The sequence below is a fragment of the Muscardinus avellanarius genome (genome assembly GCF_963383645.1).
Source record: "Muscardinus avellanarius genome assembly, chromosome: 4".
NCBI classification, from domain to species: domain Eukaryota; kingdom Metazoa; phylum Chordata; class Mammalia; order Rodentia; family Gliridae; genus Muscardinus; species Muscardinus avellanarius.
Genome location: NC_137789.1, coordinates 111,645,511 through 111,933,868, shown reverse-complemented (window position 1 = coordinate 111,933,868; position 288,358 = coordinate 111,645,511). Strand labels below are relative to the sequence as shown.

The window sequence follows — 288,358 nt, the reverse complement described above, 5'->3', positions numbered from 1 at the left end:
GGGAAGATATGCTAAGGTTTTAGCCTGAGCTGCTGGAAGGACAGAACATCATTGACAGAATTAGAGAAGGATGCTCAACGAGTAATATTGGAAATTCAGTAGCTCAGTTTTAGAATTTGAAGTTCAAGATGACTCTCAGATGCTTGCAAATGGAATGAAAATGGCAGCTGAAAAGATGCTCATGGACTTCAGCAAAAAGTTTTGGGTTGAGCCGGGCGTAGTAGCGCAGGCTTGTAATTCCAGCATTTGGGAGGTAGAGGATCCCGGACAGCCTTAGCTACTTAGTGAGGCCCTCTGCAACTTAGTGAGACCCTGTTTCAAAATAAAGAATAAAAAATAGGGCAGGGGGTGTAGCTTGGAGGTCAAATGCCCCTGGGTTGCATCCCCAGACCCTCAAAAAAAAAGGTCTGGGTTGGAGATATAAATTAATCCTCAAAGATGTTTAGATGGAAAAGAGGAAAAAAAAGCCTAAGGTCTGAGCCCTTGAACATACCAACTTTATTTGTTATTATTATTGTTATTATTATTTTTGTGGTACTGGGGGTGGAATCCAGAGGCTTTCTACTTCCGGGCTATACTCCCAGACCCATTTTATATTTTATTTGGAAAAAGGGTCTCACTAAATTGCTGAGAACTTCACTAAGTAGCTGAGGCTGGCTTCGAACCTGCTGTCTCAGCCTCCCAAGTGCAGGGATTACAAGCGTGTGCCACCATGCCCGGCTTGAACATACCAACTTTAAAAAGTCAGGGAATGTGGAAGAATGTGGAAGGGAGACTGAGAAGGGACTGGTCAACAAGTTACCAAGAAATCCAAAAAAGCCAGGTTTCTTGGAAACCATCTAAATGGTGTCCATTTTAGAACAATTACATTGTGCCATTACTTACAATAATGAAATGTTAGAAATCACCTACATGCAAATTTAAAAACAAAAAGCACTTCAAGGAGAGAGGGGGAGAGAGGAAAAGAGGGAGGGCGTGCTTGAGAGCGCGTGCACATGCACCTGTATCAAAAGCTGCTTGTGAGATAAGGAACACACAATAGGGTCAAGTGGAGATCACCTGTGAGACAGGAGGGGTAAATGCAGTGGAGTGGAAGGAGGCAAAACCTAGTGATGTGGGTTCCAGAGCATCCAAAGGAGAGAAAGGGAGACAGTGTATACAAGTATATACAGGCTTTTTTTTGGGGTGGGGGGTAGTGGTGGTGGTACTGGGGAAAGAATTCACAGACATTCTAACACTGAGCTGCAATTCCAGGCTTTTTACTTTATTGTTTTAAATTTTGAAACAGGATCTCAAAAACTTATGGCACAATAAATAACCTTGATCCCAAGATCCTCCTGTTTTAGCCTCACAAGTATTGGGATTATGGCCAATACTATTTTTTTTTTTTTTTTTTGGTGAAATTCTGCATGAAAGAAAGAAAAATAAAGTGACAAGGTGAAAGGTATAGAAAGTTAAAAGACAGTTTGGGGTGTGTGTGTGTGTGCATGTATTTTGTGGTACTGGGGATCGATGCATTCTACCTCTGAGCTATACTTCTAGCCCATGTTTATCTTTTAGTTTAAACGTGATTTCACTAAGTGGCTGAAGCTAGCCTTTAACCTAAGATCCTTCTGTCTCAACTTCTCAAGACCAGAATTAGAGGTGTGAGCCACTAGGCCTGGCTTGTTTGTGTTTTTTAAGATGCAAGAAATAACAGCATGTTATCCGGGCATGGTGGTCCATGTTTGTAATCCCAGCATTCAGGAGGCTGAGACCAGAGGATGGAGGTTCGTGGACAGCCTCAGCTACTTAGTGAGGCCCTCTGAACTCAGTGAGACCCTGTTTCAAAATAAAGAATAAAAAACTGGGCGTGGTGGCGCACGCTTGTAATCCCAGCATTTGGGAGGCTGAGACTGGAGGATCGCGGTTTGCGGACAGCCTCAGCTATTTAGTGAGGCCCTTCGCAACTCAGTGAGACCCTGTTTCAAAATAAAGAATAAGAAATAGGGCAGGGGGTGTAGCTTGGAGGTCAAATGCCTCTGGATTCCATTCCCAGACCCGAAAAATAAAATAAAATAAAAAATAAAGAATAAAAAATAGGGCAGGGGGTATAGCTCAGAAGTCAAATGCCTCTGGGTTCTATCTACAGACCCGCAAAACAAAAACAAAAACAAAAACACAGCACATTAGCAAGCTCATAAGAAAGATCTACCAGAGAAGGAAAAACAGATAGATGATGCTGGAAATAAAGGGGGCGTTATTGGAGTATGATTTTTAGGGTATATAATTCAGTCTCCAAAGACATGTTTAACAAATATAATAAAAAAGAACTGATAAAGAAAAGTTAGATTGTGTTTTTCACTAGTACTGTGAGATAATAAAATTATAGTAAAATGGAAATAAAAAATGTGCTATTAATGTAAAAAGGGAAGTACAGGTATATAGAATTGAAAGCAAGTGAAGTTTCTACATTAATTCAGTTCTACATGAGAATGTACTTCTCAGATCTCTGGAGTAATTTATTTTATATCAGAAGTAATCAAGAAATCACAAGGTAAAAATGAAACAAGTTGAACCATTATTAAACTAAAAACTCTGTATACAACAAAAAAACTATCTAAAAAAGGCAAATTAGATTAGAAACATATTTATATAAAATATGACATAAGGTTAATTCCTTTTATGTAAGGAGCTCAGAAGAAATAAGTAAACTATTCAGTAACCATGATATAAGTTGGCAAAGTATATATAGACTATGTGCCCAGTAAGAGATATAATTAATAAACAAATATTAAGACAAATATTCAATTTTTTTTTGCAGGTCTGGGGATGAAACCCAGGGGCATTCAACCTCCGAGCTACACCCCCTGCCCTCTTATTTTTTTTTATTCTTTATTTTGAAACAGGGCCTCACTAAGTTGTGGAGGGCCTCACTAAGTAGCTGAGGCTGTCCCTGAACCGTGATCCTCCGATCTCAGCCCCCCAATGCTGGGATTACAAGTGTGTGCCACCACACCTGGCTCAAATATTCAATCTTGCTGATAAAAAACAAAATAAAAATAGATGTTATATGTATTAAGAAACTACAGAAGCCAGGCATAGTGGTACATGCCAGTAATCCCAGTTCTTGGGAGGCTGAGAAAGAAGGATCTCAAGCTTAAGGCCAGTGCATGGTAACTTAGGAAGACTGTTTCAAAATAAAAATTACAAAAGAAATGGGGGTATAGCTCGCAGGTAAATAAGACAACGCTAGGTTCAATCCCCAGTACTACCACTCTCCCCACCCCCAAACTACAATAGTTAACATCCCAATTCTGGCTATGTGTGATAAGAAAATTCTCTTATGTTGCTCATGGCAATTTTTTGGGTGGTCCTGGGTATAAAACCCAGGGGCCTTCTACCTCCGGGCTACACTCCCAGACCTATTATTATTTTATTTTTTATTTATTTATTTATTTATTTATTTATTTATTTATTTATTTATTTATTTATTATTTGGTGGTACTGGGGTTCCTGGAAGCCCTTCTACCTCTGGACTACACTCCCAGACCTATTTTATATTTTTATTTGGAAACAGGGTCTCTTAAGCCAGCAAGGCTAACTTTGAACCCGCGTGATCCTTCTGTCTCAGCCTCCCAAGCGCGGGGATTACAAACGTGTGCCACCACACCCGGCTGGTATTTTAATATCCTTTTTGAAAACAAATTTTAGAGCCAGGCGTGGTGGCACATGCTTATAATCCCAGTACTTGGGAGGCTGAGACAGGAGGATCTTGGGTCCAGGACAGCCTCAGCTACTTACTGAGGCCCGCCCCAACTTAGTGAGACCCTGTTTCAAAGTAAAGAGTAAAAAAAAAAATAATAATAAAAAAATAGGGCTGGGAGTGTAGCTTGGAGGTAGAATGTCCCTGGGTTCCATCCCTAGCACTGAAAAAAAAAATTTTTTTTTGATACTTTATACCCATTTATGAATATGGCTCAGACATATTCTTCTTGTTTATTTATTTACTTTTGTGGTACTGGGATCAAACCCAGGGGCATTGTACCTCTGAACTATACCCCCAGCCCTATTTTATTTTTTGTTTCAAAACAGGTCTTGCTTGGTTGCTGAGAGTCTTGCTAAATTGCAAGAGGTTGGTTTTGAACCTGCAATCCTCCTGGCCTCAGCCTCTCAAACTGGTATCACAGGCTATCACACCTGGCTTCCTCCTGAATATTTAACCTAAAAAAAGATTTAAATGTAAAGAGCTGGGCGTGGTGGCGCATGCTTGTAATCCCAGTACTTAGGAAGCTGAAACAGGAGGATCATGCAAGTTTGAAGCCAGTCTTAGCTACTTAGCGAGGCTCTCAACAACTTAGTGAGACCCTTTTCCAAATAAAATATTAAATATAACTCTGGGAGGAAGAAAGCCCCTGGATTCCATTCCTAGTACCCCCCCCCAAAAAAAAAAGGTATATGTAAAAGCCGCTTGTAATCCCAGTACTTAGGAGGATGGGATAGGAGGATCACAGGTTTGCTGTCAGCCTCAGCTACTTAGTGAGGCTCCCCCAAACTTAGTGAGACCCTGTTTCAAAATAAAGAATAAAAATAAGAACTAGGTCTGGGGGTATAGCTCAGAGGTAGAATGCCCCTGGGTTCAATCCCAAGTACTGCAAAAAAAAAAGTATGTGTAAATTATGCCTATTTTAGAATCATAATTACATTTAGCAATACTTATGATAAATAGTAGAAATCATCTAAATGCAAATTTAAAAACAAAAAGCTATGAAAATTATGAAGATTAGCTTAGTTGAACAGAAGATACAGACAAGATTTTGAAGCAACATGGAAGATGGTGTTTGCAACATGAGTAGCATTAAACTTTCATTGTACTTATAAATGTCACCTAAACAGAAACTAGAAGAAAAATAAAAACTGAATATAGTTTAAACATTCAATATGCTGGGATTTTAGAGGAGTATATTCTATTTTCTTCTGATTAACTGCTAGTACTTACTACATACCTTCTATGTGCCAAATGCTGGGCTATGAGCATTACATATAAGTATTGACTTAATTTTATGGGTAGGTTATGGTTAATAAATAGCAAAGCTGGTATTTAAATACAGGCAATCTGGTTTTATTCCCGATCTTAATTACATGCTATCTCATATAAGTAAAATTTTAAAAGTGAGAAAAAATATAATTTCCCTTAATTTGTGAGTCATTTTTAAAAATCTGAGGTATGGGTATCATATATGAATGCAATATCATTTGGTAATTTCAGACTGTGATCCCTTAGAACTGCTAACCTGTCAATCTTGCCTGTGAAATTAATATAAGCTGATTTTATTATAATAATTTTAAGATGAGAAGACTGAAAGCTCAGATGGGCTTAGTATGTTGGTGATTCCAAGTCTGATTCCAAAGCCATTGCTCTGGGGCCTCGTGGTACACTGTAAGGTCTAGAGAGAAAGTACTCATGCATTCTGCGAGTTCCAATTATGGAAGTTCCCTGTTTCCCTTGTTCTTGTCACCAGACCTGACGTTCATGTTGAGAGCAGTGTCTTATCTTGCTTAGGATGAGCCAGTTGCTTCAGTAAGTTAGAAAAAATTTAAAGCCAGGTGTGGTGGCGCAGTGCACTCTCGTAATCCCTGCACTGGGGAGGCGGAGACCAGAGGATCTCCGTTGGCAGACAGTCTCAGTTGCTTAGCAAGGCCTTTTGCAATTCAGTGAGACCCTGCTTCAAAAATAAAAAGACTAAAAAATAGGGCTGGAGGTGTGGCTGGAAAGTACAATACCTCTGGTTTCCATTCATAGTACCGCAAAAGAAAAAGAAAAAATATACATAAATTCTATCCTCTGGTGTGAAAGAGGTGTCCTAAGTTTGTGAAGAACCTGAGATTGCTTTTAAGTTTTAAAGACAGAGAAACCAAGGAGCAAAAAGAAAAAAAACATAAGGACGCTCACATCCTGGCAAGCAACTTTCTAATGTGCTAATGGCTCAACAGCTCATGGAATACATTTCCTGACACTTGATAAATACATATTTCTATGATTTTCTTTCTTTTTCTGTGTGCTGGGAATGAAATCCAGAGGCCTTCTACCTCTGGGCCACAGTCCCAGACCTATTTTATATTTTATTTGGAAACAAGGTTTCACTAAGTTGCTGAGAGCCTCCTCACTAAGTAGCTGAGGCTGGCTTCGAACCTGCACGATTCTTCTGTCTCAGCCTCACAAGTACTGGGATTACAAGCGTGCGCCACCACACTGGGCTTATGATTTTCTTCTTCATCATATAACTGCCTCTCTTTTGCCTCAGACCTTAAATTCTGTAGGCTTTAGCAGTGCAGTTTTAAATCTCTCCCAATTAGGATGCCTCCTAAGTGATCAGTCTCTACAGCCAACCACTCTCACAACGGCAGCAGAGAATCTTCCAAAACAATGCTGTTGTTGCATTAATCTATCTTTTCTTCCTTGAAAACAGGCCCCAGCTTTCTCTCTCCCCAGTCCCCGAGGTCCACTGTAACTAATCTGGGCTCTCTCTGCTTTATCAGAAATCCTTTCCTTTTCCCTCTTTGGCTGTCCAGATTTATTCCTTATGGTTTCAAATATAATCTCTCTTGCCCTCTTTGATGATTCTCCAAACAGACATAATGCCTTCCTTGTCCAACACTGGATGTTACACTGGGTGTAACTCTTCAAGACTTGACATTTTGATCTGTACTGTAGATATCTGTGTATCTGAATTGTCAGTGCCATTAAAATCAACCACGTGCTACTGACCTTTGTATTATAGGTAGCACTAAAGGATCATTACTAGTCAATGATCAAAACTAAAAATCTGATTTAAGCAAAGCCAACTAAAGGTCAAAGTGCTCCAGTTTTCTGTCACTACAAGAACTGATTAAAGAAACCTAGACAATTAAAAAAAAACAAGCAGCTTTTTAATGGGGACTTAATTTTATGGGTGTACACTCAATAATTGATAAGGCATTTACTAGGTCAAGAGAGGTATGCCTGAATTTTGTAAATGACAAACTCAAAAGATGGTCTTTGAACAGGCTAAAAAACAACCTGAAGGCATCTGTGCTAAACGTTTATTTCTAGAGTTTTGGTTTGTTCAGAAGAACGCAGGAAACTCTGAGGTTTAAAACTAGAAACATTTAATTCAGTAAATTTTGAATGAACTGGAAACCAGGTTAAATAGGGCTACCAAGTAATTTGCTTCCAACAAAACTGAAATTTGGAAAAAATAGCTTCTCATCCATAGTGAAAAACAAAAAATGTGGTCATCCCCCTTCCACCCTAACATTAAAAAGGCTAACAAGGAGAGCCTGCTACCTCGTATAAACATTTCATAAAGGCACTGAAATAAAATTATTCCTACAGAGATGATAATGAATCCATGGGTCCTTGGCGCATCTACGTCATTGTTTACTTGGTGACTTTTTTCTTTTCCCCTTAGTGGGAAACGGGGTATGATGGAAGACAAGTCAGTTGAAACCGTAGACAAACAAATAAATACCTTGACAAGGTGAATCTCACACCTCAATGAATTTTATTTTTCCTTATGGACCTATAGCTCTTCCAGGGAAGGGCACAATGAAATGAGCCCCCAATCTGAACAAAGGCAAGGGGCACCTGCAGCCCCTCCATCGCGGGGCCCAAATCGGGGACCCGGCGGGCGTCACCTTTCCGTAGGAGGCCCTCTGGGCAGCCGTAAATCCCGGGGCCTCGGGGACCTTTCCCCGGGCGCCCGAGCGGGGAGCGGCCTCAGGTTTTTAGACAAATCTCTCCTCCTACCACACGTGACCGAAAGGCAGAGCGCTGCCGAGGGAGCCGGCGCTCGGCTGCAGCCGCGTACAAAGGCTCCCCTCCTCTCCGTCCTCCTCCTCCTCCTCCCCGTCCTCCTCCTCCTCCTCCCGGCCGCCCGCCGCCCGGGAGCCTGCGGAGCCTGCGCAGGGCGGTGCCGCGCAGCGCGGGGAGCGGCAGGAGCGCGCGCCGCCGCCAGCCCGAGCAGGGCGCCCGCCGCCGCCGCCGCCGCCGCCGCCGCCGCCGCCGCCGGGACCCGCCGCGCCGAGGACCAGGGTGAGAGGCCGCGGCCGCCCGCGCCCCCCGCCCGCCCGCCGCACTTACACCACGGCTCTGGAGATCATCCAGGACACCATCTTCCCGCGGCTCCCGGCGGGTGGGCGCCGGCCGAGGACCAGGCCGCCAACGGCAGGCCGCGCGCTCGCGCCCTCGCGCTCCCCGGGGCCGCGCCGGCGCCTCGGGAGCCGGGCCGGTGTGTGCGCGCCCGCCGCCGCCGCCGCCCGCCGGGCCGCCCGCCGCCGCGTCCCCGCCCGGCCGGCCCCGCCCCTGCGCTCCTGATAGGCGGCGGCGGCGGCGGCGGGCGCGGGCCGGCGGGCGGCGGCGGCGGCGGCGGGACCCCGGCCCGGCCCCCCCCGCCCCGCCGCGGCCGCCCCTCCCCCGCCCCGCCGCGCGCCCCCGGGGCCGCCCACCTGCGGGGAGGGGGCCGGCCGCCGGGTCGGGGCGGCCGCGGGGAGCGCGGATGGCGCGCCAGCTGTGCGGGGCTCCGCGGGGACTCCGTGTCCGGGGGGGTCTCGGGGGTCGGGCCCTAGATTTGGAGGGCAGAGGTTTTGCAAAGTGCGCGCCGCGGCCCGGGGCCCCGCGCGTGGACCTGAGGCCCGGCGCCGAGGGCATCTGGAGAGGGAGACAGCGGGAGGGCCCTGCACGGCCCGGCAGTGAGCGCCGCGGGCCGCGTGGTGCAGTGCAGGGGAGGCGGAGGGAGGTGGGTGTCGAGATACCGCTGTTCGGGGCCTCTCAGGGCACCTTTCCATCCGAGCATCTGCAGAGCATGTTTTGCAGACACTCGTCTCTAGTGTTTTCCCGGGGCCTGCCAGACCTGCCAGATGTTCCAAGTAAAAACTGGATTTAGGATTCCTGGCCCGGCCTGCTGTTTACCAGGGGCTGGCTGTCTTGGGGAGGTTGCTGGTACCTTCCAGTCCTTGCAGATAACATCATTTCAAGAGTCGAATCTAAACACTTCTCATGTTTTTCACGACAGTAGCAAATCGGGAAAGTTGATCTTAAAGTTTAGGCCTTTTTTCCCCTCCATGTGGTTAAGGCAATAGTAAAAGGTTTAGTATTCATAGGGTGGGAAAAATAAAGGATAAAATGTGGGCCTGAAGCCTTTAATTATAGTACTAGAAAATATGATGACTTATTTTGTGACATACTGTAATTTATTCTTCTTGTCCCTCAGTTTCCCCATAGTAAAAAGGAGGTTAATAATACCGTAGTCTACCTCATGCCTTTCAGGGGTGATGTGAGGCATTAGTAAAGAGCATGTTTAAAAAGGACTTGCTTGGGATACATTAAGGAACAGATACAGATTATCCCGAATTCTTTTGAGTTTCCAGAGTCAATAATATTTTGATTACATAGAAAATGAGCTCAGAAACTGCCTTCTGCTTTTGACTTTGTTTCTTTTGCTTATTTACTCATATTAAGAATATGTGTTTTATTTCATAAATCTTAACAATAATTTGCATTTGTTCTGAATCTTTTAGTGTTCCCTATTATTCAACTTTGTTTGGGGATCAGAGGTGCCACGTAAGCCCAAGTTTTCTGGAAACTGCTCAATAAAACTCAGAAATTTAAATGTCATTCAGATTTCTCTATGAACAGGTTCTAAATATCTTTACAGTCTTAATTTTATGGCCTTCATCCTTAACCCCTAATATGCTTCTCTTTTTTTAACCAAACTGTATTTTCATACTTAATGTCTTTGCATGAGTTACATTTTTACATCAATGCTTTACTGCCCATTCTTTTCCTATCATAGTCTATGCCATGTACCATGAACATGTCCTTGATTTTTCTTCGTGATGTCTATTAATAATTTTCTCTGGGCCCCCCTAATTTATTATTTAAATTTCTGTACCTATATTCAACTTATTACCATGTATAATCTAATGAATGGAAAAATGTTTGAGGACAGAGATAGTATATTAGAATCTCGGTATTTTCCTAGTACCTAGCTTTAGGATGGAATAAAAGCCCAATAAAAATATATTCACTCTTTTAAATATCAAACTTTGAAAAATTTCAGCCACATATAGTAGAAGTTTTGTAAAAATGTATGTCTCTAGCCAGGTGTGATGGGACACACCTGTAATCCTAGTACTTGGGAAGCTGAGATAGAATTGCAGGTTTGAGGACAGCCTCAGCAATTTACTGGGATCCTGTTTCAAAATAAAACATAAGGTTAGGGAAGCTGGTGTATGCTTGTAATCCCAGGATTTGGGAGGCTGAGACAGGAGGATCGCAGTTCCTATACAGCCTTAGCTATAGTGAGGCCCTTTGAAACTCAGCAAGACCTTGTTTCAAAATAAAGAATAAAAAATAGGGCTGGGTGTTTAGCTTGCAGTTTGAATGCCCCTGTGTTCCGTCCCCACTACCGCAAAAAAAAAAAATAATAATAAATAATAATAATAAAGTGGCTAGGGGTGTAGCTTAAAGGTGGAATGTTCCTGGGTTCAATATTCAGTGCCATCACCAAAAAAAAAAAAAAAAAAGTATGTCCCTCCTTTTTTCTTTGTTGGTCATTGTTCTAAATATTGCTTCATTGAGTTGTAATATTTTAATACCTTCAAGGGGCCGCTGAAGTAGATAGACTGCTGGCTGCTCTCTGAAATGTCCGTGGGCAGCTATGTGTTGTTTCATTTTGTATGCTTATTATAGCTTCTATCTCTTGAACATTCATGTTACTTTTTGCTGCTTTCATTCTGTTTACCTGAAATAGTCTAGTCCCCTATGTCCCATCTCAGTAGGCCATGGGTTGAAAACCTACCATGTGCAGTACACGTGTTGTTGAGTCATCCTGACAATCCCAAAAGCCAGGCAGTATTTTTTCCTTTTAGACTTTAGAACTTGGATCCACTTTTCTCAAGCTTCTTTACATTATACTGTGATAGCTGAATTGTGTCTAAGGCAGTGGGTCCTGATGGGGATTGCCCTCTAGGGTGGAATGAGGAAGCATTTCTTTTTTGGGGGCACTAGCCACTGGCATTTAGTGGCATGCTATACTTTTTGTGATGTGTGGGACAGTCCTCAATAAACAGTGTCCCCATTTCCTTCGTGAATTAGGAATATCTTGCTTGACATTCATATAATATTTGAATTATATGAGCCCAGAATCTCCATTTTACACATAAAGTCATGGTTTTAACTGAGACTCAATTTTCCTGTGTCTCTTTTCACATGCAATTGTTGAATAAAGGAAGGTTTGTTTTGTTTACAACTTGAGCTAGAGTTGTTTATGGTTTTGTGACATTGCATCACAACAGCTTTGCATTCAGAGCTATCCTGTTCAACTACTAATTACTAATTTTGCCCCAGCCAAATAGTTGAATATATACTGTCTCATTAGAACTTATTTCCATGTTCTTTTTCCTTTTATATTTTATTTAGGATAGATTTGTTTGAAATTGTCTCTAGGAAAATTGCAGTTTATTTCATTTCATTGTGCTAATGCAGAAGTTTGGAAGTATTTTAAGGGAGGAGCACATTGAGGTTGATAAGCCTAAAGTAAGAGTAACTTCATCTGAGGGAAGCCTTTCATGAAAAGTACCCAGCTTTAAGTGGTGTTTTTTCTGATTTCTCTTATAGTATTGTTCCTCAGACAGTTGAAACCTGCTAATGGGTAGCTATTAGGTAAATGCTTCACTGTGTGAGGTAAAGCTCTAGGGGCAATAGGAGCAAAGGAAGTGTAATACCTTCCACTCAGAAGCTTTTATGGTGTGGTTTTACTTGTCATGCTTGAGATTGTTTCATATAGAAAATAGATAATTATTTTTCTAAACTACTGAATATGATTGTTTCACGTTCATATATTTTACCACTGGTATTCATATCTTGGGCTATGGAGTGCTTCTTCCTTGTGTTCTGCAAGGACAAACTCATGGTACTGAGTTTGATCACAGTGGGAGACAGCATAGTTGTGGCAGAGGACATTTTCTCAGGAGACCTATTTCTAGTATCAGTAATGTGATGTTTGGCAAGTAACTGTACATTTCCTGTTAGGTGGGTATGATAATGGTTATGATAACCAAATGTGAAGGGCTTTAAAACTCAAGGATAGATAGATTCAATAAAAAGAATTGCTTTTTCTTCTACATCTTCACTTAGTTGCCCTAGGAGGTATGTGGAATGCACATCTTTTGCATGGTAAAGGAGTTCATTTATTGTTAAAATCAACAGAGTGGGAAAGTACCTAAGAGTGCAAAGTATCGAGAGCAGAATTACAGGGTACAGAGAGATAGTATCTAATCCTGTAATTATTAATGAGCCTGCAAATGAGACTGAATACTAGGTCACCTCATTTCTAATGGGAGAGTATTTCCAATGTCTCAAAAACTTTTTTTTATTTGTATAAAGACTAAAATTTAAATAAGTCTACCTTTCATAGTAACTTAAAAGCTGGGCATGGTGGCTCACAATTCTAATTCCAGAACTTGCAAGGCTGAGTCAGGAGGATTGCGGGCTCAGGGCCAACTTCAGCAACTTAGTTAGGCTCTCTGCAACTTAGACTCTTTAAAAACAAAAGAATAAAATCGGGCCAGGGGTTTAGCTTGGAGGTAGAATGTCTCTGGGTTTCTTTCCCAGTACCCTCCACCACACACACATACACACACACACACACACACACACACACACACACATAATGGTAGGGAGAGGATCTTAATAAGATTGACTTAAAAGAAGAAACTTTTTTTTCCCCAACTGCCATTAGATGAATATATCTCTTTTAGACTGTCTGCTTATGGTGTTATGGTTACAACAGAGGTCAATATAAAAATGCTATAGAATAAGCCAGGCTTGGTGGCACACGCTTGTAATCCCAGTATTTGGGAGGCTGAGACCAGAGAATCGCAGTTTGCAGACGGCCCCAGCTACTTAGTGAGGCCCTCTGCAACTTAGTGAGATTCTGTTTCAAAATAAAGAATAAAAAAAATAGGGCAGGGAGTGGAGCTCGGAGGTCAAATGCCTCTGGGTTCGATCCCCAGCCCTGCAAATAAATAAATAAACAAACAAACTATAGAATAGATTAGATTCTGAATTAAATATGCACTTTTAGGTATTGACAAAAATTATTATTAGCTAACAGTCAATGAGGAAAGCAAGGTATATCTTTGATGGGACTAGCAAACACAGTAAGGAATTGGCATTGTCTTGAGGTTTTTATAATTTCAGGTAGTATCTTCACCTAAACAATTATGGACTTAGAAGAGGTTTTTATTTCATTTAGGGTAAACAATGATTTTGTGTTTCACTATCGTAAATAGTAGAAGAGACTAATTCAAGAGGCACTTTCATTATTCATTTAAGATATAATAGATTAAATCATAGTTTCTCATTTTAAAACAAAAGTAGACTTAGGTCTTTAGGTATTTAGTTACAAATCGGGGTTATGGTATAATTTTTAGAAAGCCAAAATATTTGATAATTCATGTCCAGTGAGCAGAACTTAAAAAATTATTGATATTTTCAAGTAGTAGTTCAAAACACCAGTAAAATTTAAAGGGGATACAGTGGAAAGCTAGTCTTCTGGTTTCAATATTATTTTCAGAGGCAATCTCTATATTTTTTTCTCCAAAGTAAAGGCCAGACAAAAACCCAATTATTAGTATTTAGTCTGAGATTTAAAAAAAAAGGAAATTTGTAGCATTCAGTGCATTCATTTAAAAAAAAAAAAAAAGTGGCCGGGCGTGATGGCGCACACTTGTAATCCCCGTGCTTGGGAGGCGGAGACAGGAGGATCATGCAAGTTCGAAGCCAGCTGCGCTGGTTTAAGAGACCCTGTTTCCAAAAAATAAAAATAGGTCTGGGAGTGTAGCCCGGAGGTAGAAGGGCTTCCAGGAACCCCAGTACCACAAAAAAAAAAAAAAAAAAGAAAGAAAGAAAGAAAAGAAAAGAAAAAGAAAAGAAAAGTGGCTGGGTGTGGTGGTGCACGCTTGTAATCATCCCAGCATTCTGGAGGCTGAGACCAAAGGATTGCGATTCGCGGACAGCCTCAGCTACTTAGTGAGACCCTCTGCAACTCAGTGAGACCCGGTTTCAAATTAAAGAAGAAAAAATAGGGCAGAGGGTGTAGCTTGGAGGTCGGATGCCCCTGGGCTCCATCCCCAGACCTGTAAAAAAATAAAAAATAAAATAAAAAAAAGACTAGCCAGGATCACGCAGGTTTGAGGCCAGCCGAGCTGGCTTAAGAGACCCTGTTTCCAAAAATAAAATAGGTCTGGGAGTGTAGCCTGGAGATAGAAGGGCTTCCAGGAACCCCAGCACCAAATTAAAAAAAAAAAAAACAGGGCAGGAGGTGTAGCTTGGAGGTCAAATGCCCCTGGGTTCCATCCCCAGACCTGCAAAATAAATAAATAAATAAATTAATTAATAATTTAAAAATAAAAAGACTAATTGATGGTGAAAAACTGCAGTCTTTCTTGCTTTGTTTTAGTAATAAGGCAAAGATATCCCTTCTTACCATGCTTTTCTACATTATTCTGGATTTTGAAAATGATAAAGTGGCTAGGCTTGGTGGCGCACACATGCAATCCCAGTACTTGGGACGCTGAGGCAAGAGGGTTGCAGGTTTGAAGCTAGCCTCAGCAAGTTATTGAGGCCCTCTGCAACTTAGTGAGACCCTGTTTCCAAATAACAAACAATATGAGGCTGGTGGTTTAGCTCAAAGGTAGAATGACTCTGGGTTCAATCCCCAGTGCCAAAAAAAAAAAAAAAAAAGGAAGAAAGAAAGAAGAAAAAAATGTGTAAAAGTTTAGTATACAGATTTTTTATAAAACCATCACAAATGACATGATTGTCTAGAAAATGCAAAACATTTGCCCAAAATACTCTCAGAACTAATAAACTATTTTGACAAATTGGCATACCAAAGTTTATATGGAATTATTTGCTTTTCTATATAATAGCAGTGAAGATGTGGCATTCAAAATTAAAAACAGGCTGGGCGTGGTGGCACAATCTTGTAATCCTAGCATTTGGGAGGCAGAGACCAGAGGATCATGGTTTGCAGGCAGCCTCAGCTACTTAGCAAGGCCCTTTGCAATTTAGTGAGACTCTGTTTCAAAATAAAGAATAAAACATAGGGCTGGGGGTTCAGCTCCAGGGTACAATGTCCCTGGGTTCTATCTCCAGTACTGCAAAAAAAAAAAAAAAAAAGAAAAAAAAATGAAATTAAAAACAGTACCATACACATTGGCACTTAAAAGTAAAATTTTTGGCTATTATCTGACAATATATATATACAATATATATATATATATATATATATATATATATATATATATATATATAAGATCTGTATGAGGAAACCTATAAAATTTTGTTAAGAAAAATTGGGAGAAGTAAATAAGTAAATATCTTGTGTTTGTGAATAGGAAGACTCAATATCAAGATGTCTGTTCTAACTAATTCAATCTATAGACACAATGCAATTCTAATCAAACTCTTAATATGTTATTTTGTAGATATCAGCAAACTGATTCTGACATTTTTATGGAGAGTCAGATGACAGTGAAACTATAGTAATCAAGATAATGTGATTCTAGTAAAAGAATAGACAGATAAGTGAAAAGAATAGAGCCCAGAATTAGATCCACACATATCGTTAACTGATTTGTTTTGTGTTTGTGGCACTAGGGATTGAACCCAGAGGCACTCTACCTTTGAGCTACACTCCCAGCTTGATTTTATTTCTTATTTGGAAATAAGGTCTCACTAAGTTTTGGAGGGCCTCACTAAATTGCCAAGGCTGAACCTGCAATCCTCCTGTTTTAGCCTCCAAGTACTAGGATTACAAGTGTGCACCATCTCACCCAGCTTTTAAAGAACCGATTTTCTTTTCTTTTCTTTTTTTTTTTTTTTTTTTGTGGGTCTGGGGATGGAACCCAGGGGCATTTGACCTCCAAGCTACACCCCTGCCCTATTTTTATTCTTTATTTGAAACAGGGTCTCACTAAGTTGCAGAGGGTCTCACTGAGTAGGAGAGCCTCACTGTGATCCTCTGGTCTCAGCCTCCCAAATGCTGGGATTACAAGTGTGTGCCACCACGCCCAGCTTTAATTAACCAATTTTTGACAAAGGAGCAAAGGCAATGCAATGGAGAGATCTAGTCTTTTAAAAAAATGACCATGGAACAACCTAACATTAATGTAAAGAAAATGAGTCTAGAACCAGACCTTCCTTACACCTTTCACCAAAGTTTACTCAAAATGGGTCACAGACTTAAATGTTAATAACAGTACAAAACTGTATAATTCCTAGAAAATAACTTAGGAGAAATTCTAGATGGTTGAGTTTTTTGATGATTTTTTAGATACCACACCAGACACACAAACCATGAAAGAATCGATAAACTGAACTTCATTAAAACTTTCTTTTTTTTTTAATTGTGTGCAAGTTTCTATTTTTTAATTATTTTAATTATTTTTATTTTTTGGTGGTACTGTGGTTCCTGGAAGCCCTTCTATCTCTGGGCTACACTCCCAGACCTATTTTATACTTTTTATTTTTGGAAACGGTCTCTTAAGCCAGTGCAGCTGGCTTCGAACCTGCGCGATCCTCCTGTCTCCGCCTCCGTGCACCACCACGCCCGGCTAAAACTTTATTTTCTGTAAAAAATACTATGAAGAGAATAAACATAAGCCACAGCGTGGAGAGAAATGTTTTCAAAAGATATATGTCTTAGCTGGGCCTGGTGGTACATGCTTAAAATCGCAGTACTTGGCTTTGGAGGCTAAGTCAGGAGGATCGCAGGTTTGAGGTCAGTCTCCACAACTTAGTGAGGCTCTCTGGAACTTAGTGACACCCTATTTAAAAAAAAAAAAAAATAGGGCTGGGGGTGTAGCTCAGATAGAATGCCTGAATTAAATCCTTAGCACCGCAATAAAAAACAAAAAGATATTTATCTTGGTGGACTGCCATTCAGAGTATATAACGAACTCTTTAAAAAACTCAGCAGTAAGAATATGAACAGCCTGATTAAAAAATAGACTGAAGAAGCCAGGCATGGTGGCATATATTTGTAATCCCAGCATTTAGGAGGCTGAGACAGTAGGATCGTGGTTCGCAGACAGCCGTAGCTACTTAGTGAGGCCCTTTGCAACTCAGTGAGATCCTGTTTCAAAATAAAGAATAAAAAAAATAGGGCTAGGGGTGTAGTTTGGAGGTACAATGCCCCTGGGTTCCATCCCCAGTCAGTACTGGAAAAAAAAAAAAAAAAAAAAAAGAAGAAGAAGAAAACATAGCGCTGGGGGTGGTGTAGCTCAGAGGTAGAACACCCCTGAGTTCCATCCCTAGTATTGAAAATAAAAAGACTGAAGAACTTAAAACACTTTACCAAGGAAGACATATAGTTGGCCACTAAGCATGTGAAAAGATATTTCACATTGTATGCCCTCAGGAAAACGCAAATTAAACCAACAGTGAGATTCCACTCCATGCCTCTTAGGATGGCCAGAATCGAGACACTGAAGGCAGCAAATGCTGGCCGGGACATGGAGCAATAGGAATTGAGTCTTTGATAGTGAGAATGCAAAATAACATAACACTTTGATAGACAGTTTGGCATTTTCTAACAACGTTGTACACTTAAACATTCAACCCAGCAATTGCACTCTTCAGTGTTTACCCAAATGAATTGAAAACTTATGTGCACATGAGAACTTGCACACAAATGTTTGTAGTAGCTTTATTCATAATTGCCCAAACTTGGAAGTCACCAAGATGTCCTTCAGTAGGTGAATGGATAAATCAATTATAATACATTCAGTGCTAGAAAAAAGTGAACTGTCAAGTTATGAAAAGATACAGAAGAACATTAACTCCATAATACCTAATAAAGAAGCCAATCTATAAAGCAGCATACTGTATGATTTCAATTATATAACATCTTGGAGATGGCAGTACTATGGTGAGTTAAAAGATTAGTAGTTGCCACAGCTTGGGAGGAATAGGGGATGAATAGTAGGAAACAGATTTTTGAGTCAGTGAAATTCTGTATTAAATATAGTACTGCAGTGGCTAAAACATGTCATCATACATATGTCAAATTTGTAGAATACACAAGAACAAGAGTGAACCCTAATGTTAACTATGGACTTTGGGTGAAAGTAATGTGTCAGCGTAGGTTCAATGATAATAAATATACCACTTTTCTGTGAGATGTTGATATTGAGGGAGGTTGTGCCTATGTGGAGATAGTGTATATATGTACTTCTGTACCTCTTGCTCAGTTTTGCTGGGTTCTTAAAACTACTCTCATAACATAAATTTTATTATTGTAAAAGTAAATAGCTGTTTGTAGTGGCGCACACTTAGAATCCCAGTACTTGGGAGGCTGAGACAGGAGGGTTGCAGGTTCACAACCAGCCTCAGCACCTCAGTGAGACTCTGCAACTCTTTTGCAACTTAATGAGACTGTTTTAAAAGAAAAAATAAAATAGAGTTGGGGATGTAGTTTAGAGGTAGAATTCCCCATGGGTTCAATCCCTAGTACTGTAACAAATAAATGAATATAAAAAATAAAAATAAAATAAACTAGGGGTAGTGACATGCATCTGGTGAGGCAGTAGCTCAAGTTTGAAGCTACTTTGACAACATAGTAAGACCTTCATCTCAAAAAAAATTAACAAAAATAAAAAATCTTTTTGTGTGTGACTTTGGTTATTTTCACTCTTTATTCAGAACACAGGGCAACATTACAGTTTCAGATCATTAAAGGAACAAGCAGCAAACATGACCTCAATTCTAGGAATAAGTAGCTTTTTAGTTCAGGTCTTCTCTAAGAGAGAACCATATTACTCAGTGAGCCACCAGAGAGTTTTGGCTTCAATTTGCGAAGGGCAGGTGAGCCATCATGGTTTTCATCACAGCAAATCAGAATCCATTTTTTCTAACTAATTGTAGGTAGAAGAGAGAAATAACTCCAGAATGACTTATTGGTCTGGACAACCACTGAAGTGTCCCCCATCCATGAATCGTAGAATCTGTAGAGTCTTGGAGTAAGGAGCCTTTCATGTGCTCCAAGTTATTATAGAGTGCATCGAGGCTGGTAAGTGTTACTCCTGCCAGACCACCTCCGGCTGTCCCTGACGACCACCTGTACATTTATACAACATGTCTGTCATGGTTCCAGCAGCTACTGTGTTGAGATTACCTTCAGCACCTGGTGTTTTCTCAATGATAACACCAAATGTGCCATAGAGCAAAACAAGAGAACCTAAAGTATTAGCCCAAAGTGCCCCTTGCCCAGTTAACCATATTCACAATCTGTACATTTTTTATTTTGGACCCGGCCGTGTTCTGGGTTTCCTTCAGTCCTGCCGAACACCATTCACTGCCCCAAATGCAGCCCCTGACATGCACCATCCTCCAGTGGTGAAGAAGGCAAGCTCAAATCGGCCCTAGGTCTTATAAGCTCCAGTATGCAAAATGAACTCATCTGTAGCCTACACAAGATGTCATGGATCCATGTTTAAATAAGGAAACAGGGTTCGTACCAGTTAGCGGTACCCTGGCCAAATCCATGTGTGAGTAGCCCTCGCTGCCAGCCCCCATAAAGCTGGCCAGGCCGCCAGTGGTCTTGTTGCCACTTCCGCTGCCTCCCTCCATAGTGAAGTGAAGTGAAGTGTCCTTGCTTGTCAGGCCAGGCTCTCAGACTCAGCCTTTGCTCTTAGGGACTGTGGGGAGACCTGCGCCTCCACGGCCTACTTCACGCACTGACCTTCTGGGTCCCTCAATATAAAAAAATCTTAATGGAATAAAATGTATAAAAAATATCGACAAACAATTTACAAAAGCAATACTGATGACCAGGAGTACTTTGAAACTATGGTGGCTATTAGATCAGTAAAAGATCTTGTGTTTAATGAGGCATTAAAGAAGCACATATAATATTAACAGATAACCTTGTTTTTACTATTTTGATAACTATTTCTTTTTCTTTTTTTTTTTTTTTTTTTTTTTTTGCGGTACTGGGGATGGAACCCAGGGGCATTCTACCTCTGAGCTACAGCCTATTTTTTTTTCTTTATTTTGAAACAAGGTCTTACTGAGTTGCAAAGGGCCTCACACTAAGTAGTAGCTGAGGCTGTCCTTGAACTGTGATCCTCCTGTCTCCAGCTACTATTTTGATTTCAGTAAAAGCATACTTTTTTTTTTTTTTTTTTTGCAATACTAGGGATGGAACCCAGGGACACTCTACCTCCAAGTTATACCTCCATGCTATTTTTTATTCTTTATTTTGAAGCAGGGTCTCACTGAGTTGCAAAGGGCCTCACTAAGTAGCTGAGGCTGTCTGTGAACTGTAATTCTCCTGTCTGAGCCTCCCAAATGCTGGGATTACAAGCGTATTTCACCACACCCGGCCACACATATTCTTTAAAGCGTGTTTTGAGTTCAGCTTCATTGCTAAAGGTATTGGTAAAGTGAGAATGTGGCTCTTCCAGAATGTACTGATACTTTGTCATATTTGGCAAGTTGCACTAACAAGTTTGAGCAAATGATTCATATGAAGCAAATGATTCATAAGATCTTTTCTCACTCTACTCTTGGTTTTTTCCCCTCCAAACCAATATTTTCCATAGTGTTTGCCATCTCATTAAAATATAAATTACAAAGCCGGGCATGGTGATATATACTTGTAATCCCAGCAATCAGGAGGCTGAGACCAGAGGATCACCATTCGTGGGCAGCCTTAGCTAAACTTAGCAAGGAAGGCCCTTCGCAACTCAAACCCTGTTTCAAAAATTAAAAAAAAAAAGAAAAAATAGGCCTGGGAGTGTTGCTCAGAGGTAGAATGCTTCTGGATTCCATCTCACAATACCACCCCCCCCCCCACACACAAATATATATATATGTATATGTATTTGTATATGTATATGTATATATTACAGCTGGATGTGGTGGCACATGCCTGTAATCCCAGTACTTGAGAGGTTGAGACAGGAGGAGCACAGGTTCAAAATCAGCCTCAGCAACTTAATGAGGCTCTCAACAACTTAGGTAAACCCTGTTTTCAAATAAAAAATAAAATAGGACTGGGTGTAGCCCAGAAACTAGAGGGCCCCTAGTTTCCACCCCCAGTAAAACACACACACACACACACACACACACACACACACACACACACACACGCTTACAGATTAAATCATATCCCCCAGTTTCTTAAGTCAAAAATTTATGAATTATTCTTGACATCTTTGTGCCTAGGGAAAGTTGCAGTCATCATTGGACACTTCTAGCAGCCAATGTGTCGGGCTTTTCCCACCAGCAAGTAGACAGGTTGGAGTCTCAGTCCAAAATAGGGCTGGGGTGTAGCTCAGAGGTAGAATATACCTGGGTTCAGCCCTGAATAGAGAAATGCTTTCCTCAAAATCTTATTAATAGGTGCCTCCCCATTTTAAACTAAAGATTGTAAATAGAGAAGCATATGCTATCCATATTGAATTGTCCTGAGTTGAACTAAAAGCTAAAAATCAAACCAAAACCCTATAATTATAGTTATGAAATTTTGTGGTTAAATGGTTGTCTAATTTAGAATTTTGAAGGATTAAAAATGGCCTGGGGCCTTCAAGTCCAGAGCCTAATTTCTCAGCCCCTTTGTTTTCAGATCTCTCTCCCTTCTGGTCTCTTAGGAGCTGTCATTTTGTATAGGTCACTTAGCACTAAGGCTGGTTCTGCATCTGCAAATGAGTATAAAAATGCTATCTACTTCAGGGAGTTGTTTTGAGAGTCATTTAAGATAATAATGCCTTTAACCACCAGACATATTGCCTGATACATAGTGTATGTGCAATAACTATTATCTATATTCTATTATTGTTGCTGTTTAGAACTCTGCAGCTCATGTTCTCAAAATTGCCCAATAGATTTGGGATATAAGGCTTAATCTTTTTTATCGCCAAGAATTTTTTCCTTCATTTTGTTTGTTTGTATTGGGGTTTGAACCTAGGGACATAAGCTACACTCCTAGCCTTTTTAATTTTTTTTTAAACAGGGTTGAGAGTCACACTCTTTGCTAAGGCATCCTCCTGTCTCAGCGTTCCAAGTACTGGGATTACAAGTGTGTGTTACCATGCCCAGTTGTTCCCTTGCTTTTAATTTAAAAAAGAATTGGGCAAAGAATGTATTCTGTTGGTAGTTGTGGGTGAATTTCCATTTGAAGAGCTGGCAGGGTTTTATTGTTTTTACAGTGCTAGGGATCTGGGGATCCTGTATGCTAGGCAAAAGCTCTACCACTTAACTACATCCCCACCTCAAGATGGAAGGGTTTTAAAGCTTCCATCTTCTATAAAAAATAGCTGTTTTGCTTTCACTGAGAACAGGGTGAGAAGAAGCAGGTTTCAACTTCAGTATTAAGTGGGTTACTGACGTGCAATACTGAGCTGTTGCTGATGTGAGGGATCGATTGCCTTACATGGCCACCAGAGTAGGATGGGATGAAATCTGCACACTAACAAAATTTATAAAAGTGATTCAGGCCTTAAGTATCTCTTGTGTATTTCATTTTATTATAGCACATTTCACAATTAGAATCAATATCAAAATGATTATATGTAAATGAATAAAATACATTGCCTTGTTAGCCAGCCATTGGCATGCTATTTTTTTTTTTTTGGTGGTACTGGGGTTCCTGGAAGCCCTTCTACCTGCGGGCTACACTCCCAGACCTATTTTATATTTTTATTTGGAAACAGGGTCTCCTAAGCCAGCGCACGCGGCTGGCTTCGAACCTGCGCGATCCTCCTGTCTCTGCCTCCCAAGTGCGGGGATTACAAGCGTGCGCCACCACGCCCGGCCATTGGCATGCTATTTTAACACAGGAAGAAGAATGTATTTCTTAGAAATTATTTTCTAATATCAGAAAAAGATCAACTTGACTATATTTTAAATACCAAAGTAAACCCTTTCCTCTCCTTCCCTTCCCTTGTCTTTCCCTCTTAATACCACTACAGTTTGTTCTCAGATAATGAATTTGGTGGAGAATTAACAAATCATCTGACAGAAACAATGGTACTATTTGTACCAGTGTTGGGAATGGCTTGGGAAGATTTGAGAAAGCTCTGATTATTAATAGATATATTTAAAAAATAAGTGTGTCAAAATGGCAGACCTGGGGAAAGGAAGACTTGGTCTTGGTTTCAGTCAGGAAGCAAACAGCTATTGGAACTTAGATTGACTTAGCTAAAAGTAATTAGCAAGTCCATAGGAGAGGGGAGCTAGGACTTCCTCTTTCTAAAGAGAGATCTACATAATAATCTAGCTAGGATGGAGGAGGGGATTGACCTTTGTGAAAGACACTTTGGGGAGGTACCTTACATGGTAAGGGGAGGAACCTTACAGGGACATTTACTACGTCAAAATTACGTAAACAAGATGGAGGTCATGGGTATAAAAGGTCTCGTCCACGTGTTATATTTTGGTGGGGCATTCACTCGAAACCCCCTCTCCCATGTCATGGGGCTGTAACTATCTTCTGTATTTCTATCTTTTTAATACACTTCTTTAAATCTTCAGCAAGAGTCCGGGCTAATGTATATTTATCTTTAGCTCAGGACAAGAACCCGTGGTTTTTCTGTTTTTGTGTTTTTTTGTGTTTGAGGGAAATTGTGTCTGGAACCCTAACAGGAAGTCCTCAGGGACACTTTTCCCAAAACTGTAACATATTCTCAAACCGTAACATCAGCTTCAAAACCGTAACACCATTCTTAATAAAGTGCTTTTAAAACTTGTATAAGGCCTTAGATTTAGTGCCATTTATAAGTAAGTATTGGGAGAAAGGGCTGAAAAAGTGTGATGCAGTTAGTAATAGAATTTTTAACTTTAAAATAAAAACACAGTTAACATCAGTACCTTTGTTCAGTCTTTTGCAGTGAATTACTTCTTTGGTCTTCTGCAGCACCTTTTATAACTAAAATAGTATAAACCCGATATAATAATTACAATATCCAATAAAATGGCACTGAAATGAGTTAGTAATATATAGGGCATTCTTGTGCCCTGAGTAAGTTTCAGGAGCTGGAGATCTGGGTTCAAATTCCAACCTTACCTTATAATGACTGGGATTCTTGAACTTGTATCCTTACCTGTAAAATGGAAATTATAAAATCTACCTTATATAAATGTAACAGTTCATATGTGTTTTAATTCTTTTTGTGTCTCTGTGTGGTACTGGGGATTAAACCTAGGGACATTCTACCTCTGAGTTGTACCCCTAGCCCTTTTTATTTTTTATTTTTCATGTGAAAACAGGGCCTTGCTAGGTTGTCTGAGAATCTTTCTAGGCTGCTAAGACTGGCCTTGAGCCTGCATTCTTCTGTGTCAGCCTTCCAAGTACTTCCCCAGTACAAGGGTGTGCCATCATGCCTGGCTTATTTTAATTCTAATGTCCTATATGTGGGGGGCATTATTTGAAAAATGCAGCTGAGTACATGCTTGTAATCCCAGTACTTAAGAGGCTGAAACAGAAGGATCGTGGGTTTGCAGCCAGCCTCAGTTTTTTAAGTGAAACACTCTGCAACTTAATGAGACCCTGTTTCTAAATAATGAATAAAATAAGGCTGGAGGTGTAGCTTGGAGGTAAAGTGTCCCTGGATTCAATCCCTAGCACCTCAAGGGGGGGAAAAAAAAGCATTATTTTAACTAGGATTTTGGTGATGATGTGGAGAAATTGGACCCTTGTATACTGATGATGGGATTATAAAATGGTGCAGTTGTTATAGGAAACAGTATGGAGGCTCCTCAAAAAACTAAAAAATAAAACAACTGTATAATCCAGCACTCTGACATCTGGGTATTTATTATGATACCAGAGTATTTATTCATTTACCCATGATACTTGGGTATTTATCATGATATCATGTACATAATATATTTGTGGTCTTTCCAACAAATGCTTCACTCTTCTAAAGCTACTTTGCTGCTTTTTTTTGTTTTTTGTTTTTTTTTTTTCAGTACTGGGGATGGAACCTATGGGCATTCTACCTCCAAGCTACACACCCAGCCCTATTTTTTAGTCTTTTTATTTATTTTTATTTATTTGTTTGTTTTTTTGGTGGTACTGGGGTTTCTGGAAATCCTTCTACCTCTGGGCTATACTCCCAGACTATTTTATACTTTTTATTTGAAATTAGGGTCTCTTAAGCCAGAGAAGGCTGGCTTCAAACCTGCTTGATCCTCCTGTCTCTGCTTCCAAAGTGTGGGGATTACAAGCATGGGCCACCACGCCCGGATAGTCTTTTTATTTTTTAAACAGGGTTTTACTAAGTTGTGAAGGGCCTCATTAAATAGCTGAGGCTCTCTGCGAACCTGGATCCTCCTGTCTCAGCCTCCCAGATGCTGGGATTACAAGCTTTTGCTACCAGGCCCGGCTTGCTACCTTCCTTGCCCAGCGTTGCTGCATTTTTTAGGGGAAAATTATGTACTGTCATTTCATTTCTAAATTCAAGGACTTGTCTGAAAGGTAGCCTTTTGGAACCTTGAGCCCACTGTACTCAGTAAATTATTTATCTCTCCAAGGTGAAGAACAACTTTCTTGTGCCTTTGTATATTACAACTCATAGTGAATGATTGCTTTGACATTTAACAAAGGGTTATGCATTACTTTTCCTTATTTTCTGAGAATTTGGCTTTTTGAATCCATATTATTGAAAGTTGTGTTTAGAATTAGATTTATAAAAAGAAAATTTTCTGATTTTTTTTTTTTTTTTTTTTGTGTGTGTGTGTGCGTGTATGAAACTGGGAGTGGAACCCAGAGGCTTTTCTACCTCCAGGCTATACTCCCAGACTTATTTTATACTTTATTTAAAAACAGGCTCTCATTAAGTTGCTGAGAGCCTCACTATGTGGCTGAGGCTGGCTTTGAACCTGTGTGATCCTCCTGTCTCAGCCTCCCGAGTACTGAGATTATAAGCCTGCGCCAGCATGCCTGGCCCCTCTGATTTTTTTTTTTTTAAGTGTGTTACTTGCCTACTCTTCCAGGTACTTAGGGCTTTTTCTGTAGGTTTGTGATTTCCAGTGGTGTCTTCCCAGTTTGCAAAGAAAGCTTGTATAGCTTTAGAGTAGAAAACTGACTTCATTTATCTTTTTTTTTTTTTCCTAGTACTGGGATGGAACCACAGGGGCATTCTACCTTTGAGCTATATCCCTTGCCCTATTTTTTATTCTTTATTTTGAAACAGGATCTCACTGAGTTGCAAAGGGCCTCACTAAGTAGTAGCTGAGGTTGTCCTTGAACTGGGATCCTCCTCTCTCAGCCTCCTATATGTTGGGATTACAAGTGTGCACCACCACACCTGGCTGATTTCATTTATAGTTTTTTTTTTTTTTTTTTTTTAAACCAACCATTCCAGTTGGGCACATGCTTGTAATCCCAGCATTTGGGAGGCTGAGACAGGAGGATGGTAGTTCATGCATAGCCTCAGCTATTTTAGTAAGGCCCTCTGCAGTTTAGTGAAACCCTGTTTCAAAATAAAGAATAAAAAATAGGGCAGAGGGTGTAGCTCGGAGGTCTAATGCCCCTCGTTTCCATCTCCAGACCCGCCCCCCCCAAAAAAAAATTCATAGCCTTTTAAGATAATAGTTTGATTGAGATATAAGTTATATAACATTTACCCAATAAAGTACACTATTCTAGCGTTTTAGCATACTCATAGACCTGTGCAACCATCAACACAATCAATTTTAAAACTTTTTCATCAACCTCAAAACTCCGTATCACTTAGCAGTCGAATTTCCTCTTTTCCCCAATCCCTCCAGCCTAAGTCAACCACTAATCTACTTTCTTTCTATGCAGAAATGCCTATTCTGGATATTTTATATAACTGGAATCTCATAACATGTGGTCTTTGTGACTGGCTTCTTTCACTTACCAAAATGTCAACGAGGTTTCAGCCATGTAGTATTCATCAGTTCTTCATTTTTTTTGTGTGTGTGGTACTGGGGATGGAACTCAGAGGCATTCTGAGCTACACCCCTAGCCCAATTTTATTTCTTATTTGGAAACAGGGTCTCTTGCACACATATATGATAGTTAATATTATCCTTAGATGTGTATTTGGGTTGTTTTCCATATTTTGATCATTATGAGTAATGCTGCTATGACTGTATATATACATACTTTTACATGAATATGTCTTTATTTCTTTTCTTTTTCTCTCTCTCTCTCTTTTTTTTTTTTTTTTTTTTTTTTTGTGATACTGGGGATAGAAACCAGGGGCATTATTCTACCTCCAAGCTATACCCCCAGGTTTTTTTTTTTTTTTTTTACTTTGAAACAGGACTGAGTTGCAAAGGGCCTCACTTAGTAGCTGAGGCTGTCTGTGAACTGTGATCCACCTGTCTCAGCATCCAGAATTAATTTCTTTTCTGAGGTAATTTAAAAAATAAACTAAATTTGATCAAGTCCTAAGGGAAAAATTTGGGTCCTACTTGGAAAAAACCTCTATGGATTAATTTAACATTTCTCTAAATTGTGTGTGTCTGTGCGTGTGCGTGTGCGTGTGCGTGTGTGTGTGTGTGTGTGTGTGTGTGTGTGTGAGAGACTAGGAATTGAACCACAGGCATTCTACCTCTGAGCTATACCCCATCCTATTTAATTTTTATTTTGAAACTGTGTTTTGCTAGGTTGATAAGAATCTCACTACTTGTTGAAGCTGCCCTTGAATCTGAAATCCTCCTGTCAGCCTCTCAAGTACTGATATTAAAAGTGTGCCACCCACCACCCTACCCCCACTCTTAAATACTTTTTTATCCTCCTGTATTAGTTAGCTTTTGCTACACTAACAAGCAACTTCAAAATCTTGGTGACTTACAATGACAAAAGTTTGCTTCTTGCTTGTGTTATATGTTAGTTACAATTGGCTAGGTCTCTATTTCACCTCTCTTTTCATCATTTCAGGGTTCAGGCTGAAGAAATAGCCCCTGTGTGGGACATATTGTTTTTATAACCAAGGGAAAATTAGCAACAGAACTGTCGGAAACATGCATTTAAAACTTTTGCTCAGAATTGGCATATGTCCCATTTCTGCTCACATTGCACTGGCTTAACCAAATCATGGCCAAACCTAACAGCAGAGAAATATATTCTGACTATATATAGGCACTGAAAACATGGCATTAGAAGGGGATATTTGATATTCTTAAATGGAAGAAGGCATAAATAACTGAGAACAGAAATTGAAGCTATTACTGAGTGATGCATGTCACCATCACTGTGAACCACATTGTGACAAAACTATAATGCACCAGTAAAAGTGTAAGAAAAAGGAGCATTGCTTGTTGGTTTTATGCAAGGTTTTGTGTTGTATACTATTTCATTACCATCAAAGAATGTTATAACAAGTTTACAACTTTTACTACCTGTAGACGAATCCCCATATCTTCACACTCACTATATTGAAATCTCTTAAGACTAAAGTTTTAGCCTGGTATGGTGGTACATGCTTGTTATCCCAATACAGGGTTTGAGGCAAGCCTCAACAGTTTAGTGAGACGCTCAGCAATTTAGTGGAACCCTGTTTTAAAATAAGAAAAATAACAGAGGGATTTCAGGGTGTAGCTTGGAAGTTGAATGACCCTGCCCAGTATCCTCCAAAAAATCACCCTAATTTTTTTCACTTACTTAAAAATCACTTTTTTTTTTTTTTTTTTTTTTTTGGTGTGTGTGTGTGTGTGTGGTACTGGGGATGGAACCTAGGGGCCTTCTACCTCTGGGTTATACTCTCAGATCTATTTTTTATATTTTATTTGGAAACAGGGTCTCTTAAGCCAGCTGAGGCTGTGCGATCCTCCTGTCTCAGCCTCCCAAGTGTGGGGATTACAAGCGTGTGCCACCACGCCTGGCTTAAAATCACATTGTTTTATTTCCATAACATGAAAGGAAGTTAACTATTTTTTTTTTTTTTTTTGTAGTTTTTGGGATGGAACCCAAGGGCATTCTACCTCCAAGCTACACTCCCAGCCCCATTTTTTATTCTTTATTTTGAAACAGAGTCTCAATGAGTTACAAAGGGCTTCACTAAATAGTAGCTGAGGTTGTCTGGGAACCATGATCCTCCTGTCTCAGCCTCTAAAATGCTGGGACTACAAGCATGCACCACCACACCCAGCTAAGAAGTTAGTTTAAATATTCTTGTTTCTTAATATATTTTTAACTTGAAATATTTTAGCACTAAGTTGCTGGGGCTGGCCTTGAATCTGCAATCCTCCTTTTTCAGTAATCTAATTAATAGACTTACAAGTGTGTATCACCATGCTGGGCACTGGCACTTTTCGAACCCACAAACTCATTTTATTATTATTATTTTTTTGGTGGTACTGGGGTTCCTGGAAGCCCTTCAACCTCCGGGCTACACTCCCAGACCTATTTTATATTTTTTTATTTAGAAACAGGGTCTCTTAAGCCAGTGAGGCTGGCTCAGAACCAGCGCTATCCTGTCTCTGCCTCCCAAGCGTGGGGATTACAAGCGTGCACCACCACGCCAGGCCCCACAAACTCATTTTATAATGGAACTTTTAAATTATATACTATGGAATAATAATTTTCCAATTTTTGCAAAGTAACTTCATGTCAAGACACACAGATATCATATACCTACATCCCACAGGCTGTTGAAAGAAAAGACTCTCCTATTTCTTTCTTTGTCTCTGTTTGAAATGTGATTGGAGATCTCAGTTGGAAGGAAAACATAATTTGGGAGCTTTCTCATTTTATCAGTATTTCCTATCTTTTTGCTTTTTCGGTACTGGGGATGGAACCCAGGGCCATTCTACCTCCGAGCTACACCCCCAGTCCTATGTTTTTTATTCTTTATTTTGAAACAGGGTCTCACTGAGTTGTGGGGGCCTCACTAAGTAGCTGAGGCTGTCTACAAACCCACGGTCCTCCTGTCTCAGTCTTGTGAATGCTGGGATTACAAGCGTGAGCCACCACGCCTGGCTAACATTTTCTATCTTTACATAAATTTTTGGCCTCCATTTGTTATTTTAAAAAATTGTGTGTGTGTTGGGGGGGGGGGTGCTAGGGATTGAACCCAGGAACATTCTATTTCTGAGCTACATCCCCAGCCCGATTTTTTTTTTTTTTTCAGTACTAGGGATGGAACCCAGGAGCATTCTATCTCCGAGCTACACCCCCAGTCTTATTTTTTAGTCTTTTTTGAAATTTTTGAAACAGGTTCTTACTGAGTTGTGAAGGGCCTCACTAAGTAGCTGAGGCTGTCTTTGAACCACGATCTTTGGTTCTCTGCCTCTCGGATGCTGGGATTACAAGTGTGTGCCACCAGGCCTGGTTTATGGTCTCCATTTATAGTGGTCACTTTTCTGATTTGTTTAAATGACTGAACCATAAAATTTATTTACCTTTGAAAGTAGAACATTTATGCTTCTCTTTTTTTTTTTTTGCGGGTCTGGGGATGGAACCCAGGGACATTTGACCTCTGAGCTACACCCCCTGCCCTATTTTTTATTCTTTTTTTTGAAACCGGGTCTCACTGAGTTGCAGAGGCCTCACTAAGTAGATGAGGCTGTCCGCAAACCACAATCCTCCGGTCTCAGCCTCCCGAATGCTGGGATTACAAGCGTGCGCCACCACGCCCGGCTTATGCTTCTCTTTTAATTGTTACTGAATTTATTATTTTTATAATAAGTGCTTTCAGAAATTTCAAGTTTTGTTTTTGTCTATTTAAAAATAGCCTGTGAGCCAGGCGTGGTGGCGCAGGCTTCTAACCCCAGCATTTGGGAGGCTAGCACAGGAGGATCCAGGTTCAAAGCCAGCCTCAGCTACTACTTAGTTGAGGCCTTTTGCAACTCAGTGAGACCCTGTTTCAAAATAAAGATTAAAAAATAGGGCTAGGGGTGTAGCTTGGAGGTAGAATGTCCCTGGATTCCATCCCCAGTACCGCAAAATAAATAAAAAGAAAAATAAAAATAGCCTGTGAGCTGGGCATGGTGGTGCATGCTTATAATCACATCATTTGGGAGCCTGAGACAGGAAGCTTGTGGTTTGTAGACAGCATCAGCTACTTAGTGAGGCCTTTTGCAACTCAGATGTTTCAAAATAAAGAATAAAAAATAGGTTGGGGATATAGCTCAGAAGTGAAATGCCCCTGGGTTCCATGCCTTTACCACACACCAAAAAAAGTCTGTGATGCTTGCATATGTGTTTATTTAGATTTTAAGAGTATCCATTTAAATGTTTTTTTTTGCTACAAATGTATTATTTCATTCTATGTCTCTGTACCTTGAGATTTTGCTTGAATTTTGAATGTATTTTCAAGTGTTTGATTCACTTCCCCCATTTTGAATTTGCCACTTTAACCTTGGTATATAAAAGTGTAATGTGTTGCTGGGCATGGTGGCACACACTTGTAATCCCCATGCTTGGGAGGTGGAGATCACACAGGTTCAAAGCCAGCCTTGCTGGTTTAAGAGATCCTGTTTCCAAATAAAATATAAAAATAGATCTGGCAGTATAGCCCAGAGATAGAAGGGTTTCATTCCCCAGTACCACCTCCCCCCCCCAAAAAAAAAGTGTAATGTGTTCTTTTTCTCTTATATTTTTAATGGTTTTAAAATTTTATTCACCTCTTTTCTTTGTGATCTTTTAAATATTCATTGTAGATTATCATTTCCCTTCCTTTGCCCAACTTTGTTTACATTAGAAGGAATGTCTTTGGACCCTTAGCTTGCCTTCAAAGAAAAAAAAATGTAGTTTAAAAGTTTATTTAGCTGGACCCACGCTTGTAATCCCAGTACTTGGGAGGCTGAGATAGGAGGCTCTGGATTCGAGGATAGCCTCAGCTACTTAGTGAAGCCCTCTGTAACTTAGTGAGACCTTGTTTCAAAATAAAGAATAAAAAATAGGGCTAGGGGTGTAGCTTGGAGGTAGAATGTCTGGATTTTATCCCCAGTAAGGGGGGGGGGGTGTTATTTGTAGTTTTAAGAAATAAACTATAAGGATAAGGAATTTTTGTTAGATGATTTCTTCCTTCCTTCCCTCCCTCTCTCCTCTTTCTTCCAGTTTAAGTTAAGATTTCTTTTGTGGTACAAGTATCAGTCTCTAAAGTTGGCAGGAAAACTTCCTCTTGGGACTCTCAAAGAAGTATTGTGACAGTGATCTGATTGCACTCCCTAGAAAGCTTTCTCAAAGTTGCCATATTTGTCTAGAGAGAGTCAGGAGCCCAAACTTACTTTTTCCCCTGAGAATGATTGTAGCTCTAAGCTGATATGGGAACAACTATGGAAGATTCTGTGGTGACAATGTGAAATAGAGCAATACCAACATATAAATCTAAAGTTTGTACTCCAGAGCAGAATTTCAGACATAATATAAAAGGAACTCTTTACAGTAAAGTTAGGCTTGGACAGTATTTACACTCAACTTTGTAATCTTTTCTCCTTCCTTGTTTCTGTTTTATTCTGAACACTTCAGAACCAAGCTGTGTTCTTTATGAGTGCAACTATGTAAAAAGAAGCAGCAGTTAGTGACTTCTTGTTGCTACAACTAAAAACTAAATTGTAGCTAGGTGTGGTGGTGCACACCTGTAATCCCAGTACCTGGGAGGCTGAGACCTGAGGATCGCAAGTTCACCACCACAGCACTTGAGCCCCTTTGCAACGTAGTGAGACCCTGTTTCAAAAATAAAGAATAAAAAATAAGGCTAGGGTTTTAGCTTGGAAGTAGAATATCAGTGTGTTCAATATCCCTAGTACTGCCACAAAAAGAAAGAAAGGAAGGAAGGAAGGAAGAAAATCTAAGCTTGTAGATCTTGTAAAATACTTTAGTGGGTACTATTTAATTACATGAAATTGTAAATATGAAAATATACCATGAAATCATTTTGAGTTAGTAGTCAGAAATAATTGTGAGGAGGGACAATGGAAAAGCAGTGATGAAAATTAAAAGCTGTAAGAGTAAATTGATGTGAGAACAGTGAGAGAAAAGATGGAAGCAGGGAAACTAAGGAAAGAAGTGTCCTTGTCTCCCTTTTTGCCAAATTTGGGCTACCCTGGAGAGGAGAGGCCCTCATCCACTCAGTCTTGTGGCCATTGGACAAGGTAATTAACAGCTGTGTCTATCTTTTCTCTTTTTCTTTTTCTTTTCTTTTTTTTTTTTTTTTTTTTGCAGTACTGGGGATGGAACCCAGGGACATTCTACCCTCTGAGCTATACCCTCAGTCCTATGTTTTTAGTCTTTATATTTTTTGAAGCAGTGTCTCACTGAGTTGGGAATGGCTTTGCTAAGTAGCTGAGGCTGTCCAGGAACCCCAATCCTCTGGTCTCTGCCTCGCAAATGCTGGGATTACAAGAGTGTGCCACCACACGTCCTGTGTCTATGTTTTTTAATTTCTGCATTTGGTAAGCAATTATAGTACTTACTGCATAGGGTTTGGTTATTATGCTGATTGAGTTATCAGTAAATTTCTTAGTAGAGAGGCTGGTGTATGTTAAGTACCCAGTAATGTTAATTATTATTTTACTGTAACTCTTGTTAATACCTTATTCATGCATTCAACAAATATTTATTGGACACTTGTATTGGAAATTGGTGATTAAGCAAGACAAAGTCCCTGCCCCTAAGAAACTTTTCATTCTATGAACAAGTAAGTAAATAAATATAGGTTGTGCTAAATGCCATGGAGCAAATAAATAGAGGAGTAGGGAAGAGTAACTTGTGAAGTCACTTTGGATGAAGGTGTCAGAAGAGGCTTGTTAGAAGAGGTGGTCATTCAGTTGAGGCCTGAAGACTGAGAATGAACCCATTCAGACAAGAGCCTGGGAAATCTCATTCTAAAAATAAGAGCAGTATGTGCAAGGCTAGAGGTTGGGGACAGCTTGCACATTTGAGGAAAAGAACATGAAAGAGTATGTCTGCCCCATAGAAAGCAAAGAAAAGAATGAAGATGTTCTGAGAGGATCCACACCGCCATACTCTTAGCAGTCGCTCACTGCTCCTGCAGCTTGCCCCATGGATCCTCAAGTGCTTGTGGCCTGGAAGGAAGATCACTCCTATAGACATACTGGGGCTGGAGTGAGGGAATGCAGTAGTTACTCCTTTCAGGTAGGCTAAGAGGCTACTTATTTATTAAATGCTTCAACATTTCTTTCCTTTTCTTTTCTTTTCTTTCCTTTTTTTTTTTTTTTTTTTTTGGTGGGACTGGGGATAGAACCGAGGGACCTTCTACCTCTGGGCTACACTCCCAGACCTATTTTTACATTTTATTTGGAAACAGGGTCTCTTAACCCAGCTGAGGCTGGCTTCAAACCTTTGTGATCCTCCTGTCTCATCCTCCCAAGCACAGTGATTACAAGTGTTTGTCACCATGCCTGGCTTCAAAATTTCATTTTTAAAGTTTTTTTTTTTTTTTTTTTTTTTTGGTGGTTTCTACCAAACCACCAAACCCAAAGGCTTTCTACCTCCGAGCTATACTCCCAGACCTATTTCATATTTTATTTGGAAACAGGGTCTCTTAAGCCAGCGAGGCTGGCTTGGAACCTGCTCAGTCCTCCTGTCTCTGCCTCCCTGGTGCAGGCATTACAAGCGTGGGCCCCCATGCCCGGCCAGTTTCTCCATTTTTAGAGTCACAGCTCCTAATGTTTTAATTTATTTAAGTGTGAATTTGGAATCAGATCATTCTGGAGTGAATCCTAGCTCTGCCATAAATTCTATATGGCCATATGGATTTCCTTTAACCTCTGCAGATAAAATAGAAACAATAGACCTTAAAATTTTAAGTGAGAAATAAGTGATGTAATGAATGTGGGCCAAGTGTGGTGGTACAGGCTTGTAATCCCAGTACTTGGGAGGCTGAATCAGGAGTTATCATAGGTTTGAGGCCAGCCTCAGCCTCAACTACTTAGTGTGTCCCTCCACAATTTAATGCAACTGTGTTTTAAAATAATAATAATTAAAAAAAAACAGGGCTGGAAGTGTAGCTTGGAGGTAGAATATTCTTAAATTCTGTGTAGTCCACACAGTTTCACAGTAAATGGTAGTTTTCTGTCTTCATGGTTGCAAACTGTCAGAGCCTTTATCACACTATTCCTGGATAACAGTAATAATCTCCTAAGTGATCTCTTTGCCTCCTACTTCTCCTGCCCTACTTAATCTCTACTGCTTGCCCTTGTGGATTTACAATTCTGAAATATTGCTTCAACCTTTGCTGCTACTCCCCTTTTTAAAATGTCAATAGATTTTCTTGCCACTCACCCAATGACATTGTCCTCTTACTGGGTACAAGGCAGCCATTCAGGCATCTCTAACACAAAGGCCACTTTGGCATCCTTGTTGGGCTCTTGGCTCCTCCTTTATTAACTTTTTCATTACCACTTTTATGGTGTATCACCTTAACTTTGATCAGTGATTTCAACTCCCTTGTTTCTATTGTCTATTTATGTGTTTAGGAAATCTTCCAATTTGGATCATTCTACCCAGAGTTTTACATCCTCAGCATTATGAATACTTTAACCAAATAATTCTTTATTGTACAATGTCAAAGGCAGCCTCTTGCCATTGTACAATGTTTTAACAACACTCTGACTTCACTGGTGCTAGTAACAACCCTTTTCCTGCACAACAACCAAAATTGTCTCCAGACATTGCCAAATATCCTAAGGGGACAGAATTGCTCACACGCATCATCTACCTTTGTTCAGAATCACTAATCTGACTGTCAGCCTTCTTTATCCCTTACTCCTGATAAAAAAATAATCAGGGACAGTGAAGAGGTATTTATTGTCACTGTGAATCTTTATTCCTTTTTTTGGGGAGGGTGTCTGGGGATGGAACCCGGGGCATTTGATCTCCAAGCTACACCCCCTGCCCTATCTTTTATTCTTTAATTTGAAACGGGGTCTCACTGAGTTCAGAGGGCCTCACTAAGTAGCTGAGGCTGTCTGCGAACCGCAATCCTCCGGTCTCAGCTTCTGGCTTGCTGGGATTACAAGTGTGCGCCACCACGCCCGACTTTCCTTATTTCTTAATTTTGATGAATCTTTAATTTTGCCTGGTAGTCCTTTAATATTTTCTGGTCAGCTCTCCTATTTTTCACAAGATTATTTCAGACTTTTATTTCTCTCAAATTTTCCATCTCATTACCTTATTCTTAGCAGATGACCCTGTCTTCTTTTCAAAGAGAAAAGAAAATACAAGCTATTATATTTGCCCTCACTAAACTTTGTGATACCAACCATGAATTTAGCTGAATTTGAATTATGGCTCCAGCATTTAACAAATTTTATGACTTTTAGCAAGTTAGCCTTTAAGCCTTATTTTCTTTACCCATATCATGGCTGTTATAACATAAATTATGTAATGTATTTAGTATAGTGACTCCCCATAGTGTCATATGGTGATGGGGCACCAGGAGTACCAGACCTGAGTAGAGGGATGCTACTTTCTGTGTAGTGCAGAGAGTGAACCACATTAGGGTAATATTTGAGTAGAGATCGAAGAAAAGGAAAGAGTGAGCCATGCAAAGTTATTTGGAAAAAGGCTTTGCAGGAGAGAAAAGCCTTTAAAAGATAGAATGATAGATGTAGAGCAATGTAGATTTGTTGTTTTTTAGATGGGAGAGACACAAACATTTTATTTATTTATTTTTTGGTGGTACTGGGGGGTGGGACCCAGAGGATTTCTACCTCCAGGCTACCCTCCCAGACCTATTTTATATTTTATTTGGAAACAGGGTCTCACTAAGTTGCTGAGAGCCTCACTAAGTAGCTGAGGCTGGCTTCGAAACTGTGAGATCCTCCTGTCTCAGCCTCCCAGCGCGAGGATTACAAGCGTGTGCTACCACACCCGGCTTGGAAAAAAAAAAATTTTTTTTGTGTTTTTTTTGGACTGGAGATCGAACCCAGGGCGGTGCACTAGCCAGGCAAGTGCTTTGCCACTGAGCTACATCCCAGCCCAAAATATTTTAAACATAATAATGTATAGCATAAAGTTTTCTAATGGCTTACATAGAAAGAAAACTGAGTAAGCATTATAATTCAAATTGTCCGTATGATGAAATCCAAACCATTTGCTAGGGAAAAGCACAAGTCTTGATAATATATATATATATATATATATATATATATATATATATATATATATATATATATATATTGTGTGTGTGTGGGGGGGGGGTCTGGGTATGGAACCCAGGGATATTTGACCTCTCAGCTACACCCCCTGTCCTATTTTTTATTCTTTATTTTGAAACCGGGTCTCACTGAGTTGCAGAGGGCATCACTAAGTAGCTGAGACTGTCTGTGAACCGCCATCCTCTGGTCTCAGCCTCCCGAATGCTGGGATTACAAGTTTGCGCCATCATGCCCAGCAAATATTTTTCTTTGATTGTGTTCTTGACACATAGCAGTGTAGTGTGAAAAGTATTAAGCCACATTTCTCTAATAAATAGTATCTTTTTTTGTGTGTGTGGGTCTGGGGATGGAACCCAGGGGCATTTGACCTCTGAGCTATACCCCCTGCCCTATTTTTTATTCTTTATTTTGAAACCGGGTCTTACTGAGTTGCAGAGGGCCTCACTAAGTAGGTGAGGCTGTCCGCGAACCACGATCCTCCAGGTCTCAGCCTCCCGAATGCTGGGATTACAAGCGTGCGCCACCACACCCAGCTAATAATATCTATTTTTCATAGCATTCTTCAAAACAGCCAGTGGAATCACATCATCAGTTCTATTAAGAGCAGCTTTATTGTGAAACAAAATCCTAGGAATTTCATACCTACTGTGTAGGATTCCCCAATTGAATAATCTTTTTTGTTTTTGGTATTGTGTTAAGGACTGAATCCAGGGCTGTACTCATGCTCTATCAATGATTTATACCTCCAGTCCTATGATTTGGACCTTACATGTTTCCCAAAGGCCCATATGCTAAAGATTTGATTGCCAGCTTGAGGTACTATTGAGAGGGGGGTGGAACTTTTAGGGAGGAGGTAGAGCCTAGTGGACAGAATTTGGGTCATTGGGGCTTGCCCATCCTCCCTGCTTCTGGGCTGCCATGAGCTGAACAGGCACCTTCCATCACATGCCTCACATCATGATATATTGTGCTGCCACAGATCCAAAGCAATGGTGCCAAGCTCCCATGGACTGAAACTTCTGAAATTGAGAGCCAAATAAACCTTCCTTCCTTTAGTCCACCTTATCTTTGAACCTTATTTACAGACTGTGTTTTAGAGAGTGTCTATTTTTTTTGTTAGTTTTCTAATTGGATGTTGCTCCTTATTACTGGGAGATGGTTAGATTTTTGGTGGTGGGCAAGAAGCCTTCTCTTTGTCCTAGACCAACGTTAATTTTTTGCAGACTCTGCTTTCCTTTAGTATTAAGAGACTTACATTGTTTTGTGCCTGACGTACTTTCCTATTGGCTGTCTGTGAACTGTGACTCTCCTGTCTCAGCCTCCTGAATGCTGGGATTACAAGCATGCACCACCACGCCTGGCTCTAATGTACTTCTAATAGAACCTTTTAAGGAAAAATAATAACTATTCATACATGATCATGATGTAATTTTTATTATAGTAGCCACATATTAAAATAAAGGAAAATGATACATAATGATGTTTAGAACAATGAAAACTTTGCAGATTTTCATAATTTAATTTTACATATTTTATGCTGGTATAATCATCACTCCTCAAGATACAGGACATTTCCAGCACCCTCATAAGACTTTGTAGTAAATACTAACCCATCCCCAGATGTGAGCACTAGTCCAACCTCTAAAAATATCTATGAGATATGCTGTAACTTATTTTATGATTCCTCACATTTTCCTTAGTTTTGTTTTTAATAATTTGAGAATGAGAGAATTAAATATTCCTTAAATATTTTTGCTGAGGATTTCCAAGGAGTGAGGTTACTGTTTGGAATGGTAGGATTTATTTAAGGTAGTAAACAAAAAGGTAGTAAAAAAAATTATTTATTTATCGGTAGTAAACATGGACAGATTTTGCTTCTCAGAAGAGTGTCACCAAAGTTATTAGTACTACAGAGTATGTATTGTATGTGTGTATGGGAGTGTAACTAGGGATTGAACCCAGGGTGCTCTACCTCTGCACCACACCCCTAGCCCTAGCCGATTTTATTTTGAGTTGTTGAGGCTAGCCTTGAGCTGTGATCCTCCTGTTTCAGCCTCCCATGTTCTGGGATTATCTGTGATGTGTTATACAGTGCCTGGTTAGGAGTGTGTATTTGCTCACTCTCTCTTTGTCAATACTTAGCGGTTTTTCTATTTTCATCCTTAATTTCGAAGAAATTGTATTTCTTTTGTATTGTCTTGTATTTCTTTTGTAATTAAGGGGTGCATTATTATGTAATTTTTATTATAAAACTTGGAATTCTAAAACTATTAGAATACTGAGGAATATCTACATAGAGTATCTATTGGCATAATATAAGCCTGCAATATAAAGATATTTTACTATATGAGAAATAGCAAAGAAGCAATTATAGACAAATTAGAATAAAGTTAAAGCTTTCAAATGTAAAGATTTAATTGTAATGCAAAATATCAGGAAAAATCTTACATTTCAAGTTGATTTTGATAGATTATTGACATGATTGTTTTAAAACCAAACTTGGGCCAGGCATGGTGGCGCACGTTTGTAATCTCCGCGCTTGGCAGGCGGAGACAGGAGGATCTCGCAGGTTCAAAGCCAGCCGCGCTGGCTTAAGAGACCCTGTTTCCAAATTAAAAAAAATATATAAAAATAGGTCTGGGAGTGTAGCCCAGAGGTAGAAGGGCTTCCAGGAACCCCAGTATAACCAAAAAATAAAAAATAAAACAAAACCAAACTTGGAAAGTAGCAATTCTTCATCAATGTTTAAAAATTGCTAATCGGGAAGTCCTTTGGTCTGTATTACTAGTATGTATATATTAATCATGTGTCTTTTGTGAGACTTTTTGTGGTACTGGGGGTTGGAAACCAGGGGCTTTTCTATCTCCGGGCTATACTCCCAGACCTATTTTTTAAAATAGATTATTTGGAAACAGGAACTCACTAAGTTGCTGAGAGGCTTACTAAATAGCTGAGGCTGACTTTGAACCTGTGCGATCCTCCTGTCTCAACCTCCCAAGCACTGGGATTACAAGCGTGTGCCACCATGCCCGGCCCTCTGTGAGACTTTTGAGAAAGAAATTGAAGTCTTTCTGGCTGAAAAGAATTGTTTTCCTAAATAAGCAAGATTTCTTTGGTCGACCCTTTAACATTTTTTTTTAATTTATTATTTTTTTTGTAGGTCTGGGGATGGAACCCAGGGGCATTTGACCTCTGAGCTACATCCCTTGCCTGTTTTTTATTCTTTATTTTGAAACCGGGTCTCACTAAGGTACAGAGGGCATCACTAAGTAGCTGAGGCTGTCTGTGAACCGACATCCTCCGGTCTCAGCCTCCCTAATGCTGGGATTAAAAGCGTGCACCACCACGCCCGGCTTCTTTAACATTTTTTTTTTTAATTCGAAATTGCCATGTGACATGAAAATATACTTTGCTATTTGCCAAATTACTTGTAAACCTTAGAAGCAAACTTTTAGAAATTTTAAAGATTATTTCAGATTGCATATTTTATAACTGATTCCTAGAGGAGAAAAGTGGTTTGCTCACAGCATGCAGTAGTTACTAGCAGAAGTAATCTAGATCTCCTTCATTCCTACTCTTTTATTATACCATGCTATGTGATCACCTGTTTCAAGTTTGCTTTATTTGGGATATGTACCATAAGACCTCTACTTTTAAATGACTCTGGAATGATATTTGATCAGTTTACCTAAGTAGTGCATATTTTGTTAAAAATAATTTTGGTTAGTTTTCTGATTATTTCTCTTGCTTATTTTATCTTAGATAATATCAAAATGTGCTCTGGAGTAACAGGATGTTATATGACTTAATTAATTAATTAATTTATTTATTTTGTGGTACTGGGGGTGGAACCCAGAAGCTTTCTAGCTATACTCCCAGACCCATTTTATATTTTATTTGGAAACAGGGTCTCACTCAGTTGCTGAGAGCCTCACTAAGTAGCTGAGGCTGGCTTCAAACCCGTGTGATCCTCCTGTCTCAGCCTCCCATGTGCGGGGATTACAAGCGTGCACCACCGCATCGGCTCTATATGTGAATTTAAAATTCATATCAAGTCTATTTTGAAGTCTTGATTTTTTTTTTTCTTGTGGTACTGGAGATTGAACCCAGGGACATTCTACCCTGAGCTACATCCACAGCCCTATTTTTTATTCTTTATTTTGAAATAGAATCTCACTAAGTTGTGGAGGGCCTCACTAAGTAGCTGAAGTTGGCCTTGAACCTGGGGTCCTCTTCTCTCAGCCTCCCAAGTACTGGAATTACAAGCGTGCACCACCATACCCGGCAAGGTCTGATTTTCCATTATGTGTCAACTGTGATTTTTTTTCAAGTGAAACCTAGGGCTTCTAAATACTGAGCTTCTGTGAACACAGGCTTTGGAATTGGAGCACTATTTTATACATTCTCTTTAATTGAATAAATAAATTATCTGTAGTGGTGAAGCACATGTGGAGCCAGAAGACAATGCTTTTTTTTATAGAGTAATTTATTTTTATTACATATTTTTGTTTTGTAATAGGTTATAAATCTTATTTTATGTAATCCTGTGGCTTTTTTAGAATGTAACATAGAATAGAATAAAGATCCTCAATATGTTGGTGCTAGGTCTTGTTTTGGTTTTGTTTCTTTGTAACCAGATGCCATTAATTTAAGACATGTACCTCAGAGCTGTGTGTTCTTGATCAGAAAGTTCTTTCATGAAGAACATCAGTAGAGTATAGTTAGCCTGCTGAGATTTTTGAGTCAGGATTACTTTTTATTTTGGGTACTAGGGATTTAACCCAGGTGCATTCTGCCTCATATCTGCAATACCCTCTGTCCTTTATTTTCTAACTTTGAAACAGGGCCTTGTTAAATTGCTGAAGGTCTCACTAACTTGCTGAGGTTAGCCTCAAATTTGTAATCTTTTTTTCTCAGGCTCTCACATATTGGGATTACAGGTATATACCACTCCACCCAGCTGAGTCAGTATTACTTTTTAGTTTATATTTTACTTTGGCTTTCTCTCATTTGTAGGCAGTTAACTCTGCTGCTACTAATGTGTGGCTATAGTAAAAGCTTGTGGGACCAATAGGAACATGATCTCTGAGAAAACTAACCTGTTTGCAAGGTATAAACTCCTTGATAATTGGTCATTAATAGCTGGGCCAATTATGAGAGAGGTGATGAGCAGAGTAAAACTGAGAGACAGGACACAGTGGAAAGACCCTGTGTGTGCGCTAAATGGTAACTTCCATTTCCCGATTTATTGTAATTTTCTTTCTTCTTCTTTTCTTCTTCTTCTTCTTCTTTTCTTTTCTTTTTTTTTTTTTTTTTTTGGTGGTACTGGTAATTGATCCCAGGGGCATTCTACCTCTCAGGTAAGTCCCAGCCCCTATTTTTTATTCTTTATTTTGAAACAGAGTCTCACTAAGTTGCAGAGGGCCTCACTAAGGGCAATAGATTTGTGATCCTCCTGTTTAGCCTCCCAAATACTGGGATTACAAACGTGCACCACCATGCTCAACAGATTAGAAATTTTCAAATGTTATTCATCTTCTTTCTAAAATTCTAATATTTTATTGTTAAGAGTTAAATTTAAGTCTTCTTTTGATATTAAAAAGCAGTGTTGGGCCGGGCGTGGTGGCACATGCTTGTAATCCCAGCATTTGGGAGGCAGAGACCAGAGGATTGGTTCATGGACAGCCTCAGCTACTTAGCAATGCCCCTCACAACTCAGTGAGACCCTGTTTCAAAAGTAAAAAAGACTAAAAAATAGGGCTGGGGGTATAGTTTAGAGGCAAAATGCCCCTGGGTTCCATCCCCAGTACCACAAAAACAAAAACAGAAACAGAAACAAAAAACAAAAGAAAAAAAATGTTGAATGCTGGTTGTTTCTTGTGCATCTAGAATTTAAATTGGAAACCGGGTAGCACAAGTAGAAAATATACAATTAGTTGGAACAGAGAATGCGTCTTATTTCTTTCTTCTTTTTCCTCCCGCCTTCCATTTGATTTCAAGAAGAAAGTTAGAAAGTTATGTTTGTGCAGTGTCTTCATCAAGGACATCATCTAAAACTGTTCTCTTAGAAACCTAAAAATAGACTGGTGTTTTGGGTATACACTCATAGGATCATTTTGGGGTTGGTATCAAATTGGTAGTTTGGTAACAAAATGAATGTTTTCATTGTGAATTATAACTCTTTCTCTATATCTGTTCTTTAGAAATTTCCCTGGGAACAACCTTGCTCTTATGCTAAAGCACAAATTTTTGAAGGCTTAACATTTTACTTCCATGCCGTACTGGGGATGGAGCCTAGGGGCATTCTACCTTTGGGCTACACCCCCAGCCCTATATTTTTATTCTTTATTTTGAAACAGGGTCTCACTGAGTTGCAGAGAGACTCACTAAGTAGCTGAGGCTGTCCTTGAACCCTGATCCTCCTGTTTCAGCCTCCCAAATGCTGGGATTACAAGTGTGCGCCATCACCCCTGGCTGTGTATATTATATTATTATGAAGGAAATGAATAACCCTGTAGGAATAACAGGAATTTCTTACTCATGATTCTTGATTTAGAGATTTTTTTTTTTTTTTTTTTTTTTGGTGGTACTGGGAGTGGAATGGAACCCAGGGGCTTTTCTACCTCTGGACTATACTCCCAGACCTATTTTATATTTTATTGGAAACAGGGTCTCACTAGGTTGCTGAGCGCCTTACTAAGTAGCTGAGGCTGGTTTCGAACCTGTGCGATCCTCCTATCTCAGCCTCCCAAGCATGGGGATTACAAGCGTGCGCCACCACGCCTGGCTTGATTTAGAGATTCTAAGTTTCTCTTAGATGGGTTGGAAAGAAAAAAAGGTATATCTTGCTATCTTCATTCATAAATATATTCAATAACATTCATTATCTTCTCTTAGCTTAGTATGTGCTGAGCACCTAATTAAAGATACCCTCACTGTCTTTGTTCTTATGGAGTTTTTTTTTTTTTTTTCTTATGGTACTGGGGATGGAAACCAGGAGCATTTTAGCTATGAGCCACATCCCCATTCTGATTTTATTTTTAAAATTTAAAACAGGGTCTCACTAAGTTACAGAGAGCATCACTAAATTGCTGAAGCTGTCCTCCCAACATGTAATCCTCCTGTCTCAGCCTTCCAAATACTGGGATTACAAGTGTGTTCTACCACACCCACTTCTTATGGAGTTTATATTCTACCAAGTATAAAACAGTCAGTTGTACGGTAGGTATTTATGCAGTTGTAGTAATTATTAAGACCAATCGGACATGTTTTGAGAATTCATAATGGGGAAGTTCATCTTAATGTGGTAAATAGGGAAGGCTTCTTTAAGAAAATCACATCTGAGTTACTTTATCATTATATAATTGAGTAATTCACTTTAATAAATGCTTAGGGAAGCCAGGTGTGGCACACGCTTGTAATCCCAGCATTTGGGAGGCTGAGACAGGAGGACCCAGGTTCATGGACAGCCTCAGCTACTTATGCCCTTTATCTTTCACTTATGTAGTTTTGATGAAATGCTTGGTTGCCTTCATTTTAATATTGACTTCCACAGTTCCTAGGTGAATCTCTATATGTGGTCTAATGCTTTATAAACTCTATCTGGTCTTCACATTTTATAATTATTAAAAGCTTTCAAATTATGACACTTTCAAAACATATTTGTTAAAATGCATTAAATTTATCATATGTGCCATTCTCTTGACACTTTTTTTTTTTTTTTTTTTTTGGTGGTACTGGGGGTGGAACCTAGGGGCTTTTCTACCTCCAGGCTATACTCCCAGACCTATTTTTTTTTTATACTTCTTTTTTCTTTTTGGTACTGGGGGTGGTACAGAGGCTTTACTCCCAGACCTCCAGGCTATACTCCCAGACCTATTTTTTTTTTATACTTCTTTTTTCTTTTTGGTACTGGGGGTGGTACAGAGGCTTTACTCCCAGACCTCCAGGCTATACTCCCAGACCTATTTTTATACTTTATTTGGAAACAGGATTTCACTAAGTTGCTGAGAGCTTCACTAAGTATCTGAGGCTGGCTTCCAACCTGTGTGATCCTCCTGTCTTAGTCTCCCAAGGCTGGGATTACAAGCATGCGCCACCACACCCGGCTTTTTTATACTTTATTTGGAAACAGGGTCTCACTAAGTTGCTGAAAGCCTCACTAGCTGAGGCTGGCTTCGAACTTGTGCGACCTTCCTGTCTCAGCCTCCCAAGTGCTGGGATTACAAGCGGGCACCACCATTCCCGCCATATTGACACTTTTTAAAGTAAACAAATTTTTATTGTCTGTCTTCCTAGATAGACCGTCAGCTTCCCAAGGACTAAAGCCCTATGTCCAGAACCTTAGAGGATGTAAGACAGGTAGTAAGTGCTAAATAAATACTTTTTCTTTATATTGATTAATACTGTCATTTTCTGAGCATCCTTATGAAAGTAAAGAATATAAGAAGGTCATTGATTAAAGGCAAATATTTAAGATTTTAAATATGATTTTAAATTTCTTTTAATTCCATTCACAAAGTTGTGGTTTTCTGGCAAAAATAAAGTAGTGCAAATAACTTCTGACACAGAGCCAAAAATGCCGGCAAACAAAAATTTTTTACAAGGACTTTTCATTCTTTTTTTTTTTTTTTTTTTTTGTGGCACTGGAGGTAGAACCCAAGGACTTTCTAAGTAAAAGGCTACTCTCCTGGACCTATTTTATATTTTATTTGGAAACAGGGTCTCACTGAGTTGCTGAGCGCCTCACTAAGTAGCTGAGGCAGGCTTCGAACTTGCAGGATCCTCCTGTGTCAGCCTTCCAAAGTACTGGGATTATAAGCATGCGCCACCACGCCCAGTTTACAAGGACTTTTTGTTCTATGTTAATGAATAAAACATACATGAAAATGTACTTTATAAAGTGTATTCTATTTTAAAATGCATTTCAAGTTTTTCCCAAAAGCAAACTATCCACAAAGTAGAATAAACCTCAGGTATTGGCATTATCAAAGGATTCACAGGACAGAATTTGGTTTATATTTCTAAGGATATAAGGATATAAGTACTAGGGCCCAGCACATTAGGTGAGTGCTCTACTCTGTACTCTAAAACTCCAGCCCCAGAATATAAGATGTTTAATTAAAAACATCTGTACATGAAATAATTTTGATTGATGGGTCAGGTTTACATTGCTTCTCACAGGATTTAACAAGGATGGAATTCAGCATGTAGTAAGGGGGCCCATTGAGAGAAATTTGCCTATTAAGTTGAAAACATTTGCACTTTTATATAAAACACCATGATAACATATACGTTTAAGAATTCAGTGAGCTGGGCACCTTGCCACATGTCTGTAATCTCAGTTTTTGGGAGGCTGAGACAGGAAGATCACAGGTTCAAGGCCAGCCTCAGCAACTTAGTGAGCCCCTGTTTCAAAATAAAAAATAGGGCTGGGGTGTAGCTCAGAGGTATAATGCCCCTGAGTTCAATCCCTGGTGCAAAACAAAACAAAACAATTTTATATGTAATTGTTTTCCATTTGTTTCTAGAATATCACAGTTAGGAATCAAGTAGTTTTAATTTGAACAATTATGACAGGCTCAAGGCTACAAAGCAATTCATTTTTTGGTAGCTGAATGTGGGTCTCCTTATTTTTTATTTTTATTTATGATGGACTATTTTCATTGGGTTAATTAGCTCTCATTAATAAATAAGTTGAGATTTTAGAAATCTTAGTCTGTAAGAGTGTGTGTGTGTGGTGTGGTGGTGGTGGTGCTGGGGACTTATGAGATAACACCCCAGCCCAATTTTATTTTTATTTTGAAACAGGGTCTTGCTAGGCTGATGAGGGTCTCACTACTTGCTGAGAGTGTCCTCTAATCTTCAATCCTATTGTCTGAGCCTCTCAAGTACTAGGATTACAGGCATGTACCCTGATTCCAGGCTCTTAGTTTGTAATTCTCAAGACAATATCCCAAGTATTGCACAATATATACTGATAGCATGGGCTTGGAAATAAAATTACCCAAGTAAAATTACAGTTTTTAATTTGCCAATTTGCTTTTTTTGGACAGTTTTTCTTTTTTGCAGTTCTATGTTTGGTCTTTATTTTTTTGTGGTACTGGGGATGGAACCCAGGGGCTCTTCTACCTCCAGGATATACTCCCAGATCTATTTTATATTTTATTTGGAAACAAGGTCTAAGTTGCTGAGAGCCTCACTAAGTAGCTGAGGCTGGCTTTGAACCTGTGAGATCCTCCTGTACAAGCGTGTGCCACGACGCTGGGCTCTATGCTTGGCCTTTAGATTAGCAGTATTAAACTATGATGATTACAATCCATCTTCCATGACATTTTGGTTCCTAACCTATCAGCGTTGGACATGCTTTTCTGCTTCAGATAGCTCAACTTGGGTGGTCTAGAGAAAGCAGAGAAAACTCATGAATTTTAAACATTCAGGTAACTATTGTAAACTCCTTTGGAAAGGTAACTGAATTTTTTGAGTAGAGGTTTAGGAAAATCTCTTAAGAAATAGAAGTTAAGAATGTTTATTGGACTAGATGGATTTTTGAAACTGATTATAATCAGTAATGGCACTGGAAAACCACAGCTGGAATTTTAAATCCTACCTTTAAAAATAGTATAAAATATGCCAGAAATGGAACTGTTCACTGTCATCTATGAGAGAGGTTTGATAATGCCAGAATTCAAGATCAAGAGTTCAACGTTGTAGATCTGTCTGTGTATTAAAAGTCCTGTTGTGATTGGACCGGAAGTAAACAGAACTTATTTTCTTGAACTGTGATTGGCTAAATTCCTTTCCTTTCTGTGGCATCTCCTAATAATTGAGTCTAGTCTTTCCTTGCTGTTATTATTGACCCGCGTGTTTAAGCTAGCTAGTAGTACTTAAGGTAGACTTAAGGTAGTCAGGTTGCAGCTGGAGACAGTTTGAGGAAAGCACTCGGTGGAGCCTTAGGCGGCCTTGTAACAAAGCACCGGCGTGGTGTCACTCTTCGGAGCTCAAACTAGAATCCGTTTCGAGGCTACCGGGAAGAAAGCAAGAACGAGACTTTCCCCTTCAGTTCCAGCGCGGTCTGTTGCTCCGCTGCGACCTGGTTCCGTGGGCCGTTTCAGCGGGCGGCGCTGCTCCGCTTGCTGCGGGAACCGCAGACTGTCAGCGCGGCTGAGTCGCGCAGACGCCCGTGCGCTCCGGGAAGCGGCGAGTGCCCGCGCCGTATCCTTGGCCCCGGCGAAGCCGACTCCGCGCCGTCCTCCGCAGCCTCGCCCCCGGCGGAGCGCGGGCCCTCCCGGCGGGCACTACTTTGCGTGCGCGGCGCGGCGCCACCCGGCCGCCTCCCGCCGGCGGAAGGAGACGCGGCCCCCGCCCGCCCGCCCGGAGGGGCGGAGCAGTCCTGGCCGCGGCGCTGGCGGTGGCGGCGGCCGCTGCCTCGGGCCTCGGCGGCCGGTGCGGGCGTCGGGGCTGTGCGCGGCGTGGGGCGCCGGGGGCCGCGAGCCGGGCGGCCGTCGCGGGGTCGGGCGCGAGGCCGCGCGCGCCGTGGCCCGGGCCCGAGCGGCCGGTGCGCCCGAAGTCTGCGCCTGGGCTCGCGGGCCGCCGCCGCTCCGCCCGCCGTGGCCGGCATGGGAGGCCGGTAGGAGCGGGCTCCGCGCTCCGCGGAGGAGGCGGCGGCCGCCCGGCCATGACGGTGGAGACGCGCCCCGAGCTGGTGGGGAAGCGGTTCCTGTGCGTGGCGCTCGGCGAGGAGGCGCGCCCGGAGCGCGGGGAGAGCGGACGCCGCGGGCGGAGCTGGCGAGCGGGGGTCATCCGCGCCGTGTCTCACCGCGACCGCCGCCACCCGGACCTGGCGGTAAGGCGCGCAGCCCGCGGCGGCACGCCCCTCTCTCGGCCGGCGGGCGGGCGGGCGGGCGGCGCGGGGCGGCGCGGGCCGGGGCTCAGCTGCTGGCTGCGGCGGGGGCGCTGCGCGGTGCCGGTCGGCCCGGACCCAGGTGCCTGGCTCTCTAATTGCAAAGGGCGAAAATGAAGGCTGTTCGGATGAAGAGTAGTATCAGTTGACCTTTCTTGTTCCTTCCTTTTCTGCTCTCTTTGGTTACGAACGCGTAGTGATTAAGAGTCGAGATGTTCCTGCGTTTTATGAGACATAAAGTGAGAGGCTGTAAAAACGTCAAGCGTTCTGCAAAACCCCTTTTTGCTTCTTCCCCCTTACACACGACACTGCCAGCGTCTCTTTGAGTAGCGAAAGTGTGTGTGCAGGATTTGGAGGCAGGATGTGCTGTTTTGTTCCTATAGCGCATTCTAACATTTTCACGGGGAGAACGGGTTGGAGGAAAGGGGACAGAGTAAAGAGGGGCATTGACGAGGCTTCCCACGGTCTTAAGAATACATAATACATGACATCTATTCCTAGTACCTTGGGGCATTAGCTTTTTCACTAAAATTTCCAAATTTCGGGTCCCCTCCCCCCGTGTATGCAGGGTTACAATTCCAAATTCACCTTAATGTCTGTATGTCCACTTAAAGTGTGTTTCCAACCTCGGGCATTCTACCTCCAGGGTACACTCCCAGACCTTTTTATTTTTTATTTTAAAACAGGGCCTTGACAGGCTGGTGAGTCTTGACTTTGCTGAGGCTGCCCTGCTATGATGTTCCTGTCTCAGCGTTTCAAATACTGGGATTACAAGTGTGCGCTACAATGCCTGACTTGTTTGAATATTTTTGTTGGAAATCTGAACTTGTTTCTTGTAAAACCTTGTTTTTATCACTGTCAATGATAAGGTTTCATATAGCATGTATTCAGATTGACTTGATACTGAAAAACAGGTTTGTTTATATATTAGCAAAAATATATTAGTATATATTAGCATACCTTATATATTGAGAATACATTGATATATAGTACTAACTATATATTAGTATCTCTAGAAGGAAATAAGAATAGAGATGATTTTGAATATTTCATTTGGTTATTCTTCAAAAGGAGAAAAATTCCATAAAAACATTGGTCTTAATGGTTTAAAATTTGTGATTTTTAATTCAGTAGCTAATTTTGTGTAAAAGACTTGTGCTGAATATTTCTTTTTGTTCTAGAAAATTGGGTTTTGCGTGGTAGGTAGTTGGATAATGGATTAGCATTTTAAAATTACATTAAAACTGGTAGTGATATTTGTATTTTCTACTGTATTGTGTTTTAGGTATGGATAGGAATTACAGTTAAATTATGACTAGTATTGGCGATAGGTTATGAAACTTAAATATGTTGAGAGACTTAGTGATAACATGTCTGTAATCTCAGCACTTGGGAGACAGAGACAGGAGGATCACAGGTTCAAGGGCGGCCTCAGCAAGTAGTATGACTCTCATCAACCTAGTAAGACCCTGTTTCAAAATTAAAATAGGACTGGGAATGTAACTAGGAGGTAGAATGCCCCTGGATTCAATCCCTGGTAACCCCCAAATTAAGTTATATAAGGTGGGACATACATATATAATATTTGTAAATAGCAAGGTTTATTAAGTGAGTATTTAAAAATAAATGACTTATGAATCATAAAGACTGACTGGAAAGAACAGGAAAGAGTTTCATGAGGTATACTAATTTTTGGCTATACAAATGTGTATCTGTCAAAACTCACTGATTTTTTTTTTTTTTTTTTTCAGTACTGGGGATGGAACCCAGGGGCATTCTACCTCCGAGCTACACCCCCAGCCCTTTCTATTTTAATTTATTTTATTTTTTTGCGGGTCTGGGGATGGAACCCATAGGCATTTGACCTCCGAGCTACACCCCCTGCCCTATCTATTTTTCTTTTCTTTTCTTTTCTTTTCTTTTCTTTTCTTTTCTTTTCTTTTCTTTTCTTTTCTTTTCTTTTGTGGTACTGGGGTTCCTGGAAGCCCTTCTCCCTCCGGGCTACACTCCCAGACCTTTTTTTTTATTTATTTGGAAACAGGGTCTCTTAAGCCACCAAGGCTGATTGCGAAAGAACCTGCGTGGTCCTCCTGTCTCCGCCTCCCAAGTGCAGGGATTACAAGCATGCGCCACCACGACTGGCTTATTCTTTATTTTGAAACAGGGTCTCACTAAGTTGCTGACGGCCTAAGTAGCTGAGGCTGTCCAAGAACTGTGATCCTCCAGTTTCCGCCTCTGAAATGCTTCTTAATATCTCTGCATTTAACTGTAACTCAAAAATGTACTTGATGAATAGTTATTTTGTGATCTCCCCTCTCAGCTTCCTAAGTATCAGGATTACAGGTATGTGCTCCCACACCTGTCCTTACATTCATATATATATATATTTTTTTGGGGGGGGTGGTACTGGGGTTGGAACCCAGGGGCTTTTCTACCTCCAGACTATATACTCCCAGATCTATTTTATACTTATTTCGAAACAGGGTCTCTCTAAGCCTTTGAGAGCCTCTCTGAGTAGCTGAGGCTGGCTTCGAACTGGTGCGATCCTCCTGTTTCAGCCTCCCAAGTGCTGAGATTACAAGCGTGCACCACCACGCCCAGCTCAACATTCATATTTTTTAAATGAAACTCGGAGTGGCTTAACACTAATAAAAATTTCCCTTTAGACTTGTTACTGCATAGTAAGTTTTAAAGAGCTTGATCTATTGAAAAATACTATATGAAAAATACTGATAAATATGCTGTTTTTATTTTTTGAGTTGCAAATATATGTAAGTAAAAACCTATAAATATATTAGAAATTTCAGCTGTACATATATGTAACACATAATTTGAAAGAATAATTGCAAAAATTGGGAAATAGTTTAGGGTATCTCAAGAGTTAATCAGGCTTGGCATGGTGGCGCATGCCTGTATTCCTAGTGCTTGGGAGGCTGAGACAGGAGGATCAAGGCCTGCGAAGACCTTCAGCAATTTAGTGAGACCCTTTAATAATAATAATAATAAAAAAGTCAATCAGTTATTCTTTCTTTTGGTTTTATGTAGGATTACCACAAGCATTAATTTCTGTCATAGCTTTAAGTAACACAACCTAGGTGGCTTTACACAATACATATTTATTATTTTACCATGCTCTTGATTGACAAATCTGATATGAGCCTCATGGCTAAAATTAAGGCGTGACAAGACCGTTTACTGGACTCTTGGGAGTATTCATTTTTTTTTGTCCTTAAAAACTGCCCACACTCCTTGGCTTATGGCACCTTTCCTCCATCTTAAAAGCCACTCAGGTTATAGCTTTCTCATCATACTTATCTGCTCATCCCCCTCTGACTCTCCTGTTTCCCTCTTCTGTTTTCAAGTGTCCTTGTGATGAATTTGGCTCACATTCACAGTCCAGGATAATCTCACTACCTGCTTACTGATTAACAGTCCTAATTCCATCTGGACTTTAGCTCCCCTTTAATTTTTCTGAATGCTTTGCCTAATAATGTAATAGTCACAAGTTCTGTGGATGAGTACATGGATAGCTTTGGGATGGAGTTATTCTGCTCACCATAACATGATAGTAAACATTCCATTATTAGTACATCTATGTTGATACAAATAAGTTAAAATTTATTTTTTCATACCAAGAGTTTTAATGATGTCACATTATGTTTCTAAGCAGAAGACTTAAGTTGTTGAAGTTGAAATATATAAAGTATATCAGGAGCCTTCTGCATATTGAGTTCTTCTTTCTTTGGGGGGGGTAATGGGGAACTGAACCCAGGGGCATCTTACCCTTGAACTGTACCCTCAACCTTTCTGTATTTTTTATTTTGAAATCAAATCTCACCAAATTACTAATGGCCCCGAATCAGACATCCTTTTGTCTCAGCCTTCAAAGTACTGGAATTACAGGCATGTACCACTGTATCTGAATTGAGTTGCCCCCTTTTGGCTATATTATTTAGGCAGGTTCTTGTGTTGGCTTTACTCAGTGTTACCTCTGCCCTATTTTTGAGAAACTTTTCTAGAATGGTGAAAACTGACAGTTGAGAAGCACTGCTACCTAACATTCATCTTTGAAAAATAATAATATAGTAACTAAAGACTAAAAATCAATTTACTCTGTTAATTTCCACATTGTGATATCAGTTATTTATATATTTACAAATTTGTTATCTGCACAAATGAATTACCCATCTACCTTTTTAATATTTAAAGTGGCCGGGCGTGGTGGCACAGGCTTGTAATCCCAGTGCTTGGGAGGCGGAGACAGGAGGATCTCGCAGGTTCGAAGCCAGCTGTGCTGGCTTAAGAGACCCTGTTTCCAAATAAAAATATAAAAAAGATCTGGAGTGTAGCCCGGAGGTAGAAGGGCTTCCAGGAACCCCAGTACCACCACCACCACAAAAAAAAAAAAAAAAAAAAAAAAAAAAAAAAAATATATATATATATATATATATATATATATATATATATATATATATAAAATTGAGGTGGTGAGGTAGAAACAGGGTCTCACGGAGTTGCAAAAGGCCTCACTAAGTATTAGCTGAGGCTGTCCCACAAACTGATCTTCCTGTCCCAGCCTTCCAAATGCTGGGATTACGAGCGTGTGCCACCAGACCAAGCTCTACAAAATCCAATACATTTTGAACTCCAAAATATGTCTAGTTGGAAGGATTTCAGATGAATTACTTAAATATTAATACTTATAATTTTATTGGTGGAGATTTAGTGGCAATAAATCTGGCTCATTTTGTTGTGAGATTTGACAATGATAAAAATGTCTGCCTAATGTTCATACATTATATATATACTTTTTGTGGTACTAGAGATTGAACCCAGGGGCATTCTATCTCTGAGCTACACCCACCCTTAGCCCTATTTTCTATTTTGAAACGGGGTCTCACTAAGTTGTAAAGGGCCTTACTAAGTAGTTGAGGCTGGCCAAGAACCTGTGATTCTCCTGTTTCAGCCTCCCAAGTACTGGGATTACAAGCCTATGCCACCATGCCTGGCTTCAGACAATATTTTAAAATTGGATTTTAGCAATCTCTTATTTGATATAAAATTGTTAATCTGACGTTAACAGATTAACATTAAATGATTACATAATTCATCCTTTATTGTAAGATTGGCTGTACTAAGATGCTAATGTTGAAACATTTTCTGAAATAGTTGAAGAGGATGGAATCATTTAATGTTGTATTTTTATTTTCTTCTACTTTATTTATTTATTTATTTTTACGGTACTGGGGATATAACCCAGGGATTGCACCTCTGAGCTACACCCCAACCCTGTTTTTTATAGTTCTTTTTTAAATTTTTGAAACAGGGTCTTACTGAGTTGCAAAGTGCCTAAGTCGCTGAGGCTGTCCATGAACCGCAATCCTCCAGTCTCTGCCTTCCAAATGCTTGGATTACAAACGTCTATCACCATGCCTGGCTTTCCTCTATTTTATTTATAAATCTATATATTTTATAAACACTAATGAAAATGTTACTTTATGTTACAACATAGAACTTGCTAAATTAATTAGAACATGTAGTTAGAAAAGGTTTGAAATCCATTTAGTGTTTTGCTGGACATGGTGCTCAAATTCTAAGGTTTTATAGCATGGTCTAGGTCAGTTTCCTAGACATAACCAGTTGAAAGTGGATCATGTAACAATTACTGAGTTTGAGAAGGGTAGAAAATACAATGAAATATGCCTTTTGGGGTTTATTGGGGAGTAGACTTTTTGGATTACATATTTTTTAATAGATTACAAATTTCAGGTATAATGCTTATTAGTTCAAATCAGCCAAACAAAATGTTTTTTTTTAGTAGAGCTTCTTTTGAATAGATATTATGTGTATTATGTATCTATACATTATATACACATTATATATATATTACACACATATCTGAGCACTTAAAAACCTTAGGTTTCCTAGAAGCATTTATTTTGTTTTTACTGGGGTTCCTGGAAACCCTTCTACCTCCGGGCTATACTCCCAGACCTATTTTTTATATTATTTTTATTTGGAAACAGGGTCTCTTAAGCCAGCGAGGCTGACTTTGAACCTGCTCAATCCTCCTGTCTCTCCCTCCCAAGCACGTGGATTACAAGCATGCACCACCACACCTGGTTCTAGAAACATTTCTTAAGAAGTACTTAAATAATATTTCTGTTTTATAGACTAACCCTTATTAGCCTTGGAAAAAAGTATTTACTATAGGCAAAAGTAAGTTTCAGGTCTGTCTCAAAAAGCTCTTAATTTTGAGTTAATAAGACCTATTGTGGTATGCCTAATGCATATTATTACAGGGACCTTGATTCTTCTTTGTAAGTAATTTGTTTGGTGTTTTTTTTTGGGGGGGGCAAATGTAATTAGGTAGTGTTTGTTTGTTTTAAATGGGGTTTTACTGTTTTCAGACTGGTCTTAGAACTCTTGGGCTTAAGTGATCCCTGTGCATCAGCTTTCCAAGTAACTGAGACTATAAGCTTGCACCACCATACCAGGCTTTTATTTTAATTTTAATTGTTTTTAACTACAGAAATTGAGGGAGAACAAATAAATATGCCACACTACAATATTGAACCTTGAAATGATTCAGTACAAGCTGGGCGTGGTGGCGCACACTTGTAATCCCAGTATTTGGGAGGCTGTACTGGAGGATCATGGTTTGCTGACAGCCTCAGCTACTTACTGAGGCCCTTTGCAACTCAGTGAGACCCTGTTTCAAAATAAAGAATAAAAAATAGTGCTGGGAGTGTTGCTTGTAACTAGAATGCCCCTGGTTTCTATCCCCAGTACCGCGGGGAGGGGGGGGGGACTTCAGTACAGATTTCTTAGTTTTAGTCAGCTATATTTAATTTTTTAGTAAAAATACTACATCATTCATATGGTTCAAAAGATGTCAAATAGCTTGAGGATTATGATTTTTTTTTAACCTGTTAATCTGAAATTAGGAAAGGATTGCAATTACAGTTATTTCTTTTAGCATATGTATTTTGGAAAGAAAAGGAAATAATGGCATTTTGTGAGCAGTACTTTCTTTGATCTTTTATTTCATTTGAAGTATACTATTGATGTTTTAAACATTGACTAAAATCAATTGAGTAAAATCAAACTGTTTAATTTTTATTTGTAATACGTTGTCCAGAATGCAAGGAAGACTTTGGAGATCAGACCTAGACTATAGTTCTTGGTACATTACCTTCTTTGTGACCTTTAATTTTTCTTTGTGTTAGTTTCCTTATCCTGAAAATGGAGCTCCGGTGTGTTACCTATGTTAATTGGCATATTCATTTGCTCTATGACTATATAGCTCCTTAACTTCTGAAAAATAAGAGAACTAGAGCCTTGAAATCATTTAGCCAAAAATGTCATTGCAGGAATTTAAATACAGATTTCGGTTCCAAATCTAGTGTCTCTTGATACTTGTCATATTGCTTCTCCAAATGGTTTGTAATTTACAGACTTTAAAAATACGACCCCCAAATCATTTTTATATATATATACACATACATACTTGAATCTTGATTTCTGTAACCCCATAGGGTCAAGTTCTTTTGAACTGTTATTTTTCCTTTCTCTCCTGACTGTTGTTTCTCTCAATTTAGTGTTAAAGGTTCAGTCCTTTTCCTCATGCTTTTTTTTTTTTTAAATCTTATTACTCTTCTTGGAGAGTTTATACTTTATATAATTACTCAAATGTTCTATGAAGCCTGATGCCCTTTTGCAACTCATTTGAAGTCTCTCTAGTACTAGAAAACCCCTTCATTCTTCACCTGTTTCCCTCTTTTTTTTTTTTTTTTTTTGAGTTGGGGAGGGCCTCACTAAGTAGCTGAGAGCTGAGGCTCTCCACAAACTAGGATCCTCCAGTCTCAGCCTCCCGAATTACAGGCACGCACCACCATGGCTGGCCTGTCCCCCCCCCCTTTTTTTTCTCAGTACTTGGGGATGGAACCCAGGGGCGTGTAACTTGGAGCTACACCCCCAGCCCTATTTTTTATTCTTTATTTTGAAACAGGATCTGGCTGAGTTGCAAAGGGCCTCACTGAGTTAGCTAAGGCTGTTCTTGAACGGAGATCCTTCTTTTCTCAGCCTCCCAAATGCTGGGACTACAAGTGTGCGCCACCACGCCCAGCTTTTGCTTCCCTCATTTTGAATGTAGTCATTACTCTGTTGTGCAGATTTCTTTCCCCAAATTAGAATCTTCCTTCCCATCTCAATTCTTTTCAGTTTTTACTACCACGCAGTCCAAATCTCTTGCCTCTGGAATGTATTAAGTAATCATTTTACCTTCAGGTCTCTACCTTCACCAGTCTTTTCTATTCAGTATGAATGGGTTATTCATCCTAAATTTGTCTTTAGAAAATTCGTTTCTCTGTTCATTGTTTTTTCCTTTGTTTATCTGATAAACTGTAAATGTTACTTTATAAGAATGTTTAACAATCTTGTCCTATCCTTTTGAAACTTCAGATTCACAAATCCCATATACAAACTGTTGTGTGGTTTTGGTGAAAGTCTTTCCTTGAAATTTTTAAAGCGTTGTAACCAATTATTTATAAGATCATAAATGCATTTCATATTTCCTTTCAAATTTCATTTACTGATGAAGTTCCTGATGTTAAACTAATGTTAAATATACTATCTTTTGTTGAAAATGCATTCTTTTGCACATACTAAGTACAAATGAGAGAAAGATACTTACTGATTCAAATGATAAAGTGTCAATTACTTTTTTTTTTTTTTTGAGGTACTGGGGATTGAATGCAGGGGCATTCTACCTCTGAGCCTCCCCCTTACTTTACTTTTTTGAAACAGTCTCATTGAGTTGTAGAGGGCCTTACTAAATTGCTGAATCTGGCCTTGAACCACTGATCCTTCTGTCACAAACTCCCAAGTACTGGTATTATAGGTGTGTACCATTGAAACTGATTGATCAGTCCAGTTTAACATCATTTGTCACAGTACTTACAAATCTGGAAAAACTACTTTTGTATATTTATTGAATATACAACTGAATATGAGTAAAATTTCATTTGTAAATTTTCTTTTTTCTTTTTTTTTTTTTGGTGGTACTGGGGTTCCTGGAAACCCTTCTACCTCTGGGTTACACTCCCAGACCTATTTTACTTGGAAACAGGGTCTCTTAAGCCACTGAGGCTGGCTTCAGCAAGGCTGGCTTGGAACCAGCGCGATCCTCCTGTCTCTGCCTCCCAAGCGCAGGGATTACAAGCATGGGCCACCACGCCCGGCCATTCATAAAATTTGAATACTTACTATGTGTCGGGTACCATTCTAGATTACACTGGTTTGTAAGTGCAAATTAAATGTAAGATATTGTCATGTACAATCTCATCAACTTGTGCATCTTTATTTCATCCTGTTTTGTAGTGTACAGGTCTTTTGTATCCTTGGCTAATTTCATTACTTAATATCCTTTTTGGTGTTGTTGCAAATGCTCTAATTTTCTTTATAGCTGACTTTTACTTATAGATACCACCAATTTTTGTGTGTTGATTTATATCATTTAATTTTACTGAATTTGTTTAATGATTCTAACAGTTTTTCTGTTTATATGTATTTTTACAGATTTTTACATATAAAATCATGTCATCTGTGAACAGAGATAATTTTACTGGTACAATTGAATATCTTTTTGTGCGTAATTTTCTGACTAGGACTTGTAGTATTATGTGCAGTAAGTTGGCAAAGTAATGCATCCTTGTTTTATTCTTGAACTCTGAGGAAAAGCTATTAGTGTTTCACCACTGATTGTGCTAGTTGGGGGCTTTTCATGGCACTTAACATTTTCTTTCTTCTTTCTTTCTTTCTTTCTTTCTTTCTTTCTTTCTTTCTTTTTCAGTACTGGGGATGTAACCCAGGGACATTCTACCTCTGAGTAACACCCCAGCCCTATTTTTTTTTGGTGGTAATGGGGTTCCTTGAAACCCTTCTACCTTCGGGCTACTCTCCCAGACCTATTTTATATTTTTATTTGGAAACAGGATCTTTTAAGCCAGCATGGCTGGCTTTGAACCTACCTGACCCTCCTGTCTCAGCCAGCTTCCCAAGTGCAGGGATTACAAGTCTGCACCACCATGCCCGGCCCTAACCCTATTTTTTATTCTTTATTTTGAAACAGGATCTCACTGAGTTGCAAAGGGCCTCACTAGGTAGCTGAGGCTGGCTTTGAGTCTGCGCAATCCTCCTGTCTCAGCCTCCCAAATGCTGAGATTACAAGCATGCGCTGCCATGACCGGCTTTATACTCTTGTTTCTAGTTTGCCAAAGTACTGAGTATGTTGGATCATGTCAGGTGCTTCTGTGTCATCTGAGAGGAGCATTTTCCTCTTCATTCTGTTAATGTGGGTGTTAAATATATTGAATTTTGGCCAGGTGTGGTGGCGCATGCTTGTAATCCCAGCATTTGGGAGGCTGAGACTGGAGGATCGTGGTTCATGGACAGCCTCAGCTACTTAGTGAGGCCCTCTACAATTCAGTGAGACCCGGTTTCAAAATAAAGAATAAAAAATAGGGCAGGGGGTGTAGCTCGGAGGTCAAATGCTCCTGGGTTCCTTCTCCAGACCCGCAAAAAAAAAAAAAAACAAAACATATATATATATGTATGTATGTATGTATGTATGTGTATATATATGTGTGTGTATGTATGTATGTATTGAATTTTGTATGTGGAACGATCCTTGAATTATAGTCAAAGTGCCACTTGAATAATACTTTAAACAGATGTATCATACTTTAAACAGCATTTAATGAAAATGCTTATTTTGTAACTCCCTCCATTTTTTTTTTCTCCCTTTTCCCAAAAATATCTGGATCCATTTTGCTTGGAATTGAACATACTATACTTTTATAGACTAATTAGGAAGTATAACCATCTTTCAATTACTGAGCCTGTGTTTGAAATAACATGGAATATCTGTCCAGCTATGTTTTTTTTTTTTAATGTTCTACTGTGGATATGATTTTCTTCATATAGATCTCATGTGTTTCTTAGGTTTGTTTTACATACACACACAACACACACACACACACACATATATGGTTTTTTTTTGTGTGTGTGTGTTTGTGGTACTGGGGGATGGAACCCAGAGGCTCTCTACCTCTGGGCTATACTCCCAGACCTATTTTTTATTTTATTTGGAAACAGGGTCTCAGTGAGTTGCTGAGAGCCTCACTAAGTAGCTGAGGCTGGCTTCGAACCTGTGCGATCCTCCTGTCTCAGCCTCCCAAGCGCGGGGATTACAAGCGTGCGCCACCACGCCCGGCTTACATATATGGTTTTTGTGGTACTGGGCATGAACCCAGGGGCATTCTACCTCCAAGCTATACTCCCAGCATTATTTTTTTTTTAATTCTTTATTTTGAACACGGTCTCACTAAGTTGTGGAAGGCTTCACTAAATAGCTGAGGCTAACCACAAGACCCGGGACCTCTTCAACCTCCCCAGTACTGGGATTATAAGCGTATACTACCACTCTGGCATCTTAGGCATATATTAAAACACTATATTTTGGGCCAGGTGTGGTGGCGCACACTTGTAATCCCAGCGCTTGGGAGGCTGAGACCGGAGGATTGTACAGGTTCGAAGCCAGCCTCAGCTGCTTAGTGAGGCTGTCAGCAACTTGGTGATACCATTTCCAAATAAAGTATAAAATAAGTCTGGTAGTATAGCCCGGAGGTAGAAAAGCCCCTGGGTTCCACCTTCAATACTACAAAAAAAAAAAAAAACCAAAGCCTATATATTTATTTTTAATGTATGTGGTTATATATTGTGAATCATGGATATAGATATTATTCATTTGGTTCTTGAAACCAAATTATTGGAGTTAAAATTAACATTTTTTCTTTTTCTTGTGTAATAGCTTAGTAGTTCTTTTCATTAGTGGGTTTAACAAAGTTATAGTTAAAATAATATATAAGAAAAGTATAAAGAAAACTGAAATAATAATGATACTAGTTTCTTAAATCTTGAGCTAGACGTGGTGGCAAACACCTATAGTCTTTCAGGTGTAAGATTTTTCACCTTTACAATAATGTGAAAGTGATAAATATTTGGTAGAAACTGCACTTTGATTTTTGGTCTTTTTCCTGGACTATAGAAGAACTTTCTGATTCTCATGATAACTGACTATAGGTTAAAAGAAGTATTTTGAGCATGTTTGAATTAGACTAGGCCATGCTGTTCAGGTAAGGTATGTTAAGTGCATTTCAGTTTATAATATTTTCATTTTAGGATGGGTTTTTAGGATGAAACCCCATCCTAAGTAAAGGGGCATCTATACAGATTAAAATAAGGAAATTTGCTGGTTGATAAGTATAAAACAATATGTATTAAGTTTTTTTAATTTAAAATTTTAATTATCTTATTTCTTGATATGCTAGTTTCTGTTAAACATTACTTTTGTAAGGTGTCATTTATGAAATGAAATCACAATCTGTTTATGTAGACCTATAGGATTTTTTTTCCATCTCATTAACAGTAAACTTCATTTTCAAGTAATTTTATACTTATGTCCCATTTGAAAGAAGAGTACAATTTTTATTTCTCAAAAACTTTAATGAGAACTAAAACTTGGAAAACAGGAAACTAACCTTACATATAGTTTTTTTTTGTGGGGGGGGATAACTAGGGATTGAACCTAGGGTTGCTCTACCATTGTGCTATATCTGCAGGCCTTTTTCTTTTCACACAGGGTCTCAAAAAATTTGCCCAGGCTGGCTTTGAACTTTTGTTTCTCCTGCCTCAGTCTCCCAAGTAGCTGGAGTTACAGGTACATACCATCATGCCTGCTATAATGTGTTTATTCTATGTATTTTCTTTCAGTTTGAAAGTTTTGAACATTTGTAGGCTTTAGATTATATCATATCAGAATGTATCAATTTTAAATAACAAATAGTTATACTTTATGGATACTTGAATGAGACTCTGATATTTTATTTTATTTTATTTTATTTTTTGGCTGTACTGGGGATGGAACCCAGGGGCATTCTACCTCCAAATGACACTCCCAGCCCTATGTTTTATTCTTTATTTTGAAACAGGGTCTCACTGAGTTGCAAAGGGCCTCACTAAGTAATAGCTGAGACAATCTGCAAATGATTCTTCCTATCTCAGCCTCCTGAATGCTGGGATTACAGGAATGCTGGGATTACAAGCCTGTGCCACCATACCTGTCTCGGCCTCCCAAATGCTGGAATTACAAGTGTGTGTCATCAAACCCAGCTCCCACTCCTATTTTTTAGTTTTATTTTTAAAACAAGGTCTTGGCTGCATGCCATGCCACGCCCTGCTAGAATACAGATTTTGACAACTTTCATTTAGACTAGGTTCCAGGAGGATTTTTTTGTTTTTTGGTTTTAAATAGTTAAAACAGTAATGGAAACACTTAAAGTTCTTAATTTATATCTTACTATCTTCAAAGTATTCTTTATTCCGCTGTAATAAAGCAACAAACCTTTTCCTTCCACCTCCCCCAATCGTTGCCATACTGGAGAAGGCAGATTTTCCATATCCAGTATTAGTTGGGCCTCGTGGTACATGCTTGTAATCCCAGCATTTGGGAGACTGAGATAGGAGGATAGCCGTTTGTGGATAGCCTTAGCTACTTAGGCCCTTTGCAACTCAGACCCTGTTTCAAAATAAAGAATAAAAAATACGGCAGGGAGTGTGGCTCGGAGGTAGAATGCCCCTGGGATCCATCCCCAGTGCCACAAAAACAAAACAAAACACTTTTGAGTGCTTTTGCAATGTGCTATCCTCTATTGGGAGATCTATATGAGTTTGTACATGAGAGTCTTCCTTGGTAAAACTGTGTCCATTAACACTTTAGAGTTCATTCTTTTTGTTAAAGAGTCTTTTCAAAAGACAGATTTCTATTTGAGTGGATTTCATTATCTTTTTCTCTATAATGCTCTAAATGCTCACAGATCCCCCCCCCCGGAGTTATAGTTATTCTGCACAAATAACCTGAAACAAAAATACAGTAATAACAACAAATACTGTGTTGCAGAGATGGGAATTTCTAGGGAAATTGGAATCCCTATTTTATGAGGAAAAATGTCTCAGATCTTTGGTCTCCTCATTGGCCTGTAATGATGTTCAGTGTTAGACACACTGCCCCCAATTCTTGACTCCTGTTACATCTCAAACCTCCTTTGACTTTATTACTCCAGGGATACTGCTGTGATCAAGGTTGAAAATCACCTCAGTTCTTATCTTACTGGACTCATCAGTAGCACTTAATGTTGTTAATAACTTTTAGTACTAGAAGTTAATAACTTCAAGTACTTTGTTTACTTTGCATCTAGGGCATTATGTTCACCTGTTTTTTCGCTTGTTGTCTTGTGGGTTTTTCTCATTCCTATAACCTTTTTCAACTAATACTGCTGGGGATTGAGCCTAGGACCTCTTAGGTTCTAAGCAAGTAATCTGTCACTCAACTGCAAACCCAACTCCCATTTCTACAAAATTTTAATGACTCATTTTTTTGAACTTCTTTTTTTAACTATTCTTTTTAATTATTACATCTAGTTTTATGACTGATGCCATCTATAAGCTAGTGATTCCAACTATATATCCTAATATGGATCTCTCTCTGGAACATGTACCGTACACGCTAAAACAGCCTATCATTGTCTTCATTTGGATATCTGATAGGCATTTCAAATTTAACATGTTTTCAACTGAACTCCTTGTAGTGGTTCAATAATTTGTTAAAATATAAAGTCCTAGAAGCTAGGCAAGGTGGCACATGCTTATAATCCTAATACTTGGTAGGCTGAGACAGTAAGAATCACAGGTTCAAGGACAGTCTCAATAAGTAGTGAGACCCTAATCAACTTAGACCCTGTTTCAAAATAAAAGGCTGGGTGTGGTGGTGCACACTTATAATCCCAGTACTTGGGAGGCTAAGACAGGATGGTCGTAGGGTTGCAGCCAGCTTCAGGTACTTAGGGAGGCCCTTCACAACTTAGTGAGATCGTGTTTCAAAGTAAAAAAAGGAAAAATAGGGCTGGGAGTGTAGTTTGGAGGTAGAATGCCCCTGGGTTTCATCTCTAGTACCACAAAAATAAACAAATAAATAAATATAGGGCTGGGGGTGTAGGTCGAAGGTAGAATGTTCCTGGGTTCTATCCCTAGTACCCAAAAAGGTCCTAAAGTTATCTTTAAATCTTTGAGATACATTTATAATGTAATGAAAATAAAATTAGTAAAGTTAATATAAGAGAACTTTGTAACATGCATTGATGAAATCAGAAAATTTTTCAGTCAATTATTATTTTTAGACTCAGTAAATGTTGAATGCATAAATATCAGGTATTTATTATGTGATCAACATTGTAGGCTAATCAAAAATTTAAAAAGCAAAACCATTCCCAAGGAATTTATGCTTTTAGTAGAGAGAGATGATTAATATATTCAGGTGTTAATTTATACACAGTTGTGTATTATATTTTATATTTGTTCCTGGTTCCTGAGACACAGGGATCCTAATACTCTTGGAATTTCCTTAGGGAAAAGGGTTATTAAAAAGTCTTTTATTTTATGAAAGCTTTCTCAGTGGACTTTTAGGTAGCTTCAAGATGATGGTTGGTCACCAGAAAGATGAACCTTGATTAGAAGCTTGGAACTCTCATCTTGGTGACTAACATCTGAAGAGGAGGAGGAGGGGCTTGAGATAGAATTAATCACCAGTAGCCACATGTTTCACACCTAATAAAATCCCTCTAAAAACTCCAAAATGATGGGGATTGGGGAGTTCCTAGGTTGGTGAAATCTCAGTGTGCAGAGAGGATGGTATGCTTTGTAGGGCACAGAACCTCCCCATCCTTCACCTTGCCTTGTGTATTTAGTTTAAAAAGGTAATAAGCCATACACACACACACACACACACACACACACACACACACACACACACACATGTATATGTATATGTATATGTATATGTATATGTATATGTAGTCCCAGTACTTGGGAGGCTGAGACAGGAGTAATGCTGGTTTGAAGCTAGCCTGGGTAACTTATTGAAGTGCATTTGACATGTAAACATCAGAAACCATAATCATAATGAAAGTAAGAAACACATCTTTTAATCACCTGAAGTTTCCTTTGAAATCTTTTAATATTTTCCTTAGGCAACTGTTCATCTCCTTTCTATCAGTAACAATTCATATTTTCCAGAAATTTTAAATAATATACACTTTTTCAGTTCCACATTGTTACCCATATTTGAAACATCCAACTGTTTTGATTTTAATATTATTATAGAATGAGATATTTTAGGAGGCTGAGACAGGAGGATCCCGGTTTTTGGACAGCCTTAGCTGCTTAGTGAGGCCCCTTGCACCTTAGTAAGACCTTGTTTCAAAATAAAGAATAAAAAATAGGGCTGGGGGTATAGCCATGGAGGTAGAATGCCCCTGAGTTTCATCCCCAATACTGCAAAAGAAAAAAAAATTGCAAATTTTTTGTCTTACCTCAGATCATTTGAATCAGAACTATGAAGATGGCCTAGTAATGTTTTAAAAGCCCTTAGTGAGATTTTGATGCATGCCTAAGTTTTTGAGCTACTAGAATAAAAATAGAAGGGGGTTTTAATGTAAAACCTTCAAAAGCTAAAGGTATTTATGTTTCTATGGTAATAGTCCTGGAAAATGTTTAACACTTAACGTACCTCCAAACTACATCTTTCTTTAACATTAAATTGTAAGTATTATAAAGTAGTTAAGATTATATTAAAAATATTTAAATTTTATTTTTCACTGAAAAATAAAAACTTCTATGTTGCAGAGGGAAATGATGGTTAGTTGTTTATTCTTGTTAACTCTTGTTACTGGTTTATTGTTTGTCTTGCTGAAATGCTGAAGAAGTGGATTATTTAGGACTGAACTTATATTTTCCCCCATAAATCTCATTATAGCTAAGTTCTTCATTTTTTTTGGAAAGAATTTACATGTATATCATGAGAGAAGCTCTATATATACTCATAAATGGACTTTTTGTTCATCTCTTACTTAGTCAACAGTAACATTCATGAGATATAAGATTTTTATTTTACATAAACACATTAACATCTAATTTTAAAAGAAGAGCTTCGAGTGGCCACTAGATTATTTAGATTTGGCTCACTAATCCTGAAGTTCCCTTGGCAAATTGTTTTATTTCTTTTTAAATTTGAACTTGGAGTTGAACCCAGGGCTTCACTCATGTTAACCACCCATTCTGCCTCAGAGTTTCACATCCTGACTCCTGACCCCCGGCAAATTCTTTTGATCCAGAATTAATTAACTAATTAATTAATTTATTGTGGTACTGGGCGTGGAACACAGAGGTTTTCTACCTCCAGGCTATACTCCCAGACCTATTTTCTAGTTTATTTGGAAACAGAGTCTCCCTAAGTTGCTGAGAGCCTCACCAAGTAGCTGAGGCTGGCTTCAAACCTGTGTTATCCTACTGTCTCAGCCTCCCAAGTGTGGCCACCACGCCCAGCTTTGATCCAGAATTTAAAACTGACCATCTGTAACAGAGGAAGGAATCTTTACTAAAAACATATATTTTTAAAATTATTTATTTATTTATTTATTTATTTATTTATTTATTTATTTATTTTGGTGGCACTGGGGTGGAACCCAGGGGCTTTTTACCTCCGGGCTATACTCTTAGACCTATTTTTATATTTTATTTGGAAATAGGGTCTCACTAAGTTGCTGAGAGCCTCACCAAGTAGATGAGGCTGGCTTTGGAATCTGTGCGAACCTCCTGTCTCAGCCTCCCAAGTGCAGGGATTATAAGTGTGAACCACCACGCCCAGTCTAAAAGCATATTTTAAATCTTTATGACTTTACTATGCTTATCAAAACTTTGATAGCATTTTGATTTTTAACCATCTAGGGTACATCTTTGAAGGGGCAAAGTATTTTAACTTTTAAATTTAGCTTTTAATGTTTATTAGGAAAAGACTCAATTTAGTATACAATACCTATGTATATATGTACATTGAGCATACTTATAGTAATTGTTTCTTTGTTAAACTCTTGTGTGCATTTACTTGTTTAGTTAAGTCCTCTAATTTGTAGAGTAAGGAATGTTTTCAAGATGATTTGGGTAAATTTTTTTGAAAATACAAGTTTACATGATTGTGAACTAGTTGGAAAATTAATCTTCCTGAATTAAGTGACTTACTGGTAGCATTTTCAGACTTGTAAAAAATCATACTTGTAAAGATTTATTAAAATTATCCTTAAAATTTTATTTGGATGTTCAGTACCTTTTTCAGTGTGAAATTCAAAAATTCAATTACTTAGTTTTTGCCAAATGGAAGGTAGAATTTTATAAATATAATTGGTGAATTAGTAACATAATTGTAGGTGAAAATACAAATAGAGTTTTATAAGCATTCTTTAAATGTGCATATTCTGTGATAAGAAAAGGGTAGACTCTGGTACAATTTATTGCAAAGATTAAGTTATGTTTCATTACTTATGTAATACTGTCCTTTGTTTAGCTTCTTATAAAGTGCTAAGTAGAATTGTGTAGTTCCATTGATTGGTTCCATGCAATGGAAATCTGACCTTTAGCAGATGTTTGAGAAATTGCCAGCACAGCATGATCAGCCAACTAGACAGTTTTCCCCTTGTTATTTGACAGGCCTTTCATGGTTTAGTAACATGCTGAAGAAATGTTTAAATTATTTTCCATAATAACAAGAGCTGTATAAAATATTACCGCATTAACAATTTGATCAAATGATGTAGATTTTTTGCTAATAATGGATTGAGTTCAATTTAAGAATATTTACTATAAAAATCTAGAAAATCAAGTGTTAAATGAATGACCTTTTATTTTGAGATCGAAATTTTTTTTGCCTGTGAAACTACTTGTTACTTTTTTTTTCTCCTTGTGGTGGTGGGGATTGAACACAGGGGCATTCTACCTCTGAGCTATGCCCCAGCCCTATTTATATTTTTATTCTTTATTTTGAAACATGGTCTCATTAAGTAGCTGAGGCAGGCTTGCAAACCTGTGATCCTCTAGTCTCAGCCTCCCAGGTACTGGAACTACAAGCATGTGCCACCACGCCCAGCACTTGTTAATATTTTTTCTTGTTTATTTTTGCCTCTTATAATTTAAACAGTATTTCAGTTTTATCTTATTTTAGTGTTAATTACTATTAAATATTTCTTTAGTTGTAAGTTATCTTTTTAAAAATACAGACTTTTTGCTAGTGATTGAATGCACCACAGAGCAGTTATACTTTCTGGATCATTTAAAATCATGTATTGGATGCTGGGTTTGGTGGCCCAGGTTTGTAATCCCAGCATTTGGGAGGCTGAAACGGGAGAATCTGAGTTTGTGGACAGCCTCAGCTACTTCTTAAGCCCTTTGCAACTCAGTGAGACTATGTTTCAAATAAAGAATAAAAGATAGGGCTGGGGGGTATAGCTCAGAGGTAGAATGCCCCTGAGTTCCATCCCCAGTACCACCCAAAACAAAACAAAACAAATCATGTATTGGTTTGCAAGAGTTGCACAAGAACACTGTAAGCTCTGTTTTCTTCAACTTCATCATTGATTGAGTGCACAGGAAGTGAGAGAAGATGAGCCTTAATGTTTGAAAATTAAGTGATGAATTGAAAATATTAGCATTTGCCAGGTTGGATCTTTTTCTGCAGGTGCTGATTTTCCCTAGGCTTTTCATTCTGTCACCTGTGGAAAGATTCTATTTTAAGGATAGTTTAAGGGAATATAATTGTGTATAGTTTCATATTATGATTTTGTATGTCTAAATTTAATTACTAAATTAGTTCTTCCGGAGGTTTATGATTTGTAAAATATGAATGTATATTGTCACCTTGAAAAAAAATTTAAAGGTACTTTTTATTATTGTTGTTTTACAGTACTGGTGATTAAACCAGGACATTCTACTACTGATTTACATTTGTAGCCCTTTTTATTTATTTTCTTAAGATAGGTTCCTTACTAAGTTGCCCAGGCTAACGTTGGAGAATTTGTGATCCTCTTGCCTCAGCCTCCCAGGTCACTAGAATAACAGGCATGTGTTACTGTGCCTGGTTAAAAAAGATATTTTTAATTGTATGTATGTATGTATGTATGTATGTATGTATGTATGTATGTAGTGGGTCTGGGGATGGAACCTAGGGGCATTCGACCTTCGAGCTACACCCCCTGCCCTATTTTTATTCTTTATTTTGAAACAGAGTCTCACTAAATTAAGGAGGGCCTCATTAAGTAAGCTGAGGCTGTCCATGAACTGTGATCCTTCTGTCTCAGACTCATACATGCTGTGATTACAAGCATGTGCTACTATGCCCAGCTAGTAAAAAAGATATTTTTAAATACTATATTCGAAGCCGGGCACAGTGGCGCACACTTGTAATCCCAGCATTTGGGAAACTGAGATAGGAGGATCACGGTTTTTGGACAGCCTCAGCTACTTAGTGAGGTTCACAGAGCAATTTTGTGAGACCTTGTTTCAAAAATAAAAAGACTAGCCAGGCATGGTAGTGCACTCTTGTAATCCTCGAGTTTGGGAGGCAGAGATAGGAGGGTCCTACAGGTTCAAAGCCAGCCTCTCTGGCTTAAGAGACCCTGTTTCCAAATAAAAAAAAATATATAAAAATATAGGTGTCTGGGAGTGTAGCCCGGAGGTAGAAGGGTTTCCAGGAACCCCAGTAGCACCAAAAATAAAATAAAATGACTAAAAAATTAGGGCTAGGGGTGTAGCTCAGATGTAGAATGCTCCTGGGTTCCATCCTCAGTATAGCCCCCCCCCCAAAAAAAAAGTCACAAAAAAATAGAACTAGGGTTGTAGCTTGGAGGTAGAATGCCCCTGGGTTCCATCTCTAGTACTGCAAATTAATTATTTAATTGATATAATTAGTATCAGAAATTACTGATATAAAATGAGTAGATATTAATCTCTAGCACTGCCAAAAGGAATAGATATGATGTTAAAATTTGAACTTAATTCTAGTGAACTATATCTAATCAATAATTTTATACTGTTATAATGCAAGGATAAAGACATTTTATATGAAGAAAAATTATATGAAAGTGGAATTTTGTAAGTAACAATATGTTTTACACATAGTCTTACTGCTGCAATTCTACTTTTACTCATTTTCAAAGCCAGTGGAGAGGAGTTGTATCTTAAAAGGCTTAAGTTTAAAGTTGACAGCATCATTCAAGGCAAGAATGCATTTATTTTTGTTCATTTTCAAGCCTTGTTGGCTTGAAATACCTGCTTGTTGTATGCCAGCTCATTCAACCCAGCTGGCTTTTTTCTTGTAGTGTTGTTTTGTTACTCCCCCCCCCCCCCACCCCTTGTACTGGGGATGGAAGCCAGGAGCATTCTACCTCCGAGCTACACCCCCAGTCCTATTTTTTTTTTAGTCTTTTTTTTTTTTTTGAAACAGGGTCTCACTGAGTTGCAAAGGCTAAGTAGCTGAGACTGTCCACTAATGCTCTCTGCCTCCAGAATGCTGGGATTACAAGCTTGCACAACCAGGAAGACCAGGAGCGAGGCTTGCGTGTTCTCCCTCCCTCTCTCCCTCCCTCCCTCCCTCCCTCCTTCTCTCCCTCTCTCCCTCTCTCCCTCTCCCTCTCTCCTTCTCTCCCTCCCTCTCCCTCCCCTTTTGTAGTGCTGGAGATATAACTCAGCTGTTTTTATTTCTGAGCTCCACCCCCAGCCCTTTTTAATTTTTATTTTGAAATAGGATCTCACTAGGTTCATGAGAGTCTCCATACTTGCTCAGGCTGCCCTTGAATCTGTGATCTTACTGTCTCAGCCTCCCAAGTACTGAGATTACAAACATGAGCCACCATACCTGGTTATGTATATTGACATACTGATTTTCTTGTATATAGATTTTTTGTATCTATAAATATTAGAATTACATATATCTTTTGGGTAGGCTACTCACATTATTAATTTATAAATTAATTTATAAATTATTATATTATTATAAAAATTATTACTTAATTTTATGAGGGAGAAAAATATAGCCTTATGATCTGATTAGACTTGAGATTTCCAAATTGAGATTTTGTGTGTGTTTTAATGGGATTGAACCCAGGGGCATTCTATCTCTGAGCTACAACACCAGACCTATTTTATTCTCTTATTTTGAAATGGGTCTCATTAAGTTACAGAGGGCCACACTAAGTTGCTAAGGCTAGCCTTGAACCTGCAATCTTCTAGTCTCAGCCTGCCAAGTACTGAGATTACAAGTGTGTGCCAACAAACCTGGCTCTAAAATAAGATTTCTAAACCAGAAAATATAACACAAAGAATCAACTACACATTTTGAAGTTAAAAAAGAAACTTTGCTAAGTTAGCAGGTAAAGTTTTATTTTTAATAATTGTAATAATAATTACAATTCTAAGAAATATAAATATCTTTGTAAAAGTGGATGATTTTTAGTCTTTCAGTATTTGCCAGTCATTACTCTGGTTCTTTTATAGGGTTAGATAAAATCAAAAGTTTATTTTTTTATTTATCTGAGATTTAGTAGTATGTATAATTTCAAAACTATATTTTTTACCATAAATATAACTTCATCTTCTAATCTGAATTGAGGAAGAAGTCCAGGGATAAAAGTTTGAATGCTTTCTAAAGTTAGAGGAATTGCTTTATTTAGATTTTTTTTTAGCCTTTATGATTTTTGAGTCTCTTTGCAAAATAGAAGAAAAGTTACCCAGCAAGACGAGGCAGCTGTGAATGATCTTTTAGCAAACTATTTTATGAAAATTTTAAGAATTTCTCCTTCCAAGTAGTTGCCCCTAACATATACTTTTTCTACAGTATGATGTTAAGCATCTCTCTTTTGAAACTGCTTAGCAAAACCTACCTTTAAACATTAGACATATTAAGTTATAGTCTATCATAATTTTAAGAAATGCTGTTTAATAGGGTGAATTCATTTAATCATTAATACCATATATTTAAGGTAGAAAAAAAGAAAAGAAAAATGTATTTTGTTATTCAATAGCAGGCCTATAAAAGTCTAAATAATTTTATCACATCAAAATAGTGAAGGATACTGGCCTTTGACTTGTTTTCCCATTGTATGAATACCCACAAACACACACATATATAGAAAATTGATATTATTCTCTGGCATTTAGAAATTACATTGTGTATCTTTTCTGTCTGCCTGATTAAAATTGTTGAAGTCTTAATGTTATGAGAGAGAGGATCTTTTGGTGTGGGATGTTAGAAACTAGACCACATTGGTTTTTCTAATCAGTCATGAGTGTGTTTTTTTTCAAGGAGTTTCTTTCTTTTGAAAAATTTGGATTAGTAATTATTTATTCTTGGAGATGTTATAGTGTCAATATAATGACTTTTAATAGTACACCTCGTCTTGTGGTCACCCTGGTCCTTGGAATAAGATTTTTGAAATCTTATTGCAAAAATTTTATTTCCCCAAAGCATCCTGTGGCTCACTATTTGGGACTATCTCCGCATTACCTCATTGGGGGAGACTGGCCCTTGAGTCTGTAATGGCACCTTGCATTATGCATTCTATTGTAGTCAGGCTTTACCCTGCTGATGGCTACTTGTATCCTGTTCTGTTACCATGCTCTATTGTTCTGTTGTACCATGCTCCATGAGAAACCTGGATCTTTTTATGCCCACTCCTGTTTACCCAGTTCTTTTTTTTTTTTAATTTTATTTTATTGGTGCACTGTATTCATACATCATAGTGGGATACAAACTTTTGTAGACATACATGCACACATCGCCCAGTCAGCCCCCACCCGATCCCCACCCCATTCTCTCCCCATCCCTCCTTCCCATGCTTGGCTTAGTGGTTGACATCTAGTATTATAGCAATTTATCCAAAATTAAAAATGATAATCTCACATAACAGTTTCATTTGTCTGATACCAAGCGTTTGATGATTTAAAGATAGCATTTCAATATTTCTTTTTGCTTTCTTACTAGAGCATATTTTTTTCTGTTTTTTTTAGGTGAAACTATCATATATTTATATATTTATTTTTCAGAAAAAAATCTATCCAAATATGGAATATGAATTCTAGATACCCAAAATGATCTTGAAAAAGAACAAAGCTAGCAGATATATATTTTCTGATTTCAAACCATATAAAGCTACAATAATTGAAACAGTGTAGTACTGTTCTAAAGGCAGATATATAGACCATTGGAGTTAAATACAAGCCTAGAGCTAAATTCTTCCCTATATTGTCAAGTTATTTTTGACAAGGTTTCCACGAACATTTGGTGGTGGAAATAATAATCTTTTAACTAAATATTGTTGAAAAATAATAATTACATGGAAAAGAATAAAATTGGACCTTTACCTAATCCCATATATAAGTATTAACTCAAAATAGATAAAAGACCTAAGTATAAATCTTAAGACTATAAACTTTTAGGAGAAAATCTGGGTCGTAAAACCTCACAACATTGAAATTGGCAGTGATTTCTTGGATATGATTTCAATGGCACAGGCAACAGAAGAATATACAAACTCCCTAAAAAATAAAAGAAAATATTGTATATCCAAAGACAATGTAAACAGAGTTAAAAGTTACTAATAGAACTGGATAAAATATTTCCAAATGCTATCTCTGAAGGTATATTAATATTCCAACTAGAAATCCTAAAAATTAACAACAATAAAGGCAAACAATACAACTTAGAGATAGGTAAAAGACTAACATAAATAATGAATCTCCACAGATAACCAATCTTAGTTGTCTGTTGGATGGAAACTCTTGTTTTTCTGGTTCTGGTGAGTGTTACCTATTTCTTTGTAGTTAATCTCTTTGAGTATTTTCTCTAGCTCTGGTTTTGAAGACATAAATTCCTTCAGTTTCTGTTTGTCATGGAAGCTTCTTATTTCTCCATCTAATTTGATAGAAAGTTTTGCTGGATAGGAAATTTTTGGCTGGAAGTTGTTTTCTTTCAGAGTTTGGAATATGTTACTCCAAGCCCTTCTGGCTCTCATGACTTGGTTTGGGAAGTCTGGAGTGATTCTAATTGGTTTGCCTCTGAATGTCAGTTGGCCCTTTGTTTTTGTTGCCTTTAAGATTCTCTGCTTGGCTTCCACATTGGTCATTTTGACAATTATGTGGCGTGGGGATCCTCTTCTCCGATCCTGTCTAAAGGGAGTTCTATAAGTTTCCTGGATCTGTGTATCAACCTCTTGCTCTATATTTGGAAAATTTTCTGCTATTACTTCCTTGAAGAGATTGTTGATCCCTTTGGTATCACTTTCTTTTCCCTCCTCTATTCCAATTATTCTTAGGTTAGCTCTCTTAAGATGGGCCCATATTTCTTCAATGTCAGATTCCTGCTGTTGGATATTTTTTTCTAGATTAGAAACTATGCATTCATTTTTTGATTGCTCATCTTCTAAGAGCGAGATTCTGTTCTCCATGTGGTCTAATCGGTTGTTTGTGCTTTGAATTGAGGCCTTTACTTCATTAATTGCATCCTTTATCTCTCTTTGGCTCTCTCTGAGTTCTTTTCGAAGCACCTCTATTATTTCTACAGTTATTTTCCTGATTTGATCTTCTAGAAATCTCTGATTTTCTGTTTTATCAGGTTCTGATGTTGTGGGGTTGTGCACATTCATTACTCCAGTGTTATTCCTCTTTCCCATGATTTCGGAAGTTTGTGCCTTCTCTGGGTTCTTCCCTTGGGTCACTATGGCTTCACTTAAGGTGCTCTGGATCTCGAGTCTGTATTATCTCAGACCCCACTACTCCTTTACTGGGTTGTATCACAGAGTCTCCGACCCAGGGAGTCGATAGAGGCTGCTTTAAACTATGGGGGGTGCCAGGTTGCACGTTCTCCTATGGTGTGATATCTCTGCCACCACCACTCCCTCACTGGGTCAAGTCCCAGGAGGCCCAATACTGCGATTTCTCCTCTGTGGCCCGCAATTTGACTCACTGTTCTTGAGTACGCAGATGTAGCTGTACTGGACTCAGTGAATTCACTGCTGCTGCCGCTACCGGTAGCAATATGGCGCCTCTGCCACGCCCTCGGCCATGAGGCTGGCGTATTTTTTCTTCTCTGGTTTTGATTTCCACTCTGAATCCCTGCAGCGTGTGCTGAGCTCAGCCACTGGGAGCTTTAAATGCTGTCTGCGCCGAAAGATCCCGCCTGGCTGTTCCGCAGCGGCTCACCTGGCTTGCTGTAGCCGTCCGTTGAGTTCGCCGCTGCCGCCGGCAGTATGGCGCTGCTGCCGCGTCCTCGGGCTCGTGTGTCTCCTCTGTGGCCCTGAGCTCTGTTCTCAGTCTGCTTTCTCTCTGGAGCCTGGTGGGTTTTTTTTTTGTTTTTCTGGTGATGGTGTTTTCTGGCTATGAAAGGCGCTCTTTTTGTGGTAATGGAGATTGGTTGTTAGCGGGACTCTTAAGCCCCGCTTTTCTCGGTCGCCATCTTCCCGGAAGTCTCTACCCAGTTCTTAGAACAGTGCATATGGTACACAACAAGGCTTTAATAAGTACTTACCTACTAAGAATAGGTAAGCATGAATAGAAATATTTCATTTTTATTTTTGGTACTGGGGATGGAACCCAGAGGCTTTCTACTTCTAGGATATACTCCCATACCTATTTTATATTTTATTTGGAAACAGGGTCTCACTAAGTTGCTGAGAGCTTCACTAAGTAGCTGGCTTCGAACGTGTGTGATCCTCCTGTCTCAGCCTCCCAAGCGTGGGGATTACAAGCATGCACCACCATGCCTGGCATGAAATATTCCATTTTTAAAAAAGGGACGTTGGATACATTAAGGAAAGAAAAAAAAAGGATGACTCTCATTTGAAACATGCTAATTTTATATAGTAATCAATTAGGTCAGGGCATATTAAACATTTTTTGTACAGGAATAAAGAATTAAATATCTTTGCAGACCTTACAGACATTTTCATTACCACTTTATTGAAGTGAGAAAGCATCTGTGGATAATAAATGAATGTATGGGGCAGTGTTTCAGTAAATGTTTATATTTTTAAAAATGGGTGGTTTGCTTGTGGACCATAATTTCCTGAATTTTGGGCCTGGTAGTGAAGAGCTATAAAGGCAAAATTTAGGAATTTGATCTTGATTCAGAAAGTGATTGTGATGTTTTACATTATTGAAGTATGAGATGAGGAAAGAAGGTATTCTAGGAAAATTAATCTGGCAAGCTGGAGGAAAAAAGGCAAGGGAAAATAGGAATAATTTAAGCTTGTATAGAGTTTACTAGATGTAAGGCATTGTGTTAAATGCTTTGTGTAAGTTGTTTAATTTTTCTTCTTTCCACTGAGAAGGAAAATGATGCACAGAAAATTTAAATGATTTGCTCAAAGTCACATAACTGTTAAGTGGTGAAGTAGCATTTGAACTTGGAATATTCCTCAGTCATTGCTATTCTAAATATTCTAATGCTCTAGGAAAATATCTAGGAGCTCAGGTAGGATATTGGCAGTGTAAAGCTAAGACAATAATGAGAAATGTGAGTCAACTGTGGCCTGAATATGAACTAAAATTATAATGTAAATGAGCATGATTAGGGAAAAATAATTCCCAAAGATTACACCAGGAATTTTGGGAATATTATTTATAAGGCTTAAGGAAAATGGAAAAGGGAGCTATTTAGGAAAAGATGATGTTTTGGACATGGTTGGAGATAATGTCAACATCTTTTGCATGCTCATTAATAATAAACAACCAAAGCTTGCTTGATAGTATACATGTGGAGATAGAAAACTGGGAATCAGCATTTTTCAACATACTTTGAGCATCTACTCTATACAAGACTTTGGAAGTGACAGAGTAAAAATGAAGCAACATAAGAAGGAAGATTCCCTCAACAATTATGTATAATTTTTTACTCTTAAATTATATGCCCTCGAAATAGAACCACTTTTTTTTTTTCAGTAGTACGAGGGATTGAACGCATGGTTATTCTACCTCTCAGCTGTACCCCCAAGTCCCTCCCCCCTTTTTTTGGAACTGGGAATTGAACCAAGAGGGATTCTACTTCTGAACTACACCTCCAGTTCTCTTATTTTTTATTTTTTGCAGTACTGGGGATTGAATCTAGGAGCATCCTACCTCTGAGCTATACCCCCAGACCTATTTTTATGCTTGATTTTGAAACAAGGTCTCATAAATTGCAGAAGGCCTTTCTAAATAGCTGAGGCTGGCTGAGAACCTGCAATTCTTCTGTCTCAGCTTCGCAAGTACTAGGATTACAAGTGTGTACCACCATGCTTGGCTTTTATTTTTATTTTGAAATGGAGTCTTGCTAGGTTGATGAGAGTCTCACTACTTGGCAAGGCTGTCCTTGAACCTTTGATCCTTCTGTCTCATCCCCTAGCCCTTTCTTTCTTTCTTTCTTTCTTTCTTTCTTTCTTTCTTTCTTTCTTTCTTTCCTCCTCCTCCTCCTCCTCCTCCTCCTCCTCCTCCTCCTCCTCCTCCTTTTCCTTTTTTTTGCGGTACTGGGGATGGAAGCCAGGGGCATTCCACCTCAGAGCTACACCCCCAACCCTATTTTTAATTCTTTATTTTGAAACAGGGTCTCTCTGAGTTGTAAAGGGTCTCACCAAGTATTAGCTGAGGCTGTCCACGAACTGTCTCTGCCTCCCAAAATCTGGGATTACAAGTGTAATCTCTGCAAAATGGAACACATTTAAGGTATTAAAATGGTTAGTTGAGTAAGCGGGGCGTGGTGGCGCATGCTTGTAATCCCAGCATTTAGGAGGCTGAGACCAGAGGATAGTGGTTCCCGGAAAGACTCAGTTACTTAATGAGGTCCTTTGCAACTCTGTGAGACCCTGTTTCCAAATAAAGAATAAAAAAAGGGCTGGGGGTGTCGCTCGAAGGTAGAATGCCCCTGGGTTCAAGTCCCAGTACTGCAAAATAAATAAATAAATAAGTAATAAAATGGTGAGTTGAGTGATTGAGATACAAGAAGGACTCCTGATATTGGAGGAGAAACCTCAGTGGAATCAGGGAGGTGGTCTACGAGAGAGGAGGAAGACTCAGGTTTATTAATGGAAATACTACCTCTGACTATGTGTACATACATGAATATATTAACATCAGTCTCAGTATCCTTTATTGGGAAGGGAGGGTAAACGGGGAGGGGAAGGGGTACACCAAGTGCTGTGGTCATGTATGTCATTGTCAGTATGATTTACATTATAATGTGAGACTATAATGCATCAATAATAGCACATTAAAAAAAAATAAAATGGCTAGTTGAGTGAGACATGGTGGTGCACACCTGTAATTCCAGTACTTAGGAGGCTCCGACAGAATCAAAGGTTGGAGTACAGTTTAACATCAACCTAGTGAGACCCTGTCTCAAAATAAAAATAAATTAGGGCTGGGGGTATAGCTCAGAGGTAGAATGGCTCTGGATTCAATCCACACATGCACCCCACCTCCCCTCAGAAGTGTGTTCTGAAATAGCAAGAGCAACTTGAAATCCTCCAAACCTAAATGTTAAAAGAGATACATATGCCATGTTTTTACTTTTGCCTTTACTACTCCCTACTCTCAAAAGAGGAAGAGCAAAGAAAGATAATTAATTTGATCTTATTAATATAACAAAATGTCAACAAATTGAGCTTAATGTAATTGGCTTTTATTAGCAACTCATTAATCATTTAGCATTCTATTTATGAAATGGGACATCCAGCTAAACTCAGCGAAGCAGGAGTGTCTTTATAAGCAACAATAGATTGAAAAGGAAGAAAAAAGTTGATTGATTCTTTCAAAATTGTTTTTTCTTATTAGAGTTAAAACAGTGAGGACTTCCTTTTACTTATTCTCCTTGACTGGCCCCTTTTTGTTGGATGCTATCTTCTGTTAATTTGGAAAACTGGTCAATTAGCCTGAGTGACTTCATTCTGTGATTTAATTTGCTCCTTCGGACCTAGTGTGAGCCTAGTCCCAAACAATGGCCTCTATCATGTGTGTGTGTGTGTGTGTGTGTGTGTGTGTGTGTGTGTGTGTGTGTGTGAGAGAGAGAGAGAGAGAGAGAGAGAGAGAGAGACACACACACACACACACACACAGACAGACAGACACTGACTGAGGATGGAACCCAGGGGCATTCTACTTCCAAGCTATACCCCCAGCTCTATTTTTATTCTTTATTTTGAAACAGGATCTCACTGAGTTGCTAAGGGCCTCACTAAGTAGCTGAGGCTGTCTTTGAACTGTGATCCTCCTGTCTCAGACTCCCAAATGCTGGGATTACAAGTGTGTGCCACCATGCCCAGCTATAAATTTACTTAAGTTTTGATGCCTCAGCTAACTTTTTAAAATGAAGATATAATTAATAAGTAAGAGAATTTACTTGTCTTTTTCCATGGGTTCTATAGTAAACAATACTTTTAATGTTGTGATAGGAGAACTTAGCCTGGCTAACTTATAGCTATAACATTGAAATTGAGTTGGGGTTCACAAAGAAGATAAAAAATACAACAAAGGAGTGTGTTATTAGGCTCCTTTTATTAAAGGTTTGTCACTTCTGGTCAAGGTCTACAGACTGATATGGGGGGGTTATCAGTCAGCAGAATCATGCCTCAGAGAGAAAGTGAGGGTATTTATGTAGCCAGGGTATTTATGTAGCTGGGGTTTTGGGGTGGGGCTAGCAAGGCAGAAGAATGCCAGTCCTCTCAAAACATGTGGAGTCTGCCCTGTGACATCTGGCCTTCTCATGACACCACAAGTCTGCCCCATCTCCACTTCTGGCTTCCAGCGTTTCCCCTCCTATCCCAGCTGTAGGGGAGGGGTTGGACCCGACCTATCATTCTGGCCTTTTGGTGATATTGGTCGATGACTGAGTCAATAAGTCAATAACTACTTTCTGCTGTCAGAGGAGACATTGTTATAGGGGCCTCTTGGCCAGAAGTCAGGTCATTTTTAAGTGGGCAGGCGGGAGTATGGCTACAGCAGAAGTTGATTGAAGGTTACCCTGGACAGCTCAATAATGCATGTTTGAATGAACTTTAGCAGACAGAGGGCTATCAAAAAGAAAAGGCAAATCATGATAACGGGTCCCAGGAGGGGAAGGAGCCAAGAAGCTACTGGCCCTAGGAACCATTCCAGATATGAGGTAGACTGTCAATATCGTGTTTTTAGATCCTCGCTTAACCTGGTCAGAGTTTGGACATTTTCTTTCACTAGACCAGATTCATTAACGTAATAGCATTTTCCCCTGAGAAAGAGACAAACACTACCCTTTTCAACAGTGAGTAAATTCAAAGCCTGTATATTTTGGAGGGCTACCCCCCTAGCAAGAGAGGTAATTTGTTGCTGAAGGTAGGGAAAAGGAGCTTGTAGATTCAAGAGCCACTTGAAGTTGCCTCTATTTGGATTAGACAATATGGGTTAGTCTGGTCAAATGGAAAACATGCTATTGGGTCGGGAGCATCAGTAGCAGATTTTAGAGTTCGATACTTATAGGTGTCTGGCATCGAGAGGGGGGGGGAGGGGAGAGAGAAAATATGAGAGTGAGCGAGCGAGCACTGTGTTCATCCCACCTTGTTTTTGGTCCAACGTTCTTTTTGGAGGGGGGAGACAAATAGGTCTCTTGCATGATGAGTTTTCAGACATAAACAGGTGGGCCTGCTGAAATTAAAAGCATTAAAAAGAATTAAGCCGGTCATGGTGGTGCATGCTTGTAATCCCCATGCTTGGGAGGCTGAGACAGGAGGATCGCGCAGGTTTGAAGCCAGCCTCAGCTACTTAGTGAGGCTCTCAGCAACTTAGTGAGACCATTTCCAAATAAAATATATTAAAAAAAAAAAAAGGTCTGGGAGTATAGCCCAGAGGTAGAAAGCCCCTGGGTTCCACCCCCAGTACCACCACCAAAAAAAAAAAAAAAAAAAAAAAGAATTAAGCGAGGAAAAACGGAGCTTAGTGGGCCCCAACATTGTACAGGAGAGTTTGTTGTGAGGCTGTTGTAATGGAGTCCTTTTTAGCCGAGTAAGGTAATGCCAGTTGGGGTCACCCAGCAGTAGGTGTGGTGAGGACACTGTAAAAGGCCCAGTCCACTGTGGTTGGAGATGTTTGAGTTGAAGAGATTTGAGGAGCACTTGGTCTCCCGGCTTAAGGGCCTTGGCTGCTGGGAATTGAAAACTTTAAATGTCGTGTTCACCAAGTCTTGAATACAGGTCTGAGGCCCGTCCTTAGCCTTTTAAATTTTTTTCTGAATGTCACGGACCACACCCAATGAAATGGGTTGCCAACACCACAGATACCACCTCAGTAGATGGATCTAAGCTAGCATAGAGGGTGAAAGCCTCCTGAAGCTGAAAAAGAAAAACGGCCAGGTTTTCATCTGGACCTTGGGTGATTTCCTTAAGTTTATCATAGGTAACTGCCTTATGGGAAGCAGCCTGCATGCCATCAAGGAGGAAAGATCATATGGCCTTTTTTTTTTTTTTTTTTTTTTGCAGGTCTGGGGATGGAACCCAGGGGCATTTGACCTCTGAGCTACATCCGCTGCCCTTTTTTTTTTTTTTTTTTTTTTTGGTGGTACTGGCGGGGATTACAAGCATGTGCCACCAGGTCCGGCCCCTGCCCTATTTTTTATTCTTTATTTTGAAACTAGGTCTCACTGAGTTGCAGAGGACCTCACTAAGTAACTGACCTCACTAAGTTTCTTAAGGGAGGATGGGGGGAGGGGATTAGAGTGAGAGGCCGTCTTAAGGTAGAGTGGCGGTCAGGGCAGTGAGGAGAGATTCTGGGGATCAGGGGTGCCTATAACTCAGCAAAGTCACAAGATGGCAACTTTGACTCAGTAGAATTAGAAAATGGCGGCTGACAAGAAAGAGGGGTTGTGTCCGTAGCCAGTAAGACTTGGGTGGTGGAATAGTGGCAACAAAGGGAGGGATGGGAGTGCAAAAAAAAAGGAGGCCTGGGTATAAAGGAGTTCTTACCATTTACCAGACTGCTTACAAAAGTTGCTGATTGATCAGGATATTAAAATCCAAAGGTTCATTTTTGGGCCATTGAGACCCATTATCCATTTTGTACTGAGGACATGCTGTGTTACAATAGAAAAGGAGGTGCTCTGGGCACAAATCTGATAGCCAGAAGATGGTCCAGAAATTATAGAGTAGATAACCCCATGGGGACTGGGGATCTGTGTTGGAGTTTTGGAATTTTGGCATCCCATGTCTGGTCTGCAGGGGAGAACAAAGAACAGGAGACAGGCATCCTCCTTATTAGGATCAGAGTCTGGGAAGCAGAACCAAGAGTACTGGAGGGACCTCTCCACTCCCTTCTCAAGGCCTTAGGACAACTTGGTTGTCTGGAGGCAACTCTTACGCAGATACGCATCTGGACAAACAGAAGCTGGAGGCAATGACCCTCTGACCAGAGAAAGGAAAGAACTCACTCTAAGAGCAGTTGGTCCAATAAAGGGTCAGAGAGTCCAGGTTCCTGGGAGTAAAGAGGAGGGCTCCCCTTGGGACAGTGAAACCACCAGGGAGTCACAGGGCCTCAGGGAGGAGTAAAGAAAATTTAAACCCTCCCGGGTTTGGTACCAGATGTATGTTGAAATTGTGTCGGGTCGCAAAGGAGGCAAAATATGGCAAAGGATTGTGATATTAGGCCCCTTTTATTAAAGGTCTGTTGCTTCTGGTCAAGGCCTGTGGTGGGGCGTTAGCAGAGTCCAACTGCAGAGAGCAAGTGAGGGTATTTATGTAGCCTGGGTCTTGGAGTAGGGCTAGCAAGGCAGGAGAATGCCTCTCAAGGCATCTGGAGTCGGCCCCATCTCTGCTTTTGACTTTTGATTCCAGCTGCAGGATCCTCTGAGGGGAGGGGGAGGGACCAGACTTATCTATAGCCTCCCCAAACTTATAGCCTGTCTAACTGAAAATTTACTATCTTAAAGATCTTAAAATACAGCCCAGTGTGGTGCTGGCACAAGCTAATAATTCCAGCATTCAGGAGGCTGAGACCAGAGGATTGTGATTCACAGACAGCCTCAGCTACTTAGTGAGGCCCTCCACAACTTAGTGAGATCCTATTTCAAAAGAAAGAATTAAAAATAGGGCAGGGAATGTAGCTTCAAGGTCGAATGCCTCTGGGTTCCATCCCTAGACCCACAAAAAGAATGGAGGGGGAAGGGCATGAAACACAATGTAAATGTACACCACTCTCAATATGTTCCACTTACAGAAAAATAAAAATTAAATTAAAAAAAGATCTTAAAATGCAAAATCCTTTCAGGTCTTTTAATAAATTGTTGCATATTGGAAAATATGGCTATTCTCATTTTTATCTACTAGAATGCTGTAGTGTTTTTGGACCTGGGAAGAAGTGATATATTCCAGTCTGTATACTATGGTCACTATGATAAGAACCAAGGTAGCCAGGGTAATAATAATAAAAACATTACATAATTAAAATCTACATATGATTACTGATTTGGGCTTAGTATAAAATTTTATCTTTAAAAAAAAGGTACCTGTGTTTGGTGGCCCATGCCTGTAATCCCACTACTTCGTAGGCTGAGACAGGAAGATCTCAGGTTAAAGGCCAGTCTTCGCAATTTAGCAAGACCATGTTTCAAAATAAAATTTATAGGGCAGAGGTAGAATGCCTCTGGCCCTGGCTTCAATCCCCAGCATGCACACACTCAATAAAGAAGGTGCTCACTCAACAAAGGGTGATAAAATAGAGTGGAAAGATTATTATCTTAGAAGTCAAGACTGAATTCTAGTCCTAGCTTTATCATTAACATTGTGTTTTTGGATTTTTGGGTTTGGTTCTGCATATGGCAGCTTGGTGTTGTCAGTGGTTCTAAAATCTGCAAGTATGATCACTTGCATCAACTTCACTCATTCTTTATTTCCTTACCATCACTAACAGTTTACCTTGTCCTGTTGTTAAATTTTGTTACTTTACAAATACTAGATTATAATAGACTAAGTAGAGATCACAAAAAGTTGTGATTTAGGAGAAATACAAAAATGTCTTAAGCTCTGTATTTTTTTCTTTAACCAAATTTATTTGCCAACTAAGCAATTTTCTCAGTACAAAAACCATGAGTTACATCTGATTTAATATGTACCTTGGTGGAATATATTGCTATATTTTACAATTGATTCCTAATCATTATGCTTTTGGAATGCTGATAATGCTTCTTACTAAACCTTAGTAATTTGTAAATTAACTTTCATTGGAGGGGAGACAGAACATTAAAACATTTAAAATTATATTTCTGAAATACCCAAACTAGGTAAAAATATAAAAACTAAATTTACCTCTCACTGGAAATATACTTCAGTTGTGATTGGATACCTGATGCTTACCATTGCTTTTGGTTAGCTCCTTTCATTACTTTCAGGCGTGTGTATTAGGTATTCTGTCAATATTTTTTTTATGAAATCCTTAGCTTTTATATCATGACTGATTCTCTGAGCTTTTGATCTTGTTTGGTCATCCTAGTGATTTTCTTGCCTCTCCTTTGTTTGGATTCTTTCCTGGGTTTCATTTCTTGATATGTTCTTTTGTAATGGTAGAGTATATTCTTCCATAGTTTGTTTAGAAAGGACTGTCTAATTTTAGGACATATTTTGATGACTTGTTCATCAGATAGTATTCTTATTCTACCCTCAAGTTTGAATCAAACTTAATTGCACATTGAATTCTGGATTAGAAGTTATTTTTCCATAGAATTTTGAAAGCAATAAGTGCCCTCCAGATTCTTATGTTGCTTTAGAAAACTCAGATATACTCTACTTTTTTTTTTTATGTAAAGGAAGCCTGTGAGATCACTTTTGTGTATTTATACTTGGAAATTTCAAAGTGACATCCTAGATGTACATTGATTTTCATTCATTGTACTTAGCTTTATTTTCCATTTTGAAATTTAGAAATTTAGCCCGACATGGTGTTGCATGCTTGTATTCCCAGCGCTTGGGAGGCTGAGACAGGAGAATCATGCAGGTTCAAAGCCAGCCTCAGCTACTTAGTGAGGCTCTCAGCAATATAGTGAGACCCTGTTTTCAAATAAAATACAAAATTGGTCTGAAGTGTAGCCCAGAGTTAGCCCCTGGGTTCCATCCTCAGTACCACAAAAAAGAAAGAAAGAAAGAAAGAAAGAAAGAAAGAAAGAAAGAAAGAAAGATTCATTTAAGAATTTTAGTGCTGGAAATTTTTATTAATTGAAGATTCTCTCCCTCCCTCCCTTCCTTCCTTCCTCCCTTCCTGCTCTTTGCTGAAAATTTTGTATTGGGATGCCAAGTTATTCTGGGTTTTTTTCTTTCTCTTTCCTCCTGTATACTTTTTTCTTTTTTGGTATGGGGACTGAATCCAGGGACATTTTATTTCTGAGCTACATCCCTAGAACATTTTAAAACAAATTTTTATTTTGAGCCAGGATCTCATTAGGTTGCTGAGCCTGGCCTGTAACCTGTAACTCTCCTTTCTCAGATCCCCAAGTACTGGAATTAAAGCCATGTGCCACCACACCTGGCTTTTCTTTTTTTTTTTTTTTTTTGGTTCTAGTTACTGGGGAAATTATTCAACTTCATTTTCTAAACCTCCTATTTTGGTTTTTTAAATTTCTTCATAATTTAATTTTTAAGGACCTTGTTTGTTGTCTAGTCATTTTTGGTAGTGACCTTTTCTCTTCTTTGATTATATTTTTTCTCTTACTCATTGAGAATGTTAACATTAGCTTTCTTGATTTGTTTTTCTTTTGTAGTCTGTTTTAGTCATATTTTCTCTATGTGTGTTTTATGTTTAATATTTTTCTCACATGAAATATCTGACAATTCTACTACTCATATTTAAAAGAGTAACTCTATAAAAAAGAAATTGGGAACTTTGGTTGGGTGTGGTGGTACCTACTTTTAATCTCAGTACTTGGGAGGCTGAGACAGGAGCATCACAGGTTTTTGGTCCTCCTCACTAATGTGAGATCCTCTGCAACTTAAAGAGATATTGTTTCAATCTTCAAAGTAAAATAGGGTTGGGGGTGTAGTTCAGAGGTAGAATGTCACTGAGTTTAATTCCCAGTACCACCAAAAAAAAAAAAAGAAAAAGAAAAATTAAAAACAGTTAATTAAGCGAGATGTGGTGGTGTATGCTTGTAATCCCCGCACTTGGGAGGCTGAGACAAGAGGATAGCACAGGTTTGAAGCCAGCCTCAGCTACTTAGTGAAGCTCTCAGCAACTTAGTGAGATCCTGTTTCCAAATAAAGTATAAAATAGGTCTGGGAGTGTAACCCGGAGGTAGAAAGCCCCTGGGTTCCACCCCTAGTACCACAAACAAAACAAAACAGTAAATTGGCAGAATTTGCAGGCTATAGTCAGTCAGTTATTTGGAGATCAGGCATTTTCTTCTATATATACTTCATGGCTGTTTATTTATCTAGGTCTTTTAGGTCTCTGGTCTCTGATTTCTCAGAAAAATCTACCTATTTCTTACTTGGCTTTTCAAGTTATACCCATTGAAAAAAGAAGACTTTAGTGTGAAGGGAAGGGCTTGTCATAGACATATTTCATTATGTAAAGTTTCATCTAATCCTTCGGTTTCAGTGGTAATCTCTGTCCTCATTCTGATTTAATATGCTTCCTAAGTCAGAGACTCACTAGTAATTATCTCTAATGAAAATAAGAGGTATTTATTTAACTCTTGTAACTCTTACCAAAATAAGAGTGTTGCTGTGTTAGAGTCAAGACAAGATTAGTAAATCTGGCTATTGCTTAAGCAGACTACTTACAAAACTTTTTTTCTTTTGGTCCTGTTTTACCCACAACTAATTTTTGAATCTTTGGAGACTTCTCTTGGGAATTAGAAACTTATAGCTTTTCCCAACCTTGACAATTAGCCTTTTATTTCACCAAAGCAGCTACCACTGCTGTTGTTATTTTAATATTTGTTGTTTTTGCCCATTTTCCAATCTGATACATCTTGGAATCCTTATAATCCAACATGTTAATTCCTAGCATTGAGCTTTATATTCATTCCACAAAAGCCTGACTTTGGTATTATCTGAATATTTTCACTAAAATGTAACAGAGCCCTGTGGAGTATATATATTCTATCATTTTACTCTTTAAATTATTTTCAGAAAATTTTCCACAATATTTTGCTTCTAAAAAATATAATCTATTAGGTTACACTAACCAGCCTAAGAAGAAAAAAAAAATAAATCTGTAACAAAAACTTTGCATCAGTTGTAAAATAAAATTTGCTTTTGGTATAAACCCCCCCCCCCCTTTTTAATGTTTTCAAACCATCTTGCAAATAATAGTTTTTGAATCTGTGATGTGGATTTTTAAAAACCCTTTAAAACTGAAGTTCTTTAGCTGGGCGTGGTGGCGCACACTTGTAATCCCAGCGCTTGGTTCAAAGCCAGCCTCAGCTACTTAGTGAGACCCTGTTTCCAAATAAAGTATAAAATAGGTCTGGGAGTATAGCCCGGAGGTAGAAAGCCCCTGGGTTCCACCCCCAATACCACACACACACACACACACACACACACACACACACACACACACCTGAAGTTTTTTAAAAAATTTATTTTCTAGAAAACATTTTTTCTTAGCTGGTTTTGCTTGCCTGAAATCCCAGCTACTTGGGAGGCTGAAGCAGGAGGAGGCTTAAGTCCCAGATTAATGCAGGTATCTTAGTGACACCCTCTTATAAAAGGGATGGGAGTGCAGTTCAGTGGTAGAGTATCTGTCTCATATGTGCAAGGCTGTAGGTTCAATCCGAGGTACTAAAAAAATATCTTTCTCTACCTCTTAAAGTAGTTCTTCAGAACTTATTTTCATTTTTTACACTAAGAAACATATTGGAGCTCCATGTCTAATTCAGGCCTACTCTATAGACAAAAGCTAATTTAAAAAGTGGCTAGGTAGGTATTCTCTTACTGTCTTCTTTGCTCATTTCAGTTTCATTTACTTTTTAACTATGTTTCTTCTACCTTTTCCAGTTTTCTACTCAATTCTCCTTGGTGGAGAAGATGGATGCAAAACAGGAGGTGTGAGTAGTTCTTTATTCTCTCTGCATCTATTAATATTACATCATCTTTCCTATGCAATAGTTTTGTTTCTTCTTAGTTTTTACTCTTACATTTATGCAGCCAGTAGGCTTTTTTGTTTTCTTTTGTCTTATTTATGAACTTTAGTTTGTTCTGACAGTATTCTTAGAAGGTTTATGTTAATTTGTAAACATTCCTATTTGTTTCCCTATTTTCATAATTTATACTTGTCCTTTGAAAATTTGGTGTAAGAAAATGATGATGCCCACATTGTTTCACTTGCTCATCCCCTTCATTTACTCAGTCCACTGACATACATTAAATTCTTAATGTAGCTAGGTGGCACACACTTGTAATCCCAGCATTTGGGAGGCTGAGACAGGAGGATCATGGTTGGAGGACAGCCTCAGCTACTTAGGCCCTCCGCAACTCAGTGAGACTCTTTTTCAAAATAAAGAATTAAAATAGGGCTGGGGGTGTGGCTCGGAGGTAAAAAGAGCCTGGGTTCCATCCCCAGTCCCACAAAAAGAAAAGAAAAGTCTTAGTGTGTATCAGACCTTGTGGAATTAAATACTGACATCACTTTTTACTATTGGCGTTCATACTTTCATAGGGAATATCTCCTCCTATTTCTTATTGGGATTATTCACATCTATATAATTAAAATGGCAACTCTTTATTTTTTAATCATCTTATAAAGTCTTATTTCCTTTTAGAGCTATTTGTGGTATTACGAAAGTAAATTCAGGCTTGAGTTCTGACTCTGACATGTGAATTATCTAATATTGGATAAATCAGTGTTTCTAGCTAGGTCTTAGAGACCATAGCTCCAAAGCAGAGTTAATAGCTACTTGACTGGGTTAAACTAAGAGTTCAGATGATAAAAATGAAATGAGAGAATATAAATACATGTACTGTATAGACTTAAGTTTAAAATGTTATATAATGGCAATATTTTTTTTTTATAAGAATCAGTATCTATATATTTGTTTTGTTTTCTTTTGTGATACTGGGGATCGAACCCAAGGGAATTCTATCTTTGAGCTACGCTACCAGCCCTATATTATGTATGTATGTATGTATGTATGTATGTATGTATGTATGTTTGGGGGATGGAACCCTAACCCTATTTTTTATTCTTTATTTTGAAACAGGGCCTCACTGAGTTCCACGAAGTGGCTGAGGCTGTCCTCAAACCAAGATCCTCTGTCTCAGCCTCCCAAATGCTAATATTGCAACCATGTTCCACCATGCTCGACTATGTTTTTTAAACAAGATCTCACTAAGTTGTGGAGGGCTTCACTAAGTTGCTGAGGCTAGCTGTGATCTTGATGTCTCCTTGTCTCAGCCACACAAGTACGGGGATTACAAGTGTGTGACACCATACCTGACTCAGATATTTATTTTTGTAGCTCTTGAAATATTGTAATTATTCTTGGGAGCAAGAGTTGTATTATAGTGATCCTTATCTATTGCCAACTCTTAAATAGCTAGGACCTGCTACTTTTTGTAGCAAGCTGGGAGTCTGTGGAGGTCATTGTTTTAGAATTTGCAGGGCACCATATCAGAATAGAACAAGCAACCAAAAAAGAGAAAAATACCTACCCTCTAAGCATTCAATAAGGTACTGACCTGCCCATGTGCTTTAAGGAATTTCACACAGGTGAGGGAAAGAAGCTCCTAAAAGAATAAGAGAGTATTCCCAAAGTTCGTCAGAGTTTGGAATAGTTTCTTTTCTCATTAGGTAAGAGTGATTAACCTTATAATTTACATAGCATTGAGAGAGTACTCAGAAAAATTTGCTTTATGGAAAAAATTAGCCCTAGCCTAAAATCTGCTGCAGTTATACATAAAAGTTAAAAAACAACCAAAAGAAGCCGGGCATGGTGGCACACACTTGTAATCTCCGTGCTTGGGAGGCTGAGACAGGAGGGTCACTCAAGTTTGAAGCCAGCCTCAGCTACTTAGTGAGGCTCTCAGCAACTTAGTGAGACCCTGTTTCCAAATAAAATATAAAATAGGTCTGGGAGTATAGCCAGGAGATAGAGGGCCCCTGGGTTCCATCCCTAGTACCACACACAAAAAAAAAAAAAAAAAAAAAAACCAAAAAACCAACAACAACTAAAAACAACCAAAAGGATCAAATTGTTTCCAAGTAACTTAACTGCATTCTAGGAAAAAGCTAAAAAAATATTTTTAAGTATGCAAAAAGAAATCTCAGCACATGAAAAGATAATATGCCTGACATTCAATTAAAAAACCACCAAGTAGCCAGGCCTGGTGGCGCAAGCTTGTAATCCCCGCTTGGGAGGCTGAGACAGGAGGATCACAAAGGTTCGAAACCAGCCTCAGATGGCTTAAGAGACCCTGTTTTCAAATAAAATATAAAAAATAGGTGTGGGAGTATAGCCTGGAGGTAGAAGGCCCCTGGGTTCCATCCCCAGTACCATACCCTCCCAATAAAAGCAGGAAAATAAAACAATGAAAAATGTAAATAAACCAAAATAAAAAATACAAAAAGCATACAGAAAGAATTAATAGTCAGGGACATTTAAACAGTCACTTATTATATTCTTCATACTAAAAAATTAAAGACTACATTTTATGGGTTGAGAATTTACAAAGATTTTTTTTTTAATTAGGAGTATAAACTCATTTTCAAGGTAAAAACTATAATGTCTAAAGTCAGAGAACACTGTATGAGATTTGAAGCACCTAAGGGTATAGTACTCCCCTGTTATCCATAAGGGTATATGTATGTTTCAAGACTCAACAGAGGAATCAAACCACAGAAGTGCTCAATAATCCTATATACAAGTATTGTGACTGTAAGTCACTGGTAAGCAAGATGGCTACTAAGTGACTAAAGCAAGATGGGTAGCATGTACAGTGAAGGTACTAGACAAAAGGATAGGCCATGCTATAATGGAATGGTGCAAGATTTCATGCTATTCAGAATTGCATGTTATTTATGAATTTATTTCTGGAATTTCTATGTAGTTCGTTTTGATACTAATGATTGAGCCCAGGATATTTTTGATACTAATGATTGTACATCTGAGCTCTGCCCCTTAGTTCTTTTAATTTTTATGTGAAACAGTTTCTTTCTAATTGTTGAGACTGGCCTTGAACTTGCAATCCTCTTTTCTCAGCTTCTGAAGTACTGGGGTTGTTTTAGGTGTGTGCCTGCCCTATGTAGTGTTTCTGAACCACAGTTGGCTGTAGGTAACTGAAAGCACAGAGAGTAAATTTGAAAGTCTGAAAGTTGGGGGAGGAGCGATCCTGTTTATTGACTTAAACATATTTTAAAAGTTAACCCATTTTTCCTTTTTAAGATATCAGTATTAAGCCGGGCATGGTGGCGCACGTTTGTAATCCCTGTGCTTGGGAGGCTGAGACAGGAAGATCACACAGGTTCGAAGCCAGCCTCAGCTGGCTTAAGAGATCCTGTTTCCAAATAAAATATAAAATAGGTCTGGGAGTGTAGCCTGGAAGTAGAAGGCCCCTGTGTTCATCCCTAGTACCACACACACAAAAAAATAATAATAAATAAAATAAAATATCACTATTAGATCATTTAAAATTATGTAAATTAGAATATAATTCTAAAAAATACTAAAGTAATACAAAAGAAAGCAGAGGAAAAAGAACAAAGAACAATAAAAGAAAAAACCCTTAGGAAACTGACGGATTCAACCATCAATTGATAGATTCAGCCATATTGATAATTATACCAATTTTTGATGGTGTAATTATTAGTAGACTTGAACACTCCAGTTAAGCACTTCAAAATCTCCATCTGGCAGAGATTGTCAGAATGATTTAAAACAAAGCAAGACATCCTAACTGTATGTGATTTGTAAGAAATTCACCAGATAAAGTGAATGAATAGGAGAGTATATATCATGCAAATGATAGGCATATAAAAGCCTATGTGACTAGAGTATTATTCCCAATAGTATTACCAGAAAGAAGCGAGACAATTCAAGATTGAAATTACAATCATATACATACACTTCTAATAGCATTACTTAAAAATACATAAAGCATCCAGGCTTGGTGGTGCATGCTTATAATTTCAGTACTTGGGAAGCTGAGACAGGAGGATCACAGGTTTGAAGCTAGCCTCAGTAATTTAGCAAGTCCCTGTTTTCAAATAAATAAAACAGGTCTCTATACATAGCCCGGAGGTAGAAGGACCCTGGGTTTCATTTTCAGTACCGCAAAAAAATAATATGAAGCAAAATTTGAGTTGAAAACTTTTTAATACCCTTTTCTCAGCAGTTGGTATAAAAAACCAAAAAACTTAGAAAAACATTTAGGTTTTGAATATAACTTGCCAATTACCCTGATTTAGTTGATATTGTCATAGTCCATTCCAGCAGCTATCCCAGTATTATAAAACTCTGCTGGATAGCTTAAATACACTATGGAGTATTATCAAATGTCTGAAACAGTCTGGAAACCATTTAAAGCTTTTTTTTTGGGGGGGGGGTAAGGATATTAATCTCCTTCCTGAGGATACTTCTCAAATGTCTTAATAGCCTTCCACAGACCCCTCTTTCTAATGCCATAAGAATGGTAATTAGGTTTTTATAATATATATATTTTGGGGAAGTATAAACATTCAGGTAATAACAGATACTTATAGAATTCTACACTCAGAGCTTTTTTTTTCTTTTTTTCCCCCTTAGTATTGGGGTCTTAATGAATTGCAAAGGACCTCACTAAATAGCTGAGGCTGTCTGAGAGCCATGATCCTTCTATCTTAGCCTCCTAAATGCTGAGATTACAAGTATGCACCACTGTGCCCCGCTTATACCCAGGGATTTATGATACACTTTCTTTTTGAAGTCTACATGGTATGTTCATCAGGAGAGATCATATGTTGGGTTATAAAAGAAGTCTAAATACATTTTAAAAGGATGTAAATAATACAGAGGTATGTTCTTGAACCACAATAGAATTAATTTAGAAGTGAATAACAGTATGATATCTAGGGGAAAAAAATAAATATTGGGATGTTAAACAATACACTTCTAGGCAATCTGTTGTCCAAAGAAAAAAAATCACAAAAGAAGTCATTTTGAAAGGTGAGAATGGTGGCTCATGCTTGTAATTCCAGTACTTGGGAGGCTGAGTTAGGATTGCAGTCTGTAGCCAGCCTTAGCCTACTTCATGAGGCCATTTACAACTTAGGGAGACCCTGTTCCAAAGTAAAGAATAAAAAATAGGACTGGGTGGAGCTTTGAGGTAGAATGCCCCTGGACTTCAATCTCTAGTAACACACACACACACACACACACACACACACACACACACACACACACGTTATTTGAATTGAATGATAATGAACATAACTAAATCAGAATGTAAATATATCTTCAACAGACGAGAAGAATGTATATAAATGCTTATATTAGAAAGATTTTAAAAAATCAACCTAAAGATTTTACCAGGAGCCAGGCGTGGTGGCGCATGCTTGTAATCCCCGCGCTTGGGAGGCGGAGACAGGAGGATCACGCTGGTTCGGAGCCAGCCTCACTGGCTTAAGAGACCCTATTTCCAAATTTAAAAAATATATAAAATAGGTCTGGAAGTGTCGCCCGGAAGTAGAAGGGATTCTAAAAACCCCAGTACCACCACCACCAAAAAAAAAAAAAAAAAAAAAGATTTTACCATGAGAGAGAAAAAGAACAAGTTAAACCCAAAAGAAGAACAAAATGGAGAATAAAAATGAGAGCAGAAATTAGTGAAATAAGAAATAAATGGACTAAACTCATTAAGATAAGAGTTTTTCTTACCAGGTAGTGTCCCATATGACTGCTTTACCTCCCTACCCTCATAGTCAACACATCCAGTTGATGAGCTTGTGGAGAAGTAGATCCTTTCACAAGTTGTCTTGGAATACAAAATGGTCCAAACTTCTCCAATTTTAGCTATATTTAGTAATTTTAGTAATTTTAGCTATATTTAGCTGAATTAAATATTAATTTACACATTGATGTAGTAAATTTAATTCCCAGGAGTACTGTATTCCCCAAATAGATTAGCTAGAGTACAAGATGATATTTACATAGGTCTATATTTCAGCACCATTTATAATAGCAAAAGACTGAAACACTACAGAATCTCTCTTTGTAGAGTTCTGATTAAATATTCAGCCAAGTCTGGTGGTGCATGCTTGTAATCCCAGTACTTGGGAGGCTGAGACAGGAGGGTTGCAGGTTCTCAGCCAGTCTCAGCTATGTAGTGAGGTACCTTCGCAATTTAGTGAGATGCCATTTCAAAATAAAAAGAAGTAGGACTGAAGGTATAACTTGGAGGTAGAATGCCTCTGTATTCAATCTCCAGTAATAAAAGAAAAAATTAAAAGAAATCAAGATTGGAGGAAGATAGCGGCAGCCACAGTGGCAACTACAGCCACAGAGACGACAGCTGGCAGTGGCTGAATAGCACATGTATTCTTCTGAGAAACCCTGGACAACAGATTTTGGGTTAATATATGATTGGGACAACATACAGAGACATTTCCAGCCATGACTTCTTACCTAAAATATAAGAGAGAAGAGACAGACTAATACTGGCAGTGGCAGCAGTGGCCAGTATTCAGGAGAGCCAGATATATCCATTCCAACCGCCTTGAACTGTTGGAGAAATCTCCTCAAAAATAGACTACTCCTGCCCCACATGCTCAGGAATTCTGGACAACATACTATGTAAGAAAATTGCTTGGGAGGAGAACCAAGATGGTGGTCGTGGCGGCCAGTATTCAGGAGAGGCAGACAGATTCAGTCTAATTCGCCCTGAACTTTTGAGGAAATCTCCCCAAAAGTAGACTGCACCTGCTCCACATGCTCAGGAACTCTGTACAACACACTATGTAAGAAAAAGGTTCAGGGCGCTTCACAGGGAGCCCCCCCATGGCTGGGCAGCCATTGTGCCACACGCCCTGGGAGACACATGCACTCCTGGCTGCCTCGCTTTTCTGTGCTGCAAAGGGGGCCAGGGTGTGCTCAGAGCAACAGAATCCACTTTCCCTGGTGAAGCTGTGGGCCTCTGCTCTTGTTGGGGAGATAAAACTCATTGCAGCTAAGTACTCAGGCCCCCAACTTCTGCAAAAGACACATACTGTTCTTTTATTTAAAAATATTGAAGAGGGAGGAAGATGGCCATGGCTGCAGTGGTGACAGTTGGCAGCAGCCATGTAGGACATGCATCCCTCTGAGTAACCCTGGACAACAGATTTTGGTTTAATAGCTGATTGGGACAACATACGGAGACATTTCCAGTCACGACTTCCTGTCTGAAATATAGGAGAGAGTGAAAATGGCAGAATTAAAGGCAAGATGGCAGTGTGATGCCTGACACTGCAAGAAAAGTGATTTTTGGAGGGACATCCAAGAAGAGATCAGAAAGCAGACTGCTCCTGCTGCACATGCACAGGAACTCTTAACAACAACATACTCTAGGAGAGACCAGGAAGGCAGTGGGAGCAGCCAGTATTCAGGAGAGGCAGACAGATCCAATCCAATCCACCTTGAATATTTGAAGAAATCTCCCCCAAAGTAGACTGCTCCTGCCCCACATCCTCAGGAACTCTAGGCAACATACTATGTAAGAAAAAGTTTCACGGAGATGGACCAACATGGTGGCAGTGGCAGCGGCTAGTCTTCTGGAGAGGCAGACAGATACAATCCAGTCCACCTCGAATTGTCCATCTGGACAACATACTATGTAAGAAAAATGTCTGGGGCTTGTCGCAGGGAGCCCCACCTGTATGGCTGGGTCAGCTCGCTGCACCAGGCATCCTGGGAAACCTCAGTGCTCATGGCCGCCACAGTCTCTTCACTGCACTGGGGGCCAAGGTGTCCTTGGAGCAGTGGATCCCACTCACCATGGTGAGGCTGTGGGCCTCTTCTTTCAGTGGAAAGATAAAATCCATTGCTACTAGGGATTGGGCTCCTAGCTTCTGCAAATGACACGTGCTGTTTTCTTCTACTTAAAATATGGAAGGAAAAAATGGGGACGTCTGTAGACGTCTGACCCGCAATGACGAACTGGAGCCTGCCACAGGGCGAGGCCGGGTCTGGAGCCAGCGAGGCCGGACCCACAGCTTGCCACGGGGCAAAGCCAGGTCTGGAGCCAGCGAGGCTGGGCCTGGAGCCTGCCACAGTGCAAGGCTGGACCTGGAGCCAGCAAGGCCCGGCCAGAGCCTGTCATGGGGTGAGGCTGGGTCTGGAGCCAGTGTGGCTGGGCCCGGAGCCTGTTGTGTGGCGAGGCTGGGTCCAAAGCTAGCAAGGCTGGGCCCAGAGCCTGTCACGTGGCAGGCCTGGTACTGGGGCCTGCTCCACAGCAAAGGGCTAGTGGGTCGCTGCAACCGTGTGGACAGGAAGCACTAGAAGCTGCCACTGCCTTGCCTCATCTCTCAGCAGATTCCCAGATCCAAGTGACCTCTATTAAAAAAATAGGTTCTAAGTGGATCATATTGTCAAAGTTACTACTTGCCTTCTGGCTTTCAGGATTTCAGTAAGTGGGAATAAGTGTGGAAATTTTAAAAATGACTTTCGTGGAAGAAAGAAACTGAAAGTGGATCGGATTTGGAGAAATAGAAGCTCTAATACATCGTTGGTGGGATTGCAAGTTGGTGCAACCACTTTAGAAAACAATATGGAAGATCCTCAGAAGAAAGAAAATGAACTTGCCATATGATCCAGCAATACCACATCTGGGTATCTACCAAAAAGAATGAAAACCAAAATACCAAACTAATGCATGAGCAAACATGTTCATAGCTGCACAGTTCACCATTGCCAAACTGTCGAACCAGCCAAGATGTCCTTCAACAGATAAATGGATTTCAAAACTATGGGATGTGTATACAATGGAATTTTGCCCAGCCATAAGAGAGAACAAAATTACATGTTTTTTTTTTTTATCCCATTAAGATTTATGACTACAGTGCACCAATAAAAATGTATTTAAAACAATAAAAATAAAAGAAATTAAGCAATATAGTATTAGAGTTGGCTAAATAAGAATGAAAGATCAAAAAATTTTTAACAGGTTGGTCTTTATTTGTTTGTGTTGGTACCTGGGATTGAACCCACAGATATTCTACCTCCAAGCTATACCCCTGGCTTTTTTTTTTTATGTTTATTTTGAAACAGGTTCTTGCTGGTTTGACGATAGTCTTAATATTTGCTGAGGCTGTCCTCAAAACAGTGATTCTCCTGTCTCAGCCTCTGAAATACTAGGAGTATAGCTTTGCCCCAACACCCTAGCCTTTAACAAGGTTTGATAGAAGGAAAAAAATCATTTCCTGAATTTGATTGTTAAGATAGAACACTACTAGAAAAAGAAAGTCATACATTTAAATATAGTTCTATTGAGCTGGGTGTGGTCGCGCACGCTTGTAATCCCAGCATTCGGGAGGCTGAGACTAGATGATCACGGTTCACGGACAGCCTCAGCTACTTACTTAGGCCCTCTGCAACTCAGTGAGACCCGGTTTCAAAATAAAAAATAAAAAAATAGGGCAGGGGGTGTAGCTTGGAGGTCAAATGCCCCTGGGTTTCATCCCCAGACCCGCAAAAATAAATAAATAAATATAGTTCTATAAATCTTTCTGTCTGAAAATGTGTATTTCTATGAAACTGATCTGAGATACTATATCTCACATGTTTTCATATCATGTGTTTTTCTTCCTAATGCCACCTCTTCCTGAGCATTCCATCAGTCCTACTGCTTTTTCCCCTTTTTTTGCGTGTTTTTTTGTTCAATTTGGGTTAAATCCTTCAGCCTAGCAAAGGCATACCTAGTATTCTGTGCTCCAGTGCCCTCTTGTGCCTATTGTGAAAAGGTATTAGTTTCTATTTAAAAGGGGGGGGGGCTATCTTTTCTAAGATTTCTCTGGAAACAAAACATCTTTGAGCTTGGAATTATGATTCTGTATCCTTAACAGATATTTCTGGGACACAAGATTTGTCACCATTTTATTTTAGGGCATACTGTTCTGTTAATGCTTTCTCTTTTCACCAAATTTGAAGTATTATCAGTTGTGTATCTTCTGGCTTGTGTGTGTGTATACAGTCGTTTTTAATCTCAGTTTGTCAAGGTTTGTGTAATTATTTTCCCACCTTCACCTTTAATCCCACATTTGCCTTTTCAAAACAAAAGGATTGAGATATAGTGAATATATCAGATCATTAATAGGGATCCTCTCTGTGAAGAAATTGGGTTCTGAGATCAACGTGAGCCATGATATTATGGTGTGATTATAGTAACTTTTGGCACACTGGCATATTATGCCATAATCTACATTTTTTATTGCTATCTTTTTTTTAATGCCAGAAGACATGAGACAAAGTTTATAGTATAATTCATATATAAAACACTGCCTTTTAGAGAAGGAAGTGGCATAGTTATCATCATGCTCATTATTCTTCCTTGTTCAGTTAGATTCTTTACCTAAATGTTTTGTATTTAATTAGAATAAATTCCACCACCCCCCCTTTTCTCTTGTGCCCAGGGATTAAACCTAGGGCACTGTACTTCTGAGCTATAACACCACGCCTTTTCATTTTTTATTTTGAAATAGGGTCTCACAAGCCGGGCATGGTGGCGCAGGCTTGTAATCCCCGCGCTTGGGAGGCTGAGACAGGAGGAGCACACAGGTTCGAAGCCAGCCTCAGCTACTTACTTTGTGAGGCTCTCAGCAACTTAATGAGACCCTGTTTCCAAATAAAGTATAAAAAATAGGTCTGGGAGTATATAGCCGGAAGGTAGAAAGCCTCTGGGTTCCACCCCAGTACCAACCAAAAAAAAAGAAGAAGAAGAAGAAGAAATAGGGTCTCACTAAATTGCCCATGGTGACCTCGAACTTGTTATCCTTTTATATCAGCCTGCCAAGTACTGGAATTATAGGTCTGTGCCACCACATCCAGTCAAAATTTACTTATTTTGATGAATAGCCTTGAGTTAGGACAAATGGACAGTTAAGTAACCATTACCACAGTCCAGATATAGAATGGTTTAATCATGCTCTCACAAAATATTCTTTTGTTTCCATATATTTGTAGTAAAAAAGTCAAACCCAGACTGGGCGAGGTGGCGCATGCTTGGAATGCTAGCTTTAGGGAAGCTGAGACAGGAAGGATCATGGTTCAAGAACAGCCTCCACTACTTAGTGAGGCCCTTTGCAACTCAGTGAGACCCTGTTTCAAAATAAACAATAAGCTGGGCTGGTGGCGAATTCTTGTAATCCCTGCGCTTGGGAGGTGGAGACAGGAGGATCTTGCAGGTTTGAAGCCAGCCTTGCTGGTTTAAGAGACGCAGTTTCCAAATAAAATATAAAATAGGTCTGGGAGTGTAGCCTGGAGGCAGAAGGGTTCCATCCCCAGTACCACCAAAAAAAAAACCAAAAAAAAAAAACCCCAAAAACAACAACAACAACAACAACAACAAAACCCAAACAACAACAAATAATAAAAAATAGGGCTATAAGCTGGGGGTATAGCTTGAAAGTAGAATGCCCCTGGATTCCATCCCTAGTTACTGCAATAAATGAATAAATAAATAAAATAAAAAATATATTATTGTACTTTGATCACATTAATCTGGTACCAGATTTGAAACTGTAGCACTTAAGCAGGAATGACCAAAGTTTGTAACCCTTTGATTTGTTATTACCAGATTGTATATATATATATTTCCATTGAAAGGTAAATATTGTGCCCATGCTTGGTAGCACACACTTGTAATTACCAGTAGTTTGGAGGCTGAAACATCCTGATTGCAGATTCAAGGTCAGTCTCAGCAACTTAGTGAGACCCTGATTCAAAGTTAAATCTAGAAAAAAAGGAAGGAAGGGAGGGAGGAAGGGAAAGGCAGGCAGGAAGGCAGGCTGGGGGATGTAGCTTGGAGGTAGAATGACTTTGAGTTCAATTTTCAGTACACCCCTGTCACCCCAAAATTAAGTAACTAGCTCATTGCTTCTCATTCTTCTCCATATAGTAGAAATATGTTAGATATCCTATAATGGCAGGTTTTTGAGAATTGAGTGGGAAAAGTTTTCCTGGTATTCATTCATATTCATAGTCTCTTTCTCTTTCTGGTACTAGGAATGAAACCCAGGGAAGGGCATTCTTCCTCTGAGCTACATTGCAAACCCTATTTTATAGTTATCTGCTTGTTTGTTTCTTGTGCTTAGGAGTGAACCTAGCGGCATTTTGCCTCTGAGCTACTCCTTCCCCCAGCCCTAGTTTTAATTCTTTATTTAGAAATAGGGTTTCACTAAGATGTTGAAGGCCTCACTACATTGCTGAGGCTGGCTGTAAACTTTCAGTCCTCTTGTCTCTGCTTTCTGAATATTGGGATTATAATCGTGCACCATAACACCTAGCTCAAAAATTAAACTCAACCAACCCAACCAACTTATCTACCTTCCCTCCCTCACTCCCTCCCTTGAAGCTGGGTTTGAATCTAGAGGCATTCTACCTCTGAGGTATAACTCCAACCATATTTTATTTTTTATTTGGAAACAGGGTCTCCCTAAGTTGCTGAGGTTGGATTTGAGCCTGCAATTGTCCTGTCTCAGCATCTTGCTAGGTTAATGGGAGTCTCACTACTTGCTGAGGCTGTCCTCCAGGTTGTGATTCTCCTGTCTCAACCTCCCATAAAGGTGTTTGCCATCATGCCCTGCTCAAGAGTAACTAAATTTATCTTTATTTATTTTTATATTTTAATTTTTTTGGGGGGGTACTGGGGATGGAATCCAGGGGCATTTTACCTCTGAGCTACACCTGCAGCCTTATTTTTTATTCTTATTTTGAAACAGAGTCTCACTGAGTTTTAAAGGGCTTCACTAAATAGCTGAGGCTGTTTGCCACCATGATCCTCCTGTCTCAGCCTCCCAAATGCTGGGATTACAAGAGTGTGCCACTGCTCCTGGCTTAAATTTATCTTTATTGATTGATTTTTATCATAGTAGCAATTAAATGGTTTTAATTCTCTTTATAAATATGTCATTGACTAAATCATGAAAAATATAGGTATTCTTAGTTACTATTTAAATCATAGTTCTAGAAAAATAAGGGCATCTGATAGGCTTACCTTAAAAGTTATGTGTTTAGTTGTTGTTTTTTTTTTTTTTTTTTCCTCTAGTACTGGGGGTGGAACCCAGGGGCTTTCTACCTCCAGGCTATACCCCCAGACCTATTTTTATATTTTATTTTGAAACAGGGTCTCACTAAGTTGCTGAGAGCCTCATTAAGTAGCTGAGGCTGAATTCGGAATCTGTGCCATCCTCCTGTCTCACCCTCCCAATTGCTGGAATTACAAGTGTGCAACACCAGGGCCGGCCTCCAAATATGTTTTGTAGTAATAATTTGAAATATTTTTAAATGAGTACATTAGATTTTTATGTAGCTAATATTTTTACTTTATATATCTTAAGCAAATGTAAAATAAAATATTTGTTCCCATATCAAGATTGTGGCTTTTGCTGGGCATGTACTTGAAAGGTTGAGACAGGAAAATTGCAGGTTTAAAGTCAGCCTGAACAAAGTAGCCAGAGTCAGCAATCCAGCAAGGTTCTGTTTCAAAATAAAAACAACAAAAAAAGGGCTTTAGTTGTAGCTTGGATATAGAATGCCTCTGTATTCAATCTTCATTACCCCCTTCCCAACAGATTGTGACTTTTTTTTTTTTTATGGTACTGGTCATTGAGCCCAGGAGTGTTCTGCCACTGAGCGAAACCCTCAACTTTTTGAATTTTTTATTTTGAAATAGGATCTTGCTAAATTATGACTTTTTGGCCTTGAACTTTAATTCTCCTCCCTGGGAAGTACTGGAATTATAGGTATATATCACTGTGGCTGATTGTGGCTTATTTAGAAGTTATAAAATACTGACAGAGCTGGGATTATAATTTGGACTAAAGTAATTTTGGGGTATAATAGTCTTAGTTTGATCTATGTTGACTGTAGGTCTCTAAACAGGTAACCAGAATCTACTTACCACTTTAAAGCTATAAAACCTTATGTAAGGTAAGGAAACATTTTTCATATAAGCATAATCTCCTTTGGAGAATTCAAGGGTTAGGTAAATTTGTATGGGTAAAATAGCAGAAACTTTGTTGCTTGGCTGTTGCTTATATTTTTTTCTGATTGCAAATGAAAAGTCTAGCAACTCTTTTTTCAGTGCCTTCTTTGACACATAGACAAAACTGAGAATTTGGGAATATAGACATTAGTTGTAGACAACATGTATTAAAAGATAGAGATTTGACAATTACCTAGAGATCAGTTCTTATAATTTATTGTTCTAATATATTGTGTTAAAAAGTATTTACAATGTGTTTGCCAAAAAGGGTTGATATTTTTGTGATACTAGGAATTGAACCTTGGGTTGCTCAGCCTCTGAGCTAAATCCTCTCTCCCCTTCCATGGTTTTTTTTTTTTTTTTTTTTTTTTTTTTTTTTTTTAATTGAGACAGGGTCTCAGTTATTGCCTAGGCTGACTTTGAACTTGTGATTTTTCTACCTAAGCCTTCTAGTAGCTGAGATTATAGGTATTTACTACTCTGCTCTTAGAAATAAATAACTTTTAACAAGTACTTTGTTCTTTTTCTTATATTATCTTTACTCTTAGGGTAAACATATGAGGACTCACAATTGTAGACTGTTCACTCCATACACAAGCCTTCATTTTTTTTAAATTCCTAATGTCAATATTGAATGGTTCTGATAGGTAGAAGTGTTTATACTGATATGTAATAGTCTTCCTTTTTTTCTAGATAATTTTGAGCACAGTGATTAGTTAGTAAAGATAGCAGTTATATTCAAGCCTCTCCTTGTTTCTGTAAATTAGTCATTTATAAATGTACTTGGGATGTGTTTCAAGTGCTAAGTATTTAAAAGCATTAATTTATTAGGTACCTACCAGGCATTAAAAGTGCTCAAAAGATGAAGTTGTATTAGTGCTTGCCCCTGATGGCCTTGTAATCGAGTTAATAAGACAAGAAACTAAATAAATAGAGCCAAACAGGTGAATTAGTATGGAGTTAATATAAGGAAGTATATAATTAAGTAGTCAGTCACTCTTTTGTATAGATTTCCTCATTGATGAAAACACATACACACATCTCTAACCTGTACCCCACATTCTTATTCAATATAAGACTAGATTAGCTTCTGATTTAATTTAGGACAGATACAAAATCTTACCTGTGTTGATATAGGTGATCTGCCCTTGTCACTGAGGATCTCTTCATGTTCTTACTGGATATGTCAAGGGTAGCCAACTAACTGCTGAGCTATGTCAGAGTTATATGTGGAATAAGCAGCCAACTATGAGACATGAGAGTAATACCTTTCCCAAACAAAGAACAAGTTTCATCCTGCTTACTATTTAAATGATGAATACCACTGTGCCCCCCAGGTCAGTATTACGGTTTCGTAACACAACTCACTTTGTGCTTAAATGTACATCATGGGCCCTTTGTGGCCTTCTTATGGGACTTGAAAATCATGAGGAGCTAGCACAAGCATCATGATGATACATACATACATACATACATACATACATACATACATACACACACACACACACACACACACACACTCTGCTGCTTTTACTCTTAAGTAATAAAGTTTCAGGAGTCTCCTATGTTTGGTCAGAAACCATTAAACACTGGCAAGGTTGTGTGTGTGTGTGTGTGTGTGTGTGTGTGTGTGTGTGTGTGTGAAATTCTAAATTCTTCACTGTTCTCAATAATATGAAGTCTAAAGGTGAGTTGGCTACCCAGCCAAGAAGACAAGATCCCTAGCAAGTTTTTTAAACTGCCAGGAACACTGTTTATGTAATATAAGCTATGGGTTTAGAAAGATCACTTGATGATGAAAAGCTTCATTTTATATATAGAACTTTGCATTTGGAAGAATACAATACCCTTCAGAATAGGGAAATATTATCAAGTCTTGGCTCTTGAATCTAGGGTCAGTATACCTATGACACTCCCGGTCCCTTTTTATTTTTTATTTGGCAACAAGTCTTGCTATGTTGCTAAGAGCCTAAGTTACTGAGGCTGTTTTCAAACCTGTGATTCTCCTACCTCAGCTTCCTAAGTACTGGAAGATTCTCTAGTTTCTTAAATAAAAGTTTTTTGTCAACAAGATTATATTGTATATAAGGGAAAACAAAGTTAGTGCTGCTTAGGTTTTTCCAAGAGTTGTCTCTGCTTCAGTTTTCTGTGGGTTCCAAAGGTCTCTATACCATACTTTAGTAATTAAATATGAGAACCTTAAAAGATTTCAAAAAATAGAAAAATTGTATAGTTACCTCTCTCTCTCTCTCTCTCTCTCTCTCTCTCTATATATATATATATATATATATATATATATATATAGCTTATCAGTGACAAAATGTCATTTTGTGGCACATTACTGTATTTGAAGAATATATATTGGATAAGTTTTTGGTTATATACTAATATGAATGGTAAGAAAAATACCCTCACTAGGGGTTCAAAGGTAAGTTTGTTGAAGTTGAGGGCTTAAATCTGGATGATTTTGAGCCAGGTCAGAAGGAGGAGCAGGATTTAAGCCAGTGGCAACACAAGTATTTCAGATGTTAAAAGGAAGAAATAATAGGTGGGAAACTCAGGATAAAAAGATAAGAAAAATAACTGTAACTCCTAGTAACTTTAGCCTATAATCAAGTATGGAAGACCACTTTATTGAATTAATTTTAGGGAATGACTGAAAAGGATGTGGGGTTTCGTGACTGAATGATAATTGATTTAAGAGAATTAGAAGAGTTGCCTTTGTTTATTTTTAGTGATACTGGAGATTGAATCTAGACGCAGTCTACCTCTGAGCTGTATCTTGAGCCCTATTTTATTTTGTTTTATTTTTTATTTTGAATCAGGGTCTTACTAAGTTGCAGAGGGCTGCTGAGGCTGGCTGAGGACCTGTTATCTTCCTGTCTCAGCCTCTAAAGTACTAGGATTACAGGCTTGCACCACCACACTAGGTTCCAAGTTAGGTTTTCTGAATTATAATATCCTTGACTTTTTTCTAGTTTAGGAAAAGTGTAGCAGTCTTAAAACACTGAAAATTGTGTTAGATGTGGGCTTTTAAAATATGACTTCTTAGAGCTGTGCAAGGTGGCACACACTTGTGATCTCAGTCCTTGGGAGGCTGAGACAGGAGGATCACAGGTTTGTGGCCAGCCTTAGCTATTTAGGCCCTCTGCAACTTAGTTGAGACCCTGTTTCAAAATAAAAAATAAAAAATTGGGTTGTGGTTGTAGCTCGGAGATAGAATGCCCCTAGTTCAATCCCCAATACCAAAAATAAAATAAAAAATATGACTTTTAACATATTGAGATGGTTTTCTTCTATACCTAGCTGGGTTTTGTTTGTTTTTTTTTATCATGAAAGAGTATTAAATTTTGCCAGATGTATTTTCTTCATCACTGAAGATAATTATTATTATTTTTTTCCTGGTCTGGGGATGGAACCCAGGGGCATTCGACCTCTGAGCTACACCCCCTGCTCTATTTTTTATTCTTTATTTTGAAACTGGGTCTCAATGAGTGGCAGAGGCCATCATTAAGTAGCTGAGGCTGTCCGCAAACTGTGATCCTCTGGTCTCAGCCTCCTGAATGCTGAGATTACAAGAGTGCGCCACCACGCCCGGCTATTATTTTTCTTTTTAATGATCACTAAGGATAATTTTTTTATTTTATTTTGTTTTGTTTTATTTTATTTTTTTGTGCTTGATCAGCAAACACTTTTTTTAAATTGGTGCATTGTAATATATCACATTGGAATACAAGACTTGAGAGGATATACAAGCACACATCATCCAATTAGCCCTCATCCAGCCCCCATCCCATTTCCTCCCCCTCCCACGATCCCATGCTTGTTTAGTAATTAACTTTGACACATTTGTTTATGTACCTCCTGCTTTTTAAAGAGGCTCCATCCTCCCCTATCCCATACCCTCTGATCACCTTAGATGCTTCACTATAGGGCCCTTTCTATAGCTCGACCTCTTCCTGTTGCCCCTTTCCTCCTAGTTTTTGCTGATTAGGGGAAGCATCTGATTTTTATTTTCTGCGATATTTCTCCGTGCATGCCGCGTTGCAAGTACCGATCCCACTCTTGATGACCCCAGTAGTGGCCTGGCTACCCGGTGGACTGATTTAGACCTCACTGGCTCAAGTAGCGGCCTTGCCTCATGGGAGGGCCTCATTGGAGGCCCTGACACTGTCCTAATCCCCCGGCTGGCTCCGATCCCGGCCTTGGAGGCCCCAGTAGCGGCCTTGCCTCACGGCAGGCTCCGATGCCGGCCATTGGCCCTGGCTGGGGCCTCCGAGGCCAGGATAAGAGCCTGCCGAGGGGTTAGGGTGGTGCTGGGGCCAGTGGCCGGCATCGGAGCCTTCCGTGAGGCAAGGCCGCTACTGAGGCCTCCAAGGCCGGATCGGAGCCTGGCAAGGGTTTAGGCCAGTATTTTTTTATTTTAATAAAGATAATTATTTTATTCTATTACTGTGGTTTGTTCCATGGGTTGATTTTCATATGCTGAATCATGTTTGTAGTACCAGCTGCCTTTTGTAAGAACAAAGCTAAATTCAGTTTTATACATTGTGTTTGGGAGCATTAGCACTTCAGAGAGGGAACTATGTAGTTAAGAGGGGACCATATGGTTTGCAAAACCCCAAGATAATGTTTTCTTTTTTTGTGGGGTGTTGGGAATTGAACCTAGGTTGGCACACATGCTAAAGCACACTCTACTACTGAACTACACCTTCAGCTCCTTACATTTTAAGATATTTACCATCCTAAGCCAGGCGTGGTGGTGCACACTTGTAATCCCACCATTTGAGAGGCTGAGACCAGAGGATCGCACTTCACGCACAGCCTCAGCCTCTCAAATGCCCCTGAGTTCCAGCCTCAGACCCACAAAAATAAATTAATTAATTAAATATTTTCCATCTTCTGTTTCTAAAATCATCATTATAGATGTAATACCTTGGTGTGTATTTAGGAGGTATTGACTGAAGTGCTCTGTACATTTCCTCCCTCCCTTTCTCCTTCCGTTTCTTCTTCTCTTTCACTGATAGGGAGATTGAGCCTATGGGTATTCTACCTCCAGCCTATTTCCCCCCCTTAATTTTTAAACATGAGTCTAAGTTGCTGGTTCTGGCCTTGAATCTGTGATCATTTTATCTCATACTTCCAAATACTGGATTATAGGAGTATACTACCATGTGTAGCTTAAATTGCTGTCCTTAATATACAGTTGTTTATGGTTTATCTTGTCATAAATAAATAGAGGGCAATTTTTAAAACTTTAAAGCAAAATGTTAATTTAGAAAATGTGCCAAGCGTGATGGTGCAGGCTTGTAATCTCAACATTTGGGAGGCTCAATATTTGTAGCCCAGAGGTAGAATGCCTCTGGGTTCCATCCCTAGTACCGCAATAAAACAAAAAACAAAACAAAAAAACCATGAGTTTCTTAATGTCTTTTCTAATTCATCTTCATGCTTATATTTTGAACTATCACTGTTTTATATTGCTTATAGATTCTGTTTTCTTTTCCATAGGTGTATGTGGAATTTGACGATCTTGAATGGGATAAGCGAGAGTGGGTTAAAGTTTATGAAGACTTTTCAACTTTCTTGGTGGAATACCACTTAATTTGGGCCAGAAGGAGCGACCCTAGCCAGACTCAGGGATCAAAGAACAAACAGATTCAGTGGCCTGCATTGGTAAGATCTATTTCAGCTTCAAAGCATTTTCAGTTACTTATTTTAAAAGGAGAGGACTTGCATATAGGTTTAGATTTATCTGGTTGATTGTAGATTATTATTCGTGAAGTGTCTTTGTATTATCTGGTACAGATTTTAAAACACTATAACATTTTGTGTCACTTTTTTAGTATTCTTTCAGCATATTTAGTCCACAGATAGTTCTGTGTTAGCTTTCCATCTCTGAGACAAAATACCGGAGAAAACCTTCTTAAAGGGGAAAAGATTTATTTAAATTTTGGCTCATAGCCAGGCGTGGTGGAACACGCTTGTAATCCCCGCGTTTGGGAGGCAGAGACAGGAGGATCACGCAGGTTCGAAGCCCGCCGTGCTGGCTTAAGAGATCCTGTTTCCAAATTAAAAAGCATAAAAAATAGGTCTGGGAGTGTAGCCCGGAGGTAGAAGGGCTTCCAGGAACCACAGTACCACACAAAAAAATCAAAATAAATAAATAAATACATTTTGACTCATAGTTTTATAGGCTTCAGTCCATAGTCAGCTGGCTCCAAGGCAGAAAGCTGAGAAAGCTGCATACCTCAGAACAGCCAATAAGCAGAGAGAGACACATATATATACACACAGGCACACACACAAGGGACAAGAAAAATTTACTAGGGCATGACACTAGTGACTTACTTTCTTTAACTAGGCCTCACTTCCTAGAGTTTCCATCATTTTTCAATACCATCAGCTATGAGCTCATCAATAGATCAGTTCATTAATAGCTGAGAGGTTTTATGATCCATTCATTTTCCAAGCATCCCTATCACTGAACATTGTTCCATTGGGGACCAGGTCTTCAACATATGATACTTAATGAGGGGCATTCTAGAGCCAAACCATAACAAGTTTATTCTATCCTAATGTAGGTTGTATTAAAGACTGAGAAAAAGTTGACTATTATGTATGTACTATGGAACAGTCTTGCTAAATGAAACTTTCTGAGTGGAAGATAGAGGACACATTTTTCTAAAATATTCAGTAGCAAGTGGTTTTTCTTGGTTTGTTAGTGAATCATTGTAGGTGACAGTTGTTAAATATGCAGTTATATATTCAGGCAAAGAGTAAAATTACTTCATATCAGGAAACTGTTTAAGAAAATATAAAGTTTAATAAAGTCTTCAGTAGTTTGAAGACTTATATAAAAACATATTAACTAAAAAAGGTTATTAATTTTTTTTGGTAGTACCGGGGATGGAACCCAGGGGCATTTTACCTCCAACCTACACCCCAGCCCTATATTTTTAGTATTTTTATTTTCTTGAAACACAGTCTCACTGAGTTACAAAGGGCCTCATTAAATAGTTGAGACTGTTTGGGAACTGTGATCCTCTGGTCTCTGCCTCCCAAATGCTGGGATTACAAGCATGCACCACCACCCCCAATAAGATTATTAAATTCTGTTAAGAAAAGAGCACATCTGTTTAGCCATTGTTAGGTTTTCTAACTAAATATGCAGTTTCTAAAAATGAAATAATCTGGCCGGTGTGGTGGCACACACTTGTAATCTCAGCATTCGGGAGGCTGAGACAAGGAGAATCATGGTTCATGGCCAGCCTCTGCTACTTAGTGAGGTCCTCTGCAACTCAGTGAGACCATGTGTCAAAATAAAGAATAAAAAATAGGAGCCAGGCTTGGTGACACACACTTGTTAATACCAGTACAAGCTGAGACAGTAGGAGGCTGAGACAGTAGGATTGTGTACATTCAAAGCCAGCCTTAGCTACTTAGTGATGCTCTTAGCAACTTAATGAGACCCTGGTTTTTAAATAAACTATAAAATAGGTCTGGGAGTATAACCCAGAGGAAGAAAGCCCCTGAGTACCATCCTCAGTACCACTAAAAAAAAACAACAACAACAAAAAAAAAACAATAGGGCTGGGGTTGTAGCTCAGAACACCTCTGGGTTCTATTCCCAGTGTGCAAAAAAAAAAAGAATGAATGAATGAACGAATGAATTATAGGTCCATAAGAATTCGGGAGGCTGAGACTGGAGGATGGAGGTTCGCGGACAGCCTCAGCTACTTAGTGAGGCCCTCTGCAACTCAGTGAGACCTGGTTTCAAAATAAATAGTAAAAAATAGGGCAGAGGGTATAGCTCAGAGGTCGAATGCCCCTGGGTTCCATCCCCATACCCGCCAATCAATCAATCAATCAATCAATCAATCAATAAAATAAAAATTCTTGGAAGAGACATGATTTAAAGACAAGACAAACCAGGCATGGTCATGCATGCCTGTAATACCAGTTCTTAGTGGGATGACAGGAGAATTGCAGGTTCCATAGCATCCTCAACAACTTAATGAGATTCTCAGCAACCTATTAAGACCCTGTTTCAAAACCAAAAGTTAAGGGCCAGGCATAGTGGCACACGCTTGTAATCCCAGCCCTTGATAGGCTGAGACAGGAGGATCATACAAGTTCGAAGCCAGCCTCAGTTACTTAGTGAGGCTCTCAGCAACTTAGTGAGACCCTGTTTCCAAATAAAGTATAAAATAGGTCTGGGAGTATACTACAGAGGTAGAAAGCCCCTGGCTTCTACCCCCAGTACTACAAAACAAAACAAAAAAGAAAACCAAAAGTTAAAAGTCTAGGGTTGTAGCTGAAAGAAGACCCCTGGGTTCAACCACCAGTACCATAGAAACAAAAAAAATACAAGACAAATCAAGGGTTTGAGGTATAATTCATTGCTAAAAGCCCTTGCCTAACATATGGCAGTCCCTGGGCTCAATTTTCAGGACTGCAAATATATAAATTAATTTATTAAAAAATAAACAATAAGACAAAGAAAGAGGAAATTAAGTGAATTTGAGTATCTGGCACTTTTTAAAGAAAATATAAAAGATGAAAATTATGTCCACAAGCTATAGTTTGATAGGAAATTTTCAACAGCAAAGAAGATAAGTTTATCCATAGATTTTTTAAAAAATTTGCTGAGTGAATATATTGTGTTGTTTACTTATAAGAATTTTAATCCATGACTAGCATGTTTTTGATTTCCCAGACTTTAAACTAAAAATTTGTTAAAACTTCTGAGTAATTACATATATGCATATTTTCTATAAAAAGTTTCAAAAGTACGAGTACTCTATTATAATGAAAGAATAAACAGAACTTTTTTTTTTGCTGTACTAGGGATTGAACCCAGGGACTTCTACCAGTGATCTACACCCCCAGGCCTATGTTTTATTCTTTATTTTGAAATAGAGTCTTACTAAGTTACAGGGGGCATCATTAAGTAGCGGAGGCAGGTTGTAAACCTCTGATCCTCCTGTTTTAGTCTCTCATGTACTGGGATTACAAGTGTGTGCTACCTCGCCCAGCCAAACAGAACTTTAGAAAATGTTTATCCTTTCTTGGAATTAAGAGTGAGGTAAAATTCTGGTTTATATTGTGGAATTAGTGATTTTTATACAAGCTTTCTATTAGGAAATACTGTATAATATTTATATTATAATTTTAGAAAGTTCTTGTTAAAAATCTGTTAACCTCAAAACTAATACAATTATTTATTTATTTATTTATTTATTTATTTATTTATTTATTTATTTTACAGTACTGGGGATGGAGCCCAGGTGCATTCTACCTTCGAGCTACATCCCTAACCTATGTTTTATTCTTTATTTTGAAACAGGGTCTCATTAAGTTGTAGAGGGCTTCTCTTAAGTAGCTGAAGCTGGCCATGAACCTGGGATCCTCCTGTCTCAGCTTCCCATGTACTGGGATTATAAGCATGTGCTACCACACCTGATTAATTATCAAGCTTTTTAAAAATCCAGCTTACTTTCTCTTAATGCAAAAAGTATGTACACATTATGAAAAATTTGAAAAAAATTGGTATAAAATAGAAAAATAATCATTTTAATCCCATCACCAAGGAAGCCATTTTAATTCCTTCACAGTGTATTTCTTAGTTCTTTTTTCTTCTGCCATAGAATTAAAAAATTTAAGTTAGCAGGGCCTGGTGGTGCATGCTTGTAATCCTGGCATTCAGGAGGATGCTGAGACAGGAAGATCGCGGTTCGTGGGCAGCCTCAGCTACTTAGTGAGGCCATCCGCAACTTTGTGAGACCCTGTTCCAAAATAAAGAATAAAAATTAGGGCTAGGAGGTGTAGCTTGAAGGTTGAATGTCCCTGGGTTCCATCCCCAGACCCCCACACACAAAAAATTATAAACAAAATAGAGCTGGGATGTAGTTCAGAGGTAGAACACTCCTGGATCCAATCTCTAATAAATTCCTCCAAACAAAAGGTTCAATTAAAAATAAAAATTCTCTTAGCCAGGCATGGTGGCTCATGCTTGTAATCCCAGCATTTGGAAGGCTGAGACAGGAGGATCGCAGTTTGCAGATAGCCTCATCTACATATTGAGGCCCTCCACAACTTAGTGAGACCCTGTTTCAAAAATAAAGAATAAAAAATAGGGCAGGAGGTGTAGCTCAGAGATTGAATGCACCTGGGTTCCACCCCCAGACTTGTAAATAAATAAATAAATAAATAAATAAATAAATAAATAAATAAATAAAATTCTCTAGCTGGGCATGGTAGTGCACACTTAAAATCCCTGCATTTTGAAGGCCGAGACAGGAGGATCATGTTTTGTGGCCAGCCTTAGTTAGTGAAGCCCTTTGCAACTCACTGAGACCCTGTTTCAAAATAAAGAATAAAAATAGGGCTGGGGGTATAGCTTGGAGGTAGAATGCCCCTGTGTTCCATCCCCCAGTACCGCAAAAAATTAAAAAAATTAAAAAAATTAAAATTCTCTTAAAAGTAAATATGGTAAAGTATATTTAACAAAACTTGTTATATTAGCCCTTTTAAAGTATACAATTCAGTGGCAGTAAGTATATTTTTGTTATACAGCCATCACACCCATCATCCATAGAACTTTTTCTGCCACACAAATCTAAAACTATAATCTTTGAAACAACAGTTCTCCATGCCACTTTTACTATGGCAACCACTATTTTATGTTTTGTCCCTATGAATTTAATTGCTCTAAGTTACATAAATAGAACTGAACGGTATTTCTCCTTCTATAACTGATTTATTTAATTTAGCATAATGTCTTCATTGTCCATCCTTGTCCTAGCATATGTTAGAATTTATTTTCTACCAAGTGTGACATAAGTAAACCCAAGAATCCCAGCAAGTCGGGAGGCTGGGGCAGGCAAATGACAAGTTGAGGCTAGGCCCTGTGATGTATTCAGACTCGGTCTCAATATGAAAAATATAAAAGGAAGTAACTCAGTGGCAAAGTGCATTTGAGTTCAGTCCCAGTACTTCCAACCCCAAAATTAAAGAATTATTTCACTGAATATTATTTTATCTTTTGATAGACACTTGGGTTACTTCTACCTCTTGACTGTTGAAATTATTATTTTGTGAACATTAGTAAACAAAAAGACTCTGCTTTAAATTCTCATATATAACACCGGGCGTGGTGGCACACACTTGTAATCCCAGCGCTTGGGAGGCTGAGACAGGAGGATCACACATGTTCGAAGCCAGCCTCAGTTACTTAGTGAGGCTCTTAGCAACTTAGTGAGACCCTGTTCCCAAATAAATTATAAAATAGGTCTGGGAGTGTGGCCCGAAGGTAGAAAAGTCCCTGGTTCCACTGTGAGTATCACAAAAAAAAATTTCTCTTATATATACATTATACATACATGAGAATATGTTAAATACACGCGCGCGCACACACACACACACACACACACACACAGGAATTGATAGATTATATGAGAATTCTATTATTTTTTTGTGGTATTCTCATGCTGTTTTTTATACTGCATTCAGCATTTTACATTTCATCCAGCTGCATACATGGGTTCCATGTTCTTCACATCCTTACCAACCCTTGTGCAGTGGTGACTCATTGCAGAGAGAGAGAGAGAGAGAGAGAGAGAGAGAGTGTGTGTGTGTGTGTGTGTGTGTGTGTGTGTGTGTTGTGTTCTGGTGATGGAACCCAGGACCCTTCTACCTCTAAGCTATACCACCAGACCTATTTAATTTTTATTTGTAAACAGGATCTCACTAAGTTGCTGAGAATCTCACTAAATTGCTGAGGCTGGCTTTGAACCTGTGATCTTATCTCAGCCTCCAAGTACTGGTAGTACAAGTGTATGCCATCATACCTGGCCCCTCATTGCAGTTTTGATTTGCATTTCTTTAGTAACTGTAATGTTAAGCCTCTTTTCCTATGCTTATCTGGCATTTATATATTTTCTTTTGAAAAATGTTTAGGTTCCAAACCTTTGTTTATTTTTTAATTGGAAAAACTTGAATCTTTTTGTTGTGAATGTTAGGAGTTTCGTATATATATTCTGGATATTAATTATTAATCAGATATATGATTTACAAATATTTTCTCTCACTTTTATGTTTGTCTTTTTCTCTGTTCATGTCCATTGATGCACAGAAGTTTTTCCTTTTGGTGAAGCCTCACTTGTTATTTTTTTTTTTGTTGTTTCCTACATCTTTGTTGTCATCTCAAAAACAACAATAAATCAAACCATTTCCTAATTCAGTGCCATAAATATTTTTTTAATATTCTCAAAGTTTTACAGTACTGTGTCACATGCTTGGGAATTTTATGCATTTTGAGTTAGTTTCCTCATGGGATGTAACATCAAGATTTGACTTCATTTGTTTACATACATGTGGATATTCATTTTATCTGTACCATTTGTTGAAAGACTGCCTTGTCCCTATTGTATTGCCTTGGCACTCTTGTAAGAAGTCATTTGTCCATGTATGCAAGGGCTTGTTTGTGGGCTCTGTGCTGTGTTACATTGGTCTATGTTTCTATTTTTTTTTTTTTTTTTGGTAGTACTGGGAGTGGAAACCAGAGGCTTTCTACCTCTGGGCTATACTCCCAGACCTATTTTATACTTTATTTGGAAACAGGGTCTCACTTAGTTGCTGAGAGCCTCACTAAGTAGCTGAGGCTGGCTTCGAACCTGTGCAGTCCTCCTATTTCAGCCTCCCAAGCGCGGGGATTACAAGTCTGCACCACCATGCCTGGCATTATGTTTCTGTCTTTACGCTCCTCTCATATTGTTTTGATTACTTTTGCTTTGAGGTAAATTGTGAAATGATGTTATATCTGTCCTATAAGTTTGCTTTTTGCAGGATTACTTTGACTCCTGTGTGTGTCTTTTGATTCTATATGAATATTTAGAGTGATGTTTCTATTTCTCCAGAAAATATCATTTCAACTTTGATAAGAATTGCATTGAATTTATAAGTAACTTTGGGTAGCAGACATCTTAATATTAACCAGTACTCAAACATAGGATGTCTTTTAATTTGATTATATTTTCTGTAATTTCATTCTTTTTTTTTTTCTTTTAGTGTTCAGTGTATAAATCTTGTATATCGTTGGTCAATTCTTATATAATTTATTTTTTTCGGTGCTATTGTAAATGAAGTTTTTGTCAGTTTTATTTTTGGATCGGTCATAATTAGCATGTGGAAATGAAACTGATTTTTTGCATGTTGATTTCATATAATGTTACTCAGGTAATAGTGGTAAAAGACTGAAAGCTTTTCCTCTAAGATCAGGAAAAAGAAAAGGATGCCTATTTTTGCCACTTAATAATTATTATGTGCTCATCAGAAAATTAGACAGGAAAAATGACAGTTATTTAGATGGGAAAGAAAGAAGTAGCTGGGCATGGTGGTGCACAATTGTAATTGTAATCCCAGCATTCTAGAGGCTGAGATCAGAGGATTGCGGTTCGCAGACAGCCTTAGCTACTTAGTGAGGCCCTCTGCAACTTAGTGAGACCCTATTTCAAAATAAAGAATAAAGAATAAGACAGGGGGTGTAGCTTGGAGGTTGAATTCCCCTGGGTTCCATCCCAGACCTGCACACACACACACACACACACACACAAAAGAAGTAAAATCTTTGTAGACTTATGTTCTTATATGTAGAAAACTATAAAGATTTAATAAAATTTTCTTAGACCTAATATGTGAATATGGCCATGTAATATGACATCAAATCTCTACCTTTTATTAAACATAATTTTTGTTAATGACCTCATTAAAATGGTAGAACCTACTTTTTTATTTAATGTTTTATCATAGACATTTCTCTTCATAAGCAAATAATTCAAGGTTTTTTAAATTGCTGCATAATGTTTAATCTTATAATGACCTATTTCCTTAATATTTGGCATTGTAGTTGTTTCCATTTCGGGGAAGATTATATTTAACTGTGATAAATACTGTTGTGTGTAAATCTTTGATTTTTTTTTAAATTTAGACTAAGTAGTAGAATTACTGGTTAAAGGGTATGAACTTGAAAACCACAAAAACCTTAAAAATCTCCTGATGTTCACCACAGATTGTTGAAAAGTTGTACTAACTGCCATTGTCCCCAGTCACTATGAATATTTTATTTCACCATACCCTTGTAAGTATTATTAATTTATTTTTAGGCCATCTTTTTTTTAAAACTCTAACAAATATGAAAAGAGGAATTTTACATCTTGAGGATTTAGCATTGCATGTTATTTTTCTGCCAATTATATATTTTAAAATACTACTTTATTGTTTTAATTAATAGGATAAATTTTATGTTTATTGGCAAGTTTTTTAATTAAAAATTTAAGTACTTATTAGGGTTTTTTCTTATATTTGCTGTGAGTTTTCTTTATGTTATTCTAGATAAAATTATAACCCTTTTGCCATGTTTCTAGTTTCCTCAGCTAAATGTTTGATAGTCCTTTGCAATTATAAGTTCATTTGTAAATAAAGTTTATATAATAAAATATCTTTATTAATTTAGACAGAATGTACATGCCTGCCTTCTGTTGCTTGTCTTTCTGTGGCTTATGTGCCTGCCCTTTCCTCTCCTCTCCTCTCCTCTCCTCTCCTCTCCTCTCCTCTCCTCTCCTCTCCTCTCCTCTCCCTCTCTCCCAGCATTGCAAGTAAACAAGTAAAATAGGAATGCTTTGTAATGCTTAAAAAAAATCAATTCAGTTTCATAAGCATTTTGTAACATTCATATATACATCACATATATGACAGTGTTTCTCTTTCTGTTTATTAAAATGAGAATTCTTTAAAGATATATGTAAGTAGCAGTTATGAAATTGGTATTTTTAAATTTTTTATAGCAGAATGAAATGCCGTATTTATAAATTTGAGGTTTCCATCCATGATCTGGCAACACAGTGAAACAATGGAAACTAATATTTTGTCTTTAATTTTGTACAGGTTAATTGTTTCTAATTCTGTGCACATGGTACTTGATTTATGTTCCTTTTGTACTTAAATATATGTTTGTATTTATTATCCTTTCCCTAGTTTCACTTCTCCTGTGGTACCTGTTAAATATTACATATTGGTTATGTTATTTTTTCTACCTCTTATTCTTAGAAATCAGTGGAAACTGGCGGTATATCTGCTGTTTTTTAAAAACATGACAGGACTCCCCCCCCCAAAAAAAAAATCTTGTTTCATTAGCTTATTCTAAAGCTTATTTTCGAAATTTAAAAATAATGTAATCTCCAACAAAACATAGATAGTATAATACTTAGGTTATGTTTCTGGAATTGTCTTTTTATCTTTCCAATATATTAATAGCAAAACATTTATTGGAAGACTATATATAACATACTAAAGTGGTGTCTTTTTTTTTTTTTTGGCTTGGTCCTGTATGATCAGGGTACCACTTGAGGCCATTTTAACAATGTAGCCTAAGGTAACTTATATTCTTGTGTAAGTTACTTAATGTATTGTTAATAAAATAATAATATACAATACTTGTGAAAGCACATTTATCTGTACCAGGGAAAGAAAGTGCTGGCAATCATAATTGAAATCAACGAGTCACCTACCTAACTGGGTTAGGGCCCTGGCTCCATCTCCTTTAGGAAAACCTTCTGTGGGGAGTGGGGCTTCGACCCTAACCCAGCTGGGCTGTAATACTGCTGCATTTTCTAAAGGGCAGAGTTTTCTACTACTTTTCTGCTGGCCCAGTCTTCCAGATCACCCCTACCAGAATTAATCTCACCATTCTGTGTTCCTGTAAAAGTTTGTTTGTTACCACTGTTTTTAACAACCAGCACATTCTGCTTTGTATTTTACCTACTTGTTTGCATGTCTGTCTTCCTCTACTAGATTGTAAGTTCTTTGAGGACAGGAATCATATCTTATGCATTTTGTATGGTTCCTAGAAATCCAGCACAATGCTTTATATCACATTAAACAATGAGTAAATACTTATTATGAAGTGATGGTGTACATCCTGACTAGTGAAAAAGAACTTTTCTGGCAGTTCTAATAGGTTTCTGAGGTACTAGTTTATGCTAAAATCAAAGGACAGGAAAGTAGGATCATTAATTATTTTAAAACTCTGATTTACCAGTTTAAACATGCAGTTTAAACAAAAGCAAATCTTAAAAAGCTTATAGTGTATTCACTCGGTAAAATACAAATTTGACTTCTTAAATTGTCAAGAGAAGAAATTTAGAATTACTAAAAATGCGATATTTTAAAGATATGAAAGGGAAAAACAGACATTCTCACAGTCAAATGTGCTAATCTTTGATAATTTGCCTAAATTTCTGGGGTAACTTTTAGGAAACCCAGATTATTTCTTCCCAGTACAGATTTTCTTTATAGAAAGGTAGTTCTTATTTAGCCAGGAATTTTGATCAGATCATAAAAGAAAGAAATTCTCGTTATGAGAAATTTATTACTTTTTGAGATGCTGGCTGTTAAATGGCTTCAACCAAATTTTACTAAAATATGAAGGCATGCTACATTCCAAATTCAAAATGAACCTTGAAATATGTTCATTTAAAAATTTCTTACAGAGCTGGGCATGGTGGCACACACTTGTAATCCCAGCATTCAGGAGGTTGAAACAGGAGCATCATGGTTTGAGGACATCCTCAGCTATTCAATGAGGCCCTCCTCAACTTAGTGAGACCCTGTTTCAAAATAAAGAATAAAAAATAGGGCAGGGGGTGTAGCTCCGAGGACAGTGAGGTTTTTTGCAACTCATTGAGATCCTGTTTCAAAATAAAAAAAATAAGAAAATAAATAGGACAGGGGATATCTCTTGGAGGTAGAATGCCCCTGATTCCATCCCTAGTACCACCAATAAAGTTCTTGCATATCAATAATGTTTCTAGTTATAGACTAAAAATCTTCTAGTTACAGATTTAGATTATGTCAAAGTTGAAAAAGAAATGTAGGAGTCAGCTAAGGAAGATGAGGTAATATATTATCAGAATTAGAATTCTTTCTTTTTTTTTTTTTTGTGGTACTGGGGGTGGAACCCAGAGGCTTCCTACCTCTGGGCTATACTCCCAGACCTATTTTATTTGGAAACAGGGTCTTACTAAGTTGCTGAGAGCCTCACTAAGTAGCTGAGGCTGGCTTTGAACTTGTGTGATCCTCCTGTCTCAGCCTCCCAAGCGCAGGGATTATAAGCGTGCGCTACCATGCCCGGCTAAGAATTATTTCTTATATTTTTTGTGTGTGCTTTTGTAGATAATATGATATTTTCAGAATTTTTTCTTTACACGATAAAGTACTTTAGGGATCTGATTAATTTTTTCAATTATAAAATCTGATGTTGGCAAATATTGCAGTTAATGAACACATAATTTCATTTCTTGTGGATTATGAAATTACATTTTCAGAAAATACTATGTTGTAAGAATCATAAAGAAGTTCATACTTTTTGATTCATTAATTCTGTTAGGAAATTATTATTAAAGCAATTTTTAAAATATAGAAAACTTATTTGGTTTAGCTAATGTTTGTCAGATATTCATATGAGGTAGAGACTGTAGAAAGTAGGTGCTACAGTTTCAATAACTTGTAAGTTTATCTACATAAAGGTGTTCTTTTTTTTTTTTTTTGGTGATGGTACCGGGGATGGAACCCTTCTACCTGTAGGCTACACTTCCAGACCTATTTTATATTTTATTTGGAAACAGGGTCTTCTTTTAAGCCAGTGAGACTGGCTTCAAACTTTTGCGATCCTCCTGTCTCCACCTCCCAAGCGCGTGTACCACCAAACCAGGCCATAAAGGTGTTCTTTATGTAGTCTTTTTAATATTAATAAAACAGAAAAGAAGGAAACAACTTGTTTGTTGTAATTTCTGAATATTAAAGTAATTTTGAGGAGATATTATGCAGGTTTAAAATGATATGCATATATTAGACAAACATGAATAAAAAATTTATAAACATAGATCCTAATTGGTATCTGATTTTGAAATATTAAAAAGTTTTATAATGATAACCATTTTTTTAGGATAGTGGAATTTTTAATTTTTATTTATTTATTTTTTTGTGGGCCTGGGTGTGGAACACAGGAGCATTCTACCTCTGAGCTTACACCCCCTGCCCTATTTTTTATTCTTTATTTTGAAACCGGGTCTCACTGAGTTGCAAAGAGCCTCACTAAGTAGCTGAGACTGTCCACAAATAGTGATCCTCTGGTCTCAGCCTCTCAAATACTGGGATTACAAGCATGCGCCACCACTCTCGGCAGCATAGTAGAATTTTGCGTGACCAAAAAATTTTTTAATGATTTTCCATAAAATTGGATTTTTTTTTTTTTTTTTTTGCGGGTCTGGGGATGGAACTCAGGGGCATTCTACCTCCGAGCTACACCCCCTGCCCTATTTTTTATTCTTTATTTTGAAACCGGGTCTCACTGAGTTGCAGAGGGCCTCACTACGTAGCTGAGGCTGTCTGCGAACCGCGATCCTCCGGTCTCAGCCTCCCGAATGCTGGGATTACAAGCGTGCGCCACCACGCCCGGCTCTGGAAATTTTAATATAGTAGCATTTTCCAGTATTTATTTTGGAAGTAGTTTTCTTCCAGTGAGTTAGTTTAGTAGACTTGTTTATGTTTTTGGTAAAATGTATAATATTTGTGGTACTAGAGATGGAACCCAGGGGTATTTTACTTCCAAGCCACACCCCAAGCCCAGTTTTTTCTTTTATTTTGCAGCAAGGTCTCACTAAGTTCCAGAGGGCCTCACTAAGTAGCTGAGGCTGTCTGCGAACCTGGATCAGCCTCCCAAGTACTGGGATTACAAGCGTGTGCCGCCATGCCCAGCTTGGTAATATATTTTCATAGGTACTTTTTGTGTATCATTAATAATAGTGTTTTTAATATCTGTTCTTAATGTAGCACAGAGATTTAAAAGTTTTTTAATCAAAATGATAGTTCAAGCCATTATAAAGATTGAAGGTTTTTAAATCTGTCAGAATTACTTGTTTGTTCATAGATTTTTATGACTCAATAAGATTCTAGAACTGTTCTAATTATAGATTTAGATTACACACAGCTGAAAATGAGAACTTCATCCAAGGAAGCCAGTGTAATATTTTAAGAACACAAACCTTCATGAGAGATTTCTTGGTTCAAATCCTGACTTTGCCATTTACTGTTAATATCTGGATTAAGGTACTTTTATTCTTTGTATGTTTCAATTTGTTGAGTGACTCCGCACACGAGTTATGAAGATTAAGCAAGAAAACATATAAATAAAAATGTCAGTAGTATGCAAGTAGTTTTGCTAGAAGTACATTTTGAGTGTAATCTTCACAAGAATACTCTTGCTTTGAACACCAATTTCAAGTTTGAGGGGTTCCCAAAACCATCCATAGGTTTGAAAATTCACTAGGACTCAGAATTTCACTGAAAGCTCTTAAATACCCAAGCCTTTAGTTTATTTCAGAGAGCGTATACAAATTAAAATCAGCAGGGAAGCCAGTCGTGGTGGCACAAACTTTTAATCCCAGTACTTGAGAGTCTGAGACAGGAGGGTCACAAGTTCATTGCATTCTTTACGAACAGAGCAAGGACCTCCGTAACTTAGTGGGATATTTTTTGAAAATAAAATAGTGCTCTGTAGCCCAGAGGTAGAATGCCCTGGATTCATTACCCATTAATTACCACTAAATAAGTTTAAAAAAAATAATCAGCCAGCAGTAAGAGTGGCATAGGCTATAGTAGCTTTTGGTCGTACTCTCCCTTGTAGAGTCATGTACAGTATTACTTGTTCTGACCACAGTTTGTGAATATTGCCAACGGGAGAAATTCAGCTTTTGCTGTCCACAGTTTTTTTTAGTTTGTTTGTTTGATTTTTGTGGTACGTGGTATGGAACCCAGGGGCATTCTACCTCCAAGGTACACCCCCAGCCCTATTTTTTCTTTATTTTGAAACAGGGTCTCACCAAGTTGCAAAGAACCTCACTAAGTAGCTGAGGCTATCTTTGAACTGCGATCCTCCTGTCTCAACCTTCCAAATACTAGGATACAAGCATGTACCACCATGGCCAGCTCTGCTGTCCACAATTTTTATTGGGGATCATTCACATATTGTCTGCATATGTTAGCCTTAGCTTTCTAGAGGTCAGTCTATATCTATAGTTGTCACTTCCTCTGGAAGTTCAGAACAAATACTGAAGAGGCATAAAGCTACCATTGCAAATCACATTGTTAAATTATCCAGTGGTCAAAGCCTCCAGGCAAATTCCCCTCTCAAGCAGAATATTCCAGAGGCCTGGAGATTAATTACCTGATTATGTTTGTTTAGATATTTAAATTTAGTACAGCAATTATATGGCAATCACAACAGTAGTAGTTGTAAGTTGTGAACATGGTCATCCCTTGATTTTCACAGGGGATTGATTCCAGGATATCAGAAAATACCCAGATCTGCAAAGTATATACTTTAAATTGTCTCTATATTACTTACAATAGATAATATAAATCATATTTAAATAATTGTTTATACTTATTGCTTAGGGAGTAATGATGAGAAAAAGTCTAGCTTGTTCAGTACAGATATCATCCCACCAAATAATTCTATTTGTATTAGTTGAATCCACAATATAGAATCTATGTATATAGAAGGTGAACTGTATGCCTAACTTTTGGAGAAGCCAGTGTACAAAAGGGATAAATTTAAGGAATCAGCTAATCTGACTTACACAGTAATTGCATATATATATTCATTTTCTTGTACTAATTTCTTTTCTATGGTACTGGGGATGGAACTCAGGGGTGTTCTACCATTCTACCTGTGAGTATACCCTCAGCCCTATTTTATTTTTTGAAACATGGTCTCATTAAATTCTTGGGGGCTTTGCTAAATTGTTGAGGCTGGCCTCAAGTCTAATCCTCCAATCTCACTCTTTCAAATACTGGGATTACAGGTGTGTACCACCATATCCAGCTTCTTGTATTAATTTAATTACTGACTTTATCCCATGGTCTACTGCTATTTGTATCCATAATAAATGTGTGTAACTCTTTGGCTAAAAGTCAGTTGATTTTATCAGCTTCATCTCCTAAAGAGGCTTTAACTCTATCTCCTGATACATTTGATTAGCAGTATTTTCTTAAGACATATTTACATAATTTAATGAATCTTACCATTAGTTTTATGCCATAATGTTGTGTGGAAATGGTGCAGTTCAGTCTTATTATAAAAGAAATTGGTGAAGAGGACTTTACTATGTCTCACCAGAAGAACTGATACTTGTCCTTGTTCATACAGTAGATATTACTGTGGACAAGTATAGTTACAGTTGGCACTTAGTCACTTCCTTGGCTCTAATTAATTTTTTTTTTTTTTTTTTGGTTCTGGGGATAGAATCCAGGAACATTCTACCACCGAGCTGCACCCCCAACCCTATTTTTTTATTCTTTATTTTGAAACCGGGTTTCACTGAGTTGCAAAGGGCCTCACTAAGTAGCTGAGGCTGTCCGTGAACCACCATCCTCCTGTCTCAGCCTCCCGAATGCTGGGATTATAAGCGTGCGCCACCATGCCCGGCTTCTAAGTCAATTTTAAATAAAGCCAGTAACCCTGTGAGTTACAGGGTTATACTAAGACTGGGTTCATTATGTGCTGTTAGAAAGCTGGTTCCACTTGCATGTGAGATGATGCATGCCTTTGGCAGCATGTTTCTGCACAAACCATTATCATTTTATTAGAGAACGCTCTGGGTACTGCCTTCCCATTAGAGTGTTTCACCACCATCACCCAGAACAGTATGTATATTTCAGGTTTTTAAATTATTTTATGTTCTTTGATCATAGAGGTTCTGTCAGTTAGTGCCTGATGGTAACAAATTGCATTTCAAAGAGAAATTTTAAGGTCCAAAATTTTTGTGATCATTGCTGGATGATTATAAGCTCTACACAGGGCTACTTTGCAAAGAATTTATCCAACTCAAATATATTGTACATATACAAGTATATTGTACAAGTATATTGTACATATGCTGTTTTGTGAATGGAGTTTAATTTTTATAGGTTACGATTATTAACGTTAAGATGTAGATGTGTTAATTAGTGAAAAATAGGAACAATATTTGTCCAAACCAGTCTAAACTGGGTAAGCTGAAAGTTGAGTGTGCTAATAACCTAGAGGCTTCCCCAGGGATTTCAGAGAATATAAGAATGCTTTTCTGGGTCTTTTTTTTCTTTCTTTATTGAGGGTCTGGAGGTAAGCCACATCAAAGTAATTCACTTTAAGAGTTAAGAATAGTCCAGCTTTTTCTGGTGAAGAAATAATTACTCATTTTCTGACTCCCACTTTTTGACATATAATGCCAGAAAATATAATTCTGACGTGTCTTTGTTGTCAGTTTGTCTTGCATTTTGTAATCTATGTAGTAATGTTTTGTATGGGTCTGCAAGAAATGTTTTGTAATCCCCCTTTTTACTTAGTGTACACTGGCACATACTACCATGCTCTGATGTACTGAAAGGAATTTATTTACTTTAAGTTCAGATAGATTTAAAGTTTTAAAATAAACAGGCCAGGCATGGTGGCTCATACCTGTAATCCAAGTATATGGGAAACTGAGACAAGAGGATTGTAGATTCAAGGTCAACCCTAGAATCTTATAAAAACCCAGTTTCAAAATAAAAAGAATTGGGGCTGTGGCTTAGAAGTATAATGCCTCTGGATTCAGTCTCCAGTACCAAAAAAAGTTTTAAAATAAATATAAATACAGTACTAAAGAAGTAAGATAATCAAATGAAAATGTTCTCAAGAATAAAATTAAGAGAAACATAAATGATAATTAAAATAGCAAGGGCATTTTTAAAACTAGGAAGAGCCAGGCATGGTGGCGCACGCTTGTAATCCCAGCATTCAGGAGGCTGAGACCGGAGGATCACAGTTCGCGGACACCCTCAGCTACTTAGTGAGGCCCTCTGCAACTCAGTGAGATTCGGTTTCAAAATAATGAATAAAAAATAGGGCAGGAGGTGTAGCTCGGAGGTCGAATGCCCCTGGGTTCCACCCCCAGATCCGCAAAAAAATAAATAAATTAATTAATTAAAAAAATAAAAAAGTAGGAAGGCGAAATATACAGGTCTATATAAAACTTAGTTTAAGATAAAAAGGTCTGCTTTGGCCCGGCGTGGTGGCGCACGCTTGTAATCCCAGCACTTGGGAGGCAGAGACAGGATGATCGTGCTGGCTTAGGAGACCCTGTTTCCAAATAAAAAATGTAAAAGTAGGTCTGGGAGTGTAGCCCAGAGGTAGAAGGGCTTCCAAGAACCCTAGTACCACCCCCTAAAAAAAAGTCTGCTTTGCATGTGTGTAATAAATAAAATATTTAATATAAGATTATTTCTAAAGAGATACAAAGATGAAAATGCCAAAAATTGGCTAAAATTAAGAAAATTTTAATAAAATGAAATACTCATCTAGTTAGGCCCAGTAAATAATATAATACATGTAGAACTTTAAAAATTAAAGAGCCAGCTGGGTGTGGTGGCACAGGTTTGTAATCCCAGTTGTGGGAGGCTGAGACAGGAGGATTGCAGTTCGCGGACAGCCTCAGCTACTTAATGAGGCTCTTTGCAACTTAATGAGATTCTGTTTCAGAATAAAAAAATAAGAATAAAAAATAGTGCTAGGGCTGTAGCTTAGAGGTAGAATGCCTCCCTGGGTTCCATCCCCAGTACTGAAAAAAAATTTTTTTTAAAGAGCCAAAAAGGCAAAATATGTTTAAATAATGAAATGAAATAACTGAATATTTTGGTAGCCTTCCCCCACCCCCAAAAAAAAAAAACCAACAAAAAAACAAAAAAAAAACCCTACTTTAGAAAAATCCACCTTTATTCTAGGCCTTAAAAAATTCTTTTTTTTTAATATTTATTTTTTTTATTTTTTTTAATTTTATTTTTTTGGTGGTACTGGGGTTCCTGGAAGCCCGTCTATCTCCGGACTACACTCCCAGACCTATTTTATTTTTGGAAACAGGGTCTCCTAAGCCAGCACGGCTGGCTTCGAACCTGCGCGATCCTCCTGTCTCTGCCTCCCAAGCGCGGGGATTACAAGCGTGCGCCACCACGCCTGGCCCTTAAAAAATTCTAATAAAACTTTCTTAGTCACCTCAGCCTGATAAGTGAGGAGGGGAGTAAATTAAAAAGTGAATAAATAAAGATATTTAAATAAACAAGATGTTATAACTGAAAATCAGCAAAGATATCAAAGAGGAAAAACTTTCAACATAAAAATTAAGACACAGATTAACTCGGAGTTATAATATATGGTTATGTTTAAAGAAATGAAAGACAAATTTAGAATTATGTGTAGAAAAAGAGCTAAATGAAATTTCTAGAAAAAACATATTAATTGAAAAAAAAATTGAAAGGCTCTGATGTAACTTATTGGTAGAGTGCTTGCCTAGAATGCCAAGGCCCTGGGTTTTATCCATAGCATAGAAGGAAGGAAGGGAGGGAGGAAGGGGGGAAGAGGGGAATGGGGAGGGAAAGGGAAGGAGGGAGGAAGAGGAAGAAAGGAAGGGAAGAAAGAGAAAAGGAAGGAAAGGAAAGGAGGAAGGGAATAGATGGATAGCAGCTTCTTAGCACTAAAAAGGATATGTAAACTGGAAGTTGGGTCAGAGGAAATAGAGCACAGAATTAATACAACTTAAAAAAATGTTGATATGAAAGAAATTGTAGTGAAATCTAACAAGTTTAGAGTTCCACTAATGGTTTAGTGGACTACAATACTAAATGCAAATATAAACTTGTCTTCTGGGACATACTACAGTATGTTTTACTATACATACTATAATATATTCATCAAATAATCACATAACATAAGGTAGGAATGGTGGCACACACCTGCAATCCCAGTACTCAGTAAGCTGAGGCAGGAGGACTGCCAGTTTTTAAAGATTAGCCTAGACAATTTAGGTAGATCTTGTCTTAAAATAAAACCGGTGCAGGTAGGTTGCTTGTCTAGCATGTGCAAGGATATGGCAAACCCAGAAAAACAACAAAAACAACAAAAGGAAATTTACTAAGTACTTTTCTTAATCTAGAGAATGGATATAAAAAGCCCTTTCATGAAGAAATAATTGAGGTATAAATCAAGTTACCTAGGAAGGAAAGTGTTCTAGGCAGAAAAAGAATAGATGTGAAGGCATAAAAGCAGGAAAAATACAATATTTTTCCAAGAATTAAAATGAATTCAGTGTATTGTGAAAGAACAAAAGGGCAGGTAGGAGTTGTCGTACTGGTAATGGGTTAGAAAGTTAGAAAGGCAAACTGGGCATGGTGGTGCATTCCAGTACCAAAAAAATTGCTTTTTAATTTAAAAAATGAAGAAAGAACTGGGCGTGGTGGCACATGCTTGTAATCCCTGTACTTGGGAGGCGGAGACAGGAGGATTGTGCAGGTTCAAAGCCCGCCTTGCTGGTTTAGGAGATCCTGTTTCCAAATAAAATATAAAAATAATAGGTCTGGGAGTGTAGCCCAGAGGTAGAAGGGTTACATCCCAGTACCACAAAAAAAAAAAAGAAGAAGAAGAAGAAGAAGAAGAAGAAGGAGGAGGAGGAGGAGGAGGAGGAGGAGGAGGAGGAGGTTCATTATTTCTTTTTATTATTGTCAATTTTTATTTTGAAATGGTTTCATCAAGTTACTGAGGCTGGTCTCAAACCTGCAGTCCTGTCCCTGCCTCCTAAGTATTGGGGTTACAGGTGTACACCACTGTGTCAAGCTCTAGATTAACTTTGCTCCTGTGTTTACTATACCTCTAGCATGGCACTGGTGGCTTTGGAACTACTTTTAGATTTAAAATTTTGAAGATTTTTGTATTATTGAAGTGATGAAAATTAATGTGAGAACTGGTTTGTATTTATAATTTACAAGGACTTTTTTTGTGTGTGAGAGAGAGACTGGGAATGGAAGTCAGAGGCATTCTGCCTCTGTGATACACCCCAGCCCTATTTTTCTACTTTATTTTGAAACAGGGTCTAACTGAGTTGCAGAGGGCCTCACTAAGCTGAGGCTGTCCACAAACCATGATCCTCCAGTCTCAGCCTCCAGAACGCTGGGATTACAAGCATGCGCCACCACTCCCGATTTTGAATTTCAGTTTTGCCACATAATTCTGGACAATTACTTAACTCCTATAACTCTAATTTCTTTACAAAGAGGTTATCTTTTTTATTTTAACCTTCTGGCTTAGGGTTTTGTTCTTTTATTCTTATGCCTTTACATTTGATGTTTGAACAATTGCTCTATAATATTGTTTGATATCTGGTAGACCAAGTCCTCAATGTTTTTCTTTGGGAGCATTGTTCTGCTGTTTGTCATTTTGTTCTTTCATATACATTTAGAATAATGTCAATTAGAGCAGTATGTGGTTTTTTTTTTTTTTTTTTGAAAGTCTGGGGTTGGAACCCAGGGATGTTTGATCTCTGAGCTACACCCCCTTCACTATTTTTCATTCTTTATTTTTTTTGAAACAACGTATCGCTAAGTTGCAGAGGGCCTCACTAAGTAGCTGAGGCTGTCCGCAAACCATGATCAAGTACTGAGGCTATCCGCAAACCGGTCTCAGCCTCCCAAATGCTGGGATTACAAGCATGCGCCACCATGCCCAGCTGAGAAGTGAATTTAAATCAACATTATTGAGAATAGCTTGTTCTCAATAAAGCTCAACTAAGATAAAAAAGTAAATCGTATCTTTGGAGATGCCAGCCTCAAAGCTATATGAAGAATTACAAGCTGGGCGTGGTGGCGCACGCTTGTAACCCCCGTGCTTGGGAGGCTGAGACAAGAGGATTGCACAGGTTTGAAGCCAGCCTCAGCTACTTAGTGAAGCTCTCAGCAACTTAGTGAGACCCTGTTTGCAAATAAAAAGTGTAAAATAGGTCTGGGAGTATAGTCTGGAGGTAGAAAGCCTCTTGGTTCCACCCCAGTACCACAAAAAAAAAAAAAAAAAAAAAAAAGAACAAATTACGGAGGCAGAATTCTGAGGAAAAAGCAAGAAGAATGCATTGACATTGTCATTTGAGGCCTTTTTACCCTTTTTTTCATTTTGTGGTATTTGGGATTAAATCTAGGGTCAGTTTATTCAAGGTATACCCCCAGTCCTGTTTTTATTTTATTTTTTTTATGGTACTGGAAATGGAACCCAGGGGCATTCTACCTCCAAGCTACACCCCTAACATAACTTTTATTCTTTATTTTGAAACAGGGTCTTACTGTGTTGCAAAGGGCCTCATTAAGTAGCTGAGGCTGTCCGTGAACCTGCGATCCTCCAATCTCAGACTCCCATATGCTGGGATTACAAGCGTGTGCCACCATGCCCAGCTCTATTTTTATTATTTTACTTTTAGAAAGGATCTCACTAAGTGGCTAAGGGTCTCACTGAGTTGCTGAAGCTAGCCTTGAATCTCTGTTGGTCCTGTCTCAGCCTCCCACATGCTGAAATTTTAGGCATAGGCCACTGAAAGGTAAATTCATAGAAAATAAGTACTTTGCCATATTTCCTGGGCCCCAGAAACAGAAAATGAAGTTCAGGGCCTCCAAAGAGTGAACAGCTTTGCTAACACTCTTTTACTTTGTGTTATAACCTGAAGAGTTATACACTAAATCAAGGTTTCTTTGTCTCAGAGCTATTGAAATTTTAGAGTAGATAATTTTTTGTCATAGAAGACATCTTGGACATTGTAGAATATTCAACTGCTGCCGCCCCCCTTATCTTTATTCATAGATAGGAGTAGCAGCCCCCTCACCTTCTCATTGTGACAATCTAAAATGTCTTCATATATTGCCAAATGTCCCTTGGTTTAAACAAAAAATCACCCCTCCGCCGGGCATGGTGGTGCACGCTTGTAATCCCCACGCTTGGGAGGCAGAGACAGGAGGATCGCGCAGGTTCAAAGCCAGCTGCGTGCGCTGGTTTAGGAGACCCTGTTTCCAAATAAAAATGTAAAAATAGGTCTGGGAATGTAGCCCGGAAGTAGAAGGGCTTCCAGGAACACCAGTATCACCAAAAAAAAAAAAAAAAAAAAAAAAAAAATCACCTCTATATAAGAAACACTGTCTGAAATAGGGTACTAGAATAGTCCAAACATTATATAAGTTGAAGCACAGTCTGAATTAACTCAGTCACTGATAGGGTTAACATGATATAGGTTACTAATGTCCTTTGCTCTTAAGCTACCTGCCAAAAGCAAATGTTAGTCAACTCCTAAAACATATATTATCAAAAGTCTCAGATATCTTCAGCTTCTCACATAGAGTAAGTGGCAATCAAAACTAATCGGAAGATAGTGTATCCAGTATAAACTGAGGTGGAATAACATTTTAAAAAGAAGTGAGCTGGGCATAGTGGCACACACTTGTAATCCCAGTACTTGGGAGGCTGAGACAGGAGAATCCAGGTTCGTGGCCAGACTCAGTTACTTAGTGAGACCTTCTGCAACTTAGACCCTGTTTCATAATAAAGAATAAAAAGTCGAGCTGGGGGTGTAACTTTGAAGGACAATGTCCCTGGGTTCAATCCCCAACACACACACACACACACACACACACACACACACACACACACACACACACACGAAACAGTATATAATACAAACAGATGAACAAGCAGGGCGTGCTTGGTGGCTGCACCCTTGTAATCTCAGTATTTGGGAGGCTGAGACAGGAGGATCCTAGTTTGCAGCCAGCCTCAGCTACGTAATGAGGCCCTTTGCAACTCAGTGAGACCCTGTTTCCAAATAAAGAATAAAAAAATAGGGCTGTGGGTGTAGCTCTGAGGTAGAATGCCCCTGGGTTCCATCCCTAGTACCAAAAAAAGAAAAGAAAATAAAAGAAACAGATGAACAGAGTGTCTACATATTGTAATAACTAGATACTAGATTTAAGGCAAATATGTATTTAAAACAAATATGAGATTTAAAAATTTGGGAGCAAGTTAGAATCTTAAAAGGCCAGGGAACGTTCTAGAACTCATAAATGCAATGTTTTGTTGCTGAGCATAAACCTAGGTGTTTCTACCTTCCAGCTATATCCCCTGCCCTTTTTATTTTGAAACAGAATATTTTCAAATTGTTGAGGGCATCTAAGTTCCAGAGACTAGCCTCAAATCTGTGATCCTCCCAAGTATTAGGATTACAGGTATTTACCACCATGCCTGGATAATACATAACAGCATATTCCTGGTCAGATTTTATAAAAATTCCTTTTAATATTTTTATAGTAGTTATATTAAATCTATGTACCAGTTCAGAAAGTAGGAACATTTTCAGTCTTTTAACATTCCTTTTGAAAAATGTGCTATTTTTCTAGTTGAGTTTCTTAATGTATTTTAGTAATTTTCTTCATAATAGACATATCAATTGTTAGATATTTTTGCTAGATATTCTATATTTTAATGCTTTGTGTGTGTGTGTGTGTGTGTGTGTGTGTGTGGTGCTAAGGATTGAACCCAGGGGCATTTTACATCAGAGATATACCCCCAGCCTTATTTTATTTTTTGGGGGGAACAGAGTCTTGCTAAGTTAATTCGAGATTCACTTTGGGTTGTTAAGAATGGTTTCAATCCTGTGATCCTCCTGTCTCAGCCTCCCAAGTACGGGTGTTACAGGTATGTGCCACTGTGCCCATCTTTTTAATGCTTTATTTAAAGTTCTGTGTTCTAACCATTCCATGTAATAGTTAATTAAATACAATTCACTTTTACTTATATATCAAAAGCTATGAAGTTTACAATTTTTATTTTGATCTAATATAAAATATTTGCAAATAATGAGTTTTATTTCTTAGATTTTTTAATATTTAAAAAGATTATCTTCATTGGCTTATGCTATTTAGGTGCTACAAAGATAAAACTATAGCTGGGCATGATGGTGTACACCTGTAATCCTAATACTTGAGAAGTGTAGACAGGAAGATCACAAGTTTGAGGACAAGCATCAGCAATATAGTGAGACACTCTACATGTTTCATATATTTTGAGAGAGGTATACATTCATTATTAGGAATAATCTTACCTATACCCATTAAATCAACTTGTTAATCTGTTCTATTCTTTATCTTAGTAGGCAGATTTTATTCTGTTTGATCCAGTAATTTTAGTGATGTATTGGTTATGAATTTATCGAGTTCTGCTTGTTGTCAATTTTTATTGCTGTTGTTGTACTGGAGATTGAATCCAGGAGCATTCATCCTCTGAGCTACAACCCCAATCCTATTTTATTTTATATTTTTTATTTTAAGACAAGATCTCATTAGATTGCAGAGGGCCTAAGTTATTTTCTGTGGCTGGCTTTGAACTTATGATTCTCCTGTCTTAGCCTCCCAAGTTCTGAGATTACCAGCATGTGCCACCCCTCCCAGGTTCCTTGTCATTTTTAAAAATAAAAATTGAAGCCAGGTGTGGCAGCACAAATTTGTAATCCCAGTACTTGGGAGGCTGAGACAGGAGGATCACACAGCTTTGAAACCAGCCTCACGTACTTAGTGAGGCTTTCAGCAAGTTAGTGAGACCCTGTTTCCAAATAAAATATAAAATAGGTCTGGGAGTATAGCTCTGAGATAGAGAGACTGTAGTTCTATCCCCAGTACCACAAAGTAAATAAATGAATGAATAAACAAATAATAAATAAATATATATTGAAAATAACAGGCTAGAATTGTTATGTCTTACCAGTAAATTGATTTGTTCTATTAACATATAAATTTTCCACTTCTTCTCTGGTTAAGCTTTTATCTTCAAAATATATTTGCTCTAATATTAACAAATACAGCTTTTTTACAGTTCATTTACTGATATCACTTTGTATCTTTGGTGTTCAAAATTTTTGCAACTTAAGTGCATATCAGTATATTTTATGGTTATTTTTTGTTTTTCATTATTTGAGAACTTACCGCTTTATATTTATTAAAATAAACATTTGAATTTATTTCTAACATCTTCCATTCTGTCTGTTCTTTACTTTTAGGTTTTTTCTACTCTTTTATTCTTTGTTTTGAAACCGGGTCTCACTGAGTTGTAGAGGTCTAAGTAGCTAAGGCTGTCTGCGCACCGTGATCCTTTGGTGTCAGCCTCCCAAATACTGGGATTACAAGCATGCGCCACCATGCCCAGCTCTTGTTCAATTTTTTTTTTTTTAATTTCATCTCATTCTGAAAGATTACTGTGTTTAGAATTGTGTGTGGGGGGTACTGGTGGTGGAAACCAGGGGCTTTCTACCTCCAGGCTATCCTCCCAGACCTATTTTATTTTTTATTTGGAAACAAGGTCTCATTAAGTCGCTGAGAGCTTCACTAAGTAGCTGAGGCTGGCTTTGAACCTGTGCGATCCTCCTTTCTCAATCTCCCAAGCACAGAGATTACAAGCATGCATCCCCACACCCGGCAAGAATTCTTGATATTTTGTATTAACACATTGAAGATGTCATGCCACTGTAATTTTTTAAAGACTTAAGCTGTATAATTCTTTTTAGTGTTCTTTTTTTGGGGATATTTTTATGAACTGATTCTGAATTTTTCTTTCTTTTCTTTCCTTCTCGTGTGTGTGTGTGTGTGTGTGTGTGTGTGTGTGTGTGTGTGTGTGTTATACTGGGAATTGAACCTGGGGGTATTCTACTTTTAAGCTATACCCTTAGGCCTGTTTTATTTTTTATTTAGGGGGTACTAGGAATGAAATCCAGGGGTATTCTGTCTCTGAGCCTCGTCCCCAGTACTATTTAATTATTTTATTTTGAAACAGGGTCTCACTAAGTTGCGGAGGGCCTCACTAAGTAGATGAGACTGGCTGCATACTTTCAATCTTCCTGTCTCAGCCTCTCAAGTACTGGGATTACAAACATGTACCATCACACCTGGCTTATGTTTGGCATTTTGAATGTTCCAAATCTAAGGGGTGGGTGTGTGTGTGTGTGTGTGTGTGTGTGTGTGTGTGTGTGTGTGTGTGTTTTACTGGGGATTGAATTCGGGGGCATTCTACTTCTGAGCTACACTCGTCTTATTTTATTTTTCATTTTGAAACAGGATCTTACTAAGTTGCAAAGGGCCTCACTAAGTTGCTCAGGCTAGCCACAAACCTGTCATCATCGTGTTTCAACCTACTAAGTATGGAGGCAGGTGATATCATACCCAGCAAAAATATTTTTAATCTTCTTTTTCTTTTTCTTAAATACAGTGCCAGGCATGGTGGCACATGCTTATAATTCCCGCGCTTGGGAGGCAGAGACAGGAGGATTGTGCAGGTTCTCAGCCAGCTGTGCTGGCGTAAAAGACCCTGTTTCAAAAATATAAAATAGGTCTGTATAGGGAGTGTAGTCCGGAGGTGGAAGGGCTTCCAGGAACCCCAGTATCACCAAAAAAAAAAAAAAATTATTGGTTCATAATAGTCTAATTTCATAATGTAAATCATAATGGCAGTAACATGCATGCACACAGTACTTGGTGAGATTTCCCCCAACTTCCTCCCCACTACCTTCTTCCTCATACAGAGTATGGAGATTGAACTTGGTATACTCAAATACATACATACTGTCATTGATTCTCTCCTCCACCCCACTTCCTGTAGAACACCTCCCTGGCTCCATTGGACTTTTTCTTCTATTATATAAATTTTATTAAAAAAATAAAGTTAAGAATGGATGGAAAAAATAGATGACAAGACATTAGGCTTAAATTCTATCTATACTAATCATTACATTAAGTCAAAAGGGACTTAGGCATTCCAGTTAAAATTCATGTTTCAGGATGTAACTTAGTGGTAAAGTGTGTGTTTAGTGTTAGCCAAGGATCCAGTTCTTAGCACCCTTTTCCCCAAATCAGTGCTAGGCAGAGTAAATAAAATATAAAACCTAGCTAGATGATTTGCACAAGAAACATACTTTAAATATAAAGGAAAATGATGCCAGGCATGGTGGCACATGCTTGTAATCCCCTTGATTGGGAGGCAGAAACAGGAGGATTGCAGAGGTTTTAAATCAGCCTCGCAAGAGACCCTGTTTCCAAATTTTAAAAAAATACATAAAAAAGGTAGGTCTGGGAGTGTAACCCGGAGGTAGAAGGGTTTCCAGGAATCCTAGTACCACCAAAAATAAATTAATATACAAGAAATTAAAAATAACAAATTAGAAAAGATATACTACACAGACTTCACTAAAATAAAATTGGTGTAGATATGTGGATATTTTATAAATATTCAAGGTAGAGATTTCTCAACTTCTAATAATTTAAAGTAATAGTTCATGATAATTCAGTAAGAAGATACAACAATCCTACATTTGTATTTATATAGTAAGATAGCTTTGAACTAGATAATATAGGAAATCTTTTTAAAAATACATATTTATACTCTTTTTTTTTGGTTCTAGGATTGAAGCCCAAGAGCACTCTACTTCTGGGCTAAATCCTTCATCTTTTTTTCCCCCAATACTGGGGATGGAACCCAGGGGTATTCTACCTCCAAACTACAACCTCAGACCAACTTTTTAGTCTTTTTTACTTTTGAAACAGGGCCTCACCGAGTTGTGAATGGTCTCTCCAGGTACCTGAGGCTGTCTGTGAACCACATGACATTGAACCCATGGGCATTCTGTCTCTATGTTGCATCCTTTGCCTTTTTAAATTTTTCTCTCTTGGGTGAGCGACATTGGTCTCATTTTCCAGCACCACATACAGACACAGAAAAGTAATATAATTATTATTACAGGAATTGCAGATGTCTAAAGATGATAGGAAGCTATTATATACAGTTTTATACAGTATATATAAAACTTTTGGTGAAATAGACAAATTTCTGAAAAAAAATTAGATGTTCATGAAATATGTAGCCTGGCGCACACTTGAGGATTACAGGTTTGAGGACAGCCCCAGCAATATAGCAAGATAGTCACCTTTTTCAAAATTAAAAAATAAAAGAAGCACACAGGACAAAATAAGTAGCTTTGTATCTATGAATAAATTTAATCTATAAAATCTTTTCAGTTGTTGATTTTGACCCGTCTTGCTGTCTCAGCAAGTGTTTCCACATATTTAAGAAGAAATAACCACAAACCTTTCTAGCACACAAGAAAAGCAGGATGCTTATTCGATTTTGTGAGCCAGCAGAGTATTGTTGACAAAACTGAAAAGAATACTATAGAAAAATAATTTGCAAATGCGTATGTCATGCACATGAGTGCAAAAACTATGAAGGTTTACTGATAGAATCCAATGTTTTTTATTTTTAAAAAAATTGTTACAACCTGAACTGAAGGATTTATTGCAGGAAGTCAAGATTTGCATAACATTTGAAAAATAGTTGATGATGAGCATTTGTACAAGGGATCAAATGTTAATACAGTTAATAGTGAAATATTGAATCCTTTTTCCTAAGATAGGACCAATAGAAGAATCTCCAATATCAATATTATTTCAATATTATTTTATCATTGTTGTTGTTGTTCTGGTGATTGAACTCAGGTCTTTGCCCTTGCTAGGGAAGAGCTCTTTAAACAGAGCTCTATCTAACCTCTGTAAAGGTTGGGCCACAACCCTAACCCTTTTTCTTTCTTTCTTTTCTTTTTTAATTTTTTTTTTTTTTTTTTTTTTTGAGATAGTGTCTCACAAAGTTCTTCAAGCTGGTCTACAACTTGTAACCCTCCTGCCTCTGCAAACTGAGTGGCTGGGATAAACAGGCATGTATTACTGATTACCACACCTGGCTTTCACTATTTTTAAAATTGAACTGGAGGATCAAGCTAGTTTAGTAAATTAAGAGAGAAATTCAAAAGGCATATAAATTGGAAAGGAAAAATAGAACTTGAGTTGACACAATTGTGTACATAATCTAACTTGCCTGAAAACATTACTATATTTTGTCATGAATTTATCAAGGTCTCTTTATAAAAAGATAGTAATTATTAATTGGCTATCTGAATGTGTATATTTTTAAACAATTCCAGGTATAATACTCATATCATAATTCAGTATTTAAAGTACCAAGCTGTTGAATGTTAACGAGTCTTATAATTCTAATATGACTATTACTAGACAACATGCTAATAAGAACAAAAGTTTATTCAAAAGTTTGCTCAGGAGCCAGGTGTGGTGGTGCACACTTGTAATCCCAACTCTTGGGAGGCTGAGAAAGGAGGATCGCACAGGTTCAAAGTCAGCCTCACCTACTTAGGCTCGTAGCAACTTAGTGAGACCAAATAAAGTATAAAATAGGTCTGGGAATATATCCCGGAGGTAGAAAAGTCCCTTGAGTTCCACCCCCAGTACCACACACACACACACACAAAAAAAAAAAGTTTGCTGAGATTATCACTCTGTTTCAAATAGTTTTATCTTTATTTTATTGATAAAAATTTTTAGAGATGCCTTAGAAGGGCAAAATGCACTAGCAATAGCTTATCACAAGCTTTTGTTCTATAACAAAGTGAAACAGAGGAGAGGAAAGGGATACAAAATCATGTGTGTAGATGACTCTGTCAAAACATTTATTATTTTTAAATAATAAATTATAAAAATATGTGATGGTATATGAACTATTAAATGTAGAAGTAGAATATGCAAATGATCTTTGGAAATTAATGATACCTTCAATATTTGAGAAGTACTATATTTTATCATTTTTTTTCTCCCCCTTTCTCTTTAACAGCCTATAAGTTGATTGGGTGATTGATATGTTCAGGGTCCCAAAGCAAATACAAGTAGCACAGTTAGAGATAAAACTCATCTTAGTGTTCTTTTATTTATTTTTGGTTTTAGGTTTTCTGTAATATACATAGAGTTTGGATTATGTGGTAGACCCTGGTATTTTCTTAAATCTTATTAGAAAACTCATAAAATTAAAATTTTACATTTACTTTGATTCTATCCCCCCCTCATACTGGAAATGGAACTCAGGGGCATTCTACCTCAGAGCTACACCCCTAGCCCTATTTTTATTCTTTATTTTTAAACAGGGTGTCACTGAGTTGCAGAGGGCCTCACTAAGTAGTAGCTGAGGCTATCCTTGAATTGAGATCCTCCCATCTCAACTTCCCAAATGCTGGGGTTATAAGCGTGTACCACCATGCTGGGCTTACTTTGAATTTTCTTTTCTTTTCTTTCTTTCTTTCTTTTCTTTTCCTTTCTTTCTTTCTTTCTTTCTTTCTTTCTTTCTTTCTTTCTTTCTTTCTTTTTTTTTTTTTTTTTTGTGGGTCTGGGGATGGAACCCAGGTGCATTCAACCTCTGAGCTACAGCCCCTGCCCTAATTTTTATTCCTTTCTTTTGAAACCAGGTCTCACTGAGTTGTAGAGGGCCTCACTAAGTAGCTGAGGCTGTCCGCGAACCATGATCCTCCATTCTCAGCCTCCCAAATGCTGGCCTTACAAGCGTGCGCCACCACACCTGGCTTACTTTGAATTTTTAAAGAAGTCAGTTGTATGTTCACATGGAAACTTAGCTTTCAAAGATTACTTTAATTTTTAAATCATAAAATCAGCTTTACTGCAATATAAATGATTAAATTTAGTTTAAATTCATCTTCCTAGTTAGGCAGATGAGGAAACTGTCCTATGTATTTCCTGTTTTTTCCACTACCTTATTTTTTCTTTTGAAGGAATGTTGCCTTAGAGATAGCATAAGTATTCTTAGGGATGCCCAAGGTACTTTTCTCGTAGGAGCATTAGGGTAAGAATTTCTATGGTTATTAATTTTAAGAACTATTAGTTTAGACCTTATAAACTTTTTTTTTTTTAATTAGTTTATTTTTTAAATTGGTGCATTGTAGTCATATATCAATCACATTGGAGTACAAGACTTGAGAGGATATACAAGCACACATCATCCAATTAGCCCTCCTCCAGCCCCCGTCCCATTCCCTCCCCCTCCCTCCATCCCACACTTCCTTGGTGATTTACTTTGATACATTTGTTTATGTACCTCCTGCATTTTAAAGAGGCTCCGTCCTCCAGTATTACATACCCTCTGATTGGTCACATTAGTTGCTTCACTATAGGGCCCTTTCTATAGCTCAACCTCTTCCTGTTGCCCTTTTCCTCCTAGTTATTGCTGATTAAGAGAAGCGTCTGATTTATATTTTCTGCGATATTTCTCTGTGCATGCTGCGTTGCAAGTACCAATCCCACTCTTGATGGTCCCAGTAGTGGCCTGGCTACTCAGTGGATTGAACCAGACCTCGCTGGCTCACGCAGCGGCCTTGCCTCATGGGAGGACCCAGTTCTGGTCTCGCTGGCCCCTGAACCGGTCAAACCCCTAAGCTGGCTTTGGTCCCGACCTTGGAGGCCGCAGGAGTGAACTTGCCTCACGCCAGGCTCCGATGCTGGCCATTGGCCCCTGCACCGGTCTAACCCCTTGGCAGGATTCCAATCCCGGCCTCGGAGGCCCCAACACTGGTAATGCCTCACGGCAGGCTCCGATGCCGGCCTCACTGGCCCCAGCACCGGCCTAACCCCTTGACAGGCTTTTATCCTGGCCTCAGAGGCCCCAGTACCGGCCTTGCCTCGCGGCAGGCTCCGATGCCGGCCTCGCTGGCCCCAGCACCGGCCTAACCCCTCGGCAGGCTCTTATCCTGGCCTCGAAGGCCCCAGTACCGGCCTTGCCTCACGGCAGGCTCCGATGCTGGCCTCGCTGGCCCCAGCACCGGCCTAACCCCTCGGCATGCTCTGATCCCGGCCTCGGAGGCCCCAGCACTGGTCATGCCTCACGGCAGGCTCCGCTGCCGGCCTCGTTGGCCCCAGCACCGGCCTAACCTCTCGGCAAGCTCTTATCCTGGCCTCGGAGGCCCCAGTACCGGCCTTGCCTCACGGTAGGCTCCGATGCCGGCCTCGCTGGCCCCAGCACCGGCCTAACCCCTCAGCAGGCTCTTATCCTGGCCTCGAGGCCCCAGTACCGGCCTTGCCTCAAGGCAGGCTCCGATGCCGGCCTCGCTGGCCCCAGCACCGGCCTAACCCCTCAGCAGGCTCTTATCCTGGCCTCAGAGGCCCCAGTACCGGCCTTGCCTCACGGCAGGCTCCGATGCCGGCCTCACTGGCCCCAGCAGCGGCCTAACCCCTCGGCAAGCTCTTATCCTGGCCTCGGAGGCCCCAGTACCGGCCTTGCCTCACGGTAGGCTCCGATGCCGGCCTCGCTGGCCCCAGCACCGGCCTAACCCCTCGGCAGGCTCTTATCCTGGCCTCGAGGCCCCAGTACCGGCCTTGCCTCAAGGCAGGCTCCGATGCTGGCCTCGCTGGCCCCAGCACCGGCCTAACCCCTCAGCAGGCTCTTATCCTGGCCTCAGAGGCCCCAGTACCGACCTTGCCTCAAGGCAGGCTCCGATGCCGGCCTCACTGGCCCCAGCACTGGCCTAACCCCTCGGCAGGCTCTTATCCTGGCCTCGGAGGCCCCAGTACCGGCCTTGCCTCACGGCAGGCTCCGATGCCGGCCTCGCTGGCCCCAGCAGCGGCCTAACCCCTCGGCAGGCTCCGATCCCGGCCTCGGAGGCCCCAGCACTGTAGACCTTATAAACTTTAATTGGAACATACACATACTAAATTTATGACTTATTCTCCTTTTTTTCTTTTCTTTCATTTTTGTGTGATGAGGAGCTAAAGTAAGTTCAAAGCAAGGTGTCTCCAGAAAGCAGGTTTTCTTCATTCTGGAAAAACAAATCAGAATAATTGAAAGATGATACTTTGAATGTAAAAGGCCTGTGAGAGTGAAGTAAAATGAATTAGATTGTATCTGTTCAGACACGATTTAAAATTTATTGTGGAACTCTTGGCCCAACTTCCCAAGAGTTAAGCACCAGAGGCTTGTTGACTGTACTGAGGATGAGTACAAATTACCTATCCTTTCCTTTTACACCAGCTGCTTGAACAAGATAGCATTTTCATTTAATAGTTGCAACTTTTTAATAAACAAAATTTGTTTAAATAAGCTGAAAAACTGGTATATTTTTGTGATTTGGTAGAAAAGTAGAATGAAAAAAACAATTTTCATTGAAATCTGAAAAGGAACCAAAAATATGATTAATAAGATAGTTTTGAATAGCAAGCAGAACTCAGGCAACTAAATTTAATCTTCTGTTCTGAAGAGACAAGTAGCCCTGTGTATTTGTTTATACGTGATCCCAGTACATGGGAGGCTGAGACAGGAGGATCATCATGGCTTAGAGACCAGCTGCAGCAAAGACTCTTAGCAACCTAGTGAGATCCTGTTTCAAAATAATAAAATATAAAATAAGGCTCATCATATAGCTCAGAAGTTGAATGCTGCTGGGTTCAACCTCCAAATCTCTCCCCCACACACTCATACCATATGCACAAAGATAACTTGATTGTACTCTTCTACCAAGTATTTTTTTGTTGCAACAATGAAGCCAGCTAAGGCTATTTTAAACAAAAAGGAATTGATCTAGGATTTTGGAACACAGGATACCCAGGTATATGAAACAGTATAACATGCATAATCATATGACAAAGGTGATTTTTATGTTGGATAAAAGTACTACAGCAATATCACGTAAGTGTACAGTGTCCATAGATTTTCTATTTCCTTGCAAATCTTGCATTTTCTATTAAAACTTATTTAACTCTAAAAAGTCTCAGTTTGGAAAGTAAGTTGCATGGTCATTCATCTCATGTTGGAACACCTCTGCTTCTGAAAAGCAGGTAAAGATGTTCTGAGCACCCATGCTAGCATGGCGTTGGCAAGGCACTTATTTCTTCCCATTGGTGGCAGGTTTAAAGAACAGGATAGAGTTGCCTGATTGATAACATTCATCTGAGAAGGAATATATGAAGTGTATTTACATCTTCCAGTTTGTGTAACAAGGAATGCCTAAAACAGAGGGATTTTTCCAGACAGGAGAAAATGATTCATAAATTAGGCAGTCAAAAGAATAGCAGATAATAAAAATGTACTGTGTACATAGAATCACATTTTACTCCTTTTCTGTGGTGACACAGTACTATCTTTTTCCTATTGGCTGGCTTGCTGGCTCTATCTTGGATTTATTTATTTATTCATTTATTTATTCATTTATATTTACTATACCGGGGATGAAACCAGGGGCCTTTTTACCTCCAAGCTATACCTCCAGTTCTATTTTTTAATTTTAAGGGTCTGGGGATGAAACCCAGAGGCATTCGACCTCCAATCTATACCCCCTACTCTATTTTTTATTTTGAAACGGGGTCTAACTCAGTTTTTCAGGGCCTCACTAAGTACCTGAGGCTGTCTTCAGTCTCAGCCTCCTTAATGCTGGGATTAAAAGTGTGTGCCACCACGCCTGGTTTCTATCTTGGTTTATATATACTTAAATTTTACCTAGAAAGTCTTAAAACCAACAACAAAGCCTTAGAGTTCAAATTATATTCAGACCTGCTCTAAAGAGCTCCACATAAACATTTTAGAAATAGTTCGCATTATTGGTTTTTTTGCCTGTATTAAAAAAACATGGGTTAGTTGATAGCTGACAGAGATTTTAATCCCACCTCTCTTTATAAAGTTTGAGTTTATATGTCATTTAACCTCTTACAGTTTTACTTTCCCCATCTTCATCTTTAAATTATTATTACATACCTTTAGTCCCAGTTCTGGGGTTGCTTAGACAGGAGGATCACAAGTGTGAGGACAGCCTCAGCAAACTAGCAAGATCCTATTTGGAAACAAAAAATAAAAAGGGATGGAGTTACAGCTCAGAATTAGAATGTCCCCAGGTTTTCATACTCAGTACTCATTATGCCCTTTTTTTATAAGACATCCATTTAACTGAGCTTGGTCATACATGCCTGTAAATCCACTCCTTGGGGAGTGGAATTTATCCCTGCAATGACCCCTCCCAAAAAAAAGAAAGGAAGAAATAAAATTTTAAAGACATATGTGCAGTACTGTACTGCCAAATTTTAAAACTGAGGGTGTAAGTGATAGTACAGAAACATGTAATGTAAAAGTGCATAGTCACATAAATCTAGATACCTAAATTATATTTTATTTTAATATGGTTATTTAAGATATTAGATGGTAGCTGGGTCGTGGTGGCGCAGGCCTATAATCCCAGTACTTGGGAGGCTGAGACAGGAGGATCACAGGTTCATGGCCAGCCTCAGCTACTTACTTGAGGCCCTCAGCAATTTAAAGAATGAAAATAGGGCTGGGGTCTGGCTTAGAGGTAGAATGCCCCTTGGGTCAATACCCCAGTACTGCAAAAAAAAAAAAAAAAAAAAAAAAAAAGGTTAGATGGTTTTCAGATACTTCTATCAAATAAAAGTTTTAAAGACGTATAATGCTTCAATTTGCATATTGCAGTGAAAATAACAGTTTTTTTGTTTGTTTTGTAGTACTGAGGGTAGAACCCAGAGGCTTCCTACCTCTAGGCTATACTCCCAGACCTATTTTATATTTTATTTGGAAACAGGGTCTCACTGAGTTGCTGAGATGCTCACTAAATAGCTGAGGCTGGTTTCGAACTTGTGTAATCCTCCTGTCTCAGCCTCCCAAGCACGGTGATTACAAGCTTGTGCCACCAGGCCCAGTGAAAATAACAGCTTTTAAATAAAATGAATTGTATGTGGAATTAAGCTTTCTTTTAATTAAATACTAAGTAGAATTATTAGCTTTCTAAATGTAAGCATATATTTTGTTCTTGTCATACAATAATGCAAAGATCTTTTTTGCATTGCTCCTTCTTATAGATATCACCATGTTTTGATCAGATATCCATGTTGGTAGTCTTACAGATTTTGTTGTCAGGGGTGAAGATACCACGGCTCTAATAGCAACAATCAAAGGCACTTTGTCGTACTGCTGTGTCTGACCGTATCCTTTTGTGAGGTAGTGTCTCCTTTTTTCTGGGTCAGTTCTTTTTGTAAAGAACTGGAACTCTTTGGGTATGGAACAAGATGGAAAATAAAAGAAGTAAGAATTTTAAGAATTCAAAAACTCCTAGGATGTATTTTTAGCACACATAATTATGATTATATTTACCTGTGTTCATTAATATTTTAAGTCAAAGAAATAAAGATGATAAAGTTTGACTTATTAAAATAAAAGCCAAGTTAGATATCTTTTCTCAAATTCAAAATGAATAATTTATGCCAGGCATGGTGGCGCACACTTGTAATCCCCGTGCTTGGGAGGCAGAGACAGGAGGATCACATAGGTTCAAAGCCAGCTCTGCTGGCTAAGAGATCCTGTTGTGTTTCCAAATAAAATATAAGATAGGTCTGGGAGTGTAGCCCAGAGGTAGAAGGGTTCCATCCCCAGTACTCCCCCACACACAGTTAATTGATTAGCTTTTAGGCTTGTTGAACACAAATTGTATTAATGTTGTATCTGTAAAGTGATACATGCTAAAGAGTAATGGAACATTTTTGTTAGCTCTTAGGCCCAGCATTTAAAGTATATTATGACATAAGTGTACATCAGTACAGTCTATAAAGTTCATTTGGGGTGCAATGAATTAATTGATATACTGGGTAGATATGGCGCCATCTATAATATGTGACCATTAAAAACTGAAAAATAGGCCACACGTGGTGGCCCACTCTTGTAATAACAGCGCTTGGGAGGCTGAGACAGGAGGATTACACAGGTTCAAAGCTAACCTCAGCTACTGAGAGAGGCTCTCAGCCACTTAGTGAGACCCTGTTTCCAAAAAAAGTATAAAATAGGTCTGGGAGTATAGACTGGAGGTAGAAAAGCCCTTGAGTTCCGCCCCCAGTACCAAAACAAACAAACAAACAAACTGAAAAATAATAAGGTTCTTTGAGACTTAGACCAATAGTTTATTCTATCAAGGACTGAAATAAATGAAATATTTTTATAAATTAAATGATATTTTACTTATAAGATAAATTAGGAAAATGTCAAATACTTGAGTGATTTAGGAGATAAGACTACAATATTATTGAAATTTGGGAAGTAGTTATCTTTATTTTTGTGTGTGTGGGTCTGGGGATGGAACCCACAGGCATTCAACCTCCGACGTACACCCCTTGCTCAATTTTTTATTTTGAAACAGGGTCTCAGTAAGTTGCGGAGGTCCTCACTAAGTGCCGAGGCTGTCCTCGAACCATGATACTCTGGTTATCCCCCCCCCCCCCCAATACTGGGGATGGAACACAGGGGCATTTTACCTTTGAGCCAAACCCTTAGTCCTATTTTTTATTCTTTATTTTGAAACAGTTGCAAAGGGCCTCACTAAGTAGCTGAGGCTGTCCTGGAATTGATCCTCCTATTTTAGCGTCAGAATTGTTGGGATTACAAACTTGTGCCACCTCTATGGGAAGTAGATATCTATGAATTATACTTATTCCTTTTCAGAGATTAGAAGGCAAAAAAAAAAGGTATGCTCACATTGGGCTGCTAGAGAAAAGGAAAATACAAAAAGCCAGAAGTTGACATTGCTCATTCAAATCCATGCCCTTTTCTACTACCATTCGGCTAAATCTTTCACTACTTTACATCATTCATATTTACTATGTGATATTCTGATTTCTTTTTTTCTTTTTTCTTTTGTGGTACTGGGGATAGAACCCCAGGGGCATTCTGTGGAACCCAGGGGCATTCTACCTCTGAGCTACATGTACCCCAGTCCTATTTTTGTTTTCTTTCTTTCTTTCTTTCTTTCTTTCTTTCTTTCTTTCTTTCTTTCTTTCTTTCTTTCTTTCTGTGGGTCTAGGTATGGAATCCAGGGGCATTAGACCTTCAAGCTACACCCCCTGCCCTATTTTTATTCTTTATTTTGAAACCGGGTCTCTAAGTTGAGGGCCTCACTAAGTAGCTGAGGCTGTCCGTGAACCTCGATCCTCCAGGTTTCAGCCTCCCAGATGCTGGGATTACAAGCATGCGCCACCACGCCCAGCTTGTATTCTTTATTTTGAAATAGGGTCTCACTAAGTTTCAGAGGGCCTCACTAAGCGGCTGAGGCTGTCCAAGAACCATCAGACTCCTGTCTCAGCCTCCTGCATGCTGGGATTACAAGCAAGTACCACCACTCCCAGCTAAAATTCTGATTTTTTTTTTTTTTTTTTTTTTTTTTTGGGCAGGTCTGGAGATGGAACCCAGAGGCATTTGACCTCTGAGTTATACGCCCTGCCCTATTTTTTATTCTTTATTTTGAAACAGGGCCTCACTAAGTTGCAAAGGGACTCACTAAGTAGCTGAGGCTGTCCATGAATCGCGATCCTCTGGTCTCAGCCTCCAGAATGCTGGGATTACACTTAATCTTAGTTTGTTTAACTTACATAGTTTTCATTATATGATTCTAATTTATTCATACCACTTTTGCATCTTTAATTTTTTTCTTTCTCTTGAGAAGCATTCTTGTACTTACCCTACTATATACATGGATATATTTCTAGAAGTGTAAATGAGGCTGGATGTGGTAGTGTGCACTTTTAATTTTGGTACTTGGTAGGCTGAGACCTGAGGATCACAGGTTTGAAGACAGCCTCAGCAGGTAGTGAGATTTTCATCAACCTAGTAAGACCGTGTTTCAAATGAAAACCAAAAAAATGGGCTGGCAGTGTATTTCTTTTTCTTTTACTTTTTCTTTTTTTTTGGGGGGGGTGGTGGTAGTGGGGGTGGAACCCAGAGGCTTTTTACCTCTGAGCTATACTCTCAGACCAACTTTATATTTTATTTGGAAACAGGGTCTCACTAAGTAGCTGAGGCTGGCTTCAAACCTGTGCAATCCTCCTGTCTCAGCCTCCCAAGCATTGGGATTACAAGCGTGCACCACCAGGCTCGGCTCTGGCAGTATATTTCTGCAATACAGTGTCTCTGGGTTCAATCCCTAGAACCACAAATAAAAAAAGAAAAGAAGAAAAGAAAGTAGAAGTGAGTTTAGCCATGCCTACCCACTTTTTTTTTTTTTTTTTTTTTTTTTGGTGGTGGTGGTGGTGGTGGTTGTATTGGAGATGGAAGCCAGGGGCCTTGTACCTCTGGGCTACACTCCCAGACCTATTTTATATTTTATTTGGAAACAGGTTCTCTTAAGCCAGCTGTGAACCTGCGCGATCCTCCGATCTCAGCTCTATCCTGCGCAATCCTCCTATCTCAGCATCCCAAGCGTGGGGATTACAAGCATGCGCCACTACACTTGGGTACCCGCTTTTTCTATTTTACCATATGTCTCTCCAGGATTGTTTTCTCCAAATAGTATCCTGTCAGCTCTTTATTACAGTTCCTATTTTTTTCTTTTTTTTTTTTAACATCTTTATCACCTTGGTAATATATTATTGGTCTTAAAATTGCTGTTAATTTTATAAAAATAAAATGATTTTCATTTATGCTGCTTCAGTGACTAGTAAAATTGAGCATCTTTTTATGTTTTTTGTTCATTTAGGTGGCCTTTTTGTGAGTTCATTATTTTGCCCACTGTTTGTAGAAATTTTTTTTCTTTCTTTTTTTTGTTTTATTGGGTATTGAACCTCTGGGTATTCTTATCAGCAAACTGTACCCTCAGCCCTTTTTAATTTTAATTTTGATACAGGGTCTCAAGAGGCTACGTTGCCAAGGCTGTCCTCAAACTTGGTGATCCTCCTACTCAGCCCTGTAAATAGTTGGGATTATAGGTTTGCATGAACATGCTAGGCCAAGGGTTGTCTTTTTTTTTTTTTTTTTTTAAATGGGTTGATGGCACACACCTATGGTTTTAATAGGCTGAAGTAAAAGGACTGCTTGCACCTAGAGTTCAAAGATGGCCTGGGTTGCTCGCTTAGTGAGACCTTATCTCTTAAAAGAAAATTATAGCATTTCTTTATATATATTAGAGGTTAATTTTATATTGGTTTCATATTGCATTTATAATCTTCCAGTAACTATGTTTTTTAACCTCATAATAAATTTTATTGAATAAAACCTAAATTTTATTTTATTTTATTTTATTTTTTGCTTCCAGGAATTGAACACACAGGCGTTCTACCTCCAAGCTACATCCTCAGTCTCTAATATTTGGAAACAGGGTTTCACTAGGTTGCTAAGAACCTCACTGAATTGCTAAGGCTGGCTTTGAACCTGCAATCCTCCTGTTTTAGCCTCCCAAGTACTAGGATTACAAGCATGGGCCACCACTCTTGACTAGAACTGTTTCTGATCTCTTTAATCTGTACCACTATTCCAGTTACTTTTCTTGTACTAATAGAACATTGTCTTTAATATTGTACCTTTTTCAGTAAGTTTTACTATTTGATTAAGTAAGTGCCTATATCTTGTTATCTTAAAATTCTCTTTTGAGTATTAATGGCACTCTTCAAGATTGGCTTAATATATAGATTTATGTATTCAGGGAAAATGTATATTTTAGCCAGGTGTTGGGGCACATGCTTGTAATCCCAGCATTTTGGAGGCTGAGACAGGAGGATTGCAATTTGCAGGCAGCCTCAGCTACTTAATGAGACCCTTTGCAACTCAATGAGACCCTGTTTCAAAATAAAGAATAAAAATAGAACTGGAGGCCGGGTGTGGTGTCGCACACTTGTAATCCCTGCGCTTGGGAGGCTGCCCTTGGGAGAATCGCAGAGGTTCAAAGCCAGCCTCAGCTACTTAGTGAGGCTCACAGCAACTTAGTGAGACCCTTTGTTTCCAAATAAATAAAATAGGCCTGGGTTCTATCCCTAGTACTGAAAAAAAAAAAAAGTCTATTTTACCATATTAAATTTTTTCCTCTATGAATATGATATATATCTCCATTTATTTAGGGTATTGTATTATGCATTAGGGTTTACAGTTTTTTTAAAATTAATTCTTATGATCTGATAGTGATTGTTATAAATAAAATCTCAATATACTATATTTTGGTGTATGTCCAGAATGGAATTTTACTCAGGCATAAAATAATAACACAATTGTGTCTTGCAGAAAAATGGATGAAAATCAAGAATATTATGCTTAGTGAGATTAGCCAGCCACTGAAAGGCCATGTTTTCATTCATATGTGGAAGCTAGAGAGAAACTGGCAAATAAAGAAGACCTCAGATAATCTAGGGGGATCAGAGAAGAAACACTTAAGAGGAAGGGTGGGAGGGAAGGAAGGAGGTTAGAAAGAGGAAGAAGGGGGAGATCTGTTGATGATGATTTTACAAATAACCCTTTTTTTCATACATGAAGATTTTTTTGTATCCATGTAAATAAAGACTTACCTATGGGGAAGAGAGGAGCAGAGTAGGAGGAGATGGGTAACATACAACAGATGCTATATGCATGTATATATTTATCACTCTGAACTTCATTATAATTTATAATTCAGTGCATAAATAGAAATAGACATATAGAGATACAGTTAATTTTTGTGTAGTTGTGTTTGGACCAGAATATTTTCTAAATTCGTTGAAATTTTCTAATGGCTTGACTATAAATCACTTTGTACTTTGTGACCATTTTCTTCCTTCTCTTCCAAGTGTGTATCATTTTTAAAATTTTTTTCTACTCTGTTGAATAAAAACTACATATCAGTATTAGACATAATCATTGAAGGCAACACTGAAGGGTTCTTGATGGCAAAAGGAATTCTAGCTAGGCATGGTGGCATATAATTACAGTAATTGGGAGGCTGAGATGGGAGGATCTCAAGTTCAAGGGCAGCATCAGCAATAGTTAAGACTTTCATCAACCTAGTGAGACCCTGTTTCAAAATAAAAATGAAAATCTGGGCATGGAGGCACATGCTTGTAATTCCAGCATTTGGGAGGTTTACTGACAGCCTCAGCTATTTAGTGAGGCACTTTGCAACTCTGTGAGACCTTGTTTCTAAATAAAGAATAAAAAATAGGACTGGAAGCTGGATGTGGTGGCACATGCTTGTAATTCCAGTACTTGGGAGCTGAGACAGGAGGATTGCACAGGTTTGAAGCCAACCTCAGCTACGTAGGCTCTCAGCAACTTAATGAGGCTGTGTTTCCAAACAAAATATAAAAAATAGCCTGGAGGTAGAAGGCCCCCAGGTTCCATCCCCAGTACTGCAAAAAATAAGTAAATACAAATAAAAAAATAAATAAAATAGGGGCTGGGAGCATAGCTTGGAGGTAGAATGCCCTTGAATTCAATCTCTAGTACTACTACTGCTGCTACTACTACTACTAGTAGTAATAATTCTAACTGCTATGACTCAAGTTTGTTTTTTTTTTTTTTTTTGGTGGTACTGGGGTTCCTGGAAGCCCTTCTACCTCCGGGCTACACTCCCAGACCTATTTTATATTTTTGAAACAGGGTCTCTTAGGCCAGCATGGCTGGCTTCGAACCTGCGCGATCCTCCTGTCTCCGCCTCCCAAGCGCGGGGATTACAAGCATGCGCCACCACGCCCGGCATCAAGTTTGTTTTAAGTTTCAAAATTAAAAATAAATGGTAGCTGGGCGTGGTGGCTTATGCTTGTAATCTCCATGCTTGGGAGACTGAGAAAGGAGGATCGCACAGGTTCGAAGCCAGCCTCAGCTACTTAGTGAGGCTCCCAGTGGCTTAGTGAGACCCTGTTTCCAAATAAAATATAGAAATAGGTTTGGGAGTATGTCCTCGAGGTAGAAAGCCTCTGGGTTCCACCCCCAGTACCACCAAAATAAAATAAATAAATAAATAATATATTTTTATTTGCCTTTTAAAAATAAATGGTAGAACCAAGAGTGGTGGTACACACTTGTAATCCCAATAATTGGGAGGCTGAGACAGGAGGATTGCAGGTTCACAGTCAGCTTCAATTACTTAGGCCCTCTACAACTTAGTGATACCCTGTTTCAAAATAAAAATAAAATTTAGGTTTGGGGATGCAGCTTGTAGGTACAATGCTCCTGGATTCAATGGGGGGGGGGAGCATGGTAGAGACTGGAGTGTACTTAAGTGGTAGACTGCGTGGAGTAAGTGGTTAGCAAGAATTAGGCCCTGCAGTCAATCTATGGCACCTGCACAAAAAACAGAACAAAAACACAAACTAGGCATACTTTAAAGTGTAGCATTCTTATAGCATAGTGAATTAAACTAAGGCAACTTCTCATAGCTGGGATTCCCATTTGTGTCAGCACTTTCTATCTGCCTCAAAGGCTAAATATATCAAAATCTGGGACACCACACTGTCACCTATTGTAATCATGCTAGTTGCAGATCTTTGTTCTGATGTTTTACCTTTAAGAATGATACAGTTCTAAGTTTTAAATAGATATAATTTATTAAGCTTAGGAATTTTTTATTTTTGCTGGAAGGTTCTTATTTTATGTATGGTTATTGAATTTCATAAAATTCTCTTTTCGCATCTAATGTTGATTATTTTCTCCTTTTTGTGTTAATGTAGCAAATTAAATTCATAGATTATTTTTTACATTTTGTGGTAAATTAATCAGACTATCAAGTAAAGTATTTCTACAAATTAACAACAGTTTTTTATTCTGTGTGTGTGTGTGTGTGTGTGTGTGTGTGTGTGTGTCTGTGTGTGTGTGTGTGTGTGTGTCTGTGTGCGGGTCTGGGGATGGAACCCAGGGGCATTCTACATTTGTGCTACACCCCCTGCCCTATTTTTTATTCTTTATTTTGAAACCAGGTCTCACTAAGTTTCAAAGGGCCTCACTAAGTAGCTGAGGCTGTCAGCGATCCTCAGGTCTCAGCCTCTCAAATGCTGGAATTACAAGCATGCGCCACTAAGCCCAGCTACATTTTGATTCATAATGGTGCTGGTTTCGAAAATGTATTCCTACTTTTTAAATTATGAAATTTACTATAAAATAAATGTATGTGTAAAACATGTTTACATAATACCTTATTTTACATAGTTTTACTTAGTTAATTTATTTTTTAGCTGTCACCCACATTAAAAGTAAAATATTACTAATTTTTAATCAATGTTTCTGATATTCTTTATATTATATATATTATTTATACATATATACATATATTGTGACTTGCTTTATTTTTTCTGTTATGTATTTAGTTATTTATTTAGTTATTTATGGTACTGGGGGTGGAACCCAGGGGCTTTTCTACCTCCAGGCTATACTCCCAGATGGTTTTATACTTTTTAATTAATTAATTAATTTATTTATTTATTTTTGTGTTACTGGGGTTCCTGGAAGCCCTTCTCCCTCTGGGCTACACTTCCAGACCTTTATTTATTTATTTATTTGGAAACAGGGTCTCTTAAGCCAGGGAGGCTGATTACAAACCTGCGCGATCCTCCTGTCTCCGCCTCCCAAGCATGGGGATTACAAGCATGTGCCATCACGCCCGGCTGTTTTATACTTTATTTGGAAACAGGGTCTTTAAGTCGTTGAGAGCCTCAAGTAAGTAGCTGAGGCTGGCTTTGAACCTGTGCGATCCTCCTCTCTCAGCCTCCCAAGTGCTGGGATTACAAGTGTGCGCCATGTCCAGCTCTTCCAGCCCTTTTTTAAATTTTGAAATTAAGTCTGTTTCTGAGGCTAGCTTGCAACCTGGAGTCCTCCTGTTTCAGCCTCCCAAATACTGGTGATTATAGGTGTGCACAGCTATTCTTGGTTTGGGAAAAAACTAATAATAAAGTAGATGCCATTAACTCCAGGATGTCTAAGCTTAGAAAAATAAAGAGGAAAATGACCAGATTGACTGCTATTCAATACGAACACAATAGAAAATACTTTGGTTTTATATGGTAGTGAACTGCCTATAAAATTTATAATTATTACTATATTTACTTAAATATTTAGACATATTTTAAAACTGACTTTATTATCTCAGTAATGCTTCTAGTATTATTAGGTATTGGCTGTAAACTGCAGAAGCCATAACAATAGCAATTTGTCCATAAGTCACATCAGGAATATGTCATTACTGTTATAATCAGCTGTGCTTTTTATATTGATTTATTGACTTATTTTTGCAGTTCTGGGAATGGAATGGAACCCAGGGACATTCTACCTCCAAGCTACGTTCCCAGCCCTATTATTTATTTATTTGTTTACTTATTTATTTATTTATTTATTTGGTGGTGCTGGAGGTGGAGCCCAGAGGCTTTCCACCTCCAGGATATACTCCCAGACCTCTTTTTATATTTTATTTGGAAACAGGGTCTCACTAAGTTGCTGAGAGCAACTTAGTGCTCTCACTAAGTAGCTGAGGCTGTCTGTGAACCGCAATCCTCCTGTCTCAGCTTCCCAAATGCTGGGATTACAAGCGTGTACCACCACACTCAGCCAGCTGTGCTTTTAAAAATTATTATTTTGGTATTTACTGTTGATATCTAATATCTTTTATATATTGAAGTTGAACACAGGGTCTCTCTTTGTCTCTCTCTTTTAGGACACTTGTGATTGAACCCAGGGTTTTACACATGTTAAACAAGTGCTCTGTTCCTGAGCTACATCCCCATTCTGTATGTTATCTCTTAAATTAATCTCAAAATATGTACAGTATGCGTTACCTGAAGCTATATTGCTGTGTACTAAATAGCCTTAGTCTAAATCCTTATTACTAAATAGCCTTAGTCTACCAGAAGAAAAATAAAAGGCTAAGAGAAAAACAAGCTGTTTTGGGGCAAAGTCCTTTTTCTTTGCTATAATATAATCATCTAATCAAAAGTCCTGCTTCCCAGAGGGACTCAAGATAATGGAGGAGACCCTCAGTGGAGCCAGGGAGGAACTATAGGGGAGGAAGAAACTGAGGTTCCTTAATGGAAATACTACTTTCAACTATGTGTATACATATGAATATACAATTGTGAATCTGGGTACTTGGTACTGGGAGGGAAGGAAATGGAGAGGGGCAGCAAGTACTGTGTGCTTTTTTGTCATTATCAATATGATTTACATTATGATTTGAGACTGTAATGTACCAATAAAAGCAAAAAAAATGCTTCAAAAGAGGATAGAATCATTTAGTATGGTTTTTATTCAGGATATAGTGACTCATTTTGAGATTTTTAGCTCAGGAAAAAAAATCTGCAGCAATCATATATATTGCTTACATTTTTTTCTTTCTTAATGGATTTCATGTAGTTTCAGTAAAACTTTTTTTTTTTTTTTTTTCGGGTCTAGGGATAGAACCCAGAGGCATTTGACCTCAGAGCTACACCCCCTGCCCTATTTTTTATTCTTTATTTTGACACAGGGTCTCACTGAGTTGCAAAGGGCCTCACTAAGTAGCTGAGGTTGTCTGCGAACCGTGATCCTCCAGTCTCTGTCTCCCAAATGCTGGGATTACAACCCTGTGCCACCATGCCCGACTTCAGTAAAACTTTTTGTGAAGCACATTAAATTGTGCTGTATCAGTTTGATGTAGCTGCTCTAACAAACTACCATCGATTGGGTGGTATAAATAACAGACTCATTTTCTCAAGGCTTTGGAGGCAAGAATTCAATGTAATGTTAATTAGTTCCTTCTGAAGACCGCTAAGGAAGGATCTGTTCCAAACCTTTCTCCTTGGCTTGTAGATTGTGTTTGTCCTTACATCATGTTCCCTTAATATTTACACCCTTCCTGTAAGGACATCATTCCTAATGGATTTAGGATTTACCCTAATGACTTTTTTTTTTTTTTTTTTTTTTTTTGGTGGTACTGGGGATGGAACCCAGGGACTTTCTACCTCTGGACTATACTCCCAGACCTATATTTTATTTGGAAACAGGGTCTCACCACGTTGCTCAGAGCCGCACTAAGTAGCCGAGGCTCTCTTTGAACCTGTGCGATCCTCCTGTCTCAGCTTCCCAAGTACAGGGATTACAAGTGTGCACCACACTTGTTAGTAAAACAGTTGCTTTATTGCTGTCATCTCTTTTGCTTTGAGTTTTTCAGCTTAACTCAGTTTTCATTGTGATTAATAAATACATATTAATATACCTTTTTTGTAGCAGATGCTTCCAAAAATAAAAGTTGATTTTTGCATTGGAGATAAAAGAATCTTGATTTTGAATTATCCCTGCCAACCTACAAAAATTAAAGTTTACTAATATAAATGTTTAAAGCATGGTACTCTCATTTCTTGAGAACTTTTTCATTTTGAAGTTTAACAGGCAGCTAGTTTTTTATTATTATTATTCTTGGCTGTGAATCCTATATCCTCATTTCCTCAGATGTAACCAGCAATCTGGGCAAGCTTGTGTCTGAAAAGTAGAGACAGCCTTCTGCCCAAACTTCTGTTACCAACGCCTTCTGATACCAAATATGAGTTATTTTGATTGCATTCCTGATAATGGCAAAGGCAGTAGCTAATATTTAAAATGGTTTTCAAAAGTTTAAAAATGCTTAAGTTTTTTTGCCTATTTTGAAATCATAATAATTAGGAGACTATATTTAGTATGAATTACTTGATGATACTATGATAGAAGGAAGTTGGCCAATAATACAAAGATAAGTAAGGTAAGATCCTTCCTTGATTAGAAAAGTTACTGTAATCCAAGGTGAGTAAAATTAGTGCATTGAGAGTACTCTTTCATTTCCAGCATCAGATTGTGTTTGTGTGTGTGTGTGTGTGTGTGTGTGTGTGTGTGTGTTTGTGTGTGCGCGCGGTACTGGGGGTGGAACCCGAGGGCTTTTCTAACTCTGGGCTATACTCCCAGACCTATTTTATACTTTTATTTGGAAACAGGGTCTCACTAAATTCTGAGGCCCTCCTTAAGTAGCTGAGGCTGGCTTTTTAAAAAAATTTTATTTATATGTGGAACATATTGAAAATGGTATACATTTGACTGTGCTTGGTGCCTTCCCCCTCAATTTTTCTCCCCCCTACCCCTGTCCCATCAATGAGTGTCCAGGTTAACCATGCTGTATTCATACTTTTACACATATTCAAGTGTAGCTCCTCCATTAATCAACCTCAGCTTTCTTCCTCTCCTATCTTTCCATTCTAGCTTTCCTGAGATTTCCCCTCCATTATCTGGAGTCCCTCTGGTATCCCCAATGCTCCCTAGTTTGGGCATATTAAAGAAAACATATGTCCCTTCTCTTTCTGTGCTTGGCTAATCTCACTTAACATAATGTTCTCCAGATCTTTCCATCTTCTTGGGAATGGTATGATTTTGTTCATTTTTATAGCTGAATAGAATTCCATTGTGTGTATTTTCCATAATTTTGCAATTCATTCATCTGTTGATGGCGACCTAGGTTGGTTCCATATTTTGGCTATTACGAATGTGCTGCTATGAACATAGATATTCATATGTTACTGTAGTTCTCTGATTTCAACCCCTTTGGAAAAATACCCAGGAGTGGTAGAGCTGGATCATATGGTGGATCAATTCCTAGTTTTCTAAGGAATCTCCACACTGATCTTCATAACAGCTGTTTCTTCTGAAACTATCCTGTTGTTATTAGAAAAACTCACAGTAAGAAATTAAAAGCTTTTTTCTTTCTTTTTTTTAGGTGATACTGGGGTGGAACCCAGAGGCTACCTCTGGGCTACACTCCCAGACCTATTTTATATTTTATTTGGAAACAGGGTCTTACTAAGTAGCTGAGGCTGGCTTCGAACCTGTGCGATCCTCTTGTCTCAGCCTCCCAAGCATGGGGATTACAAGTGTGCGCCACCACGCCTGGCTTAAGAGCATCTTTAATACAGTATTTAAGAGAACCTGCAAGCCAGGCGTGGTGGTGCACACTTGTAATCCCAGCATTCTAGAGGCTGAGACTGGAGGATCACGGTTGGCAGACAGCCTCAGCTACTTAGTGAGGCCCTCTGCAACTCAGTGAGACCCTGTGTCAAAATAAAGAATAAAAAATAGGGTAGGGGGTGTAACTCGGAGGTAGAATGCCCCTGGGTTCCATCCCCAGACCTGCAAAAAAACAGAGAGGGGGGGGGGACCTGCTTTTACATAGTTTATATATTTTATTATTTATTATTATTATTATTACAGGTTTGAGGATGGAACCCATGGGCATTTGACCTCTGAGCTATACCCCATGCCCTATATTTTATTCTTTATTTTGGAACAAGGTCTCACTAATTTGTGGAGGGCCTAACTAAGGTGTTGAGGCTGTCCACGAACCGCGATCCTCCAGTCTCAGCCTCCTGAATGCTGAGATTGCAAGCGTGCACCACCATGCCTGGCTTAGTTTATATATTATTAATCTTGAATTCATGAAAGGTCAGTGTTCTTACAGAGCAACATGGTAGTACTACAAATATGAATCAAATATGCAATTCCTAGCCGGGCGTGGTTGCACGGGTTTGTAATCCCTGCGCTTGGGAGTCAGAGACAGGAGGATCATGCAGGTTCAAAGCCAGCTTTGCTGGCTTAAGAGATCCTGTTTCCAAGTAAAATATAAAAAAATAGGTCTGGGAGTGTAGCCGGAGGTAGAAGGGTTCCATCCCCAGTACCACCAAAAAAAAAAAAAAAGTGCAATTCCTAGCTAGGTGTGGTGGCATACCTACTTGGGAGTACTTAGGAGACTGAGACAGGAAGATCACAGATTCAAGGAAAGCTTCAGCAAGGAGTGAGACTTTCATTAAACTAGCAAGACCTTTTCCAAATAAGAAATAAAATTGGTTTGGGGGGTTGGCTCAGAGATAGAATGCCTCTGAATTCAATTCTCAGTACCACATACACACACAAAAGTACAGTTCCTGTGTTAGGTTGTTGATTTAGCATTGGAACTGATTAAAAGCACGTGCAGAGTCATTTGTTAGAATACCATCTCTGCTGAGTGATTCACAATACACACAAGCAGTTTATTTCATTGTTTTGCAGGTCTGAAGATGGAATCCAGGAGCATTAGACCTGTGAGCTACACCCCCTGCCCTATTTTTTATTTTTTATTTTGAAACCGCATCTCACTAAGTAGCTGAGGCTGTCTGCGAACAGCAAAATGACAACATGAGATCTTCGGGCTGGTTTTGTGCTTGCCTAGCTTGCAAAAAGATCTGGGTTTGATCCTTAGCATTTCTTCCCTTATGTGATGTCAATAACAGAAGATGCTTTTTAATTAAGGAGTACTTAGAAACAATAAGATTACAATATAGCAGTAAGTGGTCTAATAATTTGAGAGATGAGTTTCAAGAGAATGCAGAGATAGAAAGCTAGATTGTTGGATTATAAAACTTGAATCACCCAAAGATTTTATTTTGTCCTTCTATTTTAATGACTTGTGCATTGATATATAAAGTGTTTCACAAAGAAGAAAAAACATTCTAAATACCACCATATTACTTGATACAATATGTTGTGATTGTGAACATAAGTGATAAACAAAAGCAAAGGAAAGAGCTTCCTTCAGAATATGGCTTGGAAAATAGTGACATTTTGTTTATCAGCCTGAATGGAATAAAAGCTTTATGAGAGCAGTAGGTGTTTGATTCTACACACTGCTTATCCCCAGGTGTTTGTGGTTTGCCCTACCACCTAGATAAGTGAATATAATGGAGTAGTCAGATTTTCACTTTATTCATGGTTGGTGCCTCTGAGCACAGTCCAAGGAAAGGTCAAGAAAGTCATTTAAGCAGGGCATGGTGGCACACACTTGCATCCCAGCGTTTGGGAGGCAGAGACCAGAGGATCATGGTTCGTGGACAGGCCCTCTGCAACTTCATGAGACCCTGTTTCAAAATAAATAATAAAAGATAGGAGCCGGGTGTGGTGGCGTAGGCTTGTAATCCCAGCATTTGGGAGGCAGAGCTTGGAGGATTGTGGTTCGCGGACACCCTCAGCTACTTAGTGAGGCCCTCTGCAACTCAGTGAGACCCTGTTTCAAAATAAAGAATAAAAAATAGGGCAGGGGGTGTAGCTTGGAGGTTGAATGCCCCTGGGTTCCAACCCCAGACCCGTAAAATAAATAAATAAAAGAAAGTCATTTATTCTTTGAGATTAATTGTGAAACATCAATAGTAGAAGTGATTATTTCGGGTAAAGAGGGTTGAAGTGTTTGATCTGATCATGCTGTAGATAATAATTTGACTAAGATAAATGAGGGCAGTGGCCTTAAGGAAGAGACTAAGAATCCTATTTATATAGTTTTTATATCATCATGTTAATATAAAGGACAACAGATGAAATGAATATGGTTTTAGGATGTTTGTAAATGTTAATATGTGTGATGTTTGTCCTGCCCTAAATTAATCCCATAGACTTAAATAGATCCTAGAGGTCATTTAGTACATTTTTTTAAAAACAATTCTTTGGGAATAAAATCAGAGAATGAAAATAAGTTTGTTTTCTCTACACATACTTTTTTTTTTCATTCCATTCATGGCTGCCATATACATACAAAGAAAGAAAAACATGTTTAAAAAGATTAATCTAAATTGGGAATTGTTAGAGCAGTAAAGGTAGCAAAAATATAGTGGTTTTTTTCATATCCACTATTTAATTTCAAGGTTTCAGTTTCCCACAGTTAGCCATAGCCCAAAATTATTACATGAAAATTTCCAGAAATAATTTGTAAGTTTTAAATTGCATGCCACTCTGAGTAGTGTGATGAAATCTTGTACCTTCCCACTTTGTCCCACCTTAGGCTTGAGTCATCTCTTTGTTCAATGTATCCATACTATATACACTACTTGCCTGTTAGTCACTTAGTAGCCATCTTATTTATTGGCTCAGTTTTTATGGTACTGGAATACTTGTTTTTCAAGTAATCCTTATTTTACTTAATAGTGGCCCCATAGTTTAAGACTAGTAATGTTGGCAATTTGCATATGCCCCAAAGAAATTTTAAAATTGCTTTTTATAAGTATAACAAAGTGGGAGTTCTCAACTTAATAAGGAAAAACTATCTCTATGCTTAGGTTGGTAATATCTATCCATGAAATTGTGAAGAAAAAAATTCAGACATTTTAGAATTTACATAGTTATCAATCCATAAGTGAAATGATCTGAACTTTACAGGTAGAAGATTTACTCGGTGCTTTGTGTATTTTATTTTAATTTTGTTCTTTTTCTTACGTATAGCACAGGTTTCTTGTTTTCTATACTAACATTATTTTCATATGAATTTCATCCATCTCATTTTTTAGATATTCTCTAGAGTAAGCCTGGCGTGATGGTGCACCATTGTAATCCCAGATCTTGGGAAGCTGAGACAGGAGGATCATGTTTCGCATATAGCCTCAACTACTTAGTGAAGCCCTTTGCAACTCAGTAAGACCTATTTCAAAATAAAGAATAAAAAATAGGGCTGGGAGCTGGGTGTGGTGGCACAGGATTATAATCCCAGCATTCAGGAGGCTTAGACCAGAGGATCCAGGTTCATGGACAGCTTTAGCTACTTAGGCCTTCTGCAACTTAGTGAGACCCAATTTCAAAATAAAGAATAAAAGATAGAGCAAGGGGTGTAGTTCGGAGGTTAAATGCCTCTTGGTTCCATCCCCAGACATGAAAAAAGAGAAAATTAGGGCTGGGGGTATAGCTCAGAGGTCGAATGTCCTTGGGTTCCATCCTGCAGCACCACAAAAAAAGAGAAATTTCTCTAGAGTAAATTAGGTATTATCCAGAAATAAAATGATCCCCACACTTACAGCTCCTTCTGTATCGTGTCTCTTAGCTTAAAAAGTTCTTCTAAAACACATTAAATATTGATACCCTCATTGATAACTTGCTTTCAAATATGATAAAGCCTTTTTTGAATCATAGCCCTAACAGTTTTGACAGTATTTCTGTAACCTCTCATACAACAGTATCTTATGTAAGTAACCTCTGCATAATTTTTTTCTTCTGAGAAATTGCTACTTTATGAAGTAGCATATTGTATTATTAGGCAGCTACAGTTGTTGTAATGCTTTTCTTAATATTAAGATATTAAGCCAAAATTTGGTCATCCATACTGGTATACATTGGATGTAGTTTTTTTTTTTTTTTTTTTTTTTCAGGTCTGAGGATGGAACCCAGAGGCATTCGACCTCCAAGCTACACCCCCTGCCCTATTTTTTTTATTCTTTATTTTGAAACAAGGTCTTACTAAATTGCAGAGGGCCTCACTAAGTAGCTGAGGCTGTCTGTGAACCGCAATCTTCTGGTCTCAAACTCCCAAATGCTGGGAGTACAAGTGTGTGCCACCACGGCTATAGTTTATTTTTCAGGAACTGTTCCTCAGTCTTTTGGGTGAGGAACTTTGTTGAAAATCTGGTAGAATCTATTTACTAACTCTTTTCTAGAAAAAAAAAAAAGTTAAAAAATAGCATTCATAAATTTTTATAGATAATTACAATGTATCTTTAGATTTCATTTTCTTTTTCTTTTTCTTTTTCTTTTTTTTTTGTGTTGTTTTGTTGTTCGTGGTCTACAGATGGAACCCAGGGGCATTCGACATCTAAGCTTCACCTCCTACCCTATATTTTACTCTTTATTTTGAAACAGGGTCTCACTAAGTTGCAGAGGACCTTATTAAGTAGCTGAGGCTGTCTACTAACTACCATCCTCTGGTCTCAGCCTCCTGAATGCTGGAATTACAAGTATGTGCCACCATGCCTGGTTTAGAGTTCTTAAAAACTTTTTTTTTCAGTACTGGGGATGAAGCACAGGGGCATTCTACTTTTAAGCTACACCAATAGCCCTATTTTTTTTTTTTTTTTCTTTTTTTGAAACAGAGTCTCACTGAGCTGCAAAGAGCTTCACTAAGTAACTGAGGCTGTCCTCGGACCTTGATCCTCCAGTCTCAGCCTCCCAAATGCTGGGGTTATGATCATGGGCCACCTTGCCTGGTTTGTTGTTGTATTTGGGATTGAACCCTGGAGCATACTACCACTGAGCTACCCCCTCCTCCCATCCCCTTGTTTCTCTCTCTCTTTTTAAATGGGTCTTGCTAAATTACCTTGCACTGGCCTTAACCTATAATCTTCCTCTAGTCTCATCCTCCTAAGTACTGGGATTACAGGCATGCACCATTGTGCCTAGCTAAAAGACATGATATATACATATATTTATCAGAATTTTTCAGGATATTAAAGTATAATTAAAGCATTAATCGAAATATTCCTACTTCTTTTAACTGTTCAGAACGTGTCTTTATTGTAGATGGACCTTTACTATCCAGTTCACTTGACTTTTTTCCCCTAGTGTCTGTGTCCTCCTAATATAACGTATTCATTTTTATTTGAAATGATTTTGACATATTGTGACTGTTATCTCACATATTCAGAGCATTTTAATATTTATACCCAGTACATTTTTGTTCCTTAATGTGTTTCTGGTTAGCTTCATCTTTACACTATCCAAGATGTTTGACAATGCGTAACACATTGTAGATGTTTCAGTTAATATTTGTCGAATGATTATGCTTCCTAATCCTTTTTTGGGATTAAAAGCTGCTGAGCAGGTTTTACTACATACTATACTAATGTGTGCCTTTGGGGGTGGGGTAGGAGTATGTATTGCACCATACTTAAATAGTAGCATTTGGGAATCTAAACAGGAGATTGAAGGTTTACTCTTGTTAAATTTCATTGTAGAAGAGTAGTTAAAATAGCTGGGCATGTTGGCGCAGGATTGTAATCCCAGCATTGGGAGGCTGAGACTGGAGGATTGCAGTTCCTGGACATCCTCAGCTACTTAGTGAGGCCCTTCACAACTCAGTGAGATCCTGTTTCAAAATAAAGAATAAAAAATTGGACAGGGGGTGCAGCTCGGAGGTCAAATGCCCCTGGGTTCCATCCCCAGACCTGCAAAAAAAAAAAAAAAGGAGTTACAAGCCCAGCATGGTGGTGCATGCTTGTAATCCCCGTGTTTGGGAGGATCACAAAGGTTCGAAACCAGCCTTAGCTACTTAGTGTGGCTCTCAGCACGTAAGTGAGACCCTGTTTCCAAATAAAATATAAAATAGGTCTGGAATTATAACCCGGTAGAAAAGCCCCTGTGTTTCCAGTACCACACACACAAAAAAGAGTAGTTACAAATGATCTCCAAATTACAGTGGTTCTATTTATACTTTCTTGACTTTATAAGAGTGTAAAAGTAATAAGCTTTCAGTAGAAACTGTACTTTGAATCTTGGTCTTTTTCTGGACTAGTGATAGGAGGTAGGATATTCTCTTAGGATGACTGGCAGCAGCAGCAAGCTGCAATTCCACATCAGCCCAAAGATCAAGGAGGTAAACAACCAATAGTCTACCATAAGTTGAGCCTCATATTCCCTTTGTTATCTAGATTGATTTCATGAAAAGCAGATGTTGATAAATTTTACTTTTGGGCATAAAATACCAAGCACAGTGATTAGTAGATCATAAATGCTTTATAAACATCTACTAACTAAACAGTTAATTAGTTGCCCTGAATTTGTAGTTATTGAAGTATGTATGTAGTTTGAGAGCTTGATTCACTACTACCAAAAGATTTTATAGTTTATATTTCAAAAATAAGGAATTGAGCCAGGTATGGTGGCGCACTTTCTTGTAATCCCAGTACTTGGGAGGCTGAGATAGGAGGATCACACAGGAAAGCCAGCCTCAGCTACTGAGTGAGGCTCTCAGCAACTTAGTGATACCCTGTTTCCAAATAAAGTATAAAATAGGTCTGGGAGTATAGCCTGGAGGTAGGAAAGCCAATGGGTTCCATCCCTAGTACCACAAAAAGAGGAATTGAGCTGGGCCTGGTGGCACAGTGGCCCATGCTTGTAATTCCAGCATTTGGGAGGCTGAGACAGGAGGATTGGAGTTCATAGCTGCAGCTCTTAATGAGGTCCTTTGCAACTCAGACCCTGTTTCAAAATAAAGAATAAAAAATACGGCTGGGGATGTAGCTCGGAGATACACTGCCCTGGGTTCCATCCCCAGTACTGGGGGGAAAAAAAAAAAAGGATAGACAACTCACATTATACCTTTATATATCTTCCCTAAATTAAAAAAAAATAAGACAACTATAGCCGAGCATGGTGGTACATGCCTGTAGTTCTCAGTACTTGGGAGACTGGGACCAGGAGGATTGTAGATTTGAGGCCAGCCTCAGCAACTTGGCAAGACCCTGTTTCAAAATAAAATTAGGACTAGGGTATAGCATGGAGGTAGAATGCTCTGAGCTTAATCACCAGAACCAAAAAAAAAAAAAAAAGCTTATAACAAGCTTATAACAACTAACCTTAGGTTGAGGCCCTAGGTTTGATCTCCAGCACCTTGAATAAATAAGCAAGCAAGGCACAGAGGCATGTACATATAGTCCAAGCTACATCGTAGGTTGAAGTGGGAGGATCACCTGAGCCTAGAAGTTCCAGATCAGTCTACTCAAACAAACATTTGAGACCCCCATCAAAAAAAATGAGTAAATGAAGAGCCAGGTGTGGTGGCACATGATTGCAATCCCAGCTGAGAGGCTGAGACAGTAGAATCCCAGTTAGAGGACAGTCTCAGCTACTTAGTGAGACCTTTGTACCTCAGTGAGACCCTGTTTCAAAATAAAGAATAAAAGCCTGGCATGGTGGTGCATGCTTGTAATCCCAGCATTTGGGAGGCTGAGACAGGAAGATCACGATTCGCAAACAGCCTCAGCTACTTAGTGAGGTCCTCTGCATCTTAGACCCTTTTCAAAATAAAGAATAAAAAATAGGGCAGGGGTGGATGTGGAATACCCCTGGGTTCCATCCCCAGAACCCCCCCCAAAAAAAAGAAAACAAAGAAAGAATGAAAAATAGGGATAAGGAATGTAGCTCAAATGCCCCTGGGTTCCACCCCCAGTATCGCAAAAAGATTAAAAAAAAATGAGTAAATCAAATATTGAAAGCATTATTAATCTAAGCAAATTAAGTCTAACAACAACAACAAAAAAAAAAACAGTTGAACTCATAGAAGCAACATGGTAGTTGCCAGGAAGTGGGGGAAATGAAGAGATGTTGATCGAAAGGTATAGATTTTTCAATTAAGATGTTTAAGTTCTAGGCATCTGATGTACCATATTAGTGACCACAGTTAGCTGCACTATAGTGTATAAGTTTGCTAAAGAAGCAGATGTTAAATATTCCCCCCACTACCCCCCACACCAGTAAATAGGTGAGATGGTGAATGTGTTAATTAACTTGTGATCATTATTTCACAATATATAGGTGTATTAAGTCATTATGATGTATACCCTACTATGATATACAATTATGTTAGTTATACCTCAGTAAAGCTGGAAAAAAACAGTATTTGATAGATTTGATAATATGTGTTAGAAATGCCTGAGTTCATAGTTAATGTGACCTGGAATTTGTTTGTTTGTTTCATAGGCGATTTTAAATCAGGCTTGAAATCTTTCATTGAATGATTAACTATACTTCTGGCTCTTTAGGTCTTCTCTTGAGGAACAAGGAAGCTGTTCTTAGTATGCATAGAAAGTAAAGATCAAGCTGGGCATGGTGGCGCATGTTTGTAATCCCAGCGCTTGGGAGGCTGAGACAGGAGGATGCCGCAGGTTCGAAGCCAGCCTTAGGTGGTTGAAGAGACCCTGTTTCCAAATAAAAATATAAAAAAGGTCCGGGAGTGTAGCCCGGAGGTCAAATGGAAAAAAAAAGAGAATAAAAAATAGGGCAGGGAGGTGTAGATCGTAGGTGGAGGTCAAATGCCCCTGGGTTCCATCCCCGGACCCACAAAAAAAAGATCAACAGTGATTAAATCTCCATCTTTTTAAAGTATCAACAGGAAACTCCCTTTGAGGTTATAGTGTTTACTATTGGGTGTTATGTTCTTTTTTGCCATGTAATTTGGGGAAGCAGCACTGTCAGTATCCTAGCATACTGTTTTTTGTTTTTTGGGGTTTTTTTTTGGTACTGGGAGGGGGGAACCCAGAGGCTTTCTACCTCCCGGGCTATACTCCCAGACCTATTTTTATACTTTATTTGGAAACAGGGTCTCACTAAGTTGCTGAGAACCTCACTAAGTAGCTGAGGCTGGCTTTAAACCTGTGTGATCCTCCTTCTCAGCCTCCCAAGCATCGGGGATTACAAGCGTGCACCACCATGCCAGGCTCTAGCATTCTAGCATACTGTTTTTTAGATGATATTTTTAGAAAGCAGGAAGATCTCTTAATAGGTATGTTTTTGCATAATTTCAAAGAGTTTATTCTCTGCTAGCCTTAAACGTGTGTGTGTGTGTGTGTGTGTGTGTGTGTGTGTGTGTGTGTGTGTGTGTGTGTTGCAGTACTGAGGATGGAACCCAGGGGCATTCTACCTCTGACCTACACCCCCAGCCATATTTTAATCTTTATTTTGAAACAGAGTCTCACTGAGTTGCAAAAGGTCTTATTAAGTAGCTGGAGCTGTCTGCAAAAGACATCCTTCTGTCTCAGACTCCCAAATGCTGGCTCTAGCCTTAAGTTTTTCACATTTAAAAAGCTGGTATTTGGAGGTTTAAAGAACCTCCTCTATCATGTGTCAGTAGTTTCACACTGAAAATGGCTGGCTAGCGTTCTATTGTAAACTGTTGGTAAACTGTTTAAAGATTTTTATTGCCACAGGGAAAGTAGATTATTATATGAGTAAGGTGACAAAGAGAGGAATCTGTCAAGAGAATATCTAAGTCTGGTCTTGGGGTGCTGTGCCCTGACACATATTCACACTAGGCCAGGTGTTCTTAACTAAGATTTATGGTTCCCTGAAGGGATTTCCCAAAGCTAACTGAATCTCTGAAAATACAACATTTTAAAGCTAAGTATTCCTGGCTGACCCTCAGTGTAAATTGGACAAGGATTAGAAATAAGAATTTTTAGAAGGTTCCTTACATGATATTGGAAACTCTAAACTCTAACATTATGTTGCAAAAATACTGTTTTATATTCTAGGGGAACTATAGCTTATATTAGATTCTCAAAATAATGTTATGCAATTTTTTTTTGTGGCAATGAAGATGGGACCCAGGGCATTCTACTTCCAAGTGACACCCCAGCCCTTATATTCCTTCCTTCCTTCCTTCCTTCCTTCCTTCCTTCCTTCCTTTTCTTTATTTCTTTATTTATTGTTGGTACTGGGGTGGAACCCAGGCGCTCTACTTCGATGCTATCTCCCAGAACTATTATTTTTTTTAAACTTTATTTGGAAACATGGTCTCACTAAGTTGCTGAGAGCATAAATTGCTGAGGCTAGCTTCAAACCTGTGTGATCCTCCTGGCTCTGCCTTCCAAGTGCTGGGATTACAAGTGTGCACTACCATGCCCGGCCTTTATTCTTTATTTTGAAACAGGGTCTCACTGAGTGGCAAAGGGCCTCACTAAGTAGCTTAGGCAGTCTAGGAATGGTGATCCTCCTGTCTCAGACTCCCAAATGCTGGAGTTACAAGCATGTGCTAACATGCCAAGTTTATGCAAATATTTTAAGAATACCCCATAAAAAGCCATTGTTTTTTTTTTTTTTTTTTTTTCCTTCAATACTGGGGATTGAACCCAGGTGCATTCTGCCTCTGAGCTACATCCTCAGGCCTTGCCTTGCCTTGCCCTGCCTCCCTTCCTGTCCCCTCCCCTTCCCCCCCCCCACCTCCCCTCTCCTTCCCTCCCTCCTTTCTTTCCTTCTTTCCTTCTTTCTGTGTCTGGAACCCAGGAGCATAAGGCCTCCAAGCTACACCCCCTGCCCTATTTTTTTTATTCTTTATTTTGAAACAGAGCCTCACTAAGTTGTGTAGGGCCTCACTAAGTAGCTGAAGCTGTCTGCGAACCACATTCCTTTGGTCTCAGCATCCCAAATGCTGGGATTACAAGCGTGTGCCACCACTCCTGGCTCTTTCTTTACTTTGAAACAGGGCGTCATTAAGTTAGGGAGAGTCTCAATAAGAAGCTGAGGCTGGCCATGAACCTGTGATCCTCCTCCTGGATATGGTGGGTGCTTATAATCCCAATGTTTGGGAGGCTCCTATCTCAGCCTCCCAAGTACTGAGATTACAAGTGCAGGCCACCATGCCCTTCTAGCCATTTATTCTTAAACTGATAGTATTAGAATTACCCAGGAAGCTATTAATACATAGATTTCTGATCCCCACTTCCAGAATTTCTAATTACGTAAGACTTTTGTCCAGGAATTTTCATGTACATGGGTGCATGTGAGTGAGCAAGCTAGCTTCACCTATACCTTAGGGTCTCACTACATTGCTGAGGACCTAGATAAATTACTGAGGCTGGCCTTGAACCTGTCATCCTCATGTCATAGCCTCTCCAATATGGGGATTGCTGGTGAGCTTCACCATGCCCAATTAGGAATTTGCATTTGTGTGGGGGGGGGGTACTGAGGATGGAACCCAGGGGCATTCTACCTCAGAATTTCTACACCCCCATCCCAGTTTTTTGTTTTTGTTTTTTTTTAAACAGGGTCTCACTGAGTTGGAAAGGGCCTCACTAAGTAGTGGAGGCTGTCCTGGGACCCAGATCCTTTTGTCTCAGGCTTAGGAATTTGCATTTTTAACTAGGTCCTTGGTGCTGCTAAAGCTAGTAAGGGGGGGCTTCTTTAAGAATCCTGTTCTAAAGTCACTTAGTTTCAGACTCTGGAAACAAAGGATACCTTTTACAATTCTTCACCAGTTAATAATAGTAAACATAATGAAGCATAACAAAACTCAGTCTAGTTTACTAGTCTTTAAGAGAGGATAAAGAAAACTTCCTCCTTCCTGGCACAGGAAGTGACAAAGGAAAGTCCACACTGATTTTTTTTATGGTGACCCTTTTGAGGAACATGGTACATGAACAATTGTTTCTCTCTGTAGCATTTTGCTTTACTTCTGGCCAAAATAGAAAAGCAGTATTTCTGGGACCATTATAAAATGGTTTGATTTTGTTTTTTCACACTAAATTTTGTAATTTTTAAAGTGTGCCAAGGTCTTTTATGTCCACTTAAAATACATTACAAAGTTAAAAGAAGGTATAGTTTGACCTAAATGTGACAGGAAACAGGAAAAATGATTCTGTGAATTCCTGAAATGAGTAAAATTCACTCTATTAAAAAAACTTAGGCCAAGCATGGTAGTTTATTTCTATAATAATAGTATGTGGAAAGCTAAGAGAGGAGGATCAAAGATTCAAAGCTAGCTTTAGCAACTAAGACTCTGTTCCAAAATGAAAAATAAAATAGGGCTGGGGTGTAACTCTGAGTTAGACTGCCCCCAGGTTTTAGCCCAAGTACCAACGTACGTACATATATACATACATACATTTGTACATACATACTGAACATAGATGATTATATCACTTAAATGTATTAATTTTTTAAATTAACCCGCCAAAATAGCTACTGTATTATACTATCTCCCCCCCCCCCCGTGGTACTAGGGGTGGAACCCCAACCTCTGAGCTTTACTCCCAGACCTATTTTATATTTTATTTGGAAACAGGGTCTCACTAAGTAGCTGAGGCTGGCTTTGAACCTGTGCGATCCTGTCTCAGCTTCCCAAGCACGAGGATTACAAGCATGCGCCACCACACCCGGCTTGTATTATACTATCTAATGGAAATTGTGAATCCTCTGTTGGAAAATGTAGTTTCCAGTTTGTTGCTGACATCATGAGAGTTTTTTTTTTTTTTAACTGGGGATTGAACCTAGGGGTATACTACTTTTATGCTACACCCCTAACTCAGATTTCTTTCTTTTTTTAATTTCCTTTTTTCTTTTGGAAACAGGTGTTTTGTCAGTTGTCTATAGTCCCGGTACTTGGGAGACTGAGACAGGAAAATTTAGTGAGGCTCTTAGCAACCTAGAGAGATCCTGATTCCAAGTAAGAAATAAAACCAGTCCCAAATCTGTCAGTGATGCAGAACAGAGGTTGAATGCCTCTGAGTTCAATCCCCAGTACCCCCCCACACACACACACACACATACAACTGGGGCGGGGGTGGGGGGGATAGAGAATTTAAGTTGCTAAGGCTATCCTTGAACATAATGATCTTTCTGGCTCAGCTTCTCAAGTACTGGAATTGCAGGCATGCTCTACCACACCTTGCTGTAATGAGAGTTTTTGATACACAAGGAAGTAAATGAGGAAATAATTATTAGAGCCTTATTGACTTATAATGAACAAGAAACAAAAATAAATATATAGATTTCTTATTTAAGTTTCTAAGTGTACAAATGATAAAGATTAGGGAAATTTGGAGAACTTTTTTTTTTTTTTGGTGGTACTGGGGTTCCTGAAAACCCTTCTACCTCCGGGTTACACTTCCAGGGTTACACTTCCAGATCTCTTTTTTCTATATTTTTTTAATTTGGAAACAGGTTCTCTTAAGCCAGCAAGGCTGGCTTCGAACCTGTGCAATCTTCCTGTCTCCGCCTCCCAAGCGCAGGGATTACAAGTGTGCGCCACCACACCTGGCAAGAGAACATATTTTAATATTAATTTTAAACTGAAAAAGATTAGGGAATCAGTCATACATAAACATACTGTCATGTCCTACTCCGAGAATGGTATATTTGACCATACTCAAAACAATTTATTTTAGCTTAAGTTCTATGATTTTATGATTATTATTTTTATTTATTTATTTATTCTGTGGTGCTGGGGGTTGGAACCCAGGGTTTTTTTTTTTTTTTACCTTTGGGCTATATCTCAGACCTATTTTCTATTTTATTTGGAAACAGGTCTCACTAAGTTACTGAGAGCCTCATTAAAGTAGCTGAGGCTGGCTTCAAACCTGTGTGATCCTCCTGTCTCAGCCTCCCAAGCACTGGGACTACAAGCGTGCACCACCATGCCCAGCTTCATTATTACCATTTTAACATATGTTTCACGTTTATGGTTGGGTTGATTAAATTGTGTTATATTTCTCATCTCCAAAAAATGACATTTGCTTCTTCATTATGAGATCTATGGATCACAGTCAGGCATGGAGGCTGAGGTAGGAAGATCACAGGTTCAGGCCAGCTTCAGTGACTTGGGGAGACCATGCTTCAAAATAAAAAGGGCTGGGGTATAGCTCCAAGATTCAGTGCCCTTGGTTGTTTAATTGCCAGTACCAAAAAACTTGGATGGAAGAATCTTTGGATCGCACAAATTCCTTGCCTCTAAGACTTTCTTGTAGTTTTATTTCTGTTAAACAAACAGCCTACTCAGTTGATGTAATCTGTTTTGAAAGTGGGGATATTTCTTTTTAATTTTAGTTCTGCCATCTTTTTTGAATAATATATGAACATTCAACAGTATTTCTTTCCTACACACTTTAATATGCAAAAGTAGTATCAGCCAGGCATGGTAGCACAATTCCTACAATACTAGTACTTGGAAAGCTGAGAGGAGAATCTCAGATTCAAAGCCAGTTTTAAGCTTTGGAATTTAGTGAGGCTCTCAAACAATCTAGTGAAACCTTTTTTCCCAAATTTTTTGGTGGTACTGGGGTTCCTGTAAACCCTTCTACCTCTGGGTTACATACTCTCAGACCTATTTTTATACTTTTTTATTTGGAAACAGGGTCTCTTAAGCTAGCACGGCTGGCTTCGAACCTGCAGGATCCTCCTGTCTCCTCTTCCCAAGCACAGTGATTACAAGCGTGCGCCACCACGCCTGGCCCTTGTTTCCAAATGTACCCCCCCAAAAAAAATTGGGCTGAGGATGTAGCTTGGAGGTAGAATGCCCCTGGATTCAGTCTCCAATACAGAATAATCATCATCATCATCACTATCATCATTATCATCTTGAAATTGGGAAGAATCTTTAGTATTTTTAAAAATACTCTCTGCCAAAGCCAGAAATATATGCATGCATGCATCTATCTATCTATCTATCTATCTATCATCTTACGATGCTGGAGATGGAACCCAGGGGCATTCTAACTCTGAGCTATACCCCCAGCCCTAAATTTTATTCTTTATTTTGAAACAGGACCTCACAGAATTGCAAAGGGCCTCACTTAGTAGCTGAGGCTGTCTGCAAACTGCAATCCTCCAGTCTCAGCCCCCAAATGCTGCGATTACAAGTGTGCACTACCACATCCAGCTAGAAATGCTGTCCTTTAGTGACAGACTTCACAACTTCTCATCCAGAATCTTTGTGTGTGTGGGTTAGGGGAGTATGTTACTGGGGATTGAACCTAGTGCCTATTAAACAAGCTCTCTACCACTAAACTATCTCCATACGTGTGTGTGTGTGTGTGTGTGTGTGTGTGTGTGTGTGTGTGTGTGTGTGTGTGTGTTTTACTGGGGATGGAACCCAGGGGCATTCTACCTCCAGGCTACACTCCCAGACCCCATTTTATACTTTATATAGAAAAGAGAGCCTCACTAAGTTGCAGAGGGCCTCACTAAGTAGTTGAGCCTGGCTTCCTACCTCTGTTGTCATCCTGTCTCAGCCTTCTAAGTACTGGGATTATAAGCATGCGCCGCCACACCCAGCTCCCCAACTCTGTTTTAAATTTATTTTGAGATAAGATTTTGTTAAGTTGCCCAGTCTAGCATGTAATTTGTTATCCTTCCTCAACCTCTTGAGTAGCTGAGATTACAGATGTGCAGAACCATGCTCAGTCTGGATTCTTTATTGCTTCTATTACAGGAAGCTTACTACTTCATGAATAGGTCTGTTTTAGCTTGATAGTGTTTACTTATTAAAATTTTGTTAAGCCGGGCGTGGTGGCTCATGCTTGTAATCCCCGCGCCTGGGAGGCAGAGACAGGAGGATCGCGCAGGTTCGAAGCCAGCCGGGCGCGCTGGCTTAGGAGACCCTGTTTCCAAATGAAAATGTAAAAATAGGTCTGGGAGTGTAGCCCGGAGGTAGAAGGGCTTCCAGGAACCCCAGTACCACAAAAAAAAAAAAAAAAAAAAAAAAATTTGTTAACTCTCTGTCCTAATCTAGAATTTGCCTTGCTTAAAATTTTACTTATGTATAAGATTGTTTTCTCTTATTATCTAATCCTTTACACAATTGTACATAGTTAATGTTTGTCTCACCTCTTACATTGGCAAGTATCATCTATTCCGTCTTGATTTTTTTTTTTTTTTTTTTTTTTTTTTGCGGGTTTGGGAATGGAACCCAGGGACATTTGACCTCTGAGCTACACCCCCTGCCCTATTTTTTATTCTTTATTTTGAAACCGGGTCTCACTGAGTTGCAGAGGACCTCACTAAGTAGCTGAGGCTGTCCGCGAACCGCGATCCTCCAGGTTTCAGCCTCCCAAATGCTGGAATTACAAGTGTGAGCCACCACTCCCGGCTTCCCGTCTTGATTTTAATATTACATAATTTTTAACCTCTGACATATCAGTTTTGCTCCTTTTATGTTGTAACCCCTCATATTGAACTGGATGTTCAGAGACTGTGGTGCTGGGGATTGAACCTAAGGCTTTATACATGCTAGGCAAGAGCTCTATATTGAGCTACATCCCCAGATTCTCAGTATGAAATATAAAGGAACCATTACCATCTTTAGGGGAATACTTTCTGCTTCTGGGTACTTTGTATGTTTTTTAGTAAGTTTAAAATTTGATTTGTCTCCTATTCCTCTTTAAATACATAACGTGTTGATTTTGTATCTTTAAATCCTCCAGGATTCGGATTTGTCTACATGATGCTTCTAGTAAGCTACAATTCTTTTAAATCTAAATATAGGCCATACCCTTTTAATTATTTAGTTTCAGGATTAAGCCTTACTCAATTTTCCTTGATCATTTTAAAGTCTAGGACTTGGTTATTAATATGAATTTTAATCATTCTGTCATTTGGTAATTTGAAAATAAAAATAACTTTTAGGCCCGGTGTGGCGGTGCACGTTATATTATCTGCGCTTGGGAGGCTGAGACAGGAGGATTGCACAGGTTCGAAGCCAGCCTCAGCTACTTAGTGAGGCTCTCAACAACTTAGTGAAACCCTGTTTCCAAATAAAATATAAAATAGGTCTGAGAGTATGGCCTGGAGGTAGAAAACCCCTGGGTTCTACCCCTAGTACCACCAAAAAAAAAGTCTTTTAAGTGATAATAGAGTATGTAAGATCAATAATGAAGAGAGAGCATGTCACAGGTTAATAACAATACTATCAATCAGTAATTTTTATGTGTTTGTGGTGCTGAGGATGAACTCAAGGCCTTGTGTATGCCAGGCGAATGCTTTACCACTTCATCTACATCTCCAACCCTAATCCAGGGGGATTATACTTCCAAGTTTACACCCCCTATATTTTTAATTCTTTATTTTGAAACAAGGCCTCACTGAATTGCAAAGAGCCTCACTAAGTAGCTGAGGCTGTCTGCAAACTGAGATTCTCTTGTCTAAGCATCCCAAATGTTGGGATTACAAGTGTGTACCACCATGCCTTGCTTGAAGACTGTCATGATTAAAATTATATTAAAGTCAGCTGGGTGTTGGTAGCACATGCTTATAATCCCAGCATTTGGGAGGCTGAGATAGAAGGATCAAGGTTCCCAGACAGCCTGAGCTACTACTGAGGCCCTCTGCAACTCAGTGAAACCCGGTTTCAAAATAAAGAATAAAAAATAGGGCAAGGAGTGTAGCTCAGAGGTCAAATGCCCCTGGGTTCCATCCCTAGACCCACCAAAAAAAAAAAAAAAGTAAAAAAAAAAGGGCTGGAGATGTAGCTCAGAGGTAGAATGCCCCTGGGTTCTATTCCCAGTACCACAAAAAAAAGTATAAAAAAATTATGTTAAAGTCAAGTTCCAATCTTACTTTCAGATCTTAGTATGTAAATGAGCTTTGGGGGATGCAGATTACTTTATGACTATTTTGCCCTTAATAAGATAATTGTGCATTTCCTTTTTCTTTTCCAGCTAGGCATTGTGGTGTATGCCTAAAATCCCAGTACTCAAGCGGCTGAGACAAGAGGACTGTATGTTTGAGAGCAATCTAGTGAGACCTTGTTTTAAAACAAAAATTGAGAAGGGCTGAGGGTGTTATCTGGAGTTAGAATAACCCTAGGTTCAATTTCCCACTACCAAATACTACTACTACTACTACTACTACTAATAATAATAATAATAATAATAATAATAATAATAGTAATAGAAAAGTTCTTTCATTATACTAATTATATATTTTATAACTTTTGTGAGGTTCAGATTTTTTGGCTTATATTTTCTAAATTGTTCTTTTCCTTCTTTACAAATATTAATAGGTACCTTACTTTAGTATTTGGTAATGCTGTGATCTTTTTTCAATTATTATAAATAATGATTTTGAGCTTCTGTCTAACAATTTAGTTTGCTTGTTTGTTTGTTTTGTGTGGGGTTGTTCTGGAGGAATGCTAGGAATTGAACCCTGGGCCTCACACATGCTAGACATGTACTCCACCACTGAGATATACCTCCATTCCCTACCAGTTTCATGTTTTATCATCTCATTTATTTGACCCATGAAACTTGATTTGAATCATTTATAAAGGCATAAAGATGTTCATAGTATATGTAATAATAGAAAATTGAAAGCCACATAACTATTGAGAATGAATAATAAAATTAGTCTCATTTACTTGCATATTTATTAGGTATTTATTTATTTATTTATTTATTTATTTATTTATTGCAGTACTGGGGATGGAACCCAGGGACATTCTTCCTCTGAGCTTGCACCCCCAGCCCTATTTTTTATTCTTTATTTTGAATCAGGGTTTCACTGAGTTGCAAAGGGCCTCTCTAAATAGCTGAGACTGTCCGCAAACTGCGATCCTCCTGTCTCAGCCTCCCAAATGTTGGTTTTATAAGCGTGTGCCACCATGCCTGGCTTAGGTAGCTATTTAAAATAATGGCAAGGTAGGAAACAGAATGCCTGCTAAGTAAAATGAGCAACTTAAAATTGGTGTGTACCCTACATCTTCATAATAAATATTCTTGTGAGAAAAAAAGAAGGCAGTAAGTCTATTCAAATTGTTCACTGGCATCCTGGCCTGGTGGCACACACTTGTAATCTTAGTATTTGGGAGGCTAAGACAGGAGGATTACAAGTTCAAAGCCAGCCGAGACTCTGTTCCTAAATAAAGGAATAACGTAAAGCTGGGGATGTAGTTTGAGGGTCGAATGCCCCTGGGTTCCATCCCCTGTACCACACACATACACAAACTGGCTGCTGAGTTCAAGTTACAACTATATGTTAATTTCTACCTATTTCTTTGTTTTATAATTTTTTAACATTTAATTATGTTACTTGTAAAGAAAACTATGAGTTCTTTGGGGTTCCTGTTATTGTTGCGTTTGATACTACTGGGATCGAAGTCAGGGGTGCTCTACCACTGAGGTGTACATCCCAGCTTGTGCTTGTGAGCTTGCTCTATCTAATTTATTATTTTGAGGCAAGGTCTTACTTAATTCCCAGACTGGACTGGAATTTATGATCTTTTAATTTTTACATTTTTTGGTGTGTGTGGTACTGGGGATGAAACTCAAGGGCTTTCTGCCTCTGGGCTATACTCCCAGGCCCATTTTATACTTTATTTGGAAACAGGGTCTCACTAAGTTGCTGAGAGCAACCTAAGCAATCAATCCTCCAGCCTCCCAAGTGCTGGTATTGCAAGCGTGTGCCACCATACACTGCATTATTTTTACTTATTTTGGTACCTGACACCATTTATTCTTTTGTTGTTGTTGTTCTTTTATTCTTTATTTTGAAATTAAGTTGTAGAGGGCCTCACTAAGTAGCTGAAGCTTGCCATGAACCTGCGATTTTGTCTCAGCCTCCCAAGTATTGAGATTATAAACGTGCACCACCACACCTGGCTTTGCCTATCCTTTAATATTTAGTTATTGGATTTTTATTTTGAACTGGGGATGTGTTTTACCTCCAAGCTATACCTCCCAGCTCTTTTTTTCCCCCCCTTATGAAACACGATCTTGCTAAATTGCTGAGGCTGGGCTAAAGCCTCCAATCCTCCTGTCTTAGCCTCCCAAATCCTGAGATTGCAAACCTTTGCAAACCTTTGCTGTTCTTCGTGATTTATTTAGGTAATTTTAAAATCTGATTTGCAGCTGGGCATGGTGGCACATGCTTGTAATCCCAGCGCTTGGGAGACTGAAACAGGAGGATCACACAGGTTCGAAGCCAGCCTCAGCTACTTAGCAAAGCTCTCAGCAACTTAGTGAGACCCTGTTTCCAAATAAAAAACATAAAATAGGTCTGGGAGTATAGCCTGGAGGTAGAAAGCCCCTGGGTTCCACCCCTAGTACCACCAAAAAAAAAAAAATTTTTTTTTTAATTTGAGTTGGGAGTGATTTCTCATGCCTCTAATTCCAGTACTTGGGAAGCTGAGACAGGAGGATCACAGGTTCCTGGCTGGCCTCAGCAACTTAGGGAAAAGTGAGACCCTGGTTTTTCTTGTTTTATTTATTTATTTATTTATTTATTTATTTATTTATTTGCGAGTCTAGGTCTGGAACCCGGGGGCATTCGACCTCTGAGCTACACCCCCTGGCCTAGTATTTATTCTTTATTTGAAACAGGGTCTCACTAAGTTGCGGAGGGCCTCACTAAGTAGCTGAGGCTGTCCACGAACCACGATCCGTGATCTTTTGGTCTCAGGCTCTTGAATCCTGGGATTACAAGTGTACGTCACCACGCCTGGCTTATTTATATTTTGAAACAGGGTCTAGCTAAATTGATGACAGTCTTACTACTTGCTGATGTTGCCTTTGAACCTGTGATCCTCCTGTCTCAGCCTTCCAAGTACTAGGATTACAAGTGTGCAGTTTGAGACCCTATTTCAAAATAAAAGGGCTGAGGGTGTAGCTCAGAGGTAGAATGCCTCTGGGTTCATCCCTAATAACCCACACACACAGAGACACACATCTCATTTGTTTATTCAGTTTTTGTAGCACTGAGCATCAAACCTAACCGAGAGCCTTTCTAATGTTAGGCAAGAGATTTCTCACCTACAGCTCCAGTCTTTTTTTTGCAATACTGGGGATGGAACCCAGGGGCAATCTACTGCAGAGCTACACCCCAGCCCTATTTTTTATTCTTTATTTTGAAATTAATAAAGAATGCACCACCACACCGGGCTTCCTGTCTTTCATCTCTAGCTTATCTAACACAAATAAGTTTTTCTTTTCTTCCACCATATTAGTGTTTTATTGTTTTTATGTTCTTTTTCTGAACTTACTTGGAGATTTATGTTGAGTTGCTTTCTTTTGCTAATACTGCTTCTTTCTGTTCTGGAAGGTGAGAAGTAGTGTTAATCAGGCAAATTAAATGCATACAAAAAGCCTGGAGCTGGGAGTGACAACAGACACTTAAAATCCTAGCATTTGGGAAGCTGAGACAGGAGGATCATGGTTTGATCACAGCCTTAGCTATTACCTAGTGAGGCCCTTTGCAACTCAGTGAGACCCTGTTTCAAAATAAAGAATAAAAAATAGGGCTGAGGGTGTAGCTCGAAGGTAAAACACCCCTGGGTTTCATTCCCAGTCCCTCAAAAAAAAAAAAAAAAAAAAAGCCTGGTATGATGGTCCATGCTTGTAATCCCAGCATTTGGGAGTCTGAGACAGGAGGATCACTGTTTGAAGACAGCCTCAGCTATTACTTATTGAGGCTCTTTGCAACTCATTGACACCTTGTTTTCAAATAAAGAATAAAAAATAGGACTGAGGTATAGCTAGTACCACAGAAAAATAGTATATAAATTTGTCGTGTCATACTTTTGATTCTTGGTACTTTATGATTTGGCAGTTTCTTCTTAACAGGTTTCATTTTACTCCCTTTAAAGTCCAAAGTTTAGCCGGGCATGGTGGCGCATGCTTGTAATCCCAGCATTAGGGAGGCGGAGACCAGAGGATCGCAGTTTGCGGGCAGTCTCAGCTCCTTAGTGAGGCCCTTCGCAATTCAGTGAGACCCTGTTTCAAAATAAAGAATAAAAAATTGGGCAGGGGATGTAGCTCTGAGGTCAAATGCCTCTGGGATCCAGCCCCAGACCCACAAAAATAAAATAAAGTCCACAGTTTAAACTTTTACACAGCAAATAGCAAAAACACTTTGCTCTCTGCCTCTGCCTCCCAAGCGCGAGGATTACAAGCGTGCGCCACCACACCCGGCCAGCCTCAGCTACTCTTAGTGAGGCCCTCTGCAACTTGCATGTCAACAAGCATGAAAAACACTAAAGTTCCTTCACGCTGTAATGTAAAATTCATGTGGGTAATAGTCCCAGGGCTTCTATAAACAAGTTTTTTTTTTTTTTTTTTGCCACAAATGTGGTTAAACTCTCTACAACTATCCATTTTTACCTTTTTTTGTGTGTGTGTGGTACTGATGGTAGAACCCAGTGGCTTTTCTACCTCCAGCTATACTCCCAGGCATATTTTTATACTTTCTTTGGAAGCAGGGTCTCACTAAGTTGCTGAGAGCCTCACTGAGTAGCTGAGGCTGGCTTCAAACCTGTGTGATCCTCCTGTCTCAGCCTCCCAAGTGCTAGGATTACAAGTGTGCACCACCATGCACAGTTGTCATTTCTACATGTTTAAAATGAGAAGTTCCTTTCTTTCTTTCTTTCTTTCTTTCTTTCTTTCTTTCTTTCTTTCTTTCTTTCTTTCTTTCTTTCTTTCTTTCTTTCTTTCTTTCTTGTTGTACTGGGGATGGAAACCTAGGGGCCTTCTACCTCCAGGCCATACCCCCGATCTATTTTATATTTTATTTGGAAAAGGTCTCACTAAAGTGCTGAGAGCCTTGCTCTGTAACTGAGTCTGGCTTTGAACCTGAGCAATCCTCCTGTCTCAGCCTCCCAAGTACTGGGATTACAAAAGTGTGCCACCAGGTCGGGTCTTTTTGTATTCTTTTGAAACAGGGTCTCACTAAGTTGCAGAGTGCCTAAGTAGCCGAGGCTGGCCGTGAATCAGGATCCTCCTGCCTCAGCCTCCCAAGTACTGGGATTACAAACATGCACCACCATGCCCAGTTTATGTATTTATTTTAAATACAATGTCATGAGGTTGCTAAAGCTGGCTTGTGTGTGTGTGTGTGTGTGTGTGTGTGTGTGTGTGTGTGTGTCTGGGAATGGAACCCAGGAGCATTAGACCTCCAAGCTACACCCCCTGCCCTATTTTGTATTCATTATTTTGATACAGGGTCTCACTAAGTTGCAGAGGGCCTCACTTAAGAGTTGCTGAGGCTGACCAGGCGTGGTGGCGCACGCTTGTAATCCTTGCACTTGGGAGGCAGAGACAGGAGGATCCCGCAGGTTCGAAGCCAGCCACGCTGGCTTAAGAGACCCTGTTTCCAAATAAAAATGTATAAAAATAGGTCTGGGAGTGTAGCCCAGAGGTAGAAGGGTTTCCAGGAATCCCAGCTGTCCATGAACTGTGATCCTCCAGTCTCAGCCTCCGGAATGCTGGGCTTACAAGCATACACCACCATGCCAAGTTTCTTCTTCTTCTTCTTTTTTTTTTTTTTTTTTTGGTGGTGGTACTGGGGGTAGAACCCGGAGGCTTTCTTCCTCCAGGCTATACTCCCAGACCTTTTATATTTTATTTGGAAACAGGGTCTTACTAGGTTGCTGAAAGCCTCACTAAGTAGCTGAGGCTGGCTTCGAACCCGTGCGATCCTCCTCCTGTCTCAGCCTCCCAAGCATGGGGATTTCAAGCGTGTGCCACCACGCCCGGCTATGCCACGCTTCTAAAGCTGGCTTTGAACCTGCTTTTCTTTGGCCATTTTTTTTTTGTTGTTGTTGTTGTTGTTTTTAAGTATATTTCTGGTTATTTTTGCAAATGAACTTTAAAATTGATTTTTCTATTTCTAAAATCTTATATTTTATCATACTTAACTGGGCTAAGGAATAACTTAGGGAAAATGACTGAGGCATGAAGTAATTTCAGATATTTACTACATATGTAAACAAAGGAAGTATCACTAAGTATGATCACTATATTAATGAATTTTGAGATACTCTGTTTTGAAGAAGTGGTACTCCAACAACTGTTGGTTTTTAAGGGAAACATGCTTTCTAATTATTAATTTATTTGTGAAAAGAAAAATTGGTTGTAGAAATTCTATTGTTTTTAATTTTTTAATTGGTGCATAGAAAATATAAGATTGGGCACAGGATTCAGCCATAATACTTTTGAAAATATAGACAACAGTGAGTTTTCTTTTCTTTTTCTTCTCTCTTTGTGTGTGTGTAGGAGAGAGAGAGAGGAGAGAAGAGATAGATACTGGGTGTGGAACTCAGGGACTTTTCTACCTTTGGGCTATACTCCCAGACCTGTTTTATTTTGTATTTTGAAACAGGGTCTCTCACTAAGTTGCTGAGAGCCTCATTAAGTAGCTGAGGCTGGCTTTGGCTTTGAACCTATGCAATCCTCCTGTCTCAGCCTCCCAAGTGCTGGTATTACAAGTGTGTGCCACCACACCCAGCCAACAGTGATTTTTTTTTATCATTACTATATGTCATTAAAATCTTTGACATGCTAGTCATGGTGGTACATATCTCAAATTCCATTACTGAGAGCTGGGCGTTGTGGCGCAGCCTCAGCTACTACTTAGTGAGGCCCTTTGCAGCTCCATGAGAACCTGTTTCGAAGTAAAGAATAAGAAATAGGGCCGGGGGTATAACTTGGAGATAGAATGTCCCTGGGTTTCATCCCCAGTACCACAAAAAAAAAAAAAAAAAAAAAAAAAAAAAATTCCCAGTACTGATAGAAGGTTGAGACCGGAGAATCATAGGTTCAAAGCCAGCCTCAGCAACTTTGCAAGACCCTGTTTTCAAATAAAAAATGAAATGGACCTGGGGTGTAGCTCAGAGCTACAATGCCCCTAGGCTCAATCCTTGGAAACACATTTACATATACATATATACATACAATCTTTGACATATCTGCAAGTTCAAAAATGACATATTCTGTTTGCACTTATATTACTAGATCACTTGTCTAGTATATAACACAAAAAGTAAGGAAAAGAGTTTTAAATAACTCTCCAATTATTAACTGAGTTCCTAACAGAGTTGTGATTTTCTCTTTTTTTGTGTAATTATCCTGTTACTGTCTTTTTCTTCTAAAACTATGAACTGTGCTAGAGTAGAAATTTGGTTTCCTTTTCACCATTATATCCCCAGGGCCAAAAGCATAAAAGACATTCCATACATATTGGTTGAATGAGTGTACTACATACTTGAGGGAGGGAAGAGGTTTTTGAAAAGTAAGATGAGGTCCATTATCTTCTAGAAATATTCGTAGAACTCATAGTCTATTTAAGGCATGAAATTGTGCTGAAGATATGGATATATGCATTAATGTGAAAAACTTAATCCTTTAGAGATTACAGGATGCAAGAGTTTTGTTTCATTATGTATTTTATAGGTTTAAAGAAAAATGTGTCATTGAATACTTTTCAGACTTTAGTTAGCCTTTGAATTAGAGCATATCAAGTTGAAATCCTCTTATCTACTTTTACTAACCTTCTTTTTCTACCCATATGTCTAAAAATATATTTTACAACAGTAGGTCATTGAGCATAGGAGGCCTTGGTTTCAATCCCTAGCACTGCAGAAACAAATTTTTTTTCTTTCTGTTTTAGGTATTAAGTTGATATAGTTTGAGAAATCTAATGGCTTGTTTAGTCTTTTTTTTTTTTTGGTGGTACTGGGGTTCCTGGAAGCCCTTATACCTCCGGGCTACACGGCCAGACCTATTTTATAGTTTTTATTTGGAAACAGGGTCTCTTAAACCAGTGGGGCTGGCTTGGAACCTGCGAGATCCTCCTGTCTCCGCCTCCCAAGCGCCCAAGCGCAGGGATTACAAGCGTGCACCACCACACTTGGCTTGTTCAGTCTTATATAGGAGAATTTTCTTTTTTATTACTCAAGGTAAATGGACCCAAAATGTATTTAACTGTTAATTGTACAATAAGTTTTTCACATTACTGGAAGGAACAAATTTTCTTTGGATAGCCAGACTGTGTTCCCTTCCTTTTAGCCTCTGTTTACTTTCTCACCTCTGTTGATTTATTCAGCTTGTAACCTAGAAACCAGCTAAAAAGGAAGGAAGTCAGAGATGTGTATTTCTGGGCAGTAACTGGAGTAGTTTCCTCTTCCCCTACATTAGTTTGCAGCCAGAAAAGGCCTTTTATCCCACCCCCACCTTCAGACCAGAAATATAAAAGAAAAAAATAACAGTAACTCTTAATTTTCCTTTTTTAATCCAGCAAGGAAGATATAAACTATAAGAACAATTAAAAGACTAAAAATATGCTTTCTTCAAATTGCTGCTTTTCACTGTCTGAATGATTGGATTTACCATTTCTAATGGTTGTAAAGAGAACCAGGACTACTTTTTATACATTCTAGCAACTTATGCTTGATGGATGTTAAATTCTGTATATCACTGTTTTTGTGATATAAAATTAGAAATTTACTTGAGTACAAGATTAAATTTACATTAATATATTTGCAAAAATGTTCATTTGCATTAAGAATTTACTCTAAATGGGCATGGTACCACACACACCTATAATCCCAGTACTTGGGAAGCTGAGACAGGAAGATCACAGGTTTGGGGACAGCCTCAGCAACTTAGCAAGGCCCTCCACAACATAGACTCTTTTCAAAATAAAAAAATAGAGTTGGAGATTTAGTTGAGATTGAGCCCCTAGGTTTAATTCCTAGTATCACAGAAATAAGAATTTTTAGTATTTGTTGTTAACAGTCGAAAGGCCTCCTGCTTTAATTCATCCATGATATAATATGGAAAACTTTATTTTAAATAAGTCATTTTTCAGCTGGGTGTGGTGGCCGCACTCTTGTAATCCCAACATTCAGGAGGCTGAGACGGACAGCCTCAGCTACTTGGTGAGGCCCTCTGCCACTCCGTGAGACCGGGTTTTAAAATAAAGAATAAAAAATAGGGCTAGGGATGTAGCTCGGAGGTCGAATGCCCCTGGATTCCATCCCCAGAGCCCAAAATAAATAAATAAATAAATAAGTCATTTTTCAAATGATGTTAATTACTTGGATTTTATTTGTTTGTTTGTTTGTTTGGTGGTACTGGGGATGGAACCCAGGGGCCTTCTACCTCCGGGCTACACTCCGAGACCTATTTTATATTTTATTTGGAAATAGGGTCTCTTAAGCCAGCTAAGGCTGGCTTCGAACCTGTGCAATCCTCCTGTCTCAGCCTCCCAAGCACAGGGATTACAAACATGCGCCAACACGCCCAGCGGATTTTATTTTTAAAATAGAGGATTGTTAGCTAGGCATAAATCTAGGTGTTCTGTTTATTTCTTTTGGGACTGATAATACTTAAGGAGCAAAGAGTGTGTGTGTGTGTGTGTGTGTGTGTGTGTGTGTGTGTGTGTGTACACATATACACATACTGGAGATTACACCACCAGATCTATTTTATATTTTTATTATATTTTTATTTGGAATCAGGGTCTCATTAAGTTACTGAAAGCTTCATTGAGTTGCAGAGGCTAGCTTCGAACCTGTGATCCTCCTCTTTCAGCCTCCCAAATACCGGGATTACAGGTATGGGCCATCATTCCTGGATCAAAAACAACTATTTTTAAGTTGTACATAATCAAACCTTAGTTTATGCAAAATTGTAAGATGAATTTTATGAATATTAAATTTATTTTTATATATAGTAAATTATAGAAATGTATAAAATGTTCTTAGAATTTGATAGTTTATAATATAATGTTTCTTTGTTGCTTGAGGCTCATAAAAAGGTTGACATATTCGGTGGTTTTTTGGTAATTTATATGACATGGTAAATTCTTTTATTTACATGTATGTTTTTATTTCACATGTAAATGATTATGGTTGAGTTACTAGGATGGTATATATGATTTAATATTCTCTTGAAAGCTTTATTAAAAATAGTTTGTTCTAAGATGATCATGGTGGTACAAATTTATAATCTCAGTATTTGGGATGGCGAGACGGAAGGATTGCAGATTCTAGAACACCCTCAACAAATAGTGAGACTCATTAACCTAGGGAAACCCTGTTTCAAACTAAAAATAAAATAGGCTGGGATTTTATCTTGGAGGTAAAATGCCTCTGAATTCAATCTCCAATGTGCCCCCTCCAATACTTTTAAGTTACATTTCAGCACCAGCCATATTGAATAAAATGAAATGTTACATTTTAGTTACACCTGTGTTCTATAAAATAAGATCATACTGATATTCTTAGAATATTCACTGCCCATTTTTTTAATCCTTAAAATAAGAAATTTTTAAGGGAAAGATCATTATATGGTATCTTCTTTTTAATAGCTAAACTTTATATTTTCTGTGAAATGAGAATAATAAATGTAGAATGGTTAATGTATAGAGGACATGTATTTGTGATATAAAAAGTTGAAGTACACAGATTAATAATGAAGGACCACATAAATTATATATATATATATTTTTTTTTTTTTCCTGGTTTGGGGATGGAACCCATGAGCATTTGACCTCTGAGCTATACCCCTGCCCTATTATTTATTCTTTATTTTGAAACAGGGTCTCACTAAGTTGCAGAGGGCCTCATCAAGTAGCTGAGGCTGTCCGCAAACCACGATCCTCCAGTCTCAGCCTCCTGAATGCTGGGATTACAAGCGTGTGCCACCAAGCCTGGCTATAACATAAATATTTTTAAATAGGTGAAGTGTTTTGCCCCAATAGGTATATTTTTAAAGTTTTAGTAATATATACATATTTTCTCTTGATGTAGTTCATATTGTAGAACTGAAACCATTTCAATGACATTTTAACACTGAAGCATAGTTAACTGAATAGCCAACTTTCTTTTTCTAAGTCAGAAACTAGCAAATTTCACTGAATGATCTAAAGTTTCAAAATTAAGTTATATTGGCAAATTATACATATGACTTGGAATTTAGCAAACAGCATCAAGTTCAGTGTTCACTCTAGTCTTTAATTTGCGAGTAACTGAAATTAGTCCTATATTATCATATCAGCTTCTACTACAAGATGAGATATTATTATTGTAGCATTCCTGTCTAGTAGAAATAAAAGGTGAGGCAATGTGAAATTTTGAATTTCTTAATATTTCAAATCAGAATTAAAAGTAAATAAGCTGAGCGTGGTGATAATCCCCACATTCGGGAGGTTGATACCAGAGGATCACTGTTCTTGTACAGCCTCAGCTACTTATTGAGGGCCTCCAAAACTTAGTGAGACCCTGTTTCAAAGTAAAGAATAAAAAATAGGGCAAGCAGTGTAGCTCAGAGGTCGATGCCCCTGGGTTCCATCCTCAGACCCCCCCCCACACACACACAAAGTAAAGAGATTATCTTTGTGTTTTATTTAACCTAAATATCCAAAATGTTATTTTGAAATATTGCCAATATAAAGCTATTTATGAGATATGTCTTACATGCTTTTTTTATATTGTGTCTTATATATACAGCACACAGTTCAGATTAACCACATTCCGTGTTTTCCATAGCCTCATGTGGTTAGTCACTGTCATTTTGGACAACATTAATTCTGGAGTTTTGCTAGAAGTTAGAGAATGTATTAAATACATCAGAAAATGTATTTTATGCTTTCATATTATATGTCTTTGTAGAAGGTCTAGATTACTGTTTTTATTTTTATTTTTTGTGGTACTGGGGGTGGAACCCAGGGGCTTTTCTACCTCCGGGCTATACTCTCAGACCTACTTTTTATATACTTTATTTGGAAACAGGGTCTCACTAAATAGCTGAGGCTGGCTTCAAACCTGTGCAATCCTCCTATCTTAGCCTCCCAAGCTCTGGGATTACAAGTGTGCGCCACCACGCCTAGCATAGATTACCTTTTTAAAATAAATAGAATGTCAGCCAGGCATTGTGGCATATGCATGTAATCCTAGTGCTCTGTAGACTGAGACAGGAGATTTGAAGATTCGAGGCCAGCCTTGGCTACTTATTTAGGCCCTCTGCAACTTAGACCCTGATTCAAAATAAAGAATAAAAAATAGGTCTGGGGAATAAAGCTTCGATGTAGAATACCCTTGGGTTTATTCCAGTACTGTAAAGTTGATATATAGTGCTAGGGATTGAACCCAGAGGCATTGTGACTTCAATCTGCACCTCTAGTCCAGTTTTATTTCTTGTTTGAAAACAAGGTCTCAGTGGGTTGTTGATCCTTCTTTCTCAGCGTCCCAAGTACTGGGATAAGTCTGTTCCACCTTACCCAACTGAGGTTATATTTTTTAAGGCAAAAATAAATAAACAAAAAAAGCTTTTGCCTGAAAACACACTGAAAGTACTTTTTATGGTTTAAAGTTTTGCTTTGCTTTTTTTTTTCCCAATCGAGAAATCCATATTATTTTCTGTACTTTTCTCACCTTGATAAATCTGGAAAGCAAAACTTTTTATTTGCATTTGCTTTATGAAGGAGACAGTAAACTTGTGCTTTCAGTCTCACCACTAGTCTGTCTTTGTCTGTTGTTAAAATTATGAGCCAGTCTCTATGGCCGCAGCCAAATGAGTAATCACTAGTAATGTGACTCGTGCTGGAAGTGACTCCATCAGCACCTGTGACGGGGGATTAGTTACAGTTTACAGAGCACCGCCTCTTCCCTTCTCTCAGTGTGCCCCAAGCCAAGTGCTTGTTCACATTTGGGTGTCTGCACTGTTGGAAGCTACTGCAGTGTGTTTCTAAGCCGACGGAGTACAGTGGGGAAGGCTTTCTCTAGCTAATGGATGGCTGTTCTCTTTATTTGGAGTATCTTACTGGTTATGTAAGCGACCTCGGGAGAAATTATCCTGACCCAGATCGGAGGATGCAGTAGTGCTTCAGCTGCAGGATTTCTTAGTCGTTAACACCACAGTGCTGATGACAAAGAGCGAGTTGTAATCCTCATCACTGCCAGGGCTGAGCCTGGAGCAGACAGAAAAATCGTCATTTGCTCGTCGGAGACTTGTTAGGTTACAGCTCCAGCTTCGGTCTGTGGTCTTGGCTTTTCTTCTCATACAATGACGCTGCTGCTAGTGAGCTCAGAAATGCTTGGTTCGAGAGCCATTTCCTTGTGATTTTTGAAGACTAAAGAAGTATTTAGGCTAGATTTTTGAAAAAATACATTGCTCAAGAACAAAATGAAACGCCAGCTGTACTTACTGACCTTTACAGCCTTAGCTTGGATTTCTCAGATTTAAAGATATTTTAAAAATCTGAAGAACAAAGTACGGTTTGTATTTTTCTGCTTCCTTTTTCTTTTGTCTTAATTTACATTTGGTTTTGCTTCTCAGCCTTAGGAATTAAGGTCACTGCCTTTTATAGTTCTAACCTCAGTGTTCTTAGTTTTAAGGTTGTTGTTGTTGTTGTTTTTTAAGAAAACTTCGTTTAGAAAGGTTTACTGTGTACTAATTTAATAACAAGGAAAAAAGGTTAATTTTAAAACGGGAGTTTAATTGTTTAAACTGTTATGGCAGCAGTGTTTCAAATTAGACTATAATATTCAATAGAAGTAGGGGTGTTTTATGGGGTGGGTTTTTTTATTTTTGGTGTGTGGTGTATTCCCTTCTCCACCCCCAAACTTGTTTTCTAACAGTGTTTTTCAATAGACCTGCATGGGTGGGAATTTGGACTTTGTTCTTTCAAGTCTCTTCAGTCTTTTTGTGTGTGTGTGTGTGTGTGTGTGTGTGTGTGTGTGTGTATTCTAAACCTTGACTTATAAAATATTGCCTGGGTTTTTTACTTATCTTTGTTGAACTTTTTATTAATTTATATCAGTATTTTTGTAGTTAAGGAGCATTTTTTTTAACTTAGAAAAGGAATTGTTAATGTTAAATGTTAACCAGAGATTGCTAGAAATTCAGGCTACAGACATGAACTCCATGAATTTCCTGTTAAATGTTACAGGGTGAGCTTTACATGGTTTGTTTGAGCAGCTGAGTTGTATTTGAGAGCTGTAGCTGATTTATTTTAAAAATGTTTTTCGGGGAGGGCTCATCTGTTCGCCTCTTCCTCATGTGAATGGAATGTGGTGCAGCATGGAGCCCCAAACAGGATACAGTTGTTCTAAGCATTCTTCCTATAGCGTGGTAGGCCTACCAGAAATGCAGGCTTTCAACTATATTTATTTTGGCTTTAGACTATTTTTAAAGTAAGGTTAACTCAGACGAACGGCCTTTAAAAGAACTCTTAATTCACTAATAAAATTAAAACATCTTTTTGTTTCAACTAAAATTCAGTTTTAAGTCGGTAATTTTTATTTAGTTTTAAAAGACTTTTTCAGCATTTGAATAAGTCTTTGTAATTAGGGCCATATTCTACTGTGACTTTCATCTGATGGTAGCTCATTGCTTCCCCTTAGGCTGTGGAAGTTCCTCTTAGAATGATATCTTTAGAGTGTTGAATTAGTTATGCATGAGTTCTAGTTTCTTTACATTCCAGTGCTCTTAAACTAATGAAATATTTACTACAGATTCATCATAAAAGCTGTAGGATCTATTTGTTTTCATTTAGATATGTACATTTTTATTTTTAAGTTAATAATGAAATATGCTAAACTTGGGTATAAAAATTAACAGTTGATATCTTGTTGATTTGTCACTTTGAAAACTGTATTTTTACATTGTTTTATATCGTTTGTCTTTAATTTTTCTGTAAAAGTACGTTCTCTCACACACATTCACAGTTGATCATTTAATACATGTTGAAATACTTATTTGGAACATATTTGTAGTTTAAAAATAATTCTACATTTTAACACTTGCACCTCGTAGCCTTTTTGTTTTCTATATAAGAAGCATAATATACTTTGGACCTCCATTTGTAGATGATTATAAATACTTATGTACCAGAAATTGATCATTGTTCTTAAGAGTACTCAAATTTGATCTTTGTAAACTAGCAAATTTGCATATTTACCGCAAAATTTTGCCAATACTTTTAATGAGATAACTTCAAACCCCCAAAATTTTTTATATTAACCTTGGAACTAAATCTTTTTTTTCTAATTAATAGTAATTTAAATCGTAGGTTGGCTTGTTGGAAATTTACAATTTCCATCTACTTAGAAAAGGAAAGCTCTAAGAGGTTCTCTTCAGAAGAATGTTTTTCATATTATAAAATGACTCTAAATAGGAAATGCAAACCACCTGTATTATTTGTGTAAGAAAGAGCACTCCAGACTGGAGAAGTTTACTTCTTTCTCAGCTGCTATTTAATAAATTCTATCTTTGGCCACTTAGATAATACCATTTGTGGATCATTTTTGTTAACCTTCAGGGGTTGACCTAACATGATACCATTTGAAAAGAAATGGAACATTTGATAATGTTCAAAGATTAAAAGTCCTTTTGAGAAAGTGCCAGTGTTTTCTAGTTTACTAAAGACTAAACAGAGGTACTACAATATGAAAAAATATCTTTCATGGTTCAGATCAGATGAATTAATGTTTCTTCATGTTATTTATTTCCTGCTAATCAATCACATAGTTGCAGACATTCTTTAAGTTAATAAAATGTGCTGGATTTTATTAAAAAAACTATCACTTAAGTAAAATAATAAATAGGATTTTATGGAATGTTGATATTAGGAATTCATGCATAGCAAATAGAAAATATTAGATTACAAAAGTAGGAGATAAGTAATATGAGGTTTTCTATTTTGAAAATATTTTTTCACCCAAATAAAGTACTTTTTTCATAAGTACATGGTACTTAAAGGTTAGCCTAGGACATGGGAGAGAAGAATGTACTATGATATGAATTTCTAATCATAAATATTGAAAATTATTATGTAAGTGGTTTGGTTATTATTATTTTTTTAAACATCAGGGCCTTGTGTGTGCAAAGCACGTACTCCATCTCTGAGTGTACCTTGGCCCTCCAATTTTTGCTGTTATTGCAATTAAGATGTTATTTATAAGTTTACTTTGTAGAGAATGTAGAAGCATGTTAAAAATACTTTAGCTCATTAAGACAGTTACAGATTATAGTGAATCAACTTAAAAATCTTTGTAAGGATTTTTTAAATATAAAAATATTACTTAAGAGCCACTTCAGAGACCTTTTTAAGTTTTCCCAAGAGTATATTTATTACTTGTGATTAACAAGATGTGTATTTCTTAAAGACATAATAAGAGAAAGAACAAACACTATGATTTTGGAACTCTTGAGGATCTTTACTGTCTATGTTAGAATTTTTGTTTTGTGTCCATATGGTCGCACAAGTTGCCTTGTCTTAAGCCTTTTTTCTGTGATAGAAGCTGAGTTGGATAATGTCATTTTCCAGACTTTGACTCTTTATAATAAAGGCACTATGTTTTTAAGATTATGAGAATTTGTTTTTATTTTCAAGCTTTTTGAACAGTACCTTGGGTATGGGTACACTTGTTTTTTATTTATCTACTATAAAAGTGAATGTGATAATCATTAAAAATACATGGTATTCCTGTTTCCTTCCTCTTTCTCTCCTATCTCTTGTCTACCCCCACCCTAAAGCATGAGTAAAATCCTGTATGTAAAAGAGGATTCTTATCACATGACCTTGTAACCCCCTTTTAAAAAGAACTAGAACTAGGAAAGCACTTTGCTCTTAGGTTTTGATTTATTCTTACCTCTTCTAATACCTTCCTGCATGCTCCTTTCACTGAAGTGGCTGGAATTTTATTTGTGCTTGTTGCTGGGACAGGGGCAGGAATGGAGAATACAAGGGATGGAATTAAAAGACTTGAAGTTTCCTGCTCATTTCAAATCTCATTGGATGTGAATGCACTAAAAAAAAATTATAATTGAAATCATTATTCTTATAAAGAGTAACAATTTTTAAAAAGAAAGGGGTTACATATCCTACTTTATCTGAAGCAATAATAAGCAGAAATTTTTATACACCTGTATAATTATTCCTTTTTAAGAGCTAAAGAACTGGGGCTTAGTTTACAACTTTTTCAACCCCATATATTTAATTTCTTTTTAATAATAAACACACGCTATTTTTGTTGTATGGATAAAAGCATTACTTTGCATTACTTTAGATAACACCATAGTTAAAATGACAGAAATAATATATTGATAAAAAGCTGGGGGTGGTAGCACACATTTTTTTTTTTTTTTTTTTTTTTTTTTTTGGTGGTACTGAGGCTTCTGGAAGCCCTTCTACCTCCGGGCTACACTCCCAGACTTATTTTATATTATTTTTTTTAATTTGGAAACAGGGTCTCAAGCCATTGCAGCTGGCTTCGAATCTGCAGGGATTACAAGCATGCACTACCATGCAGCTGGTGGCACACACTTCTGATCTCAGCATTAGGGAGGCTGAGACAGGAGGATCAAGATTCATGGACAGCCTCAGTTACTTAGGCCCTTTGCAAATCAGTGAGGCTCTGTTTCAAAATAAAGTATAAAAAATAGGGCTGGGGTTTGTGTAGCTCAAAGTTGTAGAATGCTCCTGGGTTCCATCCCCAGTACCACCACCAAAAAAAAAAAAAAAAAATGTATTGATGTATACCCTCATATCACATTTTGAGAATGCAGCCCAGAAAATAATTATTGAAAAATTTTTATTTTTTTTTTTCTCTTGACAGACTTTCAAACCCCTGGTTGAAAAAAGTACACCCAGTTCAATAATTGCAGTAGAATTCCTTATAGATAAACAACTGGATTTTTTAACTGAAGATAGTGCCTTCCAGCCCTACCAGGTAAGAAATTTTAGATTAATTTAAAAGGTAACTGTTTGATAAAAACTTTATTCATATTCAGACATTTTGTTTTGTTTTGTTTTGTTTTTGGTGGTACTGGGGGTGGAACCCAGAGGCTTTCTACCTCCGGGCTGTACTCCCAGACCTTTTATATATATATATATATATTTTATTTGGAAACAGGGTCTCACTAAGTTGCTGAAAGCCTCACTAAGTAGCTGAGGCTGGCTTCGAACCCGTGCAATCCTCCTGTCTCAGCCTCCCAAGTGCGGGGATTAAAGCGTGTGCCACCACGCCCGGCAATGTTCAGACATTTTAGAATATTTTCTCAGCTTACATCTCAGGTGTACTTCTTAAGAAGCCCAGTGCAGTCAGTAATTTTACTCATTAATTTTGATGTTACTTGGAATTGAACTCAGAAGCATTCTGCCTCCAAGCTTTTATTTTTTTGTTTTGAAACAGGATCTATAAGTTGCTGAGAGTCTCACTAAGTTGCTCAGGCTCATTTTGAATCTGCTCACAATCCTCCTGCCTTAGCTTCCCAAGTACTAGGATAAAAGATTTACAGCATCATGTTTAGCTAGTAAATTTTGATAGTAGAATAAATGATTCATTTATTCAGTCAGCTAATATGTCTTGATAACTTACTGTGAACCCCATGGTCTTTTGTCTGTAGCTAGGATTAAGGAACTAAACAAAATAATGTTAGCAAGTAACTGGTGAGAAGTTAATATAAATTATGTTTCTCTCCAAAGTTAATTTAGGAATCAAGTCAATTAATGTAATCAAATGAGACTAATATTTGACTACATATATTCATATCAGTTTAACATTTTCTGAGAGTTCTTCTTTTAGATTGTCATTAATCGAATAATAAATATAAATGCGTCTAACTGGAAAATGTTTTCTAATAGAGGCATTTACTTATTTAGCTGTATTGGACATCAAACCCAGAGCCTACTGAGTACTAAATGAGCACTCTGCCACTGACAGCCTCAGCTACTTAGGCCATTTCTAACTCAGTGAGACCCTGTTTCAAAATAAAGAATAAGCCAGGCGTGGTAGCACACACTTGTAATCCCCGTGCTTGGGAGGCGGAGATAGGTGGATCGCACAGGTTTGAAGCCAGCCTGGCTGGCTTAAGAGACCCTGTTTCCAAATAAAAAAGTATAAAATAGGTCTGGGAGTGTAGCCCAGAGGTAGTAGGGTTTCCAGGAACCCCAGTACCACTAAAAAAAAAATTAAGTGAAAAAACGCACCAAAGTATTCAGCTTGTGTGTATGTGCGTGCCAGCACGTGGGTGTGTTTGAGAGAGAGAGAAGAGATAGACGGACGGACGGACGGATGCTGGAGATAGAACCCCTAACCCTATTTTATTTTTTATCTTGAAACAGGGTTTTGCTAAGTTGTAAAGGGCCTCACTAAGCATCTGAGGCTGGCTGCAAACCTGTGTTCCTCCTCTCTCAGCCTCCCAACTATCAATTACAAACTGGCCACCACACATGGCTTTTTGTTAATTTTTTATTTTTAATTATTGTGTGTGTTACTAGCAATTGAACCCAAGGGCCTTTTACCTCCAAGTTACTCCCAGCTCTGTTTTTTATTTTTATTTGGAAACAGGGTCTCATTAAGTGGCAGAGTGCCTCACTCTATAGGTGAAGCTGGCCTTGAACCTTGCAATCCTCCTGTCTTAGCCTGGAAAGTGCTAAGATTACAGGTTGTGTAGCACCATATCTAGCTAATCTTTTGGTCATTTTTTAAGGGTTAAGTAAAAACCAGAGTTTTTATTTTTATATTTTGAGTTAACATTGAATTAAATTAATATATTTTTTCTTTTTGCAGAGCTGGTGTCAGAACCCAGTTTCTTTACCATTTGAGCTATATCTTCAGACCCTAAATCTATATATTTTATAAATTTTCTTTTCTTTCTTTCTTTCTTTCTTTCTTTCTTTCTTTCTTGTCTTGGGGATGGAACCCAGGGGTATTCTGCCTCTAAGCTACACCCTCAGCTCTATTTTTTATATAATTCATTCATTCATTCATTCATTTATTCATTTTGCAGTACTGAGAATGTAACCCAGGGGCATTCTACCTCTGAACTATACCCCTAGACCTACTTTTTATTTTGGTGAAACAGGGTCTCACTGAGTTGCAGAGGGCCTCACAGTGGTAGCTGAGGCTGTCCACAAACTGTAATCCTCCTGTTTCAGCCTCTCAAATGATGGGATTTCAAGCATGTGCCACTGCTCCCAGCTAGTAGTTGCATTTTAAGAAAAGTCCAGGGAACTGGTTTAGCTTTTTTTTCCTCTGAGGAGTGGAAAGCTAATAAAACCATTTTATTTCAGACTAGTTACTGATTTTCAAAAAATAAAATATAAAGCCATTATTTCCATGGAAAGAACAAGGGCTTGTGTTAATGAGCAATGGTTTGTGTTGGAGTTCTAGAATATAGAAAAGTCTTTTAAAGTGGTCTGGTGAGTTGTATAATTATCTTTGTTCATAATTTACTTGGATTCCTGTTGTAGTAGGTATATGCAAATTGACTTGTGGCCTTTATGGATATTATAACTTCTAGAAGTGAAATTATTCAATTGACATTTCAGTCCCCACCCCTACACACACACACACACACACACACACACACACACACACACACACTTTGGTGCTGAGGTGAAACCCAGGGGTTCTTTCATATTAGGAAAGTATTCTTTCCCTGAGCTACAGCCTAAGCCCCTCACTGAACACTTAAATCATTTGTTTCCCAAAAAAATGTGAATTAAGAAGGAATTTAAAAGCACTTGATTTTTAGGATTTTGTTTGTTTTAAAAGTAACTGGTGATTTATGAGATAATTTTTTTCTACATACATTATTTATATCTAGGTTTTTGGTTTTTGTTTTTTTGTTTTTGGTACTCGAAATAGAACTCTGGGGTATACTACCTCTGAGCTATACCCCAGCCCTGGGGTTTTGTTTTGTTTTGTTTCTCAGTACCCAGGGACATTGTACCTCCTAGCTATACTCTTCAGCCCTATATTTTTATTCTTTACTTTGAAACAAGGTCTCACTGAATTGCAAAGGGCCTCACTAAGTTGCTAAGGCTGTTCATGAACCAAGATCCTCCTGTCTCAGCCTCCCAATGCTGGGATTACAAATGGTGCACCACCACACCCTTTTTAGTTTTTTTTTTTTTTTTAAGTAAATACAGCTAAAAGTTTCAAAGTATTTTCTCCAGCCTATAAATAATATAAACCTGTTTTTACTTTGTGTGTGTGTGTGTGTGTGTGTGTGTGTGTGTGTGTGTGTGTGTGTTACTGGGGATGGAACCCAGGGGTATTCTATCTCCAAGCTCCCCAGCCCTATTTTTTATTCTTTATTTTGAAACAGGGTCTCACTGAATTGCAAAGGGCCTCACTAAGTAGCTGAAGCTGTTCATTAGCCACGATCATCCTGTGTCAGCCCCCCAAATACTGGGGTCACACGGTGCTCCACTACGCCTAACTGTTTTTACATTTTTATTTTATTTATTTATTTTTTTTTTGTGGTACTAGGGGTGGAACCTCGGGGCTTTCTACCTCCAGGCTATACTCTCAGACCTATTTTATATTTTATTTGGAAACAGGGTCTCACTAAGTTGCTGAGAACCTCACTAAGTAATTGAGGCTGGCTTCGAACCTGCGCAATCCTCCTGTCTCAGCCTCCCAAGCGTGGGGATTACAAGGATGCGCCACCATGCCCGGCTTTGTTTTTACATTTTTAATAGAAATTTACTGTAGAGGCCTAAGATGGCTGTGTCTGGTTTTTAAAATTTGCTTATTTAAATTAATTTGTGAAATATAGACACATTCCAGGAAAAGGTTTGAGTTATATAATTAGAAAAGTTTTATTCCAGAATGCTTTTTCTGTAACCATTTGTCCAACCAGTACAATACATTTCTTGGTTTCTTAAACATGGAAGCTTTTACTGGCAAAGGTTTCCTAAATAATGCCTTGACATATTTCAGTCTCAGAGCGTTACCCTGTATAATAAGTTAAAGGGAGTTGGGTACCCTTGAACAACCTTTTTAATTCCTTGTCTTATTTTTCTTACTTCTTTAAATTCCATGAGGCAGTTTCTTCTGTGTATGTGTGGATGGGGGTGGTACACTGGGGATTCTACCACAGAGCTTTACCCTTTTTATTTTGATATAGGGCCTGGCTACATTGCTAAGACTGTCCTCGCACCTGTGATTCTTATATCTCAACCTCCCAAATACTTGGATTGCAGGAGTATACCATCATGCCAGGCTCCTTTTTATTTATTTTGAGACAGGATCTCACTAAGTTGCTTAAATCTTTCTATGTTGCTGAGGCTGTCTTCAAACCTGTCTCAGCCTCCCAAGTACTGAGATAATTTCTTTTGAATCAGGGTGCTAATTATCCTTTTTTACCTATTTTAGGGAAGAGGGGGAAATCTTTTTTTTAGAAATGGTCTTTGCAAACTATTTTTTGGTCTAAAGTGATGAGAACATAAGTTTTATTTTTTATAGTACTGGGGATGGAACCCAGGGTCATTCTACCTTCAAGCTATACGCCCAGCCCAATTTTTAGTCTTTATTTTTGAAACAGGGGCTCACTGAGTTGCAAAGGGTCTCACTAAGTAGCTGAGACTGCCCTTGAACCTTGATCCTCCTGTCTCAACCACCCAAATGCTGGGATTACAAGCGAGTACCACCACGCCCAGCTTCATAAATTTCATGTTAAAATTTTTCATAAATATAAAATAAAAAATAAAAATTTCCATACATATTATTTGGCTGTTAACCTAATTAAATTTTTTTGCATTGTGAATTTTCATCTCCCACCTTTTATTATTAGTATCATCTCTTTAATTTTCTTTACAGTTGCACAGCCCTATATTTTAATTAAATCAAAATGATTACACATATAAATATATATTTTTAAAAATTTTTGTGGTTCTGGGGGTGGAACACAGGGGCATTCTACCTCTGAGCCACATCCCCAGCCCCATTTTATTTTATTTTTTAATTTTTTTCTTTTTTGGTGGTACTGGGGATGGCACCCAGAAGCTTTCTACTTCCGGGCTATACTCCTAGGCCTATTTTATACTTTATTTGGAAACAAGGTCTCACTAAGTTGCTGAGAGCCTGGCTTCAAACCTGTGAGATCTTCCTGTCTCAGCCTCCCAAGCACTGGATTACAAGCATGCACCACTATGCCCGGCTTTTATTCTTTATTTTGAAACAGGGTCTCACTGAGTTGCAAAGGGCCTCACTAAGTGGCTGAGACTGTCCTCCAACTGCGATACTCCTGGGATTTACAAGCATGTGCCACCTGCCAGGCTTATATTTTATGTACAAATATAAGCATATATATTTATATTATTAAGAGAATGGTTAAAAAACAGATGACTCAGGATTAATAATGCAATTCTTTCACTTTTAGGTCATGTGTTTGAGTCTTCTTTCTATTTGAATCATTTTAGTTCCTGGAATGTCAGATATTTGTATGAAATTATTTGATCTGGTAGGAATTTTAGGTTATTGTAGTTGGGTATTCTAGGGAGCAACCATTATAGATAATAATTTTTCAGTATTTGAGAAAGTTGACTGAGAAGAGACACTGAACCAACTTTTTTTTTTTTTTTTTGGTGGCACTGGGAATTGAACCCAGATGCATTCTACCTCTGAACTATACTCCTGGCCCAAATTAATTTTTTTATTTGGAAACAGCTTAGGCTGGCTTTGAACCTGCAATCCTCCTGTCCCAGCCTCCCAAGTACTGGGATTACAGGCGTGTGTCGCTATACCCAGACCAGCATCTTACAGACAATATAATGAATACATGTTTAACTTGGTTACTAAAGTAACAAGCATTCTATTTTATTTTTTGATGGTGCCTGGGACAGAACTAGGTCATTGTGTGTGCAGGGTAAGCACCCTAACACTGAGCAACATCCCTGTTCATGACATGGTATTTTTTTTTATTCCATGTGCACACCAGTAAATTTATACTTCCTTCTTTTAGTTTTCTAGATGGTGCCTAGTTGCAGTGAACTTTCTTTGAAGCCCAGGGGGAGGAAGGGAGAGGAAGTAGGAGGGGACTCTAGATTCTACTGTTCTTTCAGCTGGCTGGGGAGGAGGAAAAAACAAATGATTACTTCTTAAATATGGTTCTTATAGTTTTTTGTTGTTAATACAGTGATATTTTTGCTTCATTTTGGAATATTTCAGAAGGTAAAAATTTACATTAAATTTGCCCTTTTGATCAAATTTAAAATACGTTGATAAAGAAATAGAACATTCAACTTTTAGCATTATCAGCTTGTTCTGGATTTGGCTAATGGCCATGCACACCTCTGCAGTTTTCAGGTTGGTTGCTTCATTGAGGATATAAAAGAGATAATTTCTTACTTGAAAGTTGTATATGACTCATTAATTAGTGTTTGTCTGGTTTATTGGTCCTTTATTTTCTAGAGATCACAATCCTCTTTCCTTTTTAATGTAATAAAGCAGTAATATAAAAGTCACTAGTTGAAACCATAAGAGATTTGATGGAGAATTTGCTTGTCCAAAATTATGCCCCATTTTGGTATATATTAAAATTCATTATAGTTCTGAGGTGTTTTCTCTAGAATAAGGTAGATTCATCTTAAAACTGAAGGAATGATTGTGTTTGAAAGTTCTGGATCACACTGAGCTGATAAATTTAGAGGTAAAACTATTCTTATTACAATTTCTGTCATTGTAGAATATGTACACTGAACCTCTGTACTGAATACTAGCAACAAGGCATTATGTTGTGAGTTACTAGGTGAAGGAAAAGGGAATGGGTAATGCAGACTTGAGTATTTCCTTAGGCCTGGCCTAAAAATGACTATTTATAGACTTGAACATTTTGCTATCTCTACTAAATGAATAATATGTCTCAATTGTGCTGTATGTACACAATTTTAATTTCTTTAGTCCTTCAGTGAAAAAGTTGTTTATCCACGGCCTGGCATGTGCTAGGCACACACTCTACCACTAGGCTATATCCAAGCCGGGCGTGTTGGCACATGCTTGTAATCCTGGCGCGTGGGAAGCTAAGACAGGAGGATTGTGCAGGTTTGAAGCCAGCCTCAGCTACTTACTAAGGCTCTCAGCAACTTAGTGAGACCCTGTTTCCAAATAAAATATAAAAAATAGGTCTGGGAGTGTAGCCCGGAGGTAGAAGGGTTCCATCCCCAGTACCACACACACGCCAAAAAAAAAAAAAAAAAAAAAAAAAAAAAAAAACTAGGCTATATTCCAGCCTAGTTTGAATCCATTTTATTTTTTATTATTTTTATTTTTTTGGTGGTACTGGGGATGGAACCCAGGGGCCTTCTACCTCCGGGCTACACTCTCAGACCTATTTTATATTTTATTTGGAAACAGGGTCTCTCTCTCCTAAGCCAGCTGAGGCTGGCTTCAAACCTGCGTGATCCTCCTGTCTCAGCCTCCCAAGCATGGGGATTACAAACGTGCGCCACCACGCCTGGCTCTAAGGATCCATTTTAATTCATAATTTTCCCATCATTGATCATACAGACTTACTGGCTATGATTTTAGAATATCCTTAAGGTGACTCTTGCTCAACACATCTGGTTTACTAAAAATACATCAAGTAATTACCTTAGGTAAGTTGTCAATAGTTTAAGGAGTGAAGTATAAGAGAATCATTTTTTTTTCTCTTTAATTTTTGTTGTTGTCCCATAGAGTTTGGAATTGCTTCACAACCAGGATGAGATAATAATATGAGTGATGTGAAATTGATTGTAACTAGCCAAATGTTATACTTTGTTGAATTAAATATTTGACATAGCTGTGTGTGTGGTGCATGCCTGCATGCCTGTAACCCTAGCTATTTCAGAGATGGAGACAGGTAGATCACAATTTTAAGACAAGCCACTTGGTGAGACACTGTCTCAAAATAAAAAGTACAATCCGGGCGTGGTGTCGCACGCTTGTAATCCCCGTGCTTGGGAGGCAGAGACAGGAGGATCGCGCAGGTTCGAAGCCAGCCGCGCTGGCGTTAGAGACCCTGTTTCAAAAATATAAAATAGGTCTGGGAGTGTAGCCCGGAGGTAGAAGGGCTTCCAGGAACCCCAGTACCACTAAAAAAAAAAAAATTAAAAAAATTAAAAAAAATAAAAAGTACAAAGGGCTGGGGATATAGCTTGATTACCAAGTACCCCTGGGTTTGATCCCCAGTACTGCAAATTAACAATTATGTAAGTGACCCACTAACATCGGTTGAAAATCTTGTTGATATTTTTGCTATCATCTATTCCTCAGGGTACTCTGCTGATACTACAAATAGTTTTACAGAAGGGAGTAAACAGAATTTCATGTTTTGCTTTAGAGAGTTGGAGAAATGTCTTGCTTTTCCAAACCTTTTTTTAACTGTCACTCCAATTTATAATACAGGCATCTTCGGAGTATTTCCTCCCCCCCCTCCTTTTTTTTTTTTTTTTTTTTAAGTAATGGAGATGGAACCAAGAAGCATTCTACCTCAGAGCTGCACCCACAGCCCTATTTTTTGTTCTTTATTTTGAAACAGGGTCTCACTGAGTTGCAAAGGGCCTAGCTAAGTAGCTGAGGCAGTCCTTGAACCATGATCCTCCTGTCTCAGGCTCCTGAATACTGGTATTACAAGTGTGTGTCACCATGCCCAGCTGGAATTTATCTTCTCACCCCTTTCTCAGTGAGGCTACCTTTAAGTGTATACTTGAGGAAAGGATGGGGGGGCAACTTACCTGATTCCTAGAAGGTAGTCTTTAAATTGAAATTTTATGTGTAGACTCTATTTCCTTTGACTTTCTCTTAAATTTTTGAAATGTCTATTTTGGGAAATACCCAGATTAGTTTCATTTGTTTAGCCATTTAATTGCTATAGTTTTCCCATTCACAGCACCAACTATTCTAGTTGCTTTACAGTTTTGAAAGCTAAAAACTTTTTAAAATGTGTGTGTGTGTGTGTGTGTGTGTGTGTGTGTGTGTGTGTGTGTGTGTGTGTGTTTGAGAAAAAATCTCCACTATTGTTGCCTAAGGCTAACCTCAAACTCCTGTGTTCAAGTGATCCTCCTTCTTCAGCCTATGGAGTAGCTTGAATACAGGGACACCCTGTCACTCATAGCTAATAGTCTTTAATTTTGAAGGCCTTTGCAATCTGTGACAATAATTTATATTTAAAATTTTTTTTCTTGAGGTAGACTTTATTTATTTACTTATTTATTTATTTATTTATTTTGGGTGGTACTGGGATGGAACCCAGGAGCTTTCTTCCTCTGGGCTATACTCCCAAGCCTATTTTATATTTTTATTTGGAAACAGGGTCTCACTAAGTTGCTGAGTGCCTCACTAAGTAGCTGAGGCTGGCTTCGAACCTGTGCGATCCTCCTGTTCAGTCTCCCAAGCGCTGGGATTACAAGCATGTGCCACCACGCCAGGCTTGAGGAAGACTTTTTAAAGAGCCAAAAATGTATTATAAAGGCTTCAAGGAATACAAAGAAATCAGTAGAGATTGCAGTGGTCCAAGAAGTCTCCTGAAAGAGGTAAAACTTAGAATTATGGAAGTGAAAGATAGGAAGATAATGCAAACATTTGGTACATTTAGTAGGAGGGACAGCACAATCAATGGTGAAAAGGTATATTTAGAGTACAATAGAATATCATCACCCTAGCTACAGAAGAGAGTTGTTTGTTTGTTTTAAGTAGTAGATATGATAGCAGAATATATATGATGACCAAATAAAAGAAGGGAAGAATTACTAAGTGGAGTTAGGAGAGTAACAAAATGATCCATATAATAATAGCATGTTGGTTATTGTAATTATCAGAAACAGCTGATTGGTTGATTTTTTTTTTTTTTTTTTTGGACGGGTCTTGGGAGTGGAACCCAGGGGCATTCGACCTCTGAGCTACACCTCCTGACCTATTTTTTATTCTTTATTTTGAAACCGGGTCTCACTGCGTTGCAGGGGGCCTCACTAAGTAGCTGAGGCTGTCTGCCAACCACAATCCTCTGGTCTCAGCCTCCCGAATACTAGGATTACAAGCATGCGCCACTATACCCGGCCCCTAGCCTATTTTTATGTTTTTTATTTATTTACTTATTTTTATTTTTTATTTTTGGTGGCACTGGGGATGGAACCCAGAGGCTTTTTACCTCCGGGCTATACTCCCAGACCCATTTTATATTTTATTTAGAAACGGTCTAAGTTGCTGAGAGCCTCACTAAGTAGCTGAGTCTGGCTTTGAACCTGCACGTTCCTCCTGTCTCAGCCTCCCAAGCGCGAGGATTACAAGCGTGCGCCACCATGCCCAGCTTTTATGTTTTTTTATTTTGAAGCAGGATCTCCCTAAGCTTCATAGGCCAGCCTTAAACCTGAGATCCTCCTGCCTCAGCCTCCCAAATCCTGCGATCACAGGAATGTACCACTATGCCAAGGTTTCTCCGTCCCATTTTTTTTCTCCAATTTTTTAGGAAGCATATGTATGTAAGATTTCATGTTGACTAACTAAGGAAATGTTATTAGGAAAAAATGGCTGTAGAACATTTATTTACCTTTTCCCACAAGGAAGGTCAAACTCCACTGGCTTCTAGTAGTTATTTTTATCTTAAGTATTAGCGATAAAGTATAGAAAGGCTTTTGTTCTTTTGGCTCTGGTAGGGCTTTGTGGAGGTATTATTATGTACTAGAAGTTCTGTAAGCTTTGAATGAAATATTTGGATTAAATGACCTTTGAAGTTTTTCCTAGCTAATTTTCCTACTAGTTTCTTCCTAGCTAATTCACTCTTAATTCTGTTAACTTGATCAAGGTGGAAAAAAATAGCCATTTCTGACTAATATTAACCTAATCAAGTCAAATTTCTTTATTTTAAGAAGTTTCTGAGATAGATATTTTTAGTTGTTGTTTTTGTTGGTTTTGTTTTTTGTTTTGTTTTGCTGTACTGGGGATGGAATTCAGTGGCATTCTACCTCTAAGGTACACCCCTAATCCTATTTTTTTTTCTCTAATTTGAAACAGGGTCTCACTGAGTTGCAAAGGGCCTCACTAAGTAGCTGAGGTGTGAACCCAGATCCTCCTGTCTCAGCTTCCCAAATGTTGGGAAGCATGTGCTACAATGCCCGGTTGTCGATCTAAATCTTAAAAAATGAAAACTTTTGCTGGGCGTGGTATTGCACACTTGTAATCCCCGCGCTTGGGAGGCGGAGACAGGAGGATCACGCAGGTTCGAAGCCAGCCACACTGGCTTACGAGACCCTGTTTCCAAATAAAAATATAAAATAGGTCTGGGAGTATAACCCAGAGGTAGAAGGACCAGAAACCTCAGTACCACCAAAAAAAAGAAAACTTTTAATTTAGAGATTGCCATATGTAAATTAAAGTTCTACAAAATTGGAAAACTAGGGTTGTTTGGATTAACAGTACTTACTCAGAATTTTCTATTCTCTGTTTTTCTCTTTCTGAATTATATTTGGCAGGTGTTGAACACATCTCAATTATTCCCTGGGTTTTCATATTCATCTCCCTTTTCCATTTCACTTTGCTTTGATATTAGCACTTGATTGAAATTTAGGGTTGCTTATTGAAGTAAAATGAAAACAATGAAATTAGAGAATATATACTTTAGGCTAAGAATTTAAAAAAATATTATCATAACCACAGCTGTGAACTGACTACTAATAGATTGTTGGCTTGGTAGGATTAGCATCCCTGGGCAGGCATGGCCTGAGGGTGGTCTAGATGTGGCCAGAGCAGGAAGTAGCTATTGTGTAGTACTTGGCTTTATCCCATTTCTAGTCAAAAGTGACAGCTTGCAATAGTAGAGCCAAGCTGAAGCCTGGATAGTAGCATGGACAACAAGAAAAAGAGAACCAGAAGTTAAAATAGAATCATTATACTTCCTTATTGAAGTTTTCTTTTTTTTTTTTAAGTTGATAATCCTGCTTTAATATTTATTAATTTTGCTCTGCATTCTTTAAAAATTTTGTCCTATCATTCATCTACCTAATTTTATATAGCCACAATTTCTTTCTTTCTTTCTTTATTTTTTTTTTTTTGCAGGTCTGGGGATGGAACCCAGGGGCATTCGACCTCCGAGTTACAGCCTCTGCCCTATTTTTTTATTCTTTATTTTGAAACCGGGTCTCACTGAGTTGCCGAGGGCCTCACTAAGTAGCTGCGGCTGACTGCAAACCACGATCCTCCGGTCTCAGTCTCCCGAATGCTGGGATTACAAGCGTGCACCACCACGCCCAGCTATATAGCCACAATTTCTAAAATAATTATGTAAAGCCAGACATGGTGGCTCAGGATTGTAATCCCAGCATTAGGGAGGCTGTGATGGGATCCAATTTCACAGGCAGCCCCAGGTACTTAGTGAGGCCCTTTGCAACTCAGTGAGACCCTGTTTCAAAATAAAGAACACAAAATAGGGCTGGGTGTGTAGCTCTGAGGTAGAATACTATATATATTCTATATATATGTGTGTGTGTATATGTATATATTCATTTATGTACTATTCATGCTGTACTAAAGTTCTATAAGTCATGTATTTGGTTTATTCCATTTTATATCTGCTGCCATTAAAAAAAAGAGTTAGCTCTTCATTTGTAAAAATAGGTTGCAAAACTTGGTGTGTTGAAAGTGTACCCATGGAATCCAGGAACATGTTATTTTGACTGAAAATTGGCCTGAGAATGAGCTGTTCTGCAATACTGAGATTAAAAACATTTATAAGTCTCTGCATTAGTTCTCTCTTGGTCCTAAATCTGTTATGATCATATGCTGAAAAATCTGCTGGTCTCTTTAATTTTTGTAGCTGCTGTTAAGAATTTAAAATATGTTAAATTATGCTTGTAGACATAAGATTCAAAAGATTCTAAGCAATCACTGGTTATTGTTAGGGAAAATTTTCTGATTCTTTTTGCCAACCAAAATAGGATGATAGTATTTATTCCTTTTCCCAATTGCAAAATCTTACTAAAGCATAGCCATATTATTTTAAATCTCAAAAGTAATGTGTAATGTTAATATTTTATATTTTTAAAATTTTGTTGTTCCTAAAAGATTTTTATGTACATTCCTTTACTATTATGTTAGCCTTATGAGAAAAAGAATTATTATTATCTTAATTTTACATAATACTTTCAGATTTATATATTAAGCTATTTTATCCACGTAACTGAAAAATCTAACTTACAAATGAGACGGTAGGACATGGGCATGGTGGTACACACTTAAATCCCAGTATTTGGGATGCTGAGAAAGGAGAATCACAGGTTCATGGCCAGCCTCAGCTACTTAGTGAGGCCCAATGCAACTATGTAGCTCAGAGGTAGAATGCCCTGGGTTCAATCTTCAGTACCAGTACCACAAAAAGAGAGGGGAGAGGGTGTGTGTGTGTGTGTGTGTGTGTGTGTGTGTGTGTGTGTGTGTGTGAGAGAGAGAGAGAGAGAGAGAGAGAGAGAGAGAGAGAGAGAGAGAGAGAGAGAGAGAGAAGCAAAAATAGAAACTCACTTGAAAGTAATTAAAATTTAAAAGGGAATAGATACTATAACAATACAACAGGCAATGTTATCGTATATTCATAACAAGAAAGTATTTATGAACTTTATTCAGACTGGAATTAGGAACTAGAAAGTCAAAAACTCAGGTCACATATTTCTTTTTCTTTCCTCACTCAATTTCTTCTGTTTATTTGTAGTTTTTGAGCCTTATAATATCAGACTGACCATATGACTTTAATTGGTCAGTGATGATTTCTCAACCTACCTCATCCTTTACAAGACAAGACCTTATAGATATACTACTTATGAATATTTTGGTAGAATTACAGATAGAACAGGAGAATGAAAGCCTGTAAGGAAAGGATGGAAGAAATATGAGGAAGGGAGAAGAATAGATAGTAGCAATTTTATAGCCAAAGAAAAGAGCTCTAGAGAAGTTGTGACTTGTTAATATAGGTTCACATAGTTCATGATCACACAAACAGAAACCAAACCCAGAACTTTAGATTCCAAAATATTATTTCTTTTGTATCACCCTATCAAATGTAAAGGATCTCCTATTTGCATGTTTTTCTCTTTCATTTGCCTTTTTTTTTTTTAAAGAATTGAGTTCTTTCTTAAATACAAGACTAGGTTTTTCCTTAAGTTTATTGCCAGCACAATTTCCTTAGACTTCCAACATTCTGGCATCATTCTGTACTCCAAATCTGTGTATTACTTTCAGATTCATTTGTTCCCTAGGCAGAAAATCCAAACAGATTAAAATGTTTTGCAGTCTCTCTGCCTTTTTCAGCTTTTTGGTTTCCTTTGTTCTGTATATAGGTGTTTATATAGGTATTCTCAAGACTTAGATTTATTCAAAGAAAAAATTATTGAGAAAAAAACCAACAACTTTAAAATGAAGAGCAGATATGCATGAAGCTGGGATTACAAGTGTATGCCACCACTCCTGGCTCATCATATCCATTCTATTTATAGTCTTACTCCTTTGCTTCATGGTGAAACTACTTAAAATTATTTGATGTGTATGTGTGTGTTCTCAATAACATCTTCAATTATTGAGCCTGGCTGTTAGCTTCTACTCCCCGAAAACCACTGCTAAGATAGTTCTTTTTTTGGGGGGTGGGGGTGCAGGCCTGGGGATGGAACCCAGGGGCATTTGACCTCCAAGCTACATCCCATGCCCTATTTTTCTTTTTTTTTAATTCTTTTTTTTTTTTTTCCTTTTTTTTGCGGGTCTGGGGATGGAACCCAGGGGCATTCAACCTCCGAGCTACACCCCCTGCCCAATTTTTTATTCTTTATTTTGAAACAGGGTCTCACTAAGTTGCGGAGGGCTTCACTAAGTAGCTGAGGTGTCTGGGAACCGCGATCCTCCTCCCTCAACCTCTCGAATGCTGGGATTACAAGCATGCCCCACCACACCCAGCTTATTCTTTATTTGTAAACAGGGTCTCACTAAATTGCAGAGGGTCTCACTAAGTAGTTGAGGCTGTCCATGAACCATGATCCTCTGGTCTCAGCCTCCCAAATGCTGGGATTACAAGTGTGCACCACCACGCCCAGCTCACTAATACTTTTTAATTATTACATTGAATATTCAATTATACATTGAATATTTAAGTCTATTACTGCATGTAACAACACATTTCTCATGTATTTGCATTTGTTCTACACTGGCATCAGTGAAGGAAACAGCTGAGTTAAATATGTCTTATAAACCCGGCTTGGTGTGCATGCTTGTAATCCCCACGCTTGGGAGGCTGAGACAGCAAGATCGCACAGGTTTGAAGCCAGCCTCAGCTACTTAGTGAGGCTTTCAGCAACTTAGTGAGACCCTGTTTTCAAGTAAAGTATAAAACAGGTCTGGGAGTATATCCCAGAGGTAGAAAAGCTCCTGGGTTCTACCCTTAGTACCATTAAAAAAATAATAATCCAAAATAGGGGAGGGGATATAGCTCGAGGTTGAATGCCCCTGGGTTCCATCTGCAAACCCACACACAAAAAAATAATTTTTTTTCAAAGTGGATTTTTGCCGGGCATAGTGGTACATGCTTGTAATCTCAGCATTTGGGAGTCTTAGACAAGGAGGATTGTGGTTTGCAGACAGCCTCAGCTACTTAGTGAGGCTCTTTGCAACTCAGACCCTGTTTCAAAATAAAGAATAAAAAATAGGGCTGGGGATGTAGCTCAGAGGTAGAATGCCCCTGGGTTTCATCTCCAGTACCGGGGGGGGGGGGTGTTTATTCTATGTTACAAGTATATGACTACCCTGATTTCACATTTATCCTTATATGATTCAGAAAAGTCATTGGCACAGTTAAGTATGCACTCTTAAGCACACTCTCCGCTTTAGTTTATACATAGGAGTTGTTAGTATAATACCCCCCCTGCCCAAAATATTATGCAAGCCTAAACTCAGGAACAGTGGAATGTACCACCCAGATACCAGGAAGCTGAGACAGGAGGATCTCAGACTCTAAGCCACTGTGTGGTAATGGTAACGTAGCAAGACCCTGTATAAGAATAAGAAGCATGGCTAGGGGTTTAACTCAGAGGTAGAGAAACCCTAGGAGATACACACACACACACACACACATAAAAATTTTTCTTTTATTAGATGAACTTCCTTCTCCACATATATCAGTATTTTTTTTTTTAAAGCTTGGAGTCTTCTGAAAGAATGTTTTCAGTTACTGCATCGGAAAACATTAAACAGTCCTAGGCCTTCCTGAGTTTGTTCAGTTGTAAGTTTGAGGAAGCTGCAGTTAGTAAATTGTGGTTGGCAGATTCTGTAAGCAGGTGACTCAGTAAGTTTAAACTCATGACTCAACTATGTAAAAACTAGGGTGATAAATAGCTTGAAAGAAAAGTTGCCCTTTCAGACTTTTGAACTATATTAAGTTCAAAACTATTATTCAAGATATCACAAGGAATATTAACATGTGGTTTTAAATCTTTTTCTTGATCTGATTTTTACTCATGGTAATTTTGAGAGGAGAGGACAAGACATTAATACTAGGAAGTTGTAGTTAAAATGTAGAAATATAAAGCAGGTCTGGATGAAGTTTAAGAGAATAGCCTTTTCAAAGGTTGGTTTCAATTTGGAGGTTAGCTGAGAAACCCTATATGGTACTTATTTTTGATTAATATATTTTAAGTAGACTTGTTGGTATCTTTTAATTTAACCTAGATATAATTGAACAGTTTAGTAAAGCAAGGCTATATATATATATATAATTTTTTTTTTTTTTTTGCGGGTCTGGGGGTGGAACCCAGAGACATTTGACCTCTGAGCTACACCCCCTGCCCAATTTTTTATTCTTTATTTTGAAACAGGGTCTCACTGAGTTGTGAAGAGCCTCACTAAGTAGCTTAGGCTGTCCATGAACCACGATCCTCCCAAATGCTGGGATTACAAGCATGCGCCACCACACCCGGCTATTTTGTTGTATTTTGATGTAATAAGACTTGCAACTAAAATTTTTGAGTTTAATAAAGCATAGTTTCTTTATGTTTTTTATACCTATTTTAACTTGTGGAGCACCTTATTTCCATAAATGATTTTAATTTAGCGAACATTTTCTGGGTTTTGAGTAAAATAGTTTGCACAATTGGGGTTTTATTCACTTCATAAGACCATGTACTAATATCATAAGTAAGTTATTGAAGATTTAGCAGAAAATTTTGACTGTACAAGTATGTTGATGTTTCATAGTAGAAAAGATTTTAGTTAGACATTGAAAGATCCTTGCTGGAGCTGGGCCTAGTGGCACATGCTTGTAATCCCAGTACTTGGGAGGCTGAGACAGGGGGATTGCACAGGTTTGAAGCCAGCCTCAGCTACTTAGTAGTAAGGCTCTCAGCAGTTTAGTGAGGCCCTGTTTCCAAATAAAATATAAAATAGTTCTGGGAATATAGCCTAGCATCTGGGTTTTATCCCCAGTGCCAAAAAGAAAGAAAGAGAGAGAGAGAGAGAGAGAGAAGGGGGGGGGCGGGCGGGCAGGCGCAGGCCGACCCTTGCTGACTTGTCTTTCAGCCAGATGATTTGGGAGAAATTACCTAATATTTGAGTATGTTTTCTTATCCATGAAATGGAGAGAATTATATCAAAGTAGCAGAAGTTAAATGAGATTAGCCAGGGCTAGAAGTAAATACTCTTACTCTTAAATAGCTATCTTTGAAGATTGGAAATAGACTTGTCCCATAAATCATAGTTATGTTGAAACTCAAAGACCATACTATTCATTTAGGATGATCAAAGAGTGATACTGCCAATAATTCAGAAACCCAGTTTTTTATTTTGCAGTGTTTTGAGGGTTGATAAATGTAACTTCCCCCATATTTGCTGTAGGTTAAATTTTAGTTAAGTTGCAAAGTCCCAACCAAGTAGTGGATTTTTTTCTCTCTCTTTCTTTCTTTCTTTCTTTCTTTCTTTCTTTCTTTCTTTCTTTCTTTCTTTCTTTCTTTCTTTCTTTCTTTCTTTTGTGGTACTGGGGGTGGAACCCAGGGGCTTTTCTACCTCTGGGCTATACTCTAGACATATATATATATATATATATGGAGGGTGTGTGTTAGTTATACTGAGATTGAACCCAGGGGCATTCTACCTCTGAGGTACACCCCCAGCCCTATTTTATTTTTATTTTGAAACGGTGTCCCACTAGGTTGATGATAGTGTCACTACTTTCTGAGGCTGTCCTTGAACCTTTGATCCTCCTGTCCCAGGATTACAGGCGTGGGCCATCATGTCTAGCTTGTATATTAATTTTCTTAAGTTGCAATATTGGCCAATACTTAGATAAGATATTAATCCTCAAGTATATTATCTAAAATAATAGCACATCATATTTTTAAAACAAATATGAAGTATGATTTTGCATGATGATTTCTAAGTTAAATGTCACTTACTTACAGAGCACAGTTGTGCATGCCTGTAATGTCAGTACTTGGGAGGCTGAGACAGGAGGATCACATGGTAGAAGCCAGCCTTAGCTACTTAGCAGTACTCTGTTTCAAATTAAAAAATGAAAAAGGCTTGGGGTACATCTTGGAGTAGAATGCCACTAGGTTTGATTTCTACCCCCAAAAACATCACTTACTTAAAAATTTGTGTATGTTTTAAAGCTTTCTTTTCTGAAATTTATCATCAAAGCATGGCATGGTGGCGCATGCTTATAATCCCAGTACGTGATCGCAGGTTCTTGGCCAGCCTCAGCTATTTAGTGAGAGAAGGTCAGCCCTCTGCAACTTAGTGAGACCCTGTTTCAAAATAAAGAATAAAAAATCATACTTGGAGTATAGCCCGGAGGTAGAATGCCCTCTTTCCCTTCTCTGTTCAATTCCCAGTACCCCCCCCACACTTTATTTATTTATTTATTTATTCATTTATTTATTTATTTATTCATTCATTCATTTATTTATTTACAGTGCTGGAGGTGAAACCCAGGGGCATTCTACCTCAGAGCTATACCAGCAGCCAGCCCTTTTTTGTTGTTGTTTTTGTTTTCTTTTCTTATTTTGAAACAGGGTCTCACTGAGTTGCAAAGGGCCTTACTAAGTAGTAGCTGAGGCTGCCTGCGAACAGTGATCCTCCTCCTCCAGTCTCAGCCTCCCAAATGCTGGGATTACAAGCATGTGCCACCATGCCCGGCTTCTGACTGTATTAAATTCTTAAAATTAACTGATGATGGTATGAAAATGGATAATATTTAAGACAGATTGAAAAATGTGGGGAGAAAGATGGTTGTTTTCATTTTTTATGTAAACAAATTTAATGACTTACCTATGAGCATGGTGGTATTGTCTAAAATTTGACTTCAGGGCACCAGCTGCCCTTACGCCTCAATGTCTAATGCTTACAGAAATTATATTTTATGAGTAAAAAGTAAAGTGTGTGCGTGTTTTGTTTTGTACTGAGACTTGAACTTGGGGCATTCTACCTCAGGACTATACCCCCAGCCCTTTATTTTTATTTACTTACCTTTTTGAAACAGGGTCTCGCCAGGTTTTTGAGAGTCTTGCCTCATGGCTAAGGCTAGCTTCAAACCTGCGATCCTCCTGTCTCAGCCTCCAAGGCACCACAATTATTTGTGCCACCATGCCTGAGTGTAATTCTTAATTCTTATTTTTTTAAAAAAAGCTCTTTACTTGCCGGGACTGGTGTGACCCACTTACAATCCCTGCACTTGGGAGGCTGGCAGGAGGATCATGCAGGTTCAAAGCCAGCCTCCACTGGCTTAAGAGACCAGGTTTCCAAATAAAAAATATGTATATAAAATAAGCCGGGTGTGGTGACGCATGCTTGCAATCCCAGCATTCGGGAGGCTAAGACCAGAGGATCAAGGATTGTGGTTTGCGGACAGCCTCAGCTACTTAGTGAAGCCCTCTATAACTTAGTGAGACCCTGTTTCAAAATAAAGAATAAAAAATAGGGGAGGGGGGTGAATTTGCTCAAACTATTCCCTCTTGTTACCCAGTAACATGAGGCTGTAACTATCTTCTGCATTTTTTTTTTTTTTTTTTTTGGTGGTACTGGGGTTCCTGGAAGCCCTTCTACCTCCAGGCTACACTCCCAGACCTATTTTATATTTTTATTTAGAAACAGGGTCTCCTAAGCCAGCGCGCGCGGCTGGCTTCGAACCTGTGCGATCCTCCTGTCTCCGCCTCCCAAGCGCGGGGATTACAAGCGTGTGCCACCACGCCCGGCCTATTTTTATCTTTTTAATAAACTCTTTTAAATCCTCAAAAAAAAAAAAAAAAATAGGGGAGGGGGTGTAGCTTGGAGGTCGAATGCCCCTGGGTTCTATCCCCAGACCTGCAAAAAAAAAAAAAAAAAAAAAAAAAAGATAAAAATTAAGGGTAACACTCTAAATGATATAATTTAATTTTTTTTTCTTCTTCTTCTTTTGTGGTATTGGGGGTTGAACCTCAGAGACATCCTGTCTCAGAGCTATACCCCCAGCCCTTTGATTTTTTATTTTTAAATAGGATCTCAGTAGGTTGCTTGGAGTCTCACTAAGTTGTGAGGCTGGTGTCAAACCTGAAATGATTATAGTTCCTTGGATGCTTTGACACTGGCCTGAAAAATAAAAGTTAAGCTGGGCCTAGTGGTACATGCTTGTAATCCCAGTATTTGCAAGGCTGAGATAGCAGAATTACAACTTGTGAGGCCCTCTGCAACTTAGTGAGATCCTGTTTCAAAATAAGGTATAAAAAATGGGCTGGGGTTGGAGTTCATAGGTAGAATACCTCTGGGTTCAATTCCTAGTTCAACAAAATAAATAACTTAGCAGTGAAATTACTGGTCAGATGAGTTTGAATAGAATTGAATTTGATAATGTTAGGACAGTGAATTTTAACATCTGGTAGTTTGAAACCCCAATGTTTTAGCCATTATTGGAGGTGGTGCCATTGTCACTAGATACTCTATTGTTATACCATAAGCTTTGGATGACCTGGTGCTGTTTGGTTTATATGTTGTTTCTAATAGTAAAAATCCTGGGTTGGGAATGTAGCTCAATGGTAGTGTACTTGCCTATCAAGCATGAGGCCCTCAGTTCAGTTTCTAGAACCCAAAAGAATAGTACAGTCCTTAAAAAGATGATTAGAATAAGGCCATACTTATTAAGAAAAACACATCACTAAAATTTTAACTTTGTAGTACATTGTTGTCAAGATAAAATCTTATGGGGTTTTTAATTCGATACTGTTAATAACAAGACTTATAAACTATAAGAATTTTTGGTTTTACATACATTTAGAAGAAGGAATTTTCTTAAGTCTTTAGATCATATAGTAAGGAAAATTGGTGACATTAATGTTAGGAGAGCATAATATGGACCTTTTCTTTTAATCTGTAATTCTAGGACGACATAGACAGCCTAAACCCAGTTCTCAGGGACAACCCGCAACTTCATGAGGAAGTGAAAATCTGGGTAAAAGAACAAAAGGTTCAGGAGATTTTTATGCAAGGTAACTATTTTAAAGTTATGCATTATTTGGGGGGGAGGGATTAGGCAATTTGCCATCTCTTGTCTGTGATTATTCGATTATGTGCAATAGAGATAGAAACCTAGTAATTGAGTTATATACAGCCAAGGGATAAATAATTGCCAAGTCATAATTTTTATAGAATACTTATAATTTTACCAGCTTATTAACAAATTTCAGCTAAGCATTTGACATGAAATGATAACCACACAGGTGTTTTATTGAAAGGAAAATTTCCAAAATGTGCAATACTTTAGGTGTATCCCTTCTGAAGAAGGAAGCATTATTTGCAGTAGATTTTCCACATTGATTTCTTTTGAAGAGTGCTCTTGATAGCTGATAAAAGTAAAAGTTGACCATTTTAGTGCACCTTTTTCAGCAAGTACCTCATTCATTACTAGTTAGTTTTGTTTGCTTTGTTTATTAAATTACAAGTTTGCCTACAACTTGTGGCCTTCAAACCAATGATATTTTATAAGTTTTAGCAATTCTCTTTTATATCAGTAAAATCTTATGTCATAGATACGAGCTTCTTATAAATTAAATTAAAACAAAGTTTATGAAATGAGCTGCTGATCTGTCGTTCAATGTTAAGAATACAATTTTGAGCTGGTATTGGTGGTGCACACCTATAATTCTTTTTTTTTTTTGTGTGTGTGTGTGTGTGTGGTACTGGGGGTGGAACCCAGGGGCTTTTTACCTCCGGGCTATACTCCCAGACCAATTTTATATTTTATTGGAAACAGGGTCTCACTAGGTTGCTGAGCGCCTCACTAAGTAGCTGACGCTGGTTTTGAATCTGTGCGATCTTCCTGTCTCAGTCTCCCAAGCGCGGGGATTATAAGCACACGCCACCATGCCCGGCTACACCTCTGATTCTAATACTTGGGAAGCTTAAACTAGAGGATCACAGGTTCAAGATCACCCTCAGCAACTTAGACTTTTAGCAACCTAGTCAGACCCTACTTCAAAATAAAGAGAACTGGGGTTGTAGCTTGAAGGTAAACTGTCCTTGGGTTCAATCCCCAGTTCCACCAAAATCCCCAACAATATTATTAACGTTCCATATTTAGCTCAGTCTCAACGTCTGTGCCATTAAACATTAAAGGAAATAATCTCAAAGTTGCAGCTGTTTTGCTTTGTATATTTATAGCAGCAGACTATCCACATATTAAATGCTTTTTATTATTATTTTTATTTATTTTTATATATTTACTTTTTTATTGGTGCATTGTATTCATACATCATAATGGGATAAAAAACTTGTGTAGACATACATGCATACATCGCCCAGTTAGCCTCACCCAACCCCCACCCAATTCCCTCCCCATCCCTCCTTCCCATGCTTGGCTTAGTGGTTGACATTTAATATTACAGCAATTTATCCAAAATTAACAATGATAATCTCACATAACAGATTTATTTGTCTGATATCAAGCTTTTGATGACTTAGAGATAACATTTCAGTATTTCTTTTTGCTTTCTTTCTTACCAGAGGATATATTTTTTCTTTTTTTTTAAGGTGAAACTATCATACATTTATTTATTCTCAGAAAAAATCTATCCTAACATGAAATATGAACTCTAAATACCCAAAACAATTTGGAAAAATAACAAAGCTAGAAGATGTACATTTTCTGATTTCAAACCTTATAAAGCTACAATAATTGAAACAGTGTAGTACTGCTATAAGGGCAGATATATAAACCAGTGGAATAAAATAAAAAGCCTAGAAATAAATTTTTCCATATATGGTCAAGTTGTTTTTAACAAGGTTTCCAAGAACATTTGGTGAAGGAAATAATAATCTTTTCATTAAATATTGTTGAAAAATTATAATTACACGAAAAAGAATAAAATTGGACCCTTACCTAACACCATATACAAATATTAACTCAAAATAGATAAAAGATTTAAATGTAAATCGTAAGACTATAAACTTACTATAAATTTTAGAAGAAAATCTGGGTCATAAAACTTCACAACATTGAAATTGACTGTGATTTCTTGGATATGATTTCAAAGGCATAGGCAACAAAAGAATAAACACACTTTCTAAAAAATAAAAAATATTTTATATTCAAAGACAATGTAAACAGAGTTAAAAGTTACTGATAGAATGGGATAAAATATTTCCAAATGCTATATCTGAAGGTATATTAATATTCCAAATAGAAATCCTAAAAATTAGCAACAGTAAAAGCAAACAATACAATTTAGAAATGGGTAAAAGACTAAAATAATCTCCAAAGTTAACCAATCTTAGTTGTCTGCTGGATGGAAAATCTTGTTTCTCTGGTTCTGGTGTGTGTTACCTATTTCTTCTTTGTAGTTAATCTCTTTGAGTATTTTCTCTAGCGCTGGTTTTGAAGACATAAATTCCTTCAGTTTCTGTTTGTCATGGATGCTTCTTATTTCCCCATTTAATTTGATAGTTTTGCTGGGTAGGAAATTTGGGGCTGGAAGTTGTTTTCTTTCAGAGTTTGGAATATGTTACTCCAAGCCCTTCTGGTTTTCATGACTTGGTTTGTGAAGTCTGGAGTGATTCTTATTGGTTTGCCTCCGAATGTCACTTGGCCTTTTGTTTTTGTTGCCTTTAAGATTCTCTGCTTGGCTTCCACATTGGTTATTTTGACAATTATGTGGCGTGGGGAACCTCTTCTCTGATCCTATCTAAAGGGAGTTTAAGTTTCCTGGACCTCTTGCTCTGTTTGGAAAATTTCTGCTATTATTTATTTGAAGATATTATTGATCCGTTTGGTTTCACCTTCTTTTCCCTCCTCTATTCCAATTATTCTTAGGTTAGCTCTCTTAAAATGGGCCCATATTTCTTCAATGTCAGATTCCTGGTGTCTGATTTTTTTTTTCTAAGTTATAAATTATGCGTTCGTTTTTGGAGTGATCATCTTCTAAGAGCAAGATTCTATTCTCCATGTGGTCTAATCGATTGTTTATACTTTTAATTTAGGCCTTTACCTCAATGATCACATTCTTTATTTCTTTTAGACTCTAAATTCTTTTCGAAGGTCTCTATTATTTCTACAGTTATATTCCTGATTTGATCTTCCGGAGATCTCTGAATTTCTGTGTTATCAGGTTCTGATAATATGAGGTTGTGGGCATTCATTACTCTATTGTTGTTCCTCTTTCCCATGATTTCAGCAGTTTGTGCCTTCCCTGGGTCACTACAACTCCACTTAAGGTGCTCTGTATCTTGAATCTGTGGTAATCTCATCCGCCACTACTCCTTTACTGGGTTGTATTGCAAAGTCTCAGACCCAGGAAGTTAATCGAGGCTACGCGAGACTGGGGGTGCCGGCCTGGGCATTTTCCCACAGGGAGCTGCAACTAGAGTGTGGTATCTTTGCCTCCGCTACTCCTTCACTGGGTTGGATTGCAAAATCTCAGACGCAAGATTACCAAAGCTACGCAAGTCCCTGGGAGTGCCGTACAGGGATTTCTCCTTTAGGGTCTGCAATTTTACTTACGGTTATTGTGCGCACTGATCAGGAGTTGTTGCAGGGCGCAGTGAACTCGCTGTCGCTGCTGGCAATATGGCGCCACTGCCATGCCCTTGGCCATGAGTCTGGCACTGCTGGCAATATGGTGCCGCTGCCACGCCCTTGGCCGTGAAGCTGGCATATTTCTTTCCTGGTTTTGAACTCCATTCTGAGTCACTGGAAGGCAATGAGCTTGGCCACTGGGAGTTTTAGGTGTTCTTTGCACTGAAAGTACTGTTGAATTATACCCAAATTATCCACAGCTGCTCTGCTGTTTACGTTTCCTCTCTGGAGCCTGGTGCTGTGAGGGAAGATGGTGCCGGCAGAAGCGCGCAGCTCTGCCACCGCATTGCTGACTTGATTTCTTTTCTGGTCCCCGGTTGTTCTTCTAGTCTTTTTTTTCTCTGTCCCTTCTGTTTTCATTTTTTTAAATTTCCCTGTTGCTAGTGTTTTCTGGCTATGAAAAGCACTGATTTTATGGCAATAGAGATCAAGTTTTAGCAGGACTCGTAAATGCTGCTTTGCTCAGTCTTGATCTTCCTGGAAGTCCCTTTTAAATGTTTCTTAATATAACTCTTTAAACTTTACTATGGAGAATTTAAAACATACACAAAAATAAAATAATTCAGTGGCCATCCATGCATCTGTCTCCCAATTCCAGCAGGTATCAAACCTTGACTGATCCTGCCCTATCCACACCCTCTTTTGCTTTCAAGAAATTGCAGTTATCACCTTATCTTTTTTTTTTTCTGTTTGTTTGTTTGTTTTCCAATGGTATTGGGGATTGGATTCAGGGGTATTCTAATTCTAAGCAACATCTTCTAGGCCTGTTTTACTTTTTTTTTTTTTTTTTTTTGTGGTCTGGCGATGGATCCCAGAGGCATTTGGCCTCCGATCTAAACCCACTGCCTTATTTTACTCTTTATTTTGAAACTGGGTCTCACTAAGTAGCTGAGGCTGTCCCGAACCATGATCCTCTGACCTCAGCCTCCCGAATGCTGGGATTATAAGCATGCGCCACCATGCCCGACGGCAGGCCTGTTTTACTCTTTGTTTTAAAACAGGGTCTCGTGATTGCTGAGACTGACCTCAAACCTGTAATCTTTTTATATCAGCCTCCTGAGTACTGGGTTTACAGGCATGTGCCACCATGCCCAGCTCCTAACCATTTTTAAAGAAAACCTCCATACAATTATTATGCCAAAAAAAATTAGAATTTTTTTTAACGTCAACTAACTGGAAAACCACGGTCATGTTTTCATTTGTCTTAAAATTGTTATAAGTGAATTTTAACAGGTTTTATTTAGTTTTTAAAAATCAAGAGATCCTAGAAAGGTTCACAAATTTTGATTGGTTGGTGTATCCTATCCATCCCTTTTTTTTGTTGTTGTAGTTTATTCATTGACGAAACCAGGTTTTATTCAAAATAACTTCATCTTCATTTCCTAATATCCTGGTTGAAAGAAATATGAAGGCATTAATAGCCTTTGTTCATCATAGACAGAATTGTGTGAGGCAGATTTCACACTGTTAAGTGCTGGGAATAAGCCAGTGTAGATGCTTTGTTAATGATTAAAAACTGATCATACTCTTAGCATTTTTTATATTATTTATTTATTTATTATATTTATTTATTTATTTTTGCGGGTCTGGGGATGGAACCCAGGGGCATTCTACCTCCAAGCTACAGCCCATGCTCTATTTTTATTTATTTTGAAACCAGGTCTCACCGAGTTGCAGAGGACCTCACTAAGTAGCTGAGGCTGTCCGCAAACTGTGATCCTCCAGGTCTCAGCCTCCCGAATGCTGGGATTACAAGCGTGCGCCACCATACCCGGCTTCATTTTTTATAATATTTAGAAAAATAATATGGAGTCTTAGGAAGAACTTGAGTTTATATAATATATGGTGGTTAGTATGTAGCGTTTGTACATTACCTTTCTTAAAGTACTTAATCACCATCTTCACTTTCATTTAGATGAATGAATCTATTTAACTTACAGGTTAAAATACTTTGGGGCAGTATTTGTGGATCATAACCAGGGCCTTGCACACACTAGACAATCTCTCCTTCTGAGCTTTATCCCTAGTTCTTATATGGAATACTTCCTACTGGTGTGTTATATTTTGTTTTGGTTTTATTTGCAGTACTGATGATTGAATCCATGGGTACTTTTACTATTTAGCTATATCCCCACTGTTTTTATTTTTTAAATGCAGACACAGTCTCGTTCTGTTTCCTAGGCTGGCCTCAAACTTGAGGCCTTCCTCCCTCAGCCTCCCAAGTACAAGTATATTGGACTCCTGTGTGTTTTTTATTTTATTTTATTTTATTTTTTTATTTTTATTTTTTTGGTGGTACTAGCAGTGGAACCCAGAGGCTTTCTACCTCCGGGGTATACTCCCAGACCTTTTTTATACTTTATTTGGAAACAGGGTCTCACTAAGTTGCTGAAAGCCTCACTAAGTAGCTGAGGCTGGCTTCAAACCTGTGTGATCCTTCTGTCTCAGCCTCCCAAGCGTGGGGATTATAAGTGTGCGCCACCACGCCCGGCTCCTCCTGTGTGTTTTTTAGGCTGGTACTTTTGAAGAGCATCAGCTTAGTAGAAATCAGAAAAATAAATTCTGTTCCAGTTCTTTGACCTGAAGTTTTAACCTATTAGCCTTACTTTCTTTTTCTTTTTTCTTTTTTTCTTTTTTTGAGGCACTGGCGATTGAACCCAAGGGCATTTTACCTCAGGCTACACCCCCAGCTCTATTTTTTATTCTTTATTTTGAAACAAGTTCTCACTGAGTTTCAGAGGGCCTCAATAAGTAGCTGGGGCTGGCTGCGAACCGTGTGGTCTGCTTGTCTCAGCCTTCAGAATGCTGGGATTACACGTGTGCATCATCATGCCTGGCTAACATCACTTTCTTGATTTTTTTGTTTGTCGTTTTGTTTTGTTGATACTGGGGGTGTAACCGTGGGGCTTTTCTACCTCTGGGCTATACTCCCAGACCTATTTTATATTTGATTTGGAAACAGGGTCCCAGTAAGTTGCTGAGAGATTCACCAAGTCGCTGAGGCTGGCTTCGAACCTGTGCGATCCTCCTGTCTCAGCCTCTTAAGCGCTGGGATTACAAGCATGAGCCACCACACCCGGCCACTTTCTTGATTTTTATAAAAGTGATCACAGTACCTATGAGTTGGAGAGGATTAAATAAACATTTGAAATAATTGAAATCACTTTATATTTATGTGTAGTATTATTTGTAATGTTCTTTTCCCCCATTTTCTACAGTTTCTGTTAAACTTTAAAGTATTTTTAAATATTTTAGTCCCTGTGGATTGAAGAAATTTTATCTCCATCATCCACTGCTTCGGAGTAATTTTTGTTATAATAGGCTTACCTGAATTTTTGTGGATGATTATCTTCTTAATGTTTAAATGTTTAATCATTATTTTCTAAGTATATATATATATATATCTTGAAAAAGTGGGTTTAACTCAAATACAAATATACTTCTTTTTTTTGTGGTGGTGGTACTGGGGTTCCTCGAAACCCTTCTACTTCCGGGCTATACTCCCAGACCTACTTTTATACTTTTTTTTATTTAGAAACAGGTTCTCTTAAGCCAGCATGGCTGGCTTCGAACCTGTGCGATCCTCCTGTCTCTGCTTCCCAAGCCGCGGGTATTAAAAGCATGCACCACCACGCCAGGCACTTTTTTTCAAAAGCATTTTAGTGTTGTCTTTATAAATTGGCTTAGCAAAGCTTAGCAGCTTTTTTAGTTGTAACAGAAGAATCAAATTTTAGTTTGCTTATAGCCCTGCGTGGTGGCGCATGCTTGTAATCCCTGTGCTTGGGAGACTGAGACAGGAGGATCGCACAGGTTCAAAGCCAGCCTCAGCTACTTAGTGAGGCTCTCAGCAACTTAGTGAGACCCTGTTTCCAAATAAAATATAAAATAGGTCTGGGAATATAGTCCAGAGGTAGAAAGCCTCTGGGTTCCACCCCAAGTACCACCAAAAAAAAAAAAAAAAAAAAAATGTTTGTTTATGGTAAAGTTCTAGCAACTAGAAGATAGAAATCAGGTTCTATGTTACCTGTCTTTTTATTTCAGCCATGTAGTTGTCTATAGGATAACTTTACATTTTGTTCTGTCCTCTTATTATCTCATGATTCAAGAAATTCATTCTGACATAGTTTTGTTTTCATTGAGTTAGAAAGTATGTATATTAGTAATGTGTGTATGTATATTTAACTTACATATATAGATACATATATACAACTTCAGAATAATCTATGTTGTATAAACAGTTATATATAACATATATATCCTATTCTAAAAGATAATTGTCTTTTCCCGCCACTTCGAGCAACACTGGAAATTTTAACTCAGGAGCATCCAACCACAGAGCTATATATCCACCCCTTTTTATTTGTATTTTTTTCTTTTGCATCATAGTCTCATTAAGTTGCCCAGAGTGGCCTTAAACTTGCAGTCCTCCTGCCTCGGCTTTAGAGTAGCAGGGATTACAAGCGTGTATCACCGTGCTTAACATTTGTCATTTATGTTTTGTTTTTTTAAACTTTTGGTATCTGTCATATAGCTTTATGTTTCTCTAAGAGGTGGATCCTAAATGAAAATGTCTTCATTTAAGATGTTCCTGTTTCTTGTTATTTTAAAGGTCCTTATTCCTTAAATGGATACAGAGTGAGAGTATATAGACAAGACTCTGCCACCCAGTGGTTTACTGGCATAATTACTCATCATGATCTCTTCACTCGCACCATGATCGTTATGAATGATCAGGTAAACTATTCATCTACTTAATTTGGTGCTGGGGATTGGACTCAGGGCCTTATACATTTAACCACTGAGCTATTCCCCTCCAGTCCACAAACTAATATTTTTGTAAAGAAGTTTTTACATTGCCAAAAAAGTACATTAATAGTTTGATATTAAATAATTTTATCTCTAGGAATTCTTTGTTGTAGTTTGTTTTGTTTTTATTTGAGTTGTTTTTGTTGGGGGGATTATCTTATATAAGTGGTGTTTTGCTGCTGCTGCTACTACTGTTATAGTTGTGTGGACATTTTTGGTGGTTGTACTGGGGATTGAACCAAGGGCCTCAGCTCACACATGCTAGGTAAACAATCTACCACTAAGCTATATTCCAAGCTCTTTTAAATTTATGTTGAGATAGGGTCTTGGTAAGTTGCATTGGCTGCCCTGGAATTTAGGATCCTCCTGCCCTAGCCTCCAGAGTAGCTGGGATTAAAGGTATGTTCCATCATACCTAGCATCTCCAGGGTTTTTAGTCATATATTTATAAGTTTGAATGTTTTTAATGTTACATAGAGGTTACTTCAGGTCAGAGGTGGTAGTGTTTGAATTAGCATCCTCATAGCTATAATCCAAAACAAATGACTACAGAACTTAGAGGAAGGAAGATTTATTTGCTCACAATTCTGAAGATTTCAGAGATTTAGTTCATATTAGGTTGTGTCTATGGAGCCCAGGGCTCTGTGGCAGAAAGCAGAGAGTTGGAGAGAGCAAATTCTCTGCTTTCACATCATGGAGACTAGTAGCAAGAGAGTGAGTGTGCGGGAAGGAGGAACTATATATAATCCCAAAGGATATATCCCCGGGGACCTCTTTTCAGCAACCAAGCCTTATCTCCAACTTGGCTTGCCTGCTCTCTGTGAGGTCTTGAGGAAGTAAGAGTGTGTGTGTGTGTGTGTGTGTGTGTGTGTTTTACTGGGAATGGAACCTAGGGGCTTTCTACCTTCAGGCTATACTCCCAGACCTATTTTTTATATTTTATTTGGAAGCAGGGTCTCACTAAATTGCTGAGAGCCTCACTAAGTAGTTGGGGCTGGCTTCGAACCTGCACGATACTCCTCTCTCAGCCTCCCAAGTACTGGGATTACAAGCCTACTCCACCACGCCCAGCTTGAGGAACATTATAAATTTAAACTATTACAGAGGGTAATGTTGTATTTCAATACTGATAAAATTGGTCCCTAGAACTAAAGGTATCAACTTCATTTAATGGATTTGTAGTATTTTTATATCCTTAGTTTAGCTAAAATTTTCTATCTCAAAGTTGTCGTTTTTCTCTCTCTCCAGTAATAAAAATATACCTAAACTCCTTCCTTCCTTCCTTCCTTCCTTCCTTCCTTCCTTCCTTCCTTCCTTCCTTCCTTCCTTCCTTTTGCATTTTTATCGTAGTTGCTAGGGACTCAAACTCTTGTGCTCATGCATACTAGGAAAGTATTCTATGACTAAGCCATATCATCAGCTCTCCAAGTGGTGTGTTTTTACCAGTGAAAACTTTCAACAGATATGTAGTTCTCACGACAGATTTCATTTTTAGTATGCTCATTTAAGTGTTATGGCAAACAGGTTTCTTTCTGTTTCTGATAAATGTTCTCTCTTTAAGCTGTTCTTAATGTGGAGAAAAAGGTAGATATTTATATCATCTTTCTCAAGTGGATTTTGTAGGGTATTTGATAGCTCTTTTAACTATCAATTTAAATGCTTTTAATAAACAGTATTGTTTAGCTGCCTTGTTTTCTGAAAAAAATCACAATTTCTTACATCTCAATAAAATACAAAATTACCTTGATTTTTTTTTTTTTAAGGAGGAGTATATTGGGGATTGAACCCAGAGAAATTCTACCTTCGAGCTATATCCCATTCCTATTTTTATTTTGAAACAGATGCAAAGTTGCCAGAGCTGTGGTTAAACCTGTAATCCTCCTATCTTAATCTCCCACATACTGGGATTATAGGCATATGCCACCATGCCCTGCTGCCTTGAATTTTTAAATTGTTAATTTATATAGCTTTTGTATTCTCCTTTTTTTCAAAAATGACTTTCTTTTTTTGTTTCTTGTTGGTTTTTTGTATTTTTTGGTTTGCAGTACTGGAGATTGAGTCCAAGAATATTTTACTTCTGAGCTACACCCCTAGCCCTATTTTTATTTCTTATTTTGAAACAGAGTCTCAACTTTTGTGGAGGACCTCACTAAATAGCTGCTTCCTATATTTTAAAATATATATTTTTAACTTTGGCATCTTTACTTTCTGTTAATATTACTGTCTATTGCAATATATATTCTTGGTCAGTTTTTATCCTTGTTTTTCAAGATTAGCTTACAATGGATAATACTTGCTTTTTAATTCTTAGCTAGCAGTCAAAACTAATTATGAAGCCGGGAGTGGTGGCGCACACTTGTAATACCAGAATTCTGGAGGCTGACCAGAGAATCGCCGTTCGTGGCTAGCCTTAGCTACTTAGTGAGGTCCTTCACAACTCAACTTTTGAAACCATGAGACCCTACTTCAAAATAAAGAATAAAAAACAGGAGCCGGGCATGATGGCACACGCTTGTAATACCAGTACTTGGGAGTCTGAGGCAGGAGGATCGTGCAGGTTTTAAGCCAGCCTCAGTTACTTAGTGAGGCTCTCAGCAACTTAGTGAGACCCTGCTTCAAAAATAAAGAATAAAAAAATAGGGCTGGGGGTGTAGCTCAGAGGTAGAATGCCCCTGGGTTCTATCCCTAGTGCCACAAAAACAAAAAAATAATTATGAAAATCTGATGTTATCTCTTAAATTAGAGATCTCAAACTGATTTCTAAACATTTCTACCAAATAAAAAAATTGTACCAAATACTGGTTAGCTCATTGTATTTAATTTTTGTTTTTGTTTTATGGAATAGGTACTAGAACCACAGAATGTCGATCCTTCTATGGTTCAAATGACCTTTCTAGATGATGTTGTTCATTCTTTGTTAAAAGGCGAAAATATTGGCATTACGTCACGACGCAGGTCTCGTGCCAATCAAAATATCAACACTGTTCACGTATGTATGTTATTAGTAATGGATTTTTGTAAAATATTTCTTCTTAGGCTGCTTAGAACCTGGTAGTAAATAATCATTGTTAATGGCTGTCTTTAGGGTCATTATACACGTGCCCAAGCAAATAGCCCCAGGCCAGCAATGAACTCTCAAGCTGCTGTACCAAAACAGAATACACACCAGCAACAACAACAAAGAAATATTCGTCCAAATAAGAGGAAGGGCTCAGATAGTAGTATACCAGATGAAGAAAAGATGAAGGAGGAAAAATATGATTATATATCACGAGGAGGTAGGACCCTACTTTTTTAAGTGAATGAGAACTAGTAAGTACATTTAATATATGGTAATCCAGTATTTATTATGGAAAATAAGACTTCTTTTTTTTTTAAATCTTACAGAAAATCCTAAAGGTAAAAATAAACACTTGATTAATAAAAGAAGGAAACCTGAGGAAGATGAAAAGAAAGTAAATATGAAAAGATTGCGGACTGACAATGTTTCAGACTTTTCTGAGAGCAGTGACTCAGAAAATTCAAATAAGAGAATAAGTGATAATTCCTCAGAGCAGAAGTCAGAGAATGAGTTGAAAATTAAAAATACTTGCAAGATAAATGGAGAAGAAGGAAAATCCCAGAGTATTGAGTTGGCAGGAGAAGAGACAATAGATGTCCAGCCTCCCTGGGATCAAATACATGAAGATAAAAATCATGAAGAATCAGAGCTGCGGAAGTCTGTTGATACTCAACTTAAAGAAAATATAGTTACCCATTCGTCAGAACAGGCCACACTTGCAGATCAGAATCCTAATGATTTACTTCTTCAAGAATGCAGTATGGAAAACACACATGCTATGGAATTACTACCAAAGGAGAAGTTTGTATCCAGACCACCCACACCAAAATGTGTTATCGATATTACAAGTGACACTAATTCAGAAAAGGTGGCTCAAGAAAACTCAAGTACTTTTGGCCTCCAGGTATTTGAGAAAGTGGATCCTACTGTTAGTGATTCAAAACATGCAAGTGCAAATGTAAAATACTTGGAAACATCAAAACAAAATTCTGACCAGACCTGGGTCAGTGATGTGGTTAAAGTAGATTTAACCCAATCAGGTGTTATAAATTCTTCTTCGGGAAGTGATCGACTAGATATAGAAAAAGAAAAAAAACAGTATATCTCTTACCTGTCTTCTTTAAATGCGGCTTCTGTCACAGACGATAAGCTGCATAAGCGAAGTCCGCCCCCAGAAACTATGAAATCTAAACTGAACACTGCAGTAGATGCTCACAAGACAAAATCCAATTCCTCACCTGAAGTTGTTAAGCCCAAAATTAGCCATTCACCTGATTCTGTAAAGTCTAAGGCCACTTATGTGAACAGTCAGGCTACTGGTGAAAGAAGATTAGCAAATAAGATAGAACACGAGTTATCAAGATGCAGTTTTCATCCAGTTCCTACTCGCGGCAGTACAGTGGAAACTACAAAGAGCCCCCTTATCATTGATAAAAATGAGCATTTCACAATTTATAGAGATCCTGCTCTGATTGGGTCAGAAACAGGAACTAATCACATTTCACCTTTCTTAAGCCAGCATCCGTTTCCTCTTCATTCCTCATCCCATAGAACCTGTTTAAATCCAGGTACCCATCACCCTGCCTTAACTCCTTCACCCCACTTATTAGCTGGATCATCCAGTCAAACTCCATTACCTACCATTAACACTCACCCTCTGACTAGTGGTCCACACCATTCTGTTCACCCTCATTTACTTCCCACTGTGTTACCTGGAGTGCCTGCTGCCTCCTTACTTGGTGGCCACCCACGCCTGGACAGTGCTCATGCCAGCAGCTTGAGCCACCTAGCACTAGCACACCAGCAGCAACAACAGTTGTTACAGCATCAGTCACCTCATCTTCTTGCACAAGCCCATCCTTCTGCTTCATATAATCAGCTTGGACTGTATCCAATTATATGGCAGTATCCAAATGGAACACATGCATACTCAGGACTTGGTCTGCCTTCTTCTAAATGGGTTCATCCAGAAAATACAGTTAACGCAGAAGCTTCCTTAAGAAGGGTAAGTGACACTGGTTTGCCTCTTGGGGGGGGAAAAAAAAAAAATATATATATATATATATATATATATATATATATATATATATATATATGCATGCATGCATACTTTGTCGGTCCATTTTTTTAGGTCATTTCCAATTATAAGAAACATATCTCAGTGGTAGAGTGCTTGCCTAGCATGCCCTGGGTTCAATCCCTAGTACTGTCCCCCAGAAAATGTTAAAACTAAAAAGAGGAACATATCAGACATTATTTTTTATTTATGAAAGTTGTAAAATAAAGGAATAAATTTAATATTTTGAGCAAAAGTGAGTATTTTGTACCCTGGTATTATTAAATCTTAAAAAAAAAAAAAAAGCTTGGGCCAGGTGTGGTGGTGCATGCTTGTAATCCCAGCATTCGGGAGGCTGGACTGGAGGATCGCAGTTTACAGACAGCCTCAGCTACCTAATGAGGCCCTCTGCAACTCAGTGAGACCCGGTTTCAAAATAAAGAATAAAAAATTGGGCAGGGGATGTAGCTCGGAGGTCAAATGCCTCTGGGTTCCATCCTCAGACCCACAAAAAAAAAAAAAGGCTTGGTCTGATGGTGCATGCCTGTAAATCCCAGCCACTCCAGAGGCTGAGGCAGAAAGATCTCATATTCAAGGTCCCCCTGGAAAACTTTGCATGACCCTGCCTCAAAAAAAGGGGTGAAAAAAGATATGTGTAGGGGAATGTACTGTTCCTGAGTTTAATTCCTGGTAACACCAAAAAATACAAGTGAGGAAAATATATAAGCATAAGGCACTAGATTTAGAAATAATTTTGAGTTATATGTTAAAGAGCAAAAACTAATTATTGCTATAATTGTTTATAACTTAAGATTTCTGCATTTCTGCATCTTGTAGAACAGAGGCCTTTTTTTTTTTTTTTTGGCGGATCTGGGGATGGAACCCAGGGGCATTTGACCTCCAGGCTATACCTCCTGCCGCCCAATTTTTTATTCTTTAATTTGAAACAGGGTCTCACTGAGTTGCAAAGGGCCTCACTAAGTAGTTGAGGCTGTCTGCAAACCATAATCTTCCGGTCTCAGCCTCCCGAATGCTGGGATTACAAGTGTGCGCCATCACACCTGGCGAACAGAGGCCTTTTGTGCTATTATATATTAAAGCAATCTTTGTGTATACATATGTAGTTTTCTCTTATGTGAAGTTTATAGCTACAGTGTGTTTTTCATCTCAATAATTTTATAGCACTATATCTTTGTGTATATTGATTTTGCAATATCATTTTGAACTGTAGAATTTGTTCTCATTGTTGAATTTGGAAAATACAACCTCCTTTGGTTGTATTTTCCTATCATTTTACTGTTATCCCTATGTACCAATTCATAAGGCATGTTCTGAAAGAGTATCAGTGAGTCATAGCATAGAAAGAATCCTTAAGCATGTAGTAGCCGGGTGTGGTGGCGCACGCTTGTAATCCCCACGCTTGGGAGGCTGAGACGGGAGAATCGCATAGGTTCGAAGCCAGCCTAAGCTACTTAGTGAGGCTCTCAGCAACTTAGTGAGACCCTGTTTCAAAATAAAATATAAAATGGGTCTGGGAGTATAGCCCAGAAGTAGAAAACCTCTGGGTTCCACCCCCAGTACTACCAAAAAAAATAGAATCCTTAAGCATGTAATTAGTTGTACACCTCAATATAAAGGTTGCTGTTACCACATATATGAGAAAGATAGCATATTGACATAGGAAAAGTTAAAATGTTTATAGCCTTAAAGATATAATTATCTACCAGTTGTAAATAAATGTTATATAAAGTTAATTTTTTATGACAAAAGATGGCAAATGAACGTAATTACAACTCTTTCTGATTAAATGTATGTAAGAATTACATTTTGTTTTGCTGCTAGCAGTATTTTGAGGTACTGGAGAGTGAATCTAGGAGATGCCCTAGCACTGAGCCTATGTCCTCAGCTTTTTATATTTTTTATTGTAAGATGGGAATCTCACTAATTTTTCTAGTCTGGCCTCAAATGAGCAGTCCTCCCGCCTCATTCTCCTGTGTCACTGGCATTGTGGGCATGCAACATTGTGGCCAGTTGCAACATATGTTCTTGAAGTATTAGAATCTTAGGAATGAATTAAGTTCTTTGGACATCATTTACAGTAAATTAAAGGTACTGATTTCAAGACCTACTATTAATAAATTAACAGTAAAGCAGGGCATGGTGGTGCATGCTTGTAATCCCAGCATTTGGAACGCTGTAAGACAGGAGAATCGTGGTTTGTGCACAGCCTCAGCTACTTGGTGAGGCCCTTTGCAACTCAGTGAGACCCTGTTTCAAAATAAAGAATAAAAATAGGGCTGGGGGTGTTGCTTGGAGTTAGAACCCGTTTGGTTCCATCCCCAGTACCGCAGAAATAAATAAGTAAATAAATAAACTAACAGTAAACCTCCAGAAGTTACTATTTTAATACTGATTAGTTTACTGTTTAAAATGGAAAAATTCTAGCCCGGCGTGGTGATGCACATTTGTTATCCTAGCATTTGGGAGGCTGAGACAGGAGGATCACGGTTAGCAGATAGCCTCAGCTACTTAGTGAGGCCCTGTGCAACTTGGAGAGGCCTGTTTCAATATAAAGAATAAAAAAAAAAATAGGGCTAGGAATGTATCTTGGAGCCCCTGGGTTCTATTCCCTAGTACTGCCAAAAAAAAAAAAAAGGAAGAATTCATCTAATTATACTAGTTATATATTTTAATATTTCTCTTGAGATTCATTTAGAAAAAATCATAGGTTTCCTAAGTATTCTATTAAAGTTTTGTGATACTGAGTTTTAGCTTTTTTTAGTAATTAATTTTAGGTTTCTCTTTTAATAGAGTTCTCCCAGTCCTTGGTTACATCAACCTACCCCTGTGACCTCAGCAGATGGTATTGGATTACTTAGTCACATTCCTGTCAGACCTTCCAGTGCAGAACCTCATCGACCTCTTAAAATTACAGCACATTCCAGTCCACCATTGACAAAAACTTTAGTAGATCACCATAAAGAGTAAGTTCACCAATGCTTAAAACTTGTCTTTAATAATTTTTAATTCACTTTTTAAATAGTTAATAAACATCTTAAGACTATAGACTTTTTTTACTTTGAAAAAGTGCTATTCTTTCTGTAGTGGTATATCTTTTTACTGATAATATTAGAGAATATGCAACAGTATGTTTTACTTTCATAATGTACTGCATAGAAACCATCTTTTTGTCTTTTCTTTACAGAGAATTAGAGAGGAAAGCTTTTATGGAACCATTACGGTCTGTTGCATCCTCATCAGCAAAAAATGATTTAGATCTAAATAGGTCACAGACTGGAAAAGATTGCCACTTGCATAGGCATTTTGTGGATCCAGTATTAAATCAGTTGCAGAGACCACCCCAGGAGCCTGGAGAGAGATTAAACAAATACAAGGAGGAACATCGTCGAATTCTTCAAGAAAGTATTGATGTTGCTCCTTTTACAACTAAAATCAAGGGGCCTGAGTGTGAGAGAGAGAATTATTCCAGAGTAGCATCATCCTCTTCTAGTCCTAAAAGCCATGTCATCAAACAAGATAAAGATGTAGAACGCTCAGTATCAGAACTTTATAAAATGAAGCACTCAGTGCCTCAGAGTTTGCCCCAAAGTAACTATTTTACTACACTCTCCAATAGTGTGGTGAATGAACCACCAAGATCCTACCCATCCAAAGAGGTTTCAAATATTTACACTGAAAAACAAAGTAATGCCCTTGCAGCAGCAACAGCTAATCCTCAGACTCTGACTTCATTTATATCATCTCTTTCAAAACCTCCACCTTTGATTAAACACCAACCAGAAAGTGAAAGTTTAGTAGGCAAGATACCAGAACATCTTCCCCATCAAATTGCATCTCACTCAGTAACAACTTTCAGAAATGATCGTAGGAGTCCTACCCATTTGACAGTTTCTTCTACAAATACACTCCGCAGTATGCCTGCTTTACATAGAGCACCAGTATTTCACCCACCAATTCATCACAGTTTGGAACGAAAGGAAAGCAGCTATAGTAGCCTTTCCCCTCCAACTTTAACTCCAGTGATGCCAGTAAATGCTGGCAGGAAAGTTCAGGAATCGCAGAAGCCTCCAACTTTAATTCCCGAGCCAAAAGACTCTCAGGCAAATTTTAAGAGTTCTTCTGAACAGAGTTTGACAGAAATGTGGAGGTCTAATAATAACCTCAACAAAGAGAAAGCTGAATGGCATGTGGAGAAAAGCAGTGGAAAGTCACAGGCTGCTGTGGCATCTGTCATAGTGCGTCCACCTTCTAGTACAAAAATTGATAGCATGGCAGCAATGCACTCAGCTTCCAAAGATCGAGTTAGTGAAAGATCTTCAGCCGGGGCAAATAGAACAGATTTCCTCAAGCCAGCAGAAGCTGGAGAGACTGGAAGAATCATTCTACCAAATGTGAATTCAGAGAGTACTCATATCAAATCTGAAAAAAACTTTGAGGTTGTCTCACAGGGCAGTGTTTCCACTTCAGTCATGTCTGCTGTAAACACAGTGTCTAATACCAAAACAGATGTATTTACATCTGCTGCTACTACCACCAATGTTTCCAGCTGGGGTGGTTCTGAAATAATTTACTCTTTATCAAATACCATTTTGGCCTCTACATCCTTAGAATGTACCTCTTCAAAAAATACCAGTCAGTCAGTGGCTCAAACACAGGAATGCAGTGTCAGCACCACAGTTTCAGTTACCCCAGCCAGTAGTAAAACAGGAAGTGCTGTTCAGCCCAGCACTGGCTTCTCAGGCACAAGTGATTTTATCCATTTGAAAAAGCACAAGGCGGCATTGGCTGCAGCTCAGTATAAAAGTAGTAATTTTAGTGAGACTGAACTTAATGCTGTGAAAAATCAGACAGCTTCAGCCTCCCTTCCCCTGGATAGCACTGTAATCTGTAGTACAATTAACAAAGCAAACTCTGTAGGAAATGGGCAACCATCCCAGGCAAGTCAACCAAACTACCATACTAAGCTGAAAAAGGCCTGGCTTACTAGACATTCAGAAGAAGATAAAAATACTAATAAAATGGAAAATTCAGGGAATTCTGTATCAGAAATTATTAAGCCATGTTCTGTCAACTTAATAGCCTCTACATCTAATGATATACAAAATAGTGTAGATAGTAAAATCATAGTTGATAAATATGTAAGAGATGATAAAGTCAATAGGAGAAAAGCCAAAAGAACTTATGAATCTGGCTCTGAAAGTGGAGACTCTGATGAAAGTGAAAGCAAGTCAGAGCAAAGAACTAAAAGGCAACCTAAGCCAACTTACAAAAAGAAGCAAAATGATCTGCAGAAAAGAAAAGGTGAAGTAGAGGAAGATTTGAAACCCAATGGAGTTCTTAGCAGAAGTGCCAAAGAAAAAAGTAAATTGAAGTTGCAGAACAACAGTAATAGTGGTAAGTAAATATCTTACCGATCAGGTAAAATGTGCTGAATGCTTCAGCATTAATGATGTGGTTCTAAAAAAATTAGTGAGTTGAAAGACATCTTGTTTTTATTTGCATACATAGCTTTACATATATATTCATAATACATAATGTATATTTCTTATTGACCTCATTTCTACATATAGAGAATTTGGATTATATACAGTATTGCTTTTTCTTTATGTGTCCTCTTTACTCCTTCTAGTGAATTCACAATAGGCTTAGTGTGGTCAATAATTGTTTCTCTTTTGTCTCACTTAACATTTCCTTTAGTATTGAGTACTCAAATACCTGAATTAAACTTACAAAAAACACAGATGGAGAACCTCCATCTTTTAACCCTTAGAAAACTCTACTAAGGTTAAATTTATGAAATTAACTAAGTGACGTACATATTTTCTTCTCACCTTGAAACTCATTACTTGTTTTCAAGTAAAAGCCCTAAGACAATGGCTTGAAATGTGTACCTTTTTCCTCATATTGTAATGCTTAGTCAAGTCTTGGTAACAGTTTGTTTCAGAAAGGTTATTTAAGTCCCATTTGTTCAAGTTGAAAGGAATATTAAGTTACTATGAAATATCATTTATTAATTGTGGGCAGAGTTTTTGTTTTTGTTCTGGTGCTCTAATTTTAAGTTGGGGGTTTTCATAAGTCTAGGAATATCTAAATCTAAATGGATAATCTATTTCGTGTGTTGAATTTGATCTTTTCAATGTTTAGTAGAGCTGTCATTAGTTATGATCAACTTGAAAAGTAAGTTAGGCTTGTACTAGAGCATGTAATATGATTTCACGCAGTAGTATAAATGTATAGTTATATTTCATGTGTTTCTTAATACATTCTAAAGCATGATATAATAGATTATGCTTTAGTGTTATAGAATGTCTTTATCTGCTGCATTTTGCTTTTAATAATTAGAAGTTGACTATTTATGACTAATTTTTACATAATTGTATAACCTGAACCTGCCCACCAAATTTTTAACACATCTGTAAGCCCTATAATGTACAAAAACTCTAATGGCTAAACTATAATTAGCCTATGTATCTCCAAATATATATTTTAAAACCTTAGCATTTCAGAGATAAGGCTGGCATGTTTTTGTCTCTTTCTCCTCCTCAGTTTCCTGTTACTAGAGCAGATATTTGTGGATTTGTCAATAGAGAACTAAGGTTCAGAAGTTATTACGACTGGGTGTGGTGGCGCATGCTTGTAATCCCCCTGCTTGGGAGGTGGAGAAAAGAGGATTACGCAGGTTTGAAGCCAGCTTCACTAGCTTAAGAGACCCTGTTTCCAAATAAAAGTATAAAAATAGGTCTGGGAATGTAGCCCGGAGGTAGAAGGGTTTCCAGGAACCACCAAAAAAAGTTGCTACTTCTTAAAAGAAACACTGATTTAGGTACATCTTGTTGACTAAGTATCTCGATATCAAACTTAAAGATTTTAGATAATGCCATTAAGTTAGATATATAAAATATAAGGAAGAAATTTTATTTACTATACTATTACTATTATAATTAGATTTAGTCATTTATGGCCTAGTATATAAACAAAACATAATAATCAACAATTCTTCGTGTGAATGTCTATGTAATTCATTCATTCTTTTTAAAACAAATCTCAAAGTGCATATTTTGTGTCACATAATTAAAATTTGCTTTGGAATGTGTGGTCCTTTATTATAGTACTGTTTAAATTCTTCACAATGGTTTATTGGTTAATAAATATTTAGGCTGAAAGGTATTTTAACAGTTGTCTTCAACTGAAATTATCTGTTTAATCAAGAAGGATTGTAAGGGTGACTACTGGCATTTTCTCGCCTACTGCCTTTAAAATCCCTGTTGAATTTTGTGTTTATACAGAAAATATTGAAATTTTTCCCATCAAAATTAGCTTTTTTTGCCGGGCGTGGTGGCACACGCTTGCAATCCCAGTACTTGGGAGGCTGGGACAAGAGGATTGCACAGGTTCGAAGCCAGCCCTCAGCTACTTAGTGAGGCTCTCAGCAAATCAGTGAGACCGTTTCCAAATAAAATATAAAATAGGTCTGGGAGTGTAGCCCAGAGGTAGAAGGCTCCTGGGTTCCACCCTCAGCACTGTGCAAAAAAAAAAAAAAAAAAAAATAGCTTTTTCTCACAAATGATCAGGTTAAATTTCACAACTAACATCTGCTCTCACTGCATGTTTTGGTATACTGGGCAGACAATAGATCAGTTTTTTAAAATAAATATAGTTCTATTATAGCTATCTCAGCATTCCCTTTAGGTATATGTCTTAATCTCCTGCTTTTGAGTCTTCTTCTTTTCTTCTTTCTTTTTTTTTTTTTTTTTTTTTTTTCCTTTTGTGGATCTGGGGATGGAACCCAGGGGCATTCAATCTCTGAGCTATACTCCCCCCCTTATTTTCAAAATAAAAAATATTTTTTATTTTTGAAACAGGGTCTGAGTTGCAGAGGGCCTCACTAGCTGAGACTGTCTGCGAACCATGATCCCTCAGCCTCCTGAATGCTGGGATTACAAGTTTGCACCACCATGCCTGGCTGAGTCCTCCTCTTTTCTAAAACACACATGCATACAATTGTAAGGATTATACTAAAACATCACAAAGTTGCTGCAATAATGAGGTTCTCATTTTAACCATCAAAGTTCATTCTTCTAATACAGAGGAAATAAATTGAGTAGCAGTAGTACTATAGGCAGGAAATACAACTGCTCAGTTTCTATACCTCTCTGATTTACAGCTTAATAATTGCAATTACTAGTACATTTGACTTAATTAGACCTTAGAAAAGAGTTGAGGCTTTTTTTGCATAAGAGAATTATATGTAACCAGTGATATGATTGTTCCTGAATGTACAGACAAAATTAAGCCTGAACTCTGTGTGTGTGTGGGGGGGGGTACTGAGGGGGGTGGGACCCAGAAGCTTTCTACCTTCAGGCTATACTCCCAAACCTATTTTATATTTTATTTGGAAACAGTGTCTCACTAAGTAGCTGAGGCTGGCCTCAAACCTGTGTGATCTTCCTGTCTCAGCCTCCCAAGAATGGGGATTACAAGCCTGTGCCACCATGCCCCATCTAAGCGTGAACATTTTTAAATTAATATTTTTAAATAATTCCTGCTTTAAGGTAATATGATAATGTATTCTAAGACAAATATACTTTGTTCTTCCAATACAGTAGGAATCATTTGGATTTTTTCCTGAAGTACAGTTCCTGTGTATCTTGGTTTATGATGGTTTCATTTCTAGTCAGTTATTCATACCTTAATTTTTTCTTAGTACCAAAAGTGTATGAGCAGACTTTTAAAATAATCTCTGAGCCAGGCGTGGTGGCACACGCTTGTAATCCCAGCATTCAGGAGGCTGAGACCAGAGGATAGCGGTTCGCAGACAGCCTCAGCTACTTAGTGAGACTCCCTGCAAACTCAGTGAGACCTGGTTTCAAAAATAAAGAATAAAAAATAGGGCAGGAGGTGTAGCTAGGAGGTCAAATGCCCCTGGGTTCTACTCCCAGACCGCTAAATAAATAAATTAATTAAATTTAAAAAATTTGTTCACAATGGTATGGAAATCCATACTATGAACTGTTTCATTTTCTGAAATTAACATGTTAACTAAATTATTTCCTAGTAAAAAATAGAAACAGATTGCATTTGGTTTATTCTAGTATTCTAGTGTAATAACTTTAAATAAATTATGTAAAGAAAAATGTCAGTAAAAATTAGCAGTGTGCCATTTCTCTTGTTCATTCTGACTTCCAAAAGCTTGCTAACTTTTTTTATAGTTTGTTGATAAAAAAAAAAAATCTCTTGTACAGATAATGGAGAAAATAACATACCTTTTATACAAGTCTTTTGGAAATGTAATTATATAATAAGTAGTGTGTGGTGTCTGTGTGTGTGTGTGTGTGTGTGTGTGTGTGTGTGTGTGTGTGTGTGTGATGTCTTTCTGTCTCTGTGTCTGTCTGTCTGTCTCTGGGCCTCCCTCCCTCCGCCCCCCCCCTCTCTCATTGAGCCAAATGGCTTCTTACCTAAAAGTAGAGAGAGTAAAGGAGAAAACATGTAACATGTAAAGAACCAGGCAGCAATCCTACAGGTGATAATAACTGGATCTAGTTTTCAATGAGCCACATTGTCTTGTATACAGTACTTCTCCTGCAAGATGGGTGATTTTTCTGTAATCATACTACTTATACTATCAGCAAATATGTATTAGGAGCTCTGGTTGAGAGTTGTTGAAAGTTTACCAAAGATATACATAGTTTCAGAATTATTGTATCTCTAATATACATAGTAGTCATGAATAGAATACACAAGAGTAGGAAATGCAGTTTGTTCTTTCAATATGAAAGAAATAGGATACTATGTAAATCTAATGTCTGTTTCTTAGATATATTAGAATGGCAGAATAAGCATATGTAAAAGTTTGAGTCACCAAATATTGCTGATCCCAAAATAGCTTGCATTTTGGTAAAAATATGTTTTAAAAAATTTAATAGGCAGGCCGGCTGTGGTGGTACACATTTGTAATCCCAGTACTTGGGAGGCTGAGACAGGAGGATCTCAGGTTCACAGCCAGCCTCAACTACTTAGTGAGGCCTTCTACAACTTAGTGAGAACCTTTTTCAAAATAAAAAATAGGGCTGGAGATGTATCTCAGATGTAGAATACCCCTGGGTTCCATCCCCATTTCTACAAAAAAAAAAAATTAATAGGCAAAATTTAACTTATGTAATAACTTTTGGGGTTACTTCTGGTCTGCTTTGTAAGATTACTTGATCAGTATTCTACTGTTAAGCTTGAGTTAATAAAAGTAATGGAGCAATGATGTGTAGAATGCTGTAAATAAATCGATTTTTTCCTACAAATACTAGATTGTGTATTTCTTTCTTTTTAAGAGACAAAGTTTTAGTTGAGCACAGTAGTGCACACCTGTAATCCCAGTATTTAAGAGACTGAGGCGGAAGGATTGCAGGTTTGCAACCAGCCCCAGCAACATAGTGACACTCTGCTTCAAAGTAAAACATAAGAAAGGGCTAGGCTATAGGTTAAGCTCAGCAGTAGAATGCCCTCCTGGAAAAAAAAGAAAGAAAAGAAAAGAAAAGAAAGAGTGAGAGAAACTAGGTCTCTGCATTGGCCAGGCTGGTCCTGAACTTCTGGGCTCAAGTGAGTCTCCTGCTTCAACTTCCTAAGTAGCTAAGACTCATGCTCCTGCACCTGTCTTGATGCTTTTGTTTGTTTGTTTGTTTGTTTGTTTTGTTTGTTTCTTTTTTCTTTTTGTCTTTTTTTAAGCTTCAATAAAAAGCCAAATTAATGTATTTTTCTTTTACTTCAAATCCTTTTTTTATAAAGGGTACTGCTGCCATCAATATATTGATATCAAATGGAGGGTATTATAATAGAGAAACGTAATCTCTATTTATATATATATATAATAGAGTTTATTTTTAGTTATGGATGTACGTAGAATATGAATGAATCATGTTTACAATTACATACATAGGAATAGTTATTCTGTAAATAATTCAATCAGCTGGAAAATTTACTCAGTACACTACATAAGAGTGTGAGTTTATCTGGTTAGTAAAATTGATTAACAAGTAAACAAAAAATACAGCTGTGAATCTTTTAGTTGGTAATCATAACCTGGAATTCTAATGCCCTTTAATTTTACTGTGTTGTCACAGTTGTATATTGGACTTGAATTTCCTCTCAAGAGTGTATCTTTCTATACAACATAATCTTGCTAATAATTTCCTACTAATTTTACAGCTGGAATCCCTCGTTCAGTACTAAAAGATTGGCGAAAAGTCAAGAAGCTGAAGCAAACTGGGGAATCCTTTCTACAGGATGACTCCTGCTGTGAAATAGGGCCTAATTTACAAAAGTGCCGTGAATGTAGACTTATTCGTAGTAAAAAAGGAGAAGAACCAACTCACTCACCAGTGTTTTGTAGATTTTACTACTTTAGACGGTAAGTGAAAATATGACATTGGAGGAAAAGCATTTATTGTGTATTGGAATTATATTGTTATTCTCAGGAGCCCTTCTTGATGTGGGAGTGAATCTGTGAGTTTCCAAGTTTCTGACAAATAATTTAAAATATTAAAGCTGGGCGTGATGGTGCACGCTTTTAATCCCAGTCCTTAGGAGGCTGAGACAGTAGCATCACAGGTTCGTGACCAGCCTCAGGTACTTAGTGATGTCGCCTGCAATTTAATGAGACCCTGTTTTGAAAATAAAGAATTAAAAAAAATGGGGGTATAGCTCAGAGGTAGAATGTCCCTGGGTTTCATCTTCAGTACTGGAAAAAAAAAAAAAGAAAAGTATGAGAACTAGGGGTAAAAGGAATGTTGTTGATGTCCCTTTGAAAAATAAAGGATTTGAGATATCCTGTTTGAGAAGAAGGATGAAGTGCCAGGTAACAGAGGAATAACCACCAGCCAGTAAGACAATGGCAATATTGCCTTTCATTCGTCCTTAACTTTGCTTTGAATAGAGTAGTTAAAACATTATTTAATGTCAGAAGCTAAGAGAAATCAAACACATTAATAGGCTCAGAATAAACTACCAAGGGTTCTTAAATCATTTTAATAACATGCCAATGAAAATGTTTATGTACATATGTACTTGGCTTTTTTTTATCTTCAAGAGTGGGTATCTCTTAACTCTTGAGGAAGTAGTTTTCATTTGATTGGAAGTAATTAAGTATGAGTGATAAAGAGGGTCTTGCTTCTTAAAATAACATCAAATAGTACTCTTTTATATTTGCCATTTGTTTTAATACTCATGAGTTATTTTAACTGATCAATTATTAAAGCATATATGAAGGATTACTCTGTTTCCCTATTTTTAAGTAATATATATTTATAATGTAATTTGAACATAATTTTGGTATCTAATGTTTTTGTGTTTTAATGTTTTAGGTTATCATTTAGTAAAAATGGAGTGGTCAGAATAGATGGTTTCTCTTCTCCTGACCAATATGATGATGAAGCTATGAGTTTGTGGACACATGAAAATTATGAAGATGATGAATTAGACATAGAAACCTCTAAATATATTTTGGAAATAATAGGTGACAAGTTCTGTCAGTTAGTAACATCTGAAAAAACAGCTTTATCCTGGGTCAAAAAGGATGGTAAGAAAGTTAAATATAGCATGCACTATACTAATATTTAGGATTTTTTTTTTTTTTTTTTTTTACTTTTTTTGGCAGTACTAGGGATGGAACCCAGGGGCATTCTACCTCCAAATTACATCTTCTGCCTTACTTTTTTATTCTTTATTTTGAAGCAGGGTCTCACTGAGTTGCAAAGGGTCTCACTAAGTAGCTGAGGCTGGCAACAAACCCTGATCCTCCTGTCTCAGCTTCCCAAATGCTGGGAATACAAGCTTGCGCCACCATGCCCAGCTTAAGAATTTATTTAGGAAAACAAAAATTTTAATTATGTTTAATCTCTGGAAGTCTCTAATCTTACCTAGTTGATTTTTAATTACAATAATGATATATTTTTATATGCTTAACATTACAGTTATATTTTTAGATTAAGTTGAATGGATTAACCATTTATGAAACTTAATAGCTTTTCTCTTTCTGCCATTATAACATAAATTATAATAAAGTTGTTTGGATACAAAATTGTGAAATTTTATCATTTGCCATACAAAAACACAATCTAAACCTAGCATGGTAGCACATGCCTATAATCTCAATACAGGAGGACTTCAGGTTTAAGACCAGTGCATGGTAACTTTGTGAGACTGACTGTAAAAATAAAAAGAAAAAGGGGGATATAAGTTGGAGGTAGAATGCCCCTGGGTTCATTTCTCAGTGTCTGCATACCCTCTATTCCCTCTCCCAAAAAAAGAAAAAGAAAAAGAAGATAATATAATTCATCCCAGTTCTTTGTATTTGAATCTCATCTTTATTTTTTAACAGTTTGAAATTTGGCAAATACCCACTCTGAATATCAGGTCTATGAAATGAAAAATACAATTACCCCATAGATTTATTTACTAAAGTAACTATATTAATTATGTTTACCTAAATATAAAGCATTTAATTTAAATACCTAACATAGTATATGCTTTAAATGTTACCTTCTTTTTCTTTCCTTCCCCAAAATTAGTGGTTTGTCCCCCAGGAAACAAAAAGACGTTTTGGGTTGTAAAACTAAAGGGAGTGGGCTATGCTGCTAATACCTAATAGGGCAGCGGCACAGATACCTCTGAATATCCCACAGTTCTCAGGATAACACAGCACAAGAATGAATTATTCAAGCCAGGCGTGCTGGTACACATTTGTAATCCTGGTACTTGGGAGGCTGAGACAGGAAGATCTCAGGTTCATGGCCAGCCTCAGCTTAGTGAGGTTCTTCTTAGTGACCTTACTGAGACTCTCTGCAACTTAGTGAAACTGTGTTTCAAAATATAGAATAAAATAGGGTTTGGGGTATAGCTCAGAGATAGAATTCCCCTGGATTCCAAAGCTGGGCGTGGTGGTACACACTGTAATCCCAGTACTTGGGAGGCTGAATCAGGAGGATCACAGGTTTATGGCCAGCCTCAGCTACTTAGCGACACCCTGTTTCAAAGTAAAGAATACAAAATAGGCTGAAGATGTAGATCTGAGGTAAAATTCCTCTGGGTTCCATCCCCAGTACCACCAAAAAAAATAAAAAAGGAATTATTCAGCCCATGATGTCAAAAATGCCATTTTTAGTTTCACTATGATTATTTCTTTTAGAAATACTGATTACTTGAGGATATCTGCTGGTGGTCTTTAGTTACTATAACCTGAAAAATACTTGGTTTGCCTTTAAATTTTTACTTTTGCTGTGTTTCAGCCAAAAGTACATAGAAACGAACATGATTGCCTTTAAATTTCTGTTTTCTTGGTGTTTCAGCCAAAATTGCTTGGAAAAGAGCAGTGAGAGGAGTCCGGGAGATGTGTGATGCATGTGAAGCAACACTGTTTAACATTCATTGGGTGTGCCAAAAATGTGGGTTTGTGGTCTGTTTGGATTGTTACAAGGCAAAGGAGAGGAAGAGTTCTAGAGGTTGGTTTATAACTATTTAAATTAGAATCTCTGGTTTATTTTTTAGGATCATTTATCTGGGAAATTAGTTGCATTTTTCCTGTCTTCTTTAATTATGAATTTTTTACTACTATTATAGTAATTAAAAGGAAGTCTTGTGAACTATGTTTTTAAGAGGAGTAATAACCTCAGCCTATTTAATGGCTAAATTTTCTAGAATGAAACTGCACTACTTATTTTAGCCCAAGTGTATTCACCTTCTTGTTTCAGGCAAATAATTCCTCAGCGTAGTCCACATTTAGGTTACTTCTTGTTGCTTTCAGATTCTAGAAAATTGTAGAATCTGTTATAGTCATTCATCTTCATAACAATTGAATACTTACTAATGTGACTTGATTTTTTTCCCCTAAATATTGGTTAATAAAGTTCAGGTAAAAATGTTCAAAAAGTCATGCATGGTGGCGCATACCTGTAATCTTAGTACTTGGGAGGCTGAAACAAGAGAATAACAGGCTTAAGGCCATCCTCAGAAACTTAGGCTGTTTCAAAATTTAAAAAATCAAAAGGACTAGGGATATAGAATGACCTTTGGGCTCAATTCCCAGTACACCCCCACACACACAGACACTTAGTTCAAGAATATGTTGCCATTGGTGCCATTTATCCTCCAAGGCTTAAAGAATTAAGAAATCTTCTATAAGCTGGGCGTGGTGGCGCGTGCTTGTAATCCCAGTGCTTGGGAGGCTGAGACAGGAGGATCATGGTTCACAGACAGCCTCAGTAGTGAAGCCCTTTTCAACTCATTGAGATTCTGTTTCAAAATAATGAATAAAAAATAGGGCTGAGGCTGTAACTCAGAGGTAGAATGCCCTGTGTCCCATCCCCAGTACTGCCAAAAAAAAGAAAAAAGCTCTATATGAAAACAGGCTTTGAAACTATTCTAAAGTAGCTTTTCTACTGATAGAATTATTAAAGCCTTACCCTCTCAGACTCCTTTTTGTATACATCATATACTACCAAAGAGACTTGAACATGTGGGACCATGTCCAAACATATCTGCAGCTATATTTTTCTGGGATACTAGCATGCATGATTAGTGTAATGAGTAAAATATAAAATAATAGTAAGAAATTAATTTGGGGCAGTTAAATATTATTTAGGGCCTGAGGATGTCAGATAACTTGCTTAACATGAACAAGACCATGGTTTCAACCCCCAGCACCACTGAGAGAGATAGACAGACACAGGGAGGAAGGAAGGGAAGAAAGGAAGAGAGAGAGGAAAATATTTCATAAAAATGGTTTTGTTTGTTTTTGTTTTGTTTTGTTTTGTTTTGTTTGGTGGTACTGGGGTTCCTGGAAGGCCTTCTACCTCCAGGCTACACTCCCAGACCTATTTTATATTTTTATTTGGAAACAGGGTCTCTTAAGCCAGCGAGGCTGGCTCTGAACCAGCGCAATCCTCCTGTCTCCACGTCCCAAGCGCGGGGATTACAAGTGTGCGCCACCACGCCCAGCTAAAAATGTATTTTGATGTTTTCGGTTGATTGAACTAGCTACATTATTATAAAACTTCATGATATAACAAGCATTGTATCTTCCTTTTTCCTATTACATTTGTGTTCTTCTGTTTTGCTACATCTTATACATGTAAGCTGTTGGGGATGTTTTTTTTTTTTTTTTAGCAAGATGAGGTATTTTTCTTAAAAATCATCACTTTTGGAAGTGACTTTAATTTGTTAGTGACTGTATCTGTCAAGTATGACTTGTACCTTGAGTTATATTCTGTTATTGATATATTTTATTTCACTGTTAAACATTTTAATAAAACTCATCATGAGTAGTTTAATATATAGCTTTATATAATGATAATGTCTAAAATATAATAAAAAACCATAAGTTGCTATGTAGGCTTTAGAGAGGAAAGTCAAAGTTTCTAAAGATAACCGGTTTTAGACTGATTTGAATTTTATTCAATCTATGCTTTTCATGAAACAACAATTCTAAATTTTTTATGCTGAATTTATTGAGCTTTGTGATCTTCTTTTAAAAGCTCTTATAGCCACATCATTAAGTCGCTGTCTGTGTCAGTAAATTAATGAAAAACATTGTCCTTGAGGTCAGGGTATTGAATACTTTTTCTTCAAACGGAATGCCTCATACAGTCCTTTAAAAGTTTACAGCTCTAGTAATGAAGGCAACAATAGCAATTGTAGAAATAGCTATATGGTACCAGCTTTTTCACATGTCTCTTGATAGTTCTTTGAAATATAAAAGGCAAATGAGTTAGCAGTTCCCTCAAACTTGTGTCAGGATAAATGTTCTAAGATCAGGCACAAGCCCTGTTTGGCACAGAAAATATTTAAGAAATAAGGAAGATGGGAAGATGGCAGCATAGAAGAAGGCAGCAGGATTCAGTCGTGCTGAGACTCAGAACTCAATCACCAGGGACTGCTTCTTGACAAGGGAAAAAAAGCAGTGAAAACTCAACAAGAGATGAAAGTTGAAAAGCAATGGAATGAGAACTAAAAGAAAGAGCAGAAGACTGTAAAGAGCTCCACATGTCTTAGCTGGTAAATGGAGTCCTGTGGCGGCAGCGGCAGCACCATCTTGGCCGGGCCATGTCAGAGCTGGTAGCTGCCAGCACCACAGCCCCCAGAAACCTCCAACACGAAACTGAATTGTGAGGCTGACTACAACATCATTGAAAGCAATTGGTGGTTTCACTCCATTTTTAACAGGGACCCTGCAGACCAAATGACACAGCCAAACCTTTTGGCTGAAGCTGAACCCATCTTTTCTGGCAGTGATCCAAAGCAGTGCTCACCAAGCCCAAGTCAACTTGTGATGGATTCAAGACCTGGAAGTTAGACCAGAGACTGAAGCTACACTAGGAGGGCATAGGTTCAAAATTCCAACCTATAGGTAAAGATAGAAACTTTTCAACAAGACCCACAAAATTCAAGAAAGTAAAAAGTGGGATGGCATAAAACTAAAAAGTTGCTGCTTGAGTCGGGTGTGGTGGCGCACGCTTGTAATCTCCGCACTTGGGAGGCTGAGACAGGAGGATCGCACAGGTTCGAAGCTAGCCTCAGCTACTTAGTGAAGCTCTCAGCAACTTAGTGAGACCCTGTTTCCAAATAAAGTATAAAATAGGTCTGGGAGTAGTATAGCCCGGAGGTAAAAGCCCCTGGGTTCCACTCCCAGTACCACCAATAGATAGATAGATAGATAGATAGATAGATAGATAGATATAGATATAGTTGCTGCTCATCAAAGGAAACAATCAAGAGTCTAAAGAGAAAATCTACAGAATGGGAGAAGATCTTTACCAGCTATTCTTCTTACAGAGGACTAATATCTAGAATATACAAAGAACTTAAAAGACTACACTAGAAAAACAACCCAGTCAAGAAATGGGCAACTGTGTGGTGGCACACACTTGTAATCCCTGCACTTAGGCTTCTGAGACAGGAGGATCGCACAGGTTCGAGCAGCTTAGTGAGACCCTGTTTCCAAATAAAAATATAAAATAGGTCTGGGAGTATAGCCTGGAGGTAGAAAGCCACTGGGTTCCACCCCCAGTACCACCAAAAAAAAAAGTAGGTGGGGGGGAGTGAATTGAATTGAATAGACACTTCATTAAAAAAAAGAGATAGAAAAGGCCAATCGGTACATGAAAAAATGTTCAACATCTTTAGCAGAGAGATGCAAGTCAAAACTACACTGAGATTTCATCTAACCCAAATCAGAATGACAATCATCCTGAAGACAAATAACAATAAATTCTGGAGACTATGTGGGAAGATAGGAACTCTTCTGTGCTGTTGGTGAGATTGCAAACTAGTTCAGCCACTATAAAAATCAATGTTGTGATTCCTTAAAAAACCAAGAATGGATCCACCCCATGATCCAGCTATACCACTCCTGGACATCTTTCCAAAAAGGTTGAAACTAGAGAACTACAGTAATACATGTATTTCCATGTTCGTTCACAATAGTCAAATTATGGAACCAACTTAGGTAACCATAAACAGATGATTACAAAATTATGGGAAATATATATAATGGAATTCTAAAAAAATGGAAGGATATGGAGAACATTATAGTAAGTAAAGGGTCATATGTTTTCTCTAATATGTGCAAGCTAGGGAGTAATTGTAATACAAGAGGGACTCCAGATAATGTAGGAGAAACCTCAGGGGTGCCAGGGAGGAGTTGTAAGGGAAGAGGAGAAGAAAGACTGAGGTTCATTAATGGAAGTACTATAATCAGCTATGGTTACATATGTGAATATTCCAATGTCAATCAGTATTTTGTGTTGGGGAGAGAGCAAGGGGGGAGATCCACCAAGTGCTGTGTGCATGCATGTCATTGCCAATATGATTTACATTATGCTTTGAGACTGTACCACACCAATAAAAGTACATTGTAAAAAACTGAAAGGAGATAAACTACAGAGAAGTTAGAATCAGAGAAGACAGGTGACCAATATATCAGTGATAACAAAGAGTGATCATTTTAGAAAAAGGCTTTCTGCCAGGCCCAGTGGTACATGACTGTAATCCCTGTCCTTGATAGTCCTCAAAGGCCAATCTCAGGATTTAGGGAGACCCTTAGCGATGTAGTAAGACCTTGTTTCAAAATAAATAATAAAAGAGGCTTTAGGGTGTGGCTTAGAGGTAGAATGCACCTGAGTTCAAGCCTACCAAAGGGGAAAAAAAAGGGGGGAGACACTATCATATCTGTTTTCTATCACTATTTGTATAGAATTCATAGAACATTAGAACTTTCTTTTTTGACTTTAATTTTTTTTAGGAACCAAACATTTGAAGCAGATCATTGATATTTTATATAATTGTTAATTACATTTTAAATAACCATCAATTTTATACTTTTCCAACCACTAGTGGGCCAAGCATGGTGATGCACACCTGTAATTCCAATATTTATGAGGCTTAGACTGGAGGATTGCATGTTTGAGGCTAGCTTCAACAACTTAGACCCTGTTTCAATATAAAAAATGAAATAGGACTACAAATGTTGCTCAGAGGTAGAATGCCCAAGTTCAGTACCAGAAAATAAAACCACTAGTGATATAAAACAAGCTGTATTATCTTTTACAGATAAAGAATTGTATGCTTGGATGAAGTGTGTGAAAGGACAACCTCATGATCACAAACACTTAATGCCAACTCAAATTATCCCTGGTTCTGGTAAGTACAGATATACATTATTCACTTAGAATAACAACTCTTGGATGTTCCATATTTTAAAAAGTGCCAAAAGAAGTATCTAAGAGTGTGACAGTTTGAAGAGGTAAGGTTTACTGATCTCAATTTATGTTCAAAGCTATTAGAAATTCTCTGTAATAAAGGTAGGAAGATAGGCCCATCCTCAACGATGAAGAAAGCTAGAGAGCAACCATTCTAGAAAAGGAAAATAAAGTGTAATAAAAAGACTTTGAATTCATAGAGAAGAATAGAAAATATAAATTTGGTTGTAAGAAAGTTAAATGGTCATGAGAAGACCTCCCCTATTCCTAAATTATAAAATAGAGTAAGAAAATTAATTGTATAGTTTTAACAACTAGTGATAATTTTTTTTATTAACTACTCTTTTATTTTATAGTGTTGACAGATCTCCTAGATGCCATGCACATTCTTAGGGAAAAATATGGTATTCAATCCCATTGTCATTGTGTTAACAAACAGAATTTACAAGTTGGAAGTTTTCCTACAGTGAATGGTGTATCTCAAGTGAGTAAAATCTCTGTTCACATAAAATTCATGGTGAAATTAAATAACTTGGAAATTCAGTGTAGGGCTTGTGGAATAAAATACATTTTCTTTGTTATAAAATTCTTACAACTACTTTTTAATTCTGAATAATTGGAGAAATAGTGTTTAAAAATTCAATTGTTCTACCCTTGTAGGTTTTACAGAATGTTCTTAATCACAGTAATAAAATTTCTCTGTGCATGCCTGAGTCTCAGCAGCAGAATACCCCTCCGAAGTCTGAGAGTAATGGCAATAGCAGCCCAGAGAGTGATGTAAGCACAGATAGCAAGTTAACTCCTCCAGAATCCCAGTCACCACTGCACTGGTTAGCAGATCTTGCCGAACAAAAAGCCAGAGAAGAAAAAAAAGGTAAACATAATCAATTATCTAAGTACATTTGGGATGATTAAAGTGTAACAAACAGTGTATTTATTGTACATTACTGCTAAATGATTTACTTTGTCTTTTGCCTAAATTATGGCTCAAGTTTAATAAATCATTTGTCTTCTCGTATTCAGACCCCCACTCAGCCTATCAAAGATTGCATCAAAATTAGTTGATGAATCATTTCTGGATAAGCTTGTCCACCCCAACACTAGATTTGTAACTATATTTTTTTTCTTTGTCTTAGCTATAGCATGTTTCATTTGTGACAAGTACAAATTCATCTACATGTCTAAGATATTGAGGAAGGCCTTTTCATACTCAAATTGTTTGATTCTGTTTTTGTGTGTTATGTGCGCGCGTGTTACTGGGGGTAGAACCCAAGGGCTTTCTACCTCCGGGCTATACTCCCAGACCTATTTTATATTTTATTTAGAAACAGGTCTCGCTAAGTTACTGAGAGCCTCACTAAGTAGCCAAGGCTGGCTTCGAACCTGTGGGATCCTCCTGTCTAGCTCCTAAGCACTGGGATTACAAATGTGTGCTACCACACCCCGCCCTTTCCTGTTTTGTATTCTTTATTTTGAAACAAGGTCTCACTAAGTTGCAGAGGGCCTCACTATGTAGCTGAGGCTGCTCGAGAACCATGATCCTCTGGTCTCAGCCTTCTGAATGCTGGGATTACAAGCGTGTGCCACCACACCCAGCTTGATTCTGTTTTGAAGGACCTAACTTATCCTCTAGTTGGTGTCAGGTGAATAAGTCATTAGTATTAGTTCTACCTACCACTATAAAACCATGCATGCCAGTTTTGTCTGTAGTTTAGTACCAAGCTTGTGTTAAAGTTTTGTGAAATGTTGTATTTCAGAAAACAAAGAATTTCCCCTTGAAAAGCAAGTTAAAGAAGAGCAAGAACAAGATGATTCTGATTCAGCAAATGGAAGAACATCACCTCCTATGTCTCAAAATAATGAACAGGGCTCAACTTTACGAGATTTGCTAACTACAACAGCTGGCAAGCTACGTGTAGGATCTACGGATGCTGGCATTGCTTTTGCACCAGTGTATTCCACAGGCGCCCCAGTGAGTATGATGATAGATTTTGGGGCTGTGTGTGTGTGTGTGTGTGTGTGTGTGTGTGTGTGTGTGTGTGTGTGTGTGCGCGCGCACGTTTCGGGGAACATTCTGGGTCCAACCCAAGACCTCAAGCATACTAGGCAAGTACTCTACTATGGATATATATATATATATATATATATATATATATATATATATATATATATATCCAGCCCCTTTGGTTTTAATATGAACCTTAAATTTAGATGGCTTGGAGGCTTGATATTTAGCTATGAACTACTCAGTATAATAAAAGAACGTGGGACTCTGGGCGTGGTAGTGCACGCTTGTAATCCCCGCACTTGGGAGGTGGAGACAGGAGGATCACGCAGGTTCGAAGCCAGCTGCGCTGGCTTAAGAGCCCCTGTTTCCAAATTTTAAAAAGTATAAAAATAGGTCTGGGAGTGTAGCCTGGAGGTAGAAGGGTTTCCAGGAACCCCAGTACCACAAAAAAAAATTAAATAAATAAATGCACATGGAATCACATATGCCAAATAGCTAAGCATGTTCTCATTTACATTATAATTTTAAAGCTGGATTTTTTCATCTTTTCCTAAGTAAAAAGTTAGAAAAGAAGGCTATTTGAGGATAGGAATGAAACTATGGAAGTTTTAAAGCTTTATGTTACTGAACTACTTAAAAATCAAAATTTTTTAGTGCTTCACCAGGAATAAAGAAAAGCATAATTACCACCTCAGTAGATAAAAATCTTAGTGGTATTTAAGTTGGGTTGGGTGTGGTGGCACACACCTGTAACCCCAGTATTTGGGAGGCTGAGACAGGAGGATTGCAGATTCAAGACCAGCCCCAGCAATTTAGCAAGACTCTCAACAACCTGTTTCAAAACAATTTTTTTTTTTTTTTTTTGCAGTATGGGGGATGGAGCCCATTCTACCTCTGAACAACATCCTCTGCCTATTTTTTATTCTTTATTTTGAAACAGGGTCTCACTGATTTCAAAGGGCCTTACTAATTAGCTGAGGCTGTTCTTGAACCGCAATCCTTCTGTCTCAGCCTCCCAAATGCTGGGATTACAAGATTGTGCCACCACGCCTGGCTAAAACAATCTTTTTTAAAAGGGCTGCGAGTAGAGCTCAGAATGGGTTTAATACCAGTAACCTTTCTCTAACACACACACACACACGTTGGTGACTAATAAAAGTATATGAAGGATTCTTCCCACCTCTACTGGCAATCTGTATCTACTAATGTATCTACTATTTATTAAATATAAGAATATGGTGTGTGTTGGGTATTTTTTTTCCTGTATCAGTAAAGTGAAATTTTAAAATACAGTTTGTGGAAAGAAAATTATACATGTTCTCCAAAATATAATTTTTTTCTTTTTCCTAATAGAGTGGCAAAAGTGGACGGACTGTGCCTAACATTCTTGATGATATAATTGCTTCAGTTGTTGAAAACAAAATTCCACCAAACAAAGCCTCCAAGATAAATGTAAAACCAGACCTTAAAGAAGAACCTAAGGAAAGCAGAAAGTCTGCCATGAATGAAAACAATAAATTGTACAGTGATATACCACATTCTTGGATCTGTGAAAAGCATATTTTGTGGCTTAAAGATTATAAAAATGCTAATAATTGGAAGCTTTTCAAAGAATGTTGGAAACAGGGACAGGTGAGTATTTCAAGCTACTGAAGTGTACTCTACATCCTTAAAGGACAACTAGAGGGGAACAAATAATATTTAACACATTTGGGGATGATAAGATACAAAAGATTTCATAAAGATTGCCAGAATGATTATCTCTTAATTTCTGAGGTTAAAGTCCAGAGTTTTATGAATAATCAAAGAAGCACTGACAGCTGGGCATGGTGGTGCACACTTGTAGTCCCAGCATTTGGGAGGCTGAGACAGGAGGATCTCAGTTCAAGGACAGCCTCAGGTACTACTTAGTGAGGCCCTTTACAACTCAGTAAGACCCTGTTTTAAAATAAAGAATAAAAAATAGGGCTGGGGTTGTAGCCCGGAGGTAGGATGCCCCTGAGTTCCATCCCCAGTACCCCCCAAAAATAAAAGAAGCACTGACTACTTGATGTGTAAATTTTTACGTGCTAGTGAACAGACATATTAAAATCTCAGATGTATAAAAACCAGTTCTTTTTTCCTTTTTATAGATTTGTATTTTAATTCAATTAGCAGATTTATGTCTCCTATTGAAGTGTTAGTATTAGAAACATATTTCTTTCTTTCTTTCTTTTTTTTTTTTTTTTTTTTTTTGGTAATGGGGATGGAACCCAGAGGCATTCTACCTCCAAGATATTTTCTCAGCCTATTTTTTATTCTTTATTTTGAAACAGGGTCTCACTGAGTTCCAAAGAACCTCACTAAGTATTAGCTGAGGCTGACTGCAAACCGCTATCCTCCTGTCTCAGTCTCCCAAATTCTGGGATTACAAGCATGTCCCACCATGCCCGGCATCTTATGCATTTATTTGTAGTAATACTCATTGAACCAGAAGCATTCTACTTTTCAGCTACATTCTCAGCCCCCCCCCACACACACACACTTTTTATCTTCAGTATTGGGAATGGAACCCAGGGGCATTCTACCTCTGAGCTATACCTCCCCAGCCCTGTTTTATATATGTACATATTTGTGTCATTGGGGGTAGACCCCAGAGACTTTCTACCTCCGGGCTATACTCCCAGACCTATTTTATATTTTATTTGGAAACAGGGTCTCACTAAGTTGCTGAGAGCCTCACTAAGTAGCTGAGGCTAGCTTCAAACCTGTGCGATCCTCCTGTCTCAGCCTTCCAAGGACTGAGATTATAAGCATGCACCACCACCACACCTGGATTTTTTGTGTGTGTGTGTGTGGATCTGGGAATGGAACCCAGAGGCATTTGACCTCTGAGCTACATCCCTTTCCCTGTTTTTTATTCTTTATTTTGAATCAGGGTCTCAGTAAGTTGCAGGAGCCTCACTAAGTAGCTGAGGCTGTCCACAAACCGTGATCCTCCAGTCTCAGCTGAGATTGCAAGCGTGCGCTACCACATCTAGCTTTTATTTTTTACTTTGAAACAGGGTCTCACTAAGTATCAGCAGGCCTCACTAAATTGTTGAGACTAGCCGAGAAACTGAGATCTTCCTGTTTCGGCTTCCCAGTTACTGGAGTTACAAGCATGTGCCACCACAGCTGGCCCTAATTTTTAAAATCACTAATCCCTTTTAAAATATCAAGAAAGTCAGCTGGGCATGGTGATGCATGCTTGCAGTGCCAGCATTTGGGAGGCTGAGACTGGAGGATCGTGGTGTGTGGACAGCCCCAGCTATTTAGTGGGGCCCTTGGCAACTCAGTGAGACCCTGTTTCCAAAATAAAGAATAAAAAGTAGGGCTGGGGGTGTAACTTGGAGGTAGAATGCCTGTGGGTTCCAACCCATTAATGAAAAAAAAAAAAATCTCAAGAAAGTCAGATCACAGGATCTTGAACCTATAATTCTCCTATCTCAGCTTCCCCAGTCCTGGGATTATAAGTATGAACCTCCATATCAAGCTTGCTGCTATTTCTTTTAGAACTGACTTACTGTATTTCAGCTGCTGATTACCATAACAAATAGAAACATGGGGCTGGATGGGAATATTATTGGATAGGAAATAGTAATTAATATGTGAATTGCCAGCAATAGTTAATCATTGTTCTAAGAGTTGATTTTTTTTTTTGAAGATTTAAAGAAGTTTATTAAAAAGATAGAAATACAGAAAATAGAAATACAGAAAATAGTTACAGCCCCATGCCAAAATGGCATGAGGGGGGAGGGTGGCCCAGGCCAACTCACCACTCCCCTAAGAGTTGATTTTTTATTTGTACATTAAAATGATCTTCAGTAGCGGATTCAACTCACGTTTTTAACCAGACTGCAGAGTATGAGATTTGGGTGTTTATTGTTGTTTTTTGTTTTGTCTTTTATGAGTAAAATTTTTAGCTTCAAGCCAGATGCTGAAACAGGAGGATCGCTGTTCGCAGACAGCCTCAGCTACTTAATAAGGCCCTTTGCAACTCAGTGAGACTCTATTTCAATATAAAGAATAAAAAATAGGGCAGGGGGTGTAGCTCGAAGTTAGGTTTCCTCAGGGTTCCATCCCCAGTACCGGGGTGGGCAGGGGGAGAATGGATTCTAGCTTTCAACCTGGTGTGGTGGTTTATAATCCCAGTACTTGGGAGAATGAGATAGTAGCATCACATATTCAAGGGAACCTCAGCAGTATAATGAGACCCGGTTTCAAAGTAGGAATTAAAAGCCGGGCGTGGTGGCACAGGCTTGTAATCTGCAGCATTTGGGAGGCTGAGACAGGAGGATTATGGTTCAAGGACAGCCTCAGCCACTATTTAGTGAGGCCCTTTGCAACTCAGTGAGAACCTGTTTCAAAAATAAAGAATAAAAAATAGGGCTGGGGGTATACCTCAGAGGTAGGGTGCCCCTGGGTTCCATTCCCAATACTTCCCCACCCCCCAAAAAAAAGAAAATACAAAACGACTAGGGATATTACTCAGTGGTAGAATGCCCCCTGGATTAAATCTCCAGTACTATAAGCAAATACATTAAATGTATTTAATATTATTTAATATATATTAATGCACATATATAAAATATATATACACATACATTATGCTTTAATACACACACACACACACACACATAGGCCTTCTCTCATCTTGTTCTTTTTCTTTTGTTATGTGATAATATATTGTAAGTATCTTTTCTGGTCAGGAATTACTTTTAGTAGCCTCTCTTATAGACACAGTTTTGTCATTCAGAAGGCTTGAAATCTAGTGTCACTCATCCTGTTGTATGTGATTTACATCAACCTTTAAAGTGTCCTTGACCTTTCACCTGCTGTGTGCTCTTTTGCCCATCAGCCTGCAGTGGTTTCTGGCCTGCATAAGAAAATGAACACTGGCCTGTGGAGGGCAGAGTCGCTGAGCCTTGCCTTTGGAGACCATCAAGCTGATCTCCTGAACTGCAAAGACAGCATTATTTCAAATGCCAATGTTAAGGAATTCTGGGATGGTTTTGAAGAAGTTTCAAGTATGTTTTTTTTGTTGTTGTTCACTGTTTTCTTAATGCTATTCACTCAAAATGATAAATTGTAACTCTTAACAGATTTTTAGTCTATTATAACTTCTGTATTACATTTTTGTATAATAGCAGTAGAATAGGTCCTGATCCTGACCTTCAACCCTAATTTCTTTTGACCTTGAAGAAGTCATCAAGTTATATTTTCTAATGTGTGGGGAAACTTGGCAACCCCATAAAAATAGGATCATTGAATTATATAATTTGCGTGAAACACTTTGAAATGAGCAGTATAAATGAAAATCTTATGATAACAATCCTAGAGATTTTTATAAAAGAAATTTTTTGAGACATTACAAGTAGGTATTGCAATTTTGTCCTATCTATGTACATAAGCAGTTAAGGTTTTAATATCACATAAGTACCTAAGGAATAAATAAGTTAAGCATTTATTATATACATATTATACAGTAGAATCAATCATTCATGCATTTATGTTTCTTCAAATATTAGTGAAAATAAAAAAGGCAGGAATTACCATTTTAGTAATTAATTGCATTATTTATAGAACGGCAAAAGACCAAAAGTGGAGAAACAGTTGTTTTAAAATTAAAAGATTGCCCTTCAGGAGAAGACTTCAAGACCATGATGCCAGCAAGGTAACATCATTTTTTTTTTTAAGACAGTGTTAATTTTATTTTATTTTATCTTATTTTATTTTATTGGTGGTACTGGGGGTGGAATCCAGAGGCTTTCTACTTCCGGGCTATACTCCCAGACCCATTTTATATTTTATTTGGAAACAAGGTCTCGCTAAGTTGCTGAGAGCCTCACTAAGTAGCTGAGGCTGGCTTCGAACCTGCGCAATCCTCCTGTCTCAGCCTCCCAAGCGCGGGGATTACAAGCGTGCGCCATCACGCCCGGCCGGCTGGTAACATTATTTGAAACTTTTCATTTTGACTCTTGGTTTTTGGAAGTTGAGCTAAGATTATCCTTAGAAGTAGGATAAGTAACGGTGGGCTTGATGGCACACACTTGTAACCCCAGCCTTTGGGAGGCTGAGACTGGAGAATTGAGGTTCGCGGACAGCCTCAGCTATTTAGTGAGGCCCTCCGCAATTTAGTGAGACCCTGTTTCAAAATAAAGAATTAAAAATAGGACAAGGGGTGTGGCTTGGAGGTCAAATGCCCCTGGGTTCCATCCCCAGACCCGCCTACCCCCCCCCCAAAAAAAAGTAGGATATGTAACTATAAATGTAATCTTTAGGTATTTCATTCTCATTAAAATAAATAAAAGCCAGACATGGTGGCGCATGCTTGTAATCCCAGCATTTGGGAGGCTGTGACCAGAGGATTGCGGTTCTTGTACAGCCTCAGCTACTTAGCGAGGCCCTCCACAACTTAGTGAGACCCTGTTTCAAATTAAAGAATAAAAAATAGGGCAGGGTGTGTAGCACGGAGATTGAATGCCTCTGGGTTTTCATCCAGACCCACAAAAGTAAATAAACTAATTAATTAAAAAATAAAATAAAAAACTAAACCAAACTAGGCGAAGTGGTTGCACGCTTGTAATCCCAATATTTGGGAGGCCGAGCCAGGAGGATTCCTTAGTGAGGACTTTGCAACTCAGTGAGACTTGGTTTCAAAAATAAAAAAATATAAGCCAGGCGTGGTGGCATACACTTGTAAACCCAGCATTCGGGAGTCTGAGACCTGAGGATTGCTGTTCGTGGACAGCCTCAGCTACTACTTAGTAAGGCCCTCTGCAATTTAGTGAGACCCTGTTTCAAAATAAAGAATAAAAAGTAGGGCAGGGGGTATAACTCGGAGGTCGAATGCCCTTGGGTTTCATCTCCAGACCCAGAAAATAAATAAATAAATAAATAAATAAATAAATAAGCAAACAAACATAAATAAATAAATTGTGCATCCCCAGACATACACACAAAAAGAATAAATAATAAATAAATAAATGAAAAAGTAGGTTTGGGGGTGTAACACGTAGGTAGAATGCCCCTGGGTTCCATTCCCAATACTGGGGGGGAAAAAAAAAGCTAAACCAAATATCTACAGGCCCACTGAGAAAGTTGTTAGCAAGAGGAAATCCTTTGATTAAGGCAGTAAAAAAACAAAACAAAAAAACTCATCTTAAAGAACCATAGGAGCTTTTAATTTGTAATGTTTAGGGAAGTAGAACTGAAATTGTAGCATCATTCTGTTTTATGTAATACATTCATTTAAACTTTGAAGAAAGTCATGGGAATTGTTTACCTGTGTTAAGGAAAAGGTTTTGATGAATTGTTTTTTTGTTTGTTTGTTTGTTTGTTTTTTATGGTACTGGGGATGGAGCCCAGGGGCTTTCTACCAGAGAACTATACCCCCAGCCCTACTTTTTTTATTCTTAATTTGAAACAAGGTCTCACTGAGTTGCAAAGGGGTTCAATAAGTAGATGAAGCTGTCCAAGAACCTCAGTCCTCCTGTCTCTGCCTCCCGAATGCTGGGATTATACGCATGCACCACCACACCTGGCTGGTTTTTTATGTTTTTAACAACTTAAAAATTATATATTTAAACATTTTAAAATGCAAATCTATCTTTAAAAGAAAAAAATGAGCCAGGCATGGTAGTCAGCACTTGTAATTTCAGTACTTTTGAGGCTGAGATAGGAGGATTACACATTCACAGCTAGCCTCAGCAATTTGGGGAGGCCTCTGCAATTTACTGAGACCCTGTTTCAAAATAAAGAATAAAAGCCAGGCGTGGATGCGCACACTTGTAATCCCAGCATTCAGGAGGCTGAGACCAGAGGATCGCGGTTCGTGGACAGCCTCAGCTACTTAGTGAAGCCCTCTGCAACTCAGTGAGACCCTGTTTCAAAATAAAGAATAAAAAATAGGGCAGGGGCTGAAGCTCGGAGGTCAAATGCCTCTGGATTCTATCCCCAGACCCACAAAAAAATAAATAATAAAAAATCAGTCTGGGGATGTAGCTTAGAGGTAGAATGCCCCTGGGTTCAATCCCCAGCACCATAAAATATAAATAAACATATATTGTATACATACATACATACATACATACATATACATACATACATACATACATACACACACACACACACACACACACACACACACATATATATATATATATATATATATATATATATATATATATATATATATGGCTAGGGTATAGCTTGGAGGTAGAATGTCCTTGGATTCAAACCCCAATACCATAAAATATAAATAAATAATAACGGCAATGTTATCTTTCAGATATGAAGATCTTTTAAAAAGTCTGCCATTACCAGAATATTGTAATCCAGAAGGGAAATTCAATTTGGCCTCTCATTTGCCAGGATTTTTTGTACGTCCTGATCTAGGACCCAGGTTGTGTAGTGCCTATGGTAAGTATATATTTATATTGATTCTAAGATGGAATGAGGTGGAATTTAACAACCTTCTGTCCAAAGATAAATTGCCTCTAATGATTTTTAGTTTCTACTAATTAATAATTGATTTAAGTCATTTTTTCTCAAAAATTTTTTTTGGTGGTCCTGGGGATGGAACCCAGGGACCTTCTACCTCCGGGCTACACTCCCAGACCTGTTTTATATTTTATTTGGAAACAGGATCTCTTAAGCCAGCTGAGGCAGGCTTTGAACCTGCGCGATCCTCCTGTTTCAGCCTCTCAAGTGCGGGGATTACAAGCGTCCGCCACCACGCCCAGCTCAAATCATATTTTAAAAATTAATATTCAGTATGTATTTAAATACCTCCTAAGATCGGGCATGGTGGCGCACTTGGGAGTCTGAGACAGGAGGATCTCACAGGTTCAAAGCCAGCCTCAGCTACTTAGTGAGGCTCTCAGCAACTTAGTAAGAACCTGTTCCCAAATAAGGTATAAAATAGGTCTAAGAGTATTACTCAGAGGTAGAAAAGCCCTTGGGTTCCACCCCCAGTACCACCTAAATAAATAAATACCTCCTAATTTCTTACAAAATATTTACATTTCTGTTTGCTTTTCTAATGCATTTTTATAGAATGTGGTTTTTAGAAGCAGATTTTATAATGAAATGAAAATGAATTGTAAATAAATTGTTCCAGTAAAGCTGATTTTGGGAAAATATCTGGTATATTATAAGGCATATAAAGTATTTTTACCAAATCTTATTTTATACACAGGTGTAGCTGCAGCTAAAGATCATGATATAGGAACGACAAATCTCCATATTGAAGTTTCTGATGTTGTAAATGTGCTTGTCTATGTTGGCATAGCAAAAGGAAATGGCATTCTCTCAAAAGCAGGTAAAGGAAATAAAAAAATATTAGCTCTATAGTTGAATAACCACATATATTAATGTCATACAGAATGTCAGCCTCCAAGTTAATATTAAGGTTCTAAAAAGAATTGCAAGGCCAGAGTGGTAGCGCACACTTGTAATGCCAGCATTCGGGAGGCGGAGACCAGAGGATTGCAGTTCACAGACAGCCTCAGCTACTTAGGGAGGCCCTTTGCAATTCACTGAGACCCTGTTTCAAAAAATAAAAAAGACTAACTGGGCATGGTGGCGCACACTTGTAATCCCAGCATTTGAGAGGCTGAGATAGAGGGATCACAGTTGACTGACAGTCTCAGCTACTTAATGAGGCCCTCTGCAACTTAGACCCTGTTTCAAAATAAAGAATAAAAAATAGGGCTGGGTGTAGTTCGGAGATTAAATGCCCCTGGGTTTCATCCCCAGACCCAGAAAATAAATAAATAAACAAACAAACAAACTAGAAATAGGGCTGGATGTAGCTTGAAGGTACAATGCCCCTGGGTTTCATCCCCATACCTACTGCAAAAAAATATATATATAGCAATATATATAGAGCTATTCCTTTTTACTTGAAAATTAATTTTCCAGACGGGTGTGGTGGTGCACACTTGTAATCCCCGCGCTTGGGAGGCTGAGACAGGATGATCGCACAGTTTCGAAGCCAACCTCAGCTACTTAGTGAGGCTCTCAACAACTTAGTGAGACCCTGTTTCCAAATAAAAATATAAAATAGGTATATAAAATATAAAATAGGTATATAAAAATATATTTTATATTTACCTGAGTATAGCCCAGGTGTAGGCTCTGGGTTCCACCCTCAGTACCACCAAAAAAAAAAAAAAGGAAAATTAATTTTTCTATCTATCTATCTTTCTATCTATCTATCTATCTATCTATCTATAGTGTGTGTGTGTGTGTGTGTGTGTGTGTGTGTGTGTGTGTGTGTGTGTGTGGTGTCACTGAGTTGCAAAGGGTCTCACTAAGTAAGGCTGTCCATGAACTGCAATCCTCCTGTCTCAGCATTCCAAATGCTGGGATTATAAGCGTGCACCACCATGCCTGGCTCATAAAAATTTTTTAAAGTATTTTTATATCTTCTTTTCTATCTTAGGTATTCTGTTTATAAAAATGTATTGTTAAACTAAATTAGAAGCATGTATTGACAAAGAGAAACTAAGATCTGGGACTCTAAAGATGACTAGGACATAGTTTGTGCCTCAAGCATTCTTTTTTATCCCTACCTGTATCAGAGGAAGAAAGGGTTCTTTTCTCCTAAGTAAAAGTGACATTTCAAGACAGGTGTGGTGGCGCACGCTTGCAATCCCAGGATTTGGGAGGCTGAGACCAGAGCATTGCAATTTGTGGACAGCCTCAGCTACTTAGGCGCTCCGCAATTTAGTTAGACCCTGTTTCAAAACAAAGAATAAAAAACAGGGCAGGGGGTGTAGCTCAGAGGTCAAATGCTCCTGAGTTCCATCCCCAGACCTGCAAATAAATAAATAAAAGTGACATTTCTATCTTTAGTTTTTCATTCCCTGGATTTCTCTGAAGCCTTGCTCTGTCACTTATTCCCTCTTTTTTAGACACACACTCATAGGTCTTTAATCTTTTCTCTTTGCTGATTTCTCTTCAAAATAAGAACATACTCTAGCACTGGAGGTATAGCTCAGTGGTAGAGTGCTTGTTTAGCATGAACAAGGCCTTGGGTCTAATCCTTTGTACTGAAAAAAATTCAAAGAAATAGAACACAGTGTAAACTATACTTACTTTCTCAAAGTAAATCTCTGTGAAGTCTATTACTCCTTTTCTTTTCTTTTTATATTATTGTGGTTGTTGTTATTACTAGGGATTGAACTCAGAGTCCCAAGGGCATTCTATGACTCTTAAGCTATACTGTACCCCAGCCCCTCACCCCTTTTTTTTAAGTTTGAAATAGGATCTTGCTAAATTGTTGAGGCTTGCCTTGAACCTGAGATCCTATCAGCCTCCCAAGTACTGGCATTAAATTTTTGTGACACCATGCCCAGCTTCCTATACTGGGACTGGAACCCCAGGGGCATTCTACCTTGAATCTAAACCCCAGCCCTATTTTTTTTTTTTTATGATGAGGTGGAACCCAGGGGTTTTTCTACCTCCAGGCTTCACTTCCAGACCTATTTTATACTTTATTTGAAAACAGGGTCTCACTAAGTTGCTGAGGCTAGCTTCGAACCTGTGAGATCTTCCTGTCTCCGCCTCCCAAGCACTGGGATTACAAGTGTGCACCAGCCGGGCTTGGTGGCACACACTTGTGATCCCTGCACTTGGGAGGCTGAAACTGGAGGATTGTGCAGATTCGAAGCCAGCCTCGCAGGCTTAAGTGACCCTTTTTCCAAATAAAAGTATAAAAAAAAAAAGTATAAAAAATAGGTCTGGGAGTGTAGCCCAGAGGTAGAAGGGTTTCCAGGAAGCCCAGTACCACCCCCCCCAAAAAAAAAGTGTGCGCCACAACACCTGCCTCCCAGCTCCATTTTTTATTTTTAATTTTTTTATTTTTATTTTGAAACAGGGTCTGACTGAGTTGCATAGGGCCTCATTAAATAGCTGAGGCTAGCCTGAACAGTGATCTTCCTGTCTCAGCTTCCCAAATGCTGGGATTAAAAACATGCACCACCACACCCGGCATATCTTCTTTACCAGTCTTTTGCTCTTTGTAACCTCTCTGTCACATTTTAGTCTTCTATACTTGCTTAAAATTGCTGTTTTTACTTTCACTGACATTTATTTGAATAATTTCTCACTGGTTCATTTATTACTCATCTCTATGTAATAAGCAGTACTGCAGCCAGGCGTGGTGGTGCACGCTTGTAATCCCCATGCTTGGGAGGCTGAGATAGGAGGATCACACAGGTTCAAAGCCAGCCTCAGCTACTTAATGAGGCTCTCAGCAACTTAGTGAGACCCTGTTTTTAAATAAAGTATAAAAATAGGTCTGGGAGTATAGCCCGGAGGTAGAAAAGCCCCTGGGTTCCACCCTCAGTACCACACAAAAAAATAAAAATGAAATAAACAGTACTGCAAATTACTACTACCTTTTCAAATATTGACTGACCAGATGCAGTGTTTGTAATCTCAGTACTTGGCAGACTGAGATAGGAGAATTGTAAGGTTTTGACCAGCCTTAGCAACTTAGCAAGATATCATTTCAAATAAAAAACTAAAATAGATCTGGGAATGTGGTTCAGAGGTAGTATGGCCCCTGGGTTCAGAGGTAGTATGCCCCTTATACCACTAAATAAGTAAGTTAGTAAGTAGAACTGGAAGTATAGCTCAGAGGTAGAACCCTCAGAGTTCAGTCCTTAGTATCTCCAAAACAAAAAGCAAGCAAACAAAAAAATGGCATTTGCTTCTTTGACACCTCATGGACAGACTTTTTCTAGAATTAGAGTTGTTTCCTACCTTTCCTTCTTTTCTTGTAGTTCCTCTGAAATAATACACATGGCTTCTAACCACCGCTTAGATAACCAGTTCTTTATGCAGATCTCAGAATAGATCTGTAACTTAGTGGCTTGGTGCTGGGGACATGATTCATTTCACCATTTAGTCTAGTTTTTCTGTACATTTGACAATCTTTTAATACAACCCAAATTTTCTTAGAACTATAAAACTCATTGGTTATTCAGCTCCCTTAACTGACACTAATAGGTAACCACTTCCACCCACCTCTGCCCTAAGTATTTGAGAGTCATAGGCATACTTGAGTTGTAGTTTCATTTTTACCAAAGAAATATATGAATTTTGGTTTAGATTGCTTATCATTTCTTAGGCTATAATGGTGCAGTTCATTATCTTTTTTGTATATTATTCTACTATATTTAGTACAATATAGCATTTATAGCATTCTACAATATAGCAGTTATACCTGCCTTCTCTATTATTCATCATGTTCTTAAATACTGAAACTTTCTTTTTTTATTATATTTTGTGGTTCTGGGATGGTACCTGGCTTATTTGGTCATTTTAAGTAATCACTTTATTATTTGACTAAAACTTTTTTTTTTTTTTGGCCAGGCGTGGTGGCATATTCTTATGATTCCCGCGCTTGGGAGGCTGAGACAGGAGGATCGCGTGCAAGTTCGAAACCAGCCTCAGCTACTTAGTGAGGCTCTCAGCAACTTAGTGAGGCCCTGTTTCCAAATAAAATATATTGGTCTGGGATTATAGCACGAAGGTAGAAAGCCTCTGGGATCCACCCCCAGTACCAAAAATAAATAAATAAAACTCTGTGTGTGTGTGTGTGTGTGTGTGTGTGTGTGTGTGTGTGTGTGTGTTACTGAGGGTGGAACCCAGGGGCTTCTCTACCTCTGGGCTATACTCCCAGACCTATTTTATACTTTATTTGGAAACAGGGTCTCACTAAGTTGCTGAGAGTCTCATTAAGTAGCTGAGGCTGACTTTGAACCTGTGTGATCCTCTGTCAGCCTCTCAAGTGCTGGGATTACCAGTGTGCACCACCATGCCAGCTATCTAAAACTTTTGACATTTTTTCATATAGGTACAAAAAGAAAGCAATTTTTTAGGGTTATAATAATACTTAAAACATGTGAAGAAATACTGAACTACTTAAGAATGTGATTTTATTGTCTTCTACCAACAAAGGCTCTCCTACCTGATTATCTTCTTGGCAGTTTCCTATATTCATCCTTCAAAGTATTTATCTCACCCAACAGGTCTTCATTTAGAATAGACAAACTTAATCCACTTTAGTCAGTAATTCTTTTTATGAAAAAATCCCCCCCTTTTAAAATTTATAAAGCAATTTAAAGCAAAAAAATATTGGAAAACCATGTTTTACAACTTGTAATTGTATTAAGCAAACACTGTGTGTGTGTGTGTGTGTGTGTGTGTGTGTGTGTGTGTGTGTGTGTTACTGAGGGTGGAACCCAGGGCCTTTTCTACCTCCAGGCTATACTCCCAGACCCATTTTATACTTTATTCAGAAACAGGGTCTCACTAATTGTTGAGAGCCTCACTAAGTAGCTGAGGCTAGCTTTGAACCTGCATGAACCTCCTGTCTCAACAGCCTCCCAAGGGCTGGGATTACAAGGGTGCACCACCACTCCTGGCAAGCAAACACTTTTTAAAAACATCAATTATAAGCCAGGCGTGGTGGTGCATACTTGTAATCCTAGCTTTTGGGAGGCAAAGACTGGAGGATAGTGGTTCAAGGATAGCCTCAGCTAATATTTAGTGAGGCCCTTTGCAACTCAGACTCGGTTTCAAAATAAAGAATAAAAAATTGGGCTGGGGATATAGCTCAGAGGTAAAATTCCCCTGGATTCCATCCCCAGTACTGCAAAAAATAAAAATAAAAACATTAATTATTGTTGGTGGGGGGATGCTGGGGATTGAACTTGGAACCCAACCCTTAATTTTTGTTAGGTTGCTGAGGCTTTCCTTGAACCTGTGATCCTTTTGTCTCAGCCTCCCAAGACTGGGATTACAGGCACGCACCACTATTCCTGTGAAGCTAATTCAAAAGAAGGATATAATTAAATAGTAATTTTTATGACAAAGTTTTAATGGTGTCCTTAATTTTCTTCTGTTATGTATTGGGGAAAACCTTTGTTGCAAACAGTATTTCAGGACTGAACCAGTCTCAGAGCACTCTTTATATTCATATGATTGTACATACTCAGATATGGTATTTGTGTAGATTTTTTTTTTTTTTTTTTTTTTTTTTTTTTGGCCGGTCTGGGGATGGAACCCAGAGGCATTTGCCCTCCGAGCTATGAGCTGCACCTCCTGCCCAATTTCTTATTCTTTATTTTGAAATAAGGTCTCACTGAGTTGCAGAGGGCCTCACTAAGTAGCTGAGGCTGTCTGTGAACTGCGATCCTCCAGAACGCTGAGATTACAAGCGTGCGCCACCACGCCAAGCTAATTTGTATAGATTTATTAAGGCCTGTCCTAACTCTGTGAAGTCTTAACTGGACCTTTTTTTTTTTTTTAACTCTAATCCTATCGTGTCTGACACATAGTAAGCAACAAATAGTTGGAGTAAGGAATCTTTGCTGCTGGGTGCAATGGTGCATACCTGTAATTCAAGTATTTGAGAGACTGAGACAGGAGGATTGAAGATTTAAAACCAGCCTCAACAACTTTAACGAGACTGTCAGCAACCTAGTTAGACTTTGTTTAAAATAATAAAATATAAAAAGAGCTGTGAGGCTTGGAGGTAAAATGTGCCTCAGTTCATTCCCTGCACCACACACAGAGGAAACACAGAATGATTTTACCGCCTCCCCACACACTCACATTTACTATCACAGATGTTAGAAAGCATCTGATAAATTCTTTTTAGTATGAAGTAGCTTTATTTCTCTTAAAAGAATATTATTTAAGATGTTCACAAATAAGAATATTGTTATAAGTAAAAGAATAAAGTAAATAAAATTTTTTTTGTGTGTAGTACTGGGGGTGGAACCCAGGGGCTTTTCTACCTCTAGGCTATACTCCCAGAGCCATTTTATACTTTATTTGGAAACAGGGTCTCACTAAGTTGCTGAGAGCCTCACTAAGTAGCTGAGGCTGGCCTTGAACCTATGCAGTCCTTCTGTCTCAGCCTCCCAAACACAGGGATTATAAGTGTGTACAACCACGCCCAGCTTGAAAATGCAGTATTTAACAACAAAAATAAAATGTTTACTATAGTAAAACCAAGAATTTGAAGACCTTTTATAATTCTACACTTAAACCACAGTTAATGTTTTATTTGTGTACTTCTAAAATTTTTTGTATACATACATATGTATATAAGCTATTTTTTTAGTTTGTTTTACAAGGATAGCCTAATGTTTCCTCAAAACCATATCTTTATCAAGAATTTGCATTTGATTACAGATTTTTACAAAATATGAGATCCCATAGGAATTAATCAGGATACTTTTTATTAATCATGGTAATGAGCAGATCACTTCATCTTACCAAACGTTTTTATACAAGTACAAAATAAAGGTTATAATCCCTCTTCTTTAAGAGTACTGAACCAGTCAGGTATTCTACTGCTCTGGTAAATCACTTTTAGAAGATTTGTCTTTCTGGAAGTCTCTTCACTGACCAATTTGAAAATATTCTCCTATATTTTAGGAATACTCAAGAAATTTGAGGAAGAAGATTTGGATGACATTTTGAGAAAAAGATTGAAGGACTCAAGTGAAATACCTGGTGCTCTGTGGCATATTTATGCTGGAAAAGATGTTGACAAGATAAGGGAATTTCTTCAAAAGGTATAATTTAGGTTGCATATTGTCTCTTCACCTTGTGCAAAGATTTACCCAGCTTCATTTGGCATTCATCAGTGTAAGGACACTAAATTTTTGGTTCAAGGTAGATGGGGTTTTTTTGTGTGTGAAAATTAGAAGCTTTTTCTTCTTCCTTTCAAAACCTGTTTTAATTTTGAATGTTTTCTCCTGTCTTTTGTTCTCAATTGTTAGGGCTCCCTGTCCCCTGAATCTGGTATTGGTATTTTTGGTCTTGACCTAGGCAGTCAGTCTACTTTATCATAATTGTTCTGTGATATGTGTTTGGCTAGACTGAAATTTTGAGTGATTTTTGCAGTACTGAGGATTGAACCCAGGGGCATTTTACTTCAGAACTAAACCCCCAGTCCTATTTTTCATTGAAATATACCTTTAGTTGTTAGACACTCTGAAAGAAATTGACACATCAGCTTGAAATGATGGGTTCAAACCCATTGCTAAAATATTTTCAAAATTTTGATCAGGCATAGTAATATGTACCTGTAATCTCTCTACTAGGGAGGCTAACACAGAAGGGGATAGTAAAGACAAGGCCAGTTAACACATACAGTAACTTAGCGAGACCCTATTTCAGGTTATAAAAAAGGACTAGGGTTGTAGTTCACAGTTGAAATAACCCTGGTTTCAATCTTCAATACCACCCCACCAAAAAAAAAAACAAAAAACCCACAAATAAAATCTTTTTTCAAAATGTTATAGTCTGGAGATTTTCTTTTAAGGGATTATCATTGTTGTTTGTTTTGTTTTACTTTATCTTCTTGAAAAAAAGCTGGTTTCTATTTTTGTGAAAAGGCTCTAGGCCTGTCACTACTGTTTTATCTCAGAATACATACCAGTATTTTAATATATAATGTGTGCCTTTGAAACCAAAGAATTATTCCATTTTGGAAGATGAACCCTACAAAGGTACCTATTTGTGTTTATACCTTAAAAGGAGGTGATAAAGAAATGTTCGTGCTAAGCATGGTGGCGCACACTTGTAATCCCAGCATTTGGGAGGCTGAGACAGGAGGATTGCAGTTTGCAGACAGCCTCAGCTACTTAGTGAGGCCCTTTGCAATTCAGTGAGAGCCTGTTTCAAAATAAAGAATTAAAAAAATAGGGCTGGGGGTATAGATCAGAGGTAGAATGCCTCTGGGTTCCATCCCCAGAACCACAAAATAAAAACAAAAGAAGTGTTCATGAAGTCAGTATTATGGATGGTATAGCTTTGGGGGGGAAACTAAGCTAAGCTTTTTCTTATCTATGTATTCTCAAAACCAATGGTAAGGAAGGAACCCAGGATGGAAACTTCATAGTGAAAGGAGATGGTAAGACAGGGAGTATGATTGAATGTGATTCACTGTAATAATAGCATGCTGTATTGTTTTTGTACTCTTTGGCTTTTCAGAGTATTACAGGATTTTTTTTTTTCCAGTACAAGGGATGGAACTACAGGATATCCTCTGAGCCCCAGCCCTACTGTGTGTGTGTGTGTGTGTGTGTGTGTGTGTGTGTGTGTGTGTGTGTGTGTGTGTGTGTGTGTGTGTTACTGGAGGTGGAACCCAGGGGCTTTTCTACCTCCAAGCTATGCTCTCAGACTTATAACTGAGGCTGGCTTTGAACCTGCGCGATCCTCCTGTCTCTGCCTCCCAAGCTCTGAGATTACAAGCATGCACCACCACGCCGGGCACTTTTTATTCTCTATTTTGAAAACAAGGTCTCACTAAGTTGTAGAAGGCCTCACTGAGTAGCTAAGACTGTCTGTGACCTGTTACCCTCCTGTCACAGCCTCCCACATATTGGGATTAAAAGTGTGCACCACCATGCCCGGCTCAGATAATTATTTTCTTAAGCACAGTCATTGTTTATAAGATTCTGAAAATCATTGGGAGGCTGAGGCAGGAGGATCAAGCTGGTTCGAAGCCAGCCTCAGCAACTTAGTTAGGCTCTCAGCAACTCAGCAAGACCCTGTTTCCAAATTAAAAATATAGGTGTAGGGGTATAGCTCGGAGGTAGAAGGCCCCCCTGGGTTCCATCCCCAGTACGGGGGGGGGGGGGAGATTCTAAAACCAGAGAACTTGTTACGTTAAAGTAAGACAAATTCTAACAAATATGATTTTTGTGCTTTCCCTTACTTAAATGAAGTTTATATTTTTATTTTAATCTATATTTCAGATTTCAAAAGAACAAGGCCTTGAAGTTCTACCGGAACATGATCCAATACGTGACCAAAGCTGGTATGTGAACAGAAAGCTCCGCCAAAGACTGCTTGAAGAATACGGAGTTAGAACTTGCACTCTTGTTCAGTTCCTTGGTGATGCCATTGTTTTGCCAGCAGGAGCACTTCATCAGGTCTGTACAAATTTCTTTTTTGGTTTCAGATTTGGAGGTTCCTAGGGGGCGTTCTACCTCCAACTACACCCCCACCCTTAGTTTTCATTCTTTTTTGTTGTTGTCGTTTTGTTTTTGATTTTGTGGTACTGAGGATAGAACCCAGGGGCATTCTACCTCCGAGTTCCAGCCCTATTTTTATTTTTTGTTTGTTTTTGTTTTTGTTTTGTAGTACTGGAGATGGAACCCAGGGGGGCTTCCACCTCTGAGCTACTTCCAAGTTACACCACCTGCTCTTTTATTCTTGATTGAAACAGGGTCTCACTGAGTTGCAGAGGGCCTCACTAAGTAGCTAAGACTGTCCGCGAACCGCGATCCTCCAGTCTCAGCCTCCCAAATGCTGGGATTACAAGTTTGTGCCACCACGCCTGGCTATGCTAAAACTTTTGAAGGATTTAACTCTGTAGTCTTCCCACAGCATGTTCAGATAAGCAAAATGGCACAAGGAGAGAGGGTTTTTGGAGACTGAATAATGTTATGAGAAATTATGTTTTATAGTTAGTTTAAAACTAACTATAAAAAAACTTTTAGGCAAGATACCACAGGTATCAGGCACCTGTTGACTTGCCAATTATTGGCTGATTTGTCTTGGGACAGGTGCTGAACATCTTATCCATAGTCTGTTGTTCTCTGATATAGAGCATCTGTTCTACAGACAAATAATAAAGAGACAGTGAGACTGTACAGAAATGCCAGATATGTGAGGCATCTACTGTTCATCCTCTAGAGGAGCCAACAGCCTAATAAATAGGAAAGAATGTGTTCTCTATGTGCCAACAAGCTATCAGTAGAGACACAGTGTTTGAGTCAAAGAATTCTTCACACTTCAGCAGCTGTTCAGGTGGTTATACGTTCAGAGGAAGAATTCTAGACCCTCTGGAATTCCATTTCCCTATCATCAATTAGATTTTCTTCTCAGTCTTCATTTCCCACTTACTATCCCCTTCATCTCCTCCTTACTTTCTCATCCAAATTAAATTTATTTTTCAAACTTTTACATATTAGAATGGATTAAAATGCTTTTCCCAGGAATTTTTATAGCATTTTAAAATATTAGTAGAAAAACAAACCTGGGAAGCAACACAAATTCCAGATTGGATCATCTTGGACCCTTCTCTGTTAATACTGAGCATTAATAGAATCAGTTCTATCGGGTGTGGTGGCGCACGCTTGTAATCCAGCATTTGGGAGGCTGAGACAGGAGGATTGCACAGGTTCAAGGCCAGCCTCAGCTACTGAGTGAGGCTCTCGGCAACTTAGTGAGACCCTGTTTCCAAATAAAGTATTAAATAAGTCTGGGAGTATAGCCCGGAGGTTAGGAAAGCCCCTGGGTTCCATCCTCCATACCACACACAAAAAAAGAATCAGTTCTAAGAAATGGTAAGATGGACATGTGGGCATATGCTTGTAATCTCAGTACTTGGGAGGCTGAGACAAGGAGGATCACAGATCCTGGGTTCCACCCCTAGTACCACCCAAAAAAAAAAAAAAAAAATCTTCCTTTAGAGCCGGGTGTGGTGACACATGCTTGTAATCCCAGTACTCAAGAGGCTGAGATGGGAGGATCTAGGTTCGAGGCCAGCCTCAGCTGCTTAGTGAGGCTCTCTGCAACTTACTGAGATCTAGTTTCCAAATAAAGAATAAAAAATAGGGCTGAGGATGTAGCTTGGAGGTAGAAGGCCCCTGAGTTCAATCTCCAGTACCAAAAAAAATTTTTTTTCATTTACAAAGTCATTTTACATGACACCTTTGAGTGACATAACTTTCTCATAAAGTGGTTTTCTGTTTTGAAATCCATTTTAATATCTTGGAAAAATTCATTTTTGATAGAATTATTGTTTGTGTTTATTGGTTTTAGACAGCTTGGGTTTTCTTTGCTCCCACCTCAAGACTTATATTTCATGGCTTTTCTTTTGGGAACAGGTACAGAATTTTCACAGCTGTATTCAGGTAACTGAAGACTTTGTGTCCCCGGAACATCTCGTACAGTCATTTCACTTAACACAGGAACTGAGACTTTTGAAGGAAGAAATCAATTATGATGATAAGCTGCAGGTACGAAATGAACATGTTCAGGATTTTTATGTTTAAAACATAACATACATCCATAATAGCTTAGGCAGTCTTATTTGTCACATTAGAATAACAAAGCTTAAAACCAACATGTATTTAATTATATGAAATTTAGTGACCCCAAATTTTAACTTTTCACTTAACTGTTTTTTGTTTTGTTCTGTTTTGTTTTTTCTTTTTTGCGGGTCTGGGGATGGACCCCAGGGGCATTTGACCTCCAAGCTACACCCTTGCCCTATTTTTCTTTATTTCAAAACCGGGTCTCACTGAGTTGTGGAGGGCCTCACTAAGTAGCTGAGGGCCTCACTAAGTGATCCTCCGGTCTCAGCCTCCCGAATGCTAGGATTACAAACGTGCGACACCATGTCCAGCTTAACATATTTTTTAAACTTTCACGCTTTTATTAAATTTGGCTTTACTTGGTCCCCATTAAATTATTATTTTTCCCCCTAGGGCATATACCCACAGCCCCCCCCCCTTTTTTTTTCAGTACTGGGGATGAAATCCAGGGGCATTACGCCTCTGAGCTATACACTACTTTTTAGTCTTTTTTTTTATTTTTGAAACAGGGTGTCACTGAATTGCAAAGGGCCTGGCAAGTAGTTGAGGTTGTCCTTGATCCTCTGGTCTCTGCTTCCCGAATGCTGGGATTAACAAGTGTGCACCACCACACCCTGCCTCCTATTTTTTATTTTGAAACAGGGTCTCACTGTGTTGCAAAGGACCTATGTATAGGATGCTCACCCCCTCCTGGGGAGAACCCCACTCCCCTGGAGCCTGCAGGGGCAGCAGGGCAAGTCAGAGGCAGCCCTCTTCCTGCCCCAGCCTTCTGGGCAGCTTTAACTGAGGCTGGCCTCCAACCGTGATTCTCCTCTCTCAGCCTCCCGAATCCTGGGATTACAAGCTTGCGCCACCACGCCCAGCTCCCATTAAAATTGTTTTTAACCCGGCAGTTATCAGTGGTCAATTTCTAGCTCAAGTGATTAGAAATATCAATTATCTCTTGCAGGTTAAAAATATCTTGTATCATGCAGTCAAAGAAATGGTGAGAGCTTTGAAGATGCACGAAGATGAAGTAGAGGAAATGGAAGAAAATTAAATGGTCCAGTTTGATGGTTTTAGTTCACAGACTGGGATTAGCTCCCCTGTATGATGATATGTATGCATACCGACAATGACTTAAGCTTCAAAAACCATCAGTGCCAAGAAATTCTCTTTGTAGTAATTACTTGTTACTGACACCGCAGCAGTATAGCATATGTCACAGCTCCTGTGATTCAATGTTAGTTATAAAACAAGCTAAATTTAAAAACAGCACTACATAGCTGTTTCTGTATTATAGTGTACATGATGTTTGTGAAAATGTCAGATTTAAAATAATGTATTTATTTTTGGTAAAAAAAAAATTCTATGCTATATTGTTGATCAGTTGTAAATGTGCCCTTGTACAGTTTAATAAATAACTGATATTTTTCACTACATTGAGACAGTTACTGTGAGAATAGGACACAACACCAGCTATTGCCTGCACTTGGGAAATTGCTGAATCGCACAGCAGTCATGTCGTAATCAGAAAATTACTGCCAAATAATTGTAAAGTTTGTAAAATATAAAGTATATAAAGTGGATACTAAATACAGACACTTCAATATTTTATTGAAGCTATTGACTGTATAATTAAACATTTTCAAAGGTGTAATTTATTTAAATTGTCTCATTTTGGTAAAATTTATGTGAAGTTTTAAAGCTAAATATTAAACTTAATATGCTATGTAAATATATACATATATACATTTAATGATGTATTTTTTTAAACATTGGCTTGCTTTTGTTAAAGTGCAAGTGTTACATATGGCTTTGTACATTAAAGTTGAAAGGGGTTTTACATTTTCCATTAAAAAGACTTTATCAGAAATTGGATTCTTTCTGAATCTTCCTCTTTTGACATGTACTACGTATATTACTGGGACAGAGAAGAGCTTGCAGTTGGTCAGGGTTTGATTATGCATTCTGCTCTTTGCTTTGTGACCCTAGCAAGTTGTGTTAATTTGCAGTTTTGGTTGTTGTAGCTGACAGCTATTTACAGCTGGTTGCTTGAGGTGCTCACAGTCCTAACCCTTTGAGTTACTAGAAGTACGCATTTCTCCATTGATAAAACTTTTTCTTTTTCTTAGTATCTTATAGGTAACACTTTGTAAGTTGCTTATTTTTATTTATCCACCATCTTTTAGCTTCATGTAGACTTTAACCTTAGGAAAGTTTCAACTAGGAATGTAAGCAAGTCCTTTTCACATTATTTTGTACCAGGGTTAATGGGATGGATAATTACAAGCCAGGAAAGAAAATAGGGCTGAAAAACACTTGAAATGATTTTGTGAGCTTTTGGCTTTTTAGTACCAATTTTCAAAGTCACATTAATTCTAGTTTGTCTTAATGCTTTCATATATTGTATCTTGTTTAGTGTTTGTGTTTGTGTGTATTTCAGGGGAGTATTGGGGATTGAATGTTCTACCTCTGAGCTTTTTTTTGTTTGTTTTGTTTTTTGGAATTGGACCCAGGGGCACCCTACTTCGGAGCTACACCCTCAGCCCTATTTTATTTTTTATTTTGAAATAATCTCACTAAGTTGTGGAGACTGACCACAAACCTGTGATTCAGTCTTTCAAATACTGGAATTACCACACCTGGCTTTTGAGCTACCCCACCCCCACCCCTCAGTACTGGGAATTGAACCCCAGTGGCATTCTACCTCCAAGCTATACCCAGCCCTTGTTTTCTTTTGTTGATACTGGGGATGGAACCCAAAGGCATTGTGCCTCCAAGCTACATCCCCAGCCCTATTTTTTAGTCTTTTTATTTTTGAAACAGGGTCTCACTGAGTTGTGAAGGGCCTTACTAAGTAGCTGAGGCTGGCCGCGAACCAGATCCTCCTGTCTCAGCCTCCCAAGTACTGGAATTACAAGTGTGTGCCACCACACCAAGCTTGAGCCATTTTTCAAACATTCTATACTCTCTTCAGAATGTCAAACTAGGCAGTATGGTTTCTTTCAGATCATACCCATTTGATGGGAATATTCTATCTATGCTTACAGTGTTCTGTCCATTGTTTGAATTTCGTGCTAGTTACCTAATTTGTGCTAAGCCCAAGAAAATTTCATTGTGTTTGTATCAGTAAAGATATTTGTAAACTACAGAAGGCTGGGGAGTGGCGTTACTGATTGCTTTTCTAATTACTTGGAGCATTTCCTCTATCCGTTTCCCTCCAACCTTTTGGTTGGCCTTGATGTCCTCCACATATGAAAATATATGTGTAGAATAATAAGGTTGTTTAGGTACTGATGGTTGAACCCAGGGTGTACCCCAGCCCTATTTTTTTCCTTTTTTTGCGGTACTGGTGATGGAACCCAGGGTCATTCTACCTCCGAGCTAGGCCCCAGCCCGTTTTTATTCTTTATTTTGAATCAGGGTCTCACTGAGTTGCAGAAGGCCTCACTATATAAGTAGCTGGGGCTGTCCGCAAACCACGATCCTCCTGTCTCAGTCTCCCAAATGCTGGAATTACAAGCATGGGCCACCACGCCTTACTTTATTTTTTAAAAACAGGGTTGCTAACTTACAAAACTGGCCTTGAACTTCAGCCCTCTTTATTCGGCCTTCCTGAGTATCTGGGATTACAGGCGTCTGCCACCATTCATATTTCTAAATGTGTAGAATAGTTTGAGAAACAGCAAGGCCAAAGAGACTCAGAGTGAAACTTGTGTTGAATATTCATTATATTATTCTATCATGTCATTTGGATCCAAATGTGTGTTCATTTTCCTCAACAATGAATTTACACATATTCAAGTATGTTTCTTCTCTGCCATTTACTTGGGATTATAACACTCAAGAAAGTCAGTTTTCCTCTTTTGTACATGGGGTATAAGTCTAATTATGTCTGGGAAAGACCAGTGAGCTTCAAACGAAAAGTGCTCTCATACTTTTCCTTTGCTCTCTGTGTATATACTGTAGGGAGACTAGATACAGATTCTGCCTGTTCTGTTTCTAAGTATCAGCCTATTAGAGATGTGTTCAGTGACCGGATCAGATTAGCACTGTCAGCCCTGGGAGAGAAAAGAATGTAATTTAGTTACCATTCAATTACACTGTGCACTGTAAAGTATTGTTAGCAAGATCCAGGCCATATGTGCTAGTCCTCTCACCAAGAAAGGCTCAGGCCTTTCCTAGCAGTAAAGCTTAGAGGACATCTCTGGTTACAGGATACATTGGCCTTGAAACCACATTGGACAAATAGTAACTGAGTTGAAAACAAAGTATGTGCACTTCCACAGTCATCACTCCTTTTAATGAAAATGAGTTTTAAAAACAAAATGTTGGCCTTTTTGAGGTCATAAATGCATGTAAAGCTGAGTTCCTGTTTTTGAGTCGGTGCTTTTCACAGCTTGCTTCGGCTGTCAGTCAGGGCTTGGTGGGCTGGGGGAATAGCTCAATGGCAGAGCGTGTGCATGTTATGCACACGACCCCAGCTTCAGTCCCCAGTACCAGCAAACTTGAAGTCAGCTGGGTGTAAATGAGCCGGTCAGATGCAGCTAAGACTGGAGGGTTGTCCTTTTCAGTGTTTTGTCTTTGAAAATACCTCAGCCCTTGGGCTAGTGGAGGGTAGACCAAGGAACATGAGTTGCAAGGTTGGAGCTGGGCCTTGGCATTGAAAGGAGATGCGATACGGGGACGATGAGTCCCACGCTGCCCCCCACTACCACCGATCTTAAACTTGACAGGTGACTAAGTGCGGGTGGCGGATTCCGTGAACAAGTACAGATGAGGAAGCACAGAGCTGGGCAGAACTGACTCCCTTCCCAGGAGGGCGCCAACGTGTCCTCTGCCAGCAGAGTGTGGTGACGCCTGAGACAGTTCCCATCATGCTGTTGTAGAAGACGGACACAAAAAGGATCAAGGTAGGTAGCCCAGGTTTAGCAAGTGGAGGGAGTTCATGATAAAGGGACAAGGATGCATCACCTCTGCACATGCAGATAGACCGTGGAGTGCAAAGTCATTTATATCTTGTTATATGTTTGGCACTAGTGATAGGATGGTTTAAAAAAATATCCTAGCCGGGCGTGGTCGCACCCTCTTGTAATCCCAGCATTTGGCTAAGAGCCCTTCTAAAACTTACCACAGTGCCCACCCACAGTATTGGGTATTTTATTTTATTTTATTTTTGAAGATTTAAAGAAGTTTATTGGAAAGATAAAAATACAGCCCCTGGCCAAAATGGCACGGGGGGGGGGGTGGCTCGAAATGAATACACCCAGTATTGGGTATTTTAAATAAATGAAAATTACCTGAGGTTGACAACAGTTTTTTTTTTTTTTGTTTTTGTTTTTTGTTTTTGCAGGTCTGGGGGTGGAACCCAGGGGCATTCGACCTCCGAGCTACACCCCTGCCTTATTTTTTTATTCTTTATTTTGAAACAGGGTCTCACTGAGTTGCAAAGGGCCTCACTAAGTAGCTGAGGCTGGCCACGAACCCAGATCCTCCTGTCTCAGCCTCCTGAATGCTGGGATTACAAGCGTGCGCCACCACGCCCGGCTGACAAACAGGTATTTAGCCCTCCTGCCCTACTTTATAACCTGCTGCCTCCATAGTTTTTAGTTTTAACATGGGAATTAGATATTGTATGGCAGTGTTTAACATCCTCTTTTGAATAGCCTGGCCCCTCCCTAACTAAAGAATTACAGATCAAACACTTTCTTTTTTTTAATGGTGGCAATGGAGGTGGTGGGTTAACACTTTCTCTTTTTTTCTGGTCTGAGGATGGAACTCGGGGAATTTAACCTCTGAGCTACACCCCCTGCCCTATTTTTTATTATTTTATTTTGAAACCGGGTCTCACTGAGTTGCAGAGGGCCTCACTAAGTAGTTGAGGCTGTTCGCGATCCGCAATCCTCCAGGTCTCAGCCTCCCGAATGCTGGGATTACAAGCGTGCGCCACTACGCCTGGCTGGGTTAACTCTTGTAGCAAGTCTTTTCTTTCTTTGGGGAATTAGCTTAGAAGAATCATACAGCTCATGGCTATTGGTTCTTCAGACAGACAAGTCAGACCACAAATCCTTTCCTACACCTTTCCAAAAACCATACTTTTGAAGGCAGGCGTGGTAGCACACACTTGTAATCCCAGCATTTGGGAGGATCGCAGTTCGCGGACAGCCTCAGCTACTTAGGCCCTCTGCAACTCAGTGAGACCCTGTTTCCAAATAGAGAATAAAAAATAGGGCTGGGGTTTCGCTCCATCCACAGTACTGTTAAAAAAAAAAAAAAAAAAAAAAAAAAAACATACTTTAGGAAGCCTAATTCCTCAGCTGTAACCTACTTGCTAACCTGTTTTGTAAACTATCTTCCTGTACAACCTGGAATCTGCATGACAGTTTAAAGATATTCTCTGCTGGGTTTGGTGGTATGTGCATGTAAACAGCTTTTTGGGAAACTGAGGCAGGAGGCTGGTAAGTCCATCTATGCAAATTAGCAAGACTGACTCAAGCCAGGCGTGGTGGTGTGCTCTTGTAATCCCAGCATTTAGGAGGCTGAAACAGGAGGATCGCACAGGTTTGAAGCCAGCCTCAACTACTTAGGCTCTCAACAATTAGACCCTGTTTCCAAATAAAATATAAAACAAGTCTGAGAGTGTAGCCCGGAGGTAGAAAAGCCCCTGAGTTCCACCCCCAGTACCACACACACACACACACACACACACACACACACAGAAAAAGACTGCTTCAAAATAAAGTTTTAAAAGGGCTGTGGGGGTGCATACTTGTAATCCCAGCATTCAGGAGGCTGAGACCGGAGGATTGTGGTTCGCAGACAGCCTCAGAGGCCCTTCGCAATTCAGTGAGACCCCATTTCAAAAATAATAAAAAAAAAAAAACAGGGCTGGGGTGTAGCTTGGAGGTGGAATGTCTCTGGGTTCCATCCCCAACAAAATAATAAAATGGGCCGTGGTTGCTGGACTTAGTGGCGCAAATTTGTAATCCCACTACTATTTTTTCTTTGCAGGTTTGAGGATGGAACCCAGGGGTATTCGACCTCCGAGCTACACCCCCTGCCCTATTTTTTATTCTTTATTCTGAAACCGGGCCTGAGTTGCAAAGGGCCATCCTCCGGTCTCAGCCTCCCGAATGCTGGAATTACAAGCGTGCGCCACCACGCCCAGCGAATCCCACTACTTCTGAGGCTGAGACAGGAGGATTGCAGGTTTGAAGCTGGCCTCAGCAACTTAGACCCTTTTTCCCAATAAAATAGAAAATAGGTTTGAGGGTGTAGCTCAGAGGTCGAAGGCCCTTGGGTTCCATCTTCAGTACCACAAAAAAAAAAAAAAAAAGAAAAAGAAAAGAAAAGAAAAGAAAAAAAAGGACTGTGGGTGCATACTTGTTGGAAAGAGCATTTGCCTAGCATGTGCGAGGCCCTGGGTTCAATCCCTAGGGCCATAAAAAATTATAATACACACACATGTGCATGCACACATCCTTGATTCCTTCACCCTTTATCCTGTCATAGTTGATTGTTCTTTATTTTTCTCTCCCTTTTATCAGTGTCCACACTAGAAAGATAAGAACAAGAACTGGCCCCATCTTTACCTGGATTTTTATGGCTACTTAATAATCTTAATGGCGTATTTCAAATATTTCCCATTCCCCTCGAACCAACATCTGAATGTGGCCCCCTCACTTTCAGGAAATGGAAGAATAATTCACTTGAATGACTTTTCCTCTTCACAGTATGTTCTACCATGATCTGACTGGGCAAGCTTTTTGTTTGTTTGTTTGTTTTGGCAGTGTCCGGGATTGAATGGAGGCCTGTGCGTGCTAGGTAATTTCACCATTCTCTACACGTCCAGCCTTCTTTTTTTTTTGAAGTAGTAGTACTGGGGATTGAACCCTGGGACATTCTACCCCCGAGCTACACCCCCAGCCCTATTTTTTATTCTTTATTTGGAAACAGGGTCTCACTGAGTTCCAAAGCACCTAAGTAGCCGAGGCTGTCTGTGAACTGTGATCCTCTAGTCTCAGCCTCCCAAATGTTGGGATTACAAGCATGGCCACCACGACTAATTCTTTGGGTTTTGTTTTGTTTTGTTTTGTTTTTGGTGGTACTGGGGTTCCTGGAAGCCCTTCCTCTGGGCTACACTCCCAGACCTATTTTTATATTTTTATTTGGAAACAGGGTCTCTTAAACCAGCACGTGGCTGGCCTCGAACCTGCGCGATCCTCCTGTCCGCCTCCCAAGCGCGGGGATTACAAGCGTGTGCCACCACAACTAACTCTTCATTTTTAAATCCATATTATTGTAAAGTCTGGTCTCTAGCCATCTGCCCATCCTCTAATTTTCACTTCCGTGAAATTGAGGAGCACAGCAACTACCTTATTTAGTAGCAGAGGCAAAATGATGTTCATTAAATATTGGGTTCCTGTGTTTGGATTATATTTATGTTGAGACATTTCTTTGCCTAGACATATCGTAAACCACTCTTATCATAAGGTATTTGCTGACCAACTAAAAGTTTTCCCGCTAACCCTTTGGGACCCTCACACCCTTCCCCAGGTCCCAAGACGATGCCAAACTGGCTTCCAAATTCTCCAGAATATCAAACTCCTCTCCCCAACTAGACCAGTTCTTGCTAGTGATACTGTTCAACCTAACCTCCAGGAAGGGGGGTAGTAGGTTGTGGGCCCACTGAGGTCAGCCTTCTAGAGATTTCAAACAGGCAGCAAGACTTGAAAAGGCCAGGTCAGACAACACAGTTCCTATCCAGATCATTATTAAAGACACATTTTAAAAATGGGTTTCCAAAGCTCAGCGTGGTGGCACACACTTGTAATCCCAGCATGTGGGAGGCTGAGACAGGAGGATCTGGGTTCTGACAGCCTCAGCTACTTAGTGAGGCCCTTTGCAACCCAGTGAGACCCTGTTTTAAAAATAAAGAATAAAACTGGGCGTGGTGGCGCATGCTTGTAATCCCAGCATTCGGGAGGCTGAGAATGGAGGATCGTGGTTCACGGTCAGCCTCAGCTACTTAGGCCTTCCGAAACTTAGTGAGACGCTGTTTCAAAATAAAGAATAAAATTAGGGCAGGAGGTATAGCTTGGAGGTCAAATTCCCCTGGGTTCTATCCCCAGATCTGCAAAAAACACAACAACAAAAAAAGAATAAAAATAGGGCAGTGGTATAGCTTGGAGGTCGAATGCCCCTGGGTTCCATCCCCAGACCTGCCAAAACAATAAAAAAGTAAAAAATAGGGCTGTGGGTATAGCTCAGAGATAGAATATCCCTGGGTTCCATCCCCTGTACTGAAATACAAAAAAAAGGGGGGGGGGTGTTCAAACCTCGGTAGAGCCTGGAGTAGTGGCATATGCTTGAAATCCCAGCATTTGGGAGAATCGTGGTTTTGAGGACAGCCTCTGTTACCTAGTGAAGCCCTTTGCAACTCAGTGAGACCCTGTTTCAAAATAAAGAATAAAAAACAGAGTAGGGAGTGTAGCTCAGAGGTCGTATGCCCCTGGGTTCCTTCCTCAGTACTGGGGCGGCGGGGGGGGGGCACCTGGGTAGTTCAGTAGGTAGAACATGAGACTCTTAAATTGGGTCACCCATAGCACAGCGGAGTTACTGACCCACGAACCAGAACAGTTTCTCTCTGTCCACCAGATGGTGCTGTTGGACAACCGAAGGACAATCTGAGGCTACCCAAATTTTACTTAAAACATACAAGTCTTTATTTAAAAAAAAAAAAAAAAAAAGGTGGAGGCTGGGGGTATAGCTTGAAGGTAAAAATGCCTCTGGGTTCAACCTCCAGTACAAAACAAAAAAATACAGCTATACCACCCACTCCCACAAGAATCACCAGTTTTGGCAACATGAGGATATGACAAAGTATAATTGTGTGTGCGTGAGAGGAGGCACTAGGGATTGAACCCACCCAGGGGCATTCTCTGAGTTACACCCCCCAGCCCTATTTTATTTATTTATTTATTTTGTGGTACTGAGGGTGAAACCCAGTGACTTTCTACCTCTGGGCTATACTCCCAGACCTATGTTTTTATACTTTGGAAACAGGGTCCCCCACTACTTTGTTGGGAGCCTAAGTAGCTGAGGCTGGCCGTCTCAGCCTCCCAAGCCTGCGCCACCACGTCCGGCTTGTTTTATTTTGAAACAGGGCCTCACTGAGTTGTGGAGGGCCTTGCTAAACTGCTGAGGCTGGCTGCGAACTTGTGGCCCAACTACCAGCCTCCCAAGTACAGAGATTGCAGGCGTTGTGCTCAGTATCCTACATTCAATTCAGTTCCCACACCATTTACAGGGACACAGATCTCACAAGGTAAGTGCTCAGTCTCCCAGCTGTCCACTGCAGACCGATCTCTGGCCTGGTCCAGGTCTGACCTGTGGTCCTGACTGCCTGGGAGCTCTTAACAACATCCCCACCCCCAATGCTTTGGATTAGACCATTTGCTAGAATGGTTCAAAAAATCACATTTACCATTTACTTATTTATTTTTATCTTTTCGGTACTGGGGATTGAACCCAGGGGCATTCTCCCTGAGTTACACCCCAGCCCTATTTTTTATTATGAAACAGGGTCTCACTAGATTGCTGGGAGCCTTACTAAATTGCTGAGGCTGGCTTTAAACCTGTGACTTCTGTCTCGGCCTCCAAGTACTGAGTGTGTGCTATCATGCCTGGCTCTACCGTTTTGTTTTTTTATTATTTTTTGTGGTACTGGGGGTGGAACCCAGAGGCTTTCTACCTCCGGGCTATACTCCCAGACCTATTTTATATTTTATTTGGAAACAGGGTCTCACTAAGTCGCTGAGAGCCTTACTAAGTAGCTGAGGCTGGCTTCGAACCTGTGCGATCCTCCTGTCTTAGCCTCCCAAGCGCGGGGATTACAAGCGTGCGCCACCACGCCCGGCTCTGGCTCTACCATTTTATAAAGCATACAAACCAAGAACAACCAGCCAAGCGTGGTGGTGCACGCTTGTAATCCCAGTACTTGGGAGGCTGACAGGAGGATCCAGGTTTACAGCCAGCTTCAGCTACTTAGTGAGGCCATCTACAACTTAGACCATTTCAAAAATAAAGAAATAGGGATGGAAGTGTAGTCAGTCGGAGGTAGAATGCCCCTGGGTTCCATCCCCAGTACTGGGGGGGGAAAATCAGGAAAAACCTGAAGAAAATAGGGGACAGTTCCCATACCTCAGGCACATCTCCCTCCACTTATATGGTCAATAATCCCAAAGCCTTCCTTTGTGGTACTGGGGATTGAACCCAGAGCATTCTACCTCTGAGCATGGAGAAGTACGGCAGTGGTCTGGGTGACCAGGTTCTTTGGCCACAAGAAAACTAAACAACTTGGCCCTGCTATGGCCCAGAAAAACGGCAGTATGCTAGTAAGACTTCACTTTCTGCGCTCTCCCAAATCTGGTACACAATTTCACAGAACTCATAAATTTCTGGACCCAAATTTGTTTAAATAAGGGCTTGGCCACCCTAAAAATTGATGTAAACCGGGCATGGTGGCGCACGCCTGTAATCCCAGCGCTTGGGAGGCTGAGACATGAGGATCGCACAGGTTGGAAGCCAGCCTCAGCTACTTAGTGAGGCTCTCAGCAACTTAGTGAGACCCTGTTTCTGAATAGTGTATAAAATAGGTCTGGGAGTATAGCCTGGAGGTAGAAAAGCCCCTGAGTTCCACCCCCAGTACCACAAAAAAATAAAAAATTGATATAGAAAATGTACTAAAATGGTCAGATGAGGTGACATATGTCTGTGATCCTAATACTTGGCTGAGACAGGAGGATCACAAGTTCAAGACCAGCCTCAGCAACTTAACTCTTCAGCAACCTAGCAAAACATTGCTTCTAAAAGGGCTGGGGTAAGCCGGGCGTGGTGGTGCATGCTTGTAATCTCAGTATTTGGGAGGCTGGGACAAGAGGATCATGGTTTGTGGACAGCCTCAGCTACTGTATAGTGAGGCCCTTGCAACTCAGTGAGACCCTGTTTCAAAATAAAGAATAAAAAATAAGGCTGGGGGTGTATTCATTTCGAGTCACCCCTCCATGCCAGTCTGGTATGGAGCTGTATTTCTATCTTCCTAATAAACATCTTTAAAGCTTAAAAAAAAAAATAGGGCTGGGGACATAGCTCAAAGGCAGAAAGCTCCTGGGTGCCATCCCCATTACTGCAAAACAAAACAAAGGGACTAAGGAGCCGGGCTTGTTGGCACACACTTATAATCCCAATACTTGGGAGGCTGAGTTAGGAGGATCACAGGTTTTGTGTGTGTGTGTGTGTGGGGGGGGTGGTGGTACTAGGGGTGGAACCCAGAGGCTTACTACCTCCGGGCTATACTCCCAGATCTATTTTATATTTTATTTGGAAACAGGGTCTCACTAAGTTGCTGAGAGCCTCACTAAGTAGCTGAGGCTGGCTTCGAACCTGCGCGATCCTCCTTCTCAGCCTCCTAAGCACAGGGATTACAAGCGTGCGCCACCTCGCCTGGCAAGGAGGATCACAGGTTTAAAGCCAGCCTTGGCAATGTAGTGAGGCTCTCAGCAACCTGGTGAGACCCTGCTTTCAAATAAAGAAAATCAGGCTGAGGGTATAACTGGGAGGTAGAATGTCCCTGGGTTCAATTCCCAGTACTGCAAAAAATAAAAAATAAAAATTCTGGCATACTTTCACATCAAGTTTTGAGGAAGTTGGGCAAGCAGAATCTGGGATAACACTGAGTAACAACTTTTCAAAGGGTATAGAACTCTTACCTTTAAAATAGTTCAAGTATTTTTTTTTTGTTCCCTTGACAGCAAGAAAAACAAACAAACAATGGCTTCTTAGTCATAGGTGGACCCTTCCGACCTTGGCTTGTTTCCTCAGTGAACAGTGAGCCTTGACTCTCTCAGAGGTGGAGGGAGCAACTCACAGCAGAGTGCAGAGTCCAGGCTGGTACTCAAAGAATCCACTCGCATCCTCCTCCATAGTTAGGGACATTTTGGGACTAGGCAGAAAGGGAGGCACCTCAGTGCCCCGCCACTGCGCTCACCATGCTCCACCGGCGGCAGGTGCCTAGGGCAGCGGGAGCCTTCACACATGTGAGGGCAGAAGACTGGAGCCAGGCCGTACTTATGAGGCTGAGCCTGGAGGATCGCAGGTCAGAGGGCCTCAGCAACTTAATGAGACCCTGCTTCAAATAAAAACTAATATAGGGCAGGGAGTGTGGCTCAGAGGCAGAACACCCTGGGTTCAATCTCTAGTACCAACAAATATATTTTTTTTGTTGGTGGTGGTACTGGGGGTGGAACCCAGAGGCTTTCTACCTCCGGGCTATACTCCCATTTTATATATTTTATATATTTGGAAACAGGGTCTCACTAAGTTGCTGAGAGCCTCACTAAGTAGCTGACGCTGGCTTCGAACCTGCACGATCCTCCAGGCTCAGCCTCCCAAGCGCGGGGATTACAAGCATGCGCCACCACGCCTGGCAACAAATACTTTTTTAAAATTAAAAGGTTGGCATCACTCACTCTGGGGACTTTATCTTAGACAAAAGCCAGAAATAAAACCCTCGAGAACTTCTGTATTCAATTTCACCCTTTTACAGGGAAAGAGTTTAGAAAACAGTGGAGGAAATCCTCAACCCAATACAGTAATAACTGGAAAGCATCTGCTCAAATTCCTGTTCAACCTTTACAACACAGAAGCCATTTCATACCGTGCTTTCTAACTACAGTGCAACCACTCAACAAAGGTATAAAACTCAATTACTTTATTGATTTCTTACAATCAAATACTGCCAACTAGCATTACTTTCACTCATGCATCATTAAAAACAAAGGATATTCCCTTGTTTCAAAAGATGCATTATATAACAAAGTTAGAACTTAAAATGCACCCTGATTAATTATGTAAACTGGTAATTTTTTAAAAAAGCAAAACTAATAATTTGGTTCCTCTCTTCATAAAATGGAAATTTAAATATCTCTCCTGATAGTCTTGAGGTTATCATTATGAGTAGTGCAAAGTGTGGCACGTAGAGTTTCTAGAAAGGTGTGTGTCTTGCACACCTATTTAAACACACAAAATGTGCATAACAGAATGCTTACAGTCAATGCATGATAGAGCAGCCCCATGGGTCACTGTTATTTAGGTTTTACATTATCACTTATGGCATTATAGATTAATTATACATAACATACTTTAATACATTTTAACCCTGAAGATAAGAAAAATAATTGCTGCTTGAAAAAATTATTCCAGGTAGCCATTTGGTTTGTATCAGGAGAAAGCGAACCTCTTAAGAGTTTACTGTCTGCCACGCCAGAATCATTAACTCAAGTCGGTAAATCAGTTAAGCAAAATATTTCACAGTGACTGTTTCCCAAGCCCTGGCAGCACCTCTTCCCAGTCAGCCAGCTGGTGAAGCACAGGAGGATTTCCTCTCTATGTGGCCTTCCCTTTTTTTTTTTTCCTTTTCTGGATTAACTGTGTTACTAAGTATTTCCTCTTCGATGGGCTTCCACTTTAATTATTCATAAGTCCTTTCAGAATATCCTCAGAGAGCTCCATAAGTGGAAGTTCTGGAGATGGAAAATCCAGAGGAGGAAGGTTGGGTATTGGAATGTCCTTGGCTTTCCCAGTATTTGCTGCAAACTTCTGCCAGGTTGAAGAGGCCGCGGCAGTTTCTGAATGTGGGGGCAAGCTCCACAACTCTGACTTTTCTACAAAATCAGCGTCCACATCCAGCTCCTTATCCACTGGACCTTTTACAAGTCTGGCCTTCTCAGCCTTTAGCTGCTTGTTTTCTTTCCTCAGTCTTTCATTCTCAGCCACAAGGAACTCCACGTGCCTCTTCAAATCTGCAATTTTGGTTGCCTGCTCCTCAATGACCGTCTTGTCGTCTTTGGGGGCTTTGCTTCCCAGGCATGGCTCTGTCGGCTCGCTCTTCTGCTGAAGTAAAAACAGCAATGTGTCCGGATCCCTGTCAAAGACCCCCTGCATTTCAGGAAAGTGTTTTTCTGTGGAAGGGCTGTACTTCTGGGGAAGCAGGGGGCTCTGGCCCTCCGCGTCCTCAGCACAGGGTCTGTGAGATGTCTGGAGGTGGGGAGCCGCATCCTTGTCTGCGATCTGCTGAGCTCTCAGCCGCTCCTCGCGCTTCGCCCTTTTCCACCTCTCCTGGATGAGGAGGAGCTGCTTCATGTGGCTCTCCCTTTGCAATTCCAGTGATAAATGAGCCTGTGACACAGAAGGCACAATTTGCAGAAGTGAACACAGACAGGCTCTGGAGTAACAGTCAATATGTACTAGTGAGCCTCCTTTCAGAAGAACTCAGTAACATTTAAAATGTGGATACTATGTTTGCAATTCAATTCAAACTAAAAAAGAAAACTCCAAATAACAAGGCTTTTCTAGATAAGCTAGAGAAAGGGGCTTTTTATTAAAAATCATTCCTTCAGAAAGTCAGAGCTTTAGTCTCAATCAAAACAAGGAATCACTTTTCTGAATGTGCCTTATTCCTTTTGTAGTATTTATTTTTTTATTTTTTTGGTGGTACTGGGGTTCCTGGAAGCCCTCCTTCCTCCGGGCTACACTCCCAGACCTATTTTATATTTTTGAAACAGGGTCTCTTACTCCAGCACAGCTGGCTTCGAACCTGCGCGATCCTCCTGTCTCCGCCTCCCAAGCGCGGGGATTACAAGCGTGCACCACCACGCCCGGCCTTTCGTAGTATTTAAAATGAGAAATCTTGCTGGCCACGGTGGGCAAATGCTTGTAATCTCAGCATTTGGGATCCTGTCAGCTACTTAGTGAGGCCCTTTGCAACTCTGTGAGACCCTGTTTCAAAATAAAGAATAAAAAATAGGGCTGGGGGTGGAGCTCGAAGATAGAATGCCCTGGGTTCAATCCACAAAGAAAAAAAGAAAAAGAGAAATCTTCCCTCTTTAGATATCAATTCTACAACCCCTTATTCCAATAAATTAATAATAATAATGATAGTAATAATAAAAGGGCTGATGCTGGGCCTGGTGGCGCACACTTAAAATCTCAGTATTTGGGAGGCTGAGACAGGAGGATCGTGGTTCAAGGACAGCCTCAGCTACTTAGTGAGGCCCTTTGCAACTAAGACCCTGTTTCAAAATAAAGAATAAAATTAGGGCTGGGGGTGTAATTCGAGGTAGAATCCCCCTGAGTTCCATCCCCAGTACAGCAATCAATCAATCAATAAATAAATAAATAAATCAACAAACAAACAAATAAATGGGCTGGGTGTGTAGCTCGGAGGTAGAATGCCCTGGGTTCAATACCCAAAAGGTACAGTACTTGCTTTAACTGAACAAAGCCCTGGGTTTGATCTACACCACTCCAAAACAAGATAAAAGGCACCTCTGGACAGAGGCCTCTTTAAAACTCAGGCACAGAACATAATTTAAACTCGCTGGAAAACAAATTTTGAAGTATCCAGAATTACATATAGAAATTCAAGAAGAGACGAGTGGGAATCGCCAGATTTAAATTATTTTGTACTGGGGACTGAACCCGGGGCACTTTCCCTCCAAATTATACCCCCAGATCTTTTTTTTTTTTTTTTAGTTCTGCGAGTCTGGAGATGGAACCCAGGGGCATTCAACCTCCGAGCTACACCCTGCTCTATTTTTTCTTTTCTTTTTTTTTTGTGTGTGTGGTACTGGGTGGGGGGGGGGGTAGAACCCAGGGGCTTTTCTACTTCCAGGCTATACTCCCAGAATTATTTTATACTTTATTTGGAAACAGGGTCTCACTAAGTTGCTGAGAGCCTCACTAAGTAGCTGAGGCTGGCTTTGAACCTGTGCGATTCTTCTGTCTCAGCCCCCCAAGCATGGGGATTACAAGCCTGCGCCACCACACCCAGCACCCAGCTTATTCTTTATTTTGAATGAGGGTCTCACTGAGTTGCAAAGGGCCTAAGTAGCTGAGGTCCACGATTGCGGTCCATGAACCACATTGTCCAGTCTCAGCCTCCTGAATGCTGGGATTAAAAGCGTGCATACACACAGCTTTTTTTAAATTTTGAAACAGAGTCTTAATACATTGCTGAGGCTGACTTCCAACCTGCGATCTTCCTGTTTCACCCTCCCAAGTATTGGGATTACAGGTGTGGGCCTAAGTTATATTTAATAAGCAAAAGATCATCCGATTGGTTTCTGTTGGCCAGGTCTGTCTGCTTACTTGTGAACTAATAGTCAAATTTAAGCATATAAAACAGGAAAGGTTCTGAGCCGGGTGTGGTGGCACACGCTTGTAATCCCCGCACTTGGGAGGCTGAGACAGGAGGATTGCACAGGTTCGAAGCCAGCCTCAGATGGCTTAAGAGACCCTATTTCCAAATAAAAAATATAAAATAGGTCTGGGAGTGTAGCCCGGAGGTAGAAGGCCCCTGGGTTCCATCCCTAGGACCACCAAAAAATAAATAAACAGGAAAGGTTCTAAAATGAGTCTCTAAAAAAATATGGTGATCTGCCGGGCGTGGTGGCACACGCTTGTAATCCCAGCATTCGGGAGGCTGAGACCGGAGGATCGTGGTTCATGGACACCCTCAAGCTACTTAGTAAGGCCCGCCACAACTTAGTGAGACCTGGTTTCAAAATAAAGAATAAAAATAGGCAGGGGTGTGGCTCGGAGGTCAAATGCCCCTGGGTTCCATCCCCAGGCCCGCAAAAAAAAAAAAAAAAAAAAAGGTGATCTGAGCTCTGTAACAAGTAGAAATACAGAACTACAGCAGAAGTTCAAGTAGCTTGTTCATTTTATTTATTATTTATATTTGTGTGTATTACTAGATATTGAATCCAGTAGTGTTCTATCTCTGAGCTATACTCCCAGCCCTATTTTATTTATTTATTTTGAAGCAGGGTCTTACTAAGTTGCTGAGGGCCTTGCTAAATTGCTGAGGCTAGCCTTGAACCTGCAATCCTCCTTTCTCAGCCTTCCAAATATTGGGATTAAAGGTGAACACC

At 38.6% G+C, this 288,358-nt stretch overlaps 3 protein-coding genes and 1 pseudogene across 7 annotated transcripts in view; 1 reads left to right on the top strand and 3 right to left on the bottom strand.

Annotated features, from left to right (window-relative positions):
• REEP3 (receptor accessory protein 3) overlaps positions 1-8,133 on the bottom strand; it is a gene marked incomplete at both ends in the record, with an annotated part of 107,036 nt that extends 98,903 nt beyond the window's left edge. The window contains one exon of the mRNA XM_080695064.1: positions 8,102-8,133. Within this exon, the coding sequence (XP_080551190.1) occupies positions 8,102-8,133 (32 nt within the window). The remainder of the gene's footprint in view (positions 1-8,101) is intronic.
• Positions 8,134-19,104: 10,971 nt separating this feature from the next.
• Positions 19,105-19,657, bottom strand: LOC308262391 (mitochondrial import inner membrane translocase subunit Tim23-like; annotated as a pseudogene). The gene has a single exon. The product of its transcript is annotated as a mitochondrial import inner membrane translocase subunit Tim23-like (transcript).
• Positions 19,658-48,809: 29,152 nt separating this feature from the next.
• JMJD1C (jumonji domain containing 1C) lies at positions 48,810-271,422 on the top strand (the record flags this gene model as incomplete). Of its 3 annotated transcripts, XM_080694230.1 has the most annotated exons (27): positions 48,810-48,977; positions 88,007-88,054; positions 107,669-107,833; positions 192,322-192,435; positions 213,842-213,947; positions 222,138-222,262; positions 225,180-225,323; positions 225,420-225,612; positions 225,722-227,400; positions 230,263-230,435; positions 230,657-232,863; positions 238,669-238,870; positions 239,823-240,037; positions 241,806-241,958; positions 247,063-247,152; positions 247,568-247,695; positions 247,872-248,085; positions 248,969-249,183; positions 250,573-250,851; positions 254,099-254,267; positions 254,824-254,914; positions 257,531-257,661; positions 258,440-258,562; positions 265,705-265,844; positions 268,035-268,211; positions 270,174-270,305; positions 271,333-271,422. In XM_080694230.1, the coding sequence occupies 27 exons, from the start codon at positions 48,810-48,812 to the stop codon at positions 271,420-271,422; spliced, it is 7,671 nt and encodes a 2,556-aa protein (XP_080550356.1). The 3 variants fall into 3 exon arrangements, with proteins under 3 accessions (XP_080550356.1, XP_080550357.1, XP_080550358.1); XM_080694231.1 differs by lacking the exon at positions 88,007-88,054; XM_080694232.1 differs by lacking the exons at positions 88,007-88,054; positions 192,322-192,435.
• Positions 271,423-284,891: 13,469 nt separating this feature from the next.
• NRBF2 (nuclear receptor binding factor 2) overlaps positions 284,892-288,358 on the bottom strand; it is a gene marked incomplete at both ends in the record, with an annotated part of 18,780 nt that continues 15,313 nt past the window's right edge. For both annotated transcript variants that reach the window (XM_080694941.1, XM_080694940.1), the window contains one exon: positions 284,892-285,602. In XM_080694941.1, the coding sequence (XP_080551067.1) occupies positions 284,892-285,602 (711 nt within the window). The remainder of the gene's footprint in view (positions 285,603-288,358) is intronic.